Source organism: Nyctereutes procyonoides, unplaced genomic scaffold (genome assembly GCF_905146905.1).
Source record: "Nyctereutes procyonoides isolate TBG_1078 unplaced genomic scaffold, NYPRO_anot_genome, whole genome shotgun sequence".
In the NCBI taxonomy this organism is placed as follows: Eukaryota; Metazoa; Chordata; class Mammalia; order Carnivora; family Canidae; genus Nyctereutes; species Nyctereutes procyonoides.
In genome coordinates this window covers 32,166,995-32,455,352 of record NW_026575125.1, presented here as the reverse complement: position 1 = coordinate 32,455,352, position 288,358 = coordinate 32,166,995, and the positions used below count along the sequence as shown (strand labels likewise).

General features: G+C 39.0%; 4 protein-coding genes, 1 non-coding gene and 1 pseudogene across 6 annotated transcripts; all 6 read right to left on the bottom strand.

The window, feature by feature from the left end:
• Window positions 1-7,102: 7,102 nt before the first annotated feature.
• On the bottom strand, window positions 7,103-7,733 carry LOC129518401 (ferritin heavy chain-like). Its single transcript, XM_055338531.1, has one exon. It carries the CDS (start codon window positions 7,652-7,654, stop codon window positions 7,103-7,105), a length of 552 nt encoding a protein of 183 aa, XP_055194506.1. The 5' UTR covers window positions 7,655-7,733.
• A 32,785-nt stretch (window positions 7,734-40,518) lies between these two features.
• On the bottom strand, window positions 40,519-40,643 carry LOC129518999 (small nucleolar RNA SNORA77). The gene has a single exon (XR_008666318.1). It is a non-coding gene; the product is annotated as a small nucleolar RNA SNORA77 (small nucleolar RNA).
• A 55,507-nt stretch (window positions 40,644-96,150) lies between these two features.
• Window positions 96,151-97,281, bottom strand: LOC129518364 (S-adenosylmethionine decarboxylase proenzyme-like). The gene is given in 3 exon segments (XM_055338483.1): window positions 96,151-96,772; window positions 96,774-97,265; window positions 97,267-97,281. Coding segments are annotated over 3 exon segments (1,008 nt in total). The 3' UTR covers window positions 96,151-96,271.
• A 31,079-nt stretch (window positions 97,282-128,360) lies between these two features.
• Window positions 128,361-129,011, bottom strand: LOC129518839 (PRELI domain-containing protein 1, mitochondrial-like; annotated as a pseudogene).
• A 7,174-nt stretch (window positions 129,012-136,185) lies between these two features.
• Window positions 136,186-285,149, bottom strand: PRRG1 (proline rich and Gla domain 1). 2 transcript variants are annotated; one of them, XM_055338911.1, is made up of 4 exons: window positions 285,060-285,149; window positions 224,115-224,165; window positions 197,023-197,183; window positions 136,186-140,524 (listed from the first exon to the last, which is right to left on the bottom strand). In XM_055338911.1, the coding sequence occupies exons 2-4, from the start codon at window positions 224,122-224,124 to the stop codon at window positions 140,039-140,041; spliced, it is 657 nt and encodes a 218-aa protein (XP_055194886.1). In that variant the 5' UTR covers window positions 224,125-224,165; window positions 285,060-285,149; the 3' UTR covers window positions 136,186-140,038. The 2 variants fall into 2 exon arrangements, with proteins under 2 accessions (XP_055194886.1, XP_055194887.1); XM_055338912.1 differs by having other exon boundaries at window positions 284,977-285,075.
• Window positions 170,161-171,416, bottom strand: LOC129518712 (ferritin heavy chain-like). The gene has a single exon (XM_055338913.1). The coding sequence runs from the start codon at window positions 170,710-170,712 to the stop codon at window positions 170,161-170,163; it is 552 nt and encodes a 183-aa protein (XP_055194888.1). The 5' UTR covers window positions 170,713-171,416.
• Window positions 285,150-288,358: the final 3,209 nt, after the last annotated feature.

The window sequence follows — 288,358 nt, the reverse complement described above, 5'->3', positions numbered from 1 at the left end:
GTATATACAAAAAATAAGAGTTGAAAAGGTCAACAGCGGAATCTAAAAGGGTAGGGAAGAGGAGCAGAATCTGCCATCCCAAAATATGCCTCCTTGGCATAAGGATTATTTTGAGCTAAAGGCAGTCTAAACCCAGCAGTTTCAGGAAAATCTCTTCACCTCCCTGCTCAACTGCTTGCCTGTACTAGGAAAAGAGCTATTAATTAGAGATACCTTTAAAAAAATAATTAGAGATACCTTTTTACCTAAGAAATTTATCTGTATAACAGGGCAACCTTTGTTTTCCAAACAGCTCCTTTGTATTTCTAGACTCATAACCCCCTTTCTTTCTTTTTTTTAACCCCCTTTCTTTCTTATATTTTATACAAACTTCAATTATCTGGCTACATTTTGAGTCTTGTATCTTTGGGGGTCCTATATGTGTGAAATTAAATTTGTTTTTCTCCTGTTAATCTGCCTTATGTCATTTTAATTGTCTGACCAGCCACAGGACTTAGAAGGGTAGAAAGAAAATTTTCCTCCCCTACAGTGGTCAGGTCTGTATATTTCTTTACAGATGTATCTTAGGTAAATTATGAAAAGACAGAGAAGGCAAAGAAGGAAGGACTAGTCAACAGTGCTAATTGCTACAGAGTTATTAAGCAGAACAACTGCTAATAAAAGACCATTGGTGATATTAATTACTAAGTCAGTGATTACCTTTGAGAGAAGAGTTTTTATAGTTTCTTAAAAGAAAAAACTATCCCTCCTCCTGTATAAGGTAAATCTACCATCCCTCCTCCAGATCTTCTTTCATTAACTGTATCCCCTTACACCCCTGAATTTGTAGCCTTTTCCTCTATATTGGTTCCTTTGCAGCAAATAAGCAGAGCTAAAATACCCTTTCCTCTCTTCTCTCCTTAAAGAACTCCAATTCATCTTTCAAGACTCAGTGTCACCTCCACAGTGGATGTTTCCTAAGTCTTAGGTAGAATTTAGACTACTTTCCTCTCCTGGACTCACATAACACTTTGTTTCCTCCTCTTTTAGATCTTACCCAAATAGACTAGAGGTATCTACTTATGTATCTGTATCTGTCTTTTCCACCATACTGTGTGCAGGAACTGTGCCCTCATCACCTTATATTCCTAGTGCCAAGCATAGTGCATAACATATCACAGATTCAATATGATTTCTTAAAAGAATGGCTGTTTGGCCAAAAAATTCACAAACGGCATGAATGTTCCTTTCCTAGAATGTTTTAATTTAGGTTCTTATAATTTATAGATCTAAAATATATTTTAAATTGCAACTTTTACTTCTCCATAAACTTTATAGAAGAATTAAACTTTGAGAGAAAAAAATAATACATAGAGAATTATCCCACAGGAAGAAAGAGAATAAATATCCTTGTTGCATTGGCATAGTTAATATCATGCATACTAAATTATAAAGCAAAGGCAACATTACAAAAAATAAACAGTGAAATACAGATAAAAGGGAAGGAGTCTATTCCTCCTCAGGCAAGGCAGTTGTTTTGCATATTAATGAAATTTAAATCCTTCACAGTAAGAAAAATGATTGGAATAGATTGCAATAACTTAAAAATAAGTATACTTTAAACAGCCTCTGTGATGAATATGTGATTATGGAGAATCAGTCAAAAAGGCTAGTCAGGCATTGTTCCACTCCGGTGCTCCCAGAAGCAGGATGACTGATGGCCCTCAATTAACAAAGGCACATTGAGGGACTGGCAAAACTGAAGACACAAAGAAAATCCACAGGTTGACTTGCTAAAAGACACAAAGATGTCAGTCTGGAAGGTGACAATTGCAATATTTATAATATTACAAAATATTGTATATATCCAGAGCATTCTAGAATATTTACTGAAAGTGAGAGAAAATAAAACAGAAAAAGACAAATGCATAAAGGTGGGTGAAAAGTTTAAAATATTTGGCAGATTTGGATGAATTTCAGGGCCTGTGGCAAGTTACTATAAAATGCAGGCTGGTAAAGATTTTCTGTAAATGTTTTAGGCTTTGCATGCCAGATGGTCTTTGTTACAACTACTGACTGTGCCCTTATAGTACAAATGCAACCACAGAAAATAGGTAATTGAATGGGCATAGCTCTGTTCCAATAAAACTCTGTTTGTAAAAACACAAGAGGGCCAGATTTAGCTTGTAGGCTATAGTTTGCCAACCCATACTGTGAAACAAACCAGATAGTGATAAAAGAACAAATTGGGTAAAATTGTGTGTGTATGCACACATGCATGTATATGTGTGATCAAAAACTCTTGATTCAATAATTGTTGTTGAACTTATAAGTATGTTCTTATTGTGCTTGGACCAGTACTTACACGAGGGTGTGGCCCAGTGAATTGTTTTTGTTTTTTTCTTAAGATTTTATTTATTTCATGAGAGACACACACAGAGAGAGAGAGAAAGAGAGAGAGAGAGAGAGAGAGAGAGGCAGAAGGAGAAGCAGGCTCCATGCAGGGAGCCCAACATGGGAGTCGATCCTGGGCCTCCAGGATCAGGCCCTGGGCTGAAGGTGGCGCTAAACCGTTGAGCCACCCAGGCTGCCCAGTGAGTTGTTTAAATCCATTCATCAGAATTATTTTCCAGCTCCCAAGGTGATTCCAAGGAGTATGCCAAGAATGCTGTTCAAAATATTCATCTTCTGGGGTCTTTAAAATGTAGATTCTTTTTAAAATTATTTTTTAAGGTTTTATTTAAATTTCAGTTGGTTAACATACATTGTTATATTAGTTTCAGGTGTACAATATAGTGATTCAATGCTTCCATAAAACACTCAGTGCTCATCACAAGTATATTCCTTAATTCCCATCACCTATTTAATCCATCCTGCCAAAATGTAGATTCTGATTCGGTAGGGCTGGAGATTTTGCATTTCTAACAAGCTCTCAGATGACACTGACCTGCTGGTCAGAGGACCACACTTTGAGTAGTAAGGTGCTTGAACTGTTGTTCATGCCTGAGATGTCTAGGTCCTGCCCCAGAGACTGATCTATTTGGTCTGGGATGTGGCCTGGATATTGAAACTTCTAAATACTCCACAAGTGGTTCTAATGTGCAGCAAAGTTTGAGAACCTCTGTGCTAAAGTGATTTATCAATTTTAGTTATTGTGTTATCAGTAGCCCTTTTGTCCATTCTCCCCTCCCAATCTACCCATTCCTTTCCAGTTCAGGCCCAAACATTCAGATGATGGTGGAATCAGGATTAGCACTTCATCCTTTCTTTCCCACCTCTGAGGAGTGGAATGTAGTTAAGTTGGAAAGAGGAGGCTCAGGAGGCAACCTGGTTTGGGGAAGAATAAACAAAAGATGTTCTGGGGGTCATTTGAGGGGGAGGCTGTTTGAAACAGCCAAATGCACCTCCAGGCTTGGGCCTGAGTTTGGGACAGTGAAAACAGCAATCTGCCCTCCTGAATTCTGGCAGCACCTGACAATCAAGCAGCCACGGAGGATTTTTCCTTCTCAGGATGCAGAATGACACAGTTGGTTGAAACACAAGAGAGACCCCCAGTGGTAAAGTACAGACGTGAAATCTTCTCCCCCAAAAGAACAGCAGGAAGAACTCAGAAGTGAGTGGATGAAGCTAGTGATGATTGAATGATGGCTTATACATGGTACATGTACTATGTGTGCCAGGTACTGTCATAAGCATTTAAAAATATCAACTCCTGGGCAGCTCAGGTGGCTCAGCGGTTTAGCGCCACCTTTGGCCCAGGACGTGATCCTGGAGACCCGGGATCGAGTCCCATGTTCGGCTCCCTGCATGGAGCTTGCTTCTCCCTCTGCCTGTGTGTCTGCCTCTCTCTCTCTCTCTCTTTCTCTCTCTCATGAATAAATAAATGAAATCTTAAAAAAAAAGATTAAAAATATCAACCACTTTAGTCTTCTCAGCAACCTAGTGGGGCTGATGCTTTTATTGTCCCTCTTTTACATGGGGGGAAATGGAGGCACAAAAAAGTGAAGTAACGTGCCCAAATTTGCCCAATTTAGTAAGTGGCTAAGCTGGGATATAAACCCAGGCAATGTGAAGTTAAGAAACCACTACACTGTTTCTCCAAAGCAGGGAAGTAAGAAGGGTCCTCAGCCAATTTATAGTTTTTAAACACTCAAATATTGATGCTCACCCTATGCTTCCTCATATCTAGAGAAGTTATATATGCACATATATGTATATACATATGTATGTATGTGTATATATATGTATATGTACACACACACACAGACACACACACTTGAGACAATGTCAGGGAGAGCACACAACTTCAAACCAGGCAGAGAAAGAGTGAAAAGATCAAGTTTGATGGGCATCCCCAGTGGCGCAGAGGGTTATCGCCGCCTGCAGCCCAGGGCGTGATCCTGGAGACCCTGGATGGAGTCCCACGTCAGGCTCTCTGTATGATGCCTGCTCCTCCCTCTGCCTGTGTCTCTGCCTCTCTCTCTCTCTCTCTCTCTCTCTCTCTCTCTCTCTCTCTGTCTCTATGAATAAATAAATAAAATCTTAAAAAAAAAGATCAAGTTTGACTAGAAAAATTAAAAGGGTAATAATATTTTCTAGAAACAAAATTCAAAGGACTATGATCCTCATTTATTTTTTTAAGGTTTTTTTATTTATTTGAGAGAGAGAGAAAATGAGAGCACAAGCAGGGGAGGGGCAGAGAGAGAAGGAGAAGCAGACTTCGTGTTGAGCAGGGAGCCCAATGGGGCTCCATCCCAGGACCCTGGGATCACAACCTGAGCCAAAGGCAGATGCTTAACCAAATGAGCTTACCCAGGCACCCCTATAATCCTCATTTTAAACAAAGTATTTACAGGGAAATGTGAAAGGATATTATTGCTTAGCTAAATTTGTTCATATTTTACTAAAACTTCAAAGCAATCTGTTAGCTTTAAATTGACTCAAGCTACCCATGTGTCTGAATATAGACTATAATGTCTATACATTTTTAATTTTGATCTTTGTAAACTATATGTAGTGCAGAGAAACTAATGTTTTGAGTATTTTTTCTAGACATGGACAGCCTTAAGGTTTACATGGGTACAGATTTCATCTGGTCAAACAGAGAGTTGACTGAGAGAGGAGGAGTTCTTAAACGGAAGCAGAAAAAATCCAGAGATGCATCTATCATTTCCTTGGGAAATCTTTTTACTGAGAAATAATTTCTTTCTATCCATAACCATGAGGAAAAAATAATAGGCTAACTCCTCTCCACATCTTGAGAGGAGCAACCAAAAACCACACTTACTTCAGGAACAGGCTGCCTTGGGGACACTGGGTATGGGCACAGATAGTCACAGTCTGGAATGAGCTAATGGTCAAGGTGGGGCCAGCAGCCCTCTGGGTGTTGTAACACCTCAACCCATCCTCTAACAGTAGCTACCTGGGCACGGGGCTGGCTGTTCCTCACTCTCTCTACACTTCTGCTGACCTTATCCAGTCCCATGATCTTACCACCATCTGTGACTCATGTCTCTCATATATATGTCTGTTTCCAAACCCGACACCCCACCTGAGCTTCAGATTCATTTTTCTGACTGCCTGCATGAGAGTTCCATTTGCATATGTAATAGGCATCTCAGATTGTATGTGACATGCCTTCCCCACCCCTGGTGTCCCCCTGCAAACATCCTCAAATTAATAGATAACATTACCATCCAGTCAGGTGTTCAAGTACAAACACCAGAACCTGGATTATTTTCCTCATTTCTCATTCTTCCCCTGTGGTCCATGAGCAAATCTTGTTGATTCATCCAAATCCAACTAGAATTTGTCTCCATCACCTCTTCTTCAGCTTCCACTGCAGTTCAGCCACCAGTGTCTTTCATTGGATCTGCTACAGCATCTCCTGACTGGTCCCCCAGCTTCAACTTTTGCCCACCCACTATATTCTTCAAAGCAGCCAGATCACTGGCTTAACATTCAGGGGAATTTATTCCCCTTCATATTCATATTACAAATTTGAGCCTCAAACTTGACCTTGTATTTGTCAGCCATTCTAGCAGGTAATTTGGGGTTTTGGGTACTCCTACTACATTAATGGAAGAAAGGGTATAGTTGAAGGAGAAAAACATGTTTGGATATTGGGTAGGGGCAATACGCATGGTGACCTAGAAGTCAGGTACCTGTCTATGGGAAGCCAGGGTAAGGTTCAGTTACATTGTTCCTGTTGCCCAGGGCAAACTTGTTAAAGAAATATCCTGCCTTTCTGGTTCTTAAGATTCCCATGTTGCTATCCAGATGCAACAATGATGAATATTTGCATTTTTTAGTAAGCTAAATGTTTTCAAATAAAGTTGAAGACTCCCTTTAATACTAGACTAATCCCATTCTTCACTTTTTCCATAGGGACCACCACCATGGTGAATTCTAGACCATGTTGTTTCATACTTTTACCATACACATGCTCCCACTCACACCGGGGCCCCAGGCCACCCTCCTCACTTCACCCCATCCCTGCTTCCCCACATAGTTTTTTTTTTTTTTTAAGATTTTATTTATTTATTCATAGAGACACAGCTAGAGAAAGAGAGAGGCAGAGACAGGCAGAGGGAGAAGCAGGCTCCATGCAGGGAGCCCAATGCGGGACTCGATCCCGGGTCTCCAGGATCACGCCCCGGGCTGCAGGAGGCGCTAAACCGCTGCGCCACCGGGGCTGCCCGCCCCACATCGTTTATAAAGGGAAGACGGATTTGTTTTCCAGGTTCCATGGAATACCTTTCCTCTCCATCTTCAGAGATCCTGAGCTGCATACAGATGGGGTTGGGTGGGTGGAGAGACTCCTGAATACCTGTTGTAAAACTTAAAAGGGAAGGGTTTGTGCAGGAATCAACCACAGACCTTTTTTTTTTTTAAGTTTTGAACCAAATAACTTTATTGAACCCAAACAACTTCATTCATTCATTCATTCATTTATTTATTTATTTATTTATTTATTTATTTATTTATGGCAGAACTGGAAGAAAAAAAACCTGAACGTTCTGCCAAGGCAATACTGCAACATGCACGCTCGGCAGGGTGCCCAGGGGAAGTCACCCTGCCCCCTGCACCCTGCCCTCTGGCTGGGGGAGGCGTCAGTCCCAAGTCAGTTCTCTTTGTGGCTGTGGCGCAGGGTGAGCCTGTCAAAGAGGTACTCAGTCAGGCCGGCTTCCGGGGCCCCCATGCTGCACAGGCTGGTGACATGGCCTCCCAGCTCTTCGATGGCCTTGACTCGCTCACGGAGGTAGTGGGCCTCCAGGAAGTCGCAGAGCTGGGCGTCGTTCTTGTCGGTGGCCAGCTGGTGCAGGTCGAGCAGGCTCTGGTTCACGCTCTTCTCCAGGTGCAGGGCGCACTCCATGGCCCTCAGGCCGCTCTCCCAGTCGTCGCGGTCGGGCTTCTTGACGTCGCGCAGACGGATGCGGCCCCCGCGCTGGTTCTGCAGCTCCATCAGCATCTCGGCGTGCCGGGCCTCCTCGCGGGCGTGGCGCTGGAAGAAGCGGGCGAAGTTCCTCAGGGCCACGTCGTCGCGGTCGAAGTAGAAGGCCATGGACTGGTAGACGTAGGAGGCGTACAGCTCCAGGCTGATCTGGCCGTTGATGGCGGCCTCGCAGTCGCGGTGGTAGTTCTGGCGGACCTGGGAGATCGGCGCGGTGGCCATGGCTGGCGGCCCGGGCAGCAGGGCGAGGGCGACCACGTCGCGGAAACGAGAGCCACGGAGTGGGCAACGGCAGGGCCGACTTCGGTGGTGGCCTCGGAGATTGCCCAGCGTGAGTGGTGAGGGAGGCCGGAGGCCGAATCAGTGGCGGTTGATCTGAGGGAAGTGGCCTTTGATATGGGAGACAGCTCTGAGAGGGGACCGGAAATGCCGTCCAGGGAAGGGGGCGCACTTCCGGCTCAGTGAGGGCCGCAAAGGCTGTGTTCTAGGTTCTGTTGGAGCCTGAGTGAGGCAGAGTGACCCTGTGCTGAGCACCTGGCATTTACTAATAAAGTTTATAATTTGGGGATAATGTGTCTATTTTCCAAGTACTCTCATTCTAGCAGCCTAATTTTATTTTATAAACTCATTCTCTGGGATCCCTGGGTGGCGCAGCGGTTTGGCGCCTGCCTTTGGCCCAGGGCGCGATCCTGGAGACCCGGGATCGAATCCCACGTCGGGCTCCCGGTGCATGGAGCCTGTTTCTCCCTCTGCCTGTGTCTCTGCCTCTCTCTGTGTGTGTGTGACTATCATAAATAAGTAAAAATTTTAAAAAATTAAAAAATAAACTCATTCTCTCCCAAAATTCTAAGAATATGAATTTGAATTTTCGGTAAATTTCTCTTCTGTTTCCTGTAAAATATAAATATAAATTTATCTGTTTATCATCTTCTGTTTTACTTTCCTGAAATACTTAAAACTTTGCCATTCATATTTAGTAATGAAGGACTTGTTTGATTAGCCTAGGTAATTAGCATGGGTCTGAATTACAGTTGTGATGTTCATTTCACTAATAGGTTTCTCCTCTGAATGGGTAGAATGGAATGTATCAATTAAGGAGTGATCTCCTCCTTTAGGAGTACATGCCATGGAGCTTGCAAGTAGGATAGGTATCATCCCCAAAACCAAAAAGCATGGCATTTTCTCTGACACTGAAAGACCTCAGTGGATTGCTCTTCTAGGTAGATATGTTTTGTTTCTCTTCTGCTCTAATTTGGGTTCCCTTTCTGGTCAAGTAATTCACTGTCTTTGGAGTATAGGTTAAAGAGATTAAAGCAGTTCAGTTGCCACGGTGGCTTTGTTGAATGTAAGTAAGGCTGGGGGAGGGTCAGAGCAGAGTAGAGGAAAACAGATTTGTCATTCAGAGAGTGAGTCTTTAATCTCACATTCCACCCAGGACCTTCTGCTGTCCTTTGATTTCATTGACTCTGTTCTTGAAACTTCTTTGAGTATGCTTGACTTTCTACTGCAGGTATTTTAAGTCCTCTTGTGTTGTCAGTTTGAAAGCAACTCCTGGGATCCCTGGGTGGCGCAGCGGTTTAGCGCCTGCCTTTGGCCCAGGGCGCGATCCTGGAGACCCGGGATCGAATCCCACGTCGGGCTCCCAGTGCATGGAGCCTGCTTCTCCTTCTGCCTGTGTCTCTGCCTCTCTCTCTCTCTCTCTCTGTGACTATCATAAATAAATAAAAAAAAAATTAAAAAAAAAAAAAAGAAAGCAACTCCTGTTTCTATCTTCTAAGCATTCTTCACGACCTCTGGTTTGCTGTTTATTTGGATTTGTGTAGATAATTGTTTTTGGGTATGGTCCACCGCCATGATTCAATTACCACTTTTTACTTTTTAAAAATATAAATACTTACTTTTAAAATACTTAATGCATCTTCATGGCTCAAAAACCACATCATTCTACTCTCTGTAGGCAACCAATGGGGTATTACTTGTTATAGTCAGAAAAAAGAGGAAGAAAAGGAAAAAATATTGCTCATGTTTAGAAAAGTCATAGAGACATAAGAGGAGAATCTTTAGAAACATATTCTTTAGAAGTATATTATTTTTGAATGCACATGGAGCATTTACCAAGCCAGACCATTCTCTGAGTCATACATCAAGTCTCAATAAACTTAAATGAATTTAAATCATGCAAGATATTTTCTCTCACTACAGTGGGATTAAACTAGAAATTATCAACCAAAAACTATCTGAAAAACTCCCATATATTTGGAAACTAATAACATACTTCTAAACAATCCACGACTCAAAGAAGAAACAAGGGGTATTAAAAATTATTTGGAACTCAATGTAAGTAAAGCACAGCATATCAGCATTTTTGAGATGTAGCTAAAACCAATGTTTAGATAGAAATAGATAACACTAAATGTGTATATTAGAAAAGAGTAAAAATCTCAAATAAATTATCTGACTTATCTAACTTCCCACCTTAAAAAGTAAAAGAATGAAGAATAAAATAAATCTAATTAGGCAGAGGTAAGGAAGAGTTTGTCACAAGTCAGGAAGTATTTTACAGCCTGGGACAAAACTAAAATGTTGAAAACCTTGAATAAACCAATAGTAAAGCATGTCTACTCTTATTGGGAATTGACCCTAGGGAGAGATCAATGGGTCTGCTATAAAGTCTATGGTTGGGCTGGTCATTCAGAATAGAGGTCTAGGTGAAAACTCTCTTTCCACTGTATGATGCCTAAAGATACTGGATCAAAGACCTGGGGCAGAGTGAGGATTCTTGGTAGGCTCTGGACCAGGGAAAATTGAGAATGACTACCCAAGGCTTTGTCCTTTGAGTGACTTGTATCTGTATGCCTAGAACCAAGTGTCTGAATAAGAAGAGCCAATTCAAAATCAACTGTTCTTCTTGCCAATTACCTTCCTAACTTCCTGACCCCAAGGAAAAAGATGGAAATCCAACCTTCAGGCTAAGATTGTCCTTGAATAACAATACTCCTTTCTAGATTTTCCTTGATGTTTCTTTTGATTTTATATGTGGCAACATGTTTGGAGTGAGAGGAGAACTGTCAGCATGATTTCACTAGGCTCTACTCTGGCCCTCTCACTAGAGATGAGCTACATATTCATTTTTAGAAATAAAAAAGAATAGATAAGTGTCACTGCTCTATAGAAGTGGAATGTTGGTTTCTTTTTGGCCTGAGAAGAACTCAGGCCAAATTTGGCAGAGCATGAGTTTAAAGGAGGTATGGTGGTGGTCATAGTGGTGGCTTAGTGCCTTCATGTGTGTGTGTGTGTGTGTGTGCACACGTATGTGTCTAGGCCAGAGTCACCTTATTCTCTTTTGACAAAGTGGATTCCAAAGAGCTCTAGAGAGTTCAAGTCAACTGTCTTAAGTCCCATGACAAGGCCACAAAATTTAGTTAACAAGTCAAAATTACTTAGAGATCAATCATACATGCCCATCATAACTGAAAGTATTTTTGCCTTTCCTTGCTTTAGTTTTGCTTTCTCTACTTCATTCTTAGTTTCACTCTTTTTTTTTTTTAAAGATTTTATTTATTTATTCATGAGAGTCACAGAGAGAGAGAGAGGCAGAGACACAGGTAGAGGAGAAGCAGGCTCCATGTAGGGAACCCCAATGTGGGACTCGATCCCAGGACTCCAGGATCATGCCCTGGGCTGAAGGCAGGCGCCAAACCGCTGAACCACCCAGGGATCCCCTTAGTTTCACTCTTTCTCTTTCCTTTAGTGAGTAACTAGAGATCCAGAAAGTGGAATGATTTGAGGAAAAATGAAAAATCACATTTATTTAGCAACAGAACAACTTAGGAAAGGGGAAGATTTAAAATGGCACAGTATCAAAAAATGATAAAAAATAAAATGGCGCAGTATCAAAACCAGACAAAGCCATCACAAGAAAGCAACAAATAGTGCTAATGAACAGAGCTATAAAAATTATGAACAAAATACTAGCAAACTGAATTCAGCATATAAAAATGATTATACACCACAAGCAAGTGGGATTTATTTAAGGAGTGCACAACTGTTCCAGTATGTGAAAATCAATCAATGCAATACACCATGTTAATAGAATAAAGCACAAAAATATCTCAATAAAAATGAGAAAGGAATTTGACAAGATCTGCTATCTTTTTATGATAAAAACAGCCAACAAACAGAATAAATGGAAACTTCCTAATCTTGAAAGAGATATATACAAAAACCTATAACTAACATCATACTTAAAGGTGAAAAATGAAATTTTTCCTCTAAGATTAGGAACAAGACAAAGATATCTGATCTCACCATATCTATTCAACATTGTGCTGGAGGTTTTAGCCAGGTAAATTAGACAAGCAAAAGAAATACAAGGCATTCAAATAGGAAAGGAAGAAGTAAAACTATTTTTATTTGCAGATGCTATGTAGAAATCCCTAAGGAGGGCAGCCCCAGTGGCTCAGCGGTTTAGTGGCCCTGCAGCCCAGGGTGTGATCCTGGAGACCCTGGATCGAGTCCCACGTCAGGCTCCCTGCATGGAGCCTGCTTCTCCCTCTGCCTGTGTCTCTGCCTCTCTCTCTCTCTCTCTCTCTCTCTCTCTCTCTCTCTCTCTCTCTCTCCTCTCTGTGTATTCTCATGAATAAATAAATAAAATATATTAAAAAAAAAAAGAAATCCCTAAGGATTTCCCCCCCAAAATTACTGAAATTAATAAACAAGTTCAGCAAGGTTTTAGGATACAAAGTCAATACGCAAAGATCAGTTGTGTTTTTAAACACCAGTAATGAACAATCTGAAAATTAAATGAAAACAATTCCATTCATAATAACATCAAAAAGAATAAAATACTAAGGAATACATTGACAAAAGAAGTGCAAGATGGCACACAGTAAACTACAAAACATTGTTGAGAGAAAATGAACAAGACCTAAATAAATGTAAAGACACTCCATGTTCATGCATCAGAAAACTTAACACTAAAAAAAAAAAAAAAAAAAGAAAACTTAACACTACTAACGTGGCAATTTACTTCCTATCATCAATGTTATTTATTCCATAGTCAAAATTAACCCTGCCACATTTTTAAATTTTATCTATTTATTCTCAACCCTATCTCATATAAATTATTTTTTAAAGATTATTTGAGAAGGAGGGAGAAGGGACAGAGGAAGAGGTAGATAATCTTTTTTTTTTTTTAAGATTTTATTTATTTATTCATGAGAGACACAGAGCAAGGCAGAGAGAAAAGCAGGCTCCATGCAGGGAGCTCCATGTGGGACTCGATCCTGGGACTCCGGGATCATGCCCTGATCCCAAGGCAGATGCTCAACCGCTGAGCCACCCAGGCACCCCAGAGGTAGAGAATCTTAAGCAGACTCCCTGCTAAGCAAGTAGCCCAACTTAGGGCTTGATCCCAGGACCCTGAGATCATGACCTGAGTCAAAATCCAAAGTTGGATGCTTAACCAACTGAGCCACCCAGACACCCCTTGTATAAATTCTTAAAAATACAGCCTCAGCATGAGTTTATACCCCCAAATAATTCACATATATCAAACACCAACATATCCAAAGTCATATCTGTATAAGTGTGTGCATTATTTGTACTTCTGTAGTACCTGGGGCTCACTCATTAAGAAATATTTATTTACTTTCTTCATTCCTTCATTCAATATTCACCACCCAGATTCAGATGGCAATTCTCAAAGCGATCTACAGATTCAACACGTCTCTAAAAACTGTTTGGTTTGTTATTGTTATTTACTTTTTTTTGCAAAAATTGATAAGCTGAACCTAAAATTACTGACCTATAAATGCTCTGGCCTTAAAATAGGTTTAATTGGACTTTCAGGCCTCAGCTATTCTAGATATTTATTTATTTATTTATTAAGTTTTTATTTAAATTCCAGTATAGTTAACATACAGCGTAGTATTAGTTTCAGGTGTACAACATAGTGATTCAACAGTTCCATACATCACCCAGTGCTCATCACAAGTACACTCCTTAATCTCCATCACTTATTTAACCCATCCCCCACCCACCTCTGCTCTGATAACCATCAGTTTGTTCTCCATAGTTAAGAGTCTGTTTTTTGGTATGTCTCTTTTTATTTTGTACCTGTGTTTTGTTTCTTAAATTCCACAGTGAGTGAAATCATATGGTATTTGTTTTTCTCTACTTACCTCACTTAGCTGAGATAATACTCTCTAGCTCCATCCATGTTGTTGCAAATGGCAAGATTTCATGCTTTTTTATGGCTGAGTAGTGTCCCATTGTATGTATATACCCACCTCTTCTTTATCTATTCATCACTTGATGGACATTAAGCTGTTTTCATAATTTGACAATTATAGGTAATGCTGGCATAAACATTGGTGTACATGTATCCCTTTAAATTAGTACTTTTGTATTCTTTGGGTAAATACCTCATAGTGCGATTGCTAGATTAGAAGGTACTTCTATTTTGAACTTCTTGAGGAATCTCTATACTTTTTTCCAGGGTGGCTGCACCAGTTTGCATTCTCACCAATAGTGCACAAGAGTTCCCCTTTCTCCATATCCTCACCAATATGGTTTTTTATTTTAACCATTCTGACAGGTGTGTGGTGATATTTCGTTGTAGTTTTGACTTGCATTTCCCTGGTGACCAGTGATGTTGAGCATCTTTTCATGTGTCTATTGGACATCTGTATGCCTTTTGGGGGAAAATATCTGTTCATGTATTCTGCCCATTTTTCAAATTATTCATTTTTGGGTGTTGAGTTTGATAAGTTCTTTGTAGATTTTGGGTACTAACCTGTTATCAGATGTCATTTGCAAATATCTTCTTGCATTCCATAGACTGCCTTTTAGTTTTGTTGATTGCCACCCTTGCTGTGCAAGAGCTTTTTATTTTAATGAAGTCACATAGTTTATTTTTGCTTTTGTTTCCCTTGCCTCAGGAGACATATCTAGAAAGAAGTGGCTATAGCCAATGTCAAAGAAGTTACTGTCTGTGTTCCCTTCTAGGATTTTGTTGGTTTCCTGGCTCACATTTAGGCCTTTAATCCATTTTGAATTTATTTTTGTTTGGTGTAAGAAAGCAGTCTAGTTTCATTCTTTTGCATGTAACTGTCCAGTTTTCCCTGACACCATTTGTTGAAGAAACAGTCTTTTTCCCATTGGATATTCTTTCCTGCTTTGTCAAAGATTAATTGACCATATAGTTGTGGGTTCCCTTCTGGGTTTATATTCTGTTCCATTGATCTATGTGTTTATTTTTGTGCCAGTACAAAACTGTCTTGATCACTACCACTTTGTAACATAACTTGAAATCTGAAATTGTGATGCCTCCAGCGCTTGCTGTTCTTTTTCAAGCTTGCTTTGACTATTCAGTGTCTTTTCTGGTTCCATACAAATTTTAGGATTGTTTGTTCCAGTTCTGTGAAACATGCTGTTGGTATTTTGATTGGGGTTGCATGAAATGTGCCTCTCTCTCCAGGAGCAATGCAATGCCCTCCTGGCTCTATCCCATCCAAGCCTGCTGAACTTTAAAACTCTAGGCTTTAGAGATGTGGTGTGGGCAGGGGCTTGTGCTCCTCTTCTGGGTGAGGGGCTCACTGTGCTGTGACTGATGCAAGCTTGACTGAGAGGGCAGTCCCCCCTGAGCACAGTGGGGTACAGCTTGGTGTAAGCAAGTTAAGCAGCCCTTGGGTACTATGCTGCTCCTCTCAGGTTGCTCTGTGTTTATGCTGAGGGGCGGGAAGGGAAGTGGCATCAGCCAACTCCTTTGATCCCAGTGAGACATCTCTGTGAATGCTGCCTCTCAGGGATGTACTCTGAGAAGTGTGAATGATCTCCCCACTGTGTGCCCCAGGTGATTTTCAGATCACTGTTTCTATGCTGTCTGCCCATCCTAGTTGTTTGCCTGCCTTCTCTCCAAGAGCAGCACAGTGTTCTGTAGGTTCTATCCTAGCCAAGCTAGCTGACCTTTAAAACTCCAGGCTTTAAGCCCTGCTGGTTATAAAAACTCACAAAATTCAGCCCCTCTCATTTTCCAAGCCAATTGCTTTGGGGAAGTGTTCTCCTTGTACATCCCCCTGTGTACTTTTCTCTTCTCTTCTCTTCTCTTCTCTTCTCTTCTCTTCTCTTCTCTTCTCTTCTCTTCTCTTCTCTTCTCTCCTCTCCTCTCCTCTCCTCTCCTCTCCTCTTCTCTCTCTCTCTTCTCTCTCTCTTTCTCCCTCTCTCTCCCTCCCTCCCTCTCCCATCTCTGCAACTACAACTCCCTCTCTTCTACAACACCTGTGATCCGTTTGCCCCCTAAATCATGTCTCTGCACTTCTACCTTTTCCAATGTGGCTTCTTCTCTCTCTTTAGTTGTAGAGTTTGTTCTGTCAGTCTTCAGGTCAATTTCTGGGGTATTTAGGATGATTTAATAGTTTTCTAGTTGTGCTCATGGGACAACATGAGCCTACTCTGCTGTCATCCTCAAAATCTCCCCTGTTCTATATATTTATTTATTTATGTATTTATGTATTCATTCATTCATTCATTCATTTATTTGCCTTTAACATGCTTTACTTATTATCCATCTTGAACAATGGCTCTTGGTGGCCACTAGATGGAAGCATAACAACACTCACGTTTTCAAGTGCCTTTTGGAAAATTATTTCATTCGTTCCAGCTATATTTGTGGCATGAACAAATGCTGTCACTGGCTTTTAAAATCTGAATTCTCCTCTGTATTTATTGCATAATTTCCCAGTGTGAGTAATTTATTGCTGTTGCTGTAAGTCGTTGTGATCATCAAAGCCATAAGTCAGTCTAGGCAGTGTACAGATTTGGAGATCCAAGATGGGGTGAGACTAGAATCTTACCATCCGCCTTTTCCATGTCACTCTAGGAACTCTGTTGTATTCTCTTTTCCCTTATGGTATATTGTATTATTTACTTACAATTATTTCTTCCCTCTCCGTCCATGAATACTTGCCTGACCAATGATTTTGGGTGTCCTTTGTCATTTGTTTTGGGTAATGCTATTCAAGAAGACATAAGGTTTGCCAGATTTGGCCAAAAGATATAAATGTGTTTGCATGTTTGGGCTTGGCCCCTTATGTTTCTTGGATCCATCATTTGAATAACATATCCAGGGCCTGTTGCAAAATGAGGAGACATATAGAGTAGACATGAACCTGACACAACTAAACTCAATCCACAGCCAAGCCTAGAAAGTACCAGCTGAGACCTGAAAAAGTCATTCTGTAGACCTGTGAATAAGATTTTTAAGTTCCTTGTTAGATAGCTTTCCTGCAGCAAAATTGCCTAAGACAACTCCCCAAAATATAAGAGTTTCATACCTAGTTCTTTTACTGATATGATCCCCCTACATGGAATGATAACAGCCAGATTTTGATTACTCTCAGCTATAAATAGATGATGGCTATTGGTCACTACAAATTAGTGCCTGGTAAAGTCAATTTTCAGATTCTAATTCACTTCAGTAAATGATTTAATAAAATGTTGTCAAATAACAAAAGTTTAACTTTATGTAGTTTCCAAGACCCAATTATCATGAAAAATACTAAGCTTCAAAGAACACCATAATCCTTTTCTATACATGCAAAGAAAAAATAATAAGTGCATATTATTTGGCTTTAGTTCCTTACAAGGCGTGTTAAGTTAGTTTTCTTTATAAAGTAGCATATGGTAGACAGAATAATGATCTCCCAGTGATATCTACATCCCAATCCCTGGAATTTGTGAATATGTTACTTTACATGACAAAAAGGATTTTGTACATTTGATTAAATTAAGAGCTTTAAAATAGGGAGATTATGTGAATTATGCGGGTAGGACAAATATAATCACATGAGTCCTAAACAAGGAGAAATTTTCCCAGTTATGGTCAGAGGAAGATAAGAAGAATAATCATAGAGATGGAGCATTGCTGACTTTGAAGATTGAGAAATAAGCCTACAAGCCAAGGAATGTGTGCAGTCTCTTGAAGCTAAAAAAGGCAAAGAAATAGATTTTACCCTGGAGCCTCCTGAAGGAATTAAGCCCTGCCTACACTTTGATCTTAACCCAGTGAGACCTGTGTCAGACTTCTGACCTACAGAACTGACCAACGCAAAATTTGTGTTTCTTTTCATTCAAGTATAACATATAATGTTATATTAGTTTCACAGGTGTAACACATTGATTCAAATTCTATACTCGCTCACCATGGTAAGTGTAATCACCAATATTGTAATACAATGTTATTACAAGGTATTGTATTATAATGTAAAAAGTATTAATATTACAATATTAATGACTGTTTTCTTATACTGTACTTTACATGTCCATGACTTATTTATTTTATAACTGGAAGTTTATTCCTCTTAATCCCTTTTATCTATTTCACCCATCCACCCCTAACTCCACTCTGGCATCCCCTAGTTCTCTGTATTTCAGTCTGTTTTGTTTTTTAGATTCCACATATAAGTGAAATCACATAGTATTTGTCTTTCTCTTATTTTACTTAGCATAATACCTCTTGTCCATCCATGTTGTCATGAATGGCAAGATATTCATTATTATAGCTGAGTAATAGTCTATTGTGTATATACATCTTTTTTTTTACACCCCACATCTTCTTTATCAATTCATCTATCAGTGGATACTGTGGTTGCTTCCATTATCTTGGCTATTGTAAATAATGCTGCAATAAGCATAGAAGTGCATATATCTTTTTGAATTAGTGTTTTTGTTTTCTTTGTGGAATTACTGGATCATATGGTAAGAAGTTTGTGTTGTTTTAAGCCACTAAGTTTGTGTTAACTTGTTACAGCAGCACTAAATAACTAATACATATATTACAACAATCTCTCTCTCAAAGGGATAGTTTTTAAGGTATTAAGAGTTTCTTAAAAGGCATTCATCTGGGGCTCCTGGGTGGCTCAGTCAGTTGAGCATCTGCCTTTGGCTCAGGTCATGATCCCAGGGTCCTGGGATTGAGCCCCATATAGGGGCTCCCTGGTCAGAGGGGTATCTGCTGCTCCCTCTCCCTCTGCCTCTCCCCCTGCTTGTGCTCTCTCTCTCTCTCTCTGTCTGAAATAAATAAATAAATTTGGGGAAAAAAAACATTTATCTTCAAATCTCTATATTATAGAAAATGGGTAGATGAAATAAATCTTTCCTGTATTGAGGACTTTTATGTGGACTTTTTTCTCTTAAATATTTTCTAGAGGTAAAAAAGCACATTAGAAACATTTATGGTTGTCTTTTATGATATCTGTCTCTGGATTTCTGCAATTAGCAATGGATCCTTATTTGTTAAAGATTCTGTCATTCGTAAATTTGTTCACTAAAATCTATTTGTAACCTTAAAATCAATACCTCTAATCTGTGAATTATAGGAATTCACAGATGCAGAGTGGCAAAAAATTTGTGGTACTCAAATTTACATGCCGACACTGTCTTTTCTGGGTGTCTATAAAATGAATTTGTTATAAAATCAGTCAATGGGAATAAGTCTCTTCTGACTAATACAGAGCAATAAAAGAGGGGTTACATATGTCAGTTGCATTCCTAAATATCCACTACAGAATTTTATTGATTGATTGATTTTTTTTTACAAGTTATTTCTCTTTTTTTTATTGGAGTTCAATTTGCCGACATTTAGCATAACACCCAGTGCTCATCCCATCAAGTGCCCCCCTCAGTGCCTGTCACCCAATCACCCTAACCCTCTGCCCACCTCCCTTTCCACTACCCCTTGTTGGTTTCCCAGAGTTAGGTGTCTCTCGTGTTCTGTCACTCTCACTGATATTTCCCACTCATTTTCTCTCTTTTCCCCTATAATCCCTTTCACTATTTTTTATATTCCCCAAATGAATGAGACCATATAATGTTTGTCCTTCTCCAATTGACTTACTTCACTCAGCATAATACCCTCCAAGTCCATCCACATCAAAGCAAATGGTGGGTATTTGTTTTGTCTAATGGCTGAGGAATATTCCATTGTATACATAGACCACAGCTTCTTTATCCATTCATCTGTCGATGGACACCAAGGCTCCTTCCACAGTTTGGCTATTTTGGACATTGGGGCTATACACATTGGGGTACAGGTGTCTCGGCTTTTCACTGCATCTGTATCTTTGGGGTAAATCCCCAACAGTGCAATTGCTGGGTCGTAGGGTAGCTCCATTTTTAACTCTTTGAGGAACCTCCACACAGTTTTCCAGAGTGGCTACACCAGTTCACATTCCTACCAACAGTGCAAGAGGGTCCCCCTTTCTCCACATCCTCTCCACCATTTGTTGTTTCCTGTCTTGTTAATATTCACCATTCTCACTGGTGTGAGGTGGTATCTCATTGTGGTTTGGATTTGTATTTCCCTGATGGCCAGTGATGCAGAGCATTTTCTCATGTGCATGTTGGCCATGTCTATGTCTTCCTCTGTGAGATTTCTGTTCATGTCTTATGCCCATTTCATGATTGGATTGTTTCTTTGCTGTTGAGTTTAAAAAGTTCTTTATAGATTTTGGATACTAGCCCTTTATCTGATATGTTATTTGCAAATATCTTCTCCCCTTCTGTAGGTTGTCTTTTAGTTTTGTTGACTATTTCTTTTGCTATGCAGAAGCTTTTTATCTTGATGAAGTCCCAATAGTTCATTTTTGCTTTTGTTTCCCTTGCCTTCATGGACGTATCTTGTATCTTGCAAGAAGTTGCTGTGGCCAAGTTCAAAAAGGGTGTTGCCTGTGTTCTCCTCTAGGATTTTGATGGATTCTTGTCTCACATTTAGATCTTTCATCCATTTTGAGTTTATCTTTGTGTCTGCTGTAAGAGAATGGTCTAGTTTCATTCTTCTGCACGTGGCTGTCCAATTTTCCCAGCACCATTTATTAAAGAGACTGTCCTGTTTCCAGTGGATAGTCTTTCCTACTTTGTCGAATATCAGTTGACCATAGAGTTGAGAGTCCACTTCTGTGTTCTCTATTCTGTTCCATTGATCTATGTGTCTGTTTTTGTGCCAGTACCACACTGTCTTGATGATCCCAGCTTTGTAGTACAACCTGAAATATGGCATTGTGATGCCCAGCTCTGGTTTTCTTTTTTAATATTCCCCTGGCTATTCAGGGTCTTTTCTGATTCCACACAAATCTTAAGATGTTTTGTTCCAACTCTCTGAAGAAAGTCCATGGTATTTTGATAGGGATTGCATTAAATGTGTAAATTGCCCTGGGTAGCATTGACATTTTCACAATATTAATTCTTCCAATCCATAAGCATGGAATATTTTTCCATCTCTTTGTGTCTTCCTCAATTTTTTTCAGAAGTGTTCTGTAGTTTTTAGAGTATAGATCCTTTACCTCTTTGGTTAAGTTTATTCCTAGGTCTCTTATGCTTTTGGGTGTAATTGCCCATGGGATTGACTCCTTAATTTCTCTTTCTTCAGTCTCGTTGTTAGTGTACAGAAATGCCACTGATTTCTGGGCATTGGTTTTGTATCCTGCCACACCATCAAACTGCTTATGAGTTCTAGCAATCTTGGGGTGGAGTCTTTTGGGATTTCTATGTACAGTATCATGTCATCTGCAAAGAGGAAGAGTTTGACTTCTTCTGTGCCAATTTGAACGCCTTTTATTTCGTTTTGTTGCCTGATCGCTGAGGCTAGGACTTCTAGTACTATGTTGAATAGCAGTGGTGAGAGTGTACATCCCTGTCTTGTTCCTGATCTTAGGGTGAGGCTCCCAGTGTTTCCCCATTGAGAATGATATTTGTTGTGGGCTTTTAATAGATGGCTTTTCAGATGCTCAGGAGTGTTCCCTCTATCCCTACACTCTGAAGAGTTTTGATCAGGAATGAATGCTGCCTTTTGTCGAATGCTTTCTCTGCATCTATTGAGAGGATCATATGGTTCTTGTTTTTTCTCTTGTTGATATGATCTATCACATAGATTACTTTATGAGTGTTGAACCAGCCTTGCATCCTGGGGATAAATCCCACTTGGTCATGGTGAATAATCTTCTTAATGTACTGTTGGATCCTAGTGGCTAGTATCTTATTGAGAATTTTTGCATCTGTGTTCATCAGGAATATTGGTCTATAATTCTTTTTGGTGGGGTCTTTGGTTTTGGAATTAAGGTGATGCTGGCCTCATAGAATGAGTTTGGAAGTATTCCATCCCTTTCTATCTTTCAGAACAGCTTTAGTAGAATAGGTATTGTTTCTTCTTTAAACGTTTGATAGAATTCCCCTGGGAAGCCATCAAGCCCTGGATTTTTGTGTCTTAGAAGGTTTTTGATGACTGCTTCAATTTCCTCCCTGGTTATTGGCCTGTTCAGGTTTTCTATTTCTTCCTGTCCCAGTTTTGGTAGTTTGTGGTTTTCCAGAAATGCGTCCATTTCTTCTAGATTGTCTAATTTATTGGCGTATAGCTGCTCATAATATGTATTTAAAATCATTTGTATTTCCTTGGTATTGGTTGTGATCTCTCCTTTTTAATTCATGATTTTATTAATTTGAGTCTTTTCTCTTTTGTTTTTAATAAGGCTGGCTAATGGTTTATTTATCTTATTCATTCTTTCCAAGAACCAACACCTGGTTTTGTTGATCTGTTCTACAGTTCTTCTGGTCTCTATTTCATTGAGTTTTGCTCGAATCTTTATTAACTCTCTTCTTCTGCTGGGTGTAGGTTTTATTTGCTGTTCTTTCTCCAGTTCCTTTAGGTACAAGGTTAGCTTGTGTATTTGAGTTTTTTCCAGTTTTTTGAGGGATGCTTGTATTGCGATGTATTTCCTTCTCAGGACTGCTTTTGCTGTATCCCAGAGATTTTGAATGGTTGTATCTTCATTTTCATTAGAATCTTTTTAATTCTTCTCTAATTTCCTGGTTTGACCCTTTCATCTTTTAGCAGGATGGTCTTTAACCTCCACATGTTTGAATTTCTTCCATATTTCTTCTTGTGATTGAGTTCTAGTTTCAAAGCATTATGGTCTGAAAATATGCAGGGGATGATTCCGATCTTTTGGTATTGGTTAAGACCTGATTTCTAACCCAGTATGTGGTCTAGTATGGAGAAAGTTCCATGTGCACTTGAGAAGAATGTGTATTCAGTTCGTTTGGATGTAAAGTTCTGTAAATATCTGTGAAATCCATCTGGTCCAGTGTATCATTTAAAGCTTTTGTTTCAAAAAAATAATAAATAAATAAATAAATAAAGCTTTTGTTTCTTTGGAGATGTTGTATTTAGAATATCTGTCATTTGCAGAAAGTGCCGTGTTGAAGTCTCCCAGTATAAGTGTATTATCTGGGCAGCCCGGGTGGCTCAGCGGTTTAGTGCTGCTTTCAGCCCAGAGTGTGATCCTGGAGACCCAGGATTGAGTCCTATGTCAGGCTCCCTGCATGGAGCCTGCTTCTTCCTCTTCCTGTGTCTGTGCTTCTCTCTCTCTCCCCCTCTGTCTCTCATGAATACATAAATAAAATCTTTAAAAAAAAGGTATTATCTAAGTATGTCTTAATTTAGTTATTAATTGATATACTTGGCGGCTCCCACATTAGGGGCATAAATATTCATGATGTTAGGTCCTCTTGTTGGATAGATCCTTTAAGTATGATGTAGTGTCCCTCTTCATCTCTTACTACAGACTTTGGGATAAACTTTAATTTATCTGATATGAGGATGGCTACCCATGCTTTCTTTTGAGGACCATTTGAATGGTAAATGGTTCTCCAACCTTTTACTTTCAGGCTGTAGGTGTCCTTAGGTCTGAAATGAGTCTCTTGTAAACAGCAAATTGATGGGTCTTGCTTTTTTATCCAGTCTGAAACCCTGCGTCTTTTGATGGGAACATTAAGCCCATTCACGTTCAGAGTTACTATCGAAAGATATGAATTTAGTGTCATCTTAATACCTATTCAGTCCCTGTTTTTGTGGATTATTTCTTTGGATGTCCTCTTTCTTTTACAGAGTCTCCCTTAATATTTCTTGCAGAGCTGGTTTGGTGGTCACATATTCTTTCAGTTTCTGCCTATCTTGGAAACTCTTTATCTCTCCTTCTATTCTGAATGAGAGCCTTGCTGGATAGAGTATTCTTGGCTGCGTGTTCTTCTCATTTAGGACCCTGAATATAACCTGCCAGCCCTTTCTGGCCTGCCAGGTCTCTGTGGAGAGGTCTGCTGTTAATCTAATACTTCTCCCCATAGAAGTTCGGGATCTCTTGTCTCTTGCTGCTTTAAAGATTTTCTCTTTATCTTTGGAATTTGCAAGTTTCACTATTAAATGTTGAGGTGTTGAACGTTTTTTATTGATTTTAGGGGGGGGATCTCTCTATCTCCTGGATCTGTATGCCTGTTTCCCTCCCCAAGTTAGGGAAGTTCTCAGTTATGATTTGTTCAAATACGCTTTCTGGTCCTCTGTCCCTTTCGGCGCCCTCTGGAACCCCAATTAAACATGGATTTTTCCTTCTGAGGCTGTCAATTATTTCCCTTAACCTATCCTCAAGATCTTTTAATTGTTTTTCTCTTTTTTCCTCAACTTCCTTCCTTGCCATCAACTTGTCTTCTTTGGCACTCACTCTTTCTTCTACCTCATTAACCCTCGCCATTAGAACCTCCAGTTTGGATTACATCTCATTTAATTGATTTTTAATTTCTGCCTGGTTAGATCTAAATTCTGCAGTCATGAAGTCTCTTGAATCCTTTATGCTTTTCTCCAGAGGCACCAGTAGCTTTATAATTGTGCTTCTGAATTGGCTTTCTGACATCAAATTGTAATCCAAATTCTGTAACTCTGTGGGAGAGAGTACTGTTTCTGATTCTTCCTTTTGTGGTGAGTTCTTCCTTCTAGTCATTTTGCTCAGTGTAGAGTGGCTAAAAACGAGTTGTACTGGAAAAAGGAAGAAAAAAAGAAAAAAAAAGAACAAAGAGACAAAAAAAAATAAAACAAGGCAAGGTATCCTCTGGTTCTAAATACTGTAAATCCCTCAACTTCCCCTGGAGCTTTCCAGTGCTGCTTGGTCAATAACTTGCTTTTCCCGTCCTTCTAGCTGGTCTTCTGGGGGAGGGGCCTGCTGTGCTGATTCTCAGGTGTGTGCACCTGGGGGAGCTGCCCTGCCCCCTGCCGGTGGCGGCTCAGTGGGATCTGTTTACCCTGTGAAGCCTCTGTCCCCTGGGGTCCTGCTCCGTCCCAGGCACAGGGTGACACCAGGAGGAACAATCCCACTGAGGGCAGCCAACTCTTCAGCCCTTGAGTCAGCTCCCACAGTAATTACCGCAGCTCCCAGTCTGCACAGGCCTGGATGCTCCCGGGCAGGAGGTGCTGGCCTGCACAGCTTGGGGGCACCTGGCGGCAGGAGAGCCTTGCTGTCCTGTGCCCTCCCCACCTCTGTCTGTCCTGGGGGGAGTGCAGGATCCTGGGCTGTGTCCCCTGGTGCCATGGGATCCGGGGCCTGCACCACTGAAATCGCGCTCCCGGGGCTGCGGCTCCCAAAGGCAGCAGGGCACAGCCCCCTCCACCTGGAGTCACCACCTGAGCTTCTCCCAAGGCCCCACCGGGCACGTGCTCCAGTCCTTTACTGTGCTCGGCCCGTGGTGTGTGGGGTGCTCTCTCCAGGGTGTACCTCCTGTTAGTGACTCCAGGAACCTGGGAGGCTCCACTGCCCCTCCTGGGATCCTGCTCAAGTGCCTTTCCCTCCAGGAAGAATCCAAGACCGATTGTTAAAGTTCCTCCTTCTCCAGGACTGGGCTTTCCTGTCCTAGAAGCTTTCGCCACTGCCTTAGCCCGGCAGCTCCTCGTGGGCCCCTCTCCCACTTGATTCTTATGTATGTATGTATGTATGTATGTATGTATATATATGTGTTTATTTACCTTCCTACCTTGTTAGAAGCACAAACTCTTCTCTCTGTAGTGTTCCAGCTAAATCTCAGGCCGAATTAATGTTTTCAGGATGATTTGAAAATTATCTAGGTAAGATGGTGGGGACAAGTGACTTGGGGACCCTACTCTTCCACCATCTTGCCCCACCCCTTACCTGATTGATTGTATAGCTCACACAATGTTACATTAGTTTTCTGGGAATCCCTGGGTGGCGCAGGGGTTTGGCACCTGCCTTTGGCCCAGGGCGCGATCCTGGAGACCCGGGATCGAATCCCACGTCGGGTTCCCGGTGCATGGAGCCTGCTTCTCCCTCTGCCTGTGTCTCTGCCTCTCTCTCTCTCTCTCTCTCTCTCTCTCTGTGTGTGTGACTATCATAAATAAATAAAAAATTTTAAAAAATGTTACATTAGTTTTCTGTGTACTATTTAGTGATTTGACAAGTTTATGCATTATGCTATGTTCATAAGTAGCATAATGCTGTCCTATTACATTGCTCTTATAATATCGTTGACTATATTCTCATGCTCTGCTTTTTGTTCCCCTGACTTACTCATTCCATACCTGGAGGCCTGTATCTCCCACTTCCCTTCACCCATTTTGTTCAAACCACACCCACCTTCTCTCTGGCAATCATCAGTTTTTTCTCTGTATTTATAGTTCTGATTCTGCTTTTTTTTACATACCACTGACGATTTTTATTTTTAATTTTGTTTACATTCACTTAATTAACATAGTGTATTATTAGTTTCAGAGGTAGAGTTCAGTGATTCATCTGTTATATATAACACCCACTGCTCATTACATCATGTGCCCTCCTTAATGCCCATCCCTCAGTTATCCCATCCCCCAACCCCTCCCCTCTAGCAACCCTCAGTTTGTTTCCTGTGATTAAGAGTCTCTTTGGGGCAGCCCGGGTGTCTCAGCAGTTTAGCGCCACCTTCAGCCCAGAGCGTGCCTCTGGAGACCTGGGATCGAGTCCCACATCGGGCTCCCTGCATGGAGCCTGCTTCTCTCTCTGCCTGTGTGTCTGCCTCTCTCTCTCTCTCTCTCTCTCTCTGTGTCTCTATGAATAAATAAATAAATAATTTTTAAGAAGAGTCTCTTTGGCTTGTCTCCTCTAATTTTCTCTTGTTTTATTGTTAATTTTAAGATTCCATTTATGAATGGAATTATATGGTATTTGAGTTAGTATTTTTGTTTTTCCTGGGTAAATACTGATTAGTGGAATTAATCATATAGTATTTCTATTTTTAATTTTCTGAGGAGCCTCCATACTATTTTCCAAGTGGCTGTACCAATTTACATTCCTATCAACAGTGCATGAAGGTTCCTTTTTCTCCACATCCTCACCACTTGTTTCTTGTCTTCTTGATTTTAGCCATTCTTTTTGTTAAAATATTTTATTTATTTATTCATGAGAGACACAGAGAGGCAGGGACATAGGTTGAGGAAGAAGAAGGCTCCCTGTGGGGAGCCTGATGTAGGACGGTATCCCAGACCCCAGGATCATGCCCTGAGCTGAAGACAGATGCTCAGCCACTGAGCCATCCAGGTATCCCTTGATTTTAGCCATTCTAACAGGTGTAAGGTGCTATCTCTTTTATTTATTTAGTTTATTTTTTACTTCAAGTTTTTATTTAAATTCTAGTTAGTTAACACATGGTAAAATTGGTTTCAGGTGTAGAATTTAGTGATTCATCACTTACAACACCCAGGACTCAGTACAACAAATGCTCTCCTTAATACACCTCACCCATTTAGCCCATCCCCCACCCACCTCCCTCCATCAACCCTCAGTTTGCTCTTTATTGTTAAGAGTCTCTCATGGTTTACTTTCCTCTCCCTCTTTTTTCCTTTCCCCTATGTTCAACTGTTTTGTTTCTTAAGTTCCACATATGAATGAAATCATATGGTATTTTTCTTTCTCTGACTTATTTTAGCATAATATACTGTATCTCCATCCATTGTTGCAAATGGCAAGATTTCATTCTTGCCTCTTGCTGCTTTAAGGATCTTCTCTTTATCTTTGGAGTTTGCAAGTTTCACTATTAAATGTTGAGGTGTTGAGCGGTTTTTATTGATTTTAGGGGGGAATCTCTCTATTTCCTGGATCTGAATGCCTGTTTCCCTTCCCAGGTTAGGAAAGTTCTCAGCTATGATTTGTTCAAATACATATTCTGGACCTCTGTCCCTTTTGGCGCCCTCGGGAACCCCAATTAAAAGTAGATTTTTCCAGGCAGCCCCAATGGCGCAGCGGTTTAGTGCCGCCTGCAGCCCGGAGTGTGATCCTGAAGACCCGGGATCGAGTCCCACATCGAGCTCCTTGCATGGAGCCTGCTTCTCCCTCTGCCTATGTCTCTGCCATTCTCTCTCTCTTCTCTCTCTCTCTGTGTGTGTCTCTCATGAATAAATAAAATCTTTTTTAAAAAAATAAAAATAAAAGTAGATTTTTCCTTCTGAGGCTGTCGTTTATTTCCCTTAACCTATCCTCATGATCTTTTGTTTTTCTCTTTTTTCCTCAGTTTCCCTCCTTGCCATCAACTTGTCTTCTGTATCACTCACTCGTTCTTCTACCTCATTAACCCTCGTTGTTAGGACCTCTAGTTTGGATTGCATCTCATTTAATTGATTTTTAATTTCTGCCTGGTTAGATCTAAATTCTGCAGTCATGAAGTCTCTTGAATCCTTTATGCTTTTTTCTAGAGCCACCAGTAGCTTTATAATTGTCCTTCTGAATTGGCTTCCTGACGTTGAATTATAATCAAATTTTGTAACTCTGTGGGAGAAAGGACTGTTTCTGATCCTTTAAGGTGAGTTTTTCCTTCTAGTCATGTTGCTCAGTGCAGAGTGGCCAAAAACAAGTTGTACTGGGAAAAGGAGAAAAAAAAGAGAAGAGAAAAAAAAGGGGGGAAGAAAAAAAGAGAAAAGGGGGGAAGCAAACAGAAAACAAAAAACAAGGGGGAGTATCCTCTGATTCTATATACTGTAAATCCCTCATCTTCCCCTGGAACTTTCCAGTGCTGCTTGGTCAATCACTTGCTTTTCCCCTGTCTGTCTAGCTGGTCTTCTGGAGGAGGGGCCTGCTGTGTTATTTCTCAGGTGTCAGCACTTGGGGGAGCTGCTCAGCCCCCTGCCTGGTGCATGGCTCAGTGGGCGTTGTTTATCCTGTTTATCCGGTGAGGCCACTGTGAAGCTCAGTGGGGGTTGTTTATCCTGTGAGGCCCCAGAGAACAACAACAGTGGCGCGGCCAGCTCTCCAGCCCTGGAGTCAGCTCTCTCAGTAACTCCTGCAGCTCCCAGTCTGCAGGGGCCTGGATGCTCCAGGGGCGGGGCCGCTGATCTGCACAGCTCAGGGATGCCCAGTGGCAGGGGCATCCCTGCTGTCCTGTGTCCTCCCAGCCTCCGCCTGTCCCGGGGGGAGCCCGGGTCCTAGGCTGTGTCCCCCAACACCCTGGGCTCCGGGGCCTGCACTGCTGGAATCCGCTCCTGGCTGCGCAGCCCCCTCCACACGAAGCCGCCTCCGAGCTGCTCCTGGGCCCCGCCGGGCGCGCTGCAGCCCTTTAAGGAGCTCTGCCGCGGGGGTGTGGCGGGCTCTCCCCGGGGCGCAGGTGCTCTGTTAGTGCCCCTGAGAGCCTGAGGCCATCCCCGCCCCTCATGGGATCCTGCTCCAATTCCCTGCGAGTGCCTTTCCATCTGGGAAGATTGGTGAAGCTCCTGCTTCTCCAGGCGGGGCTTTCCTGTCCTGCGGGCACTTGCCCCTCAGCCTTAGCCCGTTCCTCGCGGGGCCCCTCCTCCTTGGATGCTTTTTATTTCTTTGTGTTTTTTTCCCATCTTCCTACCTTGATAGAAGTGGGAACTCTTCTCACTGTAACATTCCAGCTGTTCTCTCTTTAAATCTCAGGCCGAATTTGTAGGTTTTCAGGATGATTTGAAAGTTATCTAGGTAATTTGGTGGGGACAGGTGACTTGGGGACCCTACTCTTCTGCCATCTTGCCCCCTCCAAGATTTCATTCTTTTTGACGGCTGAGCAATATCCCATTGTATAGATTATACCACCATCTGTTCTTCAGTCGATGGATATTTGGGCTCTTTCCATAATCTGGGTATTGTTTTTTTTTATAATTTTTTTTAAATTTTTTTTATTTATTTATGATAGTCACAGAGAGATAGAGAAAGAGGCAGAGACACAGGCAGAGGGAGAAGCAGGTTCCATGCACCGGGAGCCTGACGTGGGACTCGATCCCGGGTCTCCAGGATCGCGCCCTGGGCCAAAGGCAAGCGCCAAACCGCTGCGCCACCCAGGGATCCCTGGGTATTGTTGATAACGCTGCTATAAACATCAGGGTGCATATGTCCCTTCAAATCAGTAATTTTGTATCCTTTGGGTAAATACCTAAAAGTGCAGTTGCTGGGTCATAGGGCAGTTCTATTTTGATTCTTTTGAGGAACCTCCATACTGTTTTCCAGAGTGGCTGCATCCGTTTGCTTTCCCACCAGCAATGTATAAGAGGGTTCTCCTTTCTCCACATCCTTACCAACATCTGTTGTTTCCTATGTTGTTAATTTTAGCCATTCTGACAGGTGTGAGGTGGTATCTCATTATGAGTTTGATTTGGATTTCCCTGATGAGTGATGTTGAGCTCTTTTCATGTGTCTGTTAGCCATTTGTATATCTTCTTTGGAAAAATTTTTAGGTCTTGTCATTTTTTAATCAGACTGTTTGCTATTTTGTTGTTCAGTTGTGCAAGATCTTTATAGTTTATTAACCCCTTATTGGAAATATCACTTGCAAATACCTTCTCCCATTCAGTAGGTTGTCTTTTAGTTTTGTTGATTGTTTCCTTCATTGTGCAGAAACATTTTGTTTTGATATAATCCCAATAGTTTATTTTTGCTTTTGTTTCCCTTGCTTTAGGAGACACATCTAGAAAGTATTCCTATGGCTGATGTCAGAGAAGTGACTACCTGTCTTCTTTTCTATGATTTTTATGGTTTTAGGTCTCACATTTAGGTCATTAACCCATTTTGAATTTATTTTTGTATATGGTCTTCAAAAGCAGTCCAGTTTCATTCTTTTTTAAAAAAAAAAAGATTTTATTTATTTATTCACGAGAGACACAGGCAGAGGGAGAAGCAAGCTCCATGCAGGGAGCCCGACGTGGGACTCAATCCTGGGTCTCCAGGATCATGCCCTGGGCTGAAGGTGGCGCTAAACTGCTGAGCCACCCGGGCTGCCTAGTTTCATTCTTTTACATGTAGCTGTCCAGTTTCCCCAGGACCATTTATTGAATGGTCCATTGTATATTCTTGTCTCAGAGGTTAATTGACCATATATAGGTGGGTTTGTTTCTGGGGTCTCTACCCTATTCCATTGATCTATGTGTCTCTTTTATGCCAGTACCATAGTGTTTGATTACTGCTGCTTTGTAGTATATCTTGAAATCTGGGATTGCAATGCCTCTAGCTTTGCTCTTTCTCCGGATTGCTTTGGCCATTCAAGGTCTTGTGTGGTTCCATACAAATTGTAGTATTATTTGTTCTAGTTTTGCAAAAATATGTTGGTGTATTTTGATAGAGATTGCATTGAATTTTTAGTTTGGTTTGGGTAATGTAGACATTTTGACAATATTAATTCTTCTAGTCGTTGAGCATGGAATATCTTTCCATTTGTTTGGGTCATCCTCAGTTTCTTTCATCAATATGTCATAGTTTTCAGAGTATAGGTCTTTCACCTCTTTGGTTGAAGTTTTTCCTCGGTATTTTTTTTCCTTTTGGTGCAATTGTAAATGATGTGGTTTTTTTTTTTTTAATTTCTCTTTCTGAGACTTCATTTTTAGTATATAGAATCACTACCAATTTTTGGGTATTAATTTTCAATCATGCCATCTTACTGAATTCATTTATTACTTCTAGTAGTTTTTTGGCAGAATCTTTAGGATTTTCTATGTATAGATGTATAGTATCTATACAGATATCTATAGTATCTATGTATAGATGTATAGTATCATGTCATCTGTGAATAGTGATAGTTTAACTTGTTTACTGGATGCCTCTTATTTACATTTATTTTATGATTGCTGTAGCTAGTACTTCTAGTACTAGGTTGAATAAAAATGCAAACAGTGGACATCCTTGTCTTGTCCTTGACTTTAGAGGGAAAGTTCTCAATTTTTCATCATTGGGGATTATGTTAACTGCGTTTTTCTTAGATGGCCTTTATTAAGTAGAAGTATGTTCCTTCTAACCCCATTTTTGGAGAGTTTTTATCATGAATATTTGATGGATCTTGTCAGGTGCTTTTTCTACATATATTGAAATGATCATATGATGTTTGTCCTTTGTTTTGTTGATACGGTGTTTGACATTGATTTGCAAATATTGAACCAGCCTTGCATCCCAAGAATAAATCCTGCCTGATCATGGTGAATGATCTTCTAAATGTAATGTATGCAGTTTGCTAATATTTTTTTGAGAAATTTTGTATCTATGTTCATCAGGGTTATTGGCTTGTAGTTTTCTTTTTCTCACGGTGGTTTTTTCTGGTTTTGGTATCAGGATAATGCTGGCCTTGTAGGATATACTTGGAAGCTTACCTCATATTTTTTTGAATAGCTTGAAGAGGATAGGTATTAACTCATTTTTTAGAGAGACAGAGTGTGTATGTGAGGGAGGGGTAGAGAGAGAGGGAGAGAGAGAAAATTAAGCAGTCTCCACACCCAGCATGGAGCCCAAATGGGGTTTGATCTCACTACCCTGAGATAACATCTGAGCTGAAATCAAGAGTTGGACACTTAACCAATTGAGCCACCCAGGTGCCCCTCATCTTTATTTTTAAAGTCTTTACTTTCATTCCAATTAGCCAACACACAGTATTATATTAGTTGCAGGTGTACAATATAGTGAACCAACAATTCCATACAACACCCAGTGCTCATCACCACAAGTGCACTCCTTAATCCCCATCACCTATTTAACCCTTCCCCCCATCTGCCTCCTCTCTGGTAACCATCAGTTTGTACTCTATAATTAAGACTCTGTTTCTTAGTTTGTCTCTCTTCCCCCCCCCCTTTGCTTGTTTGTTTTGTTTCTGAAATTCCACATATGAGTGAGATCATATGGTATTTGCCTTTCTCTGACTGACTTATTTCACTTAGCATTATACCCTCTAGCTCCATCCAAGTAATTGCAAATGGCAAGATTTCATTCTTTTTTATAGCTGAATCATATTCCATTGTGTGTGTGTGTATATATATATATATATATATATATATATCACACATTCCATTGTGTGTGTGTGTGTGTGTGTATGTGTGTATATATATATATATATATATATATATATATATATATATCACATGTAGCTAGAAGATTATCAATTTTATTGATTTTTTTTCCAGAACCAGCTACTGGTTTCATTGATCTCTTCCATTATTTTTTTAGTTTCTATATCATTTATTTTTGCACTAATACTTATTATGTCCTTCCTTCTGCTGGTTTTGGGCTTTGTTCTTTTTCTATCTCCTTTTGGCAAAAGTAGATTTATATCCCAAATATAATTTATTTGAGATTTTTCTTACTTCTTGAGGTAGGCCCATATTGCTGTGAACTTCCCTCTTAGAACCACTTTTGCTGCATCCCAAAGACTTTGGACCATTGCATTTCCACTTTCATTTGTTTCTATGTACTTTTTTTATTTCTTCTTTGATTTCTTTATTGCTCCATTCAGTATTTAGTAGTATGTTATTTAATTTCCATGTATTTGTGCTCCTTCCAGATTTTTTTCTTGTGGTTGATTTCTAGTTTCATAGCCTTGTGGTCAGAAAAGACGCATGGTATGACTTTGACCTTTTTGAGTTTGTTGAGACTTGTGACTTAATACATGGTCTGTTCTGGAGAATGTTCTATACACACTTGAAAAGAATGTATGTTCTGCTGTTTTAGGATGGAATATTTTGAATATGTCTGTTAAATCCATCTGGTCCAATATGTTATTTATTTTTTTAAGATTTTATTTATTCATGAGAGACACACACAGAGAGAGAGAGAGAGAGAGAGAGAGAGAGAGAGAGAAAGAGAAAGAGAAAGAGAGGCAGAGACACAGGCAGAGGGAGAAGCAGGCTCCATACAGGGAGCCCCATGTGGGACTTGATCCCGGGACTCTGAGATCGAAGGCAGATGCTCAACTGCGGAGCCACCCAGGCACCCCTAGTATGTCATTTAAAGCTCCTATTTCCTGGGATCCCTGGGTGGCGCAGCGGTTTAGCGCCTGCCTTTGGCCCAGGGCGCGATCCTGGAGACCCAGGATCGAATCCCACATCAGGCTCCCGGTGCATGGAGCCTGCTTCTCCCTCTGCCTATGTCTCTGCCTCTCTCTCTCATTCTGTGTGACTATCATAAATAAATAAATAAATAATTAAAAAAAAATAAAAATAAAAAAAAGAAAGGACTAGATCATGTGAGCCTTCTAGGCCAGACTTGCTACCTGTTTAAAAAAAAAAAAAAAAAAGCTCCTATTTCCTCATTGATTTTCCGTTTGGATGAACTGTTCATTGTTTTAAGTGGGATATTAGAGTCCCCTACTATTATTGAGTTACTACCAATTATTTCTTTTATTTTTGTTATTAACTATTTTTATGTATTTGGGTGCTCCCATGTTGGGTACATAGATATTCACAATCATATACTCTTGTTGGAATGTCCCCTTTATATTATGTAATGTTCTTCCTTGTCTTTATTACAGTCTTTGTTTTTAAAGTTTGTTTTTCCTGATATAAGTATTGCTACCCTGACTTTTTTTTTTGACATCCATTTGCATGATAAATATTTCTCTATCCCCTCACTTTCCTCTTTTTTTTTTTTTTGGAAGGTTTATTTATTGATTTCAGAAAGAGTGAGTGTGTGCTCCAGTGGGGTGAGGGGTAGAGGGAAAGGAAGAGAATATCAAGCAGTCTCCCTGCTGAACATGGAGCCTAATACAGGACCTGATCCTACAACCCTGAGATCATGACCTGAGCCGAAACCACAAGTCAGTTGCTCAACCAACTGAGCCACCCAGGTGCCCCCCCCATCCCCTCACTTTCAATCTCCAGGGTCTTTTGGTCTTAAATGAGTCTCTTGAAGGCAGCATATAAGTGGGTCTTATTTTTTTTATCTTCTCTGTCACCCTATGTCTTTGACTGAAACATTTAGTCCATTTACATTCAAAATAATTATTTATGTATTTGTTGCCATCTTTAAACTAGTTTTATGGTTCTTTCTTTAGATTTTCTCTGATCCTTTCTTTTGCTCTCTTTCATAGTTTGTTGCCTTTACTTAGTGATATACTTGGATTCCTTTCTCTTTATTTGAATATCTATTACTGGTTTTTGATTTGTGGTTGCCATTAGATTTGTATATGACATCTTCCGCATATAGCAGTCTATATTAAGTTGATGGTTTCTTAAGTTTAAACCCATTCTTTACTCCTCACCCCACCACATCTTAGGTATATGGTGTCGTATTTTACATTCTTGCATTTTATGAATCCCTTGACTGATTTTTACAGAAATATTTATTTTTACTGCTTTTGTGTTTTTTACTTTTCATGCTCATTTATGGTCTTCCTTTCCACTCAAAGAGTCCCCTTTAACATTTCTTTAGGGCTGATTTAATGGTCATGAACTCCTTTAGTTTTTATTTATCTTGGAAACTCTTTATCTCTTCTTCTATTCTGCATGGTAGCCTTGCTGGATAGAGTATTACTGGCTGGATATTTTCCCTTTCAGCACTTTGCATATATCACACCACTATCTTCTGGCCTACAAATTTCTGCTGATAGTGTTATAGGTTTTCCCTTGTTGGCAACTTTTTTTTTTCTCTGTTGGTGCTTTTGAGATTATCTTTTCCTGTTTAATATTTGACATTTTATGTGCCATGACATGTACCTCCTCATGTTAATCTTTTTTTAAAGATTTTATTTATTCATGAGAGACAGAGAGAGAGAAGCAGAGAGGCAGAGGGAGGAGCAGGCTCCATGCAGGGAACCTGACATGAGACTCGATCCCAGGTCTCCAGGATCATGCCTTGGGCTGGAGGCAGCACTAAACCGCTGAGCCACCCAGGCTGCCTCTCCTCATGATGATCTTGTTGGGAGCTCTCTCTGCTTCTTTTACTTAGATAGCTATTTCCTTCCCTAGATTAGGGAAGTTTTCAGTTGTTATTTCTTCAAATTTTCTTTTTTTTTTTATAAATTTTTATTTATTTATGATAGTCACACACAGAGAGAGAGAAAAAGAGGCAGAGACACAGGCAGAGGGAGAAGCAGGCTCCATGCACCGGGAGCCCGACGTGGGATTTGATCCCGGGTCTTCAGGATCGCGCCCTGGGTCAAAGGCAGGCGCCAAACCGCTGCGCCACCCAGGGATCCCTTCTTTTTTTTTTTTATTGGAGTTCAATTTGCCAACATATAGCATAACACCCAGTGCTCATCCCATCAAGTGCCCCCCTCAGTGCCAGTCACCCCACTCCCCACCCACCTCCCTTTCCACCACCCCTTGTTCGTTTCCCAGAGTTAGGAGTCTCTCATGTTCTGTCTCCCTTTCTGATATTTCCCACTCATTTTTTCTCCTTTCCCCTTTATTCCCTTTCACTATTTTTTATATTCCCCAAATGAATGAGACCATATAATGTTTGTCCTTCTCTGATTGACTTATTTCACTCAGCATAATACCCTCCAGTTCCATCCACGTCAAAGCAAATGGTGGGTATTTGTCGTTTCTAATGGCTGAGGAATATTCCATTGTATACATAGACCACATCTTTATCCATTCATCTTTCATTGGACACCTAGGCTCCTTCCACAGTTTGGCTATTGTGGACATTGCTGCTATAAACATCGGGGTGCAGGTGTCCCGGCGTTTCACTGCATCTGTATCTTTGGGGTAAATCCCCAGCAGTGCAATTGCTGGGTCGTAGGGCAGATCTATTTTTAACTCTTTTCTTCAAATTTTCTATATCATTCTCCTCCTCTTCCACCTCCTCCTCCTCTTCCTTCTTCTCCCAACAAAATGAAAAAAATAAAAACAAAGGAAGTCAAAATTTTAAAAGAAAATGAAATTAAAAAGTAAAAATTAACACACACACACACACAGTCACAGCTTATTTTCTGTGTCCTAGCACTGCAGGGGAATTTGTATGGGCTTGTGAAGCCTGGGCTCACTGAGGTCACAGGCTCACTGTGAGCCAGACCCTCCTCTGGTTTGAGCTTTTAAGGGGGAGAAGGAGAGAACTTTCCTGCACTTCTTCAGCCCTTTTAAACTGAGGCTTTTTTTCTGTGTCCCAGCAGATCTAGAGTGGGTGTAGGCTTGTGGACTCCCAGCTTGTGGACCCTGAAGTTAGCAAGTTCTCTGAAATGACTGGCCTGATCCTTGATGCTGTCTGAATTCTGCTCTGGTCTAGGCATTTATGGTGAGATGGAATGTAAACTGTGTGGTTCTCTATTCCCTCTAACCTGAAGAGCTTTCCCATAGCTCCTCTACTACTTGGCAGAGTTTTAGTGTTGTCTCTTTTATGTGCTAGTTGCCCCTTTAAGCTGAAGGTTTTTTCCTGTGCCCAAGGACAGAGGGATCCGTTCCTGGTCCCTCAGTTCTATCCCCACTGCCATTAACAGTTTTGGGGATGGAGGTGACCTTTGTTACCATTTTTTCATTTCTCTTGCTATTCTCTTACCATTCTCTCTGTCTTTGGCTGTTCAGTAGTTTTGTAGTCAGCCCTCTATTCTTCTTCAGGAGGAATTGTTCTATTAAAAAGAACAATTTGATGTGTAATTTGATGTGTCTGTGGAAATGTGAATTCAGTCTTCCTATGTCTCCATCTTGAACCAGAACCCCCCTCTGCCTTCTTTTTTTTAGATTTTATTTATTTATTCATGAGAGACACACACACACAGAGAGAGAGAGAGAGAGAGAGAGAGAGAGAGAGGCAGAGACATAGGCAGAGAGAGAAGCAGGCCCCATGCAGGGAGTCCGATGTGGGACTTGATCCTGGTACTCCAGGATCACACCCTGGGCCAAAGGCAGATGCTCAACTACTGAGCCACCCAGGCATCCCCCCTTCTGCCTTCTTGATTCAGCTTTCATACTGTAAAGAAGTCTTTTCATGGTCTGTTCTAAACCAAGTTTTTTGCCCCCTTTTGTTCTTTTTTGGTGATTTAGCCATTTAAAGTTGTCCCCAAGTGTAGTGCTGAAGAACTGCCAATGTTCCTAAGTTCAAGAAGGCTGTGATGTGTCTTACAAAGAATACATGTGTTAGATAAACTTCCTCAGGAATGAATTATAGTGCTTTAAGCTCTGAGTTTCCACAGGGACTAGTCCCAGTGATAGAGGTGACCAGGGAGCCAGTCCCAGTGCTGTGACCAGATAATAAATGAAAGATGTGATGAGTCCAGACTAACTTTTTTCCTGCATTCTCACTAAGCCTCACAATTCTGTGAAGTAGGAATTGCTTCTTTATAATTTTCCAGCATGAGAAAACTGAAATACAGATTATAAATTATTTGCCCAAGATGATCTGAAAACTAGATTAAAGTCAGATCTGACTCTCAACTGCACCCCATAGTAACTTCAGTCATCTTTAGTAAATGGAGTATCAACAGGACCCTGGGCTATGTACTTTCTTGAGGCCTCTCCCAGTTTAAGTAATGTGAGAACAGAGAAGTACAGCCAGAAGCAGGAAAAAGCTGTTGTGATTCCATAGTAGCACACTAACACCACCTGCCTCCAGCTCAGCTTTCTTGGGACTGTCCTAACCTTTGGCAAGGCCAGTTTTCTCCTATTCAGCTACACGGAATAGTCTCTGCTTGCTCAGTTTCTATTAGAAGACAAGTTTAAAGTTTTAAAAATTGTGAAAGACTATTGTTTGAGAATAAACAGTACTTTTCCTCAGTGGGCTGCCAAGCCTCTAGCCATGGATAGGACAAGGGAGATTACGTTGGGCAGGCTCTCCTCTCATGTGCTGGTTAGAACATCACACTTTTTTATTACTCTTGATTTTGATATTGTGCTTCTGTTTTATAGGTGGCATTTCCATATGTAGACATGGTCTTCTATCCTTCATTTGGAAAGATCAGTATTTCATTGTCAAGATAGAGAAGAGATTTGGATTGCCTTTCCTTGTAGAACTAAAAGTAGTTTTCTAGAAAGTTATTTAGCCCCCCCATTCCCAACCTGTTGTTCCTTGGTCAATTCAGCTAATAACCATTGCTATTTGTGTATGCTTATTTTCAATAAGAATGTAATTTTGTGAGGTCTTGACAATATTTTCTTCCCTCTTCCCCCTTTAAACTGTTTGGTGCACATAATAGGTCTCAAATAATTGCCTAATGGATATACCCACCACGTGGATTAACTAAACCAACACTTTAAATGTGACTCAGAAGTACCCACTGCCATTTTTAAGTCTAGGAGTGAGAAGTAAGGGTGGTATGGCAAAAAGAAAAAAAATATGGCCTGCTTTCAGTATTTTCTAGCCTCCAATAGACTCAAGCTCAATTCTTACAGAAATGAGCTCAAAGAGCTCCTTAATACTCTACTGACAGTTATTTTATGATTGAGCACATGTGGTTCAAATATCCAATAACCCAGTTGTATTTTTATTCTAGAAGGACCATAATGATTCCTCTGTCACATGTGGCCAGAGGCTGTGACTTTTTTGTGGAAAGTTCTAGACTAGCAATGACTCCAATGACCTCTTACTACTTATCAAATGGTCAGTTTGACCCAAAGGGGAATGTGGAAGAACCACTATAGGAGAAAATTGAATAGCAAAAATCTTGGTGGTAGGAGCTGCCCTACATAAAGGTACCACATCTTATTTTACATCCTCTAAGGCAGAGTTTAGTTGCAAAAATGCTTGAAGGAATAGGATTATCCTCTAAAGAATTAAGTGTGCAATGTGATTTTTTTTCTCTATTTTTTAAGAAGAGAAATATTTCCATTTTCTTATAACATTTGTTTCTCGAATTATATAGAACAATAGTCCTAATTTTGGGTTGTAGACCTTGGTAGAGTGTTGTCTGAAGACTGAAGAATGGCTCACAATGGACTGCTGTTCTCATAAGTATATGAATACTCTTGTGATTAAGAAAATAAAAATTTATTTTAAAATGTGTTGCTGGCAAATACCAATATACCCAGGCCTACCCTGGGGTTATCTGAAGATAGTTCCTGTGCTTTCTGCCTTAGTGTTTTCTCTGTCTGCAGGAATGAGCTCAGTTCATGGATGACAGGTCAGAAGGGCTGGAGAGTTAATGCCCATAGGAACTGCCCTCATACAAGGAGGAACAGAAGTTGGTACATAAATATTCCAGGTTCTTTTTTCATGGAGGGGATAATTCTGAGGTACATAGTTCATAGTCTGAGACTACCCATTGGGATTGAGCTTCAGTTGCCTCCAGCAGCAACCTGCCTGTGAACTTAATCTATTAGATTCTTTCCCTTCCCTGTCTCACTTCCTCATTGCCCTATTGTGTTTCTTGGTGTCACCTCCAAAGTAAATTACTTGCAGTCCAATCTTTGTTTCAAGGATATGCTTGAGGGAACCCTAAGACAAAACCTTATTCATTACCAGGAATTTTCCTTATTTTGGGCCTTCTTATATAGGTATGACAAACATTATTCTGTGGGGGGGGGGGATAAGGAATGGATATGAATCTTATTTTGCTTTTAAAAAGAGTCCTTAAACACAATAAAATTAGGAGTATGGACTCAAAGAAAAGCGACTATGGGTCCTCATGAGTGTTCTTACACCTAAAACTTTTTTGGACATGAAGTTTAACAATACCTGGATATCTCTGCTACTAATGCTAAGTAACTTTGCTCCCTCTCTTCCTTATCCTCATTATTAGGCTATGCATTTTTAACAGCCCTCTAACACACAGTGCTCTAAATACACGAGTGCTAGCCAATTAAATTTTCTTTCAGAAAGAGAAAGACATATAACTACCTATACCATAAATGCCATGAAGGCAAGGTCACCATTGTTTCAACAACACCCAGATCAGGGAACGACACACAGTAGCAGCTCAATAAATATTAGATCTTAAAAGATGAATGATTTAACAAGTGAACAAACCAATTGTCTAATGAATGAAATCATATGCTCTGGACTTGGTCTGGGCAAGGCAGTATCTCTCTCAAAATGTAAGCTTCCACATGTCATAGTACCCAATAGAAATCTACAGTGATTTATATTTCTTCTTTTCCCTGAGTCCCCAGAGGGTTGCACTGCCCTGACAGGTCAAGGTGGTTACAACACTTGGAGATGTCTCTGTGGCAGACAGAAAAAGCACCCACCTGGGGCTACAGCTGGGTACAGAGTGAATCTGTACACACTGATTTTTTTCCACATACATTTCCTTGTTCCGTTTTGATCACAGACTTCAAGTAAGACATTAGCAGTACTGGAAACATCTTCAGTAACAGCAATTTGTATAATTGAGGGGCTGGAGAACTGTACTGGGTAAGCTCTTTTTTTTTTTTTTTTTTGATTGGGTAAGCTTTCTAAGTAAGAACATTCTTCAGTCTTCAAAGACAGATCCTAACATGAGTACAAGATTAAAGTTTATAAAATCTGGATGTATAGAGAGAAAATTAATTTAGGCTTGTTTGTTTTTCAAATTCTGGAATGAAGAGTCACCCTGCGGAGCTTGCAAAAGATAGTTTAGTTCAAATTAAAGGCAGCAATGTATACTCTATATAGCAGACAGTAAATGTGAAGGACATATTTCCCAGGAGGGTGTATGGCTTCAGGATATTCATGACTTTAATAAAGTATTAGATGAATTCATAGGTGGAAGATTACTAAGACAAGTAAGGGAGGTTTCAGGCATGATTGGGCTTTTAAAGTCAATAAAGAGAGACTTTAAAACACCAATTTGGTACTATTAATATTTGGAATACTGGTTTGCTAGTGTGTAGTATTTCATATGTTTAAAAAAATAGTATTTCATATGTTATATTGCTGTGTCCTGATGAAAGTATCCAATAATATGTGCTTTTTTGCAAATGTGATAAAAGGCTATGAACAGTATGTAGAGAATGAGATAATTAAGGGCATGTGTGAAAAGTAGATATAAGTCTGTGGGCATGCTGGAAATGAGTCACATTATTGGATCATATACCAAACACTTGGTAATAACTGCCCCAACTCTCTTTAATTATCACCATCAAATTGCATCATAGAATTCTAACTTCTGGTGTGGGATTGTGCAGGAAAATGTCACGTGACCATGTCTGTTGGGGGAGATGAAGGGAGGGAGAAAATGGTGGTGATGGTGATTAAGGGTCCTGAGCTAATCTGTCTCTGAGGAGAGAATACATCTTTACATGGGAGAAAAGCTGCTTAGGGTCTGAAGTCATGGTTCTTATTTTATCAGTTGAATCCCTTAATTGTGTTTATAGTTTAGAAACAAAATATACTCTCAAGACTCTGCCTGAGGAAACAAGTTTCAAGTCATGTTTCCATATTCAGTGGTAATCTTTTTAGTTAATGGTGCTGAATAAAATTGTTGCTTTGTAAAACTGGGAAATGGTTTAACTGGCCATGATCTACACATTACATTTGTATTTCAGGTAATAACTTGTAAAGTTGCATTTTTAAGTAGTCATTACTCTCATCTGCTTTTGAAATCTTAGTTGCCAAATGGAATTGTTTTGAGTAAAGTTAATTTTGAAAGTTAAATTTAAATCACTTTTCATATTGTCAATCAACAATTCCCAAAAAAAGCATAGCCATATGTTTCTTATACATAAAACAAAACTACACACTCTCCCATTTTCTTCAAGTCTCTAAGATAGTTTTTATGTGCAATGAAAGATTTATGCATTGTCGTTTTTGTCAGGAGTGAAAAAATATTTTCTCAAGGTTAAGTTATCCAACTATCATGGTATATAAATATTGAAAAAAAGTTACCAGGGAAAGTTCTAAAATATACTATAAAAATGGTATAAGTATCAGAAACTCATTTCTTACAAGATGTATAAATGTGAGGGAGAACTAACTAGGTTTTATTCTCAAGTTATTTTTTTAATATTTATTCATGAGAGACAGAGAGAGAGAGAGAGAGGCAGAGACACAGGCAGAGGGAAAAGCAGGCTCCCTGACGGGAGTGGTGCCTGATGCAGAAGTCGATCCCAGGACTGTGGGATCATGAACTGAGCCAAAGGCAGATGCTCAACCACAGAATCACTCAGGCATCCCAAGTTATTTTGCTTGTTATAAATAAGATTTATTACCTTTAAACAGTACCATATAGTAAAATTAGTAATAAATATAAACAAAGTTGTTTTTGCAATACTTTATGATGATCCTATACTTGTATGAAATAATATTTTGTTCAACCTATATGTACTGTGGGGGGTATCTCTTGATTATGGTCAATTTCAATTGTGTATAAAAATAGAATATTACCATACACTCCTTTGTTCCTATCTTTTACCTTCAACAATTATTAATTTATGGCAATATTTCTCCCCTTCCTCTCTTATTATTTTGAAGAAACTATAAGACATTGTTATTTTTTTATCCATAAATATTTAACTATATATGTTTAAAACTGAGAACTCTTTGTTAAATAATACCATGGTACCCCTAAATGTGCTTTTAAAACTTTGTATTTTTAACTGGAAAGGCAAACTGATCCCTTTCAAATATGAAAACTTGGCTGTCTTAAAAAGAGTATCAGAAAGAGTGTTTTGCTCTGGATGAGTGATTATTGCCAAGAGACTATTTCAGGTACATTGGCAGTTATATGAGAAACAGCTCTAAAGAACAATGTTCTTTAGACTGCTCTTAGGCAGTCAACTAAAGGTCACTGGCTATGCTTTCCCCTTCTGCCTGGAGAAATAAAATTTCTGAGTTCATACCAGTAAATATGGAGGTGATGAAATGCTTGCTCAAGTTTTTTTTATATTTGCTATGTTAAAAGAAAAAAAACAAAAATTTGTAGGCCCCCTTTATATACTTTTAAAGATTTTATTTATTTTAAAGAGAGAGTGTGTGAGTGGGAGGAGGGGCAGAAGGAAAGGGATAGAAAGAATCCCAAGTTGACTGTGTGCTGAGCATAGAGCCTGACATGTGGCTCAAACCCAGGATCCTGAGATCATGACCTGATCTAAAATCAAGAGTTGGATGCTTAACCAACTGAGCCATCCAGGCACCCCTCCCTTTATAAATATTAAGAAGACATCTTACCATACTGGTCCAGTCATAAATATATTCCAGGAAGACTGGTTCTTAAGAGTTTCATACTTCTAGCCCAATTACACAAGAGCTATATAAAACTGATTCTTAACATTATGGGTTTGTGAAAAAAAAATCAGTGCCTGTATCATATGATAAAATAAAGGAAAACTTCAACTTTTATTATTTGTGGGCCCTGCTCATGGGCTCTTAGGAAAGCTATACTTAAACATTTACCAAGGTCAGAATGACTTGGCAAAACTTCAAAGCATGGGCTCCTTTTCTGCCCCAAGCACACATTGTACATCTACTTTTTTGACAAATGACCTAAAAAGAACATTCCAAACATAAAGATAAAAGTAAGACATCCCTGGTTCTCATGATAGTGAAGTCATACAGACCTGCTCATACTAAAAGTTTAAAGTCTATAATTTTCTGAAATGTCTTCTATCATGATAATTTGCAACTTTTTATGTAAAAAAAATGTATATAACCCTACACCAAGTATGCCTTCCCCAAAGCACGTTCTTTATGTATCTTGGGCAGCTATCCTAACTTGGGCTTGAATAAAACTCACTTTCTATCTTTTAGAGATTTAAAAGGTTTGTTCATTTTGTGTTGACACATAGAAGGGTCCATGATGTAAAAGAAGTCAGACTCAGTCTTCATAATTGAGACTCTTCTGCCAGATTGTCTAATATCCATTTGTTTTCTGGCACCACTACTTCTACATCTTCTTCCTCACTAGTACTGGTTGGGACGCACTCAACTCCATGAAGTCATCTTCTGTTAATTCCTCTCATGTGGTATCTATTAGGCCTTTAATTTTTCCAAGATCTGTACTTTGAAACCCTTTACTCAGGATGCTTGGGTGGCTCAGCGGTTGAGCATCTGCCTTTGGGTCAGGGCGTGATCCTGGAGTGCTGGGATCGAGTCCCACAATTGGGTCCCCTGCAGGGAGCCTCCTTCTCCCTCTACCTACATCTCTGCCTCTCTCTGTGTGTCTCTCATGAATAAATAAATAAAATTTTAAAAAAGAAGAAACCCTTTACACACTACCTTTTTTTTTTTTTTGTCATAGCCACAATCTCCTTCATAATTTCCTTGACTGGCTCTCTGTAAATCCTCTGAAGTCATGCACAACATCTGGACACAGTTTTCTTCAGCAGGAATTTATTATTTTGGGCTTGATGGCTTTCGTGGCTTTTCCTATAAAAATGATGGCATCTTCAATGGTGTAATCCTTCCATACTTCCATGATGTCCTATCATGGTTCTTTTTCATAGCACTGACAATCCTTCCCACAGAGTATGTGTGTAATGAGCCTTAAGTGTCCTTGTGACCCCCTGATCTAGAAGTTGAATTAGAGACACTGTGTTTGGGGGCAGGTAGATCACTTTGACACCATTGATGTTGAACTCATGGGATTCTGGATGGTAATGGGGCACTGTCCAATATCAAAAGAACTTTAAGGGATCCCTGGGTGGCGCAGCGGTTTGGCGCCTGCCTTTGGCCCGGGGCGCGGTCCTGGAGACCCGGGATCGAGTCCCACGTCGGGCTCCCGGTGCATGGAGCCTGCTTCTCCCTCTGCCTGTGTCTCTGCCTCTCTCTCTCTCACTGTGTGCCTGTCATAAATAAAAGTAAAAAAAAAAAAAAAAAAAAGAACTTTAAATGTCAGTCTCTTACTGGCCAGGTACTTCCTGACTTCAAGGGCAAAGATCAATGGAACAAATCCAGAAAAGGGGTTCTCATTGTCCAGGCCTTCTTGTGGTACAACTAGAAGACTAGCAGCCAGTGCTTATCTTTCCCTTTTGGCTTTGGTCTTAGTAACTTTATACATAAGGACAGTCCTGATCATAAACCTAACTGCATTTACACAAAACAGTAGTTAGCCTATCCCTTCCTTCCTTAAATCTTGGTGCTCATTTCTCTTCCTTACTAATAAACATCCTTTGTGGCATTTTTTTTCTTAGAATAGAGCAGTTTCATCTGCTTTAAAAACCTGTTCAGACAGATATCCTTTCTCCTCAATGATTTTCTTAAAGGTGTCTGGGAACTCATCTGCTGCCTCTTTGTCAGCAGAAGGTGCATCTTCTGTTATCTTGACATTTCTTTCAAGGCAGACTTCTTTCTAAAACTATCAAACCATCCTTTGCTGGAATTAAATTCTCCAGCTTTAAATCCTTCACCTTCCTTTTGCATGAAGTCGTCATATAATGACTTTGCTTTTTTGCAAATAATATTAGAATCTATAGGCATGCCTTTTGTAGAGCAGCCGTGTATCTACATAAAAGCTACATTTTCACCACCAGATAAAAAGATATTTTGCAAAAAGTACAAGGTTTTTGGCATTGCTGCAGTCGTGGCTTCACAAATTTCCTTTTCTAGTTTTACAATGATCCTTATGCTGGATTCATTTATCTTGAAATGGTGGGCACCTGCAGCTGCAGACCTCAATCAACAGTAGGTATCAACCAATTCAACTTTTTCTTGTAATGTCATGGCTTTCTCTACTTCTTGGGAACACTTCCAGCATCACTGGTAGCACTTTGTTTGGGTCCCACAGTGTTATTCAGGGTTTGAGATATTATACAAAATGTGATGAAAAATATATGAGAACCACAAGAGATCACTTTTTGCTTTGCTACACAATTTACTGGAGAAATAAACTGCTCACGTGGACCTGGTTAGCACTGCATGGTGCTTTAAGTGGATATTCACTACACTTGAGCTCATGGCAATAGCAACAGGAGGGAGGTGGCTATGAAACTATTACAGCAGTATACTTTACAGTTAATTTTATGAAATTATGATTTAAGACTGCATCTTTATGTTTGTTTCTATTTCTCTCAATGGAAAATGGTGCCGTGTATGGTCTCTAGGTGTCCATAAGTTTCAATAAATTTTAACTTTTTATAATAGCTTTGTATATATGTTATGATAGTAAATGATAAAATAAGCTGTTTCTATATATATTATACATTCATGATATACTTAGCTTCTTATCAATTTTTTGATATGTCCCAGCTATGTGGTTTGTCTGAGATTTTTCAAATTGTAAAAAATCTTCAAAAATTTTTCCAATATATTTATTTTTAAAAATCCATGTATACATGGATCCATGCAGTTCAAACCCATGTTGTTCAAGAGTCAACTATACTGTGAAGAACCCAGTTTTTTTATTTTTCTTGAAATAGTCATAACTTATTTAATTATGATTGGTAGTGCTATTTTATAATTATCCTTAGGCATACTCCTTCTATATGAAGTATATGAATATATTAAGTTTCAATCATATGGAATTCCTCCTTTATTCAACAGAATATTTAAATACTGGCACATCCATGTAGCTCAATGTACACATCAGTGACCATTTTAGAGAAAGCCTGGCATATCTTCTCAACCTGTACCATTGGGAAGTCTGTTTATTTCATATAAAATACCACTTTCCATCTGTAAGTAGCATATCTCTATTTCTTAATTCGTAAACTATCTCCTCAGAGCAGGATTTACAAATCCAAAGACTCTATATTGAAAGCAAAAATCACAACTTAGCACCTAAGAAGTACAGCCTTAGGTGAAACTTCAAAGGCTATCTCATTGTGGTAAACATTGCCAATTGTCCCCAATATTTTTTGCTATCTCTTCTCTCTACTTCATAGAAGTTCCAGTATTTAGCTGGGCACATGGCTACCAGTACAAACACTTCTATGCCATGTATCCCTTGCAGCTAGTTGGGCCAGGTAACTAAGTTCTGACCAATGGGATATAAGCTGAAGTAATAAGTTTCCTCCACTTTCCATTCCCTTTATCTGCTGGGTGGAATGCAGAGTGGTGGTAGTGGGCCATATTGGACCATGTAGGTGATGACAACATCCTACAAAGGGTCTAGCAAGATGAGAGGAGTCTGGGGCCCTGTTACCTGAAGTTCCCACACTACCCTGGGAGGCTTATGCTCAGACATCTACATGAGAGAAAGAGATTAACTTATGTCCTAATATATTACTCCAGTGCTTTCAGTTTATAAGTGACAAAACAAAGACTCAGAGAGATGAACTTGCCCAGAATCACTCAGTTAGTATGGCAGTGATTAGAGTCTAATTCAGGCCTTTGAGTTCAATGCTTGTTTCTCAACCTCTGTTGTCTCTGTGAAAATGAGACGACTTAAACACAAGAATTACATGTAAAAAAGTCACTTTGAAATTTAAACTACTGCTTTTATTTATTGTTGATAATGTTCTTTCACTAAGAATGGAGTTTTGATCTAAATTAGAAGATGATTTCACTCAAACACCATGAAATATTAGACATTAAATTCTTGAGTTTCACTGCCACATGTAAATTTCATTTTATAATTGCCCTTCTCAAGTTTATAGCATTGCATTTAAACTTCTTTGATCATAAAAATAGAACTAATGGATGGTAGAATAAGCTCGTAGGAATTTTAAACATTACAAATGGTTCAGCTTACTCTAAATAGTCTGAGGCCATTGATCAAGATAAAGTTATTTCTGTCAGTTTTGGGTATGAATTGGATAGGTCATCTAACCTTTTTTCTAAAGTTGACATTGTCTCTGGAGTTAGTGAATTTTGGTAGTCAAGTGTGCTGTGATTCTTTTTAGATAAATTAATATATATGTATTAGTTTCTTTTTTAAAAGATTTTATTTATTTATTATTTATTTATTTATTTATTTATTTATTTATTTATTTGAGACAACAGAGAGAGAGACAAGACACAGGCAGAGGGAGAAGCAGGCTCCCTGCAAGAAGCCCAGTGTGGGACTCGATCCCAGATCCCAGGATCACGCCCTGAGACAAAGGCAGACGCCCAACCACTGAGCCACCCAGGCATCCCTATGTATTAGTCTCTAAATAATAAATCTTAGTCAGGGGTGCCTGAGTGACTCAGTGGTTGAGCATCCAACTCTTGGTTTCTGGCTTAGCATGATCTCATGTGTCGTGGGATTGGGCCCCACGTCAGGCTCCAGGCCCAGTGGGGAGTCTGCTTGAAGAAGATTCTTTCTCTCTGCCTGTTTTGAGCTCTCTCTCTCTCTCTCAAATAAATGGATAAAATCTTTAAAAAAAATCTTAGTCATCATTAAGGACTGCTGAGTATCTAAAATAGAGTTCAATTTTTGAAATGAGTTTGAAAGTGGTGGAGGTACTTGAAAGTATGTTAGCGGGATTAAACATCTGCATTATATGTGAGTGTGAACATTGGTGGGGAGGTTCATAAGGGTGTGTTGTTCTTTATATGAAGTACCTTTATGTTAATGATTCGGAAGGCAAAGGCAGGCAATTTATCTCTTAATAAAATGTTTAAAACCCTGAAAGATTTATCCTTTAGCTCTGAATTTCACATGCCAGCTTAGGAATTAAAGTAGACAAGTGTTGCAGGCATTCCAAATTGTACCATATTAGGGAAATTGGTTCGCTAACTGGCAGTCCTGCAAAAATCTCACCCATTTACTAAATTGAACTAAAGTTTATTTGGTTTGAACAAAAAACTACTATAACACAGGCTTTCTTTGAAAGCAATAACAATAAAATTTGTAAATAACTTCCTTACAAAATAAGATTCTAAGGAGATAGGGACAATTTAGAAAAGTCTCACGGCAGAATCTAAAACAGTGCCAGTGCATGTGATGTGAGACACTGCAATTCTGAAAAGTAAAGAAAGTCTCTGTGTAGAGAGTGTAGGGTGTGGTGTACCCAGCAGGAGAATGGAAACAAGAAGGTGATGATAATGGTGTCTGTCTGGCGTAAGAGAAGGATTCTGGAGAATAACCCAACTTTTCATTGTTTCCAGCTCTGAGGCTGTGACATCAATAAAGGGAAAAATTTTTTTGACAAGCATTATAGCCAGACCTCAAAGGAACACCTGTAGTTTTCTGCCCATAAAACTGCAAGATGTTGAGCATAATGTGATTTCTCTGGTTCCAGAAGATCCACAGGCTGCCTCATGCATCCAAACAAGTGAATCAAACCTTGGGGCAAAAGGTGGGAACCTGAGATGGCAGGACAAAGAGGAACAAGCTCCAGAGGTATCCCACTTCCACATAATGAATTCATTGTTAAATTGTGAAAATATCACTCTCCGTGAAAAGGTATTTTTGGCAGACAGTTACTTAAAGCTATGCTCTATACTGTGTACAGTACTTTAAGATACTCCTAGTCCTCTTTATGTTTCTGATAAATGTTGATTTTGTTAGTTTAAACTTAAAATGTTAGTTTAAACAGCAAAACTCTAATGTTGGAATTCACTCAAAATTCTGAGAATCAATGATACATGCATGCACACTGGAGTTTAAAACTAATTATAATCATAAAAATTTAGGAGTCCTTTGCAGATTATCTACCATTTATCTGATACAATTTTTAATTTTAGTAAGATAAGATAATAGGGCTGCATACCAGAATTAGGTGGCTTGAAGTTCTCCATAAAGAACATATTTGATTCCAATTGTTAATTACTTTTACAAAATTGTGTAGGCTTTTACAAATAACATCTAATAAATATAAACAATATCTTCATGAAATAGTATTATTAAATGGACTAAAAACAAAAGATTAAAATAAAAAGACACTTAGTGACTGAGAAATAGATGGAGAATCATAGAGCCACAAGGGATACTAGTGATCATATATTCTAGTTCTCTCAACTTACAAATGAGAAAGTCGAGTCCTAGAGCATGACTAGCTAGTTGATAGAGTCTGAGTTACAGCCTGTGACTCTGACTTCACCCCCAGTGTGTGAATTCCTGGTAATAGTAGCCAGTCTACAAGGTGGCCCCCATCGTTCCCTACCTCCTGGTATTCTTGCTTTTATGCAGTCACATCCCACACAGAATCTGGGCTGGCTCTGTGTGACCAATGGAGTGTGACAGAAGTGGCATTCTGGGATGTAAAACATATAGCTAGATCTTAGAAGCCTTGCAGCTTCCACCTGGGCCCTTGGAATGCTCACTTTGGGGGAATCTTTTTCCTGGGACCCCATTGCCATTCTGTGAAAAGCTCAAGCCATATGTAGATGCTCTAGTCAATGGACTTACTTTTATTCCCTATCAACAGCCAAACATTAACTGCCAGCTTTGTGAATGCATCATCTTGGACATCACTCCCAGTAGACCCTTCTGAAAACTCTAGCCTTAGCTAGCATCTGATTCCAATCAAACGAGGGGCTCTACATGAGACACATCCAGCTGAGCAGAATCAACACATAGAACCGTGAGGAACTGTAATAAACTGTTGTCTTCAGCTAGTAAGTTTTAGGATAATTTGTTATGCCGCAATGCATAATTGGAACAGAGATAGAACTAAGAAGGTGTGTGCAGAATTCCACTCCTTCACTAATGCTTGCAATTAGTAAGTTCCATATGCATTACTTGATCAAGGAAATCATCTTCTCTCTTTTTAAGCAAAGTCTACCTGACCCAGACATTCAAATGCAATCTTTATTCCTTTTTATCCCCTTCTAACTTTTCTAACTCTAAACTTCCCTAAAAACAGAGATAATGGCAACAGCCTCAAATGGCACTTATGTACCAGTCACTAATGCTAAGTACATTTACACTCATTTAATCTTCACAAAACCATTATGAGGTCCGGTCTGTTATTTAGGTCTGAAGAAACAAGGTACAAAATAGTTTTTTAAAAATGTGCTCTATATCAGTAAGCTATTAAGTAGGGGGTCAGACTCCAAACCCCAGCAGTCCAGCTTGAGAGTACATCTTTAACCAATAATATATGGACCTATCTTACTAGTGGTCACACTTTTAAGTAGAACTTATATCATTCTCTGCCAGCTTAGATAGTAAGCTCCCAGAGAGAAGGGCCCATACTTATATTATTCAACATAGAGTCCTCAACAACTACTCTATTCCTAGTATAGTAGGCTTTCTCCAAATATGTTAAACACCAGATGAATTGCCAATAGCACTTGAGCATTTTGGTAGGGAAAATTTGGTAAGACTAAAATTTGAAATACAGAATATTCTATGCTAACCTCTTTTTTTAAAGTATTTTTTAAAGATTTTATTTTATTCATGAGAGAACAGAGAGAGAGAGAGAGAGAGAGAGAGAGAGAGAGAGAGAGGCAGAGACACAGGCAGAGGGAGAAGCAGGCTCTATGCAGGGAGCCCGACTGGGACTCAATCCCAGGTCTCCAGGATCACACCCTGGGCTGAAGGCGGTGCTAAACCGCTGAGCCACCCGGGCTGCCCTGCTAACCTCTTTTGACCCTTGCCATGGGTCTTGATACTATAGCTGCTCTGTTGTAGAAAGTTCTGTACATATTTAACAGGTATTCTTTATGCACTTGAATTTTCCTCTGAAGATGCATAACAGAAAACATAAAAATGAACACATTCAACTGAATCTAAGGTGGAAAATGTAAAATCTTAACATCTTAAAAAGAACTGTTATTTCCTACATTTAACAGCTTCATTGTAAGAGGGTCACACTAACCACCAGCAGATGTCATCTTAGTATAGGACTTAAAACAAGGCCTACCTAGGAGGTGAACTTCAAAGGCTGCTGCTGGGAGTGTACTTTTATATAGTTTGGAAAGCAGCTTGGCAGTATCTACTAAAGCTGAACAAGTGTGTGCCCAATGACCCAGCAATTCCATTTTTAGGTATATGTATAAGAGAAATGCTCACATATTTCTTTTCTTTAAATTTTAACTTAATTTTTTTTATTTGAATGTAGTTGACACAATGTTACATTAGTGTCAGGTGTACAATATGGTGATTCAACAAGTTCATATATTATGTTATGCTCACCACAAGTGTAGCTACCATCTATCATTGACTATATTACTTATGCTGTGCCTTTCATTCCCATGACTTATTTGTTCCATAACTGGAAGCCTGTATCTCCCATTCCCCTTCACCCATTTTCCTATCCCCTACCTACCTCCCCTCTGGCAACCATGATTTTGTTTTTGTTTTCTGTTTTTTGTTTTTTTTTTTTTGTTTTTGTTTTTTTTTACTATTTCACCTTTATTTTTTCTTTCTTTTCATCATGATAAGTGTACTCTTTAATTCCCATACCCTATTTTCCCCATCCTCCCACCCATCTCCCTGTGATAACCATCAGTTTGTTCTTTATTTTGCCCGACATGGGACTCGATTCTGGGACCCCAGGATCACACCCTGGGCCGAAGGCAGGCACCAAACCACGGAGCCACCCAGGGATCCTCCAATCATGGCCTTTTTTTTTTTTTTAAGATTTATTTATTCATGAGAGACACAGAGAGAGAGAGAGAGAGAGAGAGAGAGAGAGAGAGAGAGAGAGGCAGAGATACAGGCAGAGGGAGAAGCAGGCTCCATGCAGGGAGCCCAATGTGGGACTTGATCCTGGGTCTCCAGGATCACGCCCTGGGCTGCAGGCGATGCTAAACCGCTGAGCCACCTGGGCTGCCCCAATCATGGCCTTTTTAACTTCAATTGGCATAGATGTTTAATAAATCAACCTGAGTGAAATTAATTTGATAGATTTATGTTTGCCCTGAGAGGTATTCATTCGATTTACATTTGTTGGACACCTACTATGTTCTGGGCCTTAACCTGGGACCCAAGTGATCAAAGCTGAGCAAGGTAAAATCACTGTCCCTGAAGCATTCACCATATAAAGAGGACAACCACTATGAGAATAACCAAGGACAATGTGGTAACAACTATGAGAGCTGTACAACTATATGAGGGTATCAGGACATTCTAAGAATTGGCAAGTAAGGATGCTGGGCTGGAAACCAAGAGGCAACAAGTACCTCATATTGAAAAGAGCCAAAAAACACCCAGAGAGAGCTTCTGTTACCTCGGGGTTCTTTAACAGATTGCATCCTACACTGGAAACATAATGGGCAAAGGTTTGATAATAAAAGACAACAATGTCTGATAAATCCTAGAATATCTATATTATAGGGGAGAGCCAGTGAGTGAGGTAATATTAGGGTTCTTGGCTACAAACAATAGGACCTTTTCCAGATTGTTTTAGGAAAAGAGATTTATTAAAGGACATGAGGTAGCTTATAGATTCCTTGAGATAGCTAGAGAATCAGGCTTGGAGGCTACACAGCTAGCAATTCATCTGCTGATAGGCAACACTTTCACTGAGATATCTGCCAACTTAAGGTTCCACTGTCAAGCAAGGCCATTCTATGCTCCTCCTCCTTCCTTATGAAGCGCTCTTCTTAATCAGCCTTGCTTGACTGCATCTGATTGTTAGGACCTAATCATGGGACACGGTAGCCACAAGAGAAGCTGGAAAGGTGAGTTCTGGTTGTCCTGAAGAGGTGAAAAATCACCAATACACAGAAATAGTGTTCAAAAAATATCAAGTGTCCACAAAGACAGATAGCCACTCCAGAGGTTTCTTTCCGGTTTGCTTTTAGGTTTCAATGGTGAGATGTGACTGGCATTACTAAAGAATGAGAATATCAGCTGAAAATAACTTTAATACATATATACTTATTTGGTTTATCTCACTTGCTTTTACTTACTGAGCAACTGCCACTCGCAATCATTATAAATCAATTAGAAATTATTCTGAGATAAAATTCAGATTTTCTCCAAAAGTGGAAAGAGAGGGGAATGTAAAACCGGCAGCATACATGTAAATATATTAATGCCAATTTACTACCTTGGATAAAACCAAACAAAACAAAGAAAAGTGAAAAATTTTTGTGTTTCCACTTTTTATTGGAGTAAAGCATACATACAGAAAAAGGCACATACTCATATAGCTCACTGAATTTTATGAACTGAAATATCCATGAGACCAGTACCCATATCAGGGTTAAAAACATTACTCTCAGGCAGGCTTCATGAATGCTGACCTGTGCAATTGCAATGGGGCCCATACTACAAGGTCTCTGCATTTGATTTAATGCTCTACTGTAGCTGTCTTGAAATTCTTAGTAATTTTTAACAAGGGGTCCTACATTTTTCTTTTGCACTGGGCCCTGCAAATTATATAGCTGGTCCTGCTCACCAGTATCCCAGAGTCCTTGCACCCTCATGCCTCTTACTAATCACTATTCCTCCCTACAATTGTTTTCATATCCTGTTTTTCTACTTTATGTAAATAAAACAATATAATATGTGCTCTTTTGTGATGGCTTCATTTATTAAACATGTTTTTCAAATGTTTCACATTCTTTTTTTTTTTTTAATATTTTTTTATTTGTATTTATTTATGATAGTCACACAGTGAGAGAGAGAGAGGCAGAGACACAGGCAGAGGGAGAAGCAGGCTCCATGCACCGGGAGCCAGATGTGGGATTCGATCCCGGGTCTCCAGGATCGCGCCCTGGGCCAAAGGCAGGCGCCAAACCACTGCGCCACCCAGGGATCCACTGTTTTCACATTCTTATGTATTGATGGGCATTTGGGCAGTTTCCAGTCTGGGGATATTTCCTATAATACTGCTGTTCTTATATATGTATTTACTTATTTGTTTACAATTTTATTTTATTTTTTATGGATTTCATTCATTTATTCATGACAGACACACACACGAGAGAGAGAGAGAGAGAGAGAGAGAGAGAGAGAGGCAGAGACACAGGCAGAGGGAGAAGCAGGCTCTATGAAGAGAGCCTGATGTGGGACTCCATCCTGTGTCTCCAGGATCAGGCCCTGGGCTGAAAGCGGCGCTAAACTACCCCGGCTGCCCTGTTTAGAATTTTAAACTAAGAAAATTTTAATGTTAGATGTAGCACTTACAGATATCTTTATGTATGGTCTTATGCTGCCAGTTTTGGTGAAAGCATCCACATTTAAATTAGAGAAATAAATATTTGCTTAAAATACTAAGATGTCTGGTATACTTTGGACACAGTTTAAGATAGAATGCTCATTCTAAGAGAATATTGGTGCATTACAACCATGGCAGACGCAAAAATTGCCCGTTTTCCCCTCCTAATTAATTTTTGCTATATACATATCTTTTAATGAAAATATGTGTGATATAATGCAGACATAAAAAAGGATGAAATTGTGCCATTTGTGACTACATTGATGACCTAGAGGGTATAATGCTAAGTGAAATAAGTCAGACTGAGAATGATAAATACCATATGACTTGACTCATATGTGAAACTTTAAAAAATGAATAAACGACAAAAAGAAGAATCAGACTTATAAATATAGAGAACAAAACGATGGTTGCACAACAAATGGTCCTAGGAAAACTGGACTACTTTCTTTCACCATATACAAAAATACTTTCAAAATGGTTTAAAGATCTAAATGTGAAACCTGAAACCATAAAAACCCTTGAAGACAACATAGGCAGGAATCTCTCTGACATCAGGTATAACACTTTTCTAGATATGTCTCTTAAGGCAGTGGAAATAAAAACAAAAATAAACTATTGGGACTATATCAAAATTAAACATTTCTGCCCAGCAAAGGAAACAACAAAACTAAAAGGCAACGTACTGAATGGGAGAAGATATTTGCAAATGGCATATCCAATAAAGGGTTGGTATCCAAAATATATAAAGAACTGATACAACTCAACACCCAAAAAACAAATAAGCCAATTAAAATGGGCAGAAGACACAAACAGATATTTTTCCAAAGAAAATATACAGATGGCCAATGGACATATGTAAAGATGCTCAGCATCACTTATCAGTGAAATGCAAATCAAAACTACCATGAGCTAGCTATCACCTTGTATCTGTCAGAATGGCTAAAATAAAAAACACAAGAAACAAGTATTGGTGAGAAAAAGGAACCCTCATGCACTGTTAGTGGGAATGCAAACTGATGCAGTAACTCTGGAAAACAGTATGGAGGTTCCTCAAAAAGTTAAAAATGGAACTACCCTCCAATCTAGCAATTGCACTACTAGGTATTTACCCAAAGAATACAAAAATACTAATTCAAATGGATACATATACCCCTAAGTTTATAGCAGCATTCCCTTCCATAGCTAAATTATGGAAAGAGCCCAAGTGCCCACCAACTGATGCATGGATAAAGAAGATGTGGTCAATCTTCCAATATAATGGAATATCACTCAGCCATAAAAAAGAATGAAGTTTTGTCATTTGCAGTGACATGGATGGAGCTAGAGAATATTATGCTAAGTGAAATAAGTCAATCAGAGAAAGACAGATACTATGATTTTACCCATATGTGGAATTTATGAAACAAAACAAATGAGCAAAGGGAAAATAGAGAGTGACAAACCAAGAAACAAATGCTTAACTATAAAGAACAAATTGGGGGCAGCCCGGGTGGTTTAGTGGTTTAGCACCACCTTCGGCCCAGGGCCTGATCCTAGAGACCCGGGATTGAGTCCCACGTCAGGCTCCCTGCATGGAGCCTGCTTCTCCCTTCTGCCTGTGTCTCTGCCAATCTCTCTCTCTCTCTCTCTCTCTCTCTCTCTCTCTCTCTGTCTCTCATGAATAAATAAATAAAATCTTAAAAAAAAAAAAAGAGGCCATGATCGCTGTTCATGCCATAGCAGCTATTTACCAACCTGGAGGAATTTATGCCTTGACTCTACCCTGAGGATTCTTCTTTCATACTATTTGTTGTGGGCATCAGTTTATTGGAGCAGCTTCCCTTCTTCCCCCCTGTGAGACTTCAGTTATATGAGTCACATAAACATTATACAGCCAATATTAATTCCATTTACAAGGGAGCAAGAGAAGTCATGTTCTCCCCTCCAGTATCTCATCATACTCTTATTTTTCTAGTCATTCTAATTTCATAATTGTGGTGTATAAAACTGGCACCAATTTGATAGCCTCTGTACATTCACTCCAAGTTTATGAGCTGGTAAACCCATTGACTATATTGGTGAACTATGAAAAGGTGCCCCACCGCAGTTTTCTAACTTCAGATGGGTTATAAACTTAGTTTTGCCGATTCACTATTACTCCCCTACCATGTTCATGTCAACTTGTGCCAAAATAGGTGGAGCCATAAGGAAGACATGATCATATGTGTGTCCTATTAATGAACACTTTGGAACTGACATCATTTAGTAGTAGATCAAAGCAAGAAAGAGTTTTGCAGAATGGTAATTAATGTGTGTGATCAGTGTTGCTGGGGATCCCCATGTAGAACCTGGAGGAAGAGAAGTCCAGAGTATGCACAAAAAAACAATAGCTATGATAATCACACATTTGGGAAACCTTACATGGATGCTGAGTCTTTCTCTGACTCCTAGAAAATTTATATCCATATGTATTTATAATATTCTATACTATCTCTTCTTTTATTTAAATTCCTTTTCAACCTTTGATTTGCTATTTAAAGTCTTGTCTCCATAAATGGAGTATAAATTCTTAGAAAGTAGAATACATGAATAACAAGAACAAATATTTATTTGAGTGTCTCTTATATACCAGGCAATAATCTGGGTGTTTCATTATGTCATTTCTATAACAAACCAAAGATGTGATACTACTTGTACTTCATATTTTTTATTGAAGTATAATTAACATATATAACATATTAGTGTAAGGTATACAACATAAAGATTCTGTTTGTATATATTGTGAAATGATCACCACAAAAAATCTAGTTAACATCCATCACCATACATAATTACAATTTTTTTCTTGTGATAGGAACTTTTAAGATCTAATCTATTAGCAACTTTCAAATATGCAATACAGTATTATTAACTATAGTCTCCATGCTGTACATTGCATCCTCAGGACTTATTTATTTTATAACTGGAAGTTTATGACTTTTGGCACCTTTCACCCATTTTACCCATCCCTTAACTTCTACCTTTGGCAACCACCAATCTGTTCTCTGTACCTATCAGCTTTTTTTTTTTTTTTTTTTAAGATTCCACATATAAGTGATATCATATGGTATTTGTCTTCTTTCTCTAACTTATTTCACTTAGCATAATGTCCTCAAGGTCCATCCATGTTGTCACAAATGGCAGGATTTTTTTCTTTCTTTTGGCTGAGTAATAATCCAGTGTGTGTGTGTGTGTGTGTGTGTGTGTGTGTGTGTGTACCATATTTTCTTTATCCATTGATGGACACTTAGGTTGTTTCTGAATCTTGGCTATTGTAAATGGTGCTACAGTGAACATGGGGTGTGGATATTTTTTTTCTTTCAAGTTACAATTTTCATTTTCTTTGGAGAAATACCCAGAAGTGGAATTGATGGACCATTTGTAATTCTGTTTTTAATTTTCGAGGAACCGAATGGGTCAACCAGGAAATTAGAGAAGAATTAAAAAGATTCATGGGAACTAATGAAAATGAAAGTACAGCTGTTAAAAATCTTTGGGTTACAGCAAAGGCATCCTAAGAGGGAAATACATCACAATTTTTTGAGGAATCTCCATCCTGTTTTTCTTAGTGGCTGCACCCATTTACATTCCTAACAACAGAATTAGTGGCACAAGGATTTCCTTTTCTCTATATCTTTACCAGTGCTTGTTATTTTTTCTTTATGATAGCAGCCATTCTAACAAACATGAGGTAATATCTCATTATGGTTTTGATTTTATTTCCCTGATTATTAGTGATTTTGAGCATATTTTTATGTACCTGTTGACCACCTGTATGGTGTTTTGGGAAAAATATCTATTCAGATACTCTGCACATTTTTAAATCAGATTGTTTGGGTGTTTTTGCTTTTTAGTTGTATAAGTTCTTTATATATGTTGGATATTAATCCCGTATATGTGATTTGTAAATATTTTCTCCTATTTGGTAGGTTGCCTTTTCATCTGTTTGTTTCCATTGCTGTGCTTTCTAGTTTGATGTAGTCCCACTTGTTTATTTTTACATTTTTTGTCTTTGCTTTTGGTGTCAAATCCAAAAAACCATTACCAAGATGATGTCAAGGAGCTTATCACCTATGTTTTTTTCTATGAGTATTATGGTTTTAGGTCTTACATTCAAGTCTTTAATCCATTTTGAGTTGATTTTTGTGTATGATATAAGATAATGTTGTAGCTTCATTATTTTGCATGTAGCTATCCAGTTTTCCCAGAACCATTTATTTTTTTCCCCCAGAACCATTTATTGAAGAAACTGTCTTTTCCCCATTGTATATTCTTGACTTTCTTGTAAATTAATTGACCATCTCTGCGTGGGCATATATCTGTGCTCATTGATCTATGTGTCTGTTTTTATGCCAGTATCATACAGTTTTAATTACAACAGTCTCGTAATGCAGTTTCAAATATGGGCACCCTGGGTGGCTCAGCCGTTTAGTGCCACCTTCGGCCCAGGGCATGATCCTGGAGACCCGGGATCGAGTCCCACGTTGGGCTCCCTGCATGAAGCCTGCTTCTCCCTCTGCCTGTGTCTCTGCCTCTCTCTCTTCCTCTGTGTGTGTGTGTCTCATGAATAAATAAATAAATGAATAAATCTTTTTAAAATACATATATATATAATTTCAAATAGAGGAGAGTGATGCCTCCAGCTTTGTTCTTCTCTCTCAAGATTGCCTTGGCTATTCTAAGTCTTTCGTGGTTCCATACAAATTTTAGGATTGTTTATTTCTGTGAAAAATGTCATTGGAATTTTGATAGGGATTGCATTGACTGTATAGATTGTATTGAATACTATGGACACGTTAGCAATATTAATTCTTCCAATCCATAAGTATGGAATATCTTTCCATTTGTTTTTGTCTTGAATTTCTTATATCAATGTCTTATAGTTTTCAGTGTACAGGTCATTCACCTCCATGGTTAAATTTATTCCTAGGTTTTATTCTTTTTGATGCAATTGTAAATTAGATTTTTTTTTTCTTTCTTTCTTTCTTTTTAAAGATTTTATCTGGGGATCCCTGGGTGGCTCAGTGGTTTGGCGCCTGCCTTTGGCCCAGGGCGCGATCCTGGAGTTCCGGGATCGAGTCCCGCATTGGGCTCCCGGCATGGAGCCTGCTTCTCCCTCTGCCTGCGTCTCTGCCTCTTTCTCTCTCTCTATGTCTATCATAAATCAATCAATCAATCAATCAATCTTAAAAAAAAGATTTTATCTATTTATTTCATGAGAAACAGAGAGAGAGAGAGAGAGAGAGAGAGAGAGGCAGAGACGCAGGCAGAGGGAGAAGCAGGCTTCATGCAGGGAGCCCAATGTGGGACTTGATCCCGGGACTCCAGGATCACATCTTGGGCCAAAGGCAGGCACTAAACCGCTGAGCCACCCAGGGATCCACTTTATTTCTCTTTCTGACAGTTTTTTGTTAGTGTGTAGAAATGCAACAGATTTTTGTATACTGATTGGGTATGCTGCAACTTTACTGAATCCCTTTATTAGTTCCAACAGTTATTTACTGGATCTTTCAGGTTTTCTCTATATAATATCATGTAGTCTGCACATAGTGATAGTTACTTCTTCTTTTTTAATTTGGATACCTTTAATTTTGTTTTTCTTACTTAAGTGCTCTGACTAGGCCTTCTAATACTATGTTGAATAAAAGTGGTGAGAGTGGGCATCCTTGTCCTGTTACTGATCTTACAGGAAGAACTTCCAGCTTTTCACCATTAAGCATGATGTTATCTGTGGGCTTGTCATATGGTCTTTATTATGTAGAGGTATGTTCCTTTTCTGCCCACCATGTAGATAATTTTTTATTATAAATTAATGTTGAATTTTGTCAAATGCTTTTTCTGAATCTCTTGAATTGATTATATGATTTTAATCATTCATTTTATAACATGGTGTATCATATTTACTGACTTGTGGATGTTAAATCATCCTTGCATCCCTGGAATAATTCCCACTTGATTATGGCATATTATCTTTTTAAAGTATTTTTTAACTTAGTTTGCTAATATTTTGTTGAGGATTTTTTCATCTATGTTCGTCAGGGATATTGGCCTGTAGTTTTCTTTTTTGTTTTGCCTTTGTCTGATTTTGGTATAAGGGTAATGCTGGCCTTGTAAAATGGGTATGGAACCATTCCTTCCTCTTCAATTTTTTGGAGTAATTTGATAAGTACCAACTCTTCTTATTTTATTTTTTTAAAGATTTTATTTCTTTCATGAGAGACACAGAGAGAGAGAGAGAGAGGCAGAGACACAGGCAGAGGGAGAAGCAGGCTCCATGCAGGGAGCCCGATGTGGGCTCTATCCTGGGTCTTCAGGATCATACCCCAGGCTGAAGGCGGCGCTAAACCACTGAGCGACCTGGGCTGCCCCAACTCTTCTTTAAATGTTTGATAGAATTCATCTGTAAAGCCATCTGGTCTTGAGCCTTTTTTAAAGCAAGTTTTTAGATTGCTGATTCACTTTTCATTATTCATAATTAATCTATTCAGACTTTCTATTACTTCATGATTCAGTTTTAAAAGCTAGTGTGTTTCTAGGAATTTGTTCATTTCTTCTAGATTTTCCCATTTGTTCATATTTAAGTGTTCATAGTATTCTCTTATGATTTTTTATATTTCTATAGAGTCAGTTCTCTCTTCTGATTTTATCTAGGTATGCCCTCTTTTTTCTTGATCAGTCTGAATAGAGGTTTTTCAATTTTGCTTATCTTTTCAAAGAACTAGCTTTTAGTTTCATTGATCTTTTCTATTATTAATCTCCATCTCTTTATTTTCACTGTAATCTTCATTATTTCTTTCTTTAACTTTGGGTTTTGTTTATTTCTTTATTCTTCTTTTTCTAGTTCCTTTAGGTATAGAGCTATATTATTTATTTGGAATTATTCTTTCTTTTTTTTTTATTTGTTTATGATAGTTACAGAGAGAGAGAGAGAGAGGCAGAGACATAGGCAGAGGGAGAAGCAGGCTCCATGCACCGGGAGCCCGACGTGGGATTCGATCCCGGGTCTCCAGGATCGCGCCCCGGGCCAAAGGCAGGCGCCAAACCGCTGCGCCACCCAGGGATCCCTGGAATTATTCTTTCTTGATGTACACCTGTATCACTACAAACTTCCCTCTTAGAACTGCTTTTGCTGTATCCCATAGATTTTGGAAAGTTGTGTTTCCATTTTCATTGCCTCAAAATATTTTTTTATTTCTTCATTGACTGATTTATTATTTAGTAATGTATTATTTAGTCCTCATGTTTTTGTGTTTTTCCAATTATCTTCTTGTACCTGATTTTTAATTTTGTATTGTTCTGGTCAGAAAAGATGTTAAAATATTTTCAATCTTTTTAAATTTATTGAGACTTGTTTTGTGTCCTAACATGCAATCTACTCTGGGTAATGTTACATGTGTACTTTATATTTTTTTAATTTTTTATTTTTATTTATTTATTTATTTATTTTTATTTATGACAGTCACAGAGAGAGAAGGAGAGAGAGGCAGAGACACAGGCAGATGGAGAAGCAGGCTCCATGCACCGGGAGCCCGACGTGGGATTCGACCCCGGGTCTCCAGGATCGCGCCCTGGGCCAAAGGCAGGCACCAAACCGCTGTGCCACCCAGGGATCCCAGTTACATGTGTACTTAAAAAGAATGTGTATTCTGTAGTTTTAGGGTGAAATGTTCTGTTTATATCTAATAAGTCCATCTGGTCTAATGTGTCATATTCTAAAACAATTTTATTTATTTATTCATGAAAGACAGAGGGGCAGAGACATAGGCAGAGGGAGAAGCAGGCTTCCCATGTGGAGCCTACTGTAGGACTCAATCCTAAGACCCCAGGGCCATGCCTGGGCTGAAGGCAGATGCTCAACCACTGAGCCACCCAGGCATCCCTAATGTGTCATTTTTTAAAAAAAGATTTTATTTGTTTATTTGAGAGAGAGACAGAGATAGCACGAGAGAGAACATGAGCAGGGAGGAGAGGGAGAAGCAAGCTCCTCACTGAGCAGGGAGCCCTGATACGGGGCTCAATGTCAGGACCCCAGGATCATGACCTGAGCCAAAGGCAGAAACTTAACTGGCTGAGCCACCCAGCACCCCTAATGTGTCATTTAAGGTCAATATTTCCTTATTGATTTTCTGTGTGGATGATGTATCCATTGATGTAAACAGTTGACAAAGTTGATTTTGTCTATTGTGAGTATTGCTAAGCCAGCTGTCTTTGCATTTGCACTGAGTATGCTTTTCCACCTCTTTGCTTGCAATCTGTCTATCTTCAGATCTGAAGTGACTCTCTGTAGACAGCATGCAGATGGGTCTTGTTTTCTTTATCCATTCAGTCATCCATGTTTTTTGATTGGAGCATTTAGTCCATTTACACTTAAATTATTATTTATTGCCATTTTTGTTCATTGTTTTCTGGTTATTTTTGCATTCTTTTCTGTTCCTTTCTTCTCTTGATCTCTTCCTTGTGGTTTGATTGCTTTCTTTAGTGTTATATTTAGGTTTCTTTTTGTTTTTTTTTTTTTTGTATCTATTGTAGGTTTTTGGTTTGTGGTTACTCTGAAATAAAGAAATATATTTATAAATATATATTTATATATTTACTTATAAATATACATTTATATATAATATATAAGTGTAAGTTTTATTATATATTATATATATATATACACAGTCTATTTTAAGCTGATAGTGGCTTAAGTTCAAACACATTCTAAAAACACTACATTTTTACTCTCCCAACATATTTTATGTTTTTGATGTCTTATTTTCCACATTTTCATTTTGTGTATCCCTTAACTACTTATTGTAGTTATATTTGATTTTACTATTTTTGTCTTTAACCTTCATACTGACTTTTTAAGTGGCTGATTTACTGCCTTTACTGTAAATTTGCTTTTACCAGTGAGAGTTTTTTCTTTCATATATTTTCTATTTCTAGTTATGACTTTTTCTTTTCCATTTAAAAAAAGCCCTTTAGCATTTCTTGTAAGGCTGATTTAGTGGTAATGAACTCCTTTAGCTTTTGCTTGTCTAGGAAACTATCTCTCTTTCAATCCTGAATGATAACCTTGCTAAGTAGACTATTCTTGTTGTAAGTTTTTTTTCCTTTCAGTACTTTGAATGTATCTTGTCATTGTCACTCCCTTCTGTCCTGTATATTTCTGCTGAAAAAAAATCAGCTGACAGCCTTATGGGATTTCCCTTGTACACAGGTCCCTCAGTAACATCCCTCCTTACCTCAGGTCATCATGTTAGGGATGAGGTTCCCATTGTTACTATGTCTCTTTTTCTCCTATACTTCTATATGTGGTTCCTCTATTCTTTGTTGTACAGAAGGTATTCAATTAGCCCTCAGTTCTTCTGTAGGACTTGCTTTATATTTAGGTGTGGATTCAATGTGTCCATGGGAAGACCTGAATTCAGGGCCTTCTACACTGCCATCTTGGACTGCCTCCAATATTACTTTCTATAATTCACTTTTAATAAGTTTTCTTCAAATATTTGATGGTGTTTCTTTGTTGTGTGCACATGTTTGATTTTGCGATTCCTTGTTAGACATGCTACTGTGCAAATTTAGAATGCTTGGTGAGGCCAGAGTTGGGACATCTTATACTCCAGCCAGTAGTGAATTTGAAGAGAGTCTGCTCATATTTTTGGTGAAGTGTTGGTTTCCTGAGTTTGTGTGCTTCTTGTTCTTCCTGGGTATTGCCTACTACCTGTGGGAACTGCCCCAACCTTCTGACTTGACCTTTCACACATACTGCCTTGATATAAAATCACTTGCTTCTATTGCTAAGCATTGAGAGTAAGAAGAGGCCATGGGCAGCAGTATGTGTTCCTCCTGTGGTACCCAACTAATCATTCTCTTGGTTGACTCTAGGCTTCCTATTCCTTTGCCACCTCTGAAAGTAGAGCAACTTTTATAGCAATCCTATGCTGGGCATTTGGGGCTGTGATTTCTATCTTTTGCTTCATTCCATCTAATTTCCAGATTTCAGAGATACCTTGTAGTTTCCAGTATACTGAGGGCAATGATGCATGGTTATTGTAAAACAACAACAACATTATACAAACAGTATAATAAATTATAAAAAAAAGTTAAAATCTCCTAAAATCCTACTACCCCAAAATAACCATAGTTATTATTTTGAAGCTCATTCTTCTAGTCAGCAGTCCATACACACACACATAGGCACACACACCATGTGCACAAATTTTTCATAAATGACATAATGGCATCATGCTTTTCCATAACCTGAATTATTTTCTTAAGAATATACTTGCCTGGGATCCCTGGGTGGCGCAGCGGTTTGGCGCCTGCCTTTGGCCCAGGGCGCGATCCTGGAGACCTGGGATCGAATCCCACATCGGGCTTCCGGTGCATGGAGCCTGCTTCTCCCTCTGCCTGTGTCTCTGCCTCTCTCTCTCTCTGTGACTATCATAAAAAAAAAAAAAAAAAAAAAAAAAGAATATACTTGCCTAAATTTCAGGCCTTTGAGACTATATCTTTGTGCTCATACATCCTATATTATCCAGGACAGTGCTACTTAAAATGCTGGTCTGCAAACTCTAATAATTATTTTCAACAAGATAAGAGCTTGGTCCATGAAGTGAATCAGATATGTTACCAATATAACTAACATATTTTGGGTTTTTTTTAAGTTTTATTTTATTTAAGTAATCTCTATACTCAACATGGGGCTCAAACTTACAACCCCGAGATCAGGGGTCACACACTCTTCCAACTGCCAGCCAGGTGCCCCTAAGTAACATATTTTTGGAAGCAAGTCTATCAGTCAAGGAGATAGTGAATTGGCTTACATTCTGGTGAAAACTTATCTTGTTGGGGACCATCAGATCAGCATTTAAGTAGTCATGATAGAGGCTTACAAATTGTTTATTTCATTAAAACATATGGCAATGAAATAAATCTCATTTGAGGACTATACATGACTTTTTCTAACCTATACTTTGCCATTTTCCCTATTTGGACCAAACTTACTCATGTCAATTTGCATATAAAACTGTGGTTCAATTAGTTAAGTGTGAGACTCTTGATTTTGGGTCAGGTCATGATCTCAGGGTCATGAGACCAAGCCCCAAGTTAGGCTCCATGCTCAGCAGGGAGTCTGCTTGAGATTTTTTTCTCTCTCCCTCTGCCCTTACCCACTCACATGCTCTGTAAATTAGTAAGTATGTAAATAAATAAATAAATAAAATCTTTTTAAAAAGCACCTTTCTTATGGATATCTTTTCCAAAGTACTTTAAATCCCATTTTCATTTCCCTGCGATTTCTACCACAAATTTGGAAATGTTAAATAAAAATTTTGCATTTTTCTTATATCAATATGATTTGTTATGATTTCCTGTGCTTAAGTTTTAAAGAGTATGTACCTTTTATCACTTGAACATAATATCCAGAAATTACCCAAAGCAAGAGGTCCTTTCTATTTTCTGGAACAAAAATAATCACTAACATCACTTAGCTTGTTTTTTAAATTGAAGTAGTCTTTAGAGTTTTAATATGATATTATACACTGTGAATCTCTAAGAAGTGTGTTATAATATAAGCGTTTTCCAAGTTTAATTGATCCTAAAACTTTTTTGAAGATGAATGTATCTCAGACCAAATGTTTCCCAAATATACAATCTGAGAAATGCTGCCTTATGCCAATAAAAAAGTTTGTTAGAAATCCTCTGTCTCTTCATTATGAACTTTCACTGGTCCCTCAAGTACTCACCACCGTTAGGGAAAAAGTACTCTCTCCATTTTTTTAAAAAATCAAATACTGCTTTTAATAAAGAAAAGATGCCCAAGCACTTTACCTTCCATGTCAAACACATTATTTTTTAGTTGATGGGAATATATTATGTGATCCTTTGGGTTGTGAAGTAGGGGTAAGAAGCCTCTCGAAGCTAAAAATCATACCGTTAAAGCTGTGACTTTGCTTACCACTTACCCCCAAAGTCATCCTGTTCATATAATTGGCCAAACTCAGGAAGCTAGGGATCACTTGCATTCTTCCCTTTCACTCCTTCTTTCCTTCCCTGAAGATATCTAGCACATCAGGTTGTAGAAGGTCACCCTTGAACCTTGTTAAGCATCAGCTGCATGGCCTGAAACAATGTCACATAACCTTTTTTTTTTTTTTTCACATAACCTTTTTTGAGTTTAGATAGAGAAGTCCAGAAAGTCTTAAAAGTAACAATTCCATGGCTCAGGAATAGACATCTGACAGGTCATATGGCATTTATGGGAAAATAAAAGAAAAACCTTCACATGTGAAATATGCCCCCAAGAGAAATTGCTGAAAGGAAAAGGATTAAATGTTTAAAAGAGTGCCAATTTATCTCCAAGGGTTTAGGGAAAAAACTGAGGGAAGAGGTTAGAAAGATTATAATCTCCTAAAATCCTTTTAAAATGCCAACATTGTTAGTTGACAGAAAATCCAGAAGTTAAATGCAATCCAGGATAAAGAGAGATGACTTCCTTGCTTGAATCACTGAAGAATAAAAACATCTTCTCTTAATAAGCAACCCATCTAGCTGGAAGAAAGGTTACCCCCTGCCTCTCTACACTGCCAAAAGTATCTTCTGTATTACCAAACTAGATAAAAAGATAAGGAATTCACCTTACTATCATTGGATTTCTCTGTAGCACTTTTTATCCAGATATATAGAAAGTTTACAAAATAGTAGCAGAATAGCCTGAGGGTTATTAAAAGCAGAAGACTTAGAGTCAACAGTCCTGGGTTTGAATTCCATATCTGTCACTATGAGTTGACCAAAGGAGGCAGTTTGGAAGAAGCAAAGAGAAAGTTTCTTGCTGAAATTTAAACCCTAGCCTTGGACATCTTAGCATTGTTTGGAGTCCAGGTTAATTCAGCAGTGGAATAGATGATCAGATGTTTCTGAACCATATAATTTATGATTTTCCTATCTGTAAATATTTTCGTATATATTTCTAAAAGATAACTTAAAAAAAATCTCTAGCAGCTCTTTTTGTTATCTATTTATGTATAATTAATTATCCCCCAAATTAGATCCTTCTTTTTAAACTAAGAACATTTATTTTAATTTTATTTATATTTTCCAACATGATAAGTGTACTTTTTAATCCCCATCCCCTATTTCACCCATCCACCCACCCCACCCACCTCCTCTCTGGTAACCATCAATTTGTTCTCTTTAGTTAAGAGTCTATTTCTTGGTTTTGTCTATCTCTTTTTTCCCCTTTGCTTGTTTATTTTGTTCCTCAAATTCCACATATGAGTGAGACCATATGGTATTTGTCTTTCTCTGACTAATTTATTTCACTTAGCATTATACCCTCAAGATCCACCCATGTGGTTTCAAGTGGCAAGATTTTATTCTTTTCTCCAGCTGAGTAATATTCCATTATATATATGTATATTTATATACCACATTTTCTTTAACCATTCATCTATCAATATACACTTGGGGCTGCTTCCATGTCTTGGTTATTGTAAATAATGCTACAATAAACAGAGGGGTGTATGTATACCTTTGAATTAGTGTTTTTGTATTTTGGGGGTAAATATCCACTAGTGGAATTACTAGATCATATGGTAATTCTATTTTTAATATTTTGAGGAACTTCCATACTGTTTCCTACAATGGCTGCACCAGTTTGCATTCCTACCAACAGTACAAGAGGGTTCCTTTTTCTTCCACATCCTCGCCAATACTTGTTTCTTGTGTTTTTGATTCTAGCCATTCTGACAGGTGTGAGGTAATAGCTCATTGTGGGTTTTTTTTTAATATTTCATTTATTTATTCATGAGACACACACAGAGAGAGAGAGAGAGGCAGAGACACAGGCAGCGGGAGAAGCAGGCTCCATGCAGGGAGCCCGACGTGGGACTCGATCCTGGGTCTCCAGGATCATGCCCTGGGCCAAAGGCAGGCTTTCAACCACTGAGCCACACAGGGATCCCTCTCATTGTGGTTTTGATTTGCATTTCACCAATGATAAGTGATGTTGAGCACCTTTCCATGTGTCTGTTGGCCATCTGTATGTCCTTTTTGGAGAAATGTCTGTTCGCGTCTTCTGTCCGTTTTAATTGGCTTTTTGTTTTTGGGGTGCTGAGTTGTATCAGTTATTTATATATTTCAGATACTAAAGCTTTATCTGATATGTCACTTGCAAATATCTCCTTCCATTTAGTAGGTTGCCTTTTAGTTTTGTTGTTTCCTTTGCTAGGCAGAAATGTTTAATTTTGATATAGTCCCTATAGTTTATTTTTGCTTTTGTTCCCTCAGGAGACATATCTAGAAAAATGTTGCTATAACCAATGTCTGAGAAATTAATGCCTTTGCTTTCTACTATGATTTTTATAGTTTCAGATCTCACGTTTAGGTCCTTAATCCATTCTGAGTTTATTTTTGTGTATGGTGTAAGAAAGTGGTCCAGTTTCATTCTTTTGCATATAGCTGTCCAGTTTTTCCAGTACCGTTTGAAGAGACTGTATTTTTGTCATTGCATACTCTTGCCTCAGACTAGTAACCATATAATCACCATATAATCATGGGTTTATTTGTCGGCTTTCTATTTTATTTTTTTTAAGATTTTATTTATTCATGAGAGACACACACAGAGAAACAGGCGAGGGGGCGTGGTCAAAACGCAGGGGCGGGGCCGGCGTGGTGTGGCGAGGGGGCGTGGTCACAATGCAGGGGCGGGGCGAGGTGAGGGGGCGGGGCGTGCTCGGCGGGGGGCGGGGCACGGGGCCACACCCAACTGCTCAACCACTGAGACACCCAGATGTCTCACAGACTTCATTTTTTTTTTTTAAGATTTTATTTATTTATTCATGAGAGACAGAGAGAGAGGCAGAGACACAGGCAGAGGGAGAAGCAGTCTCCATGCAGGGAACCCCACGTGGGACTCGATCCGGGTCTCCAGGATCATGCCCTGGGCCGAAGGTGGCACTCAACCACTGAGCCACCCGGGCTGCCCACAAACTTCATTTTTTAAATCAGAGGTAGCCAAATCAGGACTGATCTGTCTCAAAACAAGTCCAGTTTTAACGAACTTGGCCTAATTATTTATATAAGTCAGCAGGAATAATGATTAATCATATAGATCTTTTAGAATCTGCTTTGCTGTAACTTTCTATGAGGAATCTCCAGGTTGAACTTTTAGTAGCCTCTCCAGGCCAGAAGCCAAGCCAGGTACTTGCCATTAGACATGCCTGTGATACCTATAGATGTGGGCGGATTCCTCTTCACAAGTCCCCAAAGTATCCTGAGGTCCTTGCACTTGCCAGGAAGTGACATGTGACATTCTTTACTCACCTGGTGAGGCTGCTGAGTACTCTGTATGCTAGGTAGCAGGCCAACATTTCCAAGTGGCTTTGTGACTCCACGTTTCATAAAGTCAATCTTAGTTCCTTAAAGCTGTTTGGTCATGTCTGAGTCTATGCATGTGTCTCAAATATGACATTCCAGTCAAAGCCTTGGTAAAATAACCAATATTTCTGATGGTGTTCTGTTACAAGAACAGATTCTTATTGAATTTATGCAAATGACCATGATTGCTATGGAAGAACACTTACTGAGGGACCTTTTGAATTTCAGAGGGTTCAAGTAGAGAGAAAAGTTAATGCTTTAATTTGTTTATAAATTAATGCTTTATCACATTTTTTGCAAGTCAGATATCTTAAGAGAAAGTGTTCTTAACTTGGGAGAGCAAACATTAGAGAACCAATGGTGTTTTAAACAAGAGTCACAAAATTATAATCATCCTTTTGATTTATTTAGTCCCATGTTACTATTCTTGTTTAATTTGAATGCAACTTTACTTAATTTTGGAAATTCTTATTCATTTCAGTTTTAGTCTTAAAGAGATTAAAACCTATATTTGTCCTAAAAGTTTTTCATATGAATTTCCTTGAAGATGAAACTCCCTTTGTAAGAGAATAAGAATGATTCTAAATGCTAAAAACTTAGAAATGGACATGGTTAATAAGTTAATAATCTGATATGAGTTCATTATGATGCAATTGACAAGGAGACTCAGTTATTTCTGTGATTACAATATCTAGTGATGACTTTATATTAAAACTTTAGGAATTGCATATCATCTCTAGAATAGTTATAGCATTTACCCAAATGCAACCTAAGGCTTTTCATTTGCTTAACAGTACTTTCAGAGTAACCTAACATACCAAATAAAAGGCCTTATGAGTCAAAAAGCCTCCATTTAAATCTTGGGAAAGTTGTTAAAACCTTAGAAAGTTTTAAAGTACATGCCTCAATAGGATTAGGATTACAAAACTCAAAATTTATTTAATAAAGGTGACAATAAGATTCCAAAGGCAAATATGTAGGGTTATTGTGGAGGCGGAGAAAATTAAGGCCATTCCACCTTAAGTTCAGCGTTATCACAAGTACAGCCATCTCAGGTCCCTGTGAATAAGAGCTGAGCTTTAACCTTACTTCAGTTACAGGAAAAAAACAGCTTAACGCCCTTGAAAGCCCCATATCAAAATGTAAATAGAACTTGAGAAACTCCTCCACCCCTTCTGGAGGTCCCCTAGACCAGCCCATAAAACTAAGCTAGAACCCACCTCAGGGTCCAAGTTCCTGCTCCACTGTGTCGGGTATACTTGGACCCAAGCTCAAGCTTGTTAATAAACCCTCATGTACTTGCATCTGTGTCGGCTCCTTGGTGGTTTCTAGGATTTGCAATCTTGGGCACAACAGTTATATAGTTGCTAGCAAAGTTTAGCTCCTGTAATAGAGAAGTTTAAACCATGAGATTGAAGACCTGATAAAGACAAAACAAAGAAGCTGGCTTTCTGGGCAAAGAGGGAAAAAAAACTGTTTACTTTTTCTTATCAAGAGCAGACCAACAATTTAAGAAAACTTGTCTTTTCAAACAGAGAGAAAGCAGCTTTTTAAAAAGATTTATTTATTTATTCATGAGAGACGCAGAGGAGAGGCAGAGACACAGGCAGAGGGAGAAGCAGGCTCCACGCAGGGAGCCCGACATGGGACTCAATCCCGGGTCTCCTGGATCACGCCCTGGGCTGAAGGCAGCACTAAACCGCTAAACCACCCGGGCTGCTCTGGAAAGCAGATTTTTAATCTTATACCCACATGCTTTTAAAATCCCTTCATTTCAATCTGCATCCTGAATGTACCTAAAGTTAAAGAAATTAAAAAAAAAAAGAAATTTAAAACTTTCTTAAGTTGCACAAAAACAGACACATAGATCAATGGAACAGAATAGAGAACACAGAAATGGGTCCTCAACTATATGGTCAACTAATATTTGACAAAGCAGGAAAGAGTATCCACTGCAAAAAGGACAGTCTCTTCAATAAATGGTGCTGGGAAAATTGGACAGCCACGTGCAGAATGAAACTAGACCATTCTCTTACACCATGCACAAAGATAAACTCAAAATGGATGAAAGATCTAAATTTGAGACAAGAATCCATCAAAATCCTAGAGGAGAACACAGGCAACACCCTTTTTGAACTCAGCCACAGTAACTTCTTGCAAGATACATCCATGAAGGCAAGGGAAACAAAAGCAAAAATGAACTATTGGGACTTCATCAAGATAAAAAGCTTCTGCACAGCAAAAGAAACAGTCAACAAAACTCAAAGACAACCTACAGAATGGGAGAAGATATTTGCAAATCACATATCAGATAAAGGGCTAGTATCCAAGATCTATAGAGAACTTATAAACTCAACACCAAAGAAACAAACAATCCAATCATGAAATGGGCAAAAGACATGAACAGAAATCTCACAGAGGAAAACATAGACATGGCCAACAAGCACATGAGAACATGTTCTGTGTCACTTGCCATCAGGGAAATACAAATCCAAACCACAATGAGATACCACCTCACACCAGTGAGAATGGGGAAAATTAACAAGGCAGGAGACAACAAATGTTGGAGAGGATGCGGAGGAAGGGGGACCCTCTTGCACTGTTGGTGGGAATGTGAACTGGTGCAGCCACTCTGGAAAACTGTGTTGGTTCCTCAAAGAGTTAAAAATAGACCTGCCCTATGACCCAGCAATTGTACTGCTGGGGATTTACTCCAAAGATACAGATGCAGTGAAACAGCAGGACACCTGCACCCCAATGTGTATAGCAGCAATGTCCACAATAGCCAAACTGTGGAAAGAGCCTCGGTGTCCACTGAAAGATGAATGGATAAAGAACTTGTGGTCTATGTATACAATGGAATATTCCTCAGCCATTAGAAATGACAAATACCCACCATTTGCTTTGATGTGGATGGAACTGGAGGGTATTATGCTGAGTGAAGTAAGTCAATCGCAGAAGGACAATCATTATATGGTCTCATGCATATGGGGAATATAAGAAATAGTGAAAGGCATTATAGGGGAAGGGAGAGAAAATGAATTGGAAAAATCAGAGAGGGTGAAAAAACATGAGAGACTGCTAACTCTGGGAAATGAACAAGGGGTAGTGGAAGCAGAGGTGGGAGGGATGGGGATGACTGGGTGCCGGGCACTGAGGGGGGCACTTGACAGGATGAGCACTGGGTGTTATACTATATGTTGGCAAATCGAACTTCAATTAGAAAAAAAATAGTTTCTTAAGTTAAAGATTTTCCTTTATAAACCATTACAACTTTTTTGTATTTAGATTTTGTCCTAAGCAATTTCTTTCAAACAACCAGTCTCATTTAGAATAAAAATACCTTCTTTTAACAAAAATGCATTCCCATTTCTTATATCTTTTTTTATATGTCTACAATCTTTCTACATAGTTGTTTTCCTTATTATCCATCAGTCTTAATTACATTTAGCAGAAACCTTAGTCTCCAGTGAAAACCAAGTAGTAACCAATTGTAAACTATTACATTAAAACTTTTTGTAAGACAAATTTACGAATTTGTTAAGCACAAGCAGGTTTACCAACAGACTTAAATATCCTGTTTCTCTGTGATAAGAAGTCAAAAGCACACACCTACACCCAGTAATCAATGTCTTAGCACTTTATCCTATTTGGAAAAGACCTAGCTATCCAATGAATTTAATTTTAATTACCATCCAAGCTAAACTTCAAAGTTTTAGGTTGCCAAAATCTTTGAAAGTTATCATAACAATTACCTATGAAAATTTTGAGATAGACAAGGTAAACCAACGTTTAAGTCATCTTTTGCTAACAAATTGCAACAGAGATAACCTGAGTTTATTTGACTTTTAGCAAACCCTGATGGAATAAGTCTTCTATTTAATGCTGATAACTTCAAAGCTGTCTATCGTAATTAAGCCAACCAACTTAAATTAGTTTTCATACTGAATATGTTCCACCTGGGTACACTTTAAAAAATTAGTGTGGTCCCTATTTGTTAATTTTTACCTGTGACACTGGTGGGGAAATCTGAAGTGAGCAGTGTGTGCAGGAGGCACCTAAGGTGATGCAGAGACAGGAGTAGGGGGAGGGGGAGACAGAAGAGGCGAAGTGCAAGCAGGAGGCGAGGAAAAAAGGGTTCCCAGTTTGAAAGCTCATCCACTTGGACAAATGAGCAAACGCCATGTTCTCCCACCAGCAAGTGGAATTAGGCAGTCGGTGTCAGGCCGGAGAAGACAGAGAACTTCCTCGAAACAAAGTTTTGGCAGCTGCTTGGAAATGTTCCTTAAGTCCCTGTCCTGAGGTAGTGCTGTGCCCAAGATCGCGAATCCGAGAAACCACCAAGGAGCCGACACCGATGCAAACACACGAGGGTTTATTTACGAGCTGGAGCTTGGGTCCAAGTGTACCCGACACAGCTGAGCAGGGACTTGGACCCCGAGGTGGGCTTCAGCTTAGTTTTTTATAGGCTGGTCTAGGGGACCTCCAGAAGGGGGGGAGGAATTTCTCAAGTTCTGTTTACATTCTGATGTGGGGCCTTCAAGGGCATTGAGCTCTGTTCTCATTCTAATAGGGGCTTCCTGCCCCTGGCTTGGGCTCTGTTCTTAGTCTAATATGGGGCTTTCTAGGGTGTTAAGCTGTAAGCTGTTTTCTTCCTGTAACTGAAGCAAGGTAAAGCTCAGCTCTCATTCACAGGGGCCTGGGATGGCTGTACTTGTGCTAACGCTGAACTTAAAGTGGAATGGCCTTAATTTTCTCGGCCTCCACAAGCTCTCTTGCGGGAGCCCTCAGCGTTTGGTCACGTAAGTTCGCTTGCATTCCTAGCCCCAGGCCGCCAATCATTAGCCAATTTCAGTTAAATTTCCTTCCCCCTGGTGTTTTTCTGTTCCAATACCTGGAGTCTCCTTTGCAAGCAGGGCGTCACCAGAAGCAGAGCTCCCAAGGCGGGGAAAAGCCAACTAAGAAAGCTGGAGCGGAACTGGTTGGGGTCAGGCCAACGTTCCCTTCCTTTGGGGAAGGAGGGTTGACCAACCCTGCTCCAGAAGCCTGTCACCTGAGTCTTCAGACCCACGTGCCATTCACCTTTAAGTGGCTGCCAGGCGCCCGTTTTGCTGTTTGTTGCAAGAAGAGGTTATCCAAGGGAGAGACTTCTCCCAGGAAAGAATAGAGTCCGCTTTTACTCACTCTTCAGTGGGAGGAATCCCGAGTTTTGGCACCAAAATGATACGGGAGAGCTTGGTTCTCATCTCACGGAGTCGAAGAATGAATCCGGCAGACAACGGAGAGTAAGTTTATTAAGCAGAGATCCCGAGAAAGCTCCCCGAAGTGAGAGGGCTCCCGACAGGGTTGCCACTGAGGGCTTCTAGTGACTTTTATTGAGGCTTGTGGGAAGCTTGTGGGAAGCTTGTGGCCTTGAGATTCTTGTGCAGTCTTGGTGTGAGCCAGGGCTATTTATTGATAATGACCTATTTGTGTTCTGGTGTTGGACCCTGGCTCACGGGTGCCAACGTGTCCCGGTGGACGCCCCAGAGACTCAGACCCCAGACAGGCAGATGCAATCAGCAAGAGGGTTTATTGAACGTTTGCGCAAACGGGCTCTCCGCCTCCGAGGAGGAAAGAGCCCCGATTAGCAATTACAGGGATCTTTTAAAGGCAAAAGGAAAGAAACCGCCTAAAGGCAAAAGACCCGCGGGAGTCGCATAGCATCCAGGTTGATTTCACAGAGGGTCAACTTGAACCTATTCAGGGACATTCCAATCAGGGTGTGGGGGGAAATGGTTTTCTTATTGTGAACAGAATGCTTTTAGTTGCTAAAACTTCAGGAAGGCGCCTGGATGGGCTGCCTCTGGGTTAGGGCTGGCCCTACTTACAAGGGGGGAGGTTTCTTCACTGGTGAGTTTCTGTGATTACTTGGTAGCCATCAAAGGGAGATACTCCCTAACATGTTGGATCTAGGGAGCCAGGTTTGTTTGTTTGTTTGTTTATTTATTTCTGTCTTTGCTGCCTTATCTCTGTTTCCTTGGGATGGGTAGGAGCCGGACTCTGGGGGCTCTTGGTGTCCTTGGGATTTATGGGAGCCTGCCTCTGGGCCTTTCCCTTATCTTTCCCTGCCTAGCCCCATCTACCCCTAACTCATTCCTACTTCAGCTGGACTGCCCACTTGTTGTTCTTATGATAGTGATACACCTCAACAACAACCATCAGGGACATTTGGAAAAAAATTTTTCTTATTCACAAGTCCTAGATGGTACATGGCCTGCCTGGGGCTACACAGTGAGGTTATAGGTAGAGAAAGCATGCAGGCCTGGGGTTCTCTTCTACTGTGGTCTCGAGTGGGTGGCTAGGATTTCATAGATTGACTCTATATCGGTGAACTTAAAACATAAAGGTGGGAATTAAAATGTGGGAAGAGAAAAACAAGTAGTCAAATGGTCAGTTATCTCAATCAACCAGAGATCTCTAAAACAAAGGAAACTTTAGGGGTGGAGCAGGCTGGTTCTTCAGTCATGTAACTGGCAATGTGTTTATTTAGGATGTGTTTGTGGCTGCTTCATGAATCAAAAGCTCAATGTCAGGCACTTGGGTTACAATAAAAAAAATAGGTGCTTACACTACAATCTACCATGTGATGCTGAGGCATCAGAATTAATGGTGAGGATATTAACAACTTGCAGTCTTTGTAGGCAGGAGAGCTGTCTGGTTCTTAGGGCACATTTTGGCCTGCCATAATGGGAAAACATGATACAGTGCTGCCCTGTAGTCAATGAGGAATGTCCTCATGGTCTGATAGGCCTCTTGGTATAGGATAGGGTCAGTTAGCAATCACCTGGCAAATTCTGCAAAATAATATTCTGGTGGGTCATCCTCTTACTTCATCAGGGCAGTATGTTTAGTTCATTGTTCCCAGAAAGTATTAGTCCACATTGTGTGTTCTGCCAAGTTCACTCTAAACTGGAGGCCTACTTTTCTTGTTCCAGCATAGCGTCTGTTTGTGGTTAGGCCGGAAGGGTCTATCATGTAACCCTATCACCCAGCCATACAAAGCAGTAAGAATAGCCAAGGCCATATAGAACATGAAGTTGGATTGGGTTCCTTCTGCATGAGCTATTTGTATATTGATTAATGGCTGAGTGTGGTTGTTCTTGGTGAGAGAGTACTGGGTTACCTTGTCTAGTGTAGGATAAGGTCATGACTTGCAGCTTTCCCTCCATACTCCTCTCTCAATATGGCTCGTGTCTACCAAGTGGAGAATTTCTTTCCCTGTTGCAGACACCTGAACTCTGTCACTGGTTAGGTGCAGGGTGATCATTTATACTAACCTATAAGTTAGTAAGGAATTGGGTTTCATTACAGCCCTTATAACCACTGTATTCCGTGAAGGTGGCCAGCAAGGAGGTGGCTCCTTTTGGAAAGTCCTCACTGTTGTCAAGGTTTCCAAGGAAATGATCTAGCGCTAGCTTGGTGGGTTTTTGTCCTGGGGGACATTCAGTGATAAGGGAATCTTATTGGACTATATGCCCTCAGTCAGTCACCAGCTTGAAGTAGATGCTGAGATGATTGAACAATCATAGTGGAAGGGGCAGGACAAAATAAAAAGCACATTGTCATGGGGTGCAAAAGCTTGAGGATTGCCAGAGATGACCAAATGTGGAACTTTGGAGAGTGTATAATGGTTTGTGAGGTATGAAGGCCCCGGAGGTCAGAATTAAGCAAGATGAGGGGCTGGGGCAGGAGTTTGATCCATTTAGGGGACTACTTGCTTGAGAGTAATTTAAATAATGTCTCTTTAAGAAGGCTGTTAGCTCAATGAGGCTAGCCACCTGAGGGTAATAACCTAGATAGAAGTTCCAAAGAATCTGATTTGGAGATCCCATTGTTAAACCAGGTTAAGTGGGTACCCTAGTCAGAGTCAACATGTCTGGCAATCATAAGGGAACAAAATAAATTTTAGCAAGGAGGGAGGAATTCCAGGTGGGGGTCACCAAGAGGAGTCCTGTGTAAGTATTGATGATTGTGATGATGTATCTGGAAGCCTCAGCAGAAGAGGGGTGGGGGCGCGGCAGAGCTTGTGTGAAATGAATCAGCCAGAGGGAGTATAGTTTGTCTCTCCAGGGGATATGTCCCCATATAGATAGCCTCCGTTGTTTGGTTTGGGAGCAGAGAATGCACTTAACTATCACAGCGTCAGCTGTTGCTAAGGAGAGGAGGAGTCTCCTCACTTGAGCCCAAGTTATTAAAAACATGAATTCCCCATGACCCAAGGTTATGTGGGCCCATTTTGTAAGCTGTTGGTAATGGTCAGTACCCTGAGGTATCTGTACTGGGCAAGACTGTGGAGGATTTAGTGAGGGAATCTATGATCTTGTGGTTTTTAAAATTTTTTTTTTAAAGATTAGAGAGAGAGAGGGAGCGAGCATGCACAAGCAAGCTGGGGGGAGGGACAGAGGGAGAGAGAATTCTGAAGCTGACTTTGTGTTGAGTGCGATGCCCGATGTGAGGCTTGATCCCAGGACCCTGAAATCGAGACTTGAGCTGAAACCAAGAGCTGGCTGCTTAACCGACTGAGCCACCCAGGCGCCTTTGTAAGGGAGTCTGTCATATTGTTGAAAATGGCTTTTGGCATAGAGTGGTTAGTTGTGCAGAAATGTGAATAACAATGATAGGAATTGGAGACTGCTAATTCCTTCCATATCTGGGCTTGTATGAGAAAACTGTCCCTTAGTCATTGACCAGCCCAAACCACAAGACCATTAGGAACAGCCCAGAAATCTTTAATAATGTGGATCTGTAAAGACCCCATTTTATAGTGTCCTTAAGGACGAGGTGAACAGCTCCAACTTCTGCCAGTTGGGTTGAACTGGGAGTGCCCTCCTTGATTAGAGAGGTACCTGAGGCCAGGTGGAATGCTGTGGCTCTCTGGTGAGCTGCATCATGTTCAGTGTGGTGCTGCCATCCTTGAAGAATACCAACTCCTTGTCCATTTCAGATATTTAGTCTCAAGGAGCTTCCAAGTAGCCAGAGGGGGAGGAAGTGGAGGTGCCACTATTACTTCTTTAGGATCTCAAGTAAGTGGCTCAGCAAGGGGTAAGCCACATGGTCCTGCTATTTGGAAAGGCCTTTGGTTTGGCAGTTTCCTGAAGGTACCATTTCTGTTTTACCAAGGAGGCATCAGGCAGCCCCGATGGCCCAGCAGTTAAGCACGCTTTCAGCCCAGGGTGTGATCCTGGAGACCTGGGATCGAGTCCCACGTTGGACTCCCTGCATGAACCCTGCTTCTCCCTCTGCCTGTGTCTCTGTCTGTCTCTCTCTATGTGTCTCTCATGAATAAATAAACAAAATCTTAAAAAAAATTACCAAGGAGGCATCAATGGCTGGACTGTTCTGCTGGGAGACATCTCTAACCCAGGGCATTATAGGACCTTGTGTGCAGAGTTCTACTGGGTGGGGGCTAGTTAGGGCCTCAGCTTCTAAAAGAGCCAGTAGGATACCAAAAGGTGGCACTCGAGGGGGAACATATTGGGCTGTCACTAGGGATAAGCACTTAGTCCTAAACCCCACAGGAAGCCAGGTAGACCCATGTTTGGTTCAGAGACTCCAGGAGGCAGTCAGATTTGGCTGAGAACCTGACTTCAACTTTGGAGCCAGAAAGGACTAAAGGTAAGTCTTGTTGTACTGCCTGCTAGGCAACTTCCAAAGCATACTATTAGGCCTCACCCCAATGGTAGGTGGCAGACGTGATGTGATGCATATATAGGGTGAAGAATTAGGGGTGAAGGGTGTGTTGCCTCCAGAACACGAGAAGACCTGGTCTGTGTTGTGCCTGAGTGTAGTAGATGGCTTGATGGTGACTAATTGATGTTTGACTGTGTGGGAATTTATTGGCCTTTAGAGGATGAGATGATGCCCGGAAACTTGACAGTGAGGCTGGGCCTTGGATCTTATGAGGGGCGATTGCCCAGTTGCATTTAAGTAGCGTGTGAGGGTTTGAAAATCTGCCCATACTTTTTTCCTCAGAGGGACCCCTCTACATAATGCTAACAACAGAATGCCAAAATTGGACCTTTCCAATGATACAGTATTTAAATCCCAGTGGCAAAGTTTATGTGCAATTGCGGGACTGTTTAAATATGCCATTGAGGGCAACCTGGGTGGCTCAGCGGTTTAGCGCTGCCTTCTACCCAGGGCGTGATCCTGGAGACCTGGGATCGAGTCCCACGTCGGGCTCCCTGCATGGAGCCTGCTTCTCCCTCTGCCTGTGTCTCTGCCTCTCTCTCTCTCTCTCTCTGTCTCTCTCATGAATAAAATCTTAAAAAAATAAATATGCCATTGAGAATCTCATAAATGTATACTAAGCTCCTTCCAAAGTGAAAGCAAATTGGGCCTGGGATTCCTCCACGGTAAGAACAGAGTTGAACATATTAGCTAGGTCAGTGACCGTGAAGGATGCTCCTTGGGCCCATTGTATGATCTCAATCAGTCTAGAATATTAGGAATTAGAGCCTTAATTGGGGCACCTGGGCACCGAGGTTCTGCTAGGCAATGGTGAGGCGCCATTCGTTAGTGGCTGGCTTAATTACTGTCCAGATGGGGTTATTAAAAGAGAGGATTGTGGGCTTAATGACTCTTGTGTCAAGAATATCTTTAATGACAAAGTGTAGGCCTTCAGTGCCCTGTTTAAGTTGGTATTAGGGAGTATTTACCATCTTGACTAGGGGAAGGAAAGTTATCAGTGTCCATTTGGCAAGTCCTACCAGTAAGGCCAGGAACCTGGCTTGTTCCATATGGCATGGCACTGTGTCAGTACATCCATGCCTATAAGAGGGAAAGAAAGAACCAGGGGGGGGGGGGCCGCAGCCAGAGGAAGGCTTTTGAGGTGAATGGTCCCAATTCTTGTATCTGAATGAATTTGAACACTTGATTATTTTACTGACAATTCCCGGTAGGTAGAAGGGCTCCCCTTTTGGAAATTTAGAGAAATTGCCTGGACTGGCAGTGACTTTCATCACATGTAGTGACAGTGACTTGGGCCCTGGTATCTAATGGGGCCACAAAGGACTGTGTGTTTTTGTCTCAATGGACCCTCAGAGTGGTATAGGGGCATTTATCCTCAGGAGATAGGATGAGCCCTGGGGAGCCACCATTTTTCAAGGGTAGGGTTTAGATGGCTGCCAGTCTTGGAGGTTAGGGAAGAGGGCAGAGGGAATTATGGGGACTGGGTTAGGGCCAGAGGGATTAAAGAGCAGCTAATGTTCTTAGCTGGATGGATGGATGGATGGATGGCAGAAGGGGATTGTAGTTGGAAAAATGCTAGTTTGGGGGCCTAGAGTTTAGAGACTGGCTGTCTAGAGATTAGGTGTCAGGACCTGGGAGATTTTATAACTCCCAGTAGAAGTTTGTCTATGTATTCCCATAAGGTGCAAAATTAGATCAGAGTTCATTGGGGAAGAGTGGGCAACCCTTTCTGTTGAGGGAAATTTGTTTGAGTGAGATCTTTCTGGGGCAGTAGGAACAGAGGGACATGAGTCTTGAAGTATTTGGGTGGGTACTTCCTTGAGGTCTATCAGTCATGTCAGTGCCTTCCAGTGCCAGCAGTCCCAATAAAATATAGTAGTGCCATCTTGTTATTGTGGGGGGTGCCCTGTAAAAAGAATTCTGTGGACTCTGGGTCAAATGGGGCCTCTTCAGAGTGAGAAATGAAGGAGGGGGTGATTTGGGTCATGATGATCATGGAAATGATAAACCCGTTGGACTGTGCCAATTTCGTACAACAGGAGATGAGCCTCCTCTAATGTTTTCCATTCACTGTGAGACTTAGCAGTGACTGCTGTGATAGAAAGATGGGCATGGTGCCAGGCAATAAATAATCCAAGTGAGGAAAGGGAGGGCCCTTGTACAAATATTGATGGGTCTAGAGGACTTTGCCTTCCCTTATCCCTCTCTCCTCACAAGAGGCCTCCATAACCCTGTCGGCTTTTCCCTTGGTGGCAGGGATGCATCGTGAAGCACATTTCTTGGTTCTGCCCCTTTCAGGGGAAAGCTGAGAGGCCTCGGGATCTGTGGTATCTCAGGGGAAATCAGCATATAGCCCAGATGGATCTTCTACAAGATTATAGATTTTAGGGATACTGGCCAGTTAATGCCTTTTGACAGCCATGAAACAATCCAGAGCCTCTTCCCAAAACACAACATGGCCTGTAAGCTCCCTTCTCTCCTTCCTGCTGCACAAGATCTTTAAGAAACGTTTGAATTTTTCAGATATACTTTCTGATCTCAGTTTCTACTTTCTGATTTTCTCCAGTTACCTCAATCTTACATGTTTTTACCCCCCCAAAATTGTGGGTCCTCTTCATAGGTGGCCACATTCCTTTCCCAGATTATTCTAATCAAAACCCCCAGGTTTGGGGTCTGCCTACACTGGTGCATTATTTACAGCATCTGTGGGGAAAGCCCCTGGGCCTCTGGAGCATAATCCCAGAGCCTTGGCATGTTAGTATGCTGTGGCACCGAGCAACACCCAGGAATCTTCCATGGGCTTTGACATTCATCAAGGAGCGGTGCAGCTCCTTGAGGTTCTTAGCAGGCACTGGTACCAGCTGTTCAGGACACTTATATTTGTCCATTATGTTTTTTTTTTTTTTTATAGCAACATTGCACCAGGGATTGGACCCATGATATCCTATCAGGTCAGGGATAAAAAGTGACAGCAGTGAGTGAAGTGATGACACAGACATGAGGCCTCTGTGCTGTTTTCCTTTTCACGGTGCCATTGGTGTTCGGTCACAAGGTTTTTTCACTCTTCACTTCTGGGTTAAGACTCCTAGTCTAGGCACAACCCATTGACATAGTGGTCCCTGGTGGGGTCTCCCAACATCCCTCCCTAGGGGAACATCCTTACATTGTGCCTTTAGCCAAGAGCCTTTCCTGGGACAGTGACAATAGCCTTGAGATTTCAGTCCATCCTCCTCAGCTCCCCTTGGCCTTGAGGCATGAATGACCCTCACATACATTAATAGTCAATGGAGGCCTTTATAATTAGTGGTCTAATTGTCCCATTAGACCATATGGCCTTGATTAGGCTGCTCTGGGGAGATTATTGAATTAGTATAGCAGCAGTGACATTTTAGGATGGATACCACAGGCAACACATGGCAGAGCAATATGCAAAAGCACACAGTAGTGTGAAAAGGCGTCTAATAAGCAATGCTCCTTTCACAGATGGTGTTTCCCAGCTGGGTTATTAGTCACTTAGTAAGCCAGTTGTAGCTAAAGCACATTCCTTTCTGGTAATTGCCACAACAATCATGCAGTTCTATCACCTACCCCAATTATTCTGTACCAGTCACAACCTATCAGTAGTGATGTAATGAAGTGCCTGGGGGCATTCACCTGGGCCTGAGATGAACCCTCACAGACTTTTCCCCTTTCAGAGCCAAAGTTGTAGCTAGACCAGCCCTTGTGGTCCTTCCTATGATTATAAGACCTACCTAGGCAACAACCATTAGGGAACTTGGAAAAATAACACAGATTATTTACTCACAAATCCTGGAGACTACATGGTATGCCTGGGACCGCACAGTGGGGTTGCAGTAGAGAGAGAGCGCATGGGAGCATGCACATATGAACATCTGGGGTTCCACTTTTAACGGGGTTTAGGGTGGGGTGCCTAGAGTTTTGCAGGCTCGCTATTGGCAAATTTAAAAGGTAAGAGCAGCAATTAAAATGTGGGAAGGAACAAACAAGTGTCAAATGGACAGTTATCTAAGTCAACCAGAGATCTCTAAAACAAAGGAAACTTCAGGGGTAGGTGGCATGGCTCTTGAGCATTGTGGCTGGCAATGTGTTCATTCAAGATAGCTGTCTTTGAAGTGGATGCCTCAGCAATCAAAAGCTTGATGTGAGGCATGTGTATTATAATAAACAAAACTCCCTTATATCTATGTAAAAGTGCCACATCTTTACGTCCTCTAGGGCAGTGATTGGTCACAAAAATGGTTGAGGGAACAAAGGTGTCCTTCAAGTGCATAAATGCTGTATATTTCCCCCAGTTTTACTTAGATATAATTCACATATGGCATTGTATAAGTTTAAGGTATACAGCATGATTTGACTTACATATATATCCTAAAATACCACTACGAGTTTAGTTAACATCCATCATCTCCTATAACTACAAAAAAAAAAGAAAAAAAAAGGAAAAACATTTTTCTCCTTGCAATGAGAACACTTAGGATTTACTCTTAACAGCTTTCTTATATATCCTATAGCAGTGTTAGCTATAGTCATCATGTTGTACATTACATCCCTAGTACTTTCTTATCTTAGAACTGGAAGTTTATACCTTTTGACCTCCTTTATACAATCCCCACTCCCCTGTCCCCCTGCCTCTGGCAACCACAAATCTGATATCTTTTTTTTTTAGGAGTTTGGTTTTAGATTCCACATATAAGTGAGATCATATAGTATTTGTTTTTCTCTGTCTGACTTAGATCATTTAGCATAATGTCCCCAAAGTCCATCCCTGTTGTCACAAATGACAGGATTTCCCTTTTTTAAAAATTAAATTATTTTTATTTATTTTTTTTTAGGATTTCCCGTTTTTATGGCTGAATAATATTGTGTATTTATACCAAGTTTTCTTTATCCATTCATCCATAAATAGACATTTAGGATTTTTCCATATTTTAGCTATTATAAATAATGATGCCATGAACTTGGGTTTAGATATCTCTTCAAAATAGTATTTTCATTTCCTTCAGCTATATTCTCAGAAGTGGAATTGCTAATCATATTGTAGTTTTATTTTTAGTTTTTTGAGGAACTTCCATACTATATTCCACACTGGTTGTACCAATTTACATCCTACCAACAGAGAAGGAGGATTCCCTTCTCTATACATTATTGCCAGCATTTGTTATCTTGGTTAACTTTTCTCTTTTTGATGCTAGCCATTCTAACAGGGATGAGATGATACTTTGCTGTGGATTTGATTTGCATTTTCCTAATGATTAGTGATGATGAACATCTCTTTATGTAACTGCTGGTCATTCATATATCTTTTTTGGGAAAATGTCTAAAAGGACCTATTTAGGCCCTTTCCTAATTTTTAAGTTAGACCATGTTTTGTCTTGTATACTGTTAGGTTGTATGAGTTATTTATATATTTTAGATATATATAACCCCTTATCAGGTATATGGTTTGCACATATTTTTTCCCATTCTACACATTTTCTGCTCATTTTGTTGATTTCTTAGTATTGCTGTGCAGAAGCTTTTTAGTTTGATATAGTCTCACTTGTTTATTTTTTGCTTTGATTATGTTCTAGGTGTTCTATACAAAAAGTTATTACTAAGGCCCATGTTAAGGAACTTTTTCCTGTGTTTGCTTCTAGATTCTGGGCTTACATTTAAGTGTTTAATCTATTTCTAGTTAATTTTTGTGAGTGGTATAAAATAAGAGTCTAATTTCATTCTTTTTTTTAAGTATAGTTGTCACACGTTGTTACATTAGTTTCAGGTGTACAACCTAGTGATTTGATAACTCTATACATGATGCTGTGCTCACCACAAGTGTAGCTACCATCTGTCACCATATAACACTATTACAATACTATTGACTATATTCCCTATGCTGTGCCTTTTATTCCTGTGATTTATTCATTTCATAACTGGAATCCTGTATCACCCTCTCCAATTCATCCATGTTGCTCATTTCCCTACCCCTCTCCCCTCTGGCAACCATCAATTTGTGCTCTGTATTTATAGGTCTAATTCTGCTACTTGTCTATTCATTTGTTTTTTAGATTCCACCTATAAGTGGAATCATATTGTTATTTGTCTTTTTTAAGTCTGACTTATTTCACTTAGATAATACCTCTTAAGTCCATCTGTGTTGTTGCAAATGGCAATATCTCATCCTTTTTCAAGGCTGAGCAATATTCCATCGTGTGTATATACCACTTCTTTTTTATCCGTTCATCTATCAATGAACACCTGCTTCTGTATCTTGGCTATTGTAAACAATGCAACAGTAATCATAGGGGTGCAGATATTTTTTCAAATTAATGTGTTCATTTCCTTTGGGTAAGTACCCAATAGTGGAATGATTGGATCGTACGATATTTTGATTTTTAGTTTTTTGAGGAACCTCCATAACGTTTTCCACAGTGGCTATACCAGTTTACATTGCCACCAAGAGTGCATGAGGGTTTTCTTTTCTCATCATCCTTGTCTTTTTAATTCTAGCCAGTCTGACAGGTATGAGGTGATATCTCATTGTGATTTTGATTTGCATTTCCCTGATCTTTAGTGATGTTGAGCATTTTTTTCATTTGTTTGTTGGCCATCCATATGTCTTCTTTGGAAAAAAGTCTCTTCAGATCCTCTGCTCATTAAAAAAAAATTATCCATTTGACAGAGCACAAGCAGAAGAAAAGGAGAGGAGAAGCAGGCTTCCCGCTGAGCAGAAAGCCCAATGTGGGATTCAATCCCAGGACCCTGGGATCATCACATGAGCCGAAGGCAGAGACTTAACCAACTGAGCCACCCAGGCACCCCCTCTACTCATTTTTAAATTAATTATTTAATTTGGTGTTGAGGGACGCCTGGGTGGCTCAGTGGTTGAGTGTCTGCCTTTGGCTCAGGTCATGATCCTGGGGTCCTGGGATTAAGTCAGGCATCAGGCTCCCTGCTCCCTCTGGCTATGTCTCTGCCTGTCTCTGTGTGTCTCCCATGAATAAATAAATAAAATCTTTAAAAAATAAAATAAATAATTTGGCATTGAATTGTATATGTTCTTTATAGATTTTGGGTATTAACCCCTTATTGTATATATTATTTGAGAATATCTTCCCTCATTCAGTAGGTTGCTCTTTTGTTTTGTTGATGGTGTCCTTTGCTGTGTGGAACGAAATACCATGTTTCCCTTGCCTTAATAAACCTATGTAGAAAAATGCTTTGATGTTAAAGAAATTACTGTTTTACTCTCCTAAGAGTTTTATGGTTTTAGGTCTGACATTTAGGTTGCTAATTCGTTTTGAATTTATTTTTGTGTATGGTGTCAGAAAGTGGTCCAGTTTCATTCTTTTGTAACTTCCTAGTTTTCCAGGCACCGTTTAGTGAAGAGAGTGTCTTTTGCCATTGTATGTTCTTGCCTTCTTCGTCAGAGATTAATTGACCATATGCCTGTGGGATTATTTCTCTATCCTGTTCTATTGATCTTTGTGTCCATTTTTGTGCCAGAACCATGCCTTTTTGATTATTACAGTTTGGTAGTGTGTCTTGAAATCTGGGATTGTGATACATCAGCGTTTATTCTTGCTGAGGATTGCTTTGGTTATTTAGGGTCTTTTGCAGTTTCATATAAATTGTATATTATTTGTTCTAGTTCTGTAAAAAATGCTGTTGGTATTTTGATAGGGATTGCATTGAATCTATAGATTCCTTTGGGTACTATGGACATTTTAACAATGTTAATTCTTCCAGTCCATGAACACAGTATACCTTCCCATTTATTTCTGTTGTCTTCAATTTCTTTAATCAGTATTTTATAGTCATTAGAGTACAGATCTTGCATCTCTTTAAGTTTATTCCTAGGTATTTTATTCTTTTTGGTGCAATGGTAAATGGAATTATTTTCTCAATTTCTCTTCCTGAAACTTTGTCATTAGTATATAGAAATGCAATTGATTTCTCAGTGTTAGTTTTATATTCTGTACTTTACTGAACAAATTTATTCTTACCGTTTTTGAATGGAGTCTAGGTTTTTCTGTGTATGGTATGTCATCTGCAAATAGGGACAGTTTATTTTTTTTTAATTTTTATTTATTTATGATAGTCACACAGAGAGAGAGGCAGAGACATAGGCAGAGGGAGAAGCAGGCTCCATGCACCGGGAGCCCGACATGGGATTCGATCCTGGGTCTCCAGGATTGCGCCCTGGGCCAAAGGCAGGCGCCAAACCGCTGCGCCACCCAGGGATCCCTAGGGAGAGTTTAATATCTTCCTTTCCAGTATAAATGGCTTTTATTTCTTTTTCTTGTTTCATTGCTGTGGCTAGGACCGTCAGGACTACGTGGAATAAAAGTGGCGAGGGTGGACCTCCTTGTCTTGTTCCTGATCTTACAGGAAAAAAAATCTATTTTTCACCATTGTGTATGCTGTTAGCTGTGGGTTTTTCATATATGGCTTTTATTATGTTGAGGTACATTCCCTCTAAACTCACTTGGTTTGAAGTTTTTATCATTAATAGATAATTGAATTCTGTCATGTGTCTTTTTGCATCTCTTGAGAGGACTATATGATTGTTGTTCTTTGTTTTGTTAATGTGGTGTATCATGTTCATGGATTTGTGAATATGAAACCCTCCTTATATCCCTGGAGTAAATCCCACTTGACTGTGGTGAATGATCCTTATTTATTTTATTTTATTTTTTTGGTGAATGATCCTTATATTGTCGAATACAGTTTACTAATATTTTGCTGAGAATTTTTGCATCTGTGTTCATCATGAATATTGACCTGTAAGTTTCTTTTTTTGTGGTGTCTTTGCTTTTGTTATCAGGGTAATGATGCTCCTATAGAATTTGGTTGGGGGCACGCCGGGTGGCTCAGTGGTTTAGCGCCACCTTCAGCCCGGAGCAGGATCCTGGAGTCCCGGGATTGAGTCCCATATTGGGCTCCCTGCAGGGAGCCCCCTTTTCCCTCTGCCTCTCTCATTATCTCTCATGAATAAATAAAATCTTAAAAAAATAATTTAGTTGGAAGCTTTTCCCTCCTTTTCTGTTTTTGAAATATTTTGAGAAATGTAGATACTAACTAATTTTTAGATGTTTGGCAGAATTCACCTGTGAAGTCATCTGATTCTGGACTTTTTTGGGTAGATTTTTGATTATCAGTTCAATTTCATTACTAGTAATTGGTCTCTTCAGATTTTCTATGTCATCCTGATCTAATTTTTTAAGGTTATATGATCCTAGAATATTATCTATTTCTTCTGGGTTGTCCACTTTTTTGGCATATGATTTTTCATAGTATTCTTTTATAATCCTTTGTATTTCTGTAGTGTCAGTTGTTACATTTCATTTTTTGTTTCTTTTTTGTTGAGGATTTTTGCATCTGTGTTCATCAGAGATATGGGCCTATGCTTCTCTCTCTCTCTTTTGTAGTATTTTATCTGCATTTAGTATCAGGGTAATACTAGCCTCATAGAATGAATTTAGAAGTTTTCTTTCCTTTTCTGTTATTTTGGAATATTTTGAGGGGAATACATATTAACTCTTTAAATGTTTGGTGTAATTCATCTGTGAAACCATCTGGCCCTGGACTTTGGTTTGTTGGGATTTTTGATTACTGATTAAACTTCATTGCTGGTAATTGGTCTATTCAAATTTTCTATTTCTTCTTGTTTCAATTTTGGGAGGTTATATTTTTCTAGGAATTTATCCATTTCTTCTAGGTTGTCCAATTTTTGGCATATAATTTTTCATAATACTCTCTTACAATCTTTTCTATTTCTGTGGTGTTGGTTGTTATTTCTCCTCTTTCATTTCTGATTTTGAGTTCTCCCTTTCCCTCCCTCCCTCCTTCCCCTCTCCCTCTTCCTCTCCTTCTCTCTCTCTCCTTTGATGAATCTGGCTAGAGATCTGTCAATTTTGTTTATCTTTTCAAAGAACTGGGTCCTGGTTTTATTGATCTGTTCTATTGTTTTTTTAGGTTCTATACCATTTATCTTTGCTCTAGTACTTCTTATCCCTTCCTTCTGATGGTTTGGGGCTTTATTTGTTCTTTTTCTAGCTCCTTTCAGTATAAGGTTAGGCTGTTTGAGATTTTTCTTGCTTCTTGAGGTAGGCTTGTATTGCTATGAACTTCCCTCTTAGAACCACTTTTGCTGCATCCCAAAGATTTTGGATCATTACTTTTTCATTTTCATTTGTTTCCATGTACTTTTTGGTTTCTTGGTTGACCCATGCATTGTCTAGTAGCATATTATTTAATCTCCATGTATTTGTGCTCTTTCCTGACTCTTCCTTGTGGTTGATTTCTGGTTTCATAGCATTATGGTCAGAAAAGATGCATGGTATGACTTTGGTCTTTTTGAATTTGTTGAGACTTGTTTTGTGACCTAATATGTGGTCTGTTCTGGAGAATGTTCCATGTGTACTTGAAGAGAAGGTGTATTTTACTGTTTTAGGATGGATGTTCTGAATATATCTGTTAAATCCATCTCGTTTGGTGTGTCCTTCCAAGCCATGTTTCCTTGTTGATTTTCTGTTTGGATGATCTGTCCATTGATATAAGTGGGGTGTTGAAGTCCCCTAGTATTATTGTATTATTATGTATTTGGGTGCTCCCATATTGGGTGCATGAATATTTACAGTTTACGTTATACCTTCTTGTTGGATCGTCCCCTTTATTATCATATAGTGTCCTTCTTTGTCTCTTGTTAGTTTTTGTTTTATCATTTTATTTACTTTTTAAGATTTTATTTATTCATGAGAGGCACAGAAAGAGAGGCAGAGACACAGGCAGAGGGAGAAATAGGCTCCATGCAGGAGCCCGACGTGGGACTTGATCCCGGGTCTCCAGGATCAGGCCCTGGGCTGAAGGTGGTGCCAAACCGCTGAGCCACCCAGGCTGCCCTATTTTTTTTTATTTTTTTAAAAATGATTTTATTTATTAATTCATGAAAGACACAGAAAGCGGGGGGTGTGGTGGTGGGGGCAGAGACACAGGCAGAGGGAGAAGCAGACTCCATGCAGGGAGCCCGATGTGGGACTCGATCCTGGGGCGGCAGGATCATGCACTGGGCAGAAGGCAGGTGCTTAACCACTAGGCTACCCAGGCATCCCCAGTTTTTGTTTTAAAGTCTATTTTGTGTGATAGAAGTATTGCTAGTCTGGCTTTCTTTTGATATCCATTTGCATGATAAATGTTTCTTCTCACCCTCACTTTTAATCTGCAACTATCTTTAGGTCCCCATGTCTTTTGTTTGGAGTGTTAGCCCATTTACATAGAAAGTAATTATTGATATATATGTATTTATTGCCATTTCATTACTTGTGGTGGTTTTTGTAGTTTTTCTTTTTTAAAAAAGATTTTATTTATTAATGAGAGAGACAGAGACAGAGACATAGGCAGAGGGAGAAGCAAGCTCCATGCAGGGAGCCCCATGTGAAACTCGATCATTAGACTCCATGATCATGCCCTGAACCAAAGGCAGGTGCTAAACTGCTGAGCCACCCAGGTGTCCCTGTAGTTTTTCTCTGATCATTTCTTCTACTCTCTTTCATGCTTTGTTGGCTTTCTTTACAGATATACTTGAATTCCTTTCTCTTTATTCTTTGTATATGTATTAGTGGATTTTGATTTGTGTTTATCATTAGGTTTATATGTAACATCTGCATATAGCAGCCTATATTAAGTTATTGGTCACTTAAATTTAAACCTATGCTTTACTCCTTTCCTCTCCACATCTTAGGTATATGGTATCATATTTTACATCTTTTTATTTTATGACTCCCTTGACTGATTTTTACATAAATATTTATTTTTACTTCTTTTGTGTTTTTTACTTTTCATACTCTAACTTATTGTCTTCTTTTCCACTGAAGGAGTCCCCTGTAATGTTTCTTGCAGGGCTTGTTTAGTAGTCATGAACTCCTTTAGTTTATTTTAGTCTGAGAAACTCTATCTCTCCTATTCTGAATTAGAGCCCTGCCGGATAGAGTATTCTTGGCTGCAAATGTTTCCCTTTTAATTTATTTATGATAGTCACACACACAGAGAGAGAGAGAGAGAGAGAGGCAGAGACATAGGCAGAGGGAGAAACAGGCTCCATGCATCGGGAGCCCGATGTGGGATTTGATCCCAGGTCTCCAGGATCGCGCCCTGGGCCAAAGGCAGGCGTTAAACCGCTGCGCCACCCAGGGATCCCCCTTTTGGCATTTTGAATACATCATGCTACACTTTCTTCTGGCCTGCAAAGTTCCTGCTGAAAAATCTTCTGATATCCATGTGGGGGTTTTCCTTACATGTAACTGTCTTCTTTTCTCTTGCTGGTTTCTTTCTTTTTTTTTTTTTTAATTGAATCTTTATTTTTTATATATTTTTTAATTTTTTTTAAAATTTATTTATGATAGTCACACACACACACACAGAGAGAGAGAGAGAGAGAGAGAGGCAGAGACACAGGCAGAGGGAGAAGCAGGCTCCATGCACCAGGAGCCCGACGTGGGATTCGATCCTGGGTCTCCAGGATCGCACCCTGGGCCAAAGGCAGGCGCTAAACCGCTGCGCCACCCAGGGATCCCCTCTTGCTGGTTTCAAGTTGATTTCTTTATTACTACTTTTTGCCATTTTAATTACTATGTGTCTTGGTATGGACCTCCTTGGATTGATTTTGTTGGGGGATCTCCGTGCCTCAGAGATCTATATAGTATAGTTGCTTCCTTCCCAGATTAAGGAAGCTTTCTGCTATTATTTCTTCAAATAAATTTTCTGCCTCCTTTTCTCTCTTTTTCTTTTTTTAATTTTTTTTAAAATTTTTAAATTTATTTATGAGAGAGAGAGAGAGAGAGAGAGAGAGGCAGAGACACAGGCAGAGGGAGAAGCAGGCTCCATGCACCGGGAGCCCGATGTGGGATTCGATCCTGGGTCTCCGGGATCGGGCCCTGGGCCAAAGGCAGGTGCCAAACCGCTGCACCACCCAGGGATCCCCTCTCCTTCTTCTGGGATCCCTACATTGCAAATATTATTACACTTGATGGAGTCATTGAGTTCCTTAAGTCTATTGTCATTTTTGCATAATTCTTTTTTCCTCTCATTTGCTCCACTTGATTACTCCGTTTTTCCATTACTCTGTCTTTCAGGTCAGGAATTCATTCCTCTGCTTCCTCTACCCTGCTATTTATTTCATCGAGTGTATTTTTTAATTTCATTTGTTGTGTTCTTCATCTCTAATTGTTCTTTTTTTTCTTTGTTAAGGGTATCACTGATGTTTTCCACCTTTTCTCAATTCCAGTCAGTATCTTTATTACTTTAAATTCTCTATCAGGTTTATTACTTGTGTGTTTCACATAGGTCTCTTGCTGTGGTTTTTGTGCTGTTCTTTCATTTTTGCCATTTCTGTCTCTTCATTTTATCTAACTCTCTGTGTCTGTTTTTCTGTGTTAGTAAAGTCAGCTACTTCCCCTGCTCTTGATGGTGATAGCGTTATGAAGAAGAGGTCCTGTAGTGTTCTGCAATGCAGTGTCCCCTGCTCCCCAGGACCTGCTGCTTTAAGGGTTGTTTCCTTTGTTTGTTGGGTGTGCCCTGCTGTTGAGTACTGACCACTTTTTCCTTCAGTCCACTTGTCTGCAGAGGCTTTCTTTGCCTGTTGTGGGCAGGGTTTGGTCCTCAGCCTGGTGGGGTGCATTTTAACAAGGTGTGCACTGGTCTGCTTGCAAAATGAGACCTGCAGCCACTTTTGTTGCCAGTACTGATGTCCCGCAAAATGTGCAGGTTGGAAGATGAGGTTTTAGTGGGGTTTGTGCTAGTCTTCTGGAGGAGGACACCTGTAGCACTGGGACTGAGACAAGTGTCAGTGGGAAGGGTGGATGTGCCAAAGCTTTGGTGGGGGGACTTGGAGTAAGCAAGTTAGGTAGTGAGTGTTAGCACAGTGCTGGTTCCCACAGGTGGCTTGTGGATTTATACTGAGTGGTGGGGGAGGGAAATGCATGTGTCAGTTCCTTTGTTCCTAGAGGAGTCTCCCTGTGATCCCTGCCTGAGACCTGCCCTGAGGTAAGCAAATCACTCTCCCTCCCTTGTGCCCCAGGCATTTTTCAAAGTTCTGCTTCAGTGCTGTATCTCTGTTAGCTGTTGTGCTATCTCTTTAAGGGCAGTAACTCTGCTTTCTAATATCCTCCAGGCTCTCCCAGAGCTGAACCTACAGATTTTTAAAATTCAGGGCTTTAAGCCCTTCTGGTTGTAAGAACTCACAGATTCAGTCCCTCTGGCCTTCAAAGCCAAATGTTAGGGGGATTCATCCTCCCCATGCAGGCTCCCTGGTGTCATAGTTTGTTTATTACTCTTCTCTCTGCAACTGGCTCCATCCCCATCATGGACAGCCATGGTCCTTTTTACTCCCAAACTGCATCTTCATTCTTCCTACCTTCTTCAATGTGGCTGCTTCTCTATCTTTTATTGTGGAGTTTGTTCTGCCAGTCTTTGAGTTTTATGAGTTATTTATGCTTATGTGAGTGTTATCTAGTTGTTTTTGTGGGATGAAGCAACCTTAGGGTCCTTCTACTCCACCATCTTCTCAGCCTCCTACTGTTTCATCAACGTCTTGCAGCCTTCAGCATAGAGATCTTTTGTCTGCTTAAATTTATTCTTACATATTTGATTGATTTGATGCTATTGTAAACATGATCTTCTCTTTGTTTTTCAGATAATTGGTTGTTAGCATATGGAAACACTACTGTTTTTATGTGTTAAGTGTTTGTATCCTGCAACTTTGTTGATTATATTAAGCAGTTTTAGGGTGAGTCTTTAGGATTTTTGTATGGGTAAAAATTTTATCATCAGCAAATAGAGATGGTTTTACTTTTCCATTTCAAAGTCTCATGATTTTATTTCCTGCCTGATTGCACTGGCTAAAACTTCCAGTACTTTATTGAACAGGAATGGTGAGTTGGCACTCTTGTCTTATTTATGATCTTAGAGGAAAGCTTTAAACATTTTAGCATTTAGTATGATGTTAGCTCTTGGTTTTGTCATATATATCCTTTATTATGTTGAGGTAAATTCCTTCTGTACCCAATTTAGGAGTTTCATCATGAACAGATGTTGCATTTTGTCAGTTGTTCATTTTGCATGTATTGATATGTTCACATAATTTTTTTCATTCTGTATCACACTGATTGATGATTGTATGTTTTTTTTTTTAACAGTGTATTGCTTTATTGAGGGGGGTTGGGAGGCAAGACACCATGGTGAGGAACAAAATCAAATGAAGTACAAGTACAGGAAGCAATAATGTTAAAATAGTAATACACAAAATGGATAACTCCAATTATTTTCTTAAGAGGACTTGACTTGTGGAAGATAAACTTTAATTGCTGTTGCAAAAAACATCTGTATGAAGTAGAAACTGGTTTCAGTAATATTAGTAGAGAATATGTTCTAGAAAGTGGAGGTAACTGGATGTAAAATCCTGGCAGCAATTTAATAGAACAGTCCCAGATGATTAGGTTGAGGCCAACACCTAATGAGGACAAAAGCCTTGTCTGGGGAATTTTGGATGATTCCTGGAGAAATATTACACTGTGCATAAACCAAATTGAATTGTTTTCACAAGTGTTGTAAAGTCTCATATAGTAAAAGGTTTTTTCTACATGCCCTTCAATTTCACAGCAAGAGTGGCATAGGATACCTAAACACAGAAGAGAGCATTCATGCAAGATATCTAACTCCTTGATATAATATTGCATACAATTCAAAACGATTACACTATCAGTACATCTAGGGCTTTCTGCAGCTACAAGGTGGTGGTTATGGAAAGCATGGCCCCCGATATCAATATCTAAAAAGCAGCCACCACCTCCTTCTATGTGTGTTCTCTTTTTGCATTTTTTCTTCTTCATTTTTATTAATCAACTCTGCTGTTGTTGCTGCTTCTTAGCAAAACTGGTAAAAACAAAATTGTAATCATTGAACATAGCGCTCTGGCAATACAGATGTTTAAAGCCTTCAATCTTCTGGGGTGAAGAAAGCACTGTGCGACATTTAGAACTCTGATTTACCAACAGGGTGGTCACAAATTTTCCTGGCTTGAAGACTTCAACAACTTTCCTGATCAGGTCATCATAGGAGGTCTGACTTAAGTTTGTTTCAAAGCTAACATAAGAAAATTCTGGTTCTGGAGTGATTTGAATAGTCCAATAAGTTCCATCCGATTTCATTCCATTCATCGAATACCCACAAGGATTGAACAGTGTGGCATCAATGACAGAACCTGGTATCAGGTCACGAATTCCACTCTCACGAGTGACATCCTTTGCAGTAACACCATCTTTCATGTAGAACTGGTCCATAACTGCTGGGTCAAGCTCACTCATCAGAATTTCCAGGGTTTGATCTGGCTGACTGATTGATTACCCGAGTCTCTGGGAAATCCAAAGTATACAAGTACCAACAGTCAGAATTCATACGTCCCATACAGTATGCTGCTCCATTTGGGAAAATTGCATTAAGAAATTCTATTTCTTCCTGGAAATTCCGGTGTGGGTACCCTTGGTGAGAAGGCTTCATGAAATTCTTACAAGAATAAAGGAAGCTTTGAATTGAGTCAAACCCACTGTAATCCCTAGCAAGTTTCAACAGGGGAACCAGTGCTTTCAGCAAGAGGGTGGTACCACATGTCTTCAAAATGAAACGTCTCTTGGAGACAAACATGCTACTCTCACTGAGTACATAAGCTTCCTGCTTGTCAGTTTTTGTCACACTTATGATTGAACATTGCACATCCTTCAGAAGTATGTCCCACTCAGATCTGGGGATGGTGCGAAGGTCTCCAGATCCTTGGTTGGCGTCGGGCTGCTGCCTGGAGAACCACACCTCCAGCAGCTTCTTGGTCCCTTCGAAAAAAATGTGCAGCTTCCATCACCGTGAGACTATCCAACAACCAAGAACCACAGAAAATCAACTAAAATTAAATTTCTTGTCCCGCCGCCACCGCTGCGGATTGTTCCAGCTGTGTTACTAAAGTTCAGGTTCCTTTTTTTTTTTCTATAATTTTATATTAACTTTTTTTTTCTTTAAAAAAAAAAAAGGATTAATAAAAATTTCCCGGGGGATCCCTGGGTGGCGCAGCGGTTTGGCGCCTGCCTTTGGCCCAGGGCGCGATCCTGGAGACCCGGGATCGAATCCCACGTCGGGCTCCCGGTGCATGGAGCCTGCTTCTCACTCTGCCTGTGTCTCTGCCTCTCTCTCTCTCTCTCTCTATCATAAATAATAAATAAAAAGAAAAATAAATAAATAAAATAAAATTTTCCCGGCTTTTTCTTTGTGTGTGTGTGTGTGTGTGTGTGTGTGTGAGCGCAAGTTGAACGTGAGTCTGTTGGAAATAGAGGCAGATACAGTTCAGTTTTCTTGTAGTCCGCTGTTTCCCTGTTAGAGAGAGTAGAGCGAGCACTAGCTAATGTCGCCGTCCATACTGTGGAAGCCTGATGATTGTATGTTGAACCATCCCTGCATACCAGGGATGAATTCCACTTGATCATGGTGAATGATCTTTTTAATATTCTGCTGAATTTGGTTTGCTAGTATTTTACTGAGAATTTCACATCTGTATTTATTAGGAATATTGCACTGTAATTCTCTGGTAGTGTTCTTTTTTGGTTCTGGTATTAGAGTAATAGTGGCCTCATAAAGTAAGTTTGGGAATGTTCCCTCCTCTTCAATTTTTTTGGGAAGAGTTTGGGAGATATTAGCATTATTTCTTCTTTGAATGTCTGATAAAATTCAAATGTGAAGCTGTATGGTCCTGAGGTTTTTTTTCCTTTGGGAGAGTTTTGATTACTGATCCAGTATTTTTACCCATAATTGGTCTGTCCAGATTTTCTTTTACTTACTGATTCAGTCATTGCTAGGCTGTAGGTTTGAAATAATTTTTCCATTTCTTCAGTGTTGTCCAGTTAATTGGTGTATACTAGTTCAAAGTAGCCTCTCATAATCCTTTTTATTTCTGTGGTATAAATTATAATGTGTGCTTTTTATTTATAATGTTTTGTTGATTTGGGTTCTCTCTCTTTTTTACTTGGTTAGTCTAGCTAAAGATTTGCCAATTTTATCTTTTCAAAGACACAACTCTTAGTTTGGTTAATGATATGTATTGTTTTTCTTAATTTCATTTATTTCTACTCCAATCTTTATTATTTCATTCTTTCTGTGTACTCTGGGCTCAGTATTTTCTTCTTTCATTCCTTAAGGTATAGAGTTAGGTTGTTTATTTGATATTCTTGTTTCTTAATGTACATGTTTATTGCTATAACTGCTTTTGATGCATCCTATAAGTTTTGGTATGTTATGTTTCCAATTTCTTTTGTCTCAAGGTACATTTTTTCTTTTTCATTTAATTCTCCTTTGATCTACTTGTTCAAGAGAGTAGTTTTTAACTTCCATGTATTTGTGAATTTTCCAATTTTCTTCCTGTTATTAATTTCTAGTTTCATACCACTGTGGTCAGAGAAGATACTTGATATGATGTCAGTCTTTTTGAATTTGCTAACATTTGTTACGTCGCCTACCATATGGTGTATCCTAGAATGTTTCATGCGTGCTTGAGGAGAATGTGTATTCTGCTATTGTCAGATAAAATGTTTGGTATATATCTGTTAAGTCCACTTTGTATATGTTGTTACTCAAATCTGCTTTTTCCTTATTGATTCTCTGTCTGATGCATGGTTGAGAGTGGGGTACAAAATCCCCCAACTATTACTGTATTGCTGTTGATTTCACCTTTAAGTTCTTTTTCCTTCTCTCACTCTCAATATGTGTGTCTTTCAGGCTAACGTGAGTGTCCTGTAAGCAACATCTCATTGGATCTTGTTTTTTAATCCATTTGGCCATTGTATGTCTTTTGATTGGAGCATATATTCATTTACATTTAAAGTAATTATTGATTAGTATGTATTCACTATTATCATTTCTAAATTGTCTTCTAGCTGTTTTGTAGCTCCAGTGTTCCTTTTTTCATAACCTGCCATCTTTTGTGCATGTGTGTGTTTTGATGTCTTTTGACTTCAGTATGATTTTACTTTTTTATAATATTTTATGTAATTACTACAGGTTTTTCCCTTGTGTAACCATGAGGCTTATATAAAATATGTTAAAATTATAATATCCTATTTTAAACTGCTAGTAACTTTAATAGAGTTCATAAACTTACACTTTTATTTCTCTTCCCTCTCATTTTAGGTTATTGATATTACAGATTATACATATTTTTATGTTGTGTGACTAATAACTCATTATAGTGGGGTGGGGTGGGTTTTTTTTTTTTTTGGTTATATTTGTTTTTTAACTTTTATACTAGAGGGACACTTGGGTGGCTCAGCAGTTGAGCATCTGCCTTTGGCTCAGGGCGTGATCCCAGGGTCCTGGGATCGAGTCCCCCATCGGGCTCCCCACAGGGAGCCTGCTTCTCCCTTTGCCTGTGTCTCTGCCTCTCTCTCTGCGTCTCTCATGAATTAATAAATAAAATCTTAAAAAAACACCCTTTTAAATTAGAGTTATAAGTGAACTATGTGTCACCATTACCATGTGACAAAATTTGATTTTGACTGTATATTGACCATTACCTGTGAATTTTAACTCTACCTTATGTTTTTATGATGTCAATTAGCATCCTTTTACTTCCATTCAAAGAACTCCCTTTAGCATTTCTTTAAGGCAAGTCTTTTTTTTTATTACTTTTTTTTATTGGAGTTCAATTTGCCAACATATACCATATCACCCAGTGCTCATCCTGTCCAGTACCCCCCTCAGTGCCCGTCACCCAGTCACCCCATCCCCCTGCCCACCTCCCCTTCCACTACCCCTTGTTTGTTTCCCAGAGTTAGGAGTCTCTCATGTTCTGTTACCCTCTCTGATATTTCCCACTCATTTTCTCTCCTTTTCCCTTTATTCCCTTTCACTATTTTTTATATTCCCCAAATGAATGAGACCATATAAGGTTTGTCTTTCTCCGATTGACTTACTTCACTCAGCATAATACTCTCCAGTTCCATCCACGTTGAAGCAAATGGTGGGTGTTTATCGTTTCTAATGGCTGAGTAATATTCCATTGTATACATAAACCACATCTTCTTTATCCATTCATCTTTCAATGGACACCGAGGCTCCTTCCACAGTTTGGCTATTGTGGACATGGCTGCTAGAAACATCGGGGTGCAGGTGTCCTTGCATTTCACTGCATCTGTATCTTTGGGGTAAATTCCCAGGGTAAATTCCCCGGGGAATAGAATTCTTAGTTGATAGTGTTTGTCTTTCAATATTTTCAATATATCGTCCCGTTTTCTCCTGACTTAAAATGTTTCTGTTAAGGAATAGTCTCAATACAAGACTTTCTACTGATAGTTTCATGGGGTTCATTTTTTTTTAAGATTTTATTTCTTTATTTGTGAGAGACACAGAGAGAGGCAGAGACACAGGCAGAGGGAGAAGCAGGCTCCATGCAGGGAGACTGATATGGGACCCGATCCGGGGACCCCAGGATCTCACTCTGGGCCAAAGGCAGACGCTAAACTGCTGAGCCACCTGGGCGTCCCCATGGGGTTTATTTGTTTAGAATTCTTTTACTGCTTTCAAAATTCTGTCTCTGACTTTTGACTATTTCATTATAGTGTGTCTCAGTTTAGCCCTGTTTGGGTTTAATCTATTTGGGAACCTTTGGGTCTCACATATCTGGATGTCCATTTATCTCTCCTGATTTGGGAAGTTTGAGCTATTGTTGCTTTAAAATAAATTTACTTTCTCTTTGTTTTTCTCTTCTCCTAAAATTTCCATAATGCAGATGTTGCTTCTTATGATTGTGTCCCCATAGGATCTGTCAGCCTGCTTAAGCCTTTTTTTCCCCCTTTTTTCATTTTTCTGCTCTGACTGGATAATTTCAGTTGTCCTGCTTCTAGGTCACTGATTTTTTTTTTTCTTCTTCTGCATAGTTGAGTCTACTTTTGAAGTTCTCTATTGAATTCTTCAGTTCACTTGCCAGATTTCAGTTCTAGGATTTCTATTTTATTTTATGGTTTCTATTTCTTTGTTGAAATTGTCATTTTGTTCACGCATTATTTTCCTTATTTCATTTAGTTGTCTGTTCTTTTGGCTCACTAAAGTACTTTAACGTAATTATTCTGAATTCTTTTTGCAGTTCATAGATTTCCATTTCTTGAGGGTTAGTTTTTGGAGCTTTATTAGTTTCCTTTGGTGGTGTCATGTTTACCAGACCTTTTTGTGATTCTTGTTTTTTACATTGGTGTCAGTTCCTTTGAGTAAGTGATCTCCTCATCCAGAGTTCACAGGTTTGCTTTTGTAGACAGTTCTTTACTAGTCCACTCAGTCTCAGTTTCTGGACATGTCTGCTGGTTATGTCCTTGGGAATGTTGGGTTGTTATCAGGGTCTGTTTTTGGAAGAGCCACTGCCCAAGTTCTGAGGTCATGGGGGCATGCCACTGGGTGAGGACAGTTAAATATGACTGTTGGCATAGTTTCCTGCACAAGTGAGGCAGTAGGATGGGTATGGGTTCTGCGGTTCCCTGGGTTCTCTGGTTAGGCTTACTAGACAGTTGGGACTGGGTTTTATACTCTGCAGTCGATAGGGCTATCAGTTAGTTTCTCTGTGCTGGTAGGGCAGCAGGATAGGCCCCAGGGTCTTTATACCTCATTGTCTGGGGTCTTGATCAAGCAAAACAATTCACCAAATTCCCTGGCTTGATGGGACCCCTGGTTTTGCTGTGCAGATGGAGAGAACCAATGGATTGTGCTCTCTATTCATGTGCTGCTGTAGGCAGAGCTGCTATATGGTGTATGTAGCCTTCCCTGTGCTGTAGTTGGGTCCCATTATTAGGCAGACTGAAAGCTATACTCAGCAAGGAGCATGGATATGAATTAATTTTCCTGCCTGGACACAGCAGGAGAACCAGCTCCAAAACTGGTAGGCTCTTTGTGGTCTTGACTCAAGCCAACCTGCACCCAAAGTTCCCTAGCTAAATGAGGTCACTAGCTTTGCTCTGCCTGTCAGACTCTTTGCTTGGGTGTTGCTGGGCTATGCATCTTCCCAGTGTTCTTGTCAGCCTTTCTGGTTGGGTAGAGAGCTTCACTTGGCAATAGCTAAATAGGCAGTGGGGATTAAGGAGTGCACTTACGATAAGCACTAGATGATATAAGGAATTGTTGAATCACTATACTGTATACCCAAAACTAATATAACCCTGTATGTTAACTAACTGGAATTAAAACAAAAACTTAAAAAAAATAATATGATTCAATTTCCCTGCCTGAGCAGGGATATATAGCATATTCTGGGGCTGGCAAATACCTTTGAGAACCCAAGTAAGGCAGACCTGCACCCTGCCAAGTTCTCTGATCACACTGCATGATCAACTTGATTCTGCAGATGGGCAGATCCATTTGTTAGGATTACTACTTGGGTGCTGCAGGTTGGAACTTGGTCTGCCAAAATCCAAGTGCTGCTTGTTAAAAATCCCTACCCCCTTCTCTGTCCGATTCCTAGGTGTAAGCCCCACAGACTGTCCTCTAATCCCTGTGGGGCAAGACTGGAGTGGGGGCTCCCAAGAAATGACGTACACTGCTGGATTATCCAGATGTCTAACCTGGGCTCTCTTGTCCCACTAGAGGAACTGGAAGCTCAGGCAAACCATCCATCCTAGTGCTATGCCACCTAGGGTGAGGACCAATGTGATCAGCATATGACTACTCCTCTTTCTTTTCTAAATGATCTGTGTTGGCCTCTTTCATGCACGGAAATGCTTCAGCTTTACCCTCATGTTCTAGAAATCTCTCAGTGGAGTCTCATCCATGAATAACTGTTAGTTGTTCTTCTTGTGAGGGTGACTGAAGTCAGGACTGACCTATGTCACCATCTTGGTGATGTCACTCCTGTTTGATTTTTTTTCTAACTTTTAAATTCCAGTTAGTTAACATACAGTGTTATATTAGTTTCAGGTGTACAGTATAGTGATTCAACACTTCCTTGTATCATCCAGTACTTACCAAAATAAGTGTATTCCTTAATCCCCATTGCATATTTAGCCTACCTCCCCTTCGGTGACCATCAGTTCTCTATACTGAAGAATTTTTTTCATGGGGGATCCCTGGGTGGTTCAGCGGTTTGGTGCCTGCCTTCAGCCCAGGGCGTGATCCTGGAGACCCGGGATCAAGTCCCACATCGGGCTCCCTGCATGGAGCCTGCTTCTCCCTCTGCCTGCGTTTCTGCCTCTCTCTCTCTCTCTGTGTGTCTCTCATGAATAAATAAATAAAATCTTTAAAAAAATCTTTTTCATGGTTTGTCTCTCTCTCTCTCTCTCTTTTCTCCCCCTTGCTCATTTGTTTTGTTTCTTAAATTCCAATATGAGCTGAAATCGTATGGTATTTATCTTTCTCTTACTGGCTTATTTCACTTAATATATATTCTCTAGCTTCATCCATGCTGTTGCAAATGGCAAGATTTCGTTACTTTTTTTTTTCTGAGTGAGTGCTAGCAGCGGGAGGGGCAGAGGGAGAGGGAGAGAGAGTATCTTAAGTTCCTGTGCTCTCTGCCGGAGACTTTGTTCTGTCCCCAGGAGTGAGATTATTTCATGGATATCAGGTCAGAAGTCCTGGAGTTAATGCCCACAGGAACCACCCTCAAACAAGGAGGAACAGTAGCTGGTACATAAATACTCTGTTTGTCATACAAAAGACAGTTCTGAGGTGCATACTTCACAGCCTCTCTGAAACTCCCCAAGGGGATAGAGCCTCAGTTGCCCACCTGCAACCCAATTGAATATTGTATGGTATTTCATATGCTTTGTTGCTGTGTTCTTATGAAAATAATTAAAAATACATAACTTTTGGAAACTGATGAAAGGCTATAAACTGTGTGATGCATGAGCTAACTAAGGGCATGTATGATATGAAAGTAGGTATGTGTGTGGGCCCATAAGGTAGAAGTGAGTCACATTATTGATCAATATATCAAACCTCACATATCAAGTGCCTGCATAGTCTTCAATAATCACCAAACAACTGTGCCGTAGAATTCAACTTCTAGTCTGGGGATTGCACAGAAAATGTCCCATGTGAGGGGAGAAGAAGGGAAGGAGTAAATGGTTGTCGGTGGTGTTTGAGGGCCCTGAGCAATGTTGTCTCAGGTGGAGATCTTTACATGGGAGAAAATCTTTTTAGGGTATAAAGAAGTGACCCATCTTTTATCAGTTGGATAACGTTCAGGCTCCATGCTCCGTGTGGAGCCCAGTGTGGGGCTCAATCTCACAATCTTGAGATGATGACCTGAGCTGAAATCAAGAGTTGGACACTTAACCAACTGAGCCACCCAAATACCTCTGAACTTTATCCAGCTCTGTGCTGGGGATGGAGCCTGCTTAAGATTCTCTCTCTCCTTCTCCCTCTGTCCGGCTTCCCTCTTGCCCCTCTCTCTGTCTTAAAAAAAAATTATGTTTATAGTTCAGAAACATTTTCTAGATTTTTCCATGTTTCACATAAACTTCTAATTATATTATTTTATTTTTTTGTTTTTTTTAATTATATTATTTTAGTCATTAATGCTGAGTAAAATTGTTGCTTCGTAGAACAAGGCAATGGATTAAGTGGCCTTGAACTGCATAGTAGATTGATGAAAAAGCATGTAGAGCTACATTTTTTTGGTAAGTGGAATATCAAATCATTGCTTCTCATCTGTTTTTGAAGTCTTTATTGCCAAAAGCAATGGTTGTGAATAAAGTTAATTTTGGATGTTAAATTTAAATCATTTTTGTATTGTCAATCAACAACTATAAAATTAGGAAAACCATATGTTTCCAATATGTAAAACAAATCTACACACTCTATTAGTTTCCTTGAATCTCTATGGTAACTGAGTTGGTGTGTAATGGCATATTTATGGTTTATTGTTTTAATCAGGACTGGAAACTATTAAGATTGTTTTCCAACAATGGTGATATTTAAATATTAGGAAAAGAAAAGTTATCATAGAACATTTTAGAATCAACTTGAAAATAGTATAAATCAGAGAAACCCATAAAGCTTATGAGTGCAAGGGAGAATTAACTAGAATTTATTCTCTATTTAGTTATTCGTACAAATATGACTTATTTAACGTAGTGCTACATACTAATCTCAAAAATAAATGTAAAATCACTAAAGCTATTGTTTTTATAATACTTGTTTGATGTGGGCAGCCCAGGTAGCTCAGCGGTTTAGTGCTGCCTTCAGCCCAGGGCGTGATCCTGGAGTCCCGGGATGGAGTCCCACATTGGGCTCCCTGCATGGAGCCTGCATCCCCCTCTGCCTGTGTCTCTGCCTCTCTCTCTCTCTCTCTCTCTCTCTGTCTCTCATGAATAAACAAAATCTTAAAAAAAATAATTGTTTGATGAAACTAGGTATGAAAGTATTTGCTGTGTTCTACCTAAATTTCATTTTGAGAGGTGAATTGTCTCTTAATTATGAAAAATTTCAAATGTGCATGTAGATGTAATAATATCATAAATTCCAGTTCTCATCTCTCAGCTTTAACAATTATTAACTCATGGTGATCTATCTCTGTTTCCCCTTGATATATTATTTTGAAGAAAATCCAGGACATTGTATCAATTTATGTATAAAAATTTTCATATGTTTCTAAGAGTGAAAATACTTTTCATATAAAAATCACAAGTAAACAGTGTGTTTAAATGTTGTGGATTTGTCATTATAAAGGCAATATTGATCACTCTCAAAGATGAAAACTTTGCTGTCAGGAAAATTATGTGTGTCTCCTGAGTAATTCTTGCCAAGAAAATATTGTATGTAAATTGTCAGTTATATAAGATGCATCTCTAAAGAGCAATGTGCTGTAGTCAGCAAAAGACTGAGTTATGCTCCCCCTCCTTGACTGGAAAAATACAACATGTAGTTACTAAAGGACTTTCTCTCAAGTTCCTTTTATGTTTGTTGTGTTAAGGGAAAAAAAATTGTAGATCCCCTTTGTAAATATTAAGAAGGCATCTTGTGAAACTGGTTCAGCCATAAACCTATCACAGGAAGAGTGGTTCTTAAGAATGTCCTATTTCTGGACCAAGAACACAGGACATATATTAAGGAGTGATTCATAACAGATGTGTGGGAAAAGCTACTATAAAGAACTGAGCTCTCTTTGTGTTTCTTGAAATGGTTATCTTATAGCATACCTTATGGAAATAAATTGGCAACACTATTTAATTATTATGTTTAAGTATTTGACATATATCTTCTATATAAAATATGTGAATATGTTTGTACCATGTAGAATTCTTATTGTTTTTCTCTTTTTCAGCAGGAAGTATTACCTTTAGTATTTCTCTATAGCAGATCTACTAGTAAAGAACTTTATTAGATTTTGCTTATTGGAATGTCTTATTTCTCCATCACTTCAAAGGATACTTTTGTCTTATATAGAATTCTTCACTGACAGTATTTTTCTTTCAGTGCTTTATGCCATTCCACTACCTGTGACTTTCATGGTTTCTGATGACATATCAGCTGTTAATGCAATTAAGCTCAGTGTTGCTTCTCTCTCGCTGCTCTCAGGATTCCCTCTCTGTCTTATGACAGTTTGATTGTAATGTGTCTTGATGTAGATCTTTTTGAGTTTGGGCATCCTACTTGGGCATTATTGAGATTCTAGGATGTGCATATTCATGTCTTACATTAAATTTGGGAAGATTTTGGTTGTTATTTCCTCAGATACTCTTCCTGCACCTTTCTTTTATCTGTCTGGAACTCTCTTTATGTGTATGTTGGTACACTTTTGATTTCTACAAGTCTCTCAAGCTCTGCTCATTTTTTCCAGTTCTTTTTCTTTTTTTTTTTTTAAGATTTTATTTATTTATTCATGAGAGACACAGGCAAAGGGAGAAGCAGGCTCCATGCAGGGAGCCCGAAGAGGGACTCGATCCCGGATCAGGCCCCAGACTGCAGGCGGTGCTAAAGCGCTGAGCCACCCAGGCTGCCCCTCCAGTTCTTGTTCTTTTTGCCCTGCAAACTGAGTAATCTCAACTGACTTAGCATTGACATCAGTAATTATTTCTAATGCCTACTTATATCTGCTGTTGACACCCTCCCTTTCATTTCAGTTAAATATTTTCCAATTCAAATTGTTTTGTACCTTTTTAAATATTGATATGATTTGGTGAGCTATCATTCTTGTGATTTCTTTTAGCTCCTTGTACATGATGTCCTTTAACTCTTTAATTGAATTTAAAATGTTTTATTTAAAGTCTTTGCCTAGTCCAATGACATGGGATTCATCAGGGACATTTTCTATTAATTTTTTCTTTTCTGTATATAGGCCATACTTCTGGTTTCGGCATACATCATATTTTGTTGGAAAGTGGAGGGGTTTTTTGAGGAAATTCAGCCCCCCCCCACTTTTCATTGTATATAGCATTGACATACAGACCTATATAAGTTTAGGGTGTATAGTATAATGATTTGACTTAAATATATTGTGAAACGATTACCACAATAAGTTAACATCCATCATCTCATATATGCAAAAATTTTTTTCTTGTGATGAAAACACTTAGCATTTATTCTCTTAACACTGCTGTATAATATATAGAAAAGTTAACTGTAGCCCTCATATTTCCCATTACATCCCTAGTACTTATTTATTTTATAACTGAAGTTTGTGCCTAATGAACATATTCATCCAATTCCCTTCCTCCATCACCCACCTCTGATAACCACATATATTGCTTACTATGAGCTTTTAAAGTTTTTTTTTTAATTCCACATATATGTGAGAACATACAGTGTATTTGTCTTTCTCTGACTTATTTCATTCAACATAATACCATCAAGGTCCTTCCATGTGTGGCAAGTGACAGGATTTCCTCATTTTTTATGGCTGAATAACAGTCCATTGTATACATATACCACAACTTCTTTATCCATTTGTCCAGCAGTAGGCACTTAGTTTGTTTTCATGTCTTTGCTATTATAAATAATGCTGCTATGAACATGGTGGGTGGGGGGCAGATGTCCCTTTGACATAGTGTTTTTATTTCCTTGGAAATAATAGCCAGCAATGAAATTGGTGAGTCATATTGTATTTCTATTGTTAATTTTTTTTGAAGATTTTTTAAATTTACTTATTCATTAGAGACACACACAGAGAGAAGCAGAGACACAGGCAGAGGGAGAAGCAGGCTCCGTGCAGGGAGCCCAATGTGGGACTCAATCCTGGGACTCCAGGATCATGCCCTGGGCCAAAGGCAGGCGCTAAACTGCTGAGCCACCCAGGGATCCCTCTATTGTTAATTTTTTGAGGAAATCCCATACTGTTTTTTCCTACTGGTTGTACCAATTTACAGTCTCATCAAAAGTGCACAGGGTCCTCTTTTCTCCACATCCTTATTAGCATTTGTCATCTCTTTTTGATGCTAGCCATTGTAACTGGTGTGAGATGGTATCTCATTGTGTATGTGTGTGTTTTTTAAAGATTTTATTTATTCATGAGAGACGCAGAGAAAGAGAGAGGCAGAGACACAGGCAGAGGGAGAAGCAGGCTCCACATAGGGAGCCTGATGTGGGACTCGATGCCGGGTCTCCAAGATCAGGACCTGGGCTGAAGGCAGGCGCCAAACCACTGAGCCACCAGGGCTGCCCTCATTGTGGTTTTGATTTGCATTTTCCATTTCCCTAATGATGAATGATGTTGAGCAAATCTTCATCTACTTTATGGCCATTTGTATATCTTTTTTTTTTTTTTTGAAAAATGTCTCTTCAAAAAAAATGTCTCTTCAGGTCCTTTGCCCATTTTTAATTAGATTATTATTATTACCTTTTTTTTTTTGCTGTTGTATGAATTCCCTGTAAATTTTGGATAATAACCCCTTTTCAGATATGTGGCTTGCAAATTTTTTCCCATTCCATGTTTTATTTTCATTTTGTTGATTTTTTTCTTTTGCTGTGCAGAAGCTTTTGGTTTGATATAGTCCCACTTGTTAATTTTTTTTTTATTTTATTGCTTGCGCTTTAGGTGTCATATCCAAAAATCATTACCAGGACCCACATCAAGGAGCTTTCTCTTCATGTTTTCTTTTAGGAGTTTTATGGTTTCAGGTCTTACATTTAAGTCTTTCATCTATTATTTTTTTTTTTAAAGATTTTACTTATTTGAGACAGAGAGAAAGAGTACAAGCAGGAGGGTGAGGCAGAGGGAGTGGGAGAAGCAGACTCGCCCTGAGCAAGGAGCCTGATGTGGAGCTTAATCCCAGGACCATGACCCTAACTAAGATCATGACCTGAGCCAAAGGCAGATGCTTAACCAACTGAGTCACCCAGGCATCCCAGTCTTTAATCCATTTTATGTTACTTTTTGTGAGTGGTGTAAGAATAGGGGCCTAGTTTCATTTTTTTAATATTATTGATGAGACTGTCTTTTCTTCATTATTCTTGCCTCTCTTGTCAAATATTTGGTGACCATATATGTTTTGAATATATTTCTGTGCTTTTATTCTGTTCCATTGGTCTGTATATCTGTTTTATGCCTGTATCATGCAGTTTTGATTACTATAGTTTTATAGTATAGCTTGAAATCAGGAAGTGTGATGCCTTCTACTTTGTTCTCTTTTAGGATTGCTTTAGCTATTTGGGATTTTTTTATAATTCCATTTAAATTTTGGATTGCTTTTACTACTTATGTAAAAAATTGCCATCAGAATCTTGATAGAGATTGCATGGAATCGATAGATGGCTTTTGATAGTATTGACACTTTAAAAATATTAATTCTTCCAGTCTATAAACAAGGGATATCTTTCCATTTATTTGTTTCTTCAATTTGTTTTATCATTGTCTTGTAGTTTTCAGTGTCGAGCTCTTTTACTTCCTTAGGTAAATTTCTTCCTAAGTATTGTTTTTGATGCTCTTTGAAAATGGGATTGTTTTCTTCATTTCTTTTTGAGATAATTTGTTGATAGTGTATAGAAATGCTACTGATTTTTTGTATATTAACTGTATCTTGTGACTTAATTTATTGATTATATCTAAGTTTTTGGAGGAATCTTTATTCTACATATAAAATTATGTCATCTGCTACCCTGCTGAGCAGGCAGCCCAATATGGGGCCAGATCCCAGGACTCTGGGGTCATGATCTGAGCCAAAGGCAGAAGCTTAACCATCCGAACCACCCAGATGCCCTTATTTCCTGTATTTTTAATAATAGTCATTCTAACAGGAATGAGGTGATATCTCATTTTGGTTTTCATTTGCATTTCCCTGATTAGTGGTGTGACATATTTTCACGTACCTATTGTGTATCTGTATGTCCTTTTGGAAAAATATGTATTCATATTTTCTGCCAATTTTTAATTTTTTTTGGTGTTGAGTTGCATAAGCTCTACATATTTTGGATATTAACCTCTTATGAGGTGTATCATTTGTAAATATCTTCTCACATTCAGTAGGTTGCCTTTTCATTTTTTTGATAGCTTCATTCACTGTATTAAAGATTTTTAGTTTTATGTAATCTCAGTTATTTTTTATTTTGTTGCTTTTCCCTGTGGAGATAGATCCAAAAATTATTGCTAAGATCCATGTCCAAGAGTGTATTGCCTATGTTTTCTTTTAGTTTTATGGTTTCAAGTGGGCAGGGCAAGATGGCAGAGGAGTAGGGTCCCAAGTCACCTGTCCCCCCCAACTTACCTAGATAACTTTCAAATCATCCTGAACACCTACAAATTCGACCTGAGATTTAAAGAGAGAACAGCCATAACCCTATTGAGAGAAGAGTTTTCGCTTCTAACAAGGTAGGAAGGCAGAAAAAAAAAAATACAAAAGAATCCAGTGGGGGAGGGGCCCTGTAAGGGGCCGGGTGAGGCCTGCGGAGGAGCCTCCAGGACAGGGGAGCCCAGCCCCGGAGAAGCGGGAACTTTAACAATAGCCCTGGATTTTTCCCGGAGGGAAAGGCACTCAGCAGAGAACTCGGGCAGGATCCCAGGAGGGACAGTGGAGCCTCCAGGTTCACGGGGTCACTACCAGGAGGTGCGCCTGGGGGAGAGCACCCCACACACCACCCGCCAAGCTTGGTAAAGGGCTGGAGCGCGTGCCTGGCGGGGCCTGGGGAGAAGCCGGTGGGTCAGGTGGTGGCTCCAGGCGGAGGAGGCTGCACCTGCTGCCTTGGGGAGCCGGGGCCCTGGGAGCGTGATTCCAGTGGCACAGGCCCCGGATCTCAGGGCACCGGGGGACACAGCCCGGGATCCTGTGCTCCCCCTGGGACAGGCAGAGGCAGGGAGGGCCCAGGGCAGTGAGGACGCTCCTGCCACCGGGTGCCCCTGAGCTGAGCAGGTCAGCACTCCCCTGCCCCGGGAGCATCTGGGCCAGTGTGGACTGGGAGCCGCAGTAGTTACTGCGGGAGCTGACTCCAGGGCTGGGGAGCTGGCCGCCGCCAGTGGTGGTGTTCCTCCTGGTGTCACCTCCTGCCTGGGACGGGCTGGGGCGGGGCGCCAGGGAACAGAGGCCTCACAGGGTCAACAGCTCCCACTGAGCCCTGCACCTGGTGGGGGGCGCGGCTGCTCCCCCAGGTGCACACACTTGAGAGCACAACAGGCCCCTCCCCCAGAAGACCAGCTGGAAGGACCGGGGAAGAGCAAGTTCTTGACCAAGCAGCACTGGAAAGTTCCAGGGGAAGTGGAGGGATTTACAGTATATAGAACCAGAGGGTACTCCTCCTTGGTTTTTTTGTTTGTTTGTTTGTTCCTTTTTGCAGTACAACTCGTTTTTAGCCACCCTGCTCTGAGCAAAATGATAAAAGAAGAACTTACCACAAAAGGAAGAATCAGAAACAGTCCTCTCTCCCACAGAGTTACAGAATTTGGATTACAATTTGATGTCAGAAAGCCAATTCAGAAGCACAATTATAAAGCTACTGGTGCCTCTGGAAAAAAGCATAAAGGATTCAAGAGACTTCATGACTGCAGAATTTAGATCTAATTAGGCAGAAATTAAAAGTCAATTAAATGAGATGCAATCCAAACTGGAGGTCCTAATGACGAGGGTTAATGAGGTGGAAGAAAGAGCGAATGACAAAGAAAACAAGTTGATGGCAAGGAAGGAAGTTGAGGAAAAAAGAGAACAGGGATCCCTGAGTGGCGCAGCGGTTTGGCGCCTGCCTTTGGCCCAGGGCGCGATCCTGAAGACCCGGGATCGAATCCCATATCGGGCTCCTGGTGCATGGAGCCTGCTTCTCCCTCTGCCTGTGTCTCTGCCTCTCTCTCTCTGTGACTATCATAAATAAATAAATTGAAAAAAAATTAAAAAAAAACAAAAAGATCATGAGGAGGGGCAGCCCTGGTGGCTTAGCGGTTTAGCGCCAACTTCAGCCCAGGGCCTGATCCTGGAGACCCAGGATCGAGTCCCACCTCAGACTCCCTGCATGGAGCCTGCTTCTCCCTCTGCCTGTCTCTCTCTCTCTCTCTCCCCCACCGTGTCTCTCATGAATAACTAAATAAAATATTTAAAAAAAAATCATGAGGAAAGATTAAGGGAAATAAATGACAGCCTCAGAAGGAAAAATCTACGTTTAATTGGAGTTCCTGAGAGTGCCGAAAGAGACAGAGAAGCAGAAAGCGTATTTTAACAATTCATAGCTGAGAGCTTCCCTAACTTGGAAAAGGAAACAGGCATTCCGATCCAGGAGATAGAGGGATCCCCCCTAAAATCAACAAAAACCATTCAACACTTCAACATTTAATAGTGAAACTTGCAAATTCCAAAGATAAAGAGAAAATCCTTTTTTTTTTTTTTAAGATTTTACTTATTTATTCATGAGAGAGAGAGAGAGAGAGGCAGAGACACAGGTAGAGGGAGAAGCAGGCTCCATGCAGGGAGCCGGACGTGGGACTCGATCCCGGGTCTCCAGGATCACCGCCCTGGGCTGAAGGCGGCACTAAACCGCTGAGCCACCCTGGCTGCCCCTAAAGAGAAAATCCTTAAAGCAGCAAGAGACAAGAGATCCAGAACCTTTATGGGGAGAAGTATTAGGGTAACAGCAGACCTCTCCACAGAGACCTGGCAGGCCAGAAAGGGCTGGCAGGATATATTCAGGGTCCTAAATGAGAAGAACCTGCAGCCAAGAATACTCTATCCAGCAAGGCTCTCATTCAGAATAGAAGGAGAGACAAAGAGCTTCCAAGATAGGCAGAAACTGAAAGAATATGTGACCACCAAACTAGCTCTGCAAGAAATATTAAGGGGGACCCTGTAAAAGAAAGAGGAAGTCCAAAGAAATAATCCACAAAAACAGGGGCTGAATAGGTATCATGATGACACTAAATTCGTATCTTTCAATAGTAACTCTGAACGTGAATGGGCTTAATGATCCCATCAAAAGACACAGGGTTTCAGACTGGATAAAAAAAGCAAGACCCATCAATTTGCTGTTTACAAGAGACTCATTTTAGACATAAGGACACCTACAGCCTGAAAATAAAAGGTTGGAGAACCATTTACCATTCAAATGGTCCTCAAAAGAAAGCATGGGTAGCCATCCTCATTTCAGATAAAGTTTACCCCAAAGACTGTAGTAAGAGATGAAGAGGGACACTATATCATACTTAAAGGATCTATCCAACAAGAGGACCTAACAATCATCAATATTTATGCCCCGAATGTGGGAGCTGCCAAATATATCAATCAATTAATAACCAAAGTTAAGGCATACTTAGATAATAATATACTAATACTGGGAGACTTCAACACGGTGCTTTCTGTAAATGACATATCTTCTAAGCACAACATCTCCAAAGAAACAAGAGCTTTAAATGATACACTGGACCAGATGGAGTTCACAGAACTTTACATCCACACACAATGGAATACACATTCTTCCCAAGGGCACATAGAACTTTCTCCAGATTAGACCACATAATGGGTCACAAATCAGGTCTCAACCGATACCAAAAGATTGGGATTGTCCCCTACATATTTTCAGACCATAATGCTTTGAAACTTGAACTCAATCACAAGAAGAAATTTGGAAGAAACTCAAACGCATGGAGGTTAATGAGCATCCTGCTTAAAGATGAAAGGGTCAACCAGGAAATTAGAGAAGAATTAAAAAGATTCATGGAAACTAATGAGAATGAAGATACAACCGTTCAAAATCTTTGGGATACAGCAAAAGCAGTCCTGAGGGGGAAATACATCGCAATACAAGCATCCCTCAAAAAATTGGGGAAAAAAAACTCAAATACACAAGCTAACCTCACACCTAAAGCAACTGGAGAAAGAACAGCAAATAAAACCTACACCCAGCAGAAGAAGAGCATTAATAAAGATTCAAGCAGAACTCAATGAAATAAAGACCAGAAGAACTGTAGAACAGATCAACAAAACTAGGAGTTGGTTCTTTGAAAGAATTAATAAGATAGATAAACCAGTAGCCAGCCTTATTAAAAACAAAAGACCCTAATTAATAAAATCACAAAAGAAAAAGGAGAGATCACAACCAATACTAAGGAAAAACAAACGATTTTAAAAACATTATGAGCAGCTATACACCAATAAATTAGGCAATCTAGAAGTTTTATGGTTTCAAGTTTTACATTTAGGTCTTTAGTCTTTTTTTTTTTTAAGAATTCATTTATTCATGAGAGACAGAGAGAGAGAGAGAGATAAAGGCAGAGACACAGGCAGAGGGAGAAGCAGGCTCTATGCAGGGAGCCTCACGTGGGACTCGATCCCAGGTCTCCAGGATCAGGCCCTGGGCCAAAGGCGGCACTAAGCCACTGAGCCACGTGGGCTGCCCTTAGTCTGTTTTGAATTAATATTTATGTACGATATAAGAAAGTGATTCAGTTTTATTTTGCAGTAATTGTCCAGCTTTTCCAACACAATTTATTTACGAGACTGTCTTTTCCCCATAGTATATTCTTTCCCACTTTGTTGGAGATTAATTGACCATATTAGCATGGGGTTATTTCTGGAATCTCTAATCTTTTCCATTGATCTGTATGACTATTTTTGTGCCAGTACCATACTGTTTTGATTACTATAGCCTTGCAGTATAGTGTGATATCTGGGAGTGTGATACCTCCATCTCTGTTTTTTCTCAAGATGTCCTTGGTTGGCTATTCAAAGTCTTTTGTGGTAAAGTGATAATCTTCTAGCTAGACTCATTAAAGAAGGGGGAACACTAAAAAAAAAAAAAAAAAAAGTCTTGTGGTTCCAAACAAATTTTAATATTATTCTGATTCTGAGTAAAATGCTATTAGTATTTTGATAGGAATTGCATTGAATCTGTAGATTTCTTTGTGTAGTATGGACATTTTAACAATGTTAATTCTTCCAATTAATGGACATGGTATATCTTGCCATTTGTGGTACCTTCAGTTTCTTTCATTAATGCCTTAAAATTTTCAGAGTATAGGTATTTTACCTCCTTGATTATATTTATTCATAAGTATTCTTTTTTGATGCAATTGTGAAAGGGATTTTTTATTAATTTGTCTGCTGCTTTGTTATCAGTGTGTAGAAACACGACAGATTTTTGTATGTTAATTTTGTATCCTGTACCTTCAGTAATTTATTCCAGTAATATTTTGGTGGAGTATTTAGAATTTCTATATATAGTATCATGTCATCTGAAAATAATGCAAGCTTGAGTTCTTTCTTCCAATTTGGATGACTTTTTCTTTTTTTCTTGATTGCTGTAGTTAGGACATTGAATAGTACGTTGAGTAAAAGTGGTGAGAGTGGGCCTCCTTGTCTTATTCCTAATCTTAGAGGAGAAACTTCCCACTTTTCACCACTGGGTGTGTTGTTAGGTGTGGGCTTGTCAAATACATGCCCTCTATACTCATGTGTGTTGAGAGGTGGTTTTTTCCATAAATGGTTGTTGAATATTCTCAGATGCTTTTCTGCATCTAGTGTGACAGTCATATGACTTTTATTCTTTGTTTTTTTTTAATTCTTTGTTTTGTTAATATGGCATATCACATTGATTGATTTGTGGATATTGAGCCATTCTGCATCCCTGGAATAAATAACACTTGATCATTGTAAATGATCCTTTTAGTGTTTTGTTGAACTCCGTTTGCTTATATTTTGGTGAGGATTTTTGCATCTATGTCCGTCAGAGATATTGGCATGTAATTTTCTTTTTTTGTCATGTCTTTGTCTGGTTTTAGTATCAAGGTAATGCTAACCTTGTAACATAAATATTAAGTGTCCTGTCATCTTCTGGGTTTTGGAAGGAAAGGTATTAACCCTTCTTTAAATGTTTGGTCGAATTCACCAGTGAACCAATCTGGTGCAGGATTTTTTTTTTTTATTTGGAGATTTTTTTTTGTTTGTTTGTTTTTGGAGATTTCTTTTATCACTAATTCAATCTCCTTACTATTCGTATTTTCTATTTCTTCATGATGCAGTCTTGAAAAGTATATTTTGTTGAATTTATCCACTTTTTCTAGGTTGTCCAATTTGTTGGTGTGTAAATTTTTATAATAGTCTCTTTTCCTTTGCATTTCTGAGTTATCAGTTGTATTGCCTCCTCTTTCATTTCTGATTTTATTTGAGCCCTCTTTTTTTCTTAGTGAGTGTATCCCAAGGTTTGTCAATTTTGTTTATTCAGAGAACCAGTTCTTAGTTTCATTGTCCTTCTCTATTGCATTTTTATTCTGTTTATTTCTACCCTGATCTTTATTTCCTTCCCTCTACTAATCTTGTGCTTTGTTCTTTTTCTAATTCCTTGAGGTGTCAAGTTGTTTGAGAATTTTCTTGTTCCTTGAGGTAGCCATTTATTGGTTGCACTGAGAGCAGTTTTAAAAAGGGAAGTTCACAGCAATCAGTTTTGATATGTTGTGTTTCCATTTTCATTAGTCTCAAGATACTTTTTTGTTTCCCCTCTAATTTCTTCTTGGATCCATAAATCCAGAATATTGTTAAATTCTATGTATTCATGCGTTTTCCAGTTTTCTTCATGTTATTGATTTTTCTTTCATATAATTGTGATCAGATAAGATACTTGGTATCATTTCAACTTATTCGGTTTTCTAATACTTGTTTTGTGGCATATCATATAACCTATCCTAGAAAATGTTTTATGTGGAATTTGGAAGAATGTGTACTCTCCTGTTTTCAGATAGAATGGTGTATATATATTTCTTTTAGGTCCATTTGTTCTGTAGTGTTCAAATTAGTTATTTCCTTATTGATTGCATAGTCTACCCATTGCTGAGAAAGAGTATTAAAGTCCCCAACCTATTCTATTGCTATTTATATCTTCTTTTAGCTCTGTTAATTTTTCTTTTATATATTTAGGTGCTCCAGTGTTAGGTGCACAAATATTTACAACCCTTTTGTATTCCTGATGGGTTGACCTCTTTATCATTATATAATGACCTTGTGTCTTTTTTCCATCTTCATTTAATATCTACTTTGTCTGATAAAAGTAGCTATACCTGCTTCTTTGGGGTTACTAATTCGTGGAAATAGTTTTTTTTTGATCCCTTCACTCTCTGTGTGTCTTTAAAGCTAATGTAGCTCTTATAGGCAGCATATTGTTGATTTTATTTTTAATCAATTCAGCCATTCTCTTTTGATTGTAAATTTAAAGCATTTTTGCCATTTTTTTTCCTTTTTAAAGTTTTTATTTAAATTCTAGTTAGTTTACATACAGTGTAATATTAGTTTCAGGTGTAGAATATAGTGATTCAGCACTTAGATACAACACCCAGTGCTCATACAAGTGCCTTCCTTACTACTCATTACGCATTTAACCCATCTTGTTCCCCTCCCCTCTGGCAGCCCTCAGATTGTTCTCTAAAGAGTCTGTGTTTTTGGTTTGCATTTCTTTTTAATTTCCCCTGTGTTCATCTGTTTGTTTCTAAAATTTTGCATATGAATGAAATCATATGGTATGTGTCTTTCTGTGACTTTCTTCAGTTAGTGAAATACTCTCTAGTTCTATCCATGTCATTGCAAATGGCAAGATTTCATTCTTTTTTATGGCTGAGTAATATGGAAATGTAAACTGTTTTTGTTTAAATTTTTATTGTAAGGACTTATTACCATTTTGTTAATTGTTTTGTCTTTTGTAGATCAATTATTCCTTCTTTTTTTTAAGATTTTATTTATTTATTCATGAGAGACACAGAGAGAGGCAGACACACACAGGAAGAGGGAGAAGCAGGCTCCCCACAAGGAGCCTGATGTGGAACTCAATCCTGGATCATGTGCTGAGCCAAACGCAGATGCTCAACTGCTGAGCCATCCAGGCCTCACTGTTCCTTGTTTCTTACCCTGTTGCCTTTTTGCTCATGTTTGATTTCTTTAGGTATCAGTATGTGTTTTTTTTTTTTAAAGATGTATTTATTTATTAATGAGAGACAGAGCTTGAGAGAGAGAGAGAGAGAGAGAGAGAGAGAGAGAGAGGCATCGACACAGGCAGAGGGAGAAGCAGGCTCCATGCTCGGAGCCTGATGTGTGGGACTCGATCCCGGGTCTCCAGGTTCATGCCCTGGGAAAGGTAGCGCTAAACCGCTGAGCCACCCAGGCTGCCTGGTATCAGTATGTTTTAACTTAAAAAAATAATGTTCTTCTGTGTACTATGTGGTTACCATGAGGCTTAAACAAAGCAGTTTAACATTATAACACCCTATTTTATACTGGTAACTTCACTTGAATTCTTACTTACATTTTTATTTGTTTTCCCTCACATTTTACGTTATTGATATTATAGTTTGCTTAATTTTATATTAGGTAACTAATAACAGATTATGGTAGTTATGGTTACTTTTATTATATTTGGTTTATAACTTTCAAGCTAGAGGTTTTTGTTGTTGTTGATTTTTTAGATTACAAATAGTTTTAATACCTTCATAAACCTATTCAAATTGTGTTTGGGGCAGGGCTATAAGCTCCTTAAGAATAGGCACTACAGCTTTTTCACAATGGGTTTGCCTCCAGAACACAGCTGTCGTGAAAACCACCGCTAAACCTAAACCAAAATGGGAAAGGAAAAGACTCACATCAACATCGTCGTCATTGGACATGTAGATTCGGGCAAGTCTACCACTACTGGCCATCTGATCTACAAATGTGGTGGGATCGACAAAAGAACTATTGAAAAATTTGAGAAGGCGGCTGCTGAGATGGGAAAAGGCTCCTTCAGGTATGCCTGGGTCTTGGATAAACTGAAAGCTGAACGTGAACGTGGGATCACCATTGATACCTCCCTGTGGAAATTCGAGACCAGCAAGTATTATGTGACCATCACTGATGCTGCAGGACACAGAGACTTTATCAAAAACATGATTACAGGCACATCTCAGGCTGACTGTCCTGATTGTTGCTGCTGGTGTTGGTGAAGTTGAAGCAGGTATCTCCAAGAATGGGCAGACCCATGAGCATGCCCTTCTGGCTTACACACTGGTGTAAAACAACTAATTGTTGGTGTTAACAAAATGGATTCCACTGAACCACCCTATAGCCAGAAGAGATACGAGGAAATCGTTAAGGAAGTCAGCACCTACATTAAGAAAATTGGCTACAACCCCGACACAGTAGCATTTGTGCCAATTTCTGGTTGGAATGGTGACAACATGCTGGAGCCAAGTGCTAACATGCCTTGGTTCAAGGGGCAGAAAGTCACCCGTAAAGATGGGAAAGACAGTGGAACCACACTGCTTGAAGCTCTGGCTTGCATTCTGCCACCAACTCGTCCAACTGATATGCCCTTGCGTCTGCCTCTCCAGGACATCTACAAAATTGGTGGTATTGGTACTGTCCCAGTGGGCGGAGTGGAGACTGGTGTTTTAAGCCTGGCATGGTGGTCACCTTTGCTCCAGTCAATGTTACAACTGAAGTAAAGTCTGTTGAGTGAGGCTCTTCCTGGGGACAATGTGGGCTTCAATGTCAAGAAGTATCTATCAAAGATGTTCATCGTGGCAACGTGGCTGGTGACAGCAAAAATGACCCACCAATGGAAGCAGCTGGCTTCACGGCTCAGGTGATTATCCTGAACCATCCAGGCCAAATCAGTGCTGGGTATGCACCTGTGCTGAATTGTCACACAGCTCACATTGCATGCAAGTTTGCTGAGCTGAAGAAGATAGATCGTCATTTTGGAAGAAAGCTGGAAGATGGTCCCAAGTTCTTGAAATCTGGGGTTGCTGCCATTGTTGATATGGTTCCTGGCAAACCTATGTGTGTTGAGAGCTTCTCTGACTATCCTCCTCTGGGCCGTTTTGCTGTACATGGCATGAGACAGACGGTTGCTGTGAGTGTCATCAAAGCAGTGGACAAGAAGGCAGCTGGAGCTGGCAACGTCACCAAGTCTCCCCAGAAAGCTCAGAAGGCTAAATGAATATTATCCCCAATACCTGACACCTGCCACCCCAGTCTTAATCAGTGGTGGAAGAACGGTCTCAGAACTGTTTGTGTCAATTGGCCATTTAAGTTTAATAGTAAAAGACTGGTTAATGATAACAATGCATCGTAAAACCTTCAGAAGGAAAGGAGAATGTTTTGTGGATCATTTTGTTTGTGTGTGTGTGTGGCAGTTTTAAGTTATTAGTTTTTTTTTAACGCTATAATTTAAGCTACACAGGTGACTTTCTACAGGATGCACTTTGCATACTATATGTTGGCAAATCAAACTCCAATAAAACTTACATTAATTTTAAGCAAGGTCAATCAACATCTATATTTATATCTACATTATCATTGATCTGTCCATTTCGATTCATTTTCCTGTTTCATTAGGCTTTTGTTAAAAATGTGTTCTTTAAAAAAATGTGTTATTTTTCTGAAAGATGGACTTCTCCTGAAGAACTATCTTTTTTTCTTTGATTCATAACCATATGAAGCTCTATACAAAGGCTTCCTGGTTTCAAATATTTGGATGTTAACAAAACAGCATAACATGCACTGTTAAATCATATTTTCAAATTGTAGAAGCTAATATTATTTAGACTATATGTATGAATCCTAGTAATTTTGTTTTCTTTCCTATGTTTCTGGGTTTTGTTTTTTTATTTTATTTTTTAAATTAATTTATTTTTAAATTTCTCTTTATTGGAGTTCAATTTGCCAATATATAGCATAACACCCAGTGCTCATCCCATCAAGTGCCCCCCTCAGTGCCCATCACCCAGTCACTCCCACCCCCTGCCCACCTCCCTTTCCACCATCCCTTGTTCATTTCCCAGAGTTAGGAGTCTCTCATGTTCTGTCTCCCTCTCTTATACTTCCCACTCATATCCTGTTCATCAGGGATATTGGTCTATAATTCTCCTTTTTGGTAGGGTCTTTGTCTGGTTTTGGAATTATGGTGATGCTGGCCTCATAGAACGAGTTTGGAAGTATTTCATCTCTTTCTATCTTTCCAAACAGCTTTAGGAGAATATATATGGTTTCTTCTTTAAACGTTTGATAGAATTCCCCAGGGAAGCCATGTGGCCCTGGACTTTTGTGTCTTGGGAGGTTTTTGAGGACTGCTTTAATTTCCTCCCTGGTTATCGGCCTGTCCAGGTTTTCTATTTCTTCCTGTTCCAGTTTTGGTAGTTTATGGTTTTCCAGAAATGCATCCATTTCTTCTAGATTGCCTAATTTATTGGTGTATAGCTGCTCATAATATGTTTTTAAAATCGTTTGTATTTCCTTGGCGTTGGTGGTGATCTCTCCTTTCTCATTCATGATTTTATTAATTTGAGTCTTTTCTCTATTCTTTTTAACCTGGCTAATGATTTATCTATCTTATTAAATCTTTCAAGAAACCAACTCCTGGTTTTGTTAATCTGTTCCACGGTTCTTCTAGTCTCTATTTCATGGAGTTCTGCTCAAATCTTTATTAACTCTCTTCTGCTGGGTGTAGGATCTACTTTTTTTTTTTTCTCCAGCTCCTTTAGGTGAAAGGTTAGCTTTTGTATTTGAGTTCTTTTCAGTTTTTTGAGGGATACTTGTATTGTGATGTATTTCCCCCTCAGGACTACTTTTGCTGCATCCCAAAGATTTTGAACGGTTGTATCTTCATTCTCATTAGTTTCCATGAATTTTTAAAATTCTTCTCCAATTTCCTGGTTTGACCCTTTCATCTTTTAGCAGGATGGTCGTTAACCTCCAAGTGTTTGAAATCCTTCCAAACTTCTTCTTGTGATTTAGTTCTAATCCCAAAGCATTATGGTCTGAAAATATGTAGGGGATGATCCCAATCTTTTGGTATCAGTTAAGACCTGATTTGTGATCCAGTATGTGGTCTATTCTGGAGAAAGTTGCATGTGCACTTGAGAAGAATATGTATTCAGTTGTGTTTGGATGTAAAGTTTTGTAAATATCTGTGAAATCCATCTGGTCCAGTGTATCATTTAAAGCTCTTGTTTCTTTTGTGATGGTGTGCTTAGAAGATATGTCGATTGTAGAAAGCGCTACATTCAAGTCACCAAGTATAAGTGTATAATTATCTAAGTATGTCTTAACTTTGGTTATTAATTGAATGATATACTTGGCTGCTCCCACATTCGGGGCATAAATATTGATGATTGTTAGGTCCTCTTGTTGGATAGATCCTTTAAGTATAATATAGTGTCCTTCTTCATCCCTTACTTCAGTCTTTGGGATAAACTTTATCTGAAATGAGGATGGCTACCCCTCCTTTCTTTTGAGGACCATTTGAATGGTAAACGGTTCTCCAACCTTTTATTTTCAGGCTGTAGGTGTCCTTTTGTCTAAAATGAGTCTCTTGTAAACAGCAAATAGATGGGTCTGCTTTTTGTCCAGTCTGAAACCCTGCACCTTTTGATGGGATCATTAAGCCCATTCATGTTCAGAGTTATTATTGAAAGATACGAGTTTAGTGTCCTCATGATACCTATTCAGTCCCTGTTTTTTCTGGATTGTTCCCTTGGACTTCCTCTTTCTATTACAGAGTCCTCCTTAGTATTTCTTGCAGAGCTGGCTTGGTGGTCACATATTCCTTCAGTTTCTACCTATCTTGGAAGCTCTTTATCTCTCCTTCTATTCTGAATGAGAGCCTTGTGGATAAAGTATTCTTGGCTGCAGGTTCTTCTCATTTAGGACCCTGAATGTATTCTGCCAGCCCTTTCTGGCCTGCCAGGTCTCTGTGGAGAGGTCTGCTGTTAATCTAATATTTCTCTCCATAAAAGTTAGAGATTTCTTGTCTCTTGCTGCTTTAAGGATCTTCTCTTTATCTTTGGAATTTGCAAGTTTCACTATTAAATGTCGAGGTGTTGAACGGTTTTTATTTATTTTAGTGGGGGATCTCTGTTTCTCCTGGATCTGAATGCCTGTTTCCTTCCCCAAGTTAGGGAAGTTTTCAGCTATGATTTGTTCAAATATGCTTTCTGCTCCTCTAGGTGCCCTCAGAAACCTCAATTAAACGTAGATTTTTCCTTCTGAGTCTGTCATTTATTTCCCTTAACCTATCCTCATGATCTTTTATTTGTTTTTCTCTTTTTTCCTCATCTTCCCTCCTTGCCATCAACTTGTCTTCTATGTCACTCACTCTTTCTTCTACCTCATATACCCTTGTCGTTAGGACCTCCAGTTTGGATTGCATCACATTTAATTGATTTTTAATTTCTGCCTGATTAGATCTAAATTCTGCAGTCATGAAGTCTCTTGAATCCTTTATGCTTTTTTCTAGAGCCAACAGTAGCTTTATGATTGTGCTTCTGAATTGGCTTTCTGACATCGAATTGTAATCCAAATTCTCTAATTCTGTGGGAGAGAGGACTGTTTCTGATTCTTTATTTTTTATTTATTTATTTTTTTTTTATGATAGTCACAGAGAGAGAGAGGCAGAGACACAGGCGGAGGGAGAAGCAGGCTCCATGCACCGGGAGCCCGATGTGGGATTCGATCCCGGGTCTCCAGGATCGCGCCCTGGGCCAAAGGCAGGCGCCAAACCGCTGCGCCACCCAGGGATCCCCTGATTCTTTCTTTTGAGGTGAGTTTTTCCTTCTAGTCATTTTGCTCAGTGAGTGGCCAAAAACAAGTTGTACTGGGAAAAGGAGAAAAAGAGAGAAGAGAAAAAGGACAAGAAAAAAGACGAGAAAAAAAAGCAGGGGGGAAGCAAACAGAAAATAAAAAACAATTGGGAGTATCCTCTGATTCTATATACTGTAAATCCCTCGACTTCCCCTGGAACTTTCCAGTGCTGCTTGGTCAATCACTTGCTTTTCCCCTGTCAGTCTAGCTCGTCTTCTGGGGGAGGGGCCTGCTGTGCTGATTCTCAGGTGTCCGCACTTGGGGAAGCTGCTTAGCCCTCTGCCTGGTGCATGGCTCAGTGGGAGTTGTTTTTCCTGTTTATCCTGTGAGTCCTCTGTGAAGCTCGGTGGGGCTTGTTTATCCTGTGAGGCCCCCAGGAAAAACAACCGTGGCCGCCAGCTCTCCAGCCCTGGAGTCAGCTCTCTCAGTAACTCCTGCAGCTCCCAGTCTGCAGGGGCCTGGATGCTCCAGGGTCGGGGCCGCCAATCTGCACAGCTTGGGGCTGCCCAGCGGCAGGGGCCTCTCAGCTGTCCTGTGCTCTCCTGGCTTCTGCCTGTCCCGGGGGGAGCGCCGGGTTCTGGGCTGTGTCCCCCAGCACCCTGGGCTCCGGGCCTGTGACTCTGGAATTGCACTCCCCGGCCGCGCAGCCCCCTCCTCGCGGAGCCTCTGCCCGAGCCCCATCTGAGCTGCTCCCGGGTCCAGTGGTGCGCGTTGCAGCCCTTTAGGGAGCTCCGCCGAGGGTTGTGGCAGGCTCTCCCCGGCGCAGGTGCTCTGTTAGTGCCCCTGAGAGCCTGAGGGCATCCCTGCCCCTCCTAGGATCCGGCTCCAATTCCCTGCAAGCGCCTTTCCGTCTGGGAAGATTGGTGCAGCTCCTGCTTCTCCAGGCGGGGCTTTCCTGTCCTGGGGGCACTTGCCCTGCAGCCTTAGCCCATTTCTCGCGGGGCCCCTCCTCCTTGGATGCTTTTTATTTCTTTTTTTTTCCATCTTCCTACCTTGATAGAAGCTCGAACTCTTCTCACTGTAGCATTCCGGCTGTTCTCTCTTTAAATCTCAGACCGAATTCGTAGGTTTTCAGGATGATTTGAAAGTTATCTAGGTAAGTTGGTGGGGACAGGTGACTTGGGGACCCTACTCTTCTGCCATCTTGCCCCCTCCTCCAAGTTACTAGTTTTTAAAATCAGTACTTTTTAATGGAAACGACCAAAAATATATCAGAGGATTTTGAGACCCACTAGAACAAACGTTTAATGAGGGGGGAAAAAAAAGAATAGGCACTACAGGGGTCTCTGGGAGGTTTAGTCAGTTAAGCATCTGACTCTTGATTTCAGCTCAGGTCATGATCTCAGGTCATGAGATGGAGCCCTGTGTCAGGCTCTGTCCTAAGCATGGAGCCTACTTGAAATTCTCTCTCCCTGCTCCCTTTTTCTGTCCTTCCCTCTGCTTACTTGGACACTCTAAATAAATAAATAAAACCTCACAAAAATAGTCACTATAACATTTATTTATTGTATAGATGACACAATGTTAATTTCAGGTATACACCATAGTAATTTGAGAAGTATATACATTATGTTCACCACAAATGTCACTGTCTGTCCCATTATATCACTCTTAAAATATCATTTACTGTATTCCTTATGCTGTGCTTTTATTCCCATGACTTGTTCATTTCATAACTGGAAGCATGTATCTTCCTCTCCACTTCACCCATTTTGCCTAAACTCTACTCCTTCCCCTGGACACTGTCAGTTTGTTTTCTGTAATTATAGGTCTGATTCTGCTTTTTGTTTGTTGACTCATTTTTTTTTATTCCACTTATGAGTAGAATTATATGGCATTTATCTTTCTCAGTCTGACATTTCTCTTAGGATAATACCTTCTAGGCCCATCCATGTTATCGCAAATGACATGATCTCATCCTTTTTATGATTACATAATCTATTGTATATATATCACATTTTCCTTAACCACTCATCTATTGGTGGGTGCTTAGGTTGCTTCCATAACTTTCCTATTATATAGCTGCAATAAACACAGGAGTGCATATATCTCTTTTGAATTACTGTTTTAGTTTCTTGGGTGGCAAATAACCAATAGTGGAATTATTGGATTAGATGGTAGTTTTTAAAATTTTTGAGGAATTTCAATACTATTTTCCTCGGTGGCTTCACCAATTTACATTCCCACTAACAGTGCACGAGGATTCCCTTACCTGCATTGTAGTCAACACTTGTCATTTTGATTTTAGCCATTTTTAAAAAAGATTTTATTTATTTATTCATGAGAGACACACAGAGATAGCCAGAGACACATGCAGAGGGAGCAGCAGGCTCCCTGCAGGGTGCCTGATGCAGGACTCGATCCCGGGACTCTGGGATCACACCTAGAGCTGAAGGCAGACGCTCAACCACTGAGCCACTCAGGCATCTCTGATTTAGCCATTGTAACTGGAGTAACATGATACTTCATTGTGATTTTTTTTTCGCACTTCCCTAATTAGTGATGTTGAGCATCTTTTCATGTGCCTATTGGTCATTTCTATGTTGTCTTTTGGAAAAGTGTCTATTCAGGTGTTGTGTTCATTTTTTAATTGGATTGCTTGTTTTCTTGGTGTTGAATTGTACAAATTCTTTATATATTTTGGATATTGACCCCTTATCAGATATAGTTTTAGTAAATATCTTCTTCCATTTAGTACATTAGGTTGCCTTTTTGCTTTGTTAATTTGGTTTCCTTTGCTATGCAGAAGCTTTTTTGGATATAGTCCTAATATTTTATTTTTGCATTTGTTTCCCTTGTTGTAGGAGACATATCCATAAAGATGTTGCTAAGGCTGCTGTCAGACAACTTACTGTTCAAGGATTTATATGGTTTCAGATCTCACATTTAGGTCTTTAATCCTTTTTTTTCTTTTTTTTTTCTTTAATCCATTTTGAGTTTATTTTTGTGTATGGTGTTTGAAAGTGGTCCAGTTTCATTCTTTTACATGAATCTGTCCAGTTTCCCTGCACTGTTTATTGAAAAGACTGTTTTTTCCTTTTGTGTAATTTTGCCTTCTTTGACATAGATTAATTGATCAGATAACCATGTTTTTTTTTTTTCCTTTACTGTGGTCTCTATTACTGTTCTATTGATCTATGTGTCTACTTTTTTTAAAAAAAGATTTTGTTTATTTATTCATGAGAGACACACAGAAAGAAAGGCAGAGACAGAGGCAGAGGGAGAAGCAGGCTCCATGCAGGGAGCCTGATGTGGGACTCGATCCTGGGACTCGAGGATCACACCTGGGTTGAAGGCAGGCACTAAACCGTTGAGTCACCCAGGTGTTCCTCTATGTGTCTACTTTTGTGCCAATACCATATTGCTGTGCTTAGTACAGCTTTGTAATAGAACTTGAAGTATCGAATCTGGGATTGTAATACCTCCAGCTTTGTTGTTCTTTCTCAGAATTACATTGGTTATTAAGGGTCTTTTGTGGATTTCATACAAACTTTAGTATTATTCTAGTTTTGTGAAAAATGCTGTTGCATTTGATAGTGATTACACGGAATCTGTAGATTGCTTTGGATAATATGAACATTTTTTTTTAATCCAAAAAATACTGAGTGCCTGTTATGTGCTAGATAATGTTCCAGGTACTTGGGACATAGCAGAGACCATGACCAAGGGCCCTGCCCTCACAGAGCTTATAGTTTAGCATTTGTCATCCCCACACCTGCATGTAGTCTGTGACCCTGAGGAGGCCACGACTCTGTGCCTGCTCTTGGCTGCTTGACGTGGGAACAGGCAGGCCCGGCTCAGGGGGACAATGTGCCTGCTACACCATGAAGGCCAAACAGGATACCCGCCCCCAACCCACCACCCAGACAGTAGAAAGGGCTGGAAGTTGACTTTTAATAATAAAGTACAAGGTTAAAAAGGCAGAGAGCATTGGGCCGGGTGGTCAGGTGTCCTACCACACCAGGGCCCGGGCTAGCTATACAAAGTACTGCTGCTGTTGCTGCTTGGTGGTGGCCTTGCTTGCAAGGTCCTTGGCCTTCTCTATAGCTGCCAGTGCTGTCTCCTTTGCCTTCTCCTTGGCTTCCTTGGCTGTCTCAACAAGGGTTTTGGAAGGGGCCTCACCTTGCAGCTTGCAAGATATATTCAAAGCCCTTCATTGTCTTGGTCACGTTGCTTTTGAATCAGGCAAGACCAAATTTCTGGACAGCTCTGGAAACACCAAATAAGCTAGAGGAGACCCAGGCTTCCTGGCGGATTTCGGTCCAGCCACTGTTAGCAGAATTCACACAGTAAACACATCGTTCCTCTACCACCGTCAGCCATCAGTTGATGTTCCAGGTGAAGGTGGTCATGGTCTGGTTCTGTGGTCCACAGTAGAATCCTCCAGGATGTACCCTGAGTGAGCAACACTGGCAGGAAATAGTCGCGCAGCCCAGCGAGGCATCCTGATGGTCTTGGTCAGGAGACGCCGGGACAGGAGTTTCTGGTCAGGGTTCACCTCCCGGTGCACAATGTCTTCCGTCAAGACACGTTTGCTATAGGGATTTGGGTATCACTGCCAGAAGGTAGTGAACACTCGGTCCCAGGAACTCCAGAGCACGCTCTGGCCCAGGAAATACTTCACCATCGTCCCGGCCAGGTGGGCTCAGCACCCGCGCAGCGTCAGGGGTGCGAAGTCAGGGGAGGGGTGGGGGGGGCACGCAGAGGCCGTGTCAGGACTTGGCGCACACCCGCCAGACTCACAGCTCAGTAACCACCACACCGCGCCCAAGGAGCCGCCAATGCCATGAGGAGCTGTCGGGGCGCGCAACTTCCAGTGCCGCCGAGCAGTACCAACCACTTCTGGCGCCTGGGCCTGAACATTGTTTTAATATGAACATTTTAAGAATATAAATTCTTCCAATCCATGAGCATGAGCTATGTTTCCATTTGTTTGAGTCATTTTTAATTTCTTTCATCAGCATTTTGTAGTTTTTTGAATGAGGTCTTTAACTTCTTTGGTTAAGTTTGTTCCTAGATATTTTTTATGCATCTGTAAATTGTGTTGTATTTTTAAATTTCACTGTTATTATTAGTGTATAGAAAAGCTAGTGATTGTGGGTATTAATTTTATATCCCGTGACTTTACTGAATTTATTACATCTAGGTTTTTGGTGGGGTTTTTTGGATTTCTAGGTATAGAATCATGTTGTCTGCAAATAGTGACAGTTTAACTTCTATTTATTTGTTTGTTTATTTATTTATTTGCCAATACGGCTCTTAGTTTTCTTTCTTAGTTTTCTTGCTGTGGCTAGAACTATGTTAAGTAAAAGTGGCAAGAGTGGACATTCTGTCTTGTTCCAGATCTTGGAAAGAAAATTATCTGTTTTTTATCATTGAGTATTATGCTAGCTATGGGGTTTTCTTATATGGCTTTTATTATGTTGAGGTATATTTCCTCTAAACTCACTATGTTTAAAATTTTCATAATGAATAGATGTACTTTGTCAAATACTTTTTCTGCATCTATTGAGATGATCATATGATTTTTATTCATTTTGTTGATGTGGTGTATGGCATTGATTTGTCAATGTGGAACCATCCTTGCATCCCTAGAATAAACCCCACCTGATTGTGGCAGTAGGTCTTTTAAATGTACTGTTGTTTGCTACTATCTTGTTGAAGATTTTTTAATCTATGTTCATTGGAGATATTGGCCCGTAGTTTTCTTCCTTTTTTTTTTTTTATGTCTTTGTCTAGTTTTGGTATCAGGGTAATGCTTGCATCATAGAATGAATTTGGAAGTTTTTGTTCCTCTTCTACATTCTGTAATAGTTTGAATAGAATTTGTATTAACTCTTCTATAAATGTCTTTTACAATTCACCTGGGAATCCATCTGGTCCTGGGCTTTTATTTTTCAGTAGTTTTTGATTACCAATTCAATTTTGATACTTGTAATCAGTTTGTTGAGATTTTCTATTTGTTCCTGGTTCAATTTTGGAAGACTGTGTTTCGAGGAATGTATCTATTTCTTCTAGGTTGTCCAGGGTTGGTGTTTTGTTTTGTTTTGGTTTTTTTTGAGAGAGAGAGCAAGAGTGTGAGTGTGGAGAGGGGGAGAAGGAGAGTGAGAATCCTCAAGCAATCTCCCTGCTGTGTGCAGAGCCCGCAGGGCTCAATCCCAGGACCTGGAGATCATGACCTGAGCTGAAATTGAGAGTCAGGCATTCAATTGACTGAGCCACCCAGGCACCACTAGGTGTACAATTTGTTGGCATATTATTTTTTGTAGTATTCTGTTATCAATTTCTGTGGTGTCAGTTGTTATTGCTCTCATTTCTGATTTTATTGATTTGGGTCCTTTTTCTTTTTTTCCTAATGAGTCTGGCCAGGGGTGCCAACTTTGTGTATCTTTTCAAAGAACCAGCTTTTGGTTTCTTGGATCTTTTCTTTTCTTTTCTTTTCTTTTTTCTTTTCTTTTCTTTTCTTTTCTTTTCTTTTCTTTTCTTTTCTTTTCTTTTCTTTTCTTTTCTTTCTTTCTTTCTTTCTTTCTTTCTTTCTTTCTTTCTTTCTTTCTTTCTTTCTTTCTTTCTTTCTTTCTTTTCTTTCTTTCTTTCTTTCTTTCTTTCTTTCTTTCTTTCTTTCTTTATTTTTCTTTCTTTCTTTTTTTCTTTTCCTTTCTTTTCTTTCCTTCTTTGTTTCTCTGTCATCTTTATTATTTTTTTCTTCTATTTACCTTGGGCTTGGTTTGTTCTTGTTTTTCTAGTTCCTTTAGGTATAAGGTTAGATTGTTTCAGCTTTTCTTGTTTTTTGAGGTAGGGCTGTATTGCTACATACTTCATTCTTATAACTGCTCTTGCTGTGTTCCAAAGATTTTGGACTATTGTGTTTTAATTTTCAACTGTCTCTATGTATTTTTCATTTTTTATTTGATTGTTTTGTTGGCTCACTGGTTGTTTAGTATCATAGTCACCTCCATGTGTTTGAGAGTTTTTCCAGTTTTCTTTTTCTTGTGATTTATTTCTAGTTTTATACCGTTGTGATCAGGAAAGGTGTATGGTGTGATTTCAGTATTCCTAAATTTACTGAGGCTTGTTTTTGGCCTAATATGTGATCTGTTGTGAACAATGTTCCAGGAATGTTCTTTATATGTTATATGTCCATCTGGTCCATCTCTTTTGCTGTTCTCTTGCCATTCTTTCTTTGGTTGTTCAGAAGCTGTTCAGTCAGCCCTCATTTTTTCTTCAGGAGGAATTATTCTATTATTAGGTGGACTTTGGTGTGTTCTGTGGAGGTGAGTTCAGGGTCTCCCAATGTCACCATTTTGGACTTATACTAGAGTTTTAAGTGAATTATGTATCATGATTACCATATTACATAGTGTACCATTGGTTGTATATTTATCATAAGCATTAAGTTTTAAGCTGCCTACTTATGTTTTTATGACGTTTATCATCATCCTTTTATTTTGACGCAAAAGATTTTAACATTTCTTGTGAGGCAGGTCTAATGTTAATGAACTAACTCTCTCAGCTTTTATTTGGAAAAGTCTTTATCTCTCCTTCATTTCTGAAGGACAACTTTGGGTATAGATAACTTAGTTGAAAGTTTTTTTTTTTCTTTCACATTTTTTGAATATATTCTCCCATTTTTTCTGACCTAAGATGTTTCTGTTGAAAAATCCACCTGTAGTCTTATGGGGGAGTCCCTTGTATGTAACTTGTCTCCTTTGCCACTTTCAAAATTCTTTGTCTTCAACTTTTGACAATTATAATCTGTCGTCATGTGGCCCTATTCATATTGAATCTACTTGGGGGTATTTTGGGCCTCATGGATCTGTATGTCTATTTCTCTCTCCAGGTTTGGGAAGTTTGTAGCCACTATTGCTTTAAATATCTTGTCTCTTCCTTTCTCTTCTACTTCTTGAATTCCCATAATGCAGATATTGTTTCTTGTGATTGTGTTCCATAGGTTCCATAGACTTTCTTCATTCTTTATTTTTGTTCTAATGAGTTGATGATTTCAAATGTCTTGACTTCTAGGTCATTGTTTTTCTTCTTGGTTGAGTTTGGTTTTGAAGGTCTTTATTGCATTATTAGTTTCACTCATTGTATTTTTTTAGATGTAGAATTTGTTTTTATTTTGTTTTTGATAGTTCCTATTTCTTTGGGCTTCTCTTTTCATGTTCTCTTTTCCTCATTTCACTGAGTTGGCTGTGTATATTTTTCACTAAACTTTAAAAGCATTATTCTCAATTCTTTGATAGATCATAGATCTCCATTTCTTTAGTCATTTATTGGGGCTTTATAAGTTCCCTTTGATGGTGCCCTATTTATCTTACTTTTATGATCTTGATTCCTGAAGTTGGTGTCTTATGTGTAAGTATTCATATTCATATATGAATATATATGACTTAGGTTCACTTTGACAGACAATTCACTAGTTAGCTTAGTTTGGGTTTCTGGACATATCTGCTAGTAACATCCTTGGTAGGCGAGGCTTGCTATCAGGATCTGTTTTTGGGTGAGGCCAGTGCCCAAGCTCTGAGGTTGGCCTGTGGGTTGGGGATGCCGCTAGCTGAGAACATTTGGATTGCTGCCTTGATTTCCTTCCTAAGCAAGGCTATAGGCTAGGCTCTGTGGTTTCGTAGGTTCTCTGGTCAGGTTTCCTAGAGGTTCAGGGCTGGGTACTATTCTTCGCAGTGCGTGGGGCTATGAATTATTATTACAGAATGGTAACTCTGGAAATTGGATTTTCCTGTCTTCTGGGTTTGTTTCTCTGCCTGTTCTAGTTGGTTTAGTGATGTTTTTAACTCATTTTGTAAAGTCTGTGTTGTCACATATGACCACTGTCATCTTGTTTGTGTTACTGTAGTGGTCAGCTAGTGATTTGAGAAAGTCTGTTAAACACCTGGTGCCTCCTCTCCCCCAAAGTATCCTATACTTAGTAGATTGGCTGTGTGTGTTGGGGAAAACCTTCAACTTTCAGCCAGGCAATATACAACTCTAACATAACCTTTACTTTCTGCTTATAGAGAATCTGAAGGTCAAAGTTGAGGGTTTAGAACCTCTCAGATTTTTTTTAGAGCATTCACTGATCAGTTTATGTGTGTTTAGTCATCTAGATTCCTATATGAAAGTAGTCCTTATTGTCTTTATTCCCCAGCCTTTCTTCCCAAGGTTTTCATTTGTTTATCCCAAATGTTACCCCTTGTCCAGGTGGTAGCAGCTAATGCATTTACTTTTAAGTGTTTTTGAACCCCCCCTCCCCACCCCCAGGTAGTTGACTCCAATTTGGGAGAGTTTTGGGTAAGACAAAATAGAGGCAAGTCTTAGAGCTGGTACTTCAGGAAGCCAAAATCCAGGACTAAATAATCAACCTCAGTTCTCTGATAAAAAGCTCCATTTTCCTCCCTCTTGTACTAGGATCCTATACATAGAATGTGGGCTATTGTCTTCCAAGATGCCACTGAGAAGGGAAGCAGGGGATACGGCCAGGCTGTTAAAGGCTTTTTTTTCTCTTTCCTGGTTGCTGTAAATGGTAATTGATTTCTAGAGTTCTGACGAGGTTGATGGCGATAGTTTTTGCCAGTTTATTTACTGCTTTTGTGGAAGAACATGTTTTTGGAATTCCCTACTCCATACTGTGTTCATTGACATAACTATATGCTTATTTTTAGATATGATTTTTTTAACATATTAAAACGGTTTCATCATTAACCACAAATGCAAAGGGACTGAGTATTGAAAATATAGCAAGAAGATGATGTGGAAATGATATAAAGAATCAGAACTATTAACATCCCATGGCTTTTTCTTCAAACTTCATTTTTATAGTGTATATTAGTGGCCAGTGCCATAGACTTATGAATTAGGAACAACTGGAATAAAAAGAGCTTTTTGAACCCTAAGCAGCCTGTCAGTGGAGGAGATTCTGGAGAGAGAGAGAGAGAGAGAGAGAGAGAGAGAGAGAGAGAATGTGTGTGTGTGTGTGTGTGTGTGTGTGTGTGTGTGTGTGTAAAGAAAAGGAGCTATGAAGTTGAACATCAATAGATGTTCTATTCCAGTGCCTATGTTCATGAGGTTCTAGTGTTTTCGGACTTGAACTATGTTGAAGCAAGGGGGATTGACAAGAAAGGTCACAGATGGTGAGGTTCCAAGCTTCCCACAAATAGACTGATATATAGGACTGCATGATAAATATGCCTGATTATAAATACCTATGGGACTTTAGGCAAAAAGAATCTGTGAGGTGGAATGGAATTAGGGTTACACTAAATTAGCTTATAAATTTATCCCGGACTTAACCTGATTGCAAAATCCCCAGGGATGACGTCTATAGGCACCATTATTTTCTTATCACCTTAGTTTCACACAAAGTAGGTACCTTATAAATATCTATTACCTGAGCTATGTAAGGAAATAAGGTTAGCTAAGCCTGTGGGACCAGATTATAGTGGATTTTGAAGTCTAAAAAAAATAAATCCCTGAGAACAAAATATTATATGAAGTTTAAGGAAATGATAGGTGATAAGAATTACAGCAGAAACATAAGCATTAAGACAGTAAACTACTGATATTTTGGTCAATGCATAGGCTTAAAAAAGCCCTCACTTTTAGGTATTTGATGTATTTGGGGGAAGGGAATTAAAAGGATTAAACATAATTCTTTCCCTCAAAGAGCTTCATGTATGTAGAAAAGGCTTAGAAGGAGTAGGTTCAAGGAGAGCCAAGAGATGGAAGAGCAGCTTGAGAACGTCTACCTTGAAGTTTTCTGAAATAACTCTTTTCCTTTTTTAAATTCTTAAGTCTTTTGGCTTATGGTTACAGCCAAATATGCAATTTGAAAACTTGATGTCTTATGATCGATGTGAGAATAGTGCTATCTTTAGGGAGAGTTATATGAGGGAGTGTTCCATGGTACTAGAAATATCTTGATCTAGGTGTTGGGTTTTATGGATGTATTAATCTAGAAGTTATAGAATTTTTAGAAATTGCTATATAGGGGATCCCTGGGTGGCTCAGCGGTTTAGCACCCACCTTCAGCCCAGGGCATGATCCTGGAGTCCCAGGATCAAGTCCCACACGGGGCTCCCTGTATGGAGCCTGCTTCTCCCTCTGCCTGTGTCTCTGCCTGTCTATGTATCTCATGAATAAATAAATAAAAACTTAAAAAAAAAAGAAGAAATTGCTATACAGTTCTAAAAATTACCCTTTTATGATGTTTTAGACAATTCTCTGGGATTTATGTTAACAAAATGGATACTCAGACCTATAGTCAAGGAACAATGTTAAGGATAGATTATAAGGAAATCATTTTAATTTTTATGCCATAAAGATCAAGTCATATTTACATTTGCTTGGTCAATGACATGTCACATCACTTTTTAGTCTTCTTGGTAACTATGCTTAGGAAGATGCCCTGTGGTCATAAATGTTTCCATCTTATGCTTTCATCTTCTAAAATGTCAAATGCAAGCTGTTAAGGAGGGGGGAAAAACCCACTCCTTGGTATCTGCAGACAATACTATACCCAACACTAGACAAACGACAATATAGCAGAGAGGATGCTACCAAATAAGTGTTCCCATTTTGTATCATGCCGGCATCATTCAAAAGTTTAGTAAATAAATTCTTTTTTATACTGAGAACAGCCTGAAGTTTTCACCAGATAATTTTTTTTTTTTACTGAGCAAAATTTCTTAAATTCATAAGAAAAAAGGAACAATTTTTTCCTTGTTAAAAAAACCATAATTAACACTTACAAAGAAAGCATGTTTGTTACCCAACCATAATATAATTAATACATGGCAGAAAAAAATCTCTTGGGTTTAAAAATAGCTTTATTTAGCATACCAAAAACACAGAAACATAAGAAAAACCTAGCATAAGAATGTGCTTAAGTATAAACATAAAAATAGTTAAATACCATAATTTAATGTAAACCAAGTGTTTAAAAATGTGAATTATAATAAAATACATGCTATTTACACAGAACCAAGTTAAAACTACTTCAACAGTTATTGTATCAGATTATCAATCTTGAAGTCATCATTAACAATCAAATACAGTATTTGTATTTGTACTGGTAAATTAAAAAAAAGGAATCCTTTAATTCACTTTAAATGGATATAATTCACTGTGATATTCGAAGCAGTAAGGCAGAAAGTACCAGTTCTAGGATTCCAGACACAACCACTGCATGTGGAAGTCTGGAAATCATTCCACTGGAAGACCATTAAGCCCATTCTCTCATTTAAATCATCTGGTTGATTCAATTTAGTTACTGCTTAAGAAAGGTACTACATATATCTGCAAAAACAAACCTTTATTAAAATGACCAAAGGTGAATGCAATATTAATCATGTAAGAAATGCAAAAGCATAAAAAATACGTATTACTCCAGACAAGCCCCTTTATGCCAAATGTTATGAAACTTAGTTTATAAAACCAGATGGGGTAGCAAAAGGGTTTTGAAAAATGTAAAACCTATATCAAAATCAAAGAAAACAAACCTAAGAGAATGTTTCTTGAAGAGAGTGGTATTTTGTTTATCCTGTCATTATCCCATAAATGCTGCCATGAGATCTGTGGCTAGTGTTGAGTTATCACTACAGAATGGTCCGTTTTCTTTGACCAACAGGCCAAAAGCTGTAGCCATTGGTTAGATTAAGCATTTGGCTTTTGCTTTAAGAACCAACATCTATTTTACACTATAATTCAGGTATCCTTAAGAGGCAGCATTAAATCCAATATCAAGACTTTAAAATATAAAGTTGCAAGAATATATACATAGTAATAGAATATCCTGCTCGCTCCTTTTTCTAATCCTGTAATTCTAAAACATTTAGTCTCCAGACCCTTTCATACTCTTTAAAATTAGAGACCTGGATGTCAAAGAGCTTTTGTTTATGTAGTTTATATCCATCAGTATTTGCCATATTAGAAAATATAACTGAGGGACGCCTGGGTGGCTCAGCGGTTTAGCGCTGCCTTCAGCCCAGGGTGTGATCCTGGAGTCCTGGAATCGAGTCCCACATCGGGCTCCCTGCATGGAGCCTGCTTCTCCCTCTGCCTGTGTGTCTGCCTCTCTCTGTGTGTCTCTCATGAATAAATAAAAATAAAATCTTTATAAAAAGAAAAGAAAACTGAAAAAATTTTAAGTATTTCTTCAAAAATTAAAGTCTATTACATGTTAGCATAAATATTTTTTAATAGCTGTATTTCCAAAAACGGAAAAAAGATTTGTGGGAAATGGCATCATTTTACATTTTCAACTACTTTTTGAGACACAGAGTGAAAAGACAACTTAAACTAATGCCTTTGTATTATTATGAAAATAGTTTTGATCTCATAGATGCCCTGAAAGGCTCTCAAGGACTCCCAAGAGTTCATGGGCCAGCCACTCTTTAAAAACTGCTGGTTTTTTAAATCTAACGCCTAATATTAATGACAAAAAAAAAAAAGGTCCACACAAAAGGAACCTTAATTTTCCTTTAAAAATAAACCAAAATAGCCATATATACACACACGTCACTGTATCAAACATTCCCACTTTTAGCTGTAACTAGTAGCCAAAAGTCAATGCATGTTCATAGCCAAATTCAAAATAATATTGTCATTTCTACTCAGACCAAGGTCAAGATTTAATCATTTTAGTTCATGAAAGCTACAAAATCTATTAACTAAACACATACATCTTAGTTCCCTTTCCAACATCTGCTTAATCCTGTTTATACTAAACTGGCTGCCATCTCTTAAATTGGCATAGCAATCTTTTAAAAAAAAAATTGGCATAGCAGTGGTATAGACCAGAGAGTGACAGGAGTTTAATAGCCCAGATACTCAGATCAGGAGCAGGTTAGCCATTAATGGAGCAGCCTACTATGTTTCTCACTATGTGAAAGAAAGCTCTGATACATTTTAGGGAAAGAGGGAGAAAATTCTCCCTTAAGCACAATGAGAACAATACTATGACCTCACACGTAGATAGCTCTTCACATCTTACAAATTACTTTCATACACACCATCTTATTAGATACTTTTAAAGTCCCTGGAGAAGAGCAGGACAAATTACATGATCTGTTTCAGAATTAAGGAATTGGAGGTGCAGATCCGGGCTTTCTCGGGGTACCATGGCAAGTACCTTTTTTATAGAACAGGATTAGAATTCAGGTCATCTGACTTCTAGTTCAGGGTTTTCCCCAGCACTTCTTTGGGTTCAGGGCAGGATTAGGGGAAGGGTCTGTGGTGATGGAGATGGAGGCAGCAGGATATGGCTGACACTTCCGGAATCTATATTCCTTCTGCCTCCATTAACCATTTTATCCAACACTAAGGAGGCTTGGGAGTGGCATAGATACTTCCTTGACCAGTATAATGAATTTTCCATCAGTACATACATAATGGAACTTTATATGAAATGACTCTTTTTTTTTTTTCTGAGCCAGTTTATGTTGGCAGTTCATTCATAGCCTGTTCCCTCTACTCCAAGGGAAAAGTAAAAATCCTGCACTTAAAAAAAAATTGACGAAAATATAAAATGAAATAGCAACAATAATGAGATCTATGTGAAACTATAACAGATTTATTGTGCACCTGGCACAACACAGACTTTGCAGTTTTCCTCCACCAACTGGAGAGCAATATAAAATCACAGTTCTTAATTTAATGGAAAATTGCCTCCTAATCATCTTGAGGCAAAGACTTCAGTCTATACAAAAACTAAGAAAATTTCAAGAATTTTAACTAAATTCTTAGGTTCTTACAGATTCTGTGGTGGTAGGAGAGGGAGTAGACAACAGAGTAAAAGGCGATAAAACAACAAAAAGGAAAATTATTGTCACAAATGAGCAAAGGAGAAATCTGTATCTATTCCCTGTCATTAATACATACAACTACATTAGAAACTATTCTGTTGCCAGAAAATCCTCTATACCAAGATGTTAATACAAATAGCATCAGACATTCAAAGGCACTAAGCAAACACTATTTAATTGGGGGGCAGGGAAAGCAGTAAACAGCAAAATCCTTCCTCCAATACTAGCCAAATGCCACTGATGACCAATGATATTTTTGCTATACACTATAAGCAAATTTTTATTGTGCCTTCCATTTCTCTGAGATGTTCCTAAAATCAAGATTGACTACATGCATTTTTTCCTAAGGTAGTTGAAGAAAAACGATGTTAACAAAAGCCAGTAGGAATTAGAAAACATACTAAGTTCATCTTACTTTCAAAATTCAACAGCATGTGGCTGGCTATCTATTATACAAATTGTTGGTGTCTCCCCTACTCCCAATTTTGGTGAGTAATGTTTTCTTTATAGGTGATTTAAACAGAAGTTAATGGCTTTTTAAGACACTTGCACATATACTGGGCTGATGTACACACACATATGTATGCATATATAAATACATATCTATACACATACATATATCTCATCACATGAAGACCTCCACTAATAAGTTTTTCCCTCTTCATATATTAGAGAAAATGAGCATGGATAATGATTTTATAGTAGGAAATAAAACTAATGAAAATCAAATCAGAAAATGTGAAGTGGTATGCTGTCAGAGTCCAATAAAATAAGTCAATGCACATTTATGTAGTGGTAAAGTGCTAGAAAGTTCTTTCATTAGTATTTTAAAAATGATTATAGTAAAAAGGTTGCAATTTCATTTGATAGTGGTGACCACAGGCACCATAGCAATGGCACTGGCTGAGTTGGAATTGATGATGTCCTCATACTCTGGGGGTGGGTCTAAATGAGGTTCTGTTTCACTCCTCTGGAGGTTCGCCTGGCCAGTGGCTTCCTCATAGGTAGGTGGGGGATCACAGTTGGATAGGCGAGTGGAGACGGAATCTGAGCGCCCAACTACATATTCCAGAAAGCCTGGTGACAATCCACTGCTATCAAACACTTCGTCTGGTGGGGGAGGTGGAGTGATAATATTAAGGTGCTGTGGGAAAGGAATGTGGCCTTCAGTTACTGTCTGTCTGCGAGTTTTGTTTCTGAGGAAGCATCTCCAAATTAGAAAAATGACAAGAAGGATAATGAAAAGGCCAAAGATTAATGGAAAGGTAAGGTAAAACTGAAACCAGTCACTTCCTCTGTTACTCTCTCCTTGTTGTGCTTTTGTGTAGGTGGTCCAAAACTCCTTCTGAAAATAAAAGACAAATTAAAAATCAGTATGATCGAAGGATAGGAAATACCGAATGAGCACTATTAACATAATGAACCAAAACCTCAAACCAGATTTGTTGGTTCAAATGACTTACTACTTATATTTTCCATGACAAGAAATTACAAATAAATCATGTTATGGTATTTACTCTGGATCCTCCCTAAAATGGTCAGTGGGACTCCAGGAGTCTTTCAAGTCTTTCAGGAGTTATTTATATTTTCACCTATGACACTGGAAAAACAAAGCATGAGCAATTTCCTGTTTCCCAATTAAACCAAATAATATTCCCTTAAAAATGTCAAATATCATTTTCCACATCCAACTATGAAGTTTCTTATCCCTGATCCCCATCATTATCACTGGTTATGTGCTATTTTAGGCTGTTGTAGACTTTCGGTAGTCAAACACTCCACCCCCAAAGTTTAGTACACAGATGTTCACTGAATGTCATAATTACACTATGTCCCTATTAGGAAGCTCAGGCTAGTAAAGAAATTGTATTAGGTTATTACCAAACATAGAATCCCAGAAGATATAAGACCCAGTAGTTCAAGTCTTTTAATATTGGTATGGGGGGAAATACTGAAAACATAAAAAGGTTACCTGACCCAATTACTAGTTATGGGACCTGGACAAGTTACTTTTGAGTTTTAGCTTCCTCACCTGAAATACAGGATAATACTGATCTGTCTGTATTGGCTGCCTGAGCATTATATGAAATAACATATATAACATGTCTAAGTCCTTAGCATATAAACACTCAAATAATAGTTATTATAATTTTTGTATAATGTAAGTCACTGCCTCAAATTCACTGATTAATCTATCTCATACCTTGGCACAAAGACCACCTCCAATCCCAATGCTACTGATTCTTTTTTCAATGTTTATACCTAAACAGTAAGTGCTTTTCTCACAATCCTATTTATTTGCAGGCACTACACGTCACTGACAGTAAATATCTGGCATCAAGGAAGGGAACCAGGTCATTATCCAAATGGGCAAATAGAGGGAGTTGGACTAGGGATTGTAATGCCAGATATCCCATGATAGCATGGCATTAACATAAATCTATGAATATGGTTAAAGACTCTGGGCACTAAAGGTGGTTGTTTTATAGTCATATTTTATTAGTCACACTGGCTTTTTTTTTCAAGAAAGAATATTTAGCATTTACGTTAGCAATTCCTAGTCACTATATCATTATCCATTCAGACTTAATTATATATACATTGCTTGAACCATTGCTCATTACTATTTGTTCTCTTCATCTTCCCTGATTTTGAAGTTGCTGTTCTGATTTATTTTGCAGTTGAATGGTCCTTTTTGAAGAATTTTCCATAGAGGATACACATGGGAAATAGTCTCTAAATTTTTTCAGCTCTATGAATAATTTTCCTTCACCCTGGCTGATAAATGTTATCATAATGATATTTCAGACTCTTAGGGTGTAGATTTTTTTTTTTTCTTTTTCCCCTCAGAGGTCTAGGTAGTATTCCATGGTACTGCAGCTTCTAATATGCAGGTAAGAAATCCCATACTTGTTCCTGGACTTTATTGTTTCTTATTTGTGAGATTTTATTTTTATCCCTGACTTCTTTTTACTTGGCTGAGGCCTTTTGATTTCTATTACTCTTTTTATTAGATTATAATTGACATACATTGTGTTAGCTTCAGGTGTATCAGGTGTAATTATTTTTATATCTTACAAAATGATCAAATAGGTCTAGGTACCATCTGTCACCATACAAAGTTATTATTTTTTTAAAAGACTTTATTTATTCATGAGGGGGGGGGGCGGGCAGGCAGAGGGAGAAGCAGGCTCCCAGCAAGGAACCTGATAGGGGACTCAGTCCCAGACCCCGGGATCATGCCCTGAGCAAAAGGCAGATGCTCAACTGCTGAACCACCCAGGCATCCCAAGTTATTATTGACTATATTCCCTCTACTGTACACTACATCCCCATGATTTACTTTATAACTGGAAGTTGTATCTATTAATCCCTTTCACGTATTCTATTCATCCCATTCCCCTCTGGCAACCACCAGTTTGTTCTGTGAATGTTTGTTTTGTTTTTTCTTTCCTTGATTCCACATGTAAGTGAATCTTATGGTATTTGTCATTCTCTGTTTGACTTAGCATAGTATCATCTAGGTCCATCCATGTTGTCACAAATGCAAGATTTCATTCTTTTATATGGGTAAAAGTCCATTGTATGTATCGTTTGTGTGTGTGTGTGTGTGTGTGTGTGTGTGTATATCTTTATCCATTCATCTATGGATGGGCACTTATGGTGCTTTCATATCCTGGCTACTATAAATAATGTTGCAATGAACACAGAGATCCATATATGTTTTTGAATTAGTATTCTCATTTTCTTCAGATAAATACCCAGAAGTGGAATTGTTGGATCATATGGTAGTTCTATTTGTAATTTTTTGAGAAACTTCCATATTGGTTTCCATAGTAGCTGCATCAAATTACATCCCCACCAAAAGCACACAAGGGTTCCTTTTTCACACATTCTCACCAATACTTGTTATCTCTTATCTTTTTGAGACTAGCCATTCTGGCAGGTGTGAAGTGGTATCTCATTTGTAGTTTTGATTTGCATTTCCCTGATGATGAATGTTGTTGAACATCTTTTCATGTGTTTGTTGGCCATCTGTAGATCATCTTTGGAAAAATGTTTATCCAGGTCATGAGCCCATTTTTTAATTGGGTTGGTTTTTCTTTGCCATTACTAAATTGTATGAGTTCTTTATATATTTTAGATATCAATCCCTTAACAGACATATTATTTCCAAGTATCTTCTCCCATTCAGTAGGTTGCGTTTTTCTTTTGTTAATGGTTTCCTTTGCTGTGGGAAAGCTTTTTAGCTTGATGTAGTCCCATTTATTTATTTTTGCTTTTGTTGCCCTTGCCAGAGGAGACATATTCCACCTCCACCCCCACCAGAAAAAATTGCTAAGACTGACATCTTAGAGCTTACTATTTATGTTTTCTTGTAGTTTTATGGTTTCAGGTCTTACTTTTTTTTTTAAGATTTTATTTATTTATGAGGGCCACAGAGAGAGGCAGAGACATAGGCAGAGGGAGAAGCAGGCTCCCTGTGGGGAGCCTAATGTGGGACTTGATCCTAGGACCCTGGGATCATGACCTGAGCCACAGGCAGATGTTCAACCACTAAGCCACCCAGGAGCCCTTTTTTCTTCTTTCTTCTTTTTCTTTCTTCTTCTTTCTTCTTTCTTCTCTTTCTTCTTCTTATCCAATAAGCTCCATGCTCAGTGTGGACCCCAACACAGGGCCCAAACCCAGAACCCAGAACAGGCAGATGTTCAACCACTAAGCCACCCAGGAGCCCTTCTTCTTTCTTCTTTCTTCTTCTTCTTCTTCTTCTTCTTCTTCTTCTTCTTCTTCTTCTTCTTCTTCCTTCTTCCTTCTTCCTTCTTCCTTCTTCCTTCTTCCTTCTTCCTTCTTTCTTCTTCCTTCTTCCTTCTTTCTTCTTATCCAATAAGCTCCATGCTCAGTGTGGACCCCAACACAGGGCCCAAACCCAGAACCTTGACATCAAGGCCTGAGCCGTGATCCAAAGTTAGACACCCAACAGACTGAGCCACCCAGATACCCTACATTGCATTCTTTAATCCACTTTGAGTTGATTTTTGCATATGGTATAAGAATGTGGTCTAGTTTCTTTCTTTTGCATGTACCTGTCCAATGTCCACAACACTAGTTATTAAAGAGACTGTCTTTTTGCCATTGTATGATCTTGCCTTCTTTGTCATAGGTTAATTGACCATGTAAGCATGGGTTTATTTCTAGGCTATCTATTCTGTTGATCTATATGTCTTTGTGGCAATACCATACTGTTTTGATTACTATAGCTTTATAGTATAGTTTGAAATAAGAGATCATGATACTCCAGATTTGTTCTTCTTTCTTAAGATTGCTTTGGCTATTTGGGGTCTTTTATGGTTCCGTACAAATTTTAGAGGATTATTTGTCCTAGTTTCATGAAAAATGCCATTGGCATTTTGCTGTGGCTTGTATAGACCTTTTAACAATATTCTTCCACTTCATGAGCATAGTATAGCTTTCCATTTATTTATGTTGTCTTCAATTTCTTTCAGTGTCTTAAAGTTTTCAGAGTATAGGTCTTTTACTACCTGGATTAAATTTATCCATAGGTATTTTATTATTTTTGATGCAGTTATAATGGGATTGTTTTCTTAATTTACTCTTTCTGCTACTTTGTTCTTAGTGTATAGAAATCCAACAGACTTCTGTATATTAATTTTGTATCCTGCAACTTTACTGAATTCATTTATTCTAGTAAGTTTTTGGTGGAGTTTTTAAGATTTTCTATATATAGTATATGTCAACTGCAAATAGTGAAAGCTTTACTGCATTCGAATTTAGATACCTTTTATTTCTTGTCTTACTGGTGTGGCTAGGACTTCCAATACCATATTGAATAAAAAGTGTTGACAGTGGGTATCCTTGTCTTGTTCCTGATCAAGAGGTTTGAAGTGAGTTTCTTATAGCCAGCATATAGAAGGATCTTGTTTTTTTTTTATTTATTCAGACAACCTTTTTAAAAGATTTTATTTATTTATTCATGAGAGACACAGAAAGAAAGAGGCAGAGACATAGGCAGAGGGAGAAGCAGTCTCCATGCAGGGAACCCGATGTGGGACTTGATTCTGGTACTCCAGGATCACGCCCTGAGTCAAGGGCAGATGCACTTAACCACTGAGCCACCCAGGCATCCCACTCTGTGTTTTGATTGAAGAATTTAGTCCATTTAAAGTAATGATTAATAGGTAGGTACTTACTGCTTTTTGTTGTTCCTTTCCTTCTCTTTTCCCTTGTGGCTTAATGTATTCTCTAGGGTTATGTTTAGATTTCTTTTTCTTTTGTGTATTTACTGTACATTTTTTCTTTGTAGTTACCATAAGGCTCACATAAATATATAAGATGTTCTAACAGTCTCTTTAATTTTGAACACATTCCAAAGCTTTATAGCTATGATGATAAACTTTAATTTTATGTATCCCTTAATTGCTGTATTTTTAATAAACTGTACTTTTGTCTTCTATTCTTCATACAAGTAGTTGACATACTACGTTTCGTCTTTACCTTTCCAAGTGATATTTTTACTTTTGTGTATTTTATTATTATTAGTTCCTTTACTTTTTAGCTTAGAGTAGTCCCTTTAAAATTTCTTGTAAGGCTGGTTTAGTAGTGACAAACTCCTTTAGCTTTTGCTTATCTGAAAAACTCGTTTAAGCTCTCCTTCAATTCTGATTAATAACATTGCTGCGTAGAGAATTCTTGGCACTTTTTTTTTTTTTTCCTTTCAGCAGCTGGAATATGTCGTGCCTTTCCCTTCTGGCCTCTGAAGTTTCTGCTGAAAAATCTCATAGCCTTATGGGGGTTTTCCTTGTATATAATATGTTGCTTTTTCTGTTGCTCCTTTTGAGATTCTTTCTTTATCCTTAACCTTTGCCGTTTTAATTATTATGTGTCATGGTGTGTTTCTCTATGGTTCATGTTATGTGGAACTTTCTGGACTTTCTGCATGTAGATGTCCGTTTCCTTCTCTAGATTAGGTTTTGCTCTCTTCTTCTTCTGGAACGCCTATAATGCAAATGTTCTTCCACTTGATGGTGTTTCAGAGATCCCTTAAGGTATCCTCACTTATTTAGTCCTTTCTTATATTTTCTATTATTGAAGTGCTTGCTGTGCACATCCGTTCTTCATTGAAGCTCTGTATCTTTATGGCCGTTATTTTGAACTCTAGCATATAGGTTGCTTATCTCCATTTTATTATGACCTTTTTCTCGGGTTTTGCCTTGTTCTTTGGTTTGGACACATTCCTGACTCTGTGTTTGTCTATATATATTAGGCAAAATGGCTGTCTCCCTCAGCCATTAAGGAGTGGCCTTATGTAGGAACTGTATTCTGTGGCCCAGAAGTTCTGTCTTCCCTGGCAACCACAGCCAGGTACTCTATGGGCATCCTTTATATGGGCTGCAGCTGCAGAACTTGGGGTATTCACCAGTCCTGGCTGCAGCTCAGCCACTGCACAGGGAGAGTGGAGTTGAAGACATTTGTCTGTCCCAGTTTTGGCTTGGTTGTCACATGAGGTGGGCAAAGCACAGCCTCCAATGCTAGCAAGCTAAAGGAAAAGTACAAAATATGTTGACTGTCAGCTCCATCATCAGCAAGTTAGGATGAAATTGCAGAAATAATGTCTGCCAGCACTTACATCCTCACACAAAGTCCCTGCAGGTTCCTGCTTCTCCTGCAGCCACTTTACTTCACTTCAGCTTCCTTCACTTATGGTCTAGGTACTTTTCAACCTGTTGCTTTGATGCTGATTATCAGGGTAAGTGGATTTAAGAGCAGAATCACCATTCCCCATAGTTCTATGATTCTCCAGGTCTTAATCACCATTTTATCAAAACTGACGTTTTGGGGGTCATATCTCCAGTGCTGGCCCTCAGGGGTGGCACAATACCTTCACTCCAGAGGGTGTTCTGATTGTGGGGTTACTGCATCTGGGGTGGGTTCCCAAGTGAGGCCATATGTCTGCCTCACCTCCCCTTCTTGATGCATCTTTTCTGTCTTTCGTTGTGAAGGTGCAGTTCATCTAGTTCTCAGGTTCTTTATAGTTACATATGGAATATATTTTTTTTTGTAAATTTGTGGTATCCATGGGAGGAAGTGGGTTCTGAGCCCCCCCTCCCACAAAGGGCATAAAAATGACCTATGTTCCACCTCTGAACTAGATCTTCTAAATTATTACTCCAACAGTCTGTGATTCTAAGATAAATTTGCACATTATAATATTGTGCGATCTCCTAAATACTATATACAGATGAAAATATGCAAGGTTCAATATTAAAATAAGCCAAAAGTAGGACAATACCAAAAACTTTAAATCATCAAGTGATTCATTTGTTTCACTAATAAAAATTTAATCAAACTAATGACATTTAGAAAAATGTAAATGTACTTCTAAATGTATACACTATTAACATTTTGTATGAAATTGTCACTTAGGATGGCCAACTTTCTGGTTAAAAAAGGATATAATCACTCTGAAAGTTGTTTTATATAGCTTAAAAATGTTTTACATTTACATTTGTCACCTTACAGCTGAATCCTTAAATGAAAAATTTTATTCTAAGTTAGTCATCATGGATTTATGCAGACCTATCAAATATCTGATTTGTAGTCAATTTTATCTGCAGATGACAATTTCCTGCTAATCTTTCAAATCACATGTATTTGCTTTTCGTAAAGAATATTATATGGGGGAGATGGTGATTTCAAATAATTATATAATGCTAGCCTTAGATAAATACAATAAAAAGTGGCTTTTTTTATATTGTCCTATTACTTTGAGATAATTAAGCATCAATAATGCACATGAAAATGACCTTTTTTTCATGCTTGGCTTGTATAATTAAATTTTTCTGGTTTATTTGGCATATTGGGAAATAATCTACAGTCTAAGAAATGAAAATATAAAATCAGATTTTTTTTTTTGAGAGAGGGTGTGTGAGCAGGGAGGGGCAGAGGGAGAGAGAAAATCTTTTTTTAAAAAATATTTATTTATTCATGAGAAGACAGAGAGAGGCAGAGACACAAGCAGAAGGAGAGGCAGACTCCATGCAGGGAGCCGGACGTGGGATTTGATCCCCAGTCTCCAGGATCAGGCCCTGGGCTGAAGGTGGCGCTAAACTGCTGAGTACCAGGGCTGCCCAGAGAGAGAATCTTAAGCAGGCTCCACACCCAGCATAGAGACCAACCCAGGCCTCAATCTCACAATTCTGAGATCACGACCTGATTGAGATTAAGAGTCTGATGCTTAACCAACTGAACTGTCCAGGTGCCCGTATAAAATCAGATTTTTACTTTATGTATAGTAACTCAATCAATGACACCCAATAATAAAGGCATAATTATTATCCCCACTTGAAGATGAGAAAATGAAGGCACAGAGAGGTTACCTAATAATAAGCCCAAGGTGGGGTGCCTGGGTGGCTCACTTAAGCATCCAACTCTTGATGAGATTCTCCCTCTGCCCCTCCCCTTCCTGGTGTGCTCTCATAAATGAATGAATTAATGAATAAATAAAATCCTCTTTAAAAAATAATAAAACCAAGGTCATTTAAAAACATAAATGTTGAAACTGGGACTTGAACAGAACAGGCCAGGCATCAGAGGAAGCCAAAAAGCAATCTGCCTTCATCTATAAGATATTTTGAATCTGCGTGGCCATTTTCCTAGAAAATTCACTCTTTCCATCATATTAAATGTGTAGTCAAAAGCAGGTGGGCTCATTTTACAGAGTAACATCTGAATCAAAAGGTAATTAACACTTTTTATTTGGGAACTAGACTTATTTCGTACTTAGTGAATCAGAAGAAAATTCACATGAAATAAGACTAATAATTGTTATTCAAACAAACAAACAAACAAAAAAAAACCTCCAAGCTTAGATCTCTGTAAACTATTTAAGTAGTCCTTTTATCTAACTGAAAGCAGCCAAAAGATTTCAGAAAAAGCATATGATTTCAAGACTTGGTAAAGTAGTGCTTTTAGAGGAAATAATCATTAAAGGGTCTCAGTAGTTTTAGATAAGGTTACAATTATATAAATAATGAAAGTAATCTGAAGCTGCCAGAGAGGTCTGAACCATTTCAGAGGGAGGAGCCCCAAGGTAAATGTTTCATCACAGGTAGGTTTCAGATCAAAATTCAATATGTACAAGATTCTATCAAGCAGTATTTGTTCTCTTATAAAATGTGTGCTTTTCTGTTGTGAACAAATTCTATTCAAGTCACTCAGATGGTGACTCAAGACCCAAAGAACTCTACTCATAATTGGCAGGAAGAGAGATAAACCTGTCTTAAAATCTGATTAATCAGGGTAAAACATACATACTAAAGTCTGGAAGTGGGTGATGTTTTCAGTAGGTTTGTATTGCTGAAGAAAAGGACCCAGCAGCATTTATACACAGCAGTCACATGGCTTCTTCCTTTCCGGAACAAGTACAGACAATACCTTGTTGTAAAGCATATTGCTTTATTATACTTCATAGATACTGTGATTTTACAAATTGAAGGTTTGTGGCAACCCTGCACCAAGTAAACTATCGGTAACATTTTCCCAACAGCAATTGTGTGTCTTTAACATTTTGGTAATTCTTAGAATATTTCAAACTTCATCATTATTATATTTGTTCTGGTAATCAGTGATCTTTGATAGCACTATTATACTTGTTTTGGGGTGCCACAAAATATATGCAGAAAGACTGAGATTATGCCATGCATATTTTCAGACTACAATGCTTTAAAACTTGAATTACAGGAGAAAACTTGGAAGGAACACAAATACATGGAGGTTAAATAAGATCCTATTAAAGAATGAATGGGTTAACCAGGAAATTAAAGAAGAGTTCAAAAACACATGGAAGCAAATGAAAATGAAAACACGACAGTTCAGAACCTTTGGGATGCAGCAAAGGTGGTCCTAAGAGGGAAGTGGATAGCAATATGGGCCTTACTCAGAAACAAGAAAAGTCCCAAATACACAACCCAACCTTATACCTAAAGCAGCTGGAAAATGAACAGCAAAAGAAGCCTAAATCCAGCAGAAGAGACAAAAGATTAAAGAAAAAATCAATGATGCAGAAATAAAAGAAAAACACACACACACAAAACCTCAGCAGAACAGATCAATGAAACTAGGAGCCGGTTCTTTGAAAGAATTAAAATTGATAAACCCCTAAAGAGACTTATCAAAAAAGAAAAGAAAAAACCCAAATAAATAAAATCATGAATGAAAGAGAAGAGATCACAACCAACACTGATGAAATACAAACAATTTTAAGAACATGTTATGAGCAACTGTATGCCACCAAATTATGCAATCTGGGATGAATGAATGCATTCCTAGAAACATATAAACTACCACAACAAACAGGAAGAAATAGAAAACCTGAACAGACCCAAAACCAGCAAAGAAATTGAATCAGTAATCAAAAATCTTCCAGCAAACCAGAGTCCAGGGTTGGATGGCCTCTCAGGGGAATTCTACTAAATATTTGAAGAAGACTTCATACGTGTTCTGAAACGGTTTCAAAAAATAGAAATGGATAAAACTTCTAACCTCATTCTATGAGGGAAAGTAAACTTCCAAACTCATTCTATGAGGGCAGCATTACCTTGATCGGAAAACCAAAGACCCCACTAAAAGGGAGAATTACAGAACAGTATCCCTGATGAACATGGCTACAAAAATACTTATGAAGATGCTAGCTAATAAGATCGAACAGTCCATTAAAAGGATTATTCACCACGACCAAGTGGGATTTATTCCTGGGCTGTAAGGGTGGTTCCAACATCTGTAAATCAATCAATGTGATACACCACATTAATAAAAGAAAGGCCAAGAACAATATGATCTTCTCAACAGATGGGAAAAAAGCATTTGAAAAAATACAGCATCCTTTTTCTTGATAATAACTCTCTACAGTGTAGGAAGAGAAGGAACATACCTCAATTTCATAAAAGCCATATACGAAAAACCCACAGTGAATACCATCCTCAATAGGGAAAACTGAGAACTTTTCCCTAAGGTCAGGAATATGACAGGGATGTCCACTCTCACCACTTTTATTCAACACTGTACTGGAAGTCCTAGTCACAGGAAGAAGACAAGAAAAAAGGAATAGAATGCATCCAAATTGGTAAGGAAGAAGTAAAGCTTTCACTATCTGCAGATGACATACTATATATAGAAAACTCTAAAAACTCCACCAAAATACTACTAGAACAGACAAATGAATTCACGAAGGTTGCAGGATACAAAAATAACCAATGTACAGAAATCCATTGCATCTTTATACATTAATAATATTAAACAGCAGAAAGAGAAATTAAGAAAAACAATCCCACTTAAATTGCACCAAAAATAAAATACCTAGAGGTAAACTTAAAAAGACTTGTACTCTGAAAAATATAAAATATTTATGAAAGAAATTGAAGATGACACAAACAGGACATTCCATGCTCATTGGTTGAAAGAACAAATATTCTTAAAAAGTCCACATTACCAAAAGCAATGTTCGGATGTAATGTAATCCCTATCAAAATGCCAACAGTATTTTTCACAGAACTAGAACAATCCTAAAATTAGTATGGAACCACAAAAGACCCCAAATAGCCAAAATAATCTTAAAAAGGAAGAACAAAACTGGAGGTATCACAATTACAGATTTGAAGTTATATTACATAGCTTTAGTAATCTTAATATTATGGTACTGGCATGACAACAGATACATAGATCAATGAATACAAAGCCCAGAAATAAACCCATTATGTTATGGTCAAGTAATCTTCGACAAAGGATGCAAGAGTATGCAATGGGAAAAAGACAGCTCTTCAACAAATGGTGCTAGGAAAACTGACCACTTTCTTTCACCATATGCAAAATGAACTAAAAATGTATTAAGGGCCTAGATGTGAGATCTGAATTCACAAAAGTCCTAAAAGAGGGCATAGGCTATTATTTTTCTGACATCAGCCATAACAACATCTTTCTAGATGTGTCTCCTAGGGCACAGGAAATTAAACTAAGAATAAACTACTGGGACTACATCAAAATAAAAAGCTTTTGCACAGCAAAGGAAACAACCAACAAAATTAAAAGACAACCTACTGAATGGGAGAAGATATTCACAAGTGACATATTCGATAAAGGAGGAGCATCCAAAATATATGAAGAATTCCTACAACTCAACACCAGAAAACCAAATAATCCTATTAAGACATGAAGAGACATTTCTCCAAAGAAGATATCCAGATGGCCAGCAGACACATGAAAAGATGTGCATCACTAATTACCATGGAAATGTAAATAAAAAATACAATATTACCTCACACCTGTCAATATGACTAAAATTAAAAATATAAGATACAAGTGTTGGCAAGGATGTGCAGAAACAGGAACTCTCATGCACTGTTGGGAATGCAAACTATTGCAGCCACTGTAGAAAACAGTATGGAGGGTCTTCAGAAATAAAAATAGAATTACCATATGATCCAGTAACTCCACTATTGGGTATTTACCCAAAAAACCAAAAACATTAATTCAGAGACATGCACCCTTATTTTACTGCAGTATCATTTACAATAGCCAGCATATGGAAAAAACCCATGTGTTCACTGATAGATGAATGGATAAAGATGTGGTACATATATAATATTACTCAGCCATAAAAGAGAATGTAATCTTGGGGTGCCTGAGTGGCTCAGTCAGTTCAGTGTCCAATTCTTGATTTCAGCTCAGGTCATAATCTCAGGGTCACATGAGATCAAGCCCCGTATCGGGCTCCATGCTCAGTGGGGAGTCTGCTTCTCTCCTTCTCCCTCTCTCCTTCTGCCCTTCCCCCCTGCTCATGTGCTTTAGCTTGTTCTATCTCTCAAAAATGAATGAATGAATGAATGAATCTCTTAAAAATGGAATGAAATTTTGTCATTTGTAACATGGATGGATCTAGAAAGTATAATACTAAGTGAAAGAGGTTATCAGAGAAAGACAAATACCATATGACTTCACTCATATTTGGAATTTAAGAAACAAATGAACAACAACAAAAGAGACCAAGAACTAGACTCTTAACTATAGAGAATAGATGGTTACCAGAAGGAAGGGGTTTGGATGGGTGAAATAGGTAAAGGGGGAGTAAGAGTATACTTATTGAGATGAACAGTGAGTAATGTATATAATTGTTGATTATACACCTGAAAATAATATAACATTGTATGTTAAGTATACTGGAATTTAAAAAAAATTAAAGTGTGTGCACATATCCAACATCAATGGAAATTAGATAAGGTTTTCTAGTCTTTTAAAATATTTGCCAATTCAATGACAGTTGCTGAAGTTGTAGTAAGTTTTTAGTGTTTCTTCCAGTATGTTCATATGGATATAACTGGATAAGTTAAGTCTGAGCATGAGTATTATTTTCCAGCATCCCAGGTTATCCCAATATATTGCCATAGTCGAAAAGCAGGATGATAAAGCAGTGCTTCAAAAACATCAAGGTGCATGTTCATTATCTAGAGTCTTATTAAAATGTAGATTCTGATACTGTAGGTCTGAGATGTGGCTTGGGATTTTCCATTTGTAACAGGCTCTCAGGTGAGGCTGCTGCTGCTTACCACTTGGAGGAACAAAGTGCTCACACTGAGTTACCTGCCTGGAATGCCTATGTCCTGCCCCCAGAGCTGATGTAACTGGTCCAGTGGTAATTCTAATGTGTAACAAAGCTTGGGAATCTCAATGGCAAAGTGCATTATGATCTATCAGTTTTAGTTATAATTTTATCAGTAGCTCTAGTGTGATCCCCTTTGTCTCCTGCCCAATCTTCCTTAATCCATTTTGAGTTGATTTTTGTGTCTGCTGTAATACAGAATTCTATTTTCATTCTTATGCATGTGGATATCCACATTCTCCATTGTGTATTTTGGCACCCTGTTGAAGATCATTTGAGCGAGTATCTGTGGGTTTATTTTCTGGACTCTAATCAGCTCTATGTGTCTGTCTTTATGCCAGTACCATGCTGTTTTTATTACTGTAAATTTGTAATATGTTTTTAATTCAGGAAGTGTGAGGCCTCAGTATTGTTCTTTCTCAAGATTGTTTGGCTATCGGGGTCCTTTGTGGTTCTAGACGAATTTTAAGAGGAGTTAATACCAATCCTTTTCAAAGTCTTACAAGAAACTGGAGAGGACCCTTCCAAGACTCATTCTATGAGGGCAGTATTATTTTGATTCCAAAGTGAGAAAATAACAGTATGATAAAAGAAAGCTACATGCCAGTATTTCTGATGTATATAGATGCAACAAACCTCAACAAGTGGGATTTATCCTTGGGGCATGAGGATAGTTGAACATATGATAATCAATGTGATATAAAACTTGGCTGAAAAAATTAAAGAAACAAGTACATGTAAAGACAGATCATGTTCATGGAATAGAAGACTTAATACTTTTAAAATACCTGTGCTACCCAAAACCCCTATAGATTCAATATTATCCCTATCAAAATCCCAATGCCATTTTTTTACAGAAATAAAGGAATCTCTTTAAAAAGAGAGGAAACCCAGATAATTTTAATGTGAATTCCATTAAATCTTCTTAGAACAAAAAAAACACTATAATATGAAAACTATTCCAGAGAATATACAAATGAATTTTTTTTTCATTTTACAGGACTAGAAATAATAGCAAAACAGGACAAAGATGACACTCACACACCTGGAAAGAAAACTACATGTTAAGGTAGAAAGATGCAAAATCTTAAATAGAAGTATTAGCAGGAGTGATGTCAGCATCATGGTGTAATAAGACATCTCTTGCTTTTGTATCCTCCCACCCCAACATCATTTGGCATCCATCCATAGACAGAAGTGCCTTTGTGGGCTCTATGAAATGATCTAGCTCCATATGCCAAATGACTCAGGAGTCTCAACCACCTGTGCATTGGGTAAAGGCATACAGACTTTGTTCCCAGCTATGGACCCTATAGTGGCCTGTGAACTGGTTCCAGTCCAACTTGGGGCTACAGTTCAGGAGCCCTTGGAAAACAATGATTTACACAAGCATCCACAGATTAGAGAGCCTTTGTAGAAGTTCAGGTTTCCAGAGAACTTCTGTACACTGTTGGTACAAAATACAAATCTGGGACACTGGAGAGAAGTACTCAATCTTCAGCTACATGATTGGGAATCAGGAACAGGTTGGGAGAGCCAGCAGCTAAGACTCTCAGGGTATTAAGGGGATATGCATCCACCAACTGTGTCTTACACTTCATCAAGAAACCTGCCCACAGATGACCTCAACTGGTCCATGCCTACATCTAGCACTCAGAATGCCTCCACCATACGCTTTTGCAACACTGTGGTCAGCTCCCTGCATGCACTCCTCTCACTTTTGTCTTCCCAAAACTCACTACAGCTCAAATTTCTGGTCTCTGACCTGCAGATTTCAGTGGTTTTCTATGCATCCTCATTAGCACATTTATGTCAGCAGTGGCAAAAGTGACTTGGCAAATGGCTAGTTACCACAAACTTAAGCTTTAGTACTACTCTTTGGAAAACAAAAGTGAGACTGTCAATACCTGGCCTGATGCATTAAAGGATGGAGAGATGGCATAAGAGAAAGCTGAAGAATTCTGCCACGAGAGGGAGTAAGAAGTGCAGAGCACCTGTATCCAAAGTCTGACAAAGTCTCAGAATGACTACCAGGGCTAATGGCAAGTATTTCTCTCCTGAAGGCAATTAGTAAAGATTGTAAAAGAAGACTGGTACTTCAAATGAAAACAAAACAATGCAAAACTTCAAGGAACATGAAAAAAATCAAGGAAACATGACACAACCAAAGGATCACAATAATCTTCCAGTAACTGACCCCAAAGACAGAGGAGGACTGTATTAGATACAAAAAAAAAAAAAATATGGTAAAAGTCAAAGGATACCACTACAAATAGTCCTCAAGTCACAAAGGAAGATATCAAGAGAAAAAAACAGAAAACAATGAACAAGATGTCAATAGAAGTCCTTACCTAGCAATAGGTATTTTAAATTTAAAAGGATTAAATTCTCCAATCAAAAGACAGAATGGCTAAGTGGATAAAAATGAAACAAAACAAAAAACAAGGTCCAATGATAATGCTGCCTATATAAGAGACTTAGTATAGGGGTGCCTGGCTGGCACACACACTGAGTGTTCAAGTCTTAATCGCAGGGTCGTAAGTTCAAGCCCCACATTGGGGGTTACTTAAAAATAAAAACTTAAAAACAACAAAACACACTCCTGAGCAACCAGTGGGTCAAAGAATTCAAAAGGGGATCAGAATAATATCTTGAATTAAACAAAAAAGGGAAACACAACATACAAAAAAAATGAGATGCAGGAAAAGCAGTTGTAAGAGGGAAGTATATATTGATGAATGTCTACAAGAAAAAAGAAAGATCAAGATAAAAAGATCTTAAACAACTTAACTTTACATGTCAAGGAACTAGAAAAAGGACAAACTAAGCCCAAAGTTAGCACAAGGAAGGAACTATTTAAAAAAATCACATGAGAAATACATGAAATGGAGACCAGAAAATTTTTTTTAAAAAGAAGAGGGAGGAGGGGCAAGATGCCTGAAGAGTAGGGTCCCCAAGTCACCTGTCCCCACCAACTTACCTAGATAACCTTCAAATTATCCTGAAAATCTACGAATTCGGCCTGAGATTTAAAGAGAGAACAGCCGGAATGCTACAGTGAGAAGAGTTCGCGCTTCTATCAAGGTAGGAAGACGGGGGGGGGGGGGGGGGGGGGGGGGGGGAATAAAGACACAAAAGGCCTCCAAGGGGGAGGGGCCCCGCGAGGAGCCGGGCTAAGGCCAGGGCGAGTGCCCCCAGGACAGGAAAACCCCTTCCCAGAGAAGCAGGAGCTTCACCAATCTTCCCGGGAGGAAAGGCGCCCTGCAGGGAGTTAGAGCAGGACCCCAGGAGGGCGGGGATGCCCTCAGGCTCCCTGGGACACTAACAGACACCTGCGCCCTGGGGAGAGTGCGCCACACCCCACGGCCGAGCTCCCTAAAGGGCTGCAGCGAGTGCACACTTCTTGACCCGGGAGCAGCTCAGATGGGGCTCCGGCGGCTCCACGGAGAGGGGGCTGCACGGCCCCGGGAGCGCGATTCCAACAGTGCAGGCCCGGGAGCACAGAGCGCAGGGCGCAGGGGACACGTCAGCCCAGGATCCAGCCACCCCCCACCCCCGCCCGGACAGGCAGAGGCCAGGAGGGCACAGGGTAGAAAGGACGCTCCTACCCCGAGCTGAGCAGATCAGTGGCCCCGCCCTGAAGCATCCACGGGCCTGCAGACTGAGAGCTCCGGAGTTACTGCGGGAGCTGAATGCAGGGCTCCAGAGCTGGCCGCCGCCACTGTGGTTGCTCCTCCTGGGGCCTCACAGGGTAAACAGCCCCCACTGAGCCTCACAGTGGCCTCACCGGATAAACAGGATAAACATTACTCACTGAGCCCTAAACCAGGCAGGGGGCAGAGCAGCTACCCCAAGTGCTAATACCTGAAAATCAGCAAAGCAGCCCCTTCCCAGAGAAGGCCAGCTAGACAGATGGGAAAAACAAATTATTGACCAAGCAGCACTGGAAAGTTCCAGGGGAACTCAAGGGACTTACAGTATACAGAATCAGAGGATACTCCCCTGTGGTTTTTTTTTTTTCTTTTTGATTTGTTTGCTTCCCCCACCCTTTTTTCCCTTTCTTTTTCTTTCTCTTCTCTTTTTCCTTTTTTTCTTCCTTCCTTTCTTTCTTTTTTCTTTTTCTCTTTTCTTCCCTTTTTTCTCTCCTCTCTTTTTCTCCTTTTCCCAATACAACTTGTTTTTGGCCACTCTGCACTGAGCAAAATGACTAGAAGGAAAACCTCACCTCAAAAGAAAGAATCAGAAACAGTCCTCTCTCCAACAGAGTTACAAAATCTGGATTACAATTCAATGTCAGAAAACCAATTCAGAAGCACTATTATACAGCTACTGGTGGCTCTAGAAAAAAGCATAAAGGACTCAAGAGACTTCATGACTGCAGAATTTAGATCCAATCAGGCAGAAATTAAAAATCAATTGAATGAGGTGCAATCCAAACTAGAAGTCCTAACGACGAGGGTTAACGAGGTGGAAGAACGAGTGAGTGACATAGAAGACAAGTTGATGGCAAAGAGGGAAACTGAGGAAAACAGACAAACAAAAGACCATGAGGATAGATTAAGGGAAATAAACGACAGCCTGAGGAAGACAAACCTACGTTTAATTGGGGTTCCCGAGGGCGCCGAAAGGGCCAGAGGGCCAGAATATGTATTTGAACAAATCATAGCTGAAAACTTACCTAATCTGGGAAGGGAAACAGACATTCAGATCCAGGAAATAGATCCCCCCCTAACATCAATAAAAACCGCTCAACACCTCGACATCTAATAGTGAAGCTTGCAAGTTCCAAAGATAGAGAAGATCCTTAAAGCAGCAAGAGACAAGAAATCCCTGACTTTTATGGGGAGGAGTATTAGGGTAACAGCAGACCTCTCCACAGAGACCTGGCAGGCCAGAAAGGGCTGAAAGGATATATTCAGGGTCCTAAATGAGAAGAACATGCAACCAAGAATACTTTATCCAGCAAGGCTCTCATTCAAAATGGAAGGAGAGATAAAGAGCTTCCAAGACAGGCAGGAACTGAAAGAATATGTGACCTCCAAACCAGCTCTGCAAGAAATTTTAAGGGGACTCTCAAAATTTCCCTTTAAGGAGAAGTCCAATGGAACAAACCACAAAAACAGAGACTGAATAGATATCATGATGACACTAAACTCCTATCTTTCAATAGTAACTCTGAATGTGAACGAGCTTAATGACCCCATCAAAAGGCGCAGGGTGTCAGACTGGATAAAAAAGCAGGACCCATCTATTTGCTGTCTACAAGAGACTCATTTTACACATAAGGACACCAAAAGCCTGAAAATAAAAGGTTGGAGAACCATTTACCATTCAAATGGTCCTCAAAAGAAAGCAGGAGTAGCCATCCTTATATCAGATAAACTAAAATTTACCCCTAAGACTGTGGTGAGAGATGAAGAGGGACACTATATCATACTTAAAGGATCTATCCAACAAGAGGACTTAACAATCCTCAATATTTATACCCCGAATGTGAGAGCGGCCAAATACATCAATTAATAACCAAAATTAAGACATACTTAGATAATAATACACTTATACTTGGTGACTTCAATCTAGCAGTTTCTACACTCGATAGGTCTTCTAAACACAACATCTCCAAAGAAATGAGAGCTTTAAATGATACACTGGACCAGATGGATTTCACAGATATCTACAGAACTTTACATCCAAACTCAACTGAATACACATTCTTCTCAAGTGCACATGCAACTTTCTCCAGAATAGACCAGATAGATACTGGGTCACAAGTCAGTTCTTAACTGATACCAAAAGATTGGGATCGTCCCCTGCATATTCTCAGACCATAATGCCTTGAAATTAGAACTAAATCACAACAAGAAGTTTGGAAGGACTTCAATCACATGGAGGTTAAGGACCATCTTGCTAAAAGATGAAAGGGTCAACCAGGGAATTAAGGAAGAATTAAAAAGATTCATGGAAACTAATGAGAATGAAGATACAGCAAAAGCAGTCCTGAAGGGGGAAATACATCGCAATACAAGCATCCATAGAAAAACTGGAAAGAACTCAAATACAAAAGCTAACCTTACACATAAAGGAGCTAGAGAAAAAACAGCAAATAGAGCCTACACCCAGCAGAAGAAGAGTTAATAAAGATTCGAGCAGAAATCAACGAAATCGAGACAAGAAGAAGTGTGGAATAGGTCAACAAAATCAGGAGTTGATTCTTTGAAAGAATGAATAAGATAGATAAACCATTAGCCAGCCTTATTAAAAAGAAGAGAGAGAAGACTCAAATTAATAAAATCATAAGTGAGAAAGGAGAGATCACTACCAACACCAAGGAAATACAAACGATTTTAAAAACACATTATGAACAGCTATACGACAATAAATTAGGCAATCTAGAAGAAATGGACGCATTTCTGGAAAGCCACAAATTACCAAAACTGGATCAGGAAAAATAGAAAACCTGAACAGGCCAATAACCAGGGAGGAAATTGAAGCAGTCATCAAAAACCTCCCAAGACACAAAAGTCCAGGGCCAGATGGCTGCCCTGGGGAATTCTATCAAATATTTAAAGAAGAAACCATACCTATTCTACTGAAGCTGTTTGGAAAGATAGAAAGAGATGGAGTACTTCGAAATTCATTCTATGAGGCCAGCATCACCTTAATTCCAAAACCAGACAAAGATCCCACCAAAAAGGAGAATTATAGATCGATATCCCTGATGAACATGGTTGCAAAAGTTCTCAACAAGATACTAGCCAATAGGATACAACAGTACATTAAGAAAATTATTCACCATGACGAAGTAGGATTTATCCCCGGGACACAAGGCTGGTTCAACACTCGTAAAACAATCAATGTGATTCATCATATCAGCAAGAGAAAAACCAAGAACCATATGATCCTCTCAATAGATGCAGAGAAAGCATTTGACAAAATACAGCATCCATTCCTGATCAAAACTCTTCAGAGTGTAGGGATAGAGGGAACATCTTAAAAGCCATCTACAAAAAACCCACAGCTAATATCATTTTCAATGGGGAAGCACTGGGAGCCTTTCCCCTAAGATCAGGAACAAGACAGGGATGTCTACTCTCACCACTGCTATTCAACATAGTACTAGAAGTCCTAGCCTCAGCAACCAGACAACAAAAAGACATTAAAGGCATTCAAATTGGCAAAGAAGAAGTCAAACTCTCCCTCTTTGCCGATGACATGATACTCTACATAGAAAACCCAAAAGACTCCACCCCAAGATTCCTAGAACTCATATAGCAATTTGGCAGTGTGGCAGGATACAAAATCAATGTCCAGAAGTCAGTGGCATTTCTATACAATAATAATCAGACTGAAGAAAGAGAAATTAAGGAGTCAATCCCATTTATAATTGCACCCAAAAGCATAAGATGCCTAGGAATAAACCTAACCAAAGAGGTAAAGGATCTATACCCTAAAAACTATAGAACACTTCTGAAAGGAATTGAGGAAGACACAAAGAGATGGAATAATATTCCATGCTCATGGATTGGCAGAATTAATATTGTGAAAATGTCAATGTTACCCAGGGCAATTTACACGTTTAATGCAATCCCTATCAAAATACCATGGACTTTCTTCAGAGAGTTAGAACAAATTATTTTAAGATTTGTGTGGAATCAGAAAAGACCCCGAATAGCCAGGGGAATTTTAAAAAAGAAAACCATATCTGGGGGCATCACAATGCCTGATTTCAGGTTGTACTACAAAGCTGTGGTCATCAAGACAGTGTGGTACTGGCACAAAAACAGACACATAGATCAATGGAACAGAATAGAGAACCCAGAAGTGGACCCTGAACTTTATGGTCAACTAATATTCGATAAAGGAGGAAAGACTATCCACTGGAAGACAGTCTCTTCAATAAATGGTGCTGGGAAAATTGGACATCCACATGCAGAAGAATGAAACTAGACCACTCTCTTACACCATACACAAAGATAAACTCAAAATGGATGAAAGATCTAAATGTGCGACAAGATTCTATCAAAATCCTAGAGGAGAACACAGGCAACACCCTTTTTGAACTTGGCCACAGTAACTTCTTGAAGATACATCCACGAAGGCAAAAGAAACAAAAGCAAAAATGAACTATTGGGACTTCATCAAGATAAGAAGCTTTTGCACAGCAAAGGATACAGTCAACAAAACTCAAAGACAACCTACAGAATGGGAGAAGATATTTGCAAATAACATATCAGATAAAGGGCTAGTTTCCAAAATCTATAAAGAACTTCTTAAACTCAACACCAAAGAAACAAACAATCCAATCATGAAATGGGCAAAAGACATGAAGAGAAATCTCACAGAGGAAGACATAGACATGGCCAACATGCACATGAGAAAATGCTCTGCATCACTTGCCATCAGGGAAATACAAATCAAAACCACAATGAGATACCACCTCACACCAGTGAGAATGGGGAAAATTAATAAGGCAGGAAACAACAAATGTTGGAGAGGATGTGGAGAAAAGGGAACCCTCTTACACTGTTGGTGGGAATGTGAACTGGTGCAGCCACTCTGGAAAACTGTGTGGAGGTTCCTCAAAGAATTAAAAATAGACCTGCCCTACGACCCAGCAATTGCACTGTTAGGGATTTACCCCGAAGATTCAGATGCAATGAAACGCCGGGGCACCTGCATCCCGATGTTTCTAGCAGCCATGTCCACAATAGCCAAACTGTGGAAGGAGCCTCGGTGCCCATCGAAAGATGAATGGATAAAGAAGATGTGGTTTATGTATACAATGGAATATTACTCAGCCATTAGAAACAACAAATACCCACCATTTGCTTCAACGTGGATGGAACTGGAGGGTATTATGCTGAGTGAAGTAAGTCAATCGGAGAAGGACAAACAGTGTATGTTCTCACTCATTTGGGGAATATGAATAATAGTGAAGGGGAATATAAGGGAAGGGAGAAGAAATGTGTGGGAGATATCAGAAAGGGACACAGAACATAAAGACTTCTAACTCTGGGAAATGAACTAGGGGTGGTGGAAGGGGAGGAGGGCGGGGGGTGGGGGTGAATGGGTGACGGGCACGGAGGGGGACACTTGACGGGATGAGCACTGGGTGTTATTCTGTATGTTGGTAAATTGAACACCAATAAAAATTAATTTATAATAAAAAAAAAGAACTTATTAAACTCAACACCAAAGAAACAAACAATCCAATCATGAAATGGGCAAAAGACATGAACAGAAATCTCACAGAGGAAGCATAGACCTGGCCAACACACTCATGAGAAAATGCTCTGCATCACTTGCCATCAGGGAAATACAAATCAAAACCACAATGAGACACCACCTCACACCATTGAGAATGGGGAAAATTAACAAGACAGGAAACCACAAATGTTGGAGAGGATCCGGAAAAAAGAGAACCCTCTTACCCTGTTGGTGGGAATGTGAACTGGTGCAGCCACTCTGGAAAACTGCATGGAGGTTGTTCAAAGAGTTAAAAATAGACCTGCCCTACGACACAGCAATTGCACTGCTGGGGATTTACTCCAAAGATGCAGATGCAGTGAAACGCTGGGACACCTGCACCCTGATGTTTCTAGCAGCAATTTCCACAATAGCCAAACTGTGGAAGGAGCCTCGGTGTCCATCCAAAGATGAGTGGATAAAGAAGATTTTGTTTGTGTATACAATGGAATATTACTCAGCCATTAGAAACGAGAAATACACACCATTTGCTTCAACGTGGATGGAACTGGAGGGTATTCTGCTGAGTGAAGTAAGTCAGTCGGAGAAGGACAAACATTATATGGTCTCATTCATTTGGGGAATATAAATAATAGTGAATGGGAATAGAAGGGAAGGGGAAGAAATGTGTAGGAAATATCAGAAAGGGAGACAGAACATGAAGACTCCTAACTCTGGGAAACGAACTAGGGGTGGTGGAAGGGGAGGACAGTGGGGGTTGGGGGTGACTGGGTGATGGGCACTGAGGGGGCACTTGATGGGATGAGCACTGGGTGTTATTCTGTATGTTGGCAAATTGAACACCAATAAAAAATAAATTTATTATTATAAAAAAAAAGACCAAGAAAATTAACAGCTAGTTTTTGAAAGGATAAATGAAATCAAATGATCAGAAAACCTCTCTGGAATTCTTAAACCTCCTTTGATTTTCTCAACATTCACTTGTTCGTTCATTCATTCATTCAGTTATCCTTTCAGTTCTCAAGCCTTTGGGGTAAAAATGTTCATCCCTTCTGTCAGGAGATCTTCAAGCAAGAACAACTCTACCCATTGCATGGAGTCAGTGGCAACACTCTGAGTCCCTGCTAATACTCCTGTAGCTGGCTTCAGTTGGGCACCTTCTGACAGAGGCATTTTCTATCGAAATAGGGAAGACTGGTCCCGGGTTCAGGAAATCGGTTTTGTTGATGCAATACCCAGACATACCTAAGATCATGAGACCCATTTCCACATTCAAATCAGTACCTACAGATCAATATGAACTTTGTCCTCCAATAATTACTTGGCAGGACACTCCCAAGATACTGCTATTATTCTGAAAGTAAAAAAAAAATTGCATAACATATGGAATATTACTTGTTTATTTTGGAATGTTTTTGAAGATTTTTAAAAATTTATAAATGTAGATATTACATTATAGAATGTTCAGAAAATGAAAAAAAATTAAAAAAACAATGAACTAGACTAAGGAAAAAAAGAGAAGATTCAGACAAAATCAGAAATAAAAGAGGAAGGACGCCTGGGTGTCTCAGTGGTTGAGCAACTGCCTTTGGCTCAGGCCGTGATCCCAGAGTTCCAGGACTGAGTCCCACATCGGTCTTCCTGCATGGAACCTGCTTCTCCTTCTGCCTATGTCTCTGCCTCTCTCTCTGAGTCTTTCATGAGTAAATAAATAAAATCTTAAAAAAAAAATAAAAGAGGAGACAATTACAACAAATACAAATAAACTTAAAGAGACTACTACAATTACAGTTGACTTAGAATTCGAATTGCAGAAGTCCACTTACATGTGGTCTTTTTACAGTACCATAAGTGTATTTTCTTTTATGATTTTCTTAGTAACATTTCATTTTATCTAGCTTTATTGTAAGAATACAGTATTATAACACATATAACAAAATATGTGTTGACTAGCTATTTGTGTTATTGGTAAGGCTTCTGGTTAATAGTAGGCTGTTAGTAGTAACGTTTCTGGGGAGTCAAAAGTTATTCTCAGATTTCTGACTGCACGGGGGTTGGTGCACCTAACTCCCACGTTGTTCAACTATATGTAACAACAAACTGGAAAAACCAGAAAAAATGGATAATTTCTGAGAAACCTACAACCTACCAAAATAGAATCATGAGGAAATAGAAAATCTGAATAGACCAATTACTAGTAATGAGACTGAATCAGTAATCAAAAACTTCCCAACAAACAAAAGTCCAGGATTAGACAGTTTTACTGGAGGATTCTGCCATTTAAAAAAGAATACAAATTCTTATCAAACTACTCCAAAAAAATTTGCAGAACATTTCCAAATTCATTTTACAAGGGCAACATTTTGATAAAGACAAGGATATCACAAGAAAATTAGAAGTCAATATCTCTGGTGAACATAAATATTAAACTCCTCAACAAAGTATTAGTAAACCAAATTAAATAATACTTTAATAGGATTATGTACCATTATCAAGGGGCATTTATTCCAGGGATGCAAGGGTGGTTCAACAGACACAAATTAATCAATGCAATATACCACTTTAACAAAATGAAGGTTAAAAATCATATCATTTGAATAGATGCAGAAAAAATGTATCTGGCAAAATTCAACATCTGTCTAAGATTAAAAACCCTAAACAGGGACACCTGGGTGGCTCAGTGGTTGAGCATCTGCCTTCAGCTCAGGGCGTGATCCCGGGTGCTGGGATCAAGTCCCACATCAGGCTCCCCTCAGCGAGCCTGCTTCTCCCTTTGTCTGTGTCTCCACCTCTCTCTTTGTGTCTCTCATGAATAAATAAGTAAAATCTTTAAAAAAAAAAAAAAGATACCTCAGCATAATAAAGGTCACAAAGAACAAGCTATGACATCATCCACAATGGTAAAAGCTTTTCCTCTGAGATCAGGAATGAGACAAAGGTGCTCACTCTCACCACTCATATTCATTATACTACTGGAAGTCCTAGCCAGAGCATGCAGGCAAGAAATACAAAAAGCATCCATATTAGAAAGGAAAAAAGTCAAATTGTCTTTGCAGATGCTATACTTTTATATCTAGAAAGTCTTAAAGACTCCACCAAAAACCTGTTAGAAATAATCAATGAATCCAGAAAAGTTACAGGATACAAAATCAACACAAACAGTTCCATTCTATACACTAAAAGCAAGAAATAAAGAATACAATTCCATTTACATTAGCATCAAAACCAATAGAATACTTAAGGATAAATTTAACCAAGGAGGTGAAAGCTCTGTACACTGAAAACTTTAGAATTTCATGAAATTGTAGATGACAGATACATAGAAAAATATCCTGTGTTCAGGGATACCTGGGTGGCCCAGCGGTTTAGCACCTGCCTTCGGCCCAGGGCACGATCCTGGAGACCCGGGATCGAGTCCCGTGTCGGGCTCCCTGCATGGAGCCTGCTTCTCCCTCTGCCTGTGTCTCTGCCCCCCCCCCGTGTGTGTGTGTGTGTGTGTGTGTGTGACTATCATGAATAAATAAATAAAAATCTTTAAAAAAAATATCCTGTGTTCACAGATCAGAAGAACTGACATGGTTAAAATGTCCATACTACCCAAAGTCATCTATAGATTCACTGTAAACCTTATCAAAATTCCAATGACCATTTTTTACAGAAATAGAAAAGTAATTCTAAAATTCCTATGGAGCAACAAAAGACCCAGAATATCCAAAGCAATCTGAAGAAAGAACATAGCTGGACACATTGTACCTCCTGATTTAAACAATCAAAATAATATGGCACTGGCATGAAAACACACAGATAGTCCAATGGAACATAATCAAAAACTCAGAAATAAACTCGTGCATAAATGTTCAATTAGTAATTGACAAGGGAGCAAAGAATAGTCAGTGGGGAAAGGACAGTGTCTTTGATACATTGTGGTGGGAAAATTGAGAAACCACATGCAGAAGAATGAAACTGGACCCCTATCTTATAACATTCCCAAAAATTAACTCAAAAAGGATTAAAGGCTTAAACCTAAGACCTGAAGCCATAAAACTCCTTGAAGATAACACAGGAAAAAAAGTTTTTTGATAATGGTTTTGGATATAAAACAAAAAGCACAAGCAACAAAAGCAAAAAAAAAAAAAAAAAGGGACTACATTAATCTAAAAAACTTCTGCACAGCAAAAGAAACCGTAAATCAATAAGGCAAACTCTGGAATAGAAGACAGTATCTGGAAAGCATATATCTGATAAGGAGTTAATATCCAAAATATATAAAGAACTTATACAACTCAATTATAACGTGGGTAGAGAACCTGAATAAACATTTTTCCAAAGACATACAGATGGCTAACAAGTCTATGAAACAGTGCTCAACATCATTAGTCAATTAAGGAAATGCAAATCAAAGCCACAATGAGATATCACTTCACTTGTGTTAGAATGGTTATCATTAAAAAGATAAGAAATAGGGGCAGCCTGGGTGACTCAGCAGTTTAGCGCCACCTTCAGCCCAGGGCATGATCCTGGAGACCAGGGATTGGGTCCCACGTCGGGCTCCCTGCATGGAGCCTGCTTCTCCCTCTGCCTGTGTCTCTGCCTCTCTCTCTCTCTGTCTCTCATGAATAAGTAAATAAAATCTTAAAAAAGACAAGAAATATTGAGTAATGGCAAGGACGTGGAAAAAAGGAAACCCTTGTGCACTGTTGGTGGAACTATAAACCAATACTGCCGGTATGGAAATCAGTGGACATTCTTCAAAAAATTAAAAATAGAACTGCTGTATTATCCAGCAATTTCTTTTCTGGTTTTTATCCCAAAGAAATTAAAACAGGATCTCAAAGATACATCTGCTTCCCAATGTTTAATGCAACATTACTCACACTACGCCACATATAGAAAGAACCTAAATATTGATCAGTGGATAGATGGATAAAGAAGATGCCATTTTCAACAACTTGGATGAAACTTGACATTATGTCAAATAAGTCAGAAAAAGACAAATACTGTATTCTGTCAATTATATATAGAACTTAAAAAAGCCCAACTCAGAGAGTAGAATGGTTGTTATCATAAGCTGGGGGTTGAAGGAAATGGGGAGATGTTGATCAAATGGTACCAACTTTGGAGATCTAATGTATAGTATGAGCATTATAATTAATGGTATCATATCCTTGAATATTGCTAAGAGAATAAACCTTAAGTAATCTCACCACCAAATAGAAACGATAGTTATATGAAGTGTTGGAGGCTTTTGCTAAGGCTATGGTGGCATTCAAATCCCAACATGTAAGTGTATCAAATCAACATGTAAGTGTATCATTGTATACCTTAAAATTATATAATGTTACATCTCTAAATTATATCTCAAAACATTGTAATAAAGCAAATCAACAATGATCAAGATTCATTCCAGGAATAAAAAAAAAAATAACTCCACACAGGAAAATCTATTAAGGTAATTCAGAACATTAGTAGATTAAAGGAGAAAATACATATGATAATAGTATTTGGAGTTTATTTTTTTTTAAGATTTTATTTATTTATTCATGAGAGACATAGCGAGGCAGAGACATAGACAGAGGGAGAAGCCGGCTCCTCGCAGGGAGCCCTATTTGAGACTTGATCCCCAGACGCGGGATCACGACCTGAGCCGAAGGCAGAAGCTCAACCACTGAGCCACCCAGGTGCCCCAGAGTTTAGTATTTTTAAAAAATTATTTGATTATTGTCTATACCCTCTACACAACCTCTTGTTTTCTCCTTCTGGAATTTCTACTGAGTGGTTATTATTGTACAATGTCCTTCTATGATTATGAATTATTAATGTCATGAATTATTTCTTTCTTGGGGATTCAGTCTACTTCATATTATCAAATATTTTGATGTTCAGCATCTTTGTTTTCAATGCTTATACTGAGTAAGGTTTTCTTTATACTAAATCATTAGAAAGTATTCATAAAAACTAATAACTAGAGGTTTTTTCATGGCAGCATGCATTCCTGGCACTGATATCTATTTGAAATCATACCTGTGTCTCTAGAGAAGCCTAAAACACAGTCCCATAGTTACTGACAACAAGGGTAAACCTGCCAAGCAGGTAATCCACTATGCCAGTTTCCAGGGCCCCCAAGGTGTTACAGAGAAATAATAAACATTAACATTTACATGACTTAATGAGCTAAATAAAAAAAGATTCAGATAAAGTTGAATACTCCATTTATTTTAATCCCTGCCCAATCCCATTTTTCACTTCTTTCTCAGAAGCAATTATGAATGCTAGACCATGTTTCTTCTATACTTTTGTCATACACATCCATCTTCAGCAACCAGGGCTCCAAATCACCCATCTCACCCCATCCCACATAACCATACTATAAGGAAGTGGAAGTTTTCTAATGACAATATGCATGTCCTGTACTGGGGATCAAAGGCAACTACTCTCATACCTTGGAGAAAGCCAGCCTAAGGTTCAGTTTCTCTTATCACGGTTTCCCGTGGTGAGCTTATCAAAGAGGTACTCTGCCATGATGGCTTCTGGGGTCCCTTTCTTGCTATGTAGAATCAACAAACATATTAGTATCTACATATTGTAACAAACTAAGTTTTCAGGTAAAGTTGAAGACCTCCTTTACTTGAATCTCTGCCCAACCCCATTTCTGTCACTTTCCCCAGATGAACCCTAATCATAATTTTCAGGCAATATTTTTATACTTTTACTATGTACAGGGTCCCACATTTATCAGGGCCTGAGGCCACCCACCCCACACTGTCTATAAGTGTTTAATTTGAGGTAGATGGGGTTTGGTGGGTAGAGACACTCCTGAATACCTGTTGTAAAACTTAAAAGGTGAAGGGTTTGCGCAGGAATCAACCACAGACCTTTTTTAAGTTTTGAACCAAATAACTTCATTGAAACCAAACTATTTATTTATTTATTTATTTATTTATTTATTTATTTATTTATTTATTTATTTATTTATTTATGGCAGAACTGGAAGAAAAAAAACCTGAACGTTCTGCCAAGGCAATACTGCAACATGCACGCTCGGCAGGGTGCCCAGGGGAAGTCACCCTGCCCCCTGCCCCCTGGCTGGGGGAGGCGTCAGTCCCAAGTCAGTTCTCTTTGTGGCTGTCGCGCAGGGTGAGCCTGTCAAAGAGGTACTCAGTCAGGCCGGCTTCCGGGGCCCCCATGCTGCACAGGCTGGTGACATGGCCTCCCAGCTCTTCGATGGCCTTGACTCGCTCACGGAGGTAGTGGGCCTCCAGGAAGTCGCAGAGCTGGGCGTCGTTCTTGTCGGTGGCCAGCTGGTGCAGGTCGAGCAGGCTCTGGTTCACGCTCTTCTCCAGGTGCAGGGCGCACTCCATGGCCCTCAGGCCGCTCTCCCAGTCGTCGCGGTCGGGCTTCTTGACGTCGCGCAGACGGATGCGGCCCCCGCGCTGGTTCTGCAGCTCCATCAGCATCTCGGCGTGCTGGGCCTCCTCGCGGGCGTGGCGCTGGAAGAAGCGGGCGAAGTTCCTCAGGGCCACGTCGTCGCGGTCGAAGTAGAAGGCCATGGACTGGTAGACGTAGGAGGCGTACAGCTCCAGGCTGATCTGGCCGTTGATGGCGGCCTCGCAGTCGCGGTGGTAGTTCTGGCGGACCTGGGAGATCGGCGCGGTGGCCATGGCTGGCGGCCCGGGCAGCAGGGCGAGGGCGACCACGTCGCGGAAACGAGAGCCACGGAGTGGGCAACGGCAGGGCCGACTTCGGTGGTGGCCTCGGAGATTGCCCAGCGTGAGTGGTGAGGGAGGCCGGAGGCCGAATCAGTGGCGGTTGATCTGAGGGAAGTGGCCTTTGATATGGGAGACAGCTCTGAGAGGGAACCGGAAATGCCGTCCAGGGAAGGGGGCGCACTTCCGGCTCAGTGAGGGCCGCAAAGGCTGTGTTCTAGGTTCTGTTGGAGCCTGAGTGAGGCAGAGTGACCCTGTGCTGAGCACCTGGCAATAATGTGTCTACCCAAGTACTTTATTTTGTTCTCTGAGCCTATCACAGGCTGATCTTATTCAAATTCAAATTCATACTCTTATTCAAATTCAGTCTTATTCAATTCAAATTCATATTCTTAAAATTCTGAGTATAAATTCAAGTTTTTTGAAGTTTTCTCCTGTTTCCTGTAGTTTTTTTTTTTAACTTCAGATATTGTTCCATTTTTTGATCATGACCTTCTTTTTCACTTTCCACAATTATTTTACAAACCTTTGTCCATTCATATTTAGGAAAAAAAGGCACATTTGATTAGCCTAGGTAATTAGCATGTATGCAATCCACAGTTATGATGTCCATTTCACTAACAGGCTTTTCCTTGGAACAGGAAGGCACAGTATGTCAATAAGGGAGTTGTCTCCTCCTTGGGGATACATGGCAGGATACTTGCAGGTAAGATAGGGACCCTCCCTCTTGCCAAAACAAAGATGGGAATTCTGATGATGGAAGAGCAGTGTTTTCCCCTTCTTTCTAGATAGTTGTGCCTCAGTTGTTTCCCTTCTGCTATGTTGGTCTGCGTTTGTCTCAAGCTCACTCAATGTCTTTGTTGTGTAGTTTTGGGAGCTGAAAGGTCAAATACTATAACTGCTTACTTACAATATAAATATGGTTTGGGGACTCTCAGAGCAGGGCAGATAAAACATCTGTTCAGAGTAGCTCTTTAATCTCATGGTTGACCTGGGACCGGCTGCAGTAAAACTGTTCTTGAGATTTCTCTGCATGTGCTTGGTTTTCCATGCAGATGTTTTGACTTACCCGAATTAACTAATCTGGTAACATCTTGCTTTACCTATCTTCCAAGAATTCCTCATCATTTCTGGTCTACTACTGAGAATCCTTGTGTGTGTGTGTGTGTGTGTGTGTGTGTGTGTGTGTGTGTGTGTAGGTTTTGTGTATGTTTTTAGCCACAACTATAATTCAGTTATTGTTTATTTCTAAACTTAAAATAATTTTCTGAATAGGTAATACATTCTCAGGGGTCAAAGCCACACAGCTCTCTTCTCTGCAGGTGACCAGTGTGGTATTACTTGTTACAATTAGGAGGAAAAAGAAGAGAAAAAGGAAGAAATAATATTCAAAACAGAAGAAACTCGAAATACATTTTTAGGAGCACCTTTTTTGTGTATTTTTTTTATTCGAGTTCTATTTGCCAACATGTAGCATATCACCCAGTGCTCATCCCGTCAAGTGCCCCCCTCAGTGCCCGTCACCCAGTCACCCCATCCCCCCCATCCACCTCCCCTTCCACTACCCCTTGTTTGTTTCTCAGAGTTAGGTGTCTCTCATGTTCTGACCCCCTCTCTGATATTTCCCACTCATTTTCTCTCCTTTCCCCTTTATTCCCTTTCACTAAGACCATATAATGTTTGTCCTTCTCTGATTGACTTACTTAACTCAGCATAATACCCTCCAGTTCCATCCATATTGAAGCAAATGGTGAGTATTTGTCGTTTCTAATGGCTGAGTAATATGCCATTGTATACATAGACCACATCTTCTTTATTCATTCATCTTTCAATGGACACTGAGGCTCCTTCCAGTTTGGCTATTGTGGACGTTGCTGCTATAAACATCGGGATGTAGGGTGTCCTGGCATTTCAGTGCATCTGTATCTTTGGGGTGAATCCCCAGGAGTGGAACTGCTGGGTCAGAGGATAGCTCTATTTTTAACTCTTTGAGGAACCTCCACACAGTTTTCTAGAGTGGCTGCACCAGTTCACATTCCCACCAACAGTGCAAGAGGGTCCCCCTTTCTCCACATCCTCTCCAACATTTGTTGTTTCCTCTCTTGTTAATTTTCCCCATTCTCACTGGTGTGAGGTGGTATCTCATTGTGGTTTTGATTTGTATTTCCCTGATGGCAAGGGATGCGGAGCATTTTCTCATGTGCTTGTTGGCCATGTCTATGTCTTCTTTGGTGAAATTTCTGTTCATGTCTTTTGCCCATTTCATGATTGGATTGTTTGTTTCTTTGGTGTTGAGTTTAATAAGTTCTTTATAGATCTTGGACACTAGTCCTTTACCTGATATGTCACTTGCAAATATCTTCTCCCATTCTGTAGGTTGTCTTTGAGTTTTGTTGGCTATTTCTTTTGCTGTTCAGATGCTTTTTATCTTGATGAAGTCCCAATAGTTCATTTTTGCTTGTTTCCCTTGCCTTCATCGATGTATCTTGCAAGAAGTTGCTGTGGCCAAGTTAAAAAAGGGTGTTGTTGCCTGTGTTCTCCTCTAGGATATTGATGGAAAAAAAAAAAAAGGATTTTTATGGATTCTTGTCTCACATTTAGATCTTTCATCCATTTTGAGTTTATCTTTGTGTATGGTGCAAGAGAGTGGTCTAGTTTTATTCTTCTGCATGTGGCTGTCCAATTTTCCCAGCACCATTTATTGAAGAGACTGTCTTTCTTCCAGTGGATAGTCTTTCCTCCTTTATCGAATATCAGTTGACCATAGAGTTGAGGGCCCATTTCTGGGTTCTCTATTCTGTTCCATTGATCTGTTTCTGTTTTTGTGCCAGTACCACACTGTCTTCATGATCACAGCTTTGTAGTACAACTTGAAATTCGGCATTGTGATGCCCCTGGCTCTGGTTTTCTTTTCCAATATTCCCCTGGCTATTCAGGGTCTTTTCTGATTCCACACAAATCTTAAGATGATTTGTTACAACTCTCTGAAGAAAGTCCATGGTGTTTTGACAGGGATTGCATTAAATGTGTAAATTGCCCTGGGTAGCATTGACATTTTCACAATATTAATTCTGCCAATCCATGAGCATGGAATATTTTTCCATCTCTTTGTGTCTTCCTCAATTTCTTTCAGAAGTGTTCTGTAGTTTTAGTTTTTAGGGTATAGATTCTTTACCTCTTTGGTTAGTTTTATTCCTAGGTATCTTATGCTTTTGGGTGCAATTGTTAATGGGATTGACTACTTAATTTCTCTTTAGAAGCACCTTCTTCTCAAATACACATGGATTATTTGCCAAGAAAATTCGTATTCTGGGCCATACTAAGTCTGAATACATTTCAAATGATTCAAATCATACAAGATTATAAAAGAAACATCTTAAATAAATCTACCTTAATAACTAGAAAAAGAAGAATGATATATACACAAACCAGACAGAAGGCAGGAAATGATAATGGAGCAAAAAATTCAGTGGAACAGAAAACAAAAATATGTAGACTAAGTAAAACTAAATGGATTGAAATTAAAAAAAGATAAATGTCTAAAAGACTGATCAGGAAAAAAGAGAGGAGACATAAATTAGCAATATCAAGAATGAGAGAAGAGATTACAGGTCATAAAAAAGGAATAATACTGCTATGCCTGGCTTAGGCTAATTATGATTCATCTAGATATGTTATTACTCTCCTAAATTGGGGTTCTTTTAGTAAGGAAGAAGGGGGTGAAGTAGTTTTTAGATCAGTAATCAACAGTTTCTGTCTCATTTCTATTCATTAGTAACTTACAATCCATTAATTCAGGCAATTACTTTCTCTCCTATCCACGAATGTTGATGGGAGGGCAGTCCATAATCAACCTGCACAGGATTCCTAGGATAATAGAAGTGAATAATACAGGAGCTGGTAGAGAGGCAAAAAGAATGGTGTATACTGGAATAAAATAGCTTTTTTATGATAAATTGAAGAGATATTAAAATCCCTAGTAGATAATTATTTATCTCCGTTTTGTCTAGAGTTTGCCCTAAGTTTTAATATTTTAAAATAGAAAACAATAGGGGTGCCTGGGTGACTTGGTTGGTTAAGCGTCCGACTCTTAATTTCACCTCTGGTTATAATCTCAGGGTTGTAAGATTGAGCCCCACATCAGGGGCTACCTCTGTCCTTCTGCCCCCACCCCTCAACTGCTTATGTGCTTATGCTCTCTAAAATACATAAATAAATCTTTAAAATGGAAAACAACAAAGTAGAATTTTTTTATTTTTTTATTTTTTTTAGATTTGAGAAAGGGTGGGCACAAGGAGAAGGAGAGAGAGACTCTCAAGCAGACTCTACACAGAGCATGAAGCCTCATGTGGGGCTTGATCCCAGGACCCCGAGATCATGACGTGAGCTGAAATCGAATCGGATACCAACCAATAGAGCCACCCAGGCACCCCTGGAATGGAACAGTTTGAATGAAAAGCTAATATAAATTCTAAGTTAATGGGGAATTATTATTTTTACTAATTTATCTCATTTTAGTTATTAGTATGCACCTGAATCTTTATAACAATGTATTTCAAAGTAATAAAAATGAATCTCTGTAGAACTGAAAATTTTCATTAACTTTATAAATAGAAATAATTCTTTATCATCTCTTCTACATCTTCAGACATTACTCTGGAATTATAATGAAACCTCATCAGTTTATTTAGCTTAAAGACAGCTCCTTTTAAAATTATCTTACTATCAAACAAAACAAATTCAGAATTATCTAAAAGTTCAGGTTGCCACTTCTCAGATAATAACAGGAAATCTCAGCCTACCTCTATATTCATTCCTAACTGGCCCTATTATATTGCAAGTTTTATTAGGTTTACTCCTCTTCAAGACATCCTGCTTTGTGCTCCAAGTGTATCAGCTACATGGTACAATGCTTATGAGTAGGAGGTTAGTAATCAAAAGCCACAAGTCCCAATTACAGTCAGAAGTCACATGTATCATTAGTCTTTTTGGCATTCACAATATTGGTCCAGAGATGGAAAGAATATTACCTAATTTGCCTGTTCCAAATGGTATTGTTCTCAAGCCTTTTAAAATGCAAAATTAAAAATCCAGCTAAGTACCAGCCACCAATTTTTCCATTTCAGTCATATCTGAACTTGAATAAGTATATTGTGATGTGTCTTAATGGCCTAATAGGAATCAGGATAAGAAACCTAGAGGTAATTTGTTTCTTGGTAAAACCCCTGGTAAATTATCACCAATCAAATCAGGAGGGAACTGTGTTCAATGCAAAGTGAGGGAAGGGGAGAGAGGAAGACACTGAATTAGGAGACCTGGATCCTATTTTGGGCTGTACCAATCAGTATCCTGTTATGGAAAAAGGAGTAAATGGACCTCTGTAAGGCTATTATTTGAAAAATGAAGAGTTTGACCGATTTGGTTTTCATAGACCCTATCAATTATAAATATTATTGGAACCTATTCCATGAAATCTTTCTTTAGCCATGGAATGGAAGGAAAAATCAGCCTTTAGTCTATTCATGACAAGCAGTGACTAGTATCACATATTATCTTTGGGAATGGAAAATACCTTAACATTCAAATAATAATGCTGTTTTACATTATGGCATTAGTGCAAGTCTTTAAAGCATACACTTGAAGAAAAGGCAGAGCCCTCTTTTTGCTCCTTGGTTGTTTTATATGCAGTGGGGGAATAAATCATCTGTTTCAGCTTGAGGGTACGCCCTAAGATCTAATAACAATACAGGGCTATCACAAAGTTCCAATTCCCTTTGCCACTGATTTTATTGTACCTTGGAACTGGCTAAGTGAAATCTTATTTCTACAGTTACTGATATTCCAACTAATGAGAACCACTATCAGCCTCATCCTAGGGGAGACTATGCCCTAACACTGGGGGGATAAGGGGAAACAGTGACATCCCGAAATATTAAAGGAATCAGCAGCTACTTACTATAACTGAAACTGATTTACAGTGGTGGCTGCACCCAGATGGGAATCTTTGAGTGGGCATTAGTGGTGATTCGTTCCTGTATTACATTATCAAATATACTGTGAATTGAAAAGCATACTATTTTTTATGTATTAGAAAAGAAAAAAATGCTTTTAATTAATCTATGACATGTTATTGATTATAAGCTGCACTTCAATATAAAGTGTGAATAAGTGATCAATGAAATATGGTGATACGTTTTCATCCACTTGTCTGAATACATTTATCAAAGTTGCTTCTTGGTAACTTATTTTTGGCCCTAATAGCCTACAGCAGTTTTATGTACAAAGACAGAAAACATTAATAAAGAAAAAATTCACATTTTCTGTTGGATATTGTGTCAGTTTACATTTCAGTCTCATCCTAGAATGGACAGTTTCTGACTTTTTTCCTTTCCTTTTGTGGAAGGAGAGGTTTAGAGTATTCCTTGGGAAATAGGTAAAACCCTGTTCTCTAAATTCATAGCTAACCTCCTTCTAGCATGCTATGGGAGGCATAACCCATTTTATTTTCAAATAAAATTAGTAGATGCATAACCATTTAACAAGCAAAGTTGCTGATCTAGGTTTCTACCCAAATCCCAATTTGAATGTGAAAGTTTCATTCTCATCAATTCCAGTGACTGATTGCAGCTCACTGTTAGATAATGGGAGCCATTTCTCTCTTTTTTTTTAAGGTTTTATTTATTTATTCATAAGAGACACAGAGAGAAAGAGACGCAAGAGACACAGGCAGAGGGAGAACCAGGCTCCATGCAGGGAGCCTGACGTGGATCCCGGGTCTCCAGGATCAGGCCCTGGGCTGAAGGCGGCGTTAAACCACTGAGCCACCCGGGCTGCTCAATGGGAGCCATTTCTAACAAGGACAGTACCACCTATCAAGCAATTACGCATCCTAAAACAGTAGCAAGGTAGCTGATAGGGTCACCAAGATAGCTACTGCACATGCTAGGTTAGCGTGTCACGTTTCACAGTGACAGTTACTGTTTAGACCCTAAGACTTTGAACTACTGGGGAGAGCTCTAAAAAATCCAGTTGTTTGGATTAGGTATATGAAGAGAACACTGACATTTCATTCCGAGTAGACATCTGCTTAACCAGTGGAATGGCTGATGTACCTCACTCCTGCTCCCTGTGCCCATATGGAGGGCAAGGTGGATTGGAGGAAAAGCAAGGTAGAGAACAGGATCAAGGTACAGACCTTTTCTGAAGATTAAAACAAGGGTGTAAGAATTTCCCACCATTTAGGTAGATCCTGTGGAAACTTGACCCATGTTGCAGCTACTTTGTCCCAGAGGGCTGTTTGCCAGGCAAAAGGCCCCAACAACAAGATGTGAGGCATGCACAGGATAGAAGCCAGCTGGGGAAGGGGGCAGAAGAGACCAACACCGAGTTGTAACTCCTATTCCTAGAACTGTGTTGTGCAGAGGTTTCTTTTAGGGACCTCTTGAAGAACACTGTGCACCTCCCACTGAACTTAAAATTAGGTTCACCAAAGAATTAGTGACAGCCAAAAAGGAGAGCAATACTAGTTAAGTTAGAGACATCTGTCCCCTTTCCCCTTCCTTCCCCTCAAAATACTTAAGGAGAGAGATGTGAAGGGGTAAGAGTTAAAGAGCAGATCATGCTCCTCTCCTCATTCCATGATCTTAAGGTCAAGGTCTAGTAGGAGTTGAAGGAGCAAAGGAGAAAAAAAGTGGGCATAAAGGAAATCCAACAGTGAAGTTTTAAATGGAAGAGAATGTATACGAGTTTTTATTCCCCAAAAGTGCCGGGAGATCTGCCTATCATCAAGGAACAGGAGTTTAGACTTTCAAACTAGAGTGGTTAAACAGAGCAGGGTCTTTTTAGACACCTCATCATTTTATGTGACCTCAAAATCTGGTGCAATACTTCCATGGAATCCTTGGATTTTCACCACATCTCTTAGAAAAACATCTTCTGGCAAATTAATTGTAATAAGAAGCACTGATGAGTTCTGAAATTCTATATGTATTTTTAGTGTAATCATAGGTAAACAGTATATATGGAGGTTAAAAAGGGCATCACTAGCTAGATATTGTTGCCTACAATATGCAGAGTTACATTAAATCTATGGTGCAAATGACTGTACAAATAATCAAAAAAGGGGGGGGGGCATTACTCTCACCAGTACCCAGTCTATGAGGGCAGGTCTGAAAACCAGTAATTGGCAGTGGGACAGGAAACCTGCTGAGGTTACTTCAGGTCAAGGTTAACAGACTGCTGGCGTGGGTAAGAGAGACCCACACTGGAACGAATCCACTCCTTGGTAATACACAGTGTGAAACCCTCCAAATTAAGTTCTAATCATAACCCGAAAAAAATAACTAAGACTACAAAGGATTTATAATCTACAAAAGGGCTCAAATGCCAGAGAATAAGACACCAGTAATTTTAAAACAGTATCAGCAATTTAATGAATAAAAACTTTAAATGGTCATATAAGTTTTTTCAAAGGGTCCAAGATGGTGACATGGGTAGACCCTGAAACTCACTCCTCCATGGACACACCAAATCTACACCTACATATAAAGCAGTTCCTCCTGAAGAAGAACTGAGGACTGCCTGAATAGCTTCTACACAACAAAGGATGGAGGGACCACATATAAAACAGCAGGAGAGAAAAAAATCCAGAACTCCCACCTCCTACACTGTGAACTATAGTAGGGAGGAATAGTACTGAGGGATCAGAAACAAGATTTGTCTGCCCACGGGCACAGAAAGAAGGCACAGTTTTTAAACAAGCAACTAGAATATAAAGGAACTAAGCCTAGAACTCTGCCAAACAGGGAAGCTTCCAAAACAGCAGGAAGCTTCCCTGCTGTTTTGGCTGAAGCAGCTGGTGAGTGCAACTGTTTACATTCCCTCTCCACCTATACTGCACAGATGGGAGCAGGATCTCACCCCCTAGCCAACAGGCTGAGTAGTGAGTCCTGAGCCTCTAGTCCACACCAGCACCAGCCTTCCTGCTAAGCGGCCCTAGCATCACATGCACTGCTGGACAGTGTCCACCATAGCTCTAGTCATCTCACCAAGGCAACACAGGTACCAAGCATCCCAGGACACCCCAGCCTTGCACCCACTTCAGCTCCAGAAGACTTGCCAGGGTACCCCCTATTAGAGTGCCCTAGGATCTTCCAGACCACACCTGTTACAGCTCCCCCTATACTGCCAGGGTGACCTCTGCCCAGAGAGCCCCAGGACCCCCCAGCCTGTGCTCACTTCAGTTCAGCTGTCCAGAGCAGGGTGGCCCAGCCTGGAGTGCCCTGGGACTCGCAACACATGACTGTTGAAACTCCAGCCACTCAGCCAAAGCTGCCAGGAGCACGCAGTCTACCCGGGGGATGTTGCTACAGAAGGCCATTCAAGTTTGTAGGTAGGTATTCTGCCTAATTCAGACACAAACACACAAAGTCAAATAAAATGAGGAGACAGAGAAATAAGCTCCAAGTGAAAGAATGAGACAAAACTTCAGAACAAGAGTGAAATGAAACAGATAAGCCATCTACCTGATAAAAAGCTCACAGTAATGGTCATAAAGATGCCCACCAGGCTAGAGAAGAATGTATGAACTCAGTAAGAACTTCAACAAAGAGACAGAAAATATAAAAAAGTTTAAATCCACTGAAGTAAATGAAATGTAAGATACACTAAAACATTCCCTTGGGAATGTGTGGTTCAGTCGGTTAAGTGTTTGACTCTTGATTTCAGCTCAGATCATGACCTCCAGATCATGAGATCAAGCCCCGCATCGGGCTCAGTGCTCAGTGCAGAGTCCTCTTGAGGTTCTTTCTCTCCCTTTGCCCCTCCTCTCTCTCTCTTTCAATAAGTAAATGAAATCTTCAAAAAAAACCCATACAATAGTCCAAAAATATTTGAGACACAGTAAAAGCATTTCTAAGAGGAAAGTTTAAGTGATATAGGTCTATCTCAAGAAGTAAGAAAAATCTCAATATAACCTTACACCTAAAGGAACTAGAAAATGAATAAAGCCCAAAGTTAGTAGAATAAAGGAAATAAAATCAGAGTAGAATTACATGACGTAGATACTGAAAAAAGATCAATGAAACCAAGAGCTAGTTCTTTAAAAAAATAAACAAAAGTGATAAACCAATAGCCAGATTCCTCATGGGAAAAAAAGGACAGAAATAAGATCAGAAATGAAAGAGAAGTAACAACTGACACCACAGAAATACAATTGATTATAATAGACTCCTATGAAAAATTATATGCCAACCAACTGAATGCATAAATATCTAAAAATCTATAAACTTATAAAAGTGAGTAAGAAAGAAAATATGAACAGACTGATTACTCATGAGGAAATCGAATTTTGTAGTCAAAACACTCCCAACAACAAAAGTTCAAGACCAAATGGCTTCACAAGTGAATTTTACCAAACATTTCAAGAAAAGTTAATCCTTATTCTCCTCAGACTATTCCAAAAATTGAAGAGGAAGTAACACTTCCAAATTCATTCTATGAGGCCAACATTACTCCGATATGAAAACCAGACAAAGACACTAAAAAAAAGAAAAGAAAAGAAAAGAAAAGAAAGAAAGAAAAAAGAAAGAAAGAAAGAAAGAAAGAAAAAGAAAACTATAGGCCAATATCCCTGATGAACATAGATACAAAAATTCTAAACAAAATATTAATATTGGCACACTGAAATCAACAATACATTAAAAGGATCATTCACCACGATCAAGTGGGATTTATTCCAGGGATATAAGGATGGTTCAATATTTGCAAATCAACTGATATACCACATTAATAAAACAAAGGATATAAAGTATATGACCATCTTGGGGCACCTGGGGCATCCAGGGTCTTGGCATTGAGCCCCACATCGGGTTCCATGGTCCACAGGGAGTCTGCTTTTCCCACTCCCTCTGCCTCTTCCCCTATATGTGCTTTCTTTCTCCCTCAAATAAATTAAATCTTTTTAAAATTGTTATTTAAATTCAGTTAATTAACAATGTATTATTGGTTTCAGAGGTAGAGGTCAGTGATTCATCAGTCTTATATAACAGTGTTCATTACATCACATGCCCTCCTTAATGTTCATCACCCAGTTACCCCATCCTCCCACCCCCCTCCACTCCAGCAACACTCAGTTTGACTCCTATGGTTAAGAGTCTCTTATGGTTTATCTCCCTCTTTGATTTCATCTTGTTTTATTTTTTCTTCTCTTCCCCTATGATCCTCTGTTTTGTTTCTTAAATTTCACATATGTGTGAGATCATATAATTGTATTTCTCTGACTTATTTCACTTAGCATAATACCTTCTAGTTCCATCCACATCATTGCAAATGGCAAGATTTCACATTTTTGATGGCTTAGTAGAGTTGTGTGTACGTGTGTATCTATATATACAGATACACACAATGAGCATAGAGTTGAGGGTCCATTTCTGGGTTCCCTATTCTGTTCCATTGATTTATATGTCTATTTTTGTGCCAGTACCATATTGTCTGGATAATTACAGCTTTGTAATAGAGCTTGAAGTCCAGAATTGTGATGTCACCAGTTTTGGTTTTCTTTTTCAACACTCCTTTGGCTACTAGGGGTCTTTTCTGGTTCCATAAAAATTTTAGGATTATTTGTTCCAAGTCTGTGAAATAAGTTGATGGTGTTCTGATAGGGGTTGCATTGAATGTATAGCTTGCTCTAAGTAGCACAGACATTTTAATATTTGTTCTTAAAATCTTTTAAAAAATTATATGATCATTGCAATAGATGTAGAAGGATTTGACAAAATTCAATGCCATTCATGATAAAAAAAAAAACCAACCAACCAGCCAACCATGCTCCTTAAAGCAAAAGCAAATTCCCTGGCCTCATAGAGACCTGTGGACCCTGAACTGTGAATTTTAAAAGTAAACGTTTTTATTTTGCAGTAATTTTAGATTGATAGCAAAGTTGCAAAGATAGTACAAAACATTCTCCTATACTCCTCAGCCAGTATCCACTAACATTATCAATTTACATTGGAATAGTATATGTGTTAGAAATAGTGAACCAATACTACTAGTCTGTTACTATTAACAACAGATTTGGATTTCACTAGTTTTCTCATTAATGACCTTTTGATCCACATTGCATTTAATCATCATGTCTATGTAGTCTCCTCTGGTCTGTGACAGTTTCTCAATCTTTTTTATGATGACAGTTTTGAGGACTCTGATATTTTGTAGAATGTCCCTCAATTTGGATGTCTATGATAATTTTCTCATGATCCCACAGGGGTTATGGTTTTTTGGGGGAAAATATCATAGAAGTGAAGTCTGTTCTCATCACATAATATACATGACTTATCACTGATGATGCTAAGCTTGATCACATGGTCAAGGTAGTATTCACCAGGTTTCTCCATGGTAAAGTTATTTCCCAGGACTTCCTATACTCTATTCCTTGGAAGCAGATCATTAAGTCCAAAGCACACAAGAATGGCAGAGAATTAAGCTCTGCCTCCTAGAGAGGGGAATATTTGCATATATAATTTGGAATTCTTGTGTACTATATATTTTTCTCACCTATTTATTTTTTCATTCATTCATATCATTGTGGGCTCCTATGTATTTACTGCATGCTTTGGGTTATAATCTAATACTACATTATTTATTCTGTGACTTAAATTGTTCCAACTTTGACCACTGAGACCTCCTTTAGGTTGGCTCCTGTGTCCCTTTGACATGATGCTACCATACTTGTTTGTTTTTAGCACTTCCTTACTTTTTAGTACTACAGTATGCTCCAATTCATCTTATATTCTCTCTGCCCCAGCCCAGGCCATTTCCCTAAGGACTCATGGTTTCTTTTACTGTGGAATAGTATTAGAAACCCAGATCTGGGTGCTAAGTAGAACTATGCAATTCTGACAAGTTGCCAACTTGATTCTTATGCAATCTAGTAAAGTTTGAGGAAAACTATTTTGAAAAGTCAAGCACAAATAAACTAGAATACATGAAGAAAAGTTCTGAAACCACTGTTTTAAAGAATTACTTGTATTTTATTCATGTTAGTTCAAAATTTAACGTTCTAACATGCAAAGCACTCTGATGGGCCAAGAGAGAGGAAAAAAAAAATAGAAGAGATGAAATAATGATTCCTAAATAAAGTGACTGTAATTGAACACCTAAAAGCTAGAACAAAATTTATTTACTGAGAGCATTCTCTGTGCCAACCACTAAGCTAGGTGCACAGCCTCAAACCTAATGCTGTAGGTATAATTTTTACTTTTTAGAAGATACAGAAATAAATGCCTAGAAAGGTAAAATGTTTGCACAAAGCAATATAGTCAGTAGGTGGCAGAGCTGAGACATCAAATCAAGTCCACGTCATTCTCAAGGCAGAGGATTGTGGCAGCGAATTCTGAGGACTACTGCCTATGTGAGATTCTGTGTGTTATGTATGCTGTCTCTATCAGATATCAAATGCCACAATGGAAGGTCAGCTTATTCACTGTTTAATGTCCTATGTCTGTTATATAGCAGGTACTCCATAGATAAATCTGATTAAATGTGACCAAATTTCTACATGGAAGAAATGTAGAATGAGAACTGTGAAGAACAATACATTTTCTTCCACTATTATGTTATAATTAGACTTGTGTTCCAATTAGGTAAAAAATTACTCCCAAAACTCCCACCCCATCTTACTGAAAGAATACTTCTAAATTAACACAAGTCAGATTTGGCAGTGATAAAAATAATGTACCAATAAACCTGAGTGATCAATTTTAATAAACAAAAAGATAGTTAATATGTAGTCTAAGTGTAGAAGCAAATTCCAAAAGTCAGTCATTTTCTTCACTGCCAGAATTAATCAATCATGAATCTCAAAAATGAAACTGTGTTGTTAAGTACTTCTTAACACAGAGCAGATCCTTAACATATAACAAACACTATTCTGAAACAGATCAAGGATCAGAATGCTACTTCTATTACACTTATTAAACCAAAACACTTTGGGCACACTTTATTGTGAATGGTATGGTTTTAACGGTATAAACTAACTCAGATGACAAGGACTTTAAAATTAAGTCCACATCTATCAGCTAATTTGTGAGCAAGTGTTAAATCACTACCTCCTATGAAATAAATGTAACTCATAATATTCTAATCCAGTCATTTATTCTTCATTCATTCATCAAGTATTTAAATAATTCCTATTATGTGCCAGTACTGTTTTATATGCTAAGGACCACATCTATGATCAAAACAGAAAAGAAATGCAGTTATCATAGAGCGAACAGTTCTCGAGGGAGAGCAACAATAAAATCAACAGATGTCAGATGATGGTAAGTGCTGGAAAGAAAAATAATTCACTGAAGGGGCAAAGAGGTTGTAATTTAAGGTATGATACGTCCTCGCTGAGAAAGTAAACTTGACCTGAGAGTGGTGAGGGAGCTCACACATATATATCTGGAAGAGGAAAGCACAAGTGCCAAAGTCATGAGGCAGGACATGCACTGTGTATGTGTAAAGAGCCAAAGGAAAGCCATAGCAAAGTGAATGAGGGGAGGAGTGTCATAGGAGATGTGGTAAAGAAATAACCACAGCCATAGTGAAGGTGTGCAGTGGAGAGGGATAGCGACTGCCTGTATAGTGCCTTGTAGGTGACTCAGAGCACTCTGATGTTTACTGAGGAAGATGGAACACCATTACAGAGAAGACACTTTAAAGGATCACTCTAGCCTGCTGTTTTGGGAATCAACTAATGAGGAGGGGGCCATTCAGATAAGAGAGTGATGATGGCTCGGATGGAAAGTGTAACAAGTAGAGAGAGGTGAAAAGTGGTAAGATTCTGAATATATTTTCATGTTAGAACCAAAACTATCAGCAGATGGAATGTGTATATGAAACAGAGAGTAAAGTCAGGGGTAACAACAAGGTTTGGGGGCTTAGCAAAGAGTGGATGGACAGAGTTATCACCTACTGAAATTAGAAGCGCTGTGGTAGAAGCAGATTTTGGGGGAAGGGACATGAATTTTTTATGTTGGAAGTAAGAATCGCATTGAATTCCAAGAGGAGGGATCCCTGGGTGGCTCAGCTGTTGAGAACCTGCCTTGGGCCCAAGGCAAGGCATGATCCTGGAGTTCGGGGATGGAGTCCCACGTCGGGTTCCCTGAATGGAGCCTGCTTCTCCCTCTGCCTGTGTCTCTGCCTCTGTGTGTGTGTGTGTGTGTGTGTGTGTCTCATGAATAAATAAAATCTAAAAAAAAAAAAAAAGAATTCCAAGAGGAGATACTGAGTAAGCAGTTAGTCACATAGTTCTGCAGTTCATGGTAGCCCTTCAGGATATAAATTTGGGAATCATTAGCATTTCAAACCATGACACTAAGAAACCTCTCCAAGGGAGTGAGTACAGACATACCAGTCTCAAGATATGAAGTAGTTGCTGAAGCAGGATGAGAGGTGAAGAGTTGTTTTCTTTTTTTTTTTTTAAGGTATGTAGACTACTTATAATGAATCTATAGAGAAGGAAGAAAGGTGATTGCTGAAGCTTGCAGAGAACTGCTTGAGTAATTGTTGAAGGGGTTTCATCTTCTATTTGATTCAAAGACTGTTGAAATGCAGCTTCCTATCTCTGTGGGCAGGAAAGGATACAGAGAAGCACTGAGATGCATAAGGGGCAGAGAGGTAAGCATTAAAATCACTGTTCATCTTGAAAGAAAGAAAAGGAATCAGAGGGGTAAGGTAGTAAGATATACAATTAACACATTAAAAAGCAATACCCTGGGATGCCTGAGTGGCTCAGCCATTGAGCATCTGCCTTTGGCTCAGGGTGTGATCCTGGAGTCCCAGGATCAAGTCCCACATTAGGCTTCCTGCATGGTGCCTCCTTCTCCCACTGCCTATGTCTCTCTGCCTCTCTGTCTCTCTCTCTCTATGTGTGTGTGTGTGTGTGTGTGTGTGTCTCTCATGAATAAATAAATAAAATCCTAAAAAAAAAAGAAAGAAAAGCAATAGCCTACTAAACACATATAGGACAATGGATTTATATCAAGAATACATAAACAACTCTCAAAACTCATTAATGAAGGAAAACAATCCAGTAAGAAAATGAGCAAAAGACATGAAGGAAGATTTTACAAAAGAGAATATTTAAACTGAAAATAAACACATGAAGAAACGTTCAATATCATTAGCCATTAAAGAAATGGAAATTAAAACCACAATGTGATATCACTATACACCCATCAGAATGACTAAAATAAAATTAAAAAAAAAAAAACACTAACAATACCCAGTACTGGTGAGTATGCAGAGGAACTGGATCACTCAAATATTGCTGGTGGAAATGTAAAATGGTCATTTATACAATGACAAATTAGTTTGTCAGTGTCTTTAAGAGCTACACATATACTTACCATACAACCCAACTGTACTTCTGGGGATTTACCCCAGAGAAATAAAAACCTACGTCCAAAAAAAAAAACCTGCAAACAAAAATTCACAGCAGTGGGACGCCTGGGTGGCTCAGTGGGTGGCCGTCAGCCTTCAGCCCAGGGCATGATCCCGGAGTCCCAGGAATGAGTCCCACATCAGGCTCTCAGCGTGGAGCCTGCTTTTCCCTCTGCCTATGTCTCTGACTCTCTCTCTCTGTGTCTCTCATGAATAAATGAATAAAATCTTTTAAAAAATTCACAGCAGCTTTATAAGTAATAGCCAATACTGCAAACAACCCAGATATCCTTCAATGAATGAATGGTTCAATAAACTGTGGTATATCCATACTATGGAATAAAAAGGAGTGAACTATTGATACATACAACATCTGGGATGAATCTCAAAAGGATTATGCTGAGTATAAAAAGCAAATATCAAAAGGTTCCATATTATATAATTTCATTTATATAACATTCTTGCAATGACAGAATTACAGTGGTGGGAACAGATTAGTGATTAATAAAGGTTAGGCATGGTGGTGGGGGAGGGGGTATGTGACTATTAAGGGAGGATTTTGTGGTAATGAAGTAATTCTGAATTTTAACTGTAGTAGTGGTTACAAGAATTTACACAAGTGATAAAATGGCACAAAACTATACATACAGATTGTACCAATGTCAGTTTCCTAGTTTTGATATTGTAGGACACTTCTATGAGACATAACCACTGAAGAAAACTGGGTAAACGCTACAATGGGACCTGTCTATTATCTTTGCAATCTTTGGTGAATCTTTAATTAGCTCAAAATAAAAAGTTTAAAAAAAGAATGCATCTGAAAGTGTAACTTTGACCATGAGATTTCTTAGAACTCACATCAAAATAAATATGTGGTTCATTAATTTAAAAAAGTCAATAGCTTAGGGCATGAGTGTTCATAGTTTTAGCTGTAACAGCCCCAAATGGAAACCCAAATGTCCATTTACATACAATAATACACTACTCAGCAATAAAAACAAAGGAACTATTGATATGTGCAATATGGATGCATCTGAACATAATGTTGAGTGAAAGAAGTCAATGCATGATTTCATTTATAGAAAACGCTAGAAAATTTAAGCTACAGTGACAGAAATCAGATAAATCATTGCCTGGGGAGGTGGTGATTATGGGGAGATATAGAAGGAGGAATTATTATGAGGCAAGAAGGAACTTTTGAGAATGATGAATTTGTTTACTAGGATTGCTATGGTTTCACAGGGGTGTGGATATGTTAAAATCTATCAAATTGTACACTTTAAATATGTCAATTGTAACTCAGCAAGGTTTAAAAAGTCAATAGTGCACACATACACAAATAATAACCGGTTAGAACGTATCATGGAAAAGAGTACAGCATTTAAAATAGCAACACAGTAATGCTTAGGAACCCACCTAAGAAATGTGCAAAACTTGTATGATGAAAACTATAAAACATTCCTGAAAGACAGAAATGTTGATTTCAACAAAGAGAAAGATCTCTTCTTGGAGAAGGTGATTTAGTATCTTCAAGATGTTAGTTCTCCTTAAGTTAACAGACTGAAAGAAATCCCAGTAAAAATATTGACAAATTATTTTTTCTGGAGTTAGACAAATTCATACGAATAACTAGCTCTAATTTATACTAAAATACACTGAAAATTCTCAATAATAAAAAAGTATGGTATTGGCATTTGAGAATGATGGACCAATGAATTAGAGTATAAAACCTGGAAATCAGTTAAGTATATATTGTAATGAGCCATATGACAAAGGATAACTAAAATCACTGAAGCAAAGAGGGATTTTATAAGAAATGGTCTTTGGACAACTGGATAGCTATGTAAAATATTTGTATCCATAACTCACACCATACATTCAAGAATAAACTGTGAATAAGTCAGAGATCTAAAGATATAAAAACTCAAGTATATTATAAGAAACTGGGATTCCTCTAGGACCAGGGTCTAGAGGAAGGTTTTTCACTATGATCAAAAGTTGAGATTCAATAAAATGTGTTTAATTGATGGTTACAATGAAAATGGGGAAAAAAAAAACAACTGCAGGGGCACCTGGGTGGCTCATTCAGACAGCATCCAACTCTTGATCACAGGGTCAGAATCTCAAACCCCACATTGGGCATGGAGCCTACTTAACCACACACACACACATATATATATACACACACACACACACACACCCTGCATTAAAAAAACCAATAAAGCAGAGGTGGCCAAGTGGCTTAGTGGGGTAAGCGTCTGACTCCTGATTTTGGCTCAGATCACGATTTCAAGGTTGTAAGATTGAGCCCAGAGTCAGGCTCCTTAATAAGATTCTCTCTCCCTCTCCCTCTGTCCCTTGCCTCGCTTTTGTACTCTAACTAAATACATAAAATGATAATGTCAAAAAGACAGAGAAGCCTGTTTGAAGAAACTTCCATTAGCCAAATTTGGGAAAATTTAAGGGATTATAGCTCACTGAATAAAGTAATCTTTGAGTCTGTGCTAAAAGAGAGACAGACAGATAATGGGAAAGTTCCTGCCCATACTGGAATGCCAACCAAAAAATGTATATATTATGGAGTTAGAAATCACCATTAAGCAATTATAATTTAATTGATTTAGTCAAGAATCATCAATAGCATATGTTAAAAGTAGTGGGTAATAGTCTGATGAAGAATAAAAGATTAACATAGTTTCAAAGTATCTTTCCACTAAAGTTCTTACCTTTCCATTAAAGGAGAATGATAAAGCAGGATGAAATGCCATTAGCTTTATGAAAAGGATAAAATATCTAAAATTTGTGTTTTTTGAAGAAAGATAACATCAAAAACTAAGCTTTGTGTTTAAAACATAAACTGGTTTTAATTAAAAGCTGCAAGGTATAGAGCATTATTTATACTACAATCCTACTGCTATTTAAAAATTATCATGCAAAAAATTCATAAAAATTAAAATTATGTATGCATTAAAAATAGACCAGAATAATACATACCAAAATCAGAAAACTGATAGTGCTAAAAATTTAAAAGATTTTATTCATTTCATGTTACTATAGTTTCAATATCTTTACAATGAATACATATTAATTTCATAAGATGAGAAATATAAATGTGTAAAATAAATAAGGACTAAGCAGAAACAAGGAATAACAGCTAGAAAGAAACTAAAAGGCCCAAAGTGCTTTGTGACTGCATGATGAGCTTATGGATGATTATTTTTTCATTTTAAAATGTGAGATTTAAGATTTTTTTTTAAAAGACTTTATTTATTTATTCATGAGAGACACAGAGAGAGAGGCAGAGACATAGGCAGAGGGAGAAGCAGGCTCCACGCAGGGAGCCCGATGTGGGACTTGATCCCGGGACTCCAGGATCACATCCTGGGCTGAAGGCATGTGCTAAACCACTGAGCCACCCAGGGATCCCCAAGATCTTTAAAAATAAAACAAAACATTAGGGGATCTTGGGTGGTACAGTTGGTTAGGTGTCCAACTCGATTTCAGCTCAGGTCAAGATCTCAGAATCATGTGATCTAGCCCTGCATCAGGCTCTGTGCTCAGTCTGCTTGATATTCTCTCCTCCCTCTGCGCAACCCCTACTCAAGCTCTTTGTGTCTCTAAAATAAAAAATAAATAAATAAATAAATTTAAAAAATAAAAATCACTTTAAACAAACAATCAAATTTTTAAAATGGGCAGAGAACCTGAAAAGACATTTTGCCAAAGAAGACCTACAGGTAGCCAAGAGACATGTGAAAAGGTGCTCAACCACTCATCATGAAGGAAATTCAAATCATAACCACAATAAGATAGCACCTCACACCTGTGAGATTGGCTAGTAACAAAAAGACAAGAAATAATGTGTTCACAAGGATGTGGAGAGAAGGTAGCACTGTTGTACTGTTGGGGATGTAAACTGGTACAACCACAATGGAAAACAGTATAGATGTTCTTCAAAAAATTAAAAATAGGGGGCTCCTAGGTGGCTCAGTCAGTTAAGCATCTGCAGTTGGCTCAGGTCATAGTCACAAGCCCCACATGGGGCTCCCTGCTCAGCAGGGAATCTGCTTCTCTGTCTCCCTCTTCTTCAGACCACCCCCCTCGTGCTCTCTCTCAGATAAATAAATAAAATCTTTAAAACAAATTAAAAATAAAAATATCATATGATCCAGTAATTTCACTTTAGGGTATTTATCTAAAGAACACAAAGGCATTATTTTGAAAAGATAAATGCATGCTGATGTTTATAATGCTGTTTACTTCAGCATTATTTACAACACTCAAGATACAGAAGCAACCTAAATGGTAGGCAAACAGATAAAGATGTGGTACACAGAGAGACACACACACACAGGAATACTACTCAGCCATAAAAAGAATGAGATCTTGTCATTTGCAACAACATGGACGAACTTAGAAGACTATTAAGCTAAGTGAAATAATAAATGATGCTGAGAAAGACAAATACTACACGATTTCACTTACATGTGGAATCTAAAAAACCAATAGAATGAAGATACAACTGTTCAAAATCTTTGGGATGAAAAAAAAAAAAATCTTTGGGATGCAGCAAAAGCAGTCCTGAGGGGGAAATACATCGCAATACAAGCATCCATTCAAAAACTGGAAAGAACTCAAAGACAAAAGCTAACCTTACACATAAAGGAGCTAGAGAAAAAACAGCAAATGGACCCGACACACAGCAGAAGAAGAGAGTTAATTAAAATTCGAGCAGAACTCAACGAAATTGAGACCAGAAGAACTGTGGAACAGTCAATAGAACCAGGAGTTGGTTCTTTGAAAGAATTAATAAGATAGATAAACCATTAGCCAACCTTATTAAAAAGAAGAGAGAGAAGACTCAAATTAATAAAATCATGACTGAGAAAGGAGAGATCACTACCAACACCAAGGAAATACAAACGATTTTAAAAACATATTATGAACAGCTATACGCCAATAAATTAGGCAATCTAGAAGAAATGGACGCATTCCTGGAAAGCCACAAACTACCAAAACTGGAACAGGAAGAAATAGAAAACCTGAACAGGCCAATAACCAGGGAGGAAATTGAAGCAGTCATCAAAAACCTCCCAAGACACAAGAGTCCAGGGCCAGATGGCTTCCCAGGGGAATTCTATCAAACGTTTAAAGAAGAAATCATACCTATTCTACTAAAGCTGTTTGGAAAGATAGAAAGAGATGGAGTACTTCCAAATTCATTCTATGAGGCCAGCATCACCTTAATTCCAAAACCAGACAAAGACCCCACCAAAAAGGAGAATTACAGACCAATATCCTTGACGAACATGGATGCAAAAATTCTCAACAAGATACTAGCCAATAGGATCCAACAACACATTAAGAAAATTATTCACCATGACCAAGTAGGATTTATCCCCGGGACACAAGGCTGGTTCAACACTCGTAAAACAATCAGTGTCATTCATCATATCTGCAAGAGAAAAACCAAGAACCATATGATCCTCTCATTAGATGCAGAGAAAGCATTTGACAAAATACAGCATCCATTCCTGATCAAAACTCTTCAGAGTGCAGGGATAGACGGAACTTTCCTCGACATCTTAAAAGCCATCTATGAAAAGCCCACAGCTAATACCATTCTCAATGGGGAAGCACTGGGAGCCTTTCCCCTAAGATCAGGAACAAGACAGGGATGTCCACTGTCACCACTGCTATTCAACATAGTATTGGAAGTCCTAGCCTCAGCAATCAGACAACAAAAAGACATTAAAGGCATTCAGATTGGCAAAGAAGAAGTCAAACTCTCCCTCTTCGCCAATGACATGATACTCTACATAGAAAACCCAAAAGACTCCACCCCAAGATTGCTAGAACTCATACAGCAATTTGGTAGCGTGGCAGGATACAAAATCAATGCCCAGAAATCAATGGCATTTCTATACACTAACAATGAGACTGAAGAAAGAGAAATTAAGGAGTCAATCCCATTTACAATTGCACCCAAAAGCATAAGATACCTAGGAATAAACCTAACCAAAGAGGTAAAGGATCTATACCCTAAAAACTATAGAACACTTCTGAAAGAAATTGAGGAAGACACAAAGAGATGGAAAAACATTCCATGCTCATGGATTGGCAGAATTAATATTGTGAAAATGTCAATGTTACCCAGGGCAATTTACACGTTTAATGCAATCCCTATCAAAATACCATGGACTTTCTTCAGAGAGTTAGAACAAATTATTTTAAGATTTGTGTGGAATCAGAAAAGACCCTGAATAGCCAGGGGAATTTTAAAAAAGAAAACCATATCTGGGGGCATCACAATGCCAGATTTCAGGTTGTACTACAAAGCTGTGGTCATCAAGACAGTGTGGTACTGGCACAAAAACAGACACATAGATCAATGGAACAGAATAGAGAATCCAGAAGTGGACCCTGAACTTTATGGTCAACTAATACTCGATAAAGGAGGAAAGACTATCCACTGGAAGAAAGACAGTCTCTTCAATAAATGGTGCTGGGAAAATTGGACAGCCACATGCAGAAGAATGAAACTAGACCACTCTCTTGCACGACACACAAAGATAAACTCAAAATGGATGAAAGATCTAAATGTGAGACAAGATTCCATCAAAATCCTAGAGGAGAACACAGGCAACACCCTTTTTGAACTTGGCCACAGTAACTTCTTGAAGATACATTCACGAAGGCAAAAGAAACAAAAGCAAAAATGAACTATTGGGACTTCATCAAGATAAGAAGCTTTTGCACAGCAAAGGATACAGTCAACAAAACTAAAAGACAACCTACAGAATGGGAGAAGATATTTGCAAATAACATATCAGATAAAGGGCTAATTTCCAAAATCTATAAAGAACTTATTAAACTCAACACCAAAGAAACAAACAATCCAATCATGAAATGGGCAAAAGACATGAAGAGAAATCTCACAGAGGAAGACATAGACATGGCCAACATGCACATGAGAAAATGCTCTGCATCACTTGCCATCAGGGAAATACAAATCAAAACCACAATGAGATACCACCTCACACCAGTGAGAATGTTAATTTTAACAAGGCAGGAAACCACAAATGTTGGAGAGGATGCGGAGAAAAGAGAACCCTCTTACACTGTTGGTGGGAATGTGAACTGGTGCAGCCACTCTGGAAAACTGTGTGGAGGTTCCTCAAAGAATTAAAAATAGACCTGCCCTACGACCCAGCAATTGCACTGTTGGGGATTTACCCCAAAGATTCAGATGCAATGAAATGCCGGGACACCTGCACCCCGATGTTTCTTGCAGCAATGTCCACAATAGCCAAACTGTGGAAGGAGCCTCGGTGTCCATCCAAAGATGAATGGATAAAGAAGATTTTGTTTGTGTATACAATGGAATATTACTCAGCCATTAGAAACGAGAAATACACACCATTTGCTTCAACGTGGATGGAACTGGAGGGTATTCTGCTGAGTGAAGTAAGTCAATCGGAGAAGGACAAACATTATATGGTCTCATTCATTTGGGGAATATGAACAATAGTGAAAGGGAATATAAGGGAAGGGAGAAGAAATGTGTGGGAAATATCAGAAAGGGAGACAGAACATAAAGACTCCTAACTCTGGGAAACGAACTAGGGGTGGTGGAAGGGGAGGAGTGTGGGGGGTGGGGGTGAATGGGTGACGGGCACTGAGGGGGACACTTGACGGGATGAGCACTAGGTGTTATTCTGTATGTTGGTAAATTGAACACCAATAAAAATTAATTTATTAAAAAAAATAAAAATAAAAAAAAACAATAGATCCTTAAATACAGATAATAAACTGGAGGTTGCCAGAAGGGAGGTGGGTCAGAGATGGGCAAAATAGATCAAGGGGATTAAGAGGTACAAACCCTCAGTTATAAAATAAATGTTACAATGATGAAAAGTACAGCAAAAAGACTATAGCCAATAATATCATAATAACACTATATGGTGAGAGAAGAGGACTACACTCATGGTGGTGACTATTAAGTAATCTATGTAGTTGTCCAATCAATATGTTGCACACCTAAAACTAATATAGTATTGTATGTCATAATTGACATACAATTGAAGTATAATTACTTCAATAAAAAATATAAAAAATGATGCTTATAGCTTATCAATTTATAATACACTGACTTTGTTTTTACTATGAACACTAGACTCCAGCGATGATGCTTCCCTGAGCATCTCTCCTTGAGTTCCTTCCTCTTTTCTAACCTAACAAAAAAGTTCAATACCCCTTTCTCTGGGGCACCTGGGTGGCTCAGTGGGTTAAGCATCCAACTTGTGATTTCGGCTCATGTCAAGATCTCATGGGTTTTAGGATTGAGCCCAGGGTCAGGCTCATGCTCACGGGGAGTCTGCTTGAGATTTTTTCTCTCTCTCTCTGCCCCTCCCCCCACTCACTCTTGTGAGTTCTCTCTAAAATAAACAAACAAACAAACAAACCCCTTTCTTTAAAACTTCTGGGGCCATCTGGGTGGCTCAGTCAGTTGAGCATCTGCCTTCAGCTCAGGTCATGATCACAGAGTCCTGGGATTGAACTCTGCATAGGGCTCCCTCCTCAGGGGGGAGCCCACTTCTCCCTCACCCTTTCCCCCTGTTCGTGCTCGTTCTCCCTCCCTCACTCTCTCAAATAAGTGAATAAAATCTTAAAAAAAAACTTCCGTAACACAAGCACCTGGATAGCTCAGTCGGTTAAATGTCCAACATTTGGTTTTGGCTCAGATCATGATCTTGAGATCCTGGGATTAAGCCTTCCTTTGGGCTCTGTGCTCAGCAGGTAGTTTGCTTGAGATTCTCTTTCCCCTTCTGCCCTTCTCCCCTGCTCGTGTGCATGCTCTCTCTCTCTAAATAAAATCTTTAATTTTTAATTATTTATTTATTTATTTATTTATGAGAGAGAGAGAGAGAGAGAGAGAGAGAGAGAGAGAGAGAGAGAGAGAGAGGCAGACACACAGGCAGAGGGAGAAGCAGGCTCCATGCACCGGAAGCCCAATGCGGGACTCGATCCCGGGTCTCCAGGATCGCGCCCTGGGCCAAAGGCAGGCGCCAAACCGCTGCGCCACCCAGGGATCCCCTAAATAAAATCTTTAAAAAAAAAAAAAACTTCTATATCTGTTGTTTCTGAGACATACCTAATATCACTCTTTAGCACATCTGACATCACTTGTTTAGCAACTAGTGTTATTTTCATGGTCAGTGCCCAAGAATGGATCTTTATATAATGGCTATGTCGGGTATTGTCATTTCCAACTCCAGAGCAGTTCCACAGAATTTAGACCACTGCCTTTGGCTTGCCCACCCCTGCTGTCCTTGAATAGCATGCCATCTACAGTAAAGAGAGGTAAGGAAGAGTATTCTTAGAGTGGGGAGAGGAGTTCAAAGATAGATAGGTTTTTTTTGTGGTTTTTTTGTACAAGAAGTCAAAGATTTTAAAACAGTGTCAATATCTCTTCGGTTCCTCCACACTTCCTCACTGATTAGGCAAAGTGAGGTGATGATATTGGTAACTTTCCCCATCAGAGCCTCGTGTGAAACAAGCACTTCCCCCTTGCTAGGATGATCAATCTCCGCTCGGCAGAGTCCCGTGGGAACAGGGCCCTCAAAGCTGGACCCACACAGATCCACACGCAGGGAAGCGAACCTGGCTCTCCTAGCCAGGTGTATTCTTAGATGCCGCTTGCAGAGTTCCTCACAAAGGTAATTTGTGATCAATTTGTAACTGAGAGCGATGCACATAATTCGGGAATGCAGACTGCAAACGTACATCCAAAGGTAGGCAAAACTGTGAATGTTTCTTACAAATTGCCAATACACTTACAGTTTTCTCAGTATTTTCAAAAGCTTCTCTTGCTTCTTCAAACGTGCAGATTTCTTCTTTGCATTCACGATCAATGTTGCCCTGTCTTATTTCTTCAAAAAGTCCATTAGCTCTTGGGTAGCGTTTCAATACTGAATTGGCTTTTTCTCCTGTGAGGAAAACTAAGAAGAGAGAAAATCAAAAGCATAAAATTATCATTTGAAAAACATGTGGAAGCTTCACATACAAGGTGGAAACTGCTAGGTGCTCTTTAGAAAACACAACCAGTATCCTAAACCTCTTCCCCTGAGTCAGCAACGAAAGTACGAAAGTACGTTTAGCTCCAAATCGCCACCTCTGCTGTCTTCCTCCTCCTGTGAGCATGCCCTTTGAGCAGCACTTGCCCTGGGTAGGGACATAATTCACAGTTAGATTCAGACTTTAGCACATTCCTGCCAGCCATTGGTATTTAAATATAGTAATAGTGATTCCACTACTTATACTCTTTGTTGTAAGTGGATGCCCCCAGGCATTCTGCTGTTGGGCACTGGCAACCAAGTCAAAATCCAGTCTCCAGACCACCAGTCTTTGTTCCCCTAAATAAAAATAAATAAACCTAGTAATATAGACCCAGAGAACCCTTACTTATATGAAAAGAAGAGCTGAAAAAAAAAAAAAAAAAAGAAGAGCTGGCAAAACAGTATCAAGAAGTTAAGATGAATTTGGCCATAATTCATTCCTAGGAACACTAATAATTTTGCTCTAAATATACTTAAGTTAAACATTGTGATATTTAAATATATCAAACCAGTTTCACAGTCCTCCAGAAAGTTCTTCCACGACTTATAGAGGTATTCCATATAAATACTCAAAATGCACATTTATGATATCCAGTAAAATAAATGAGGCACTAGTTATAGGGCACAGTCCAGAGAAATTATTTTTAATTTTACATATTCATTTTAAATTATTTAATTTTTTTAAAGTGTCATTCATACTTCTTTGTATATGTAAATATGATGCTACAATAAGTTTCTAATCTTATTGACTTCTAACATAGAAAGGGCACATTACAGATCTTTTTAAAATGTTAAAGTCTACATTTTACAAAGAATATTTTAAAGTAAATGAAAAATAGTAAGTGTTCTTTTAAAAAATGGTAACAATAGCAATGAATTTGTTACCTCATTATAGAAATGCGTATTTCACTTCACAGAAGATATGGATTCATTACTTAGGATCCTTTAAAATATCCATATTGGGGCAGCCCTGGTGGCACAGCGGTTTAGCGCCACCTGCAGCCCAGGGTATGATCCTGGAGTCCCGGGATCAAGTCCCACATCGGGCTCCTTGTGTGGAGACTGCTTCTCCCTCTGCCTGTGTCTCTGCCTCTCTCTCTCTCTGTGTGTGTCTCTCATGAATGAATAAGTAAAATCTTTAAAATAAAAAATAAAATAAAAAAATAAAAATGAAGTATCCATATCGATACCAGCTGGATGACACCTACACTATGTTAAAAACTATGGCAGGCCTTTCATAAGAGTTTCCTTCCTTCTATACCTCAGAAGGATAACCATTTATAAAAATTAATTACAGAAAAAAAATTAATTAGAGTCAAAGAATATCATTAAAAGAAATTGTAAATAATAAAAATTGTGGCAAGTGCTAAAAAACAAACAAAAAGGGTACTGCTGAGTTGGAGAAAAACCGTGAAATTTGCTAGTAGTACTTCTCACAGCTGTAGCCTCAGAATCCCCTGGAGGACTTATTATCACTGAGATTACTGGGCTCAGCTCCCATAGTTTCTGATTCCATAGATCTGAGGTGGAGTAAAAAAATGCATTTCTAATAAGTTCCCAGGTAATGCTGGTGCTGCTGGTCTTGGTCTAACTACCACGGTTTGAGAAGCACTACCTAAATGTGAGCTCCTTAGAAAACTAGTTCTGAAGGAGTTCATGGAATGTTGGCATTAACAAATGTAACAAGATCTTTTACTGCAGGATTTTTTAGGGACCTTAACGTATATTTAATCTACATCTGCATACCTCCAGAAAAGAAATAGGTCACATACATTTATCATACTTATTTGATTAGGAAGCCCTTTATCAAAGGACATTTCACTGAATTAACAACTTCCTAGTCATTGGTCTTATTTATGGCCTCTGAAAGGACATAAAATTATCTTCCATATAACAGGCCACCTGATCCATGAAGACAGTAACTCATTTGCTCCAAGGCTTCTTTTTTCCAGGCTAAGCATGTCTAGTTTCTTCAACTGTTGGCCCTGTAAAATGGATAGGAGTCTCTGCACCATTTTTATCTCATAAAATACAGTGTCCTACACTCAGTCCAATATGCTATGTGTGGTCTGACAAGTATAAAACTGCTTGGGACTATCTGCTTCCTTGTTTTTAAACACAATAGAGATATTAATACAGTCTAATATATCCCTAGATTTGGGGACAGTTTTCTTGAAAACAAACCAAACAATCAACAACAATGTATCTTAAGATTTTAAGAGAAGGGCGCTGGTGTGCCTCAGTTGGTTATGTGTCTGCCTTTGGCTCAGATCATGATCCCAGCATCCTGGGATCAAGCCCCAGATGGGGCTCCCTGTTCAGCAAGGGGTCTGCTTCTCTCTCCCCCTGTGTTTGCACTCTCGCATTTTCTCTCAGATAAATAAAATCTTAAAAAAAAAAGGGTTTTGAGAGAAAAAACTAAATTCTCAGAAAAAAATTTCTTATATGCTATCTAACATGGAAAAGGGGGTCAAGGAAAACAGCTCTTATAACCAGAAAGCTGGCTAATTCAGAAAGTTAAGCAACTCTAAGGTAAAGTATAGCAGGACACAACTCTTCTAATCCTAGCCTAATCAAATTACCAAGAGCATTCCACAAACACATTTGTATTTCTTGTATTGGGAAGCAAAGTAATATAATACTGAGAACTCTAGGTAGAAATAGGCTTGCAAGTAGATTTTATCCTGTTTGCCAAACAAATCTGGTCAATTAGAAGATACCACTCAGAGAGTTAAGATGGTGGAGTACCAGGGTGACCCTGAGCTTGCCTCGTTCCTTGAAGATAGCTAGAATCAATATCAAATCCTTTTGAACAGCCAGGAAATTGATCTGAGGATTAAGAAAACAATCTGCACAACTGGAGGAAGAGAACATGGCAGATGCAAGGTAGAGAGAAAAGCCGTGGTGCTTCAGAGTAGAGGGAGCCCTTTTCCTGGAGTAAAGTTAGGGAGAGAGGGAGAGAGATGAACGTGTAGGAATCCTACAAGACATCATGGTGTGGGGATCCATGGGTCACACTGAGGGAGAACACTCCCCTTCCTGGAGTACATTTGGAAGTGTATATTGCCTCTCCAAGAACAAAGGGCCCACTAGGCACAATTGAGCGGCCATTAAACAGCAAGGGACAGAGGTGTACAAAGAGGGCATACACTGTATAGGGCCTGGTGCTTCAGGAAGTGTTTCTAGTGTATGCTCTGTGCACTCTCCTCTTGTGTTTTGGCTGCTATTTCCCACAGGCCAGTCCTCTGCAGAGTTCCTCCTTGCTTGCAGTGGGGAGTGTTTGGACCATTAACTAGGTATGCTTTGATTTGTTTAAGATAAGCCTGATTTTAAAAAAAGAAGAAGCCTGATCCAAGAAAAGAGAAAAGGAGCAGGAAATATAACAAGCTTTCATAACATGCAAGACAGAAATCGAGACATAATGACAAGATGGAAGAAATCTCCCCAAAAGAAAGATCAAAAAGAAATCACAGGCAGGGATTTGCCCCAAACAGATATGAGCAATGTGTCTGAACAAGAATTTAGAACAAGTCATAAAAATACTAGCTGGGGGGAATGCCTGGGTGGCTCAGTGGCTGAGCATCTGCCTTTGGCTCAGGGCGTGATCCCAGGTCCGGGATCATGTCCTGCATCGGGCTCCCTGAGAGGAGCCTGCTACTCTCTCTGCCTATGTCTCTGCCTCTCTCTCTGTGTCTCTCATGAATAAATAAATAAAATATTTAAAAGAAAAATACTAGCTGGGGATTCCCAAGTGGCTCAGTGGTTGAGTGTCTGCCTTCGGCCCAGTGCATGATCCCGGGTCCTAGGATAGAGTCCCATATCGGGCTCCCTGTGAGGAGCCTGCTTCTCCCTCTATGTCTCTGCTTTTCTGTGCCTCTCATGAATAAATAAATAAAATCTTAAAAAAAAAAAAAGAATACTAGCTGGGCTTGGAGGAGCCCAATCTGCCACTGCTGCCACCACAGTTGGCACCGCTGCCACTGCTAGAGAGGGGCACGTCTTCAACTCATGCCAAGAAAGAGAAGGTGGCCACCAAATCATGCCCCTCATGTGCCAACACCTTCCTATTGCACATTAAATCTTGTCCCTGTGGTTATGTATTAGAAGGAAACTTTTAAAAGTAAAACACTCAGAGAAATCACCAACTTTTACAGAAGTGAACAGTACCATATCTTTGAAAGCTTTGCGAATATTGTTTTTATAGGAATTTAAACTAGGACACAGTGCAGCCACAGCAAGTAGAAACATCAGTTCTGTCTTCAGAGAAGGTGCTGTTAGTGAAAGGACTATATGGTGAGGGTTTGAAAAATTTTGTTCTGGGAATCTTAAGTCTGAAAAATGAGCCTTGAGGGAGACCCAAATCTGGGGATAAGGATCAGTTGAGAGCCATGGTAGAAGATAACCTCAAAACAGCAATCTGAGGTCTTGAAGCAGACTTAGGAATTTCTGCTACAATAATTTCTCAACACCTAGCTACAACAGGAAAGGTAAAAAAAAGTTGGGCAAGTAGGTAGGTAACATACCAACTGACAGATGATCACGAAAGGAGATGATTAGAGATGTGCTCATACCTTAAGATTTGAAAGAGCAGAGACCTATTTTGGAGAGGATCATAAGCTTTGACAAAAAAATGAAAGTGGTCTTGCACAATGCTTGGATGTTGACGAAGTTCCCAAATGTGTTAAAACCATCACTGCAACCAAAAAGAAGGTTCTGGTAACTATATGAGGTGGTTTGTAAAGAGAGTATTTCATTACTTTTAACTCAGGCAAAACTATCTTATCATCAAGAAGTTCAAATTATGTATCAAAAATCGATCTAAAAGCACTCTGCATTGGTTAGCAGACATAGATGGACCTATACTTTTCCATGACAACATCTGACCACCATAGGTGGTGAAATCCCAGACCACCATAGGGAATAGATGAATTGGGCCAAGAACTTTTGCCATATCCATCACACTCACCTGACCTTTTGTCAACAGATTACCACCTCTTTCATCATTCAGAACTCTAAGAAACTGAACATTCTCTAATAGAGAACATTAACTGAAGGATCTGAATAAATTTTTACAATGCTGAATTGGGCAGCCCAGGTGGCTCAGCAGTTTAGTGCCACCTTTGGCCCAGGGCCTGATCCTGGAGACCCAGGATCGAGTCCCACGTCAGGTTCCCTGCGTAGGGCCTCCTTCTCCCTCTGCCTGTGTCTCTGCCTCTCTCTCTCCTCTCCCACCCCCATCTCTCCCATGTATGAATAAATAAAATCTTTAAAAAAATGCTGAATATTATAAGTCTATAATAATTGGGGAAATTTATCATTTGGGGAAAGCAGTTAATGCTAACAGTGCCTATTTTGGTTGAGTAAAGCTTTTTTTCCTGAAAAACAAAAATAAATAAATAAAAATAAAAATATAATTTTTAAAAACAGAGTACTAGCTGGACTTGAAGAAGCATAGATGATAACAGAGAAACTCTTGATGCATAGAGAAAAGACCTAAAACCTAGTCAGGCCGAAATAAAAAATGCTGTAACTGAGATGCAAAACTAACTGGATGTAATCACAATGAGGATGGAAGAAGCAGAGGAATAAATAGATGATACAGAAGATACAGTTATGGAAAATAATGAAGCTGAAAAGAAGAGGGAAAGAAAACTATTAGATCACAAATACAGACAAGGAACTCAACGATTCTACAAATCACAACAATATCCATATCATAGAAGTTCCAGAAAAAGAAGAGGAGAAGAGGGCAGGTTTATTTGAACAAACTATAGCTGAGAACTTCCCTAAACAGGAGAAGGAAACAGGCACTCAAGTCCAAAAGGCATAGAGAACTCCTCTCAAAATCAATAAAAATAGGTCAACACCAAGACATATCATAGTGAAACTTGAAAAATAAACAAAATTAAAGAGAGAATTCCAAAAGCAGCTAGGGACAAAAGGTCCTTAACATACAGGGGTAGACACACAAAGTTAATAGCAGACCAGAAACTTGGCAGGCCAAAAAAAACAGTAGTATGATATATATAATAGGCTGAATGGGGAAAACATGCAGCCAAGAATACTAGAGCCAACAAGGCTATCATTCAGAAAAGGAAAGGGATGCCTGAGTGACTCAGTGGTTGAGTCCTGGGTCCTGGGATCAAGTCCCACATCAGGCTCCCAGCTCCCCTGCAGGGAGCCTGCTTCTCCCTCTGCCTATGTCTCAGCCTCCCTGTGTCTCTCATGAATAAATAAAATCTTTAAAAAAAAAAAAAAGGAGACAAAGCGTTTCCAAAACAAGCAAAAACTGAAGGAGTTTGTGAACACTAAACCAGCTCTGCAAGAAACATTTAAAGGGGACATTTTGAGTGGGACAGAGAGACCAAAAGAAACAAAGACTAGAAAGGAACTATCAATAGAAACAGTGGCTTTGCAGGTAATACAGTGGCATTAAATTCATATTTATCAATAATTATTCTGGATGTAAAGGGATTTCAATCTTCCAGTCAAGAGACATAGGACATGAGAATGAATTAAAACAAAACAAAACAAAACAACAAGACCCATAGATACACTGCTTACAAGAGATTCATTTTAGAACCAAAGACACCTCTAGATTGAAAGTAAGTGGGTGGAGAACCATCTATCATGCTAATGGACATCAAAAGGAAGCTGGAGTAGCTAGCCATCCTTTTATCAGACAAACTAGATTTTTTTTAAATTCCATTGTATGGATACACCACTTTTTAAAAAAATTTATTTATTCACGAGAGACAGAGAGAGAGGCAGAGACACAGGCAGAGGAAGAAGCAGGCTCCATGCAAGGAACCCAACGTGGGACTCGATCCTGGATCTCGAGATCACGCCCCGAGCCAAAGGCAGATGCTCAACCACTGAGCCACCCGGGCGTCCCGACAAACTAGATTTTAAACCAAAGACTGTAATAAGAGATGAAGAAGGGCACTATATCATAATAAAGAGGTCTATCCAACAAGAAGATCTAACAATTATAAGTATTTATGCCCCCAACTTGGGAGCAGCCAAATATATAAATCAGTTAATAACAAAAGTAAAGAAACTCATTGATAATAATATAATAATAGTAGGGGACTTTAACACGTTACTCAAAGCAAAGGGCAGATCATCTAAACAGCAGATCAACAAGGAAACAAGGTCTTTGAATGACACACTGAACCCGATGGATTTCACAGATATATGCAGAGCATTTGATCCTAAAGCAGCAGAATACACATTCTTTTTGAGTACACATGCAACATTCTCCAGAACAGATCACATACTGGGTCACAAATCAGGCCTCAACCAGTACAAAAAGACTGAAATCATACCAGACATATTTTCAGACCACAATGCTATGAAACCTGAAGTCAAACAGAAGAAAAAATGTGGAAAGACCACAAATACCTGGAGGTTAAAGTACATTCTACTAAAAAAATGAATGGGTTAAGCAGGAAATTAAAGAATAAATAAATACATGGAAGCAAATGAAAATAAAAACATGATAATCCAAAACCTTTAGGATGCAGCAAAGGTAATAGGTATAAGAGGAAGTATATAGCAAGCAATCTAAGCCTACCTCGACAAGCAAGAAGAGTCTCAAATACACAACCTTTCACCTAAAGATGGAAAAAGAACAGCAAATAAAGCCCAAAACCAGCAGGAAAAGGGAAATAATAAAGATCAGAGAAAAAAATCAGTGATACAGGGAAAAAAAAAACCAGAACAGATTAATGAAACTAAGAGCTGGTTCTTCAAACTAATAAAATTGATGAACTCCTAGCCAGACTTATCAAAATGAAGAGAGAAAGAACTGAAATAATAAAATCATGAAAGAGGAGAGATCACAACCAACACCGAAGAAATACAAACAAGTGTAAGAGATTATTATGAGCAATTATATGCCAACAAATGGGGCAGGCTGGAAGAAATGGGTAAATTCCTAGAAATATATAAACTACCAAAACTGAAACAGGAAGAAATAGAAAATCTGAACAGACCCATAACCAGCAAGGAAATTGAATCAGTAATTTAAAACCTCCCAACAAACAAGAGTCCAGGGCTGGGTGGCTTCCCAGGGGAATTCTACCAAACATTTAAAGAAGAATTAATACTCATTCTTCTGAAGCTGTTCCAAAAAATAGAAATGAAGGAAAACTTCCAAACTCATTCTATGAGGTCAGCATTACTATGAATCCAAAACCAGACAAAGACCCTACTAAAAAGGAGAATTATAGACCAATATCCCTGATAAACATGGATACAAAAATTCTTAACAAGATACTTAGCTAATCAAATCCAACAGTACATTAAAAAGATTATTCACCATGATCAAGTGAGATTTATTCCTGGGCTGCAAGGGCGGTTCAACATTTGCAAATCAATCAACGTGATATACCACATTAATAAAAGAAAGGGTAAGAACCATATGATCCTCTCAATAGATGCAGAAAAAGCGTTTGACAAAATACAGCATCCTTTTTGATAAAAGCCCTCAAGAAAGTAGAGATAGAAGGGACATACCTCAACATCATAAAGGCCGTATATGAAAGACCCACAACTAAATATCTTCAGTGGGGAAAAACTGAGAGCTTTTCTCCTACGATCAGGAACACAACAAGAATGTACATTTTCATCACTGTTGTTCAACATAGTAAGAGAAGTCCTAACCTTAATGATTAGACAACAAAAAGAAATAAAAGACATCCAAAATGGCAAGGAAGAGTCAAAATTTCACTCTTCACAAAAGATACAATATTCTATGTAGAAAACCCCAAAGACTCTTCCAAAAAATTACTAGAACTGATGCATGAATTCAGCAATGTCACAGGATATAACATCAACATACAGAGATCTTTTGCATTTCTATTCACCAATAGGGAAGCAGCAGAAAGAGAAATCAAAGAGACCTAGGAGTAAACCTAACCAAAAAGGTAAAAAAGGTAAAAAGGATGAAAACTATGCAACATTTACTAAAGAAATTGAAGAAGACACAAGAAATGGAAAAATAGGGATCCCTGGGTGGCGCAGCGGTTTGGCGCCTGCCTTTGGCCCAGGGCGCGATCCTGAAGACGCAGGATCGTATCCCACATCGGGCTCCTGGTGCATGGAGCCTGCTTCTCCCTCTGCCTATGTCTCTGCGCCTCTCTCTCTCTCTCTGTGACTATCATAAATAAATAAAAAAATTAAAAAAAAAAGAAGGCCCCTTTAAAAAAAAAAAGAAATGGAAAAATATTCCATGCTCCTGGATTGGAAGAATAAATATTGTTATAACTGTCTATACTACCTTGGGATGCCTGGGTGGCTCAGTGGTTGGGCATCTGCCTTTGGCTCAGGGCGTGATCTTAGGGTCCTGGGATGAGTCCCACATCGGGCTTCCTGCGTGGAGCTTGCTTCTCCCTCTGCCTATGTCTCTGCCTCTCTCTCTCTCTCTCTCTCTGTCTCTCATGAATAAATAAGTAAAACCGTTTAAAAAAATGTCTATACTATCCAAAGCAATCTACACGTTTAACTCAATCCCTATAAAAATAAGACCAGCATTTCTCACAAAGCTAGAACAAATGATCCTAAAATTTGTATGGAACCAGAAAAGACCCTGAATAGCCAAAGGAATGTTGAAAAGCAAAGCAGGAAGCGTCACAATCCTGGACTTCTAGCTACATTACAAGGCTGTAATCATCAAAAGAACATGGTACTGGCACAAAAACAGACATATAAATCAATGCAACAGAATAGAGAACCCAGAAATGGACCCTCAACTCTATGGTCAACTAATCTTTCACAAAGCAGAAAAGAATATTCAACAGAAAAAAAAAAGACAGTTTCTTCAACAAATGGCGTTAGAGAAACTGGATAGCCACATGCAGAAGAATGAAATTGGACTGATTTCTAACACCATACACAAAGATAAATTCAAAATGGATGAAAGACCTAAATGTATGACAGGAAACCATCAAAATCTTAGAGGAGAACACAGGCAGCAACCTCTCTAACCTCTGCTGCAGCAACTTCTTGCTAGACACGTCTTCAAAGGAAGGGAAACAAAAGAAAAAAGGAACTATTAGGACTTCATCAAGATAAAAAGCTTTTGTACAGCAAAGGAAGCAGTTGACAAAACTAAAAGACAACCTACAGGATGGGAGAAGATATTTGCAATGTCTTATGAAATAAAGTGCTAGTATCCAAAATCTAGAGAGAGCTTATCAAACTCAACACCCAAAAAAACAACAAATCCAGTCAAGAAATAGAAGACATGAACAGACATTTCTCCAACAAAACCATACAAATGGCCAACTGTCACATGAAAAAATGTTCAACATCACTTGGCATCAGGAAAACACAAATCAAAACCACAATGACATACCACCTCACACCACTCAGAATGCCTAAAATTAACAACTCAGGAAAGGACAGATGCTGGTGAGAATGTGGAGAAAGGGAACCCTCTTACACTGTTGGTGGGAATGCAAACTGGTACAACTGCTCTGGAAAATGGTAGAAGTTCCTCAAAAATTTAAGTATGGAGCTACCCTATGATCCTGCAATAGCACAGCTCAGTATTTATCCAAAGGATACAAACATAGTGATTCAAAGGGGCACATAAACTCCAATGTTTATAGTAGCAATGCCCACAATAGCCAAACTATGAAAGAGCCCAGATAATCCATCAACAGATGAATGGATAAAGAAGAGGTGGGGTATGTGTGTGTGTATTGATATTGGAATATTACTCAGCCATCCAAGAGTGAAATCTTGCTATTTACAATGATGCGGATGGAACTAGAGGGTATTATGCTAAATAAGTCAGAGAAAGACAAATACCACATGATTTCACTCATATGCGGAATTTAAGAAAGAAAATAGATGAACATAACGGAAAAGAAGGAAAATGAAATTAAGATAAAAAGAGAGGGTGGCAAACCATAAGAGACTCTTAACTACAAAGAACAAACTGAGGGATGCTGGAGGGAAAAGGGTTGGGGGATAGGGTAACTGGGTGATGGGCATTGAGGAGAGCATTTGTTGGGATGAGCACGGGGTGTTATATGTAGTTGACGAATCACTAAATCCTACTCATGGAACCAATACTACACTATATGTTAACTAACTTGAATTTAGGTTATAAACAAACTAACAACTAACTAATTTTAAAAAGTGAAAGAAGATACCACCCAGAGTAAGAATATGATCAGCAGGAAAGATATAGATAGTTAGGTCTGTCATATTATTAGGGAATAGGAAGTTGTGGCAGGTCCTCATCAAAGCAATTTGGAAATCTAATGGATGATACCAGACTTAGGAGTTTTTCAATGTAAAAACAAAATAAAGGGGAAGGTAGTAGCCTAGACCTATAGGATAAGATCAGACTATCTTTTCCTAAAACACTGGGTATTTCCCATGATGCAAGGTCTTATATTTGGACTTCAAGAAGTAAGGCACTGATGTTTATAACTAGAGTTGATCATTTTCCTCTGCCTCCTTCTCATCCAAGGGTGAGTCAGCCCACAGCTATCTGGAAACATTTGTATGCCTGCATCAGAGAGTAAATGATATGACAAATATACAGAACATAAATTTATTTGTAGAATACAACACTGAGGTGTTATTCAAACATGTACTTTTCTCGTTAGATGAAATAAAGGAAAACCTAAACTGTTTTCTTTAGATTCAGTTAGAAAACATCCTTACTGGGACGCCCGGGTGGCTCAGAGGTTGAACATCTGCCTTCGGCTCAGGGCGTGATCCCGGAGTCCTGGGATCGAGTCCCACATCGGGCTCCCTGCATGGAGCCTGCTTCTCCTGCCTATGTCTCTGTCTCTCTTTCTCTGTCTCTCATAAATAAATAAATAAAATCTTTAAAAGAAAAAAAGAAAGAAAACTTCCTTATTAAGGAAATATTTAAAATCTAAGACTGATGCATACATGACTATATTTATTTAAAAATGTGAACTACTTTTTCATAACTTCAATATAAATAGCTCTCACCTATGCCTTCTCTTCAAATAAAAGAATAAAAGTAAATGAGAATGGCTCAAGTAACTACCTAAATTACAGCCTTAAGCAAAATATGTAGTTGTAGAATATACTTCTTAATGTACCGTAGGATACTAAAATTGATGTTTCAATGCCAAAAATCTTTAGTCAAGTGTAATCATGTACAAAAATTTCCTGAAAAACAGCAGACAATAAGGCCTACAAATTAAGAATCACCTTCGAAAAATGTCTACTCCAATTATCTAATCAGTTCTCTCACATGTGTCTGATTTCACTGAAGGAGCCACTATTTAATGTTGCCAATATTTACATTTTTCTTTTAAGTAAACACAATTCTTTTTCTTAAGACCTACTTACTGAATACAGACAATGTACAAGGAGATAATGACAAGAAGTCTAATGCAAAAATGTCCATGGCAGATGCTCTTTGAGGTCAGAAGGCAGGCATAACTCTACTGGGTAGATATATTTGGGGGTGGGAAAGTAACCTGGAGGAGAACCTCTGAAAATTTTTGGGTTGGCCTTTTAAGGATTGTTAGGAGCTGACAGGCAAAGATGGTGAGGAAAGACATCTTAGAAAAACAAAACATTGAGTGAGGGCTTCAAATTGAGTAAAGCAAGGGACATAAATAAGGTACAGTGAGCTTGGTCAGTAGGGTCAGAGTATAAGATTTATTTTTTTTTAAATGTTTTTAATTTTTATTTATTTATGATAGTCACACACAGAGAGAGAGAGAGGCAGAGACATAGGCAGAGGGAGAAACAGGCTCCATGCACCGGGAGCCCGACGCGGGATTCGATCCTGGGTCTCCAGGATCGCGCCCTGGGCCAAAGGCAGGCGCCAAACCGCTGCGCCACCCAGGGATCCCAGAGTATAAGATTTAAAATAGGAGGAGTGGAAAATGAAACTGGAAATGGGGACCAATAGCTATGCCATAGAGGCACTTACTGTTAAAATATTCAAACTATTTGGTAGCATTCAAGATTTTGGACCACTACTTCATTACCTAGAAAAATGTATAAATACAACAGAATTGTGTGTAGGCTGAAGAGAAAACGGAGGGATAAGGGCCAGGTAAAAAAGCCACTTGCAAGAAACCGGATTAAGAAATAATGGGCAGCCTGGGTGGCTTAGTGGTTTAGCACTGCCTTCAGCCTGGGGCATGATCCTGTCAACCGGGGATGGAGTCCCACGTCGGGCTCCCTGCATGGAGCCTGCTTCTTCCTCTGTCTCTGTCTCTCTCTCTCTCATGAATAAATAAATAAAATCTTTAAAAAAAAAAAAGAAAGAATGAGGTCATACATTTGAATGGTGGCAAGAGGATTGGAAAGAAGGGGAAAGATATGGCTATTGGGTGATTTCTTTGGCCACTACACCCACCATGCACCTTATCCCTCAAACCAAATCTTACTGTTCACCATTTCTTTGATGCCTCTCTAATTCTGTACCTAATATTTCCTCTGCCTAGTGAATGAACTCCTATTCCATCTGGATGTGACAGGCTCTAAAAACATCCCCCACATTCTACTACCCACTTCATTAGACAGAGGTTCTATAAACTTCCAGTATTTCAGCATTCCTCAATTACAGCAATTAATTAAACTGTATTATAATTTTTGGTATGCCTACCTAAAGAGGTCCATATATTATTATTATTATTTTGATCCAGTCTGTCTTGGTAAAGAACTTGGTAAGAATAGGATTCAGTAAGTGTGGAATCAATGAAAAGGCAGAATGGGAGGAACTTGAAGACTAAGTGACTAGAAGCTGGGAAACCATGGACTGTGCCTTGAATTATGAAATAGCACCACAAACACGATATATAATTGTGAAATAAATACATTCACAGCAAAGTTTCTAATAAGACAGCACTTAAATATCCTTTCTAGCAAGAGAAACTATCTTTTGAAATGTGTAGAAAACTTCTATCTGTGCTCCCTTTTGGAGTAACATTTTTTGTTCTGAAAGAACAATCTAATTTCCGCTAATAGTTATATAGAAGTGGAGTAGTTAGACACATACTGTTTTTGGGAAGAGGGCATAGCCAGGTACTTTTTGGCTTGGCAAGGCACTAGCACATTGGTATCCAAAGTGTGTACCGAGGGCCCCTGGGTGCTGCAGCAAATTCATGGAGAATGTGCCGATATTTTATATTTCTGAAGGAAATGCATGGATATTCAACATCTGTTGACCACACAAATTACCAACTTAAAGAAGTTAATAGTTTTATTACTACATATTTCTATATTCATTTCCTTTGTGAAGCTGAATTTTCAGCTGTGATTTAAAAATTATGCTGTGTGAAAAATCAATATGGAACAAGAAATGGAGGTGGTAGTATCCAGTCTGATTTCAAGGTTTGAGAAGTTGTGTAGTGCCCGACAGGCACCTATATCCTATGCACAGCTATTTAAGATTGAAATAAAAATATTTCTTTCTTTCAATTTAAGTATATTATATTTTCAAATGGCTACTAAGCTATCAGGATATAAATACTTATTAAGTTATTTGGACCTAATTACTTAATAAATAGAATTATTAGGTACTTCTTTTGGCCTATGGCTGCTATGAAAAAAATCACGGGGACACTTAAGAGTACCATAAACTCAGAAAGTAGGAGACGCCTGCCCACAGGTTCTGCAGAGATGGAATCTTGCCACTGCTCTCCCAAATCTATTTGGCACTTCAAGCTTAAATGGGCTGGGAAGTTCCTTCTCTGAGGAAGGAAATCAAGATCCTTTTGAAGGTTCAAAGTTACAGAAACCTGTCATATGGGTTACTGTAGCCCTCATAAGAGTTATAGGTAGCAAGAAAATACTATGTAGTTCTCCTAGTCACATCACTCAGGTGTAGATTATACTAAGTTAGCTCTTCCTTAATTAGCCACTCTGGTTCTATAAGCTTGCCTGTAGAAGAGACCAAGGGTATAAAAACTGAAACAACAAAGTCAATAAGTAGTTGAAACACTGGGAAATCAGGCCTACTGTATTATGCAGTGGGCAGAGGTAAGGGAAATGCTAAATAGAAAGGTGCCCTTTTCTTTTCCCAGAACTGATGGAAATTACTACCAGCCCAGCTAGGCAACTTATTTAATTACGGTAGTGATTTCTTTAGTGTACTTGGAACTGTTCTGGGTACCAAAATGCCTGCTTTAGGTGCCCTGGTTTTGATATAAGACTATGTACCAGGAACAGTAGCAAGAATATCAAGAGTAACATAATGGGAACTTTGCATAATTAATCCAGCATTCTGTTATCTTTTCTTCAATGCAAGAGTCAAGACCTACTATTCTAGACCTAACGTGCATTCCTACAGTTCTTGAATTACCCATGGGAACAGGGTTGGTCAGGGAAGGAAGAAAGACATTCTTGTATTACCAGGGACTGTGGTTGTTTGAGAAACAAATGTGATCTCATTGGTATCCCAAGGTCAGTGGTGCACATCAGTTCCACATTTAGAAAGTAAGAAAAAGTTGTTAGAGCAAACATCTATGTGAGAAAAGCAAAAACCCTAAGCTTGCTTTCTTCATCTATAAGACTGGAATAATAGCACCAATCTCATAGTTTTAAATGAGGTAATATACATTATGTACTTTACTCAGGGCTTGGCAAAGAATGAATACTCAATAAATAGTAGTGTGACTTGTCATCATCATGGTGGCAGTTATTACATAAAAGGAAAAACGAGATCTGCCAAACTGATAATAAAAATACCCTCAGAAAATACAGAATGAATAAGGATCAGGTTAACTTGCAGTGAGTCTGTGTGCTTAACTCTAGGGATGCCTGGGAGTTTGGTCTCCTTGCCGAAGTTTAGGATGAAATATACTAGCTTTATAAGGTGCTGTATTAAGTCTGAAACTCCCCTGGAGGCACTCTGTACTAGTTTAGATTGTTTATTGAAAATGTATAGATTGATGGTTTGCATCTGACTTAATTGATTATGCAGTCTATTTTCACCTATATGACCAACAGAATATCAAAGATTCTCAGTGAACTTGTGCCTTGGGTCCCCTGGAAACAAGGTTATCTTAGACATATCTCGGTGGTTCATAATTAGAAGACAAAGTGTGTCCTGTGCAACTAAAAATTGCCTTAGCCATTTTTGTCCTGCTGCACCATACCTTTAGCCACTATTAAAGCCTTATGAGAATTTCATAGGTTCTTTTAATTATCTAATGCTGGGGAGCGGCCACAATATACTTTGATGATTAATAAATATTTGGGAGATAAGAGATTTTAAGATTTCAGAAATTCTTTAAAATGTAAATTAAGGGGCAGCCCAGGTGGCTCAGTGGTTCAGCACCACCTTCAGCCCAGGGTGTGATCCTGGAGACACGGGATCGAGTCCCACGTCAGGCTCCCTGCATGGAGCCTGCTTCTCCTTCTGTCTGTGTCTCTGCCTCTCTCTCTCTCATGAATAAATAAATAAAATCTTTTTTTAAAAAAAATAAATAAAATGTAAATTAAGGTATATTTCTGGTCCTTATAAGGATCTGATATTTGTAACAAAATCATAAGGAAGCATCCAATAACTTACATGCTTACTGTTATTAACTTAAAGCTTGATCAAATATTCTGTATTCTGACAGCCTATTATCATTAGAATTTTAACAATAGACCACAAAAAAAGATCTTAGGAAGGCTAGAATAAGAAATGAAAATTATACACGATATATATATATGTGTGTGTGTGTGTGTGTGTGTGTGTGTGTGTATAAAGAGAATCAAGAGTAGGTACAAGAATACTGAATACTGATTCAGTATTCTTTGCATAATTGCTGGATTAATTATGCAAAGATACTGAATAATTGTTTTCATTTTTAGGTTATCTGATAGTTCAGGTAGCTATTCAATATTTTAACTGATCATTACGGATATTAATAGCAACATATCATTTATGCAGAAAATACTCAAATCTCATAAACTTAGAAACAAGAGATGACCAAGGTCTTGAATTACAATTTATCTTACCCTTTACCTACAGGAAGCCCCAGCTCCCTTAGACACATCAAGGATCAACTCATGCACCCCTCATCCACAAGCCTGGCTATGAAACTTGAATGCCTCACTGCACATTACAACTAAAAAGTAGAAGGGGCAGGGGTGGGCTGAATTACATCAACATACTGAGAAAACAAAAAGTGAAAGCTGATTAATCTGAAGGCAAAGGAAAAGAGACAGAAGGCCCTTTGAGGGTTATCTGGAATACGCTTTAAGTTCCCCCTTCCCCCTACTAACAACTCCCAAAGCTGTAGGCATCAGTGATTATGTTTATAATGAAGAACCTGAGTCACGAAGAAAGGACCATATGATGTTCAGGATATTGTTTAGGAAGGAAGTAGATGATATCTGTTTTAGAACTGTTTCCATAAATATACTTTTTAAAAAGTTTTTTTTTTTAAGATTTTATTTATTTTACAGCAAGAAAGTGAGAGCACAAGCATGGGGAGTGGCAGGCAGAGGGAGACGGAGAAGCAGGCTCTCTCACTGATCAGGAAGTCCAAAAGCGGGAAAAGCGAGAAAAGCGGGAAAAGCGGTTGGGTGGCTGCCTTCGGCTTGGGTAGTGATCCCGGGATGCAGGACACGGGCTCCTGCGAAGAGCCTGCTTCTTCGTCTGCCTATGTCTCTGCCTGCCTGCCTCCCTCTCCCTCTCCCTCTCCCTCTCCCTCTCCCTCTCCCTCTCCCTCTCCCTCTCCCTCTCCCTCTCCTCTCCCTCTCTCTCTCTCTCTCTCTCTCTCTCTCTCGTATCACTCATGAATAAATAAATAAATATTTAAAAAAAACAAAAAAATTGTGCAAACTAAAAAGATGCCATTCGGACAATCTTCCTATTTCTTGGTAAGGTGGGAAAAAAATAAAGTATTTCCCAATTGTATTTCACCACTGTAACCTGTATGTAGAACTTAAAGGTTAATTTTTTCATAGGGGGTAGGTTTTATAATTCAGAATTTGTTGTATAGTGGTATTCATGTACCCAACCAAGATGTCACAAATGTACAACTTAGCTAGAATGGCATGTAGTATATATATGTTTTCATGGGAATTAGGGAGCTGAAGCCCATTTGAGAACTCCTATATTTAAAAAATTAATTTGAAATTACAGGACTAAACTAGTGAGAGTGGGTAGTCTCAGGGTTTGAGAGAAGAAATTATTATTAATATCTTTACTATCCTTGAGCTGCTGCTTAAGGACAATGTGGTGGTTATGATCATTACCTAACACTTAAAAAATCTTTGTGCTTCTAGAGGTATGTGACAAAATGCCAGATTGTAACAGGTTTCCAGGAATAAGTGTGGAACAAATGCCAGAAATGGATTTCTGAGAAAACAACAGAGATAATGAAGGTCTATAAAGTCAATATTCTTTAAAAACAAAACAAACATGGGTCTATCAGAGTGAGTCTTACTAACTCAATATGGTTTTCTTTAAAGCCAAATTTAATAACATATTCAGATGTCCCTTGTCCAATGATTTTATGCCTAATAAGAAATAATGAGATACAAAGAAAAAGATATCTAATAGATAATGGAGGTCTAATAGATGGTCTCAAAAAAAAAAAAAAAAAAAGAAGGCCAAATTTTCTTTGAAGGAAATTTTACAATTTATAGCTCCTTCTTATTAAAGACTCTTTCATGAAATGGTAGGTGGCAGCAATCAAGTTACTAGTGAGCATAAGACTTGATTTAAAGATATGACACTCTAATACATGGTATTTATGGATGAGGGGGGTACACCTTACCCACTGGAAATACAGAATTAGCAAATGGTCTAACATATACAAAATTAAGCACACAATCAGGTAGAATCATCAAAACAAAAGAATTCCAAAACTGATTATTTCTCCTGTCATTAGTGCCTCGATCATATCAGCGAGAGTATCATGTGTCTTAGTGTTTATAATTCTTAGAACCATAACAGTTTCATTTTAGTTTATGGACCCTATCTACACTGATTATAGTTCTGTCCCATATGGAAGAATATGGAAATAACTATAACTGATAATGGCCATTTGATGGGGAAAAAAATAGCCAGTTGATGCTGAGTTGCAGAACTCAGCAAATATGAAATATGGTTTTAAATACCTAACTCTATGTTATAGTGAATGCTTTATGACTTGTCAACATAGATAGTATGATATTACCTATGTGATAGTTAGCTGTAATCTAGACTCTAGGAGTAGATAATTGTCCTAATAGAACATGTTCTACAGTTAATCAAAAAGCTACATTCCAGAGGTGGCTATTCAGATAGTATTCAAAGAGAGCACTTGACTACCTTTTTTTCCTGCCACCAAGAGCAGAGCATAACAGGTTTAAGAAATGGAGTCTCTCTGACAAATCTGTGCCTTTGTTAATTAGCACATGGACTTCAGAAATGACTTTTCAGGGCACCTGGGTGGCTCAGTGGTTGAGTGTCTGCTTTTGGCTTATGTCATGATCCCGGGGTCCTGGGATCGAGTCCCGCATCGGGCTTCCTACATGGAGCCTGCTTCTCCCTCTGCCTATGTCTCTGCCTCTCTCTCTTTCTCCTCTCTCTGTCTCTCATGAATAAATATTTTTTTAAAAAAGAAAGAAAAAAAAAAAAAGAACCAGGGCTATACCTTGGTTTCCAGAACAATATCATGCTCTCCTTTAGACTCAAATTACTTCTACGAAAAACATCATAATATGTGAATTATGGATTGTCTCTAAAGATTTACTTTCCTTTATTTTAAATCAGTGGTTCTCAGCCCCAGGGCAATTTTGCACCCCTAGGAAACATATTAGCAATGTTTGGATATGTTTTTGGTTGTCACAACTTGGAAAGGAAGGAACTACTAGCATCTAGTGTGGAGAAGACAATGATGTTGCTAAACATCTTAGAACACACAGGACAGCACCCCCACACACATACAGAGAATTATTCAGTCCAAAACGTTAACTGTCACTCCTAGATACACATATCAAAGAACTGAAGACAGATACTCAAACAAAAACTAGTATAAAAATGTTCACAGCAGCATTACTTATCAAAGGGCGGAAACGACCCAAATGTCCATTAACTGATGAACAGATCATCAAAATGTGGTATATTTATAGTGGAATATTATTCAGCCATAAAAGGGATAAGGTACTAATACTAGTACAACATGGATAAGCCTTAAAAAAATGAAAAAAGCCAGACACAAAAGGTCATATACTGTATTAGTCCCTTGGTATGAAATATCCAGAATAGGTAAATCCATAGAGAAAGGGAGAGGGAGGAATGGAGACCGACTGCCTCATAAGTCTGGGGTCTCCTCTGGAGGTGATGAAAATTTTTGGAAATAGATAGTTGCATAAAATTGTCAACGTACTGTCACTGAGTTGTACACTTTAAAATGGTGAATTCTATGTTATGGGAATTTTGCCTCAAATGAAAAAAATGTCAACGGTGCAAACCTAATTTATGTACCAAAGGTTATTTTCTTTTTTTTTTCTTTTTTTTTTTCCAAAGGTTATTTTCTTGTTAAATAGATAAAAGGCAGAGAGGATTATATCAAAGACAAAAAGCATCAAGCACTATAATGAGGGTTTTTTTTTTTTTTAAATTAGCTTGACCCTTAAAAAGTTACCTCATTTTCCTAGTGGAAAAGACTTGCCAGGAAAAAATAATGGCTGCTGTCAACCCCAAGCAGATTTGTATTACTGTTATAAAATTATGAAGATGAAGGTTTACGATAAATTGGTGACATCATCTAAACTGCAGAGGCATGAATATGCTACTGTAATAAAGAGACTCTGAAATTTAATACAGGCCAGAAAATGAAATAATTAATTGGCTTTAAATGTGTGCCTTTACTTGAACTATAAACCAGGGAGCTGTCTAATAAAATTAGACACTACATTAAGAGACAGTCACTTTACAAGGCTTGTCAGTTTGAATGTTCATTCCCTGTTTGAAAATATAGAGCTGTATGCTCAAAGTTAAAGTTTAGGATTGGCCTCAACTGAGCAGTAGTTCAGCAGTGAATCAAAGAGCTTAGAGATTTACTGTGGTAGCTCTAAACCATCGTTCCTTCCACTAAGTCTTGATAAGTGGGGGAACATGTTTGTGTTTCTCGGGATAAAGGAGCCAAGTATATCCAGGGACTCAAAGAAATTATGCTGGCACAATGTTGCTGTTTTTTTAAAGTACAACAATATTTTCATGGCTACTAGAACATCAAGGACATTTCATTAGGTATTAGAAAACGAAGATGGAAACTCACTTCTCAGATTCAGATCTTAAGAGACCCAGGTTTTCTTCTAGGCTAGGTAACAGATATTTCCAAAGACTAAATACTGGAAGAGGAGAAACAAAATATGCTAAGCTACATTATTTGAATTATTCTCCACAAATAAGACCTGTCTACTTGCCATCATTCATCTATTCCCAATATTGTTTTCTACACAATGAAGCAAAATTAATCATTTTTTAAAAAGATTTTATTTATTCATGAGAGACAGAGAGAGAGAGGCAGAGACATAGGCAGAGGGAGAAGCAGGCTCCAGTCAAGGAGCCTGATGTGGGATTCGATCCTGGCACCCCAGGAGCATGCCCTAAGTCGAAGGCAGACGCTCAAACACTGAACCACCCAGGCGTCCTGCAAAATTAATCCTTGTGAAGATTCATGGCTAAATATTATTCCCATTTTGTAAAACAGGTGTAGGAGCATCTTGTGGATAGCTATTATTGAGACAACACAATAAATTTCCTCCAGGAGCTCTGTTCTTAAGGTAAAGACAGTGAAATTAGCAATCAATAACTATATATTTGGCTAATAAATATCATGAATTGCTGCTCTAGCACTTAGAACATGCAGTGTGTTCTGATATAAAAAAATTCACATGGAAAAGAGGTACAACCTAAAAATCAAATTCTACTCAAACTTTGTAACAAAACAGGGGCACCTGAGTGGCTAAATTGGTTGGGTGACCAACTCTTTCTTGGTTTCAGCTTGGGTCATGATCTCCGGGTTGCGAGATTGAGCCCCGCATTGGGCTCTGTGCTCAGGGGAAAGTCTGCTTGGATTCTCTCTCTTCCTTCTCCCTCTGCCCCTCCCCACCCCACACTCTTCTCACTCACTCTCTAAAATAAATCTTAAAAGAAAAAAAAAAAACATTGTAACAAAACAGTAACTCCCAAAATCTTCAGCAAGAAAAATCCCAAGAAATTGCTTTGTGGAGTATTGAGACTTTTGTCATTTTGTTATGAATATACCAGTTGCTCAGAGGGTGGGGGGATGAAAAGATAGAATAAAGTTGTAATTTCCATCTGAAGGTGATAAATACTCTAGTATTATGTTTATAATATTTTGTGAGCCGATATATATATATATACACATTTATAAAATAACATTCTCTTCTGTGTAAAAATATTAATTTTCCACTAAAATCTTATACATGATTTTATTTCTACATGCTGTTCCTTTTTTTAATAGCATCTCCCCTGTTGTCTCCTACTATACTGGTGTTCCATAACCATAATGCATTCCATTCTTCCTGTTAAGAAAAACCACAAAGACAAAAACCTATCAATCAGTAAGTGGTGTTTTAGACCCCTTACTTTAGGTACCCCGCACTGTGGGGTTGTGTCTCCCACTGCTCAGAAGACATATTTGAGGCATTCCACATCTGATACATGTGTTTTAGCCGTTAACATAAATGGTGATTAACAGTGAGCCAATTCCTTTTGTCCATGGGGGACTGTCCAGTCCCCCATGTTGCAAGAAGTATATGAACATCATTGTAGGTCTTAGAAAGTATTTTCTTCCATACCAATCAAATCAACAGATAGCTCCTAAGCTTTTAATTGACTTTATACACTACTAATGACTTGGGTAATCAGAACATGATCTGTTGGAAGAAAGGAAAAAACTGCATAGGACATAAGGAAACCTAGGTTTGCATTATGGTTCTCCATTTTATAGGCTATGGAATTTATTTATTTTTTTTTTAATTTTTTTTTAAATTTTTTATTTATTTATGATAGTCACACACAGAGAGAGAGGCAGAGACACAGGCAGAGGGAGAAGCAGGCTCCATGCACCAGGAGCCTGATATGGGATTCGATCCCGGGTCTCCAGGACCGGGCCCTGGGCCAAAGGCAGGCGCCAAACCGCTGCGCCACCCAGGGATCCCCCTAGGCTATGGAGTTTAGATAAGAAATTCTCTCATGGGATCCCTGGGTGGCGCAGCGGTTTGGCGCCTGCCTTTGGCCCAGGGCACGATCCTGGAGACCCAGGATCGAATCCCACGTCGGGCTCCCGGTGCATGGAGCCTGCTTCTCCCTCTGCCTGTATCTCTGCCTCTCTCTCTCTCTGTGTGACTATCATAAATAAAATAAAAATTAAAAAAAAAAAAAAGAAATTCTCTCATGAGGGGATCCCTGGGTGGCTCAGCGGTTTGGCACCTGCCTTCGGCCCAGGGGGCGATCCTGGAGTCCTGGGATCGAGTCCTGCGTCAGGCTCCCAGCATGGAGCCTGCTTCTCCTTCTGCCTGTGTCTCTGCCCCTCTATGTCTATCATAAATAAATAAATAAATCTTTAAAAAAAAAAGGAAGAAATTCTCTCATGACCCTCAGTTTTATAATATACAGAATGAAGATAATATCTCTATTTACATCAGAGGGTTCTCTTATAACTCAAATAAGATAATGTATGAGAAAGGTCTAAGTTATGAAGTATTCCACAGATAATCATTGATATCAAAATAATTATATATTTTTATATAAATTGATTTTTATTGGTGTTCAATTTGCCAACATATAGAATAACACCCAGTACTCATCCCATCAAGTGCCCTCCTCAGTGCCCATATAATTATATATTCTTAAAAGTCCTAAATAGAAAGCTGTAGCTCAGAACTCAAATATATGTAGTAAATGAGATTTCAATGATACATAAAATGAACACTGATGGTGGTCTAATAAAAAATTAAATACACGAGTGTGAAAAAAAATACACAAGTGTGTTCTCATCCTCTCACCAACATTTTTAAGACTTGGCTTATAATTTTTTTCATGTCACATAAAAGAATGATTCATCTAATACATATTAATAAATAATTTCTTCATCCAGTATCAAAGAATATACTAAAAGAAATTCACACCAATATTTTTAACTTTTCACTTACACTGCATGGTTTTCCAGCTGTGTTTTGTTTTCATGCCTCCTCATTAATGAGGCTAATGCCATGTCTTTGTGATATTTTCCTCTGCTGTCCCTTTGTATGACACATTGTGCTATGTTTGTGAGAATCTTTGCCAAATCCAGTAAAAACTTCATTGTACGATGCCAGAAGAGAAAAAAATTACTGCATAGTAACATCTTTTTTTCCCTACTAACAGTGATAGCAATTAGCAAGTGAAATCAAGCAAGCTAAGTAAAGCAGAGAGAGTAAAGGATAGAGTCTTTGAGATTCAGGATGTTAAGGATGCTTTTAAAGTGGTCAACACAAAGAGTCAAAATGCTATTATAAGCTTCCATGTGTTTGTAAAGTAGCATTTTTTGGAGTAATTTCCTTTTCACATCTCTGGATTGGAAATATGTCCATCCTCACAGATAACATTACCATGCCCTATCCTGTAACAAGAACTCCGATTATTTGCCTAACCATTTTTTTTTTTTTTAAGATTTATTCATGCATGAGAGACACAGAGAGAGAGGCAGAGGCAGAGACATAGACAGAGGGAGAAGCAGGCTCCCTGTGGGGAGCCCGATGCGGGACTCGATCCCAAGACCCTGGGATCACGACCTGGGCCAAATTGACCATTTAAACAAAGACTTGCTGAAGCACCTTTTAGTATATGTGCGGCCAAAGCGAGCACAGTGAAGCACCTTTTAAAGTAAGCTCCTAATGATCTCCTTGCTAATGACCTGATGATCATTCTGAAAAGGAAGAGAGGAAACAATAAGGAATGTATTGCTCTCCATGCAGCTTCTAGGTGTGGTCATGATGAAATCCAACAATCCAAACATTCTCCAAATCCACCTGAAGCTTGAGTTTAGGTGAGGACCAAGCCACAGAGTGTTGCTCTGGAAACTTCTGTTTACAGTTGATTTGGGGTTAGGACATGGAATGGATTAGTCCCAGAACGTTCACCAGTTGTTTTCAAATTTACTTTTTTTTTTTTTTTTTTAACATTTCTAAACTATCAGGAGATTGGTGTATTTTGTGGATGTTGGGAAAGACCCAGAATCCCTGGGGCTAATCAATACCCAAGGAAATCACTGGAAAAAACAAGCAAAGTTTGACTCAACAAAATTCAGGAAGAAATTTTCCATGATTGATCCATAATCCTTGGTGCTGCCTACCAGGGACCATACTAAGGTGCGGCAAGCAAAGTACCTAGAGCATGAAACATAAAGAGGCAACTCTTTGTCACTTGCACAACCCTAGTCCCAGCCCTGTGGCCTACAGAAACATCTGATCAAATATCTTCATTTTAACTGTTAAAAGACAGAACCAATGGGGGCGCCAGGGTGGCTCAATCAGCTAAGCAGCTGACTCTTGGCTCAGGTCTGATTTCAGGGTCACAGACTGAACCCCACATCAGGCTCTGGACTCAGTACAGAGTCTACTTAGGATTCTCTCTCTCCTTTTCCCTCTGCCCTTCGTCCTGCTTGTACATGGATGCTGTCTCTCTCTCTCAAATCAGTAAAGCTTTTTTTTAAAAAAAGAATGAGTGAGAATAAACTTATTCAATAAGGACAGCAATGAGCAAATTCTACTACTCTCTTCTACATACTTTAGAGTCCTCAACATACTTTTATATATATCATTACATTATGCCAACCATAACTCCCCGAGGCTACAAGTGCAGAGACAAGTGCACTTGAGAGATGGACAAGCAAATGTAGGGGAACTCTAGGATTTGACCAAGGTTGTAGAAGTAGAATTTGAATTCAGGCCTCTGACTATGTCCACTATACTACACTAAGGACCTTCTGAGGTCCTTTATGCATCTGGTTTTACTGTCTATTTTGATTAGGATTATTTATGAAGTCACTGGTGGCTGGTTAATATTAACAACAAAATGACCTTGAATTTGTGTATTGTCTACTGCCCATAAATAGCTTTATGAGAAAGAAAAAAAATCAAAGAAATTCATCCAATGGTTCTTTTTTTTTTAATCTTTTTTTTTAATTTTTATTTATTTATGATAGTCACACAGAATGAGAGAGAGAGGCAGAGACACAGGCAGAGGGAGAAGCAGGCTCCATGCACCGGGAGCCCGACGTGGGATTCGATCCCGGGTCTCCAGGATCGCGCCCTGGGCCAAAGGCAGGCGCTAAACCGCTGCGCCACCCAGGGATCCCTCATCCAATGGTTCTTAATGCCAGGCTTTAACATTTTAGGGAAAATCAAAACAATCTAATAAATCAACCTCACAGATTAATTTTTTTAATAGTGTCATTGGCTGCACAACAGAATCACTTTTTTGTTTGTTTGTTTATGTCATTATCAACAAGGCTTAGAAACCATTGTAAGCACATGGGTAACTGTACTAAGAGTTGTAAAGAAACTGGGATTAGGGTAGGTCTATATATAACAAGTTTGAGCCTTCTCTCCCTGTACTGGGATATGTTCAGAAAAGAGCAGAAGGAAGGAGGGGAAAAAACAAGACCCTTGCCAATGAGCAGTATGTGGTCTGTTGGTCTTTCTCTGCACTGCCCTGCTTCAGACAAAAACTTTCTAACACTAATCAGAAATACAATTTAGATGTCCACCAAAAAAACTTTTGAATTGCAAATTTAATTTCCTAGATAGATTAATATGGAGAAAGTATGAATTATTAAAAAGCAAAGAGAAACTTACTCCTCCCCATGTTTTCTTGTGGTCTCTGGCAGGCCCTTGGATTATGATTCCCTGTATAAAAACACAGCACATACACATAGTCAGATTCATAGAGGCTGAGTCACTATATCAAATAAGTTCCATTAAAGCTGATGTAGTCAACATGAGGATTTCATTTTAGTGCATGCCAATCTTGCCCCCTTACACAAATGTATTCTCCATCACAAATAGATATCTAACTTCAGAGAACAGAAACACAGCATTCTGAAAGCATGGACTCCATCTGTATCAACTTACAATATCCTTATTTATCTGGCATTAGTTTCTGCCCTTGCCAAATAAAAGTCATCAAAATGGTCACATGCTTATTTCTTAGGACGGCAATGATATAAACAAAAAATGTTGGACAAAAATGCCAAAAGACCCAATTTTAATAACCAAGTTGGCATGTTATTTGCCTATCCCTGGCTTCTATTAAGTGTCATTCAGTGACAAATCGAATACTCTTTACAGTTGTAACATTTTCCTGAATGGTGTCAAACAGCAGTGCCCCTAATTAAATTATCCCTGAAGCAAAGCACTCCACAGAGCTATTACCAATAAACAGTATGAATCAATAACCATGAACTACTGACAAATGAAATTTTGGAGGATAAAACTCCACATTATCCAAACGCAGGTATGCATGGAAAAACAGCAATTCTGTTTTTAAAAGATGAAAATACATACACAGAAGCTAATTCATAGTATGCTTCATTTTCTTACAGGGTTCAAACATAGAATTACCACACATTTATTTTTTTTAAAGATTTTATTTTTTCATTCATGAGAGACACACGGGGGGTGGGGCAGAGACACAGACAGAGGGAGAAGCAGGCTCCATGCAGGGAGCCCGACGTGGGACTCAATCCCGGGACCCCAGGATCACGCCCTGGGCTGAAGGCAGGCACTAAACCTCTGAGCCACCCAGGGATCCCCTTTACCACACATTTATTATTCACCTACTACATTCCCAAGATGGAGCTAAGCACCAGAGAGGCAAAATTATAAGACATAATCTATCTGTCCATTAAGGAATGTATAACCTACTTGAAGTTAAGGATATAGGGGAGAATGATATCATCAAGACGGCCATTTAGGTCATTCCCAACTATAGTCCCTCTCACAAGGAGACCAACTGGCAACTAGAAAAAAACAACAATGTGAAAATCCCACATTAGTAAGGTAAGAGGACTGGACACACTGGCTCCATCACCCTTCCCCTACAGTGGCACAGTGCCACATTGAGAGCTCCTTGCCCCCGCCAGGGCCTATGGTTTCTACAGTGGGAAAAGAAAGCCCAAGGCAGATCTAGCTTCCCCAGCATATGGGACCCTTCCCAGGAAGCCCACTCATGTCTCACTTCCCAAGGGTCATGGGAAGGATCTGCAGGGCTTGACCACTGGGGATCAGCTAGAGATGGAGAAGGGGGTGGGGCTTATAGCAAACAGTGCCCAGGACTTGGCAAATGGCATTCCTGCTTGTAGCAACACTGCTGAGCAGAGATCCTAGCCAGTAGCTCTGGCCATCTGCAGAGCTAAGCCAGTGGCCACGTCTGGCTAGGGAACTTGGTTGGCAATATTCCCTGATTTGGATCCCCAGTCAATTGTCCAAACTGGCCAGGGAGCCTCTTCTACCACCCTGCCCAAGAAGGGAAGCAAATTCCCAGCTCTACTGTAGCGCTGACCAAAGCCTTTAGCTTTGCCCATCTAGGAGGCCCAGTCAGAGAATGAGAACAGCTACAGGGTTCATCCTATAGCCCTGCTCAGAGTCAAGCCAGCAGCCATGCCCAACTGTTCAGCATAGCCTCTGGCCCCACATAACCAAGGAGCCTGAACAGTGGCCTGGGAAACGTGGGGACATAGCATACTGTACTGTGAGACACAGCCCAGCTTATAATCCCATCCATTCATGGAGCTCAGCCTACAACCCCGATAAGCAGAGGAGCCCAAACTACTGGTCTTGCCCAATTGTTGAACATAGCCTGTAGCCTTGCCCAGGCAGGAAACCAAGCTGATAACCCCACTCAATCAAGGAGTATAGCCTTGAAGATAAGCATGCAGGTCCCACTCAACTTCAGGGCACAAACTATGGGCCCTGTATAAACACAGAGCTCAGTCAGTGGTATCATCTGGTTATGGAGCACAATCTGAGAACCCATATATAACCAGGGGTGATTGGAGAGACCAGCCTAAAGCTCTGTCCAATCAAGGAGTTCAACCAGTGGCACCACCCTCCAAGGAACACAGCCTGAGACTTTGACCAACCATAGGTGATGGTAGAACCCAGCTAGTGGCCCCACCTGACTGTGGAACACAATAGCTCCACCCAAACAAGGAGATGGTTACCCATTGATCCTGCTTGAACACTGGAACACTTAAATATATAAAGCAAATGCCAACACAACTAAAAGGAAAAATAAGCAGCAATACAATATTAGTTGGAGACTTTATTTTTTTTTTTTAGGATTTTTTATTTATTCATAGAGACACACAGAGAAAGAACGGCAGAGACACAGGCAGAGGGAGAAGCAGGCCCCATGCAGGGAGCCTGAAGTGGGATTTGATCCCGGGTCTCCAGGACCACGCCCTGGACTGAAGGTGGCACTAAACTGCTGAGCTACCCGGGCTGCCCAGTTGGAGACTTTAATATCCACTCTCAGTGATAGATAATATAGACAGAATCAATCAGCAAACAGCAAATTTAAACAATACTATAGACCAAAGGGATCAAGCACACATAAACAGAACATTCCATCAAACAGCAGAATACACATTCAAGTACACATGAAATGTTTTCTATGATAGATTATATAGCAGGCCACAAGTCTCAACAAATTCAAGAAGACAAATTATATAAACTATCTTTTACAACCACAGGGGTATGAAACAAGAAAAGAGTAAATGGGAGGAAAGCTGGAAAATTCTCAAATACATAGGAGTTAAAGAACATATTCCTGACCAACCAATGGACCAAAGAAGAAAGCAAAAGTGAAATGTTTAAAAAATCTTAAGACATAGAAAGAAAATAGAATGTAAGAAAAACTATGGGATGCAGAAAAAGCAGTTCTAAGAGGGAAATTTATAAGCAATAAACTTTCAAGAAAAAAATAATCCCAAAGTTAGAAGACATAAATACTAAATATTAGAACAGAATAGGAAAATAGAAAAAATTAACAAAACTAAGATCTGGTTCATTAAAAAGAACAAAATGAAAAATCTTTAGCTAGACCAAGAAAAAATAAGATCAGAAACGAAAGAGGACACATTACAAGTAATATCAAAAATACAAAGGAAAATGAGACAGTTATACACCAACAAATTGAACAACCTCAAAAACATTAATACATTCCTAGAAACATATAACCCATCAGGGCTAAATCATGAAGAAATAGAAACTCTAAACAGATAAATTATAAATAAGGAGACAGAACCAGAATAAGGAGACAGAATAATAAATAAGGAGACATAATAAAAAACCTCCCAATAAAGAAAAGGCCTGGACTACATGGTTTCCCTGGTGGATTCTACCAAACACTTAAAGAAGAATTAATGCCTGTCTTGCTCAGCCTCTTCCAAAAAAAAAAAAAAATCATATAATTATCTCAATAGATGCAGAAAAGGCATTAATAATATTCAACATCCATTCATGATACAAAAACAAAAAAAACACAAGTCTCAATGAATTAGGTACAGAAGGAATATATCTCAACATAGTAAAGGCCACATAAGAGAAACCCACATCATACTTAACAATGAAAGATTGAATGCTTTTCCTTTAAGACCAGGAATGGTCTTAGACTCCCAAGGATACCCACATTCACCACTCCTCCTCAACATAGTACTGAAATCCTAGTCAGAGCAATTAGGCAAGAAAAAAGAAAAAGAGGTCAGCCCGGGTGGGTCAGTGGTTTAGCGCGGCCTTCAGCCCAGGGCCTGATCCTGAAGACCTGGGATCAGGTCCCACAACGGACTCCCTGCAGGGAGCTTGCTTCTCCCTCTGCCTGTGTCTCTGCCTCTCTCTCTCTGTCTCTCAGGAATAAATAAATAAAATCTTAAAAAAAAAAAAAAGGCATTTAACTCAGAAAGGAATAAGTAAGATCTTGTGTACAGGTAATATAATCTTATATACAGAAAATCCTAAAGATACTATAAAAATTAAACCCTGTCAGAATAAAAGAAATCAGTAAAATTGCAGGATAAAAAAAAATCAGCATACAAAAATAAGTTGTTTTCAGAATCTAACAATAAACTGTCTGAAAAATAAAGAATAATCCCCACTTATAATAGCATCAAAAAGAAAAAAATACTAGGAATAAATTTAACCAAGGAAGTGAACAATCTATGCACTGAAAACTGTATAAGATGTTCATGAAAGAAATAGAAAAGGAAACAAATGGAAAAATATTCCATGTTCATGGATTAGAAGAATATTGTTAAAATGTCCATACTACCCAAAGCCATTTATAGATTCAACACAATCTCTATCAAGATTCCAATGGTGGGCAGCCCGGGTGGCTCAGCAGTTTAGCATCACCTTCAGCCCAGGGCGTGATCCTGAAGACCTGGGATTGAGTCCCACGACGGGCTTCCTGCATGGAGCCTGCTTCTCCCTCTGCCTGTGTCTCTGACTCTCTGTGTATCTCATGAATAAATAAATTAAATCTTTAAAAAAAAAAAAAGATTCCAATGGTGATTTTTACAGAAATAGAAAAAACAATCCTAAAATTTGCATGGAACTGCACAGCCAAAGCAATCCTGAGAAAAAACAAAGCTAGAAACATCATACTTCCTGACTGCAAACTGTATTACAAAACTATAATGATTAAAACAGTATGATACTGGCATAAAAACACAAACAGACCAAAGAACAGAATCTCAAATACAGAAATAAACCCATGCATACAAATTCAACTAATATTTACTTGACAAAGGAACCGAGAAAACTCAATGGGGGAAAAGACAGTCTCTTCAATAAATGGTTCTGAGAAAACTAGATAGTCACATGTTAAAGAATGAAACTGGACCTCTGTCATACCACTGACAAAAATTAACCCTAAAACTCCTGGAAGAACAAAGGGAAAAAAGACTCCTTGAAATTGATCTTGGCAATAATTTTTTGGACATGACAACCAAAAACACAAGCAACAAAAGCACAAATAAGTAAGATTATACCAAACTAAAAAGCTTCGGCACAACAAAATAAATGATCAACAAAATGAAAAAACAACCTAGGGAATGGGAGAGTATATTTACAAACCACCTATCTGATAAGGGGTTAACATCCAAAATATAGAATGAACTCATGTAACTCAATAGCAAAAAAACAACCAAATTTAAACATGGGCAATGAACCCAAGTACACATTTTTCAAAAGAAGACATACAAATGGCTAACAGGTACATGAAAAGGTGCTTAACATCACTAATCATCAGGGACATGCAAATCAAAACCACAATGGTGTATCACATCACACCTGTTCGGATGTCTATTATCAAAAAGACAAAAGATAACAAATGTTAGCAAGGATGTGAAGAAAGGGAACCCTTGTACCCCTTGGTGGTAATGCAACTTGGTTACAGCCACTATAGAAAACAGTATGAAGGGGCACCTAGATGGCTCAGTCAGTTAAGCATCTGCCTTTGGCTCAGGTCATGATCTCAGGGTCCTGGAATGGAGCCCCACATCAGGCTCCCTGCTCAGTGGGGAGTCTGCCTCTTCCTCTCCCTAGCTCATATTCTCTCACACTCAAATAAATAAAATCTTTAAAGTAAAAAATTTTTTTAAAAAGAAAACAGTATGAAAGTTGCTCAAGAAATTAAAAAAATAGAACTGCTATATGATCCATCAATTTCACTTTGGGGTATATATCTGAAGGAAATGAAATCAGTATCTGGAAGAGATTTCTATACTACCATGTTCACTGCAACTGCAGCATTATTTACAATAGTCAAGACACAGACCAATATCCACTGACAGATGAATGGATAAAGAAAATGTGACATATATACACATACCCACATAATGAATATCATTCAGCCGCAAAAAAAGGAAATTCTGCCATTTGCAACAACATGGATGAACCTTGAAGGCACTATGCTGAGTGAAATAAGTCAGACATTGAAAATCAAATATTATGTGATCTCACTCATATGTTGAAGTTTAAAAAAAAAACTCATAAAAACAGACAGTAGACTGGTAGTTGCCAGGGTCAAGGGGAAAGGTGATCAAAAGGTACCAACTTCCAGTTTTAAGAGGAATACATTCTGGGGTTTAAAGTATAGCACAGTATCTATAGTCATTGATACTATATACTTGAAAGACAGTAAGTAAGTAGATATTAAAGTTCTTGTCATATACACACAAAATAAAACTATGTGATCTGTTAACCTTCTGTGGTAATCATTTCACAGTATATACATGTACCAAATCAATACATCATATACCTTAAACTTACACAATGCTATATGTCAATTATATCTTAAAAAATAGTGGAAAAAAAAGAAGCTAAGCATATATGAAACAGAGACAGAGACTATATATGAAACTGAGACCTGATAACCAGTTGTGTGACACTGGAAAATAATTTTCTATCTCAAATTCCTTACAAAGGAAAGGCACTGAACTACATGTGTTTCCCAAATTGACCTCCACAGGATGTTAAAAAATACATTATTCAAAAACATGGCTCTAATCAAATAAATGTAAGAAATGCTGTCTTAAAGTTAAATGGGTTTATAAGACTTCTCAGAGCCTTAAAAATGCTAATTAGTAATGTGATCAAAGTATAGTCTCTCATTGTATTTGGCTACATAATCCTTTTTGTAAGTAATCAATATTTCTCAGGACTCCTTTATTTTTTTATAGATTTTATTTATTTATTCATGAGACACACAGAGAGACGGAGACACAGGCAGAGGGAGAAGCAGGCTCCATGCAGGGAGCCCGACATGGGACTCGATCCCAGGGCCACAGGATCATGCCCTGGCCTGAAGGCAGCACTAAACCGCTGAGCCACCAGGGCTGCCCAGGACTCCTGTTCTTTAGAGCTCAGTTTGGGAAACCTAACAAGGTAACTACTAAAGCGTCTTGCAGCCCTGAAATTTCATTATTTTCTGACAAGGTATTAATTATGTGGAACAAAATTAACATAAAATGAATTAAGAAGGAAATCAGGGGGACTAGATTCTCAGAGAATTCTGGAACCAAAAGGAAGTTTAGAAATCATCTAATGGTTTCTCATTACCCACCCCCCATCTTTTATTTAAAGCTGCAAACCGGCAGCCCGAGTGGCTCAGAGGTTTAGCGCCGCCTTCAGCCCAGGGCATGATCCTGGAGACCCCGGGGTTGAGTCCCATGCCCAGGCTCCCTGCATGGAGCCTGCTTCTCCCTCTGCCTGTGCCTGTGCACACCGCCCCCCCCCCCCGCCCCGTCTGTCTCTCATGAATGAATGAATGAGTAAATAAATAAATAAATAATAAAGCTGCAAACCACTCTCAAAAAATCTTATGCAGGACACCAATGTACAAAACAGGTTAGGTCTAAACTCTTCAGATGACTTGAGGTGGACAGCTGTACTCCCACCTACTGGGATTTCTCCTTGAGATACCATAGATATACCCCATCAGAAAGCCAGCACCACAGGAAGCAGAGTCTGAAATCTAGTGACCTCCTGACCCTTCAGATACAGATACAGCTATTCAGGGGAAGGCTCTTGGAAAGAGCTAGAACTCTCATACATGTTCATAGGAAAGTCCTTTATCCACCCCAAGTATCATCTTAATTTTCAATATAATCCCTCCAAATCAGATAAATAAGTATTATGTAAAGAGAACTATAAAACCATTCTCACTCCAGGAAAAACCATATGAAAGTTAATGTACTAAAATGAAATTCCTGTATGAGAAATCATGAGAGATCATGTATGAGAAATCATAATATAATTAAGCAGAGGAGTCATATGGGCTTTCGATTTTAAGAAGACGTCTGTAATGGCAGTAGGAAAAGGAGATCTGACTGGTAAAGAGTACAGTGATATCAGAGATGCTAGGCAAATCTGGCAGGACATCTTGTATTTTACTTTTTCTTTCTTCTTTCATATTTAATAAGGCCCCTTTGAAGAGAATCAAGCCCCTTGCATTTGTGTCAGAGTAACCACAAAGGAAAGGGTTGTCGAGCATGGGCCAGAACTTTCAAAGAGGATTTGCCTCTTTAGAGGTCAACACGGTGGAGAGAACAGGCACCAGAAGCAGCTCTCTCTCAGGGCAAGATGAAACTAAGGAGACAAAAATCAGTATTACCGGTCAGCTGACTCACCTAGTCTTCCAGTAGTAAACTTCCAAAGATCAGAATCTTGTTTTAAAGAATGCAACTTCCTTAGAGAGATTTGAGGTTCAAGGCTTACTGTCTACATTACTCCCAGACCCTGAACTCCCCCGGTCGCAGGTTACCACCATGCTTCCTCTGATGCCAGGGTGTAGCCTGGTCCTTCCACTCTGATCTACTGTTACACTATTCTCTTTTTTCAGCTGTCTCTGTATGTATGTGTGTGTTCTAGTTTTTATACCTCTCTAAGCATGAGTATTTGTCAATCTTGATTCTCACATCCCCATCCCAAACTAAACATTACTTCTAGAGTAATGGCAACACATTTTTTAAAAAAAGAAAAGAAAGAAACAAGAACAACAGCACAGCGCTATTAGCCAGATTTTAGAAAATAAAAATCACTGTTCCTGGGATGCCTGGGTGGCTCAGCAGTTGAGCATCTGCCTTCGGCTCAGGATATGATCCCAGAATGCCTGGATCGAGTCCCACATTGGGCTCTCTGCCTAGAGTCTGCTTCTCCCCCTGCCTATGCCTCTGCCTCTCTCTCTCCCTGTGTCTCTCATGAGGAAATAAATAAAACGTCAAAAAAATAAATTTAAAAAATAAAAATCACTGTTCCGTGGATTTACCCAGCCTGGCATTGAACACACTCTATAACCAGGTTCTACCTTTCTTAACAGTTACACCACACTGGCCAAATTGGCCTCTACTTATCCCTTAAATATACTTTAAACTGCTCCAACTCTATGCCTCTGCTTTTTCTTTCTACCTACCAAAATTCCATTCATCCTTCAATATCGGTGAAGCCTTTCCTCATTAGCTGAACAGGAAGTAATCTCTTTCTCCTTTAAACTCTCATACAATATGGAATTCAGGTACTATCTCATACAGATGTGCATACATTACAGTATCTCTCAGTCCAATTCTCAGTAAGCAAGTTGTTTTCTACATCTTGTCTAATGAGGGTTCTAGTAGCCTACATAAACCAGACTTAGGAAAAGCTCTCATATCAAACATATTTAGGACACATCATGTTTGCCTAGTTTCCCTTAGTATAGATCACTGCATCAAATTACAGTCATTTATATATCACCTTAACCAATTTCATAACTTTTGCTAGATGCATTTATAATCTATGCATCCTTCCTTCCTGTATCCACTTTAGCCCTGTCCTATAAACTAGTATAGGAAAACGTTCAATTTTTTTGTAACGCATGTAATATGTGTAACTATTAAAATTTTCGAACTTTTCCAGGATTTCCTCCAGTTATTTTGCATATCACAAGAAGTACACTTTGTAGAACAATGTTCATTCCTGTCGTCAATTTAAAAATATTTAGTGTCTTTTACTTACCAGTCATTGCTCTATTCTTTAGGACAGTTTTTCTCAACTAAGAGCAATTTTCTCCCCAAAGGACATTTGGCAATGTCTAGAAATATTTTAGTTTGTCGCAACTGGGGAGGAGTGCTACCAGCATCTAGTGGGCTGAAGCCAGGGATACTGATAAATAGCCTACAATACACAGGATAGCCTTCCCACAACAAAGTTGTCTGAAACGTCAGTAGCATCAAGAGTGAGAAACCTGGCTTTAGAGAAACAATGACAAAGTAAAGAGACAAATTTTCTGCTTTTCTGGAATTTACAATCCAGTAAGAGAGTGTTACAGATGATACTCTCTTCCAGTATATTCAAGTAAGATTCCTAAGTCTACAATTTACAGGATTTTCTTCTCTGTATTTCTTTTATATGGAAGGCATGCTGGCACTACGCTGATTTCTAGTATCATGGCCTCTTAAATAATGGTAGGTAATATACATCCTGACATGAGTTCCAAACAGGTCAGAGTATGGGCTTTGCCACCACACATACCAGGGTTTGAGGTCTGCCCTGCCAATTACTATCTGATCTTGGGCAAGTTACTTAACTTCTTTAAGCCTCAGTTTCTTCATCCCTAATGGGGTTATTAATGGTAGTCATAATTTCATAGGCTTTGAAAGAACATTAAATGCTAATAGTTGTTGACAACAAAAAATGCACATTCAGCAGGACTTACGAGAATGATGATGATGATTTTCTTCTCCCAAAATGTCTTGGTTCAGTCTAGTTCTGGTGGTTTATTTTCTAGTTGATCAAGCTGGTTCAATACACCAAGTATAACTATAACTACTTAAGATAGAGGGTAGAATAATGTAATTTTATGAGCTGAATTTTTAAAAATAAAATTTGATTTTAAAGTTGCAGCTTCAGCTGCATGTACTATTTAAATCTGGAACATATACCGTCAGTTCTTTAAGAGTTTGCCTTCTCATTTTTTATGTCCTTTATATGCACTTGCCCCTCTTTTCCCAGCCTTCCAGTGACAATCATAGTCTAGAAACTCCTAACCCTGGTAGTGATTCTTCTTTCAGTAATCATCTGAGATTCAATTATATCTAGCTCTTTATTAATTTTGAAACACTACAAGCTACATTTTAATTTGCAGAGAAGCACTTCAATGCTGGCTTTATTTTTCAGCCACATGGCTCTCTCATGACTGGTTAGGTAGGTCAATCACTTTACTGTCCTCCCTGGTACTCAGATACACCATTACTTTAATTTCTGGCCAATCTACTAAAGACTTTGCCAGTCCTGGTCTCCTGCTCTTTCCTAAGTCCCAAAGCCCCTTATTTTTAAGGCTAAGAGGACTTTAAGGGTCCTGTTGCATACTCTAGAAATGATATGGAGTCCATTCTTTCCTTATGGTGGCTTTTAAAGCCCCAGCTCTGGTCAGCTGCCTAAGGGCTCTTCTGTAAGAGATGGTTCTACCAGGTTTCTGAGTGCATCCCTTCTGCATCTTCTCCACTTCAAATAATAATGATTCAACTGGCATCTATTAATTATTCAAAACCATAAGGCAGTTTCACATATGTCATCTTATCAGTGCTTGCAACAACCTTATGAGGTAGGTACAATAATATCTACTGAAAAATGATAAAACTAAATTTCAAAGGAATTGACTCACTCATGTTCACAAAATTAGTAAGTAGGGGTACCCCAGGACTGTTGTCTTTAACTTATTAACATACATTAAAAGCGCTTACATTATAACTGTATATCTCAGTGACTTCACGAAGACATCCATGTAACTGGCATCTAGATCAAGACTTAGAACACATTCCAGGATTTTATTTATTTATATTTTTTAAAGATTTGATTTATTTACTCATGAGACACACAGAGAGAGAGAGAGAGAGAGAGGCAGAGACACAGGCAGAAGGAGAAGCAGGCTCCCTGCAGGGAGCCCGATGTGGGACTTGATTCCAGGATCCCAGGATCCCAACCTGAGCCAAAGGTAGATGCTCAAGCGCTGAGTCACCCAGGTGCCCCCAGGATTTTAATCTAGAGTTTCTGACACCAAGTCCAGTGCTCTTCCAATCAGATATGTAGTCATTCTACACATATTTACTTACTGCTTACTACATTTCAGTACTTTTGCTAAGCACTGGGGATTTGACGGTAGATAAAACAGATGTGATCCCTGCCCTAATAAAGCTTAAAGGCTCAGGGAAAGACATAATAATTTTTTAAATTATACATAAAGGAACATAAGGTATTAGAGGAATTGAAAGAAGTTCATTAAGGCTTTAGCAAGGCTAGCAAGCGCACCAACTAGCACGGCTAGTTGGGAGTCAGAGACAAAAGGTCAAATTATACAAAGCTTTACTAAGGGAAAAGTTTGGATTTTACTCTAAATGTAGTGGGAAACCACTAAATAAACCTCTGCCTTCATAAATAAACCTATTCCCAAAAAGTCTGCTTTTAGTATGTATTAGTATGTACTAATATATGATAAAATTAATAAATTATAAAATCATAATATATAAAATAATCTTTAAATCAATACATGCTCTCTAGGGATACCTGGGTTGCTCAGCAGTTGAATGTCTGCCTTTGGCTCAGGGCATGATCCCCAAGTCCCAGGATCAAGTCCCACATCGGGCTTCCTGCATGGAGCCTGCTTCTCCTCCCTCTGCCTGTGTCTGGCTCTCTCTCTCTCATGAATAAATAAATAAAATCTTAAAAAAAAAAAATCCCTGCTCTCATGAAAGTTACACTCTAGATGAGAAAAAAAAAAAAAGGAAAGGAGTGCAGAAATCACTTAAAGATGATGGTCTATGTAAGACAAGCACTTTTAAAATAATGGTCTCTTAGTAGTTTATCAATGACATGGCTGTTGACATATACCAGAGGTCAACAGCCACAGAAACAAATTTGTGTGTGGCTATATTCTAATAAAACTTTATTTATGGATACTGAAGTTGGATTTTTATATAATTTTCATGTGTCATGAAATTTTCTTTTAAAATTTTTCAATCATTTAAAAATGTGAAAACCATTCTCAGTTCATGGGCCATACAAAAACAGGCAGCAAGCCCTTATTTGTCAACTCCTGGAATATACAATGAAATGGCTTACAAAATTCTCATAAATCAATAAGTCAAAAGAAATATAAGACCAGGATAAATATTATTGAAACATAAAGACCCAGTGCTATCAATAACAAGTTAGAAAATGCCTTAATAACTTTTAAATTAGAGATACTAATTTTATATTTACAGTGGGACTTATATTTGATTCTCTTTCTCCTATCCCTCCCTCTCCCCATTTATACATGCACGCTAAGAAAGAAAAAAAAGTCATTACAAACTACCTCAAATAATCTAGATGCCCTGTAAATCACTTGATAAAGTCATCTATATTTCCTAACAGAAAGTTTATTTCATCCACAGTGATATTTCAATTATCACTTCCATCTGAATAAAATACAATGCTCCAACCTTGACCTTTCTCCTAACTGCCACAATTCCAAATGCCCCAGAGAAATCTACCCCTGATATCATGTCACCACCTGAAACATCATGGATCTAAAACCAAATATTTTCTCTACCACAAATATAAAGTACTTTCCCCTCTGAATTTCTATAATTATACTAATTCTATTTTCATTATCTCATTCAACTCAAGTGTTGTGAGAGGATATTTTTAAGATTAAAGTTTTCTCTCAAGAGTTCATTTTTTTCCTTTTTTTGTTTTTAACTCCTTACCTATCACCTCCCCCACAAGTAGATAAGCCATTCTGTTCTCATTGTTTGAAATGAAAGACAAGCTTGGATCAGAAAAGAAAGCAAAAAGTAAGTTTTCCTAACTTTGTATTCCAAGGTACTTGGAGGAAAATGAGAGGTCTTCTAACAGAGACAATATGATTGAGGAAAACAATGAGAGCAGGGGTTCCCCCTTCAATCCCATTTACTCATTTCCTTCTCCCAGTCTAGAAAGGTTCCCCTGGGTTAAAGGGAGGAGAGAAATCAGTGGGGCCTAGGATAAATCATAGCTGAAGCTACTAAACAGAATCAAAACAACAGGCCATTTTTAGTGAGGGGCATTGCTTAAATGCCCTGGAGTCCCTTGGGAGTGGATTTAGCATCAACAGACCATAGGAACAGGATCGTTCCTGATGGTATATGGTGAAGGCTTCTCTTGGACATTAGTCCTCCCCTTACTGATGATCTCCCTGCTAGAAGAATGCCTATCCATGCCTGAGATTTTATTCATTCCCCATCCAATTTGCCCCACATATGTAGCCCTTTTGATAACGTCCCTGGACCACAGGCCTTGAAGAAGAACAGAGCCTTGGACACTCCACAATGGTGATGGTGGTGATGGTGGTAATGGTGAAGAAAAGGGTGGGGTGGGATAGGGTAGGCACTAGTAACCACTGGCCTGATTTCTTACACTATAGGTAGGTTCTGCATGTTTTGTTTTGGTTTTTTGATCTTCAGATAAATGGAATCATAATGTATACTCTTTTGGAGCTAGCTTCTCTCAACTTCATGTTTGTAAACTTAATTTATATCATGGCATGTAGTAATATATTTATTCTTATTCGATATATATATGCTATTTATTTATTCATTCTTCCACTGATGGACATTTGCATTGTATTCCAGTTTAGGAAAAGTAGTAACACGCGCCCCTATTACATGGGTTTACAAGAGTAGCACTATCCTTAGTTCAATCTAATATAACCAATCAGTAAGACCTACTCAGTCTTCCTTTGTTGTATCTCTATTACCTGATCCCAGTCTTTCCCCACTCAACACTACAAAATCTAATCATATTTCTTCAGGTTGATAGTAAGCTTCCCAAGGACAGGAAATAGCTTAATTCTCTGAATCTTTCATAAAATATATACTTAGTATGTATAAAAGGAACAGCTATTAGACATGTGTAAGCACTACAATCTAAGTGATCACTGATGGCTTTCAACATAGACATGTAAGTGGCATTTTTGACATCTTATAAAGTCTTGGGATCTTTTTCAGTGCATATTTCAGGTATTTCTCAGCATACAAAATGTCCCAAAGAGGGAGGTGGGCGCGGTGTGTGTGACTGGGTGACAGGCACTGAGGGGGGCACTTGATGGGATGAGCACTGGGTGTTATTCTATATGTTGGTAAATTGAACACCAATAAAAAATAAATTTATTTTAAAAATAATAATAAAATAAAATAGAAAAAAAATGTCCCAGAGATAATACCTAAATATGAAAAGATCCTAACATTAAGTACATACCTCTGCTCACCTTTAGTAAGGAGCTCACAGAGATGTGATACAGAAGTAGGAGCAAAAGGAAGAGGTAAATGGTGGTAGAATATTAGAACGCAGGGCCCTAACAACTCATAGCTTAATATTTATCAGGAGAAACTTGACCACCTAGGCTTTTAGCAATAACCACCCATGAGAATAATAACAGCATACAATAACATAGTGACTGGTTATCAGATCAGCATGTACATTAATTCCTCTAATCTTTGCAATCTTATGAGTTGAGCATGGTACTATCATTAGTACTAGAGGTACAGATAAAAAATTTGATGCAGAGTAGTTAAGCAATTTGCTCAAAGTCATGCGGTTTGTAAAGTAGTAGAGCTAAGATTCTAATCCAGGCAATCTGGCTTGCATGTTCTTAACTGAGGAAGGCGAGATTTCTTCCTCCAAATGGGGTGAGAGTTTTACAATCTAAACAAAAACTTAGGGGATCCCTGGGTGGCTCAGCCGTTTGGCACCTGCCTTTGGCCCAGGGTGCAATCCTGGATTCCCGGGATTGAGTCCCATGTCGGGCTCCTGGCATGGAACCTGCTTCTCCCTCCTCCGGTGTCTCTGCCTCTCTCTCTCTCTCTCCCTCTCTCTCTCATGAATAAATAAATTTTTAAAAAATTAAAAAAAAATAAACAAAAAATAAAAAAAACTTAGAACTATATGTGAGAAATATGTGAGTATGGATTTTATTTTTTTATTTTTATTTTTTTATAATAAATTTATTTTTTATTGGTGTTCAATTTGCCAACATACAGAATAACACCCAGTGCTCATCCCATCAAGTGCCCACCTCAGTGTCCACCACCCAGTCACCCCCACCCCCCACCCTCCTCTCCTTCTACCACCCCTAGTTCGTTTCCCAGAGTTAGGAGTCTTCCATGTTCTGTCTCCCTTTCTGATATTTCCCACTTAGTTTTTCTCCTTTCCCATTTATTCCCTTTCACTATTATTTATATTCCCCAAATGAATGAGACCATACAATGTTTGTCGTTCTCCGATTGACTTATTTCACTCAGCATAATACCCTCCAGTTCCATCCACATCGAAGCAAATGGTGGCTATTTGTCGTTTCTAATGGCTGAGTAATATTCCATTGTATACATAAACCACATCTTCTTTATCCATTCATCTTTCGATGGACACCGAGGCTCCTTCCACAGTGTGGCTATTGTGGACATTGCTGCTATAAACATTGGGGTGCTGGTGTCCCGGTGTTTCATTGCATCTGAATCTTTGGGGTAAATCCCTAGCAGTGCAATTGCTGGGTCGTAGGGCAGGTCTATTTTTAACTCTTTGAGGAACCTCCACACAGTTTTCCAGAGTGGCTGCACCAGTTCACATTCCCACCAACAGTGCAGGAGGGTTCCCTTTTCTCCGCATCCTCTCCAACATTTGTGGTTTCCTGCCTTGTTAATTTTCCCCATTCTGTGAGTATGGATTTTTAAAGACACTTTACACATGTAAATAGAGCTTTTCAGCCATTAAAAAGGGTGAAGGGGGAATTATTATAAAGGGACATGAGGAAAATTTTTAGAGTGATAGATTACTCATTACCTTGACTATGATGACAATTTCATGAGTGTATACATATGTAAAAACTTATCCAATTGTACACTTTAAATATGTGCATGTATGTCAACTTCACGTTAATTATACCTCAATAAAGCTATATACAAAAAGGATGAAATAGAACTACAGATGAACCAATCATTTAAAAAAAAAGGTGCCCATAATATAGTGAGTGGAGAAAAAAAATTATGAGTGTTCATGATATAATTTGCTAAATATAAACACATATAAAAACATTTTATATACACATATACACACTGTTACCCATCAGTTTTCTTACTCTGTGGTAACAGAGTAAGAAGGTACTAGAAGGAGCTTTCACTGAGGCTTCTGTCAACAGAAAGGTTACAGAGCCACCTTGAAAGAGATCCTCCAGGCCCATTCAAGCCTTCACATGACTGCAGGCCTGCAGGCCATCTTAATAGCAACTTTGTGAGAGACTCTGACCCAAAACCACCCAGCTTATCTGCTCCTCTACTGCTGACTCTGAGAAAGTATGTTAAGATAATAAATGTTCATAATTTTAAGCTGCTAGGTTTAGGTATAATTTGTCATGTAGCAGTAGATAATTAACATAGTATTTGTCACTTTTATATAAAATATTATTAAAATATAGCATACAGGGGTACCTGGGTAGCTCAGTGGTTGAGTATCTTCATTTGGCTCAGGTCATGATCCTGGGGTCATGGGATCAAGTCCAACATCAGGCTCCCACAGGGAGCTTGCTTCTCCCTCTGCCTATGTCTCTGCCTTTCTTTGTGTCTCTCATGAATAAATAAAATCTTTCTTTTTTTTTTTTTTTTAGGAATCCAACTTGGTTTCCTTTTTCTTTTATTATTATTTTTTTTATTTATGATAGTCATAGAGAGAGAGAGAGAGAGAGAGAGGCAGAGACACAGGCAGAGAGAAGCAAGCTCCATGCACCGGGAGCCCGATGCGGGATTCGATCCCGGGTCTCCAGGATCGCGCCCTGGGCCAAAGGCAGGCGCCAAACCGCTGCGCCACCAGGGATCCCTAAATAAAATCTTTAAAAAATAAAATATAGCATACATACAGAAAAGTGCACAAGTTATAAGTATATTCCTTATTGAATTTTCATAAAGTGAGCATGCCCACATAACTAGTACCCACATCAGGACACAAAGCAGAAAATTACCAGCACTCCAAAAAAGACCCCGTTGTGCTCCCTGTCTGGTCACTATCTTCCAAAAAGGGTACTCACTAGCCTGATTTCTTATATCATAAATAAGGTTTGGGGTATCTGGGTGGAGCAGTTGGTTAAGCCTCCAACTCTTGGTTTCAGGTCAGGTCATTACCTCAGGATCAGGGGTCGAGTCCTGGGTCAGGCTCCACACTGAGTGTAGTCTGCTTAAGATTCTCTCTCCCTCTCCTTCTGCCCCTCCTGCTTGTGCTTTTTTCTCTCTCTAAAATAGGTCTTATAAATAAATAAATAAATAAATAAATAATATAAATAAATAAAATGAGGTTTGCATGTTTGTGAACATATGAATAGAATCATAGTGTATGTTCTTGGATCTGGTTTCTTTTGCTCAACAGTAAGATTCATCCAAATTGCTGCATGTAGTTACAGTTCATTCATTCTCACTACTGATTCCATATTAGGTATATATCCTCATTAATGTATTTTATTTTTTTAAAAAAGATTTTATTTACTTATTCATGAGAGACACAGAGAGAGAGTCAGAGACATAGGCAGAGGGAGAAGCAGGCACCCCACAGGAAGCCTGATATAGGACTCAATCCCTGGACCCCAGGATCATGTGTTGAGCCAAAGGCAGATGCTCAACCGCTAAGCCACCCAGGCATCACAATGTATTTTATCATTTGATGGACACTTGGGTGGTCGTAGGTTTAGGTTTATTAGAAACAATGCTGTGAACATTCCTGTACATGTCTTTTTATGAACCTATATCCCTATTTCTGTTGTACATATTCCTGGAAGTGGAATTATTGGGTCATAGGGATGCCTATATTCAAGTCTATTCATTACTTGATAAACACTTTCCCAATGTTGTACCAGTATACATTCCCTACAGCAGTATAGTGGAGTTCTAGTTGCTCCACATTCTTACGGACTCTTGGTATTGTCTTTTTCATCTTTGCTATTCTGATAAGTAGTAATGGTATTGCATTGTACATTTTCCTAATGACTGAAGTTGAACATGCTTTTAAGATTAGCAAATGCCATGATAGCTTTCTAAAATAATGAGTTATTTGCATTATTGTGAAAGCAAGTGCTTTTGAGCTGTAAAAAGTCATTGAAAAGAGACAAACCGGGAAGCCTGGGTGACTCGGTGGTTGAGCGCCTGCCTTCGGCTAAGGGGGTGATCCTGGAGTCCCAGGATCAAGTCCCACGTCAGGCTCCTGCATGGAGCCTGCTTCTCCCTCTGCCTGTGTCTCTGCCTCTCTCTCTTTCTGTCTTCCATGAATAAATAAACAAAATCTTCAAAAAAAAAAAAGAATCATGCTAGCCATAATCACTATCTACAAAACCTTTTTTTGAGGAAAACAAGGGGCACAGATGCACTTTAACCCTATTACATAGTGCCATATAATTCAGGGCAGTCAATGCTAGTGTGAGGAAAACAGTAAATATTCTGCAAATGAAAATGTATATCACCTATAAATGTGGTCCCATTACATCATACTTCTAGAGAGGAAAAATGGTAATTTATATATAACCTAAATAGCCAATAAAATATACACTCACCTTCCTTTAACCTTACAAGCTACATTAGGCTTCACTTTTTTTTTTCCTTTATGAGTTACCAGAATGCACTATGGCATAAGCTGCTTATTTTTAGTTTACTGATTAAATTTTAATAAGATTCTTCAGATAGCAGAACAATCAGTTAAAGAAAGTTAATATTGCTGGACAAGATCAATGCATAATGGACACTATGTGTGAGTGAAAAAATAGAATAAACAATGTGGCTTTGGTTGTATTATCTTAGGCATACCACAGCACAGAATCTTAGCCCCTAATGTTTTTTTTTTTAATGTGATTTTTTTTTAAATTTATGATAGGCACACAGTGAGAGAGGGAGAGGCAGAGACACAGGCAGAGGGAGAAGCAGGCTCCATGCACTGGGAGCCCGACGTGGGATTCGATCCCAGGTCTCCAGGATCGCGCCCTGGGCCAAAGGCGCCGGCGCCAAACCACTGCGCCACCCAGGGATCCCCTCTTAGGCCCTAATGTAACAAACTGGTGCTTTAAATGTGATCACCTAAGAAGCTCCACTATTCCAGTTTTTTTTTAAATAAATGAGATTAGATATATCAAATAACTTCAAGAGCTCAATATTTACAATTCAACCAAAAAAAATAGGTTCTCACATTTTTAATAATCTCACTGTCCTATTGTGTATGCACCTCACAAAAAATGGCACTGAAAAATAATCATAAATAGCATATAGAACAAATCTGATATAGCTCTGAGGCTTTAGAAAAAGAGTTCTTCCTAGAACATGTAATACTGCTGTATCACTAACAAAACACATCACTGTAGTGACTATGTTCAAGGATATTATATGAGGTAACCAAAATTTGATGGTTTAACACAGACAAAACATTAACCTCAACTCTAAAGAAGGTATATTTTGTAGGATGAAGTAAACTACTAGATTTATAGCTTTCTTCAATTAAAACTATTCCTGAGTAAAGATCCATTTCCTATAAGTATCATTCAATTTTAAAGGAAATTTGTCTCAAGAACAAAATTAAGTTGATAATGCTACACAACAATAGAATTACATTCTATAAAAGCATGAGTATGGGTTTGTTTTAAGGTAAAAAAAAAAAAAAAAAGGTCCGTACAGAAATGCTTTTCTTTATTACTTAGTATCTTCTCCTATAGGAGCATCCCAGACAAAAATCTTAAGAATGGATTCCTATGAGAAGCTATTACACTGGTGATCTTGGGCAACAGTGACCACATAGGTGGGGAGAAAAAAATCTAAAGATGATGGGGAATGCTAGGCTTGAACTGTCTGTTGCTACTGCTTTTAAACTCAATCTAATTGAACTGGAGAGCTCTGAATTCTCAGACAAAAAGCAGAAGAGAAATGAAACTAAGGTCCTGCAAAGTCCACAAACTAGAAAATGAGCTTAATCACATTTGACTAGAAATCACCAATCCTCAATGGGAGATTTAATTAGATAATAATGTCCTATTTTGTTTAATGCTGGACAGGATCATGTATATCTTGTTTGATGCTATATTCCCATACTCATCACTACATTTGACACATACTAGACATGCAAAATTTATTGAATAAATAAAATATTGTATTTTAACAAGTCAAGCACATATGATATTCCATTTTATCTGTTGTTTTATTCATATATTGTAATAATCTCTCTATAAAATTAAATGCTTCATGAACATGATTCTTAATAACTTCATTATATTCATGTATCATAATTTAACCATTTCCTAAATATACTATCATTCAGAAATAAACTTTTTTCCAACCAATAAAAAATTCTGCGTCCATTAAGAATTTATTCTATTATTTGTTGTCATATAGTAGTGTATTATTTAAATATAAACTCTTATTTTCATTTTTTATATTTCCTTGGGACAGAAAGTGGGAGAACCTGGATTTACCCTTCTAGAGATGGAGCTATCTTCGCCTTTGGGGCAAAGAAGTATATATTACTGGGAAAATCAGAGGAAGCTATCAGCTTTTTACACATATGTAAATTAAACAATCAGCTTACTTCTTAATATCTAGCTGAAATAGAGTACAAGAACTGGAGTTTTCCTATGGTAGAGAAAGTCTGGCAGTGAAAGAGTTGGATGGGAGAACTGATCCTGACCAGGGATTATGCACCGGACTTTTTTTTTTTTTTAACTTTTTTTTTGTTTTAAATTTTTATTTATTTATGATAGTCACACAGAGAGAGAGAGAGAGGCAGAGACACAGGCAGAGGGAGAAACAGGCTCCATGCACCGGGAGCCCGACGTGGGATTCGATCCCGGGTCTCCAGGATCACGCCGTGGGCCAAAGGCAGGCGCCAAACCACTGCGCCACCCAGGGATCCCTATGCACCGGACTTAATTTTTGTTCTGTTAATCAGCTGTGAGACATTTCTGGGACTTTGTTTACTCTCCTATAAAAGGCTTCCCAGAGAAATGAACTGAGACTTGGAGAAGCTTAAGAGGAAAGGGCCAAGAGATGCCTGAGTAGCTCAGTGGTTGAGCATCTGCCTTCAGCTCAGGGCATGATCCCAGGATCCAGGATCGAGTCGAGTCCCGCTTTGGGCTCCCTCAGAGGAACCTGCTTCTCCTTCTGCCTATGTCTCTGCCTCTCTGTGTGTCTCTCATGAATAAATAAATCTTTAAAAAAAAAAAAAAGAGGAAAGGGTCAAGATATAACTTGGGCACACCTTGAGGTATTTGCAGGGATTATTGTAGGCATATGATCACTTCTTGCTTTGCCTCTCATGCTAGCTTATCTAAAGGTTTAATTGTTATATACTTTTGGACATCACTTAATTTGGCACCCAAGGTCATGTTCAAATCATGATAAACAAAAGAAGCAAAACAGATACCAATTCAATATATTAAACTTAACATTTCGGTATCAAATTCATTTTATTTACTCGTACCCTACCCAGTTCTGGAAGAATTAAAGGTGATTTATATAAAATGTCATAGATGATAAAATAAAATTTAAGTTTAAAAAGGATTTGAGGAGGGGATCCCTGGATGGCTCAGTGGTTAAGCATCTGCCTTCGGCCCAGGGCGTGGTCCTGGAGTCCTGGGATTGAGTCCCACATCGGGCTCCCTGCATGGAGCCTGCTTCTCTCTCTCTGCCTATCTCGCTGCCTCTCCCTCTGTGTTTCTCATGAATAAATAAAATCTTTTTTTAAAAAAAAGAATTTGAGGAAAATGCAACAAAGGAAAAAACCAAGAAGAGATTCAGAGAAAAAGGAGTCAATTTTGTATATAAAAACCTTGCTGAAAGGTTGAATCTTTTTTTTAGGTTGAATCTTTGTTAAAGAGATAAACCTCCTAGGAGTCAAGGCCAAAAGAAAAACAAAATTACATGAGCCACAGTATCACTAAGATAAAAACAAAGCAGTAAAGCAGTTGCCCAGAAGCCTCATTACTTATGATTTTGATATTAAAGAGAAAAATTATTCCTAACATCTTCCAAAGAAACGTAATGAATATCTTCAACATCCACATTATAAATACAATAAGGTTTTTTATAGCACAATTTCTTGTAGCTTCTTTGTTATAAATAGGCTAATGACAAGATAGCACCAAAACAGTGTACCCTACATTTGTATAATATATTTAGAAACTGACCCAGTCAGATGGCTTCCTAAAACTGCCTAGATACAACTGAAAACACACCAGGCAGGTCCAGCTGGGATGCCTATGCCAAAGGAAACTGCATCTAGCTGATCCAGACAAACATCATGATGGCCACTCTATACACAAAATCTACATAATCTGACTCACTGTGCTGGTCCTTCTCCAAAACACAGCAGCAGCCCTAAAAGAAATGCTTATAAGCAACCTCAGGGGCCAAGAGAATTTAGAATATCATTTTATTTTAAATAATTAAGGGTGAAGGACTGTAGTTCAGCTGTGGGTAGCCTTGGGTCCCTATTAATGACACCCTGTAAGGATATTATGGAAAGCTTGCCAACTTGGTTTACCCAAACAATCAGCCCAAACAAAAGATGTTTGTTATATTACAGTAATGGTTGAAAAGTAACCCTAAATCCTTATACCAGAGTCCAAATGTCTGGAGACAATACAGTAAATATTCTGGTACAGTAGGGGGAGGGAGGGAGGTCACTTTTCTGGACTACAGTTGCTTTAGTACTCAATTTTCAGGTGGGTTTGAATTCCTCTGTCATTCATTTATTTCCCATAGTTACACACCTTTTAATCAGAGTTGAGATGACGGAGCAGGGGGTACAGAGGGCTCTATCTGAACTTTTTTTTTTTTTTGCTCTGCCAGCATTATAACAAGAATCATCTTCATGCCATTTTACTCAATCTGCATATTAGGAACCCTGTGAGTCCAGTAAAATGAATAATATCATACCTGTCTTAAAGATGAGGAAATCAAGCCTTGGTTTGGTTACATTGTCATTATTTGGTAGAACCCATAGCACATTCCAGGTCTGATTCTCACTCTAATACTTTCCCCACTGTAGTAATGAACCAAGAATGTAAAATTTGCAGTTACCAGCTTAATTTTATAAGTCCTTTATAATACTAAAATGGCTTTTTATGCAACTTATAATTAAAAGCAACAAATACAAGATGCCTGGATGGCTCAGCAGTTGAGTGTCTGCCTTTGGCTCAGGGTGTGACCCTGGGGTCCTGGGATAGAGTCCCACATCGGACTCCCTTTGAGGAGCTTGCTTCTCCCTCAGCCTATGTCTCTGCCTCTCTCTCTCTCTCTCATGAATAAATAAATAAAATCTTAAAAAAAAAACACACAAATACAACTGCATGCAAACCTGAATGAGAGGTCCTATGACAAACAAGGATGACATCTTAGGTTGAGTTGTAGTCTCTTTTATTTGCTTTTCCACTCCAACAAGAGTCCTACAAATCAAGTCAAACTAGCTCTCTATGCATAGTATATACTTTCCCACTTCCAAGCCTTTGTTCATACCATTCTCCTTATATTAAATATAACGTCCCCACGAGGAACCTAGCGGGTTCAACTGGAGGAGCATGTGACACTTAATATCTGGTGGTGAGTTCAAGCCCCGTGCTGGGTAGAGAGATTAAACATAAATAAATAAATAAATAAAATATGATGTCCCTTCCTTTTGGCTTATTTTTACCCTAAAGCCATTATTAATGACAGTATATTCCAACCTCCTTAGAAATATAGCTCTATCAGTTTAACAGGATACAATCTCTCTGTCCCCTAAATTTCTATAGAGGACAATGTGTAGTACTCATTTGCCAAATATTACTCTTCCTTGTTTACTCACTAGTTTTCTACGTGTGTATTATCTCTTCCCTGATTGTAAGCTGCTTGAGGGAATGAGGCCATCACTTGGCCTTTCTACAGTGATGATAGTATCTAGCACTCAGCTGACACAGAGAAAACACTCAATAACTGATGGCTAAAAGAGCGAGTCCCCTGAAGAGTCTAAAAACAACAGCTGCCTACTTCACTATCTTTCACTATAAACTCAGTCTTAATTTCCCAATTTCACTTTTACCTTTCTTTTTTAATTTTAACTGTCCATAACATGAAGCCGAATTACACGCTTTTTTAACACTGGATTGATGACAGATTCCTGTATGACATATATGGAGCATATTTTCTATTCACCAAACTGAAGTATACTTAAAGCAAACAGCTTGGAACACATATAAATTGTCATTGCTGCTTCGTAATCTATCATATATTTTTTTCATTGATTTAATTAGTCCTCTATTGATGTTTATTTAGGATAGCTCCATTTCTTTATCGTAAATAATGCTGATAAATGTACCTACCTATATTTGTATACATATCTCTTATTGTTTTCTGAAATTAAATTCTTAGGGTGATATGTATTGCTAATTGGCTTTCCAGAAAGTTTGAAGCAGTTTCATTTTCACCACCAATGTCCGAGGGTGCTCATTTACAGAGAGTGGTTGCCTGATGTTGCCTTCAGAGAGAATGACAGTGAAGTAAAGAGAAAGAATCAGATTAGGGAGGGTTAGGTCTTTTTTTAAAAGATTTGAAAAAAAATAATGGTAGACATATAAGTTTTTATTATGTTGCTCTTTTTTATGTTTAATTTTCTTAATTACAACAAAACTTTTAAAGACTATTCCCTACTTGTCAACAATGAGTATGAACATTTTTTCAGATCTGTGAATTCCATGAATTACAAATGGTATTTCATTGCTTTAGTTTACAATTCCTTGATCATCAGTCAGGTTGAATATATGTGTATGTATGTACGCATCCATCTATCCATATCTATCTATCTATCTATCTATCTATCTATCTATCCATCCTTCTATGAACCTGTAGCTTTTAGTTAAAATTTTGTGCTCTCTGGGGCCCCTGGCTGGCTCAGTCAGTAGAGCATGCTACTCTTGATCTTGGGGTTGCGAGTTCAAGCCCCATGTGGAGCCTGAAGTTTATTTAATAGAGTTTACTTAATAAGAAAATTTTGTGCTCTCTATCCTGATAGGTGTGTGCACTCTCTGTTTTTAATTTCAAAAGCATGCATGAGGAACATCTTCTTTCAAAAATTAAGCTTCTAACCAAAAGAACTGACTTAGAAGTAGGATCTTTACGTGTGTGGTCTTTATTTGATCTCTTTATATTTGTGGCTCTGAAAGGAAAAAAAATTCTCTACTACCAAATTGGGCATAAATTTCCTAGATGTAACTAAAAAATACAGAAACCGGCAGAAAAGCTCCTGGCTTTCCTAGAACAATTACGTAGAAAGACTGGTCCTTTGTGGAGGAAAGCCTGGTCTCTGAGGAAAGGGATCTGTGTAATATATATGACTGTAGGGCTTTCCTATTGCTGTGGTAGGAAGAGAATTTATGGCTGAAAACAAATGTTCTGTATCTGGATCAAGATACATTAAAATTCACAACTATCTAGAGAACACAATAAGGGACACACGTGTAAATTCATGATTCAAAGGGAAGGAGGACCCTAAGAAGGCAGCAGAGAACAACAGCAGGGGGAAGCAGGAAGGATTAGAGTTCTAACAGTTACCAGCTGCCCTCAACTTCATTCTTAAAGCTTAAGAGGACACCCAGAGACTGCTGATAAGGAAATTACATAAACTCACTAAATAAAAGGACACAACAAAGGCTGCAGCCTCTCCCTCTATCAAATGCAATTCACAGGAGGAGGAAGAAATTGAGAGCTGAAGGACACCTAAAAAGAAGAAAATTACAGAATCCTAGGAAGCAGATTATGGAGTCCATCACTCACAGAATTAAATGGTTTCCATGCTGCTGGGGCCAAGTTCCTGGAACTACATTCTCTTGTACTACTGTTTATTCCCCTTCCTGCCCATATCCTTCACTTTGGAACTGGTCAAAGTAAGTTTAACTTGAAACCACAAGCCAGGCCATACTTTTAAAATAGATAACAAAGAGTCTGAAGAAAGAGCAAGTAACAGATTTTCTCCTTGATATTTAAGATGGTAAGCTTACTGCTGAATTATGTTCAATATGTGACATAATTGATTGGACATGTACCAAAACATCTTTGAGAGAGATTCCAATCCTGAGTATGGCATTGTAGACTAACCTACATAAATGTCATCCACAACACCTTTGCCCCTGACTTTCTCCAATATAAGTACTAGAAAAGCTCTCAGACTCCCTTGAACTATGTGTGGCCATGTAACTCAGATCTAGCTAATGCGATGTAAGAGGAAAGTCTTTTCTTCAAGTGGACATACTTCTGGCAAACCCTTCTGCCATTTGCCCTCTTTCTTTTGCTTGGGATACAGACATGAGATGTGGAGCATAGCCATTGTACGAACATGAGAATGAGAACCATATGCTAAGCCTGGTGGGCTAGAAAAACAAAGATATGTGCCCTTGAAGACACCACCCTTGAACTGTCTACCTCCAAAAACTTATTTTATAGGATAAATATACCCCTATCTAAAATTCTACTAACTGCATTTCCTGCTAATTGCAGCCAAATTCATTCCTATTAATATGCTAGGAATAGACAAATAGTAATTGAGTTCTCCACTATGATAGAAAGAGACAAATACATACCAAAAATGCAATAAAAATGTCATCAATGCTGCAAAAGAAGCAAAGGATACATTAAGGGAAAAGTAGTCTGGTCCATTGTATCCAGAAAAGATATGAAGGCTTCACAGACAAGGCAACATTTGAGACTTGAAATATGAAGACTTGTTTGCTAGGAGCATAAGAGACAGAATATCCTACACCTTGCCTTCTGCCCAACACTGCTACCTCTTTTCCTATGCTAAAACAAGTAAAGAAATTTAGGACATTGCAATGCAGTATACTTCTCATTCTTCACTACCACAGCCAAGCACTGTGCTGGTACTCAATGATTACCAAAATGACATAAAACCTACCCTCATGTTGCTCACAGTCTAATGGAAATTCTCAAGGCTATCTCAATAAAACAAATAGTGACAACTCAGTGGCTATATAACTATAGCTTAGATATACTGTTGTGTTTGGCCTATAAGGAGTCTGATCTTCCAAGTCTTCCAAACTAAAACTTACTCTTGTTTCCTTATCACCTAGGAATTACCTCTCTTAAAGTTAAAGGAAGAGCACCATGTTGTCATTTGTGAGTATTAAAAATCTCAGTGCAATTACTAACCTGGCAAAAATCCAAGGAGATCAGATCAGTCTATTTTGCAACTCATGAATTCAAGGCCTCTGGAGGCAACCTGGATCCAAGTACCTTACTATCTATCCACCTCCTTGGAAGCTGCTTCTGAAATGTCTAGCTACAATTTTAGCTACCAAGGAAAGTCAATCTTAGGGAAAGTTCCTTCCATAAACCAATTTAGTTATTAATTTGAAAATTCTCTTTGGGAAAGCATTTCACTAAATTTCATATAAGCATTATAGAATTCTGATACCTCACACAGCTTATTCTAAAACAGACTGTCTCCCAGACATCATGAACCATGAGGAATATTTTCTAGAAAATACACTTCCTTGGGGGCACCTGGGTGGCTCAATGGTTGAGCATCTGCCTTTGTCTCAGGTCATGATCCCAGTGTTCTGAGACTGAGTCTTGCATCGGGCAGGGAGCCTACTTCTCTCTCTGCCTATGTCTCTCTCTCTCTCTCATGAATAAATAAAACCTTTTAAAAAAGAAAGAAATTACACCTCCTTATATCCCACTCAACTGAAGTATTCATCTACCTCAGAGATGTGAGAGTAAGATGAGGGGGAGTAATGAATGTGGTCTGGTACAGAACTAACAAAAATGCAACGGGATGTTCAAAAGAATCAAACATAAATTCAGTACATTATAAATGATCTCTAAAGGGTGCTGGGTGACTCAGTCAGTTAAGAGTCTGCCTTCAGCTCAGGTCATGATCCCAGGGTCCTGAATTGGGCTCCCTGCTTGGTGGGAAGTCTGCTTCTCCTTCTTCCTCTGCCCCAGCTCCTGCTGTCTCTCTCATTCTCAAATAAATAAAATCTTTAAGAAAAAATCCTTTTAGGGATACCTGGGTGGCTCAGTGGTTGAGTATCTGCCTTCAGCTCAGGGCATGATCCCAGAGTTCTGGGATTGAGTCACGCATCAGGCTCCCCACAGGGAGCCTGCTTCTCCCTCTACCTATGTCTCTGCCTCTCTGTGTGTCCTTCATGAATAAATAAATATATTTTTAAAATCCTTTTAAAAAATAAATGGGAAAAAAATATATAAATAAGTGGGGCAGCCCGGGTGGCTCAGCAGTTTAGCGATGCCTTCAGCCCAGGGTGTGATCCTTGAGACCCGGGATCGAGTCCCACATTGGGCTCCCTGCATGGAGCCTGCTTCTCCCTCTGCCTGTGTCTCTGCCTCTCTGTGTCTCTCATGAATAAGTAAATAAAAATTAAAAACATAAATAAAAATAAATGATCTCTGAAAATCATTTGGAAAAAAATTGAATCCTGTTGGCAACAGAGTATCCATAAAAATATTCTTTGCCCCCCCCCAAAAAAAAGAAAAAAGAAAAAATATTCTTTGCCTTTACTTACCCTGTTATTCTGATCTATGATAATTTTCACATTTTTACTGCTCACTCATGCAATTAGGGCCTCAAAGCAGCTTGGGGACACTGGATTTCACCCTAGGTTATGTGAGGAACAAAGAGGCTGCAACCAGGGGGATCTGTAGTTATTGGCCACTTGAGCCAAAAGCAAAACAGCTACCACAGCCCCTTAGAAGTCCCAAGCCTTCTCAGGACTCACCAGTCTGCCTACAGCACTGCGTAAATAGAAACCTAGGGCAGAGAACTAAAGGGCCTTTCTGACTTAGGATCCTGAATACTTGGATTAATCTCAGGAAATAGTTCCTACTACCTCTTTTTTTTTTTAAGATTATTTATTTATTCATGAGAGACAGAGAGAGAGAGAGAGAGAGAGAGCGAGGCAGAGATACAGGCAAAGGGAGAAGCAGGCTCCATGCAGGAAGCCTGACATGGGACTCAATCCCAGGTCTCCAGGATCAGGCCCTGGGCTGAAGGCAGCGCTAAATTGCTGAGCCACCCGGGCGGCCCATCTACTACCTTTCTTATACATTAATCACACTAACAGGTCAACACCAACCTCTAATTTAATGACGGACCAATGTGGCTGCTTTGATCTCCTTCCCATTAAATAGTGAGTAGCACCTAGAGTACAGCCTGAGATTAACCATAATGATATCAAGACCCTACATAATTTCTTACACATATAAATTAACAAGGTATTGAGCCAAAGGACTGCAAGTTGTATTTTGATGAATTCTATACTTTGTATGTATGTAGACATATGCTTCAGAACACTTTAACCCCAATATTAGAGAAACTTTAATCCTTAGCTATCCTATAACCAGAATTCCTTGATAATTTCTATAAACTTACTTGCTATATGCATCCTTAAGGTGTTCAAGTTAATAATCTCATTTACCATGGTTGCATATCAAGTAGAAACTATAAAATGAACTTTATTTAATTAGTTAGCTCACTGCTCCCTACAATCCTTCAACAAATGAGTTAGAAGAAATAACCATTACATGGATTTTTCCAAACAATCTGCATATCACTATATAGTATTATAACACTATATAACAAAGTATATCATTGACATATTAATCTTTTAAATGGCTTGAAATATTATTGGCCATGTATCTACATGAGTACAAGAAGAAACATACACAGGGGTGCCTGGGTGGCTCAGTTGGTTGAGTGTCCAACTTTTGATTTCAGCTCAGGTTATGATCTCAGGGTCATGGGATGGAGCCCTGCATTGGGCTCCACACTGGGAAAGGAGCCTGCTTGGGATTCTCTCTTCTTCAACCTCTGCCCTTTCCTCGCCAGTGTTCTCTCTCTCTCTCTCTATATATATATATATATATTATATATATATTATATATATATACACATACACACACATAAATACATACACACACAAATATATTTATTTAGTCATCTTATTTTTGAGATAATCAAAATGCTCTCAGCCAATTTATTAACAGTGAGTGATTTGTTATGGTGAATCCATAATTAATGGATTCAAATAACATTTACTGAATATCTACAGTAGGGACTGTACTAAGCAAAGCAGAACCTCGTATTTAGTTTAAAAGAGCCGTATAAAAATAAATAAATAAGCCATATAAGTTTTAAAAACTTTTCAGGCTTTATGAAAAGTTATTCTATTTTCAAAACAACTTAGTAAGGTGGGCTCACATAGGTTGCTCACAGTCCCCAAAGAATTCTGCTTAAGTCTAAAATGTCTCCTTCTCCTACTCTGTCATTAGATACAAGCATTTAATTTTTTTTCTGTTCATTTGTTATTTTTCTTAAGTTTTTATTTAAATTCCAGTTAGTTAACATACAATGTAATATTAATTTCAGGTGTACAATACAGTGATTCAATACTTCCATACAAAATCCAGTGCTCATTACAAGTGTACTCCTTAATCCACATCACCTATTTCACCCATTCCCCAACCCATTTCTCTTCTGGGAACCATCAGTTTGTTCTCTATAGTTAAGACTCTATTTCTTGGTTTGTCTCTCACTCTCTTTTTTTCCCCCTTTGTTCATTTCTTTTTATTTCTTTTTCTTTTTATTTATTCATCACACACACACACACACTGGCAGAAACATAGACAGAGGGAGAAGCAGGCTCCATGCAGGGAGCCTGATGTGGATCCTGGGACTCCAGGTTCACACCCTGAGCAGAAGGCAAACACTCAACTGCTGAGCCACCCAGGCAGCCTGTTTTCTTTTTTAAATTCCACATTTGAATGAAATCATAGGATATTTGTCTTTATCTGACTTATTCTGCTTAGCATAATACTCTTTAACTCCATCTGTGTCATTTCAAATGACAAGATTTTGTTCCTTTTCATGGTTGAGTAATATTCCTGTGTGTGTGTGTGTGTGTGTGTGTGTATCACTTCTTCTTTACCCATTCATCAGTCAATGGACACTTGGGCTGTTTCCACAATTTGGCTACTGTAGATAATGTTGATATAAATATTGGGGTGCATGTACTCCTTTGAATCTGTATTTTTGTATCCTTTGGGTAAATACCTAGTAGGGAAATTGCTGAATCATAGGATAGTTCTATTTTTAACTTTTTGAGGAACCTGACACTGTTTTCTACAGTGGCTGTACCACTTTGCATTCCCACCAACAGTGCAAGAGGGTTCCCTTTATCTAAATCCTCACTAACTTGTTTGTGTTGACCTTAGCCACCTGACAGGTAGGAGGTCATATCTCATTGTCGTTTTGATTTGCATTTCCCTGATGATCAATAATACTGAGTGTCTTTCATGTGTCTGTTGACCATCTATACATATTCTTTGGAAACATGTCTTTTCAATGTTTTCAGCCCATTTTAAAAAATTGGATTATTTTTGGGTGTTGGGTTTTTTAAGTTCTTTATAGATTTTTGGATACTAACCCTTTATTGGCTATGCCCTTTGCAAATATCTTTTCTCATTCCATAGCTGCCTTTTAGTTTTGTTCATTGTTTCTCTTATTGTGCAGAAGCTTTTTATTTTACTACAGTCCTAACAGTTTGTTTTTGCTTTTGTTACCCTTACCTCAGGATATATATCTAGAAAGAAGTTGCTATGAACAATGACAAATAAGTTACTGCCTGTGTTCTCTTCTAGGATTTTTATGGCCTTAGGTCTCATACTTAGATCTTTCATCCATTTTGAATTTAGTTTTCTTTCCTTTTTTAAAAATTTTTATTTTTTTAATTTAGTTTTCTATTATAATTTTTAAGAAGGGAATCCATGGGCAGCCTGGGTGGCTCAGCAATTTGGCACCGCCTTCAGTCCAGGGCGTAATCCTGGAGACCAGGATCGAGTCCCACATCGGGCTCCCTGCATGGAGCCTGCTTCTCCCTCTGCCTGTCTCTCTGCCTCCAAGGGTGCTTTTCTTTTTCAAGGTTGCTTTAACCATTTGGGGTCTTTTGTGGTTCCATACAAATTTTAGGACTACTTGTTCTAGCTCTGTGAACAATGCTGTTAGTATTTTGATAGAGAATGCATCAAGCCAGTAGACTGGGAATCCCTGGGTGGCTCAGCGGTTTAGTGCCACCTTCAGCCGGGGGTGTGATCCTGGAGACCCGGGATCAAATCCCACGTTGGGCTCCCTGCATGGAGCCTGCTTCTCCCTCTGCCTGTGTCTCTACCTCTCTCTCTCTCTCTCTCTCTGTGTGTGTGTCTCTTATGAATAAATAAAAATAAAATCTTAAAAAAAAAAACAAAAACGGTAGACTGCTTTGGGTAGTATAGACATTGTAACAATATTTGTTCTTCTAATCTATGAGCATGGAATATCATTCCATTTCTTTGTGTCCTTATCAATTTCTTTCATCAGTGTTTTACAGTTTTCAGAGTACAGGTCTTTTACCTCTTTGGTTAGGTTTAATCCTAGGTATCTTACTGTCTTTGGTACAATTGTAAATGGGAGTGATTCCTTAATTTCTTTCTGTTGCTTTGTTATTGGTGTATAGAAATGCAACAGATTTCTGTACATTGATTTTGTATCCTGCAACTTCACTCAATTCGTTTTTCAGTTCTAGCAGCCTTTTGGTGGACTCTTTCAGGTTTTCTATATATATCCTACTCCCTTTTGTATGGAAAACAAAGAGGCTAGGACAACACAAGATTCAGTCTTACAGTCACTAAAGGAACACACGGTCTTGGTTTCTAAGAGGTTATCCAGTAAAAAATTTTTTTGTTCTCAAGGAAATATGACAAGTCTGATAAACACAGAACCTATAGGACTCTCTCCATCCCCTGCACATATACACACAGAAAACAACTACAGAACCTGGTTTTAGTATAAAGAGAAACAATCTTAAGATATTAGACAGTGAACAAAAGGATACAGGCTCTCACAGGGGACTTATAGTTGCTGGAAGGAATAGAGACAGGGAGCTAAACAAATAAATTTTCATCACCACGGCTTTTAGCCTGGGGCTAAGTGCAGCACTTGTGGTGAATAGCAGTTACAGAGGGCACACATGGGGGTGGGGGGAGGAGGCATTATTCAGGTCTACCGAACCAGAAGAGCAGAGTTGGGAAAATGTTGAAGTGGGAGAATCCCAGAAGGAAGAGAGCTAGAGAAGGAATTCTGTCTATCCATATTTTTAACTGAATCCTGGACCATACTGGTGTGAAACAAACGCAAAGCAAAAGAACAAATTCTGAACCAAGACGATAGCTGCCACTCAAAAGGTGCCAGTGAATGAAAAGAAGCAGACAGACACTGGCACACTGTGTTCACTTGGAAGAGGGGAGATGGCATGCCTTTTAGTCTGGAACCGGGTACAGTCCACAGCAGAAGTGAGCACATATTAAAAAACCCAGTCATTCAGGCCTAGATAACCAGATAAAAAGAATCCGGGAAATCATGAGCATTGAAAAGAAAGAGCCAAAGAGTAGATCCCTAAGCCCTGATTACCCATATCTCTGACTAAACCCTGAACAATGCTTGCACAGACTAGACTCTTAGCAGCCTATCCCAAAACAACAGATATGAACAAAGACAAGATCTACTGCACAAGAAAAAGTCAGCTGTTCAAGCCCAGCCAAAAAAAAAAAAAATGTGCTGCTAAAACAAAGGAAATAATACTTATTGGGGGGAAAAAACACAGTCTAGAATCTCCTCACTTTAACATTTACAATGTCCAAGATATAATTCCAAAGTACTCAGTATACAAAGAATCAGGAAAATATAACACTATCAGGAGAAAGTCATTCTTGTCCAACTCAAAGATGAACCAGATGTTAGAATTAAAAGAAGAGAATGTTAAAGTGGCTATCCTCAATGAAATATAAGGAGGAGTTTTTAATTCATATAAACTTGATTTCCAGTTTCTGGTCTGGTATATGAAGACCTTGGAAATCATCACTCCCATTCTTACAAGAAAAAAGGTGAACAAATGGAAAATCAACAACTCTTCATAGAATCATCAGACGACTAAGGTCACAAGGCAAACCATTGCTCCCAAAATTGTACAGACAGGCAGATTCAGAAAATCCAAATCACTAAATCAGAAACCCAGAAACAGGAAAGTCCAGAACCAATACCAGCATTGCTGATTGCTGGAGGCTCAGTGTGAACAGTGTGAGAATTAAAAACTCCAGGGAGGCCCCATCTTGGAGGATGTTCACACTTTTGTGAGTTTTACCTCCAGGAGCCCTACCAGGTTGTCACAGTGAAGATAAGAGAAAAAAATCACTCAGGTTTCCAAGCAGGGAGAGGAGAAAAGTAACCTTTTTTTTTTTTAACATGACCAGAGCATTCTTTTCTTAACAAGACCTGCCCTCAAGAGAACTATTTACCAGACCTTAACCAACCTTGGGCAAGTAAAACACTCAAATTGGCTCAAAATACCAAAATACACACCTGGCTCTAACCCCCTCTAGCCTTCCACATGAGGAAAGGGAGATACCCAATTGTAGCCTCTGTCTCACTGAAGGGGGAGGAGCACTTGTGAAGGTCAAAACCCAGGGGCACAGACTCATTAAAAGACTGAGACCCCAAAAAAATTAAAAAAAAAAAAGACTGAGACCCAACTGTAGGATTATGGAACACTTCCTCTCTTCCCATACATTGCCACCACATCAGTATGACTCCTGTATAATAACAGGGGAATACAATTGTAAGAATGACACATCTCAGACTTTATTTAAGAACAAGTCCCCAGGAGAACCCAAAGAAAACAGAAGAGTCAAAAACAAAGCAAACAGGAGAAATTTATCCTCTGATACCTATAGCTACAGCAAACAAACACAGCCTGACCTTTAGCCAGATAAACATCAAATTTCACACTAAAAGCCTATTTACCCAATCAATACATCATGTCTAGCTTTAAAAAAAAACCAAACCCTACAAGTTATAATAAAACCAACCAAACAAAAACAAAACAAAACCAGTTTGAGGAGACAGAGAAAGTATCAGAACCCTACTTAATTCTGACAGAGATGCTTGAAGATCAATTCATGAAAACCCCAGTAGAGAGAAATAATTAAGAAAGAAATTTTAGAACAATAAAAAATTTTTTTTAAAGATTTTGTTTATTTATTCATGGGAGACAGAGAGAGGCAGAGACACAGTCAGAAGGAGGAGCAGGCTCCCCGTGGGGAGCCTGATGCAAGACTCAATACCAGGACCCCAGGATCACAAACTGAGCCAAAGGCAGATGCTCAATCATTAAGCCACCCAGCAGTCCCCCAAAAAATAATTTCTGAAAAAAAACTATAGATTGAATTTATAGCCAAATGGACATGACAGAGGAGTAAGGGAACGTAAAGACAGATCAAGGGGCACCTTGGTGGCTAAGTCACTTAAGCATCTGACTCTTTCATTTGGCTCAGGTCATGCTCAGGGTTGTGAGATCGATCCTCATGTCAGGCTGCACATTGGGCTCCACACCCAGCATAGAGCCTGCTTAAGATTGTCTTTCTCCCTCTTTAAAAAAATTTACAGAAAGCAAATAGGGAGGAAAATTAAAATAAACAGAAGCTCAGAGACTTCTAGATGATAGATGACTAAACAGTCATAAATAAGTGTAATTAGAATACCAGATGAAGAGGAGAAAAAATATTTGAATAAAAATTTCCCAAAATTCAAAAATATTTGAATAATAAAAATTTCCCAAAATTCAAAAATATTTGAATAAAAATTTCCCAAAATTGATAAAAGATAGAAATTCATAGATATAAGATACTAAATGAACACAAAACAGAAAAACACAGAGAAGCCTGAAGTACATAATAAACCACTGTAAGCCAAAGATAAAGAGCAAACCTTGGGGGTGGGGCACTTGACGTTATGAGCACTGGGTGTTATTCTGTATGTTGGCAAATTGAACACCAATAAAAAATAAATTATTAAAAAAAAAAAAGAGCAAACCTTGAAGGCAGCATGGGAAAAATAACATATCACAGTCAAGAGAACAATGCTCCAATTGATGGTTAACTTATTAGAAACCATGGAGGAAAGACTGGAACACCATATTTAAAGTCTTGGCGTGGGTAGGGGGTCGGGTGCGGTGGGGAACAAATGTTATCCCAGAATTCTATACCCAGCAAAGATAGAACTATAGAGTGAAAACGAAATACAGATATTTACAGATAAAAGTGACTAAAAACATTTGTCACTAGTAGATTGGCTCTATAAGAAGTTCATTTGTTGGCAGCAGACTTTCACTGTAAGAAATGCTATAAGTTATTTATAGAGAAAGGAAATAATACCAGATGGAATTGAGATACTCAGAAATGAATAAAGAGCATCCAAAATGGTAAATGGCTGAGTAAATGAGTAAATGCAAAAAGACTATTTTTTTGCTTTTTTCCTCTACTTTTCTTTATAAACCAAATAACTCTTTAAAACTAAAACATTGCTGTGTGTGTGGAACAACCATAACAGAAAGGACAGGGATGTGGGCCTGTAACTTTGTAAGATTTCCATGTTTTACTCGTAGTATATTATTAACTAATGTACTAAAAAGTACATTAATTAAGTAGACTGTGAAAAGTTATGTTTGTACATTATAATCCCTAGGGCAGTTACTATTAAAAAAAAAGGTACAAACAGTACAAAAAAAAAGCATAGCTAAAATATCAACAGAAAAAATAAAAGCGAATCCTAAAAACATATTCAAATACTCTAAAAACAAGCAGGAAAGATAAACAGAGATGTGTAGAAAATACAAAATAAAATACTAAGCCTAAGACCAACATGTCAATGATTACATTAAAGATTACCAAATTGAATGTTCCAGTGACTGTCAAAAGGCCAAAGTAAAACAAATCACAAAATATATACGGTACTGCTTACAAGACATTCATTTTAAATATAAATACATAGATAGGTTAAAAGTGAACAGATAAAAATATATACCTTGGAAACAGTAAGCCAAAGGTTGGAATGACCATTAATATCACAAGGCAAATTCCAAAACCAAATGAATTAGCAGCGATAAAAGACTCTTCAATGATAAAAGGGTCAATTCAATAGGAAGGCATCATCCCAAATATGCATGCATCTTATAACAGCACTTCAAATATATAAATGAAGAACCAACAGAATTAAAGAGAAAAATAGACAGTGGCACATGGATGGCTTAGTCAGTTGAGCATCTGACTCTTGGTTTTCACCTCAGGTCATGAACTCCGGGTCCTGAGACAGAGCCCCACGTTGGGGCTTAAGACTTTTTCTCCCTCTCTCTCTGCCTCTGCCCCTCCCCACACTTGTGTGCACACTTTCTCTCTCTTTAAAATAAATAAATAAATCTTTTTTTTTTTAATTGAGAACCAGATAATTCCCCAATCATAGTTGGAGACTTTAACTCTTGTCTCAGCAATGGATTGAACTAGGCGGAAAAAAAATCAACAAAGGCATAGAAGTAAACATTACCAGACTTTAACCTACTTGATATTTATAGAACAATATATTCAATAATGGCAGAGTACACATTCTTTTCAGGTTTACATGGTACACTTACCAGGAGAGACCATAATCTAGGTTATAAAACCAGCCTCAATTAAAAAAAAATGAAATCATACGGAATATGTTCTCTGACCAAAATAAAATTAAATTAGAGTACAGTTTTAGGGCACAGGACCACCCTCAAGTTTGTGAGTCACCAGGACTCAACAGTAGGTTATACTCATAGCTAAGATTTATCACACCAAAGGGTACAAGTAAAAGCATCAGGAAAAAGATATACATTGGGTAGAACTCAGAAAGGCCAGACATAGGCTTTTATATATGCTTTTTCTCTAGAAGCAAAATACCATGACATATGCAAAATATCTCTGCCCAGGGAAGGGCAGAAAGAGCATTTGAATTTCAGCATTCCCAGATCCTACAGAGAGCTAATCATGTAAGTATATCCTGCTATGCAACCAGCCATGGTAACTGAAACTTGGGACCCCAGTAATGAAACCAGGCACACATGATTGATCAATCTGCATGTCTGTACAAAGAAATTCAAATAGGTACAGCATGGTCTACTGCTCCTGATGTACAAAACAAAATCAACCATTAAAATAAAAACATTCAAAGCGCCACATTCCTTGGGGCTGACCAAGAGTCAACCATGGTTCCAGGTTCCCTCAGAGACATGGAATTAGCATTCAGACCCATTGCGTTAACATTTTCCTCACAAATACCAATATGAAAACCAGGAAAATCCTACATATTTTGAAAGTAAACAATAAAACTCAAAATAATCATTGGATCAAGAAATAAGATACAAGCAAAATTGGACAATATTTTTAACTAAGTGGTAATGAAAACACAACATCAAAATCTGTGAAATGCAGTTAAAGTACTACTTAGAGGGAAATTTATACCCTTAAATGTCTACATTAAAGACAACAATACAAAAAAAAATAAAAATAAAAACAACAATACATGGGACGCCTGGGTGGCTCAGTAGTTGAGCAGCTGCCTTTGGCTCAGGGCCTGACCCCAGGGTGCCAGGATCGAGTCCCACATCCGGCTCCCTGGAGGGAGCCTGCTTCTCTCTCTACCTATGTCTCTGCCTCTCTCTGTCTCTCTCATGAATAAATACATAAAATCTTAAAAAAAAATAACAATGCAAGGCCAAAAAGTATTACCAAAAATTTTCCAAATATATATGAATAGAAATTACCCTCCATGGTATCTTCTATTTTTTCCAGATAAGATGCTTGAATGGGGGATGCCTGGGTGGCTCAGCAGTTGAACATCTGCCTTCAGCTCAGGGAATGATCCCAGGGTCTGGGGATCGAGTCCCACATCAGGCTCCCTGTAAGGAGCCTGCTTCTCCCTCTGCTGTGTCTGTGCTTCTCTCTGTGTATCTCTCATGAATAATCTCATGAATAAAGAAATAAAACCTTAAAAAAAAAGATGCTTGTATGGTAAAACATTTGGTTTTTTTGGAAACCAAAATACTATAGACTGAAGAGGCCATAGGATCTGTAAGCAGGAGGCAACCACCTCCTCAGTAGGAATGCACCATTTAAAGCACACCATTCTGGGCAGCCCAGGTGGCTTAGTGGGTTTAGCGCCACCTTCGGCCCAGGGTGTGATCCTGGAGACATGGGATCGAGTCCCACATTGGGCTCCCTGCATGGAGCCTGCTTCTCTCTCTGCCTGTGTCTCTGCCCCTCTCTGTGTCTCTCGTGAATAAATAGGTAAAATCTTAAAAAAATAAAAATAAAGCACACCATTCTGAGTAGGCCCAAACACTATGATTATGCTTTGTTTCCTACTCCACTGAGGGGTGAGTGGTGGGGGTAGAGAAGGGGCAGCTTCAGAATCTGTGTAGTCTTTCCAGTTGTATAAATAAGACTTTCTAATGAGGGCAGCCCGGGTGGCTCAGTGGTTCAGTGCCACCTTCAGCTCAGGGCATGATCCTGGAGTCCCGCGACGGGCTCCCTGGATGGAGTCTGCTTCTCCCTCTGCCTGTGTCTCTGCCTCTCTCTCTGTGTGTCTCTCATGAATAAATAAATAATTTTTTTTTTTAAAAAAGACTTTCTAATGAGCAGGTCTTGATATTTTCCTTGGCCTTGCAATGTGAGAAAAGGGTAATTCCATTAGAAAGCCCTGGCTTCTGTCCACCTGCAAACTGGGGACCCCATTCTGCCCAGAGACAAGTATAAGGCTCAATGAGCATGTCATGGTACATAAGCAGCTGAGTAGCTGGCCAGTGAGAGTCCTATTGTGTCACATAGTCAAATATTCCCAAAAGAACAACACCATGGCTGATGGGGCCACAAGTATTACTCTAACAGCTATTAGACTGCCTTGCCACACTTCCATGGATTCAGCAGGTAAAGAGACAATGAGCTCAAATGAATTCAGACAATGTATTGCTTACACAGCACAATCAAAACCAGCATGGTGTCAATTTCCCTAGTTCCCACATGATGACATCAAACAGGAGAGGCCAGATGACAGTCCAAGCAAATGTGTCATAATGCTGTCAAGTTATAAAACTGAACCCAAGCAGTTTTATCAACTTACAGAGACATCTGAAGTTGTAGCCCACAGGGTATAAGGTGGAAAGTCCTGCACTCAGCTGAAACCAGGAGATGGGTGAGAAATGTCCTGATGGCAGTTTCCCACAAGATACATTATGAGAAGCTGCTTCATGGCAGCTCCTCACCAGCTGCTTATCTCCCCCTTGCTCTGGGAGGCGTCACAGGGCATTTTGCCAAGACTTAAGTCAGATTATGGTCAAACATTGCCCCCATGGCCTGAATGAAGACATACAAAGCTGCCAAGGTGCTGCACAGAGAAGCTTTTTTACGATATGCTGAACTTATCTGCTTCTCTGTAAACCAGAAGTACAATAATGATGTTCAATGCCAAGATTTCTGAAGTACTTACTAAGAGGTGACAGAGTATTTCAGCGGGGGCCTAAATTAGTTAAAAGTAGGATGAGTGTAAAGGTTTTAACAGAATATCCTGTCATCTATCTCTACAGGCTAATGGAGTTAACCACTCCATATACAAGCACCCTTGAAGCAGGGGTCCTATTTGTGGGAGGTATGTGTAGTACACAAAGAAGGAAGCACTGTACCAGCTGTATGACTTTCCTAACCACTCACTCTAGGTCCTACAGGATATTCTTTAGGTCTGGTAATACTCTCTGGAATTAATGCTGCTTAAATGCTGGTTAAATAGAGTACTGTCAAAGATTATGGTTCTGAAACAACTAGTGCACTCTAATCAGAAACATCTACTCCAGAAAGTGCTAGAACCTTAGGCTGTAAACAAACTCGAATCAGACCTCTCTGAGACAGCATGCCTTAGTCCTGGCTAACTGGGGAACCTACAACAAAATGAGTTTGGAATTATAGTTCTTTAAATACAGATATGAACAGCAACTAAGATTTACCTATGCCAAAATGAAGGTTAGAAGTACATTAACTTTTGATCATTTTAAAAGAATCCAGAGCTCCCATCAATACTACATAAGGACTCAAACATTTTTGGAATAAAAAGAATGAAATACTCATTATAAATTTATCTTTAAAATATTTAAATGTAGGAAGGGAATGTTTAAGATTTCTCTGGCAACATTATACAGAGACAACATTTAATTTAATTAAAGCTGTTTGAAGACAATTCATATACTGTTTTAGAAAACAGGTCCCAGCCAGCGTGTGATGGAGAAAAAAGAAGCGAAACCACATGCCATTGTAGTAATGTAATAGGAAAAAAATAACACTATCAGTTGAAGTCCAGTAACTGTAGCACAAGAAAGAGAAACCATGGATAGGCCTAGAGAAGCAGGTAATGGTACAATGGCACTGGGCAGGCCCTCTATGAGGACTGGAAGGAAAAATAACCCACAAAACAATCTATGGTCTATTACCCAGCTAAGAAAGAGACAGATGGAAGAAAAATCCACACAAACCTTGTGAGAGTTCTGTGATGTGAAACCACAATGAAAATTCAAGATGATATAACTGTCCTCACTAATTAAGGGCTACGGATAGACACTGGGATAAGCTAACCTATAATGCAGTATAAACTCTCAAAGTAATTTACCAAGTCATATGACTACTGTAGTCAATTAAGTATTAGATGAAAAATAAGAATTTAATGCCAAGACTTGTATTTTGGATAAAATTTGGAATGAGCCTTGTTATAAATGGTAATCAGAATACATTCTCTCACACATTATGCTTGAAAAAAGGAGGTAATGAGAAAGAGGCCCCTTTTCTACCATCCCTGCTTGCATTAGCAAGGAGGAGGAGGTCAAAAGGGCATGGAAAAGCACCAAAAGACAAAAACTTCTCTGAAGAAGGTGATACAGACTCCTGTTAGCCCCTTAATTTAGAGGCCCTTAGGCTAGGACCAACAGTGCGATTTCTCCAAAGGAATGGCCAAGGTAACCCCATGTGTCACATTCATGCCTATACTCAGGTTGCTTCTTACCCAGAGAATACTACAGTGCTTCCTTCCCACCCACCCCCACCATCCCCACCTCTTCTCCCGCCCCCCACCCCTTCACAACAAAGTAGTGGATACATGTGTGGTAGTAGGTGACGTGGAAAACAAAGGCAAAAGAAACGTAGATAAAATTAAATTTCCTTACAACTTGAAACCCATTGACAAATACTTGATATAAGTAGAGTATAACACTCCTCCAGGAACTCACAGCTGTGTAAACATTAATGCTTTGCTAGAGGCAAAAAGTGTCCTTAGATTGACAATAGCCAGACCTCCCAGGTCACGTAAGTCTTCTTTAACATATGAAAATCCTTTTGGAAACTTCCTTTATCCTGCCCCCCCCAACTTAAAAGTATATAATCAATGGCTCCTCACAATCCCAGTACAGCTCTTCCAGCTCATCAGTCCTGTTCCCTGGCTTTAATAAAACCACCTTTTTGCACTGAAAAGGTCTCAAGAATTCTTTCTTGACTGTTCCTTCCGAGATTGCCACCATCACATCAGTGAGCAAGGGAAGAAGTTTTATTTAAGACATTTCAGTTGGGGCGGCCCTGGTGGCGCAGCGGTTTAGCGCCGCCTGCAGCCCAGGGTGTGATCCTGGAGACCCGGGATGGAGTCCCACATCAGGCTCCTTGCATGGAGCCTGCTTCTCCATCTGCCTGTGTCTCTGCCTCTCTCTCTGTGTGTGTCTCTCATGAATAAATGAATAAAATTTAAAAATAATATAAAATAAATAAGACATTTCAGTTTAAGGTACCCTGTCATTTATATGATATCTTCAAGGAAAAATTCTGACTGTATATAGCTGTGGGAACTGTCAGTGTGCAGAATGAAGCTCAAGTCATGGACATGAGTGGCATTATCCAGGGAAAGGGCAGAAGTCAAGGAAGGAGTTTTAGGGACTGAGTTAAGTAAGAGATCCAGTAAGATGCAGTAGGTAAACAAAGCTTTCTGGAAGTAGAGTTCATCATATGATATCACTAACTTCCTGAGGGATCCAAAGGAAAAAGCATCCATTAAAATACATCTTTAAGGGCACCTGGGTGGCTCAGTTGGTTAAGCACCTGCCTTTGGCTCAGGATGATCTGAGGGTCTGAGGATTGAGCCCTGCATCGGCAGGGAGCCTGCTTCTACTTCACCTTCTGCCCCTTCCCTTGTTCCTGCTCTCTTTCTCACTCTCTCTCTCCAATAAATTAAAAACAAACAAGCAAACAAAAAACCCCACATCTTTACTTCATCAGAAAACTAAATCTATGACTTAAATACTTATATTCATCATCTGTTTTAACAGAATAGTACAGTGGGTAATCTAATTAAGTCAGCAATATTTGAATGGATAATCTTACCAGTTCAAAAATATTTTTTGAGTACCTACTGCATGCCTGCCCTGGTGTTAAGAACATAAGAACAGGGAGATTACTCTAACCAATTTACATAGTATCCTTTCATTCATTCAACATTCATTAAGCACTTAATGCTTGTTAGACCATGATGGTTAATGCTTAAAATGCATACATAGTAAGCATTTGATATATACTCTTTCTAAACAGTTTCACTGTGTGCTTACTCTGTGAAACAGAATGGAAGAGGAGGCTCAAAAGCATGCTTCATGAAATGGGACCTCATGAAAAAAGCTCTAAGATTCAGTGTCAGGGAGACTTAGATTAGAATTCCAGCTCTACCATATAACCCAAAGTGACCTGGGGCACTTCACCTCTGAACTGCAATGTCCTCACTATAAAACATAGATAAATATCATATACCATACAGGATAATAAAAATAATGAAAGTGACATATCTGGTACAACATTGAAGGGTTATTGTCATTGCTGTTACTGTTCCTGTTGTTATTACTATCGAGAAAGATAATCCATGTGTCCAGGAGTTGCTTATTACTATTAAAGAACATAACCCACGTGGCCAAGAGCTGCTTGAGAGAAGAAAAAAAATAGTTCAGACAATCTTCTGAATAATAAACTCAGTATACTCCTATGAATAACTCAACTGTCAAGAATGGGTTTGGGTTCTGGAGAAAACACAAAATCCTACTCTACACAGAATTTGCCCTAGTCCCCTTCCTGGTCTTCTGAGGGCCTGACACCAGCCCTGTTGAAGCAGACTAAAAAATACCCAATATAAATGCAAGAAGTCCAGGAATATTCATCATCCTGACTTTTGGTGTTGGGAACCAGGCAGAGATCATGTAGATAAAGACAATATAGATACTCTGACCCTTGGCTCTAAGGCTGAGATTCTGGTGCAAAAACAGCCCCAGGTAAACGATTAAGAACTGAAATGCAACCAAGGAACCTAAACAGAAAAAGGAGAAGCCAACTCAGAAAGGTTAGGTGTATATAATCTTTGAGAAAGTGACTAATGGGTCCATAATGGTGGACAGGGCTTTCTAAAAGCATTGTGAAGCATGGGGCCCATAAATTGGAGGTTTTGAGTATCTGTAGATGGGCAGATTTGAGTTAGGGACTGGTATTAATGACTGGGTAGACCAGTAAAACAGATACGATTACAATGTTAGGAAAGATAATAAACTCTGAACTAGGACAATAGCAGTGGGAATGGACAAGTGAACTTTGCTAAGGTCAGTTCTGTAAACTGAGTGAACATTCACAGTTTAAAAGAATATAAATAAAATGCTAATAATAAATATTAACATCTACCACTTACATTTTAAAGAAAATTTTAAATTCAAAGAACACATTGATTTTGTAATATAATACTAATGCGGGCAGCCTGGGTGGCTCAGCGGTTTAGCGCGGCCTGCAGCCCAGGGCGTGATCCTGGAGACCCGGGATCGAGTCCCACGTCGGGCTCCCTACATGGAGCCTGCTTCTCCCTCTACCTGTGTCTCTGCCTCTCTCTCTCTCTCTCTCTGTGTGTGTGTCTCTCATGAATAAATAAAAATCTTAAAAAAAATCCTTTAAAAAAATACTAATGCAACAAAAACATCGGAACACTAACATTTAAAGACTGCTTTTGGGGGTGCCTGAGTGATTTTGGCTCAGGTCATGATCTCAGGGTCATGGGATGGAACCCCGTGTCAGCAGGCTTAGCAGGGTTGGGGGTGGGGGCGGGGGGGCGGTCTGCTTGAGGTTCTCTTTCTCTCTCTCTCTCTCTGTCCCCTTCACTCACCCGACACATGGGCAATCCCCCTCTCTCAAATAAATAAATCAATCTTGGGACACCTGGGTGGCTCAGTGGTTGAACATCTGCCTTTGGCTCAGGGCATGATCCCAGAGTCACAGATCAAGTCCCATATCAGGCTCCTTCCATGGAGCCTGCTTCTCCTTCTGCCTATGTCTCTGCCTCTCTGTGTGTCTCTCATGAATAAATAAATAAAATCTTAAAACATAAATAAATAAATCTTTAAAAAAATAAAGATTGCTTATGAGCCTAAAGAAATACTTTTTATGGGACTCAGTGATTGAGCGTCTGCCTTTGGCTCAGGGCATGATCCCGGAGTCCCAGATCGAGTCCCATATCAGGCTCCTTCCATGGAGCCTGCTTCTCCTGTCTCTGCCTCTCTCTCTGCCTTTCTCTGTCTCTCTCATGAATAAGTAAATAAAATCTTAAAAAAAGAAAAAGAAATAGTTTTTGCTTCTCTATGTAATAATATTTTCTTGATAAATCCTAAAGAAAAATGAGTCAGATACTGAAGCATGATAAAATTACATGGGAAAATAAATATACCCTTGCCAAAATCATTATTCTGGTCCCATGAGTAAGACTAACACAGAGAAAGAAACTAGAATATATTCCATTAACTTTTTTTTTTTTTTTGCAGTGACAGCATATTTTAAAACTAGGCATATGTTTCTAACTTTGCCAGCTTTCTCCCTGAAGCAAACATGTCAGAGAGGATTACTGTGGCAAGTTAGTCATATGGAATTTTTTTTTTTTTTTTTTTTTTACAAAACTGGAATGCATAACATTAGAAGCAAAACCACAAAGAACAGGCATACTGGAGACAGATTGGAGCAGATACACAGAACAGAGTGCTTTGAATAACAAGACTTTGCCGCTCAAAAAGGAAGGGACTGATTACCTAGGAGTCCGGAATAACACATATCTTCTAAGACAGTTTTGAAAGAAGGGAAAAAAATAAAACTCAAGGAACTTACTCCAAGTCAGGAATATAAAATATAATACACTTTCCTAAAGAAATACTGGACTCTAAATTCTGAGGCACTGAACCTTAGAAGTTTAAACTGTTATTTAAATTATGACCCATTTAACTGCCAAGTCTTTCAAGAAGATAATGAGTACTATCAAAAATTCATTAGTATCTGAATGAGCTTGAAAATAAGTATGCCAGTTATTACCACCCAATAACAGAGAAAGCAAAGCAACCATTGAGCATTTTTTTTAAAGTTACTTATTTGAGAGAGAGAGCGCAAGTGGGTGCACACACATGCACGCAGAGGGAGGGGTAGCGGGAGAGGGAGAAGCTGGGCAGAGTCTGATGCAGGGCTTGACCCCAGGATCATGACCTGAGCAGAAGGCAGATGCCCAACTGACTGAGCTACCCAGGTGCCCCTCACTGAGCATTTTTAAGAGCTCTGATTATCCTTCTTGTGGCCCTTTGATTCTCACTGCATTATGCTCAATAACACTTTTTTTTCTTTCTCAATAACATTCTTTTTTTCTAGTTTTGTTTTGTTTTTATTGAAGTTCGATTTACCAACATATAACACCCAGTGCTCATTCCATCAAGTGCCCTCCTCAGTGCCCGTTACTCAGTTCTCAATAACATTCTTGAGAGGGACACCTGGGGGGTTCAATCAGCTAAGCATTCAACTCTTAATTTCAGCTAAGGTCTTGATCTCAGGGTTGTGAGATCAAGTTCTGCCTTGGGCTCCATGCTCAAGGGGGAGTCTGCTTGAAATATTCTCTCTCCTTCTGTCCTTACCCCAGGTTGAGCGCAGGCACCTTCTCTCACTCTAAAATCAATAAATAAATCCTTAAAAAAATTCTTTTAATTAAAAAAAAAAAAATCTAGAGGGCTCAGTGGTTGAGTGCCTCCCTTTGGCCCAGGGCGTGATCCTGGAGTCCCAGGATTGAGTCCCACATTGGGCTCCCTGCATGGAGCCTGCTTCTCCCACTGCCTGTGTCTCTCATGAATAAATAAATAGAATCTTTAAAAAAAAATTGAGAAGTACTTAAGTTTCTCTTTTACAAAGGGTAAAGCTAGAACACACTCTTTACATAGCAAAGGTGTACAGTAAATGCTGAATTAAAGTTTGACATATGTTGTATAAAGCCATTTCCTTAGGAGACTCTAAAATTCTACTTGCACTGATAGTATTATTCCTATGGCTCCCAACATTTTCAGGATACTTTGTCATTGTGAGAAAGGTGTTGTAATACCAAGAGGTTATCTTCTAAGCCCTGTGAATATGGGGGGTGGGGGGGGATCAAAACATCTGAGAAATTACTTCCTGTTCAAAGGCTCAAAAAATTTTTTTTACCTTGTCTATTACTTCCATACATATCGAAGTGAGCACACATATATGCACACATGTGCACAAATTTGTCCTTTTCAATTCTGCCTTACCTAAAAATTACCTATACAAAAATAACATCAACAAAACCTCACCTACAACTAGAAATGCAATGTGAGAAATTTTACAGGACTATTTTGCTGATATTTTGTCCCAATACTATCCTCAATTTACATTATATTGATGAAAATATCCATTTTAAATATGAAATAACTTGTTTCCTCCAAGCCCCCAATTCTGGAAAATGATACTTGGCAAAGGACAGTTTCCCGTATTTCCTATTTCAGAAGAAAATCTATGCAGCAAATTATGAGGTATTCAAAGCATATGAAGCAGTTGAAATGAGATGCACTAGAGCCTTATTATTACTACAAATATTATCTATAGAAGAGCAACATCAGCATCACATGAAAGCTTGTTAAAAAGGCAAAATCTCAGGATATGTTCCAGACCTTCTAAATCAGAATCTACATTTTAACAAAATTTCCAAGATGCACATTCACACCAAAGCTTAAGAAGTAGCAAACTAATGAATTTATCCCACAAATGTAATGATGAGCAAAAAGATGTATATGTAGATGATCCAATTTATATAAAGGTCAAAAGAAGCAAAAAATACTAAATATTTAAAGACAATTAGGTGGTAAAAGTCTCAAGAAAAGCACAGGGGGTTTCCAGCTTCCAGGCTGGCACACAAGGAACTCAGAAATCACAATTCTCTCTTAAGTATAAAGTTGATCAAAGTGCAAATACAACTTTTCTTAAATCCACAAGAGAAGTAAGATCATAGGACAAACCACTGCCCCCAAACTAGAAAGACAAGCAGATACAGAGAATTACAACTTAACCAAGCAGAAACCCAAGAGCAGAAGCCTCAGAGAGAACCAGTGCCAAGGTAGGTCAACCTGAACTGTGATGAACTGCTGGAGATGCAGTATAGACAAGTACAAGAATTAAACCTTTCAGGTGGATTCAATCATGCCCCCCCCCCTCACTTCCATGAGACTTACCTGCAGGAGCTAGAACTGGTTCTCACATTAAATAGTGGAAAGAAATTCCCTCATGCTTCCAGTGCAGGGAGGGGGAAAGGAGTCTTTGAAATATACCAGAGCACTCTGTTCTTCATAACAAGGATTTCCTTCAGAAGGACCAATTTTACCAGAGCCTAACTAGAGCCAAACCTACTCAGGAGAAGAGAAACACACAACTCCAGCCCCATCTAGCTAGCTATACCACCACCTAAGGGGGAATAAAAACTGAGAAGTACTGGTGAAGTTCATGGTCCAGGCATTACTGGCTCACCAAACATTTGAGGCCAAATACAAGACTACAGAACATTTCTCCTACCCCCCCACACCGTACTACAACATTACTAAAGGCCTATTTACTGCAGTTCCTTTTACCCAGTACATCATGTTTACTATTCAACTAAAAATTACAAGGCATATGAAGAGGCAAAAATCACATTTGAAGAGACTGAACACCAGAAACAGAGTCAGATATGGCAAGGATGTTGGATTTATCAGACAAGGAATTTAAGAATATTAGGATTAATATGCTATGGGCTTTAACGGAAAAAATAGGCAACATGTAATAATAGACATAATACAAGCAGAGCAATGGAAATTCTAAGAAACAATTTTTTAAAATACTACCAATTAAAAATGCTCTAACAGAAAGAAAGAATATCTTTGTTTTTTTTTATAAATTAATTTTTATTGGTGTTCAATTTACCAACATACAGAATGACACCCAGTGCTCATCCCATCAAGTGCCCCCCTCAGTGCCCGTCACCCATTCACCCCCACCCCCCGCCCTCCTCCCCCTCCACCACCCCTAGTTCATTTCCCAGAGTTAGAAGTCTTTATGTTCTGTCTCCCTTTCTGATATATCTCACACATTTCTTCTCCCTTCCCTTATATTCCCTTTCACTATTATTCATATTCCCCAAATGAATGAGAACATACACTGTTTGTCCTTCTCCGATTGACTTACTTCACTCAGCATAATACCCTCCAGTTCCATCCACGTTGAAGCAAATGGTGGGTATTTGTCGTTTCTAATGGCTGAGTAATATTCCATTGTATACATAAACCACATCTTCTTTATCCATTCATGAAAGAATATCTTTAATGGATCATTAGTAGACTGGACATGACTGAGGAAACAGTCTCTAAGCTTGAAAACAGGGGAGTAGAAATTTCCAAAACTGAAATGAAAGAGAGGCTGGAAAAAAAACCCTCAAAATATTCAAGAACCGTGGGACAAGTACAACAAGGTAACATAAAGCATAATGAAAATATCAAAAAGAAGAACAGAGAAAGGAATAAAGGCAATATCTGAAGAAATAATGACAGAATTTCCCCAATAAATGTCAGATACCAAATCATAGATTCGGGAAGCTCAGAGAACACCAAACAGGATAAATTGAAAAACACACACACACACACACACACACACACACACACACACACAAACAAACAAAATCAACTACAAGTAGGCAATCATAAGTCAAACTGCAGAAAATCAAAGATAAAAAATATTAAAAGAAATCAGAAGGAGGGCAGCCCGGATGGCTCAGCGGTTTAGTGCCACCTTCAGCCCAGGGTGTGACTCTGGAAACCCAGGATCGAGTCCCACATGGGGCTCCCTGCGAGGAGCCTGCTTCTCCCTCTGCCTGTGTCTCTGCCTCTCTTTCTCTCTGTCTCTCATGAATAAATAAAATCTTTAAAAAAAATCAGAAGGAGAAAAAACACTTTGCCTATAGATGAGTGAATGTAAAAATTACAATTGACTTTCCCTCAGGAACTATGCAAACAAGAAGGGAGTGAAGTGAAATATTCACTGTTGAGCCAAAAAAGAAAAAAAACCCACCAACACTGAATTTTGTACCCTGAAAAATTAGCTTTCAAAAAGGAAAGAGAGGGGATGCCTGGGTGGCTCAGCAGTTCAGCATCTGCCTTCGGCCCAGGGCGTGATCCTGGAGTCCTAGGATCAAGTCCCACATCGGGCTCCCTGCATGGATCCTGCTTCTCCTCCCTCCGCCTATGTCTCTGCCTATCTCTGTGTCTCTCATGAATAAATAAAATTTAATTAAAAAAAAAAAGGAACGAGAGAGTGGCCTGGGTGGCTCAGTGGTTGAGCATCTGCCTTCAGCTCAGGGCATGGTCCCAGAGTCCTGGGATCAAAATTCCATGAAGAAGACAGGAACAGAAATTTCACCAAAGACAACATACACATGGCCAACAAGCACATGAGAAAATGCTTTGCATCACTTGCCATCAGGGAAATACAAATTAAAACCACAATGAGATATCACCTCACACCAGTGAGAATGGTGAAAATTAACAGGACAGGAAACAACAAATGTTGGAGAGAATGTGGACAAGGGGGAACCCTCTTGCACTGCTGGTGGGACTGCAAGCTGATACAGTCACTCTGGAAAACAGTGGAGGTTCCTCAAGAAGTTGAAAATAGAGGTACCCTACAACTCAGCAACTGCACTACTGGGTACTTACCCCAAAGATACAGATGTAACGAAACACCAGAACACCTGCACCCCAATGTTCATAGCAGCAACGTCCACAATAGCCACACTGTGGAAGGAGCCACGATATCCTTCGACAGATGAGTGGATAAAGATACACACACACACACACACACACACACACACACACACACACAATGGAATATTATTCAGCCATCAGAAAGGATGAATACTCACCATTTGCTTCAACGTGGATGGAACTGAAGGGTATTATGCTGAGTGAAGTGAGTCAGAGAAGGACAATCATTACATGGTTTCACTCATACAGGGAATATAAGAAATAGTGAAAGGGAGTATAAGGGAAAGGAGGGGAACTGAGTAGGAAGAATTAGAGAGGGAGACAAAACCACTAGAGACTTCTAACTCTGGGAAACGAAGAAAGTGTTGCAGAAGGGGAGGTGGGCAGATGGTTGGGGTAACATGATGGGCACTGAGGAGGGTACTTGATGGGATGAGCACTGGGTGTTATACTATATGCTGGCAAATCAAACTTCAAGAAAAACAAAAGAAAAAAACAAAACAAAACTCCATGATGGGCTCCCTGCTCAGCTGGGAGTCTGCTTCTCCCTCTGCCCCTCCCCCTGCTTGTGTGTGCTCTCTCTCAAATGAACAAAATCTTAAAAAAAAAAAACTAGAAGAGCAAATTAAAAGCAAACAAAAATTAGAGCAGATATCAATGAAACTGTAAACATTAATAAAGAAAATAAATAAAACCAAAACCTGATTCTTTGGAAAGATCTATAAAATTGATAAACCACTAGCCAGGCTAAGAGAAGAAACAAATTACAGTATCAAAAATGAAAGAAGAGGCATCACTATAGATCATATGGACATTAAAGAGTTAATAAAGGATTATGAACAAATCTATGCCTACAAATTTGATAACCTCAATGAAGCAATTCCTTGAAAGATACAATCTGCAAAAGCTCACACAAGAAAAAAAATAGACAATATGAATAAGTCTGTATCTATTAAAGAAGTTGAATCAATTTCTAGTTATTAATCATAATTACAGCAATAGGCCCAGATGGGCTTACCTGTGAATTCTATCAAACACTTATGGAAAGATTATACCAATTTTCTACAATCTCTTCCAGAAGACAGAAACCCAGGGAATACTTCCTAACTAGTGAGGCCAGAATTACTGTAACACCAAACCAGACAAAGACATTACAAGAAAACTACAGACCAATACCGCTCATGAACATAACATGCAAAAATCCTCAACAAAATATTAGTAAATGAAATCTAATAATGTATAAAAAGAATTATACATAATAACCAAGTGAGATTTATCTCAGATATGCCAGGTTGTTTCAACAGTTGAAGACCAGGGCAGTCAGGTGGCTCAGCGGTTTAGCACCGCCTTCAGTCCAGGGCCTGATCCTGGAGACCTGGAATCAAGTCCTGCGTCGGGCTCCCTGCATGGAGCCTGCTTCTCCCTCTGCCTGTCTCTCTGCCTCTCTCTCTGTCTCTCATGAATAAATAAATTCTTAAAAAAAAAAAAAAACAGTTGAAGACCAATTAATGCAATCCATCACATCGACAGGCTAAAAAAGAAAATTCATGAAAAAAGAAAAATCATGATTATATCAATAAATGCCAGAAAAGGATTGAAAAAATTCAAGACTCCTCATGGGGAAAAAAAAGCCTGTCAACAAATTAGGAATAGAGAAGTTGTCAACTTGTTAAGAACATCTACAAAAAAACCTACAGCTAACATCATACTTAACAGTGAGAAACTCAAAATTTGCCCACAAGACAACAACATCCCCTCACCACTCCTCTTCGACATTATATTGGAAGTCCTAGCTAATGCAATAAGACAGGAAAAGTAAATAAAAGTTATACAGATTGGGAAATAAACCAAACTTTGTTCCCAGATGACATTATCATGAATGTAGAAAACGTAGAAAATCTAAAAAGAAAACGTAGAGGGATACCTGGGTGGCTCAGCGGTTGAGTGTCTGCCTTTAGCCCAGGGCATGATCCTAAAGACCCAGGATCGAGTCTCGCATCAGGCTCCCTGTATGGAGCCTGCTTCTCTCTACCTGTGTCTCTGCCTGTCTCTCATGAATAAATGAATATTAAAAAAAAAAAAAAGGATAGAAAATCCAAAAGAATCAACAAAAAAAAAAAACCTCCTGGGGCTAATGAGCAATTATAGCAATGTTGTATAATATTAATATATGAAATTAATTAATTTCCTACATATTGGAATATACCAGCAATAAATCAGTGGAATTTCAAGTTAAAAATATATTTCCATTACATTAACACACCCAAAATGAATTAGATATAAATCTAACAGAATATGTATAAAATATTTGAGGAAAACTACAAAATTATGATGAAAGATATCAAAGAACTTTTTTTTCTTTTTCTTTTTTTTTTAAGAACTTTTAAAAATGGGGAAATATTCCATGTTCATGAATAGAAAGGATTCAATATTGTCAAAATGTTAGCTCTTCTCAAGTTAACCCACAGATTCAACACAATCCCAATCAAAATCAAGCAAGTTATTTTGTGAATATTGACAAGACTGACTCAAATATTTATAAAGAAAGGAAAAGCCCTAGAACAACCAACTCAATAGTGAAGAAGTCAGAAGACTGACACTACCCCATTCATAGATTTATTATAAAGGTAATCAAGAGAGTGTCATATTGGTAAAGATTATTAAGACATCAGTGGAACAAAATAAAGAGCCCAGAAATAGACCCACATAAATACAGTCAACTGATTGTTGACAAAGGAGCAAAGGCAATACAATGGAGCAAAGACAGTCCTTTCACCAAATGTACTGGAACAAATTACACACAAAAAAGAATCTAAACACAGACTTTACACCCTTCACATAACTCAAAATGGATCATAGACTACATGTAAAGTGCAAAACTATAAAACTCTTGGAATATAACATAGGAGAAAATCTAATGGACCTTAGGTATGGCGATGACTCTTAAGATACAACACTAAAGGCATGATCTGTGGAAGAAATAATTGATAAGCTAGATTTCATTAAAATTAAAAACTTCTGGGATGCCTGGGTGGCTCAGTGGTTGAGCATCCACCTTGAGGCTCAGGGCGTGATCTCGGAGTCCGGGGATAAAGTCCCACATTGGGCTCCCTGCGGGAGGCCTGCTTCTCCCTCTGCCTGTGTTTCTGCCTCTGTCTCTGTGTGTGTGTGTGTCTCTCATGAATAAAAAATAAATAAAGAAAGAAAATAAAAATCTTAAAAAAAAAATCTACTCTGTGAGAGGCAACGTCAGAAGAATCAAAGGACAAGCCAAGGAATGAGAGAAAAACAGACATAGAGTATTATCCAAAATATACAAAAAACTCTTAAAATAAGAAAATGAACCTGATTTAAAAATGGGCAAAGAACCTGAAAAGACATCTCATCAAAGAAGATATACAGATAGCAAGTAAACACATGAAAAGATGTTCATGAATTCTAAACTAAAATGAGCTATCACTACACACCTATTTGAATGGCCAAAATCCAAAACACTGACAAAACTGAATGCTGATGGAGATGTGGAGCAACAGGAATTATCCCTATGAGTGAGAATGCAAAATGATACAGCCACTTTGAAAAACAGTCTGCCTGTTTGTTACAAAATCAAACATACTCTTAGCATAGGATCTAGCAATTGTGTGCCTTAGTATTTACCCAAAGCAGTTAAATACTTGTGTCCACACAAAAACCTGCACATAAAAAAAAAAAAAGCCTGCACTTAGACGTTTATAGCATCTTTAGTCACAATGTCAAAACTTGGAAGCAACCAAGATGTCTTTCAGTAGGTTAATGTATAAATAAATAGTGCTACATCCAGACAATGGAATGTGAATGAATCAGTGCTAAAAAGAAATGAGCTATCAAGCCATGCAAAGACATGGAGGAACTTTCGATGCATATTACTAAGTGAAAGAAGCCAATCTGAAAAGGCTACATACTACGATTCCAATGATATGACATTATGGAAAAGGCAAATCTATACAGACAATAAAAAGATTAGTGGTTGGGGCCAGGGGGTAGAGAGGTAGATAAATCAAATCGAGGAATTTTTTTTTTTTTAAGATTCTATTTATTTGAGAGAAAGCACATGCACACAGGAGTACACACAAGCAAGGGAAGGAGGGAGAGGGAAGGGCAGAGGGAGAAGGAGAAAGGCACTCTCCTCCGCTGAGCAGGGAGCCAGATGGAGGGCTCCATCCCAGGACCTGAAGATCATGACCTGAGCTAAAGGCAGACGTTTAAAAGACTGAGCCACCCAGGTTCCCCAGGACACAGGATTTTGGGGAAATGAAACTATTCTGTTAAGATACAGGTCATTAAATGTTTGTCCAAACCCACAGAGTGTACAACACCAAGAGCGAACTTCAATTTAAACTACAGACTTCAGGTGATAAAAATGTGCCAATGTAAGTTCATGAGTTGTAACAAATGTACTACTGTGTTGCAGGATGTTGATGGGGGGGGGGTTGGGTCTGCAGACAGACAGCATATGGGAACTCTGTACATCTCAATTTTGCTGTGAAACTAAAATCCTCATTAATATTTTTTTATTGCAAAGGAGTGACTTTTTCTCTTCCCTTGTAATGATCTGATCCATTCCCAGAGCTTCCTGTCCACTCATACCTCTCTCCTGAACTTCACTCACATGTAAAAGTCATCTTGAGGAGCACCTGGGTGGCTCAGTGGTTGCACATCTGCCTTCAGCTCAGGGTGTGATCCTGGAGTCCTGGGATCAGGACTGAGTCCCACATCCGGATCCCTGAGGAGCCTGCTTCTCCCTCTGCCTATGTCTCTGCCTCTTTCTGTGTCTCTCATGAATAAATAAATAAAATCTTAAAAAAAAAAACCACACACAACCCCCCACACACACACAAAGTCCTCTTGAACTCAGCATGCTTAGTACTGAATTCTTGATCCTCCTGCAATCTTCCATATCTCACTAAATAGCTACTCCATCCTTCCAGTTGCTCAGACCAAAATCCTTGGCATCATCCTGGACTCATCCTCTATCGTATTTCCCTAATTCTCCTTCCAATTAAGTGAACATTCTTGTGATTATTGTGCAAGCTAATGTGTGAGAACCACTGTGCTAAGCCACCTGTTTTAGATATATAGGAGGAATCTACAAATACAGGACTAGAGTTTGAAGAGAGTAGATGTCAACACATTCCCATTTTGAAATGAACTGCTACTGAAATTACATTCCTCATAAGAAATGGCAATTATAAATAACAAGAACTACCATTTTGGGGGCAATTAGCATATGCTAAATATTTTTTTTGAGATTTTATTTATTTGAGAGAGAGAGCACAGGGGAGCAACAGAAGGAGAGGGAGAAGCAGGCTCCCTGCCGAGCACAGAGCCTGACGTGGGGCTCGATCCCAGGACCCCAGGACCATGAGCCAAGCTGAAGGCAGATGCTCAACTGAGCCACCCAGGCACCCCAGTACGTGCTAAATATTATAAGCTGTAATCTATCTGATCTCACTTAAGAGGTAAATATTATACCCATTATTTTTATTGATGAAGAACTGGATGCCTAGAGAAAGAAATTTAACAAATGCCTGCAAATCCCATGCCCTTGACCACCATATTATTGGTCTACATGGAGTGGTTAAGAGAGTCTTGGAGAGAACCCTAAAAAAGTGACTCAGTGGAAGTGGCTGGGGTTGACCTGTCAAAGAATTAGGACAAAAATCAGAAATATGGAGAGGAAGTCTAGGTGAGGAAAGTTTAAAAAGGTAGTCTTAACTACACTTGTCTGAAATATCTTTTTTAGTGAGTCTAAAGACCACAGAGGCTGTTATGTAGAACTTCTTCAAAAAGAAGTTTTATAGACTCTACTCACCCTCTCTGAGACCCAAGCTTTTCTCATAACAACCAGGCACTAACTTGAAGTGTTTTGGGGTGAACAGTGATTAAAGCTATTATTTTTTTTAAGTGACATGGAGAAAAAGTGATTTTACATTTAGGTGGAGAGAGGTTAAAATGAGAGGAGAAAAATAGAAGTTACTAACAGCCAGAATAGATTGTTTGCTTTGCTGGCACAGAGACTTGGACCAACCAAGTAGCCAATCCTGACTCATTTTTAGACTAGAAGTATCAATTCTACTCACTAATAAATCAAGTGATCATTTGCTATTTTCTCCAGTTGGTAAATCTACTGAGGAGATGAAAGCTAGGTGTGGGGATGATGAGCTTGAGTGGTAAGGAGCAAAGAGAAGATAATTGCTTTCATGAGCCAAAGGTGACTAAACCCAATGATGCTGGTAGAATTAAGACAAATGTCAAAAATAGGGGGATCCCTTGGTAGCTCAGCGGTTTAGCACCTGCCTTCGGCCCAGGGCGTGATCTTGGAGTACCGGGATTGAGTCCTGCATCAGGTTCCCCACGTGGAGCCTGCTTCTCCCTCTGCCTGTGTCTCTCTCTCTTTTCTCTCTCATGAATAAATAAATAAAAATCTTAAAAAAATAGGCTGCAGAAATAGGGCACTATAACATGAAGAGGCCCATCAGCCAACTGCTCAAACCACCTTAAGACTTAGGAGTATAATACAACTGATTAGTCTGTCTAATTGGTCTAATAGGTTACAGTTTCTTTAGTTATATTAGCCTTCTAAGGATACCATGTGGCCAGCATGATTCTCTTGTCAATTCCTATATTCCAGCAGTGCCCTGTTAGTGTCCTTCTACAAATGATTAATATTCTGTGTCATGTTGGCTTTTCACTAGTTTCAGTATAAGAAGTTGATCTATTTTTTTTTAAGATTTTATTTATTTATTCATGAGAGACAAACAGAGAGAGAGGGGCAGAGACACAGGCAGAGGGAGATGCAGGCTCCACGCAGGGAGCCCAATGTGGGACTCAATCCTGGGACTCCAAGATCACGCCCCGGGCCAAAGGCAGGCGCTAAACCGCTGAGCCACCCAGGGATCCCAGAAGTTGACCTGTTTTAAAATTTGGTCTTTTCCTCATGCCTGCTTTGTCTATATCTGCAAAGCTTTTGTACCTCTTTTAGAAAGGTAAACTACAGACTTAATACATGGGAACTTATTTCCATACTTTTCTTACTTACATTCCAAATAATGTTCAAATATGACATATAATTTCAGCATTCTGAATCTTTTCTATTATCCCATGAACTTTACACAATGCCAGCATTTATTAACATTTACTTGTAAGTATATTTATTAGGCATTTAGTACATACGCAGCAGCCTTAGGTATTGGGATAACACAGAAGACTGAGTTTCTAGTTCCAAGAGAGAAATAAGACCAGTGGAATCAGTTTAACAGAAAAGAGGGTTATTAATTCATTCTGAGGGAAATGTCAAAATTTTCTAAGAAAAATTTGAGCTGAGTCTGAAAGGATGAGTAGGGGTTCATTAGGCTCTGGAAAAGAGAAAAGGTATCACTAGCACCTTCCTCCCCAAAATTGTTAATGTTCATGGCATTTAATTTAAAATAACAGGAAATGAAAGAGTAAAATGACAACACAAGAAGAAATCCTGTTCACTTCATGGGGGGGGGGGAGGAAGGTTGTGCCTTTAAACACACTTCAGATCTGAAAGCTAACTGTTTATAAAACAGGATTTACAATCAAGGGAAAGGGGTGGAGGAGGAAGAAGTTGTTTGTTGTATTCAGTTAAACAGATGAGTAAAGAAATGGACATTTATGCTTGAAAACACATATACCACTTTTCATAAAGATCCTAATTTTGCAAATGAAAGCCTTGGAACCTTACCTAATATTACAATTCTTAGTGTTTTTTATTTCCAATATCATTGTTAAGGGTTCTAAAGTGAGTCTACTCAAGAACTTAGCAGCACCTCCACACACATGCAATAATCCCCTCTTGACTGAAGCGATCAACAGCACCTTGATCAACTTTTCACTTACCTCGATTTGCACACCTTCACATCCTTCAAAATCTGGCTTTATTAATACTACCACTATCAGAAGGCATTAATTTGGGGAACCTGAGTGGCTCAGTCCGTTAAGTGTCTGCCTTCTGCGCAGGTCATGATCCTAGAGTCCTAGGATCGAGCCCCACATCCAGCTCCCTGCTCAGCGGGGAGTCTGCTTCTCCCTCTCCCTCCGCCTGCCGCTCCCCCTACTTGTACTCGTACTCTCTGTCGGTGTGTCTGTGTGCGTGTCAAATAAACAAAAAAAAAATTTTAAGGCATTAATTTAGCTGTAAGTTTTGACACCCCACCTCTTCACCCTTTCGTTTAATTACTTACTCTTCAATTTTATTCGTTTCGCTTTTCTACTGAAGGGACACTTAGGAAACATACCAAGAGCACAATTACAAAACTATGGATGCAGCCAGAGTGCGAATACACACACTCTGGATTTGCAATCATATCCCTCTTGAGGCTGTTCCTACCACTGATCAAAATCAGTGGACCAGGAAGAAGGAAAAAGCTGAGGCAGGAAGGTTGTTCCCTTCCTTCCACTCCCTCCATGCCTGCCCCCGCCCCCAGCCCCCAGGACCACACCGCGACCTCGTAAGCTCCCCACTTCACCGACCCGCCCCCGCTGTCACCCGCCACTGCCTAGAAAACAGTCACAGCCTTTGTTAAAATGTCCATGAGCACAATGTACCAGAAGACAGACACATTCCCGGGGGCGGGGTAGAGGAAAGTCACACGAACGCCACGCCCTCCTTGGCACTAGCTGGGGTGAGCGCCCACCTTCCCCCCGAATCCTCTCACCCACGACAAGGAACGTTCCTGGCAACTCTGCACTCTGAGGCGACTGCGCGGGGGAAGGGAAGGGCCCGGGACGCTGCTGAGGGGCACCCAGCGGGGGATACTGAACTTGAAGCTGGGACACCCTCCAGCGCCCTTGGCGAGCCTCCCGGTCCTGCCAAGCCTGAGTAAGGACTTCCAGTCTCCGGAATCCTTCTATTTCCTCCTCACAGAAACCCTCACCCACTCCCGCCACCACGCACTCCGCTCCGCACGCGGCCGGCTGGACACTTAGGCAGTGCGGCCAACTCCCCTACCTCACGTCCGGCCAGTTTCTCTACCAGGGACCGAAGATTCCCCGGGCACTCACCCGCACACTCCCCGAACCCAACCGGGACGTTCGGCGCAAACCAGGTTGCCCAGCCACAAGCTCCGCGCCACTACCTCACTCACCGCGCGCTCAGCTCCGCTACTCCGGGCTCTGCGAGTCGCCAGCTGCGCCTGCGCGCTCCCACAGCCGCCGAACCTAGTAGGAGCCTGGAGCGGCAGGCGGATGGGAAGGGTGGTGGGAAGCTGAAGTGGGCGGGGTCCGGGCGGGGTTAGGGGCGGAGGGGCGTGGCCAGCGGGGTGGGAAAGCGAAGGGGCGGAGCCTCCGCCGCCTTGGTCCGGAAAACCTAGTGCTTCGGGCACCCGGCTGGAGTTGTTTGTTTTTTCTTGGGGGGGGGGGGGGCTGGAGTTTTCCACTCTTGAGGTCTGTTTATAACACTGGCAGAGAAGTTGTCTGGTCCCCTCGGTGCACCCCCACATTCATCCTCGAGAAAGCCCGCTTCGCGCGGCGCCCAGCTAGCCAGTTCCCGGGGCCACCCTGAAGCCACCCTGGATCCACACTAGCTAGCCTTTTATTCTTTTGCACGCCTATCTCCCCACATATCATTTCCCTACCCCTACCCTCTGCGCATTTCTCCCCCTCGCGCGCAGTCCTCAGCCCTCCAGAGGTGACGGGCTTGGGGATTTCTCACCCACAGACCGCCTGGTTAACGTGTCTTTGCTGGGTGTGAGCCCAGAATGTAGTGGGTGACTATCTAGAGACAGCTGTTAGCTCAACCCTTTTCCTAAGGACAAACTCTATTGCTGCTCTTTCTGCACTTTGGTGACAAGAATCTGCTTTTTTTTTTTTCTCTTAAAAACAGTCTTAAATATACCTTGGGAAGAAGAACACGGGTTGTCAAAGAAGACACACCTTTGACCCCGCTTTTTAGGTAGCCACCTTAGAACTTGAGCCTTCTAAAAGCCCCTCTGAGAAACAAAATGTTTGGCCTGTGTTGTGTGGACTTTGCCCTAATGGTTTCAGGTTTTCTGGCATTTAGCATTTTAAGAAGCCTAACTTGATTATTATTCCATGCTGCATGCGTGCTTAGTTTTAAATTCTATGCTTTTCTGTTTAAAATCTGGTCAGCTGTCGTATCTCACGTGCCTTTGGATCAGCTATTAAGCTAAACACACCTGAGTGAATACAACATGAATTGGCCTGTGAGCCTAAAGTGATTTATTCCAAATTACTTTTCCTTTCTTCTTTTTACTTTAGTTATGATGGAATTGAGAAACATTTGGCTTATTAAGAATAAAGGAATTGCCACAGGGCCACATCCCTAGTCCTGCCCAGCAACTGTTTTGAATGTGATGGCAGCATTTTTGGGGAAAGTCTGGTAATTGCCCTTAGAGATCTGAATATCCTGCAATTCTTCCCATTAACCTTTGTGGTTCTTCCATTTGTGTATTTTACAAACCAGACTTTCTTGAACTCATTTCTGTTTTGCATCTGTCAAATAAGTATAGGGAGATTGTAGTGAGGACATATTGTAAGAGTGTATGTATACTGGTAAATGTAAATACAGACTATAGGATGAATAAATCTTGTAAGTGCCTGGAAATAGGACTTAGTCCTATTCACTTCACTAGTAAAATGTTTTGCATACAAAAGGTGCCTTAAGAAACCCCACTCAGTTAATATAGGTAATTTTTGCATCTTAATAGATGTGTATATATGTTCATGAACTTTCATTTGATTACTGGGTTTATTTTCTTATTTTTGTGTCTGAGTTTGTCAGCATATTTTGACTGAAGTGACTAAAAGTACAATGAAGTAGCTTAGGCAAAAAGAGGAAGTTATTGTGTAACCCAGGCTGTGAAAGGGTAAGTTTATGATTGGCTTTAGGAATAAATGGAACAAGTAACGGGAATGCTTCAAATTCCAGATTAGGCTCTCAATCCAGCCTCTCTTACGGTCATACTTTCAGAACATCTGAAAGGCATATTCTGTAGGCTTAGAACCATGGTCTCTGAAAAATTGTGGGCTCATACCTATCAAATTGTTACCAGACAGAATGAACCTCTCGTCCCTCAGTTCCAGTTTTTAGAACACCAGATAAAGAGCATGATTGGATAAGATCAAGTAACATAATCATTCTTGGAGAAAAAGTGCATGTGTGACCTAAGAAGTAGAACCACTTAGTTGGAGGGAAAAATGAAAAAAAATGAAAAAAAAGAGTAGGGGGAAATGCTATTTTCAGAACAAGAGAAAAATGCTGGACAGAGTAAAAAAAAAAAGTTCACCATGGAACAAATATACTTAAGGAATACAGCCTTGGAATTATCTTTTACCTTTCTTATTCAAGTATTAACCATTCTACTTAATAGTTTTCTGTGGCTGCTATTTAAAAAAACACAAATATAGTGGCTTAACACAACACAAATTTATTACAGCTCTAGAAGTCAGTCTGGAAAGGGTCACACTGGGCTAAAATCAAGCTGTCAGCAAAGTTGAATTCCTTTATGGAGGTTCCAGGTAGAATCCATTTTATTGACTTTTCCACATTCTAGCTCCTCGGTTTATGGCCCCCTTCCATCTTCAAAACCAGCAATGACATTACTCTGACACAGTGACAATTATGTCTATCTCTTCCACATTTAAGTACCCTTGTGACTATATTGGGCCGATCCTGATAATCCCAAACAATCTTATTTTAAGGTTAGTTGATTAGCAACCTTAATTCCATCTATAATCTTAATTCCCCTCTGTTCTCTACACAATATTTCCACATATTCTGGATATTAGTACACTGGCGTTGGATGGGGGAGCATTATAATCCCTACCACAGTCTTTATTTTCATAAAAACAACAGAGCCTAAGTCATTGGTTCCCAAACTGGGGTACCTGATGCTGGATACTACCCTCATATATTATGATCTCATTGGACTGGAGTCCATGAGCCCTCTAAACACATACACAGTTGGCTGGACCAGAGTGGATCAGGAGGGAGTATCTCAACTATGTGGGGGCAATCAGAGAACTTCCCAGGGGATTTAGAATGGGGAGAAGGAATTAGTAGGACTAGGTGTCTGGAGCTTTAACAACAATTTAGGGTCTATGCCATGAGGACAAATAGGAAAAAAAACAAGTCTGGAGGGGATAAAAGAACGGTAAGAGACAGAAAGAGAAAAGAAGTAGACAGAGTGGAGCTGACCCTAGATCCTCAATGGCTGTCTGCTTCCTGATTACAGTAGCATTCTGACCCATGGCTTTTACAAGGTCCACTGCATTCTCATAAGAAAGTCTCATTTAACTGAAGCTAGTTCAAATTGTTTTCTTGCATAACCCCAAAATGTTCTAATTAATACATGATGTGAGCTTAATTTTCCTCTACTAATTTTTTTAAATAATATGCCTCTTGTTTAAGAAATAAATAAGGTTG

Coding starts and splice junctions, on each gene's coding strand:
- LOC129518401 (XM_055338531.1), bottom strand. CDS start 7,654: ATGGCCACCGCGCCGATCTCCCAGGTCCGCCAGAACTACCACCGCGAC.
- LOC129518712 (XM_055338913.1), bottom strand. CDS start 170,712: ATGGCCACCGCGCCGATCTCCCAGGTCCGCCAGAACTACCACCGCGAC.
- PRRG1 (XM_055338911.1), bottom strand. Junction 140,525..197,022: donor TTGAAAATACTGAGAAAACT/GTAAGTGTATTG, acceptor TTTTATTTTCAG/AAGGAGTTTTGGACCACCTA.